This window comes from Callospermophilus lateralis, chromosome 6 (genome assembly GCF_048772815.1).
Source record: "Callospermophilus lateralis isolate mCalLat2 chromosome 6, mCalLat2.hap1, whole genome shotgun sequence".
Lineage (NCBI taxonomy): Eukaryota > Metazoa > Chordata > Mammalia > Rodentia > Sciuridae > Callospermophilus > Callospermophilus lateralis.
Genome location: NC_135310.1, coordinates 99755426 through 100043783, shown reverse-complemented (window position 1 = coordinate 100043783; position 288358 = coordinate 99755426). Strand labels below are relative to the sequence as shown.

General features: G+C 35.2%; 1 protein-coding gene across 1 annotated transcript; it reads right to left on the bottom strand.

The window, feature by feature from the left end:
- Positions 1 to 49576: 49576 nt before the first annotated feature.
- Positions 49577 to 224991, bottom strand: Col21a1 (collagen type XXI alpha 1 chain). The gene is made up of 31 exons (XM_076860067.1): positions 224801 to 224991; positions 168797 to 168865; positions 167305 to 167428; positions 163881 to 164432; positions 150464 to 150632; positions 150053 to 150269; positions 147265 to 147438; positions 146093 to 146170; positions 144608 to 144616; positions 144191 to 144274; positions 137658 to 137720; positions 123915 to 123968; positions 123771 to 123824; positions 102399 to 102452; positions 101886 to 101945; positions 101189 to 101242; positions 100892 to 100945; positions 88917 to 88970; positions 72264 to 72308; positions 70140 to 70193; positions 67980 to 68033; positions 64892 to 64945; positions 63157 to 63228; positions 61396 to 61431; positions 58587 to 58631; positions 54062 to 54094; positions 53121 to 53267; positions 52977 to 53031; positions 52259 to 52459; positions 51188 to 51265; positions 49577 to 49777 (listed from the first exon to the last, which is right to left on the bottom strand). The coding sequence occupies exons 3-31, from the start codon at positions 167390 to 167392 to the stop codon at positions 49590 to 49592; spliced, it is 2880 nt and encodes a 959-aa protein (XP_076716182.1). The 5' UTR covers positions 167393 to 167428; positions 168797 to 168865; positions 224801 to 224991; the 3' UTR covers positions 49577 to 49589.
- Positions 224992 to 288358: the final 63367 nt, after the last annotated feature.

Sequence of the window (288358 nt, the reverse complement as noted above, 5' to 3'; positions counted from 1 at the left end):
CTACATAGGACTCAGTCTGATGGGAAAGCCTCTACCTAGTTTGATTGCACAGGTAAATTAGAGAGTACTGGAAGCTTCTTCCTAGACATGGCACAAATCATATTCACCCATATTCTATCCACCAAACTAGTCATATGCCTGTCTTCATGTAGGGAGGACTATTGAGTGACCCTTTGGGTAAGGTTCCTGATTATTGAGAGCAATGATAAAATACAACATGATAAACAAAAACTAAACTAGTAGGCCTTAACCTCTTTTAAATTCCTCTAAAGGTTTGGACCTTCTTCCCAGAAAAAATAGAAATGTGTAACAAATGCAAATTTTCCAAATAAGATGCTGGGCTTTGTGAAACCCCTATTATGTACCTCAGAACCTACCTAATCTACCTGGGCCTACAGCCCAGAGGTCATAGATTCTAAGTTAAGAATGCCATTTAAATAGCTTTAATGATCTATAGGTTCGGGGCCAGGAGAAAAGTTAGGCATTACATTACAAACTGAAAGGTCTCGTTTTGAGAAAAACAGAATACATGCTAATTCTGCTGACTACAAATCCTAATCTATTCACAAGCGTATCAGAACAGTTCATAAAATAGACATAAATGAATGTATTAACATTTATAATACATGATAAAGTTATTTAATCTAACATGGCTTACTCTTAATTGTCAGAAATATTAGTTGAGCCATCTTAACAAAAATGTTCTTTAGACTGAAGCAAGTTTGCTAAACTTCATTTGAACCCTTAACTCAGTCACTTAATTGAGCCTTTGAGGATAACAAAACACCTGTTGGTCAAGCAGTGTTACTTCTATTTATTTTAAGAAACTTTGCCAAATTTGTCGGTCTGTGAGAATATACAAGCTCCATTTAAGTCAGAGAAGACCATAATAATATTAAAATATAAAATGAAAGTAGTATTATTTCATTTGTGTTTGAAGAATGGAAAAGAAAACAAACTGAGAAGAAGAAATGCCCAAAAGCCCAAGATAAATTAGATATTTTTAAGGCACAAGTTTATCCATCTCATTTTAACCTATAGTTTAGTTGTTTATACCAATAATCATTAAAAAGTAGACAAAAATAAGTGAGAAAACACTTATTTGTTTAAGGAAGGAATATTATTTGGATGAAACAGATTTGTTTGTATTTATTTCGTTTCAGATAGTATGAAAATTATAATTTCATATTACAAACAAAAATAGCATATCATTTTTTCTTAGCTTTTTTTAGGACAAGGTAGGAATCAAATAAATATAAGATGTAAGATAACTGAAAAAAACACTGCAATAATCAGAGTCCTAAAATTCAAAATAGAGAAATTCTAGGAGCATTCACTTAGAAAGGAACTATTTTTGAAAGTACAGGCAGAGGGGAAGCACAGGCCTAGGCAGCCCTTGGAGCTGGTTACACAGAGCTCACTGCAACAGTGTTCCCAGACCCCTGAGCAGCTAATAGAACAGGAAATTGGAGAGTAATCTGCCTGGAGAATATTGACCCTCCGTGCAAAGACACTGTCCCAGGGTGCTCATCTAAGGAGGAAGGGATCTAGACCCTGGGCCCACTCCCTTGCTTCCATCTCATTTGCTGGGGCTTCCCAATGGTAAAACCCAGCTTGAGGAAGACAAAAATCAGGGGGGAAAATTCCATGCTGAGAATAGATAGAGGGAGGAGAAATGGGAAGTATCTGGTCCAAATATATAAATAGAGAATTGAATGATTTCTGGGGGAACAATGAACATCTGAGTGGATTACACAACAGACATGTCTGGCAAAATAGCATTAAATCTTGTTTTATCTTTATTTTTCTCTACTCCTGGCACAGGCTCAGAAGAGGAAGGATGAAGAGGAGGAGAGAGTCTTCTAAATGACTTTCAATCTCAATGGTCTGTAAATTCCTTGCAGCAGGATGCCACAATTTATGTGTCTTTCTTTTCTGAGCACCTAGCACATATTTTGCACACAATAAACATTTATTGAATTAATTGAATGGATAAGTGAACAAATCACATTTAACAGGATGGGACTGATGTAAATAAATCCTAACAATAAAAATGAAAATCCATCTAACACAGGTTGTTAATCCTAATGTAACTCCTCTGGTGGTTTCTCGTAAATCTATGAGAAATAAAAGTACTATAGTTCTGTAACACCCTAACCTAGGTTTCAAAATTATTCCTTTAGGTAATCTCATATGATTCTCTTTATATCCAAATATATAACAAGCCCTATGTTTTCAATTTATTTTATGGTAAGATGGTTCTCAAAATATATCATTACTATTTCCTCCAGTTTTCTTTCTGTGTTACATTGTAACGTATTAATCTCCAAATGAAAACAGTATGATTTGTTGGATGAATCACTACTCACTTAGGCCACCCCAGAGAAATAAATTTCAACACTTTCAGAAGAACCAGGGGAACCTTTGTTCTTTTGGCCTCAATTTGACTCAACCAGAGAGCAATCATCTTTAAACAACATAAGTAAAAGTCAAGTCCCTTAGAGACCTAAAACGTGTAACTAAATCCAGTTCTAACTTGCTTTTCACTTGACTGAAAGCACTTCTCCCTATGTAATTCACACTAAGTAATCTTATATCCTCAGGCTAATTATGAAGTCATTCTTTTCCTTTCCCTTCTCTCCTCTCTCCTTCTATACCAGGAGACACATATAAAATATTCCCTTGCAACGTAGTCACTTACGTGGAAAAGGAAAGAGAACCATAAATGTGTGTATAATTTGCCAACTCCTTTATGATGTAGCCTAAGATTTTGTTTTTGATTTTGTTCAAAGTTTATGCATTCTACCTTGAACATGAGTACAACAAAAATATCGCCTATAGAATAGATGGTAGAGGGGAAACTAAAGAAAGGGTAGGAGGGAGAGAAGAAAAAGAGGGGAGGGGGGAAAGAGGGAGAATTTTTTATCTAACCTACCTGTTCATAATTCTTGGATCAGATTCTTCATATCAAAATAGCAAGAAAATAACTGGAGAAAATATTGAAGTGAAACAATGTGTCACCCCAAATATTCCAGAACCCTAAATACATCATGGTCTTAGTTTGATGGACTCTAAACTATAATGTAGGAATTTCTTATTGATTTGGGTGAACTCTAAGGTAAAGGAAGGATTCAGGAAAAAAAAAACATGTAAATTCCATATAAAAGAAAGACCATGGACTTTCAAATCAGAATATGTAGTTTGGATTGTGAATATAATTTTTAGTTGTGACTGGAAAAGTTCTTTTGACAAAGCAACACGGGATTCTGATGCGTTGCACAATTATTAGGTGTCCATAAGATGAACTAAAAAGAATTGCTGAGGAGAATATTCTGCTGGGACCAAGAGAATTTCTTTTATGGTTTGTCAGTAAAAAGACATTATGTGATGCAGGAAAAATGAGATGAACAAAACAAAAAGCCTAAACAATAAATACATGAGATTAGTATACATAATCTATAAAGACTCTTCCAGAGTATTCCAAGCACTCTGAGGTCTAGTTGAGTTACCTCTCTAAATCAAAATATTTATCTTTGGAAATCTGCTTTCATTCAACAATCAACCAATGTACAACTAACGGTCTTATAAAACGATTCAATGCAGTTCATTACCAAAGGGTACATTTTGACAACTAGTTTATCTTAGAAGTTGCAGTACAAAATTATATTGTTTAAAGCAAAGCATTCTTTGTATGATTGAGGTTTTAGTGGTAGGAATTCAATGACATCATTTTTTAAATTTTTTAAAAAACATTTTCAAACATGCACATGTCCTAGGATATGACAAAAACCAAGATGAGTAGAATTTAGTGGAAACTTGAAGATGGAATTTCAAAGTCAAAGTAGGAAAAGGTTAGATAACATAGGCCCTTCTGAGCCATTATTAGAAATTATATTTTAATCCTATAACAATATGAAGCAATTGAAAGGTTTTAATCAGAGGAATACATGGTCTAGTCAAATATCTCTATATAATTTTAAAACTGTTCAAATTTCATATGCTAGACCACAAAGTTTATTGGGACCATGGCAGAAAACTTGTCCTTTTTAAAATCTTCCAACATCTAGCACAGTGCCTGATATATGGTACTTCCCAAACAAACTTTGATGTCTTTCTGGTTAATTAACAGTGCTTATAAGAACCAACCACCAGTAATCTCTACTTCCTTGCATTCACTCTTGAGTAATCCTCTTTATGAGTTAGATAGAAACTCTGACTTGTTTTTAACTAAGAAAAATATATCAACTGTGATGAAGAATCATCAGTTAAATGATTATAATTTCCATGATTATGTTAAATAAGATAATGACTTCTGTCTTGCCCACTGACTTATTTATTCCTGGTTTACATGCTTCAATGAAGTAAGGGGCCATGTTGGAGAGATTAATATGGCAGGGAGTAGCCTACAGTTGACTAAGAACCGAGATCTTCAATTCAGAAACACTTGAGAAACCGAACTTTGCCAGTATCTCCACCTGCAAATAGATCCTTCTGCAATTGAACCTTCAGATAAGGCCCCCCTCTTGCCTCCTGAGAGACCCCAAAACAGAACTCAGTGCAGTCACATCCAGACTCCTGACCCCCCAAAAAATTGCACTATAACAAATACTTGTTATTTTATATCACTATGTTGTAGCAATATTTTTTTTTGCATAGCAATAGACAACTAATATCGGGGTTGCATTGCTTAATTCATTCTTTTCTTAGAATAACTAATATAGGTGTGAATATCCAGGAAGCATATTAGGGCTAAGAGACCAGGTATGCTGGCCACACTATTAATTGTGACCTAAATTAGGTCATTCAGAATTTGTCTCCTAAGGATTTAATAGGATAAAGGTAAGTCATATTACCAGAACCAATCTAGAAAAAAAGATTGAGGGACTCGTGTTACCTAGAGTGTAATTATGGAAATGGAAACTGGATGGATTTTAAGCAATCTTTGATAGCTTTAGACCAAACAACCTTGAAATTGATCCATACCGCGATTTTGATCACAATTCAGGTATAAGATAATAGTTACAGAAATGTATAGCCCCATAACCACATTTCTCTAAATCAAGAATGTCTTTAGGAAAATCCCAGTTTTCATAATGGCTTTATTTTATATTAAGAAAAGAGTTAGATTAAATTTGTGAACAATTTTTTAAATTAATAAATCTTAATCATGAAACATTGGTTAGAGAAAGTAATCAATGGCAATGTGAGCTGAAAGTGGAGAATAATTGAAATGACTTACAGTTTTGAGAGAATAATATGAAAAGTACAGAAGTAACTTCTGTCTTTCAAGAGACAAAAAGAAAGAATGTGATAAAAATCCATTTCTCTAGCTGTAAAATAAAGAGATTGCATAGAATTATTGCTAACCTCCCTTGAAGTTCTAATCTTTACAGCTAAAGAACTCAGTATAAGAAATGAAAAAGCACAAGTGAGAAAGCAGTATCTACCCTACTGCCACCCTTCCAAGTAGAGGGGCACACTGAGGTATAAGGGCGAAAAATGGAGCACTTACCTTATAAATTCTGGAAACCCAGTTACATTAAATGTCATAAATAAGTCAAGTTGAAGAGATTCCTGGATCCAAGAAAAACTCAGATAACACATTTAGAAAAAAATTGGGGCATAACAGAAAGTTATAAGCCTGTAGTATTATTTACTCTACTTGTTTAATACTGCATAACACATTGACACAATTAACCATGCACAAAAATCATTCACCATCTAATGGAGAAAATTTAATTTCAGGTTCCTTGCTACTTAAGATTCTTGGGTCTTGAGTTAATTGCACTCAAAAGGTCCATGCTTATATAGGACACCAGGTGGCAGCAGTAAACCTGAACAGAGAGACTGGAATCCAGTTATCAGGCATTCCTGGCTGGGTGGTGAGAGCATGGAAATTTTGATAGCTGCTTTCTTTGTCTTCAATAGGTATTTATTATCACAAGAAATGGGGAAACTGACCTATAAGATTGGAATGAGATGGAAGATTGTTTTTCTGTGTATTTTTTCTTCCTGGAATTGAATTCAATCTATTTACAAAATGTACCAAAATCATAGCAAAGAACAATAGAAACTCTGAAATATTTCAACCCCTCCTTTTTTATTTTTAATCCCTCAAGCTGCATACAGACATAACCATTAAGATCTAACTTTTGCTCTTAATTGTGGCAAAACCCTTACAGGAAGTGTTATGTACGGATGCATGGTAGAATTTGGCACGGTATCCTCTTGTAGGTGGATTCAGTTTTGTAATATTTTTCTGAGTCAGTAGCCATTACCTTAAATGTTTTTTGATAGTGTATCTGTTAGCATATTATAAAAAGGTATAAAATTATGCAATGCATTTTGAAAACAGGAGATGTTAATAATATGTTCAGTCCAGGAATATTTTTAAAGTATATGGATATGTATTTTTATCATCAATATCTCACAATTTTGGAAATGCACTTTACTTACAGACTACAGCTCTTAAAATATTCACTTAGTTAAGAGATCCATTATTAGAATAATTCAAGAACAAAAATAATTCAAAGACAATAATTGACACATGAAAATAAATAAGATAGGAATCTGAATTTTATGACTACTATTTAAGAAAAAATCTTTTAAAATTTTAATAAAAGAATTATGTTTTGGAAAATGTGAATTAGATAAATACAATGAAAGTTATTGGATTATATAAAATGTGGAATCTGGAATAAAATATATAAGTCTTTTGTATAATAGTGAAAATTATAATGCTATAAATATAAAGATTTCGGAATGGAATTTAGGAGACAAAGTACTAACCTAGGGCTGGCAAATAGCTTCAAGTTAAGAATCAATTCCAAACAGCACGAATTTATTTCCATGAACACTTTGCTCAGAATGAGTTATGGGCCACATCTGGGTTCAGCAAGAAAAGTACTGTTAAGCACTATTTGCTGTAGATAAGTATAGAAGAAGTATGTTTTGGGGGTGTGGGGGAGTGGTATGCATGTGATATCCCTAAGTAATGTTGCCCACATAATTTCTCTTTTTTTTCTGCTTCCAGATCATTAAGGTTGAACAATAGCATGTCTATGACTCTTCCCAGTTATATAATTTTAAATCCATGTTCATTATACTTATGTACCTTAAGGTATACACACTTTTAAGATTATGAGTAACATAAAAGCATTGTGAAGATATAGCTCAACTTATCATTTTTATAGAATTGAGCGCAAAGAAATAATTCAGGACTATCATAAAATCTGATTCAAAAGGTGTTAACAATTGTGCTCACTAGATAAGATTTACAATACACTCATGGATTTATTAAAACAAAACATCAGGGTGTTCCAAGAAGAAATCATTGCTTATTGTTTTCCCACCAGTAGCTAGAAAAACTCCACAAATAAGTCTCATGACATTGCAACATAAAATATTAAGTGCACTTTAGAGACCTGCTTAAGATCCTACCTACTCCCTTAACTATCAAGGATTATGTACCACACATAAAAATTTGTAAGGCACTATTAATCATAGATAACTTTTAAAACTCTGAATCTATCAATATTTTTAAGCCTAAACATAAAAAAAGGAAAAGGGTATGTTTTTTTAGAAAAAAAAAAAGAATATCAAGACATAAAAGGAAATAAAAACTAGTGATAATGGCAAGGTACCTTAATGTGGAGTGGCTAAAACCAAACCTAAATTTGACCTACAGATTACTGTGCACTTTGAGTTCTCACACAGGGAAATGCAAGCTAACTTAGTACATAAGCTAACTGAAATCCTTTTAGGGTTTTCCTTTTATAACAAATATCTGAGTGTCTGCCAGTCACAGCAACCAAGCTTCAGCCTAATCACAGGCTGCCAACTTATCAGACCATATTTTGTGAAAACAAAAATATCCAAAGGGAAAATCTGTGTTAAATGCACAAAATAATTTGTAGAGTAGCTGAAATTCTACTTCCACGAGCCAGTACTTTTATTTAAACATGGATAGGAATCAGGATTAGAGAGTTGGAGGGAATCATTTAGAAACACTATTGCTTGTAACCCTTTCCTAAGTTGAGGGAAGATCAACACAAGTTCTAATACATAGAAAGAAAATAATTTTCTCTCCTCTTCGTTCTTTGTTATAAAAAGGCAAATGAGAACACTTAATAGAAAGGGGAACTTTAGACAAAGCTAAATAGAGCAGAGAGAGTCATGAATTAGACAACTAAGTTTCCTCATATAGGATGTTGATAAATAGTGACAAAAAATTAAGAGAGTTTTGAAAGCTTTTAAATCTTTTCCTTTTAAGGCTTAAGTATGTTGTTACATGAAGTATTTGAATCCACTGAGAGCTAGAAAAGACATATTCTCTAGAGTTATTCTAAGATGCAGAATTTTACCCTTGAAGTAAGAGTAAATGGTGATCTATATTTTTGTGAGCAGGGAAGAAAATTTTATTCAGGTCCTTAAATCTTATTAAATCATTCTTTGTACAGATTTTGATAAAGTTCCTTTGGAAGAGATGGCTAGTTTTTCAACAAAATCCATCCCCTCTTTCTTCTACCACAAGAAAAAAGCTGGGCATGTCACCAAGCCAGAAATGCACTCCCCAGGATGTGTGACAGCATGGTCTGCCTTCTGCATTCCATTCTCTTTACTGCAATGCAAACAGAGGAGACGGGAGCCAGTTCCTGGTCTTGGTCTTCTTTTAACAGTGGACATTCATAATCTTTTCTCTCTTCCTGTAAGCTGGGACATACACACACCTATGACCCCAGGGTTCAGCATGCAAATAAGGACAACACCTTGGGGAAAGAGGGAATACTAAGGGGAAAGAGATATGAGTCCCTAAAGAGCTGGAGTTGAAATTCCCCAATAATCTAGATTGAGAATCTATTATTTCTTCAATAATTGTTACAAAGCAGGAGAATAATTAATTTTTTTTCTTTAAGTCACAGTATTTGGGAGCCACTTTATTGTAGCAGCTTAAGTTTTGTACCAAGGATTTTCTGCAGATGTTAAAATGCATTACACGATGTCATATATATAAATTTAAATCTAGATGAACATAAATGATAAAAAGTAACTAACCCTAACCCTCGCTCTTACAACAAAAAAGTTACCATTATGATTATCATTGCCATATAATTTTTTAACTATTTATTTTTTTTTAATTTTTAGATGAACACAATATTTTTATTTTTATTTTTGGTACTAATGATGGAACCCAGTGCCTCATACATGCTAGGCAAATGCGCTACCAGTGAAGCACAACTCCAGCCCCCCATGTATTCTTTTGTTGCTGTTGTTTTTAGTTGTAGTTGGACACAATACCTTTATTTTATTTTTATGTGGTGCTGAGGATCGAAGCCAGTGCCCCACCCGTGCTAGGTGAGCCATCTACCACTGAGCCACAACCCCAGCACCCCCATCCCATGTATTCTTTATCAGTCAATGTTCTCCCTTCCTCCAACATCCAAGGTCATCATCACCAGGCAGTCCTGAATTTGATGTCTACTATTTTCACAGTTCGACTAAATATGTGTGTTTCCATATATGATAAATTGCTTTATTTACAAGTTTTATAGACTTGTATAAGCTAAAAATCTTAACTGCAAACACAAAAGAACTTAATTTAAGAAGAAAAAATATATATAGTAGAATATTATATGATTCATAGACTTTCCAGGTTTCTTGGAAAGGCAGACTGTGAAACTGCCCATTTCAATCACATCACCAAAACTTCTCTAGTGAAAATATTCAATCTTCTAATCAATTGTGATGCTATGGCATATAGAGGAAATATTACGTGTTTTTGCTCTGTTTGGGCTTTTTAAATAAATTTTCTGGAAACTTGGAATCCTGGGATAAGAGCAAATGTTGGGAAGTTAATTTACAACTGGAAGCATAGTAAAAGAACTCCAGAGAGATTTGCTAACTCTGAGGCATGTGCTTACGTTTTAGGAGAAAATGAGTCCTAGGATGTTGGCAACATCTGCAGGTCATAAAAGCCAGGGAGACACATATATGGCCCCTGTGTGCATTCCAGAGGTAAGAGTGAGAATCCAGGATCCTTTCCACCCATGTCCAGATAGCAAAAGATACTCTCTTTCTTTTTGGGAGAGAGAGGAAAAGTTACTACTCTCTTTTTCTTGTATATAAGGAGATAATCCATTTTTTCTGTCTCTCACCAATGGAGTGTCCAGCTATGCATAATATCAGATTTTTCCACCTGGCTTTCATCATATCATTCCAGAGGTGAGGACTGAGGATAGGGATGTGACTGTTCATTGTGAAGTAATAAATAAGTCTGTCTTTGATCCAGAGCACCTCATGTGGACATTTAGAATAAAAATTACTAAAGATGAAAATGAAAACCCCAACAATGTCTGGGACTAGGTGCTATAAATTCCAAGACTTCTTCTCCTTACAATGATGGAACACCACCACTGTACTAGCCAAATGTCTTAGGCCAGGTTATGAAGAAGCAGGCTATTAGGCAGAGATTTCTATACAGGAAGTTATCGGGAATGAGAGAAGATACAGAAGTTTCAGCCAATCCTTTTCCAGGGAAATCTGGACACCAGAGTTGTCCCAGATTTAGAAGCATAAGTTTGGACTCCCAGAATCGATTAGACATTCGATACAAACTTCCTCTGGGGAGCAACCAAAGGCAGCCTTTTTTTGGCTGTTCTCTGAGATCAAAGCCTAGAGACAGATTCCGTTGAGAGCTAGCAGCTGTGACTCTCCTGGAACTCCAAGATGAGGATCTTAATCTTGAAGAAGGAGGATCTGGGCTGCACAGTTGGGCATCTGCTACACTGAGTCACTTCCTTCAAATGTGGCCACCTCCTCACATTGCTCAGTTCTGAATCTATGAACTGCATGGATGTATTTTGTTGGAGGAAATGCTAAAAATATGGTGGTCGGAAAAGGCATATCAACATCAAAGTTTGTGTTCCAACAAGAGCAAAGTTATTATACTAACCTTCTAACTTTGGCTTACAGTCCTCCAGAGAATACAATGGTTATTCTGGCAGGACAGGAGTTGGGGTAAGGAGGAAGGTGACATCAGGATTGGTTTCTGCTGCTAAAACCTAGGAACTTAGTAGTGTCAGTACCTTGACAGCTTTTATAAGAGAACATCATATGGAGTTATGAAAACTTTTTATTACAAATATTCAGATTGATGGTGAAATCAGACATAGATATGTCATAGGTAAGTAAAATTAGACTATTTAAGCAATGTTTCCTTATCTTACTATAGGACAAAAGTAGTGTAATCAGGACACTGGAAAGAGATCGGGAAGATTTTCTTTAATAGATGTTGGCATGAACTTCCATGTTTCTCTAAAAAGAATAGTTTCAGGTTAAAAATCTGATTAAAATTTGTGGCAAACTTTCTGGAAGTTCAAATGCTTCTCTTCTAGACATCAAATATATTTAAACCTTGTGAAGTTCTTCATGTAGGTCAATCTGGATATGTGCCAGGAACTATACCATCTGTTAGTCAGCTTTTGATATTGTCACAAAATACCTGAGATAATGATCTTATAAAGGGAAAAGGTTATTTTGCTTCAAAGTTTCAGAGATCTTACTTCAGGATTCATGACCCAGTTGCTTTTGGCTCTGTGGCAATGCAGCACATCATGGTAAGGAGTACATAATAGAGCAAAGCTGCTCACCTTATGATCAGCATATGAAGAAGAAAGAGAAAGAGACCAAGATCTCACAATCTTATTTGTGGACATGCCCCCAGTGACCTAAACCCCCCACTATACCCACCTTCTAAAAACTTCATCTCTTCCCAATAGCACCATGACTGGCGACCAAGCCTTTAAGGCACAGGCATGAGGAGAACATCCCAGATCCAAATTACAGCACCCTCGAAACCAGGTAGACTTCATGAATCTCAGTGCTTTATAACATAAATGTGATGCTGGATTAGAGTACAATCCAATCCAAGGGTTCATTACCAAGGGTTCATTTATCACCCTTAGCCTCCCTTGTTTCAGTGTTCTTCTGAAATGAGAATTTAGAAACCAGAGCAATGATTACACCTGGAGTTGTGCTAAGAGACCCTATCCCTGTTGACATTTAAGGTGTACTGCTATTTCTGCCAGAAAAAAAGATAACTTTTTCAAGTCCAATTATTGCAATGGGGGAGGAGGCATCATTATCTAGATCGATTTCTCCATTTCAAATACCAGAGGCTGATTTGATTTGCTCTGGTAAAGAGACTACATCTGCAGTAGAGTGACCACTCTGTTAAGCTAACAAGCACAAGTCTTATTTTCCAAGGTCCAAGCAAAATCAGTGAGCTAAATGAGCCTGTAATAAGGATAACTACACCTGAGTTTTTCAAGTATTTGGAAGTGGAACTAATCCCTATGATTTCCTAGAGATGTAGTACTTCTTTGGTTTATATTTTGATATAAAGATGATATCATTTCAATAGCTACCACTGGAATATTCTTCCGTAATAGTCTTTATGCCATTTTGGAAATTTATTGATATCTAGCCTAAGAATACACCCAAATAGGATAAATATTGAAAGACTGAATTTATACAGCTGATAGACCCAGTGTGACATGATTTTGAGCCAAAATTCCATTTATTGCCTGATGTCATTTTCTCTTAAGCCTACAATGATTGATGAACCAGAAAGATATTCTGTATATCTATATCAGCTTCATTTTGATAATGAAATAAATTATCACAAATTTAGCAACTAAAAAATGCTCATAAAATATTATATAGAGTGTGTTATATTGAATAACAAGCTATAGATATGTCAGTAGACACCAAGTCTTTTGTATCATATGCAAACTAAACAAAATTAATACCTATATTAAAGCATATGTATGCATTCTATTATACTTCATGTGAGAAAAATAGTGTGGTTTGTGTAAAATTAAAAGTAGCATTATTTGTATATACACAGACCAAATACTTTGGTAGTCATTTTGATATTTATTATAATATAGATTTTGTAGTATATTACAGAGATCTAAAGTAATAATGGATAAATTTGCAATTTATTTCTCTGTCTTGTAATGGTGAATTGCCTGTGAATTGTCCAGGGGGGGAATGACACACCTGTACCACATGTCCAGGATGAAGTTCAGGAAAAGGGTAGCACAGAGCTTCTTTCCCTTCATAAGCACAATGTAAATAGCCTACATACAACTCCTTCTGACCATTCTCCATGGGCAGAACTTAGTCATAGAGTTATAAGAAAGACTTTAATACAATCAACACTAATACTTACATTAACTAATAAGTCATTTTACTGAGTCCTAAAGGGAAACTCTTGTTCACTTAATCTTCACCATCAACATAGTTTCACATTACAATTTAATTGTCTGAAGTGACATGTTGGAAAACTAGGATCATACCAAGTTACCTAATTCCTTGTTCTTTTTTTCTTTCCACTCTATAATTCATTGCTAACATATATATCATCAATAAAATGTATGTATTTTATTTTTTTATTTTATTTTTTTAAAGAGAGAGAGAGAGAGAGAGAGAATTTTAATATTTATTTTTTAGTTTTCGGCAGACACGACATCTTTGTATGTGGTGCTGAGGATCGAAACCTGGCTGCACGCAGCCAGGCGAGCTCGCTACCGTTTGAGCCACATCCCCAGCCCAAAAATGTATGTATTTTAAAGTGTGTAATTCACTCTATAGAGCATATGACAACTTTTGAGCTAAGGGCAGAAAGGACACTCACATGTAATATGGTGTATGCTTAGGTATCAGCAAAACCAAAATGCAATAGGTCTTTTCCAACAGGGTCTCTAGACAGACCACATTTCAGGTGCCTTTGCACTTTTCCATTGAGACAAATAAGAAAAAAATGGGAGGCCTCTTGATCCATAAATGATGTTCAGCCTAAACATCTTTCCAAATGCCACTCATGACAATGAGCATCTTGTAATTTTATGACCAACATGTTGACCTGATGATGTCAACTACAATAATACTTTTTTTTAAGTACGTCTGGCACTTTCTATTCAGTACAAGTCCCTATAACACACTGGTGCTATAACAAGCCCCCTGTTAGGAAAATTTGCCCCAAACATTTCCCTCCTCAGGGCAAAATAAGCTGTCATGAGCCATTCATGGGCTTTTTGTGTGAGCTATGCACATTTGAGCGTATGGAAGGACTGGCCTGTCGTTGGGTGCTCTTTGGGCTATGCGAGGCATGTACGCCCTTTCCTCCTGCTCTGCCTGTGTTCCCACACAGCATGGGAGATGGGTGACTTGCCAAGATGTCAATCAATCTACTGACTACAAGACATCATGAAGCTAGACTCAAGCCTCTGAACCCTAACCCCTTGCCTTATTTGGAAAGAACTTTCCATCGAACCTCCTTTTGTGTGTCCCCCCTATAAACATAAAGACAACCCAGGTACATACTCTCTTTCCAGAGGACCCTAGAGGTCTCAGAGCCATCCCTAATTCCCACAAAAGGTATTTTTATGTTTTGCATGCTTTTTTGCCGTTTTCTTAGTTATTGATGTAGCCAGCTCTTGTGAACCCAGCACAGGTCACACAGCCCGGTTAGCTGAAGATAATGAGCTTTCAGTTAAACATTTCTATTTCAGTTATAGGTTGGTGAGACATTAAATAACAACCAAATGCCTTGTTAGAAAATACACAGACATAATATACAAAGACATCACTTATGGAAATCATGGTGTAATTCAGAAGTTGGAATAGAACCAAGATGAAGATTTAGAAATAAAATATATTATGGATATCTTTAGAAAAAAATTGAGTAACAGGAGTTTGCAAAATTTGTATCCTTTATGAGAACAGAAAACAGCCAAATATCAAGAGTGAAAAACCCAACCAGGAAAATTTGGTAGAAAAGAAATGGAAAACTTATGGCTCTGAGTAGGGAAGCTAATGTTACAGACACAGTCAAAAGCAAACTATTGAAATAACAGAGTTCCAGCACTTTAAATGTCCCTGTTAGAGAAATGATTCCAATGGCTCTATTCTCCACTTTATGTGTTGGGACAGAAAACTAGGGATTGAATTCAGGGGGCACTCTACTACTGGGCTACATCCTCACTTTTTTTTTTTTTTTTAAACAGGGTCTTGCTATTTTGTGCAGCCTGGCCTCAAACTTGCAGTCCTACTGTCTCTGCCTTCAAGTAGCTGGGGATTGCTGGCATGTGTCTCCACGCCCAGTTTTTTTCCACTTTTAAAAAGGAAAGAAGCAATGGCAAACTGCCATGTAGTCTGGTATAAATTAATTCTCAGTGAAGAAACCGTGCATTTGGCATCTCATTGCACTTTGGTTGCCCTTAACTCATGGCATAAGGGAATAAGACAAAAGCAAAGACAAAACATCTCCTGCTGATACTCACCTACCATTCCAATTCATAAGAGTGATTCACTCTTTTAACATGTTACCATTAAGCAGAGATTATCAAAGGTGGTGAATAGGATTAAAAATTGAACCAAGGACACAAAGGGCTTAATCTACCTACAGAAAGAAGCCTTTTAGCATGAAATGAAAAAATGGAACTTTTCATATTTCTGTCTCCTGTGAGTTTGTGGTCTTGTAGGAAACAAAGATAGATAAAGAGATTATGCCATCTTAAACAGAAGTTCTTTGTTTCCTTTGTTTTATTAATGGACTCTATTTAGAGCTGTTATACCTTCATAGCAAAATTGAATAAAAGGCACAGAGATTTTATGGCATATAATTCTTTTCATAGACCATTGTTTTCAATTTGTTAATATTTTGTTGAGTAGTTTTGCACCCATATCTATGAGTGATATTGGTATGTAGTTTTATTTTCTTGTAGTATCTTTTTCTGCTTTTGATATTAAGATAATCCTAGCCTCCTAGAATGAGTTAGGAAGCATTCCCTCTACTTATATCTTCTGAAAGAGATTGTAGAGAACTAGAAAATTTTCTTCCTCTAATATTCAGTGAATTTGTCAGGGATGACACCTGGGCCTAATGCTTTCTGTTGACTCAGTTTTCATTGTAGATATAGTTCTGTTAAGATCGGCTGTTTCTTCTTCCGTAAGTTTTTGCACACTGTCTTTTAAAGAATTGGTTCATTTTATCTAGGTTATAAAATTTGTGGGCATAGAGATATTCATAGTATTTCTTTATATCATTTTAATGTCCAAGGGATATGTAGTAACATACACTCTTTATTTTCTAATATTAGTAATTTAAGTCCTCTTTTTTTCCCCTTAGCCTAAATAGAAGCCTGTTAATTGTATTGGTCTTCTTAAAGCTCAAGCTTCTGGTTCATTGATTTTTCTCTATTGATTTCTTATTTAAATTTCATTGTTTTTGTGTTGTTGCTTTTTTTGTTTGTTTGTTTGTTTGTTTGTTTCCTCTAATTCTTAGTACTTCTTTTCTTCTGATCACTTTGGATTTAATTTGTTCTTTTCTTTCAAATATCCTAATGTGTAAATTTAGATGGTTGATTTTAGGTTTTTAATTTTTTCTAATACATTAATGCAATTCTATAAATTTCTAAGCACTATTCTCACTTCATCCCACGAATTTCAATAAGTCATATTTTAATGTTTAGTTATCAAAACATTTTTAAATTTCTCTTGAAATTTCTTCATAGATCCATGTATTACTTAGAAATGTGCTTTTTAATCTCTAAGTTTCTTTTTCTAGCTATCTTTCTATTATTAATGTTTAGTTAAATGCCTTTGTGTTCTAAAAGTAGATATTGTAAGATGTCTATTCTTTTAAGTTTGTTCAGGTTTTAAGACCCAGATATGGTTTATCTTGGTGCATGTTCCATGTGAACTTGAAAAGAATGTATATCCTGCTGTTATTGCATTAAGTTGTCTACAGAAATCCATTACACACAGCTGTCCAAAATGATTAATGACGATGTTGTATTCAACTTTATCCTGATTTTCTGCCTGCTCAATCTGCTGATTTCTGATAGAGAAGTACTGATGTCCCAAGCTGTAATAGTTGACATCAATTTATCCATGTAGTTTGGTCAGTTTTTGCTTTACATATTTTTGTGCCCTGTTATTAGGTGCATATGCATTAAAGATGGTTGCATCTTCTTGGAGAAGTGACCCTTTTTTCATTATATCTCTTTATCACTAATTCCTTTCTTGCACTGTCTGAAATTATTATAGATACTCACACTTTCATTTGATTAGTGTTAATATAGCATGTCTTTCTCTGTCCACATGCGACCAGCACACTGGTTTCATTAAAGAGGTTCTTGGCATAAAAGTTAGCTAGCGAGATCAAAAGAAACACACAGACTCAATTACCTTTTTCTATGACTAGGTCCGAGACGGCTCTCACCTCTCTGGCTCACACCTCGTACCACCCGGTAAGGCAGCAAGGATTACTCAGGGCTAGCAAGAGAGAGAGAGAGAGAGCAGGCCAGGGAGTGGCCTTTTATTGGGGAACAAGAAATTCAGGGCAGAATTCCATCCAATGAAGGTTGAGGGGGGCAGCACTCCAAGGTCAGGGTCAGTGATTGACCTCCAGGTCAGTGGTCAGTCACACCCCCACAAGGATAGGCTCTTGCACCAGGAGAGGTGTCAGGAAAGCTCCGACACAGTTTAGCCAGAGTGCCTCACACCCAATCTGGGAGTTGCCCAATCACGTGTGAGAATGGCTCCCCACATATCCCTCCTTTTTTCTCTTAAAAATGAGGCAGTGGTTCACTCTTTGGAGTTTCTGTATTCTTGTTCCAAAGACTCGCCATCCTATAATTACAACACAAAAGAGAATTAACAGCAAAGAGAATAATCCAATAATGTACCAGGCTGAGTATTTAAGAATATTTCCAGGGTTAAATCCATTTAACTCCTTCAATATTTGGTTAGCCAAAGAAGAAGGATCCGAAAAATCAGCTTTATTATTTTGAATGTCTTGGATATGGTGATGAAGTTCCAGAATATCCAAGCTATTATTACTATTTTGCCAAATACCTAACAAATGGTTTTTAACCTTCTCCCACTCCCAGAGAGAAGCATTGTACTTGGCAGCTGTAACACACACATATTTATAATTAGCACAGTGTTTAAGCCTTTCTTTAAATTTTAAGGCTGAAAGTTCATTACCTAAGTCTATAACAGTCGACTCTAAGGCATTTAATTTAGTCTCAATCCTTTCATCAATATTTACTTGATTACGCAGAGCCTTGGAAGTATTTTGAGCTAAATTATTAAGAAATTTTGCATGCTGAATATTTTGAGACAATGTCAGAGACGCAGAGACAGTGGAGGCAATAAAAGAGACTAGCGCAAAAACACCAACAATTATGATTCCAATGGCACATTTGGGTCTTGATAGCTGGGCATGAATTTGCTGCAAGACTTGTAAACCAGTATCAGCATACCATGGCTCTGAAATATTAGCAGGTAATAAAACAAAAGAGGGTTGATGAAGTATCAGCACTCCTTTTCCTCCATTATACCTAGTAATAAAATTGGTTAGGTTACATTTGTTACAAGTAACAATATATCTGTCATCTATCCATTTAACTTTTATATTTCCAATAATTAAAACATAAGGAGATTGGACACAGGCTTGTAAGCCATAGCAAGATCCTTCCTTACAGTTCTTGCCAACAAATTTTGGTAAAGGCTTGTCTTTAAAATGTAAAAATTCTGAGGCAGCAATTAAGCACCAAACATCCTTTTGACTACCACCCTCACTATAAGTCAAAATATTACTAACAAATCCTGCAGGTGTCATAGCAGAATTTTTTCGTAATTGTCTCATTAATTTTTGGAGACCAGTCTAAAATATACCCACTATCATTAGACACCTTGTGTTGTACAGGGAAAGTATTTACACAATCCATCCATCTAGGAAAGGTGCCAATCTCAATTGTAGAACTATTTGGACAGTGGAGTATCCATGGAGGTTTTGCAGAAATGACTGGCTTGTTATGGGAAAGTCCCATCTTAATTACTGATCTAGTATAAGGTTTTAAGTCTCCATAAATAGAATTATTTGTCAGTCTAGGTCCACCAATCGCTGTCTTTTCTTCGAATGATATTTTCAGACAGCCAGCATGTTTATCCTGGGACCAACACAAAGGTAATTGGGCACTGTAGCCAGAATAATTAAATTTAGTCACATGATTGGGAGTAATATGAGTATCTGTAAATCCTCCCATCATAAATGAGTCATTAGTAAATACTGGAATAGATTCTCCTGTCCACACAGCTGGGTGTACCAGGGGTGGATCTGGGAAATATGTCCAGTAAGTGTCTATCTGATTCCCCTTTACCTGACAGCCCAGCAGGGCAATTACTGTTGCTACCATCATCACTGGGGTCCTGTTCTTCCCTAGGAGTCAAAGTATTCGGGAAGCCTGTGTTGTTAGCTTCTTTACATCTTCCCATGAAATCAGCTTTTCGGCTGGGTCAATCTGGTTTTTCTGGTTTTTCTTCATTTTTTTCCGATATCTCTTCCTTTTGGATGGGGGCTCCTCTGGGTTGATCTTCGGTCGTTTGAATCTTGGTTCTATCTCTTCCATGTCTGATCGCGTGTTCAGGCACCGAAATAGGACGAAAAGCACCTTCTGGAAAGATACAAGCATGACCTCTGCCCCACATAAGCACTGGGTCTGGGCCATTCCATTGGCCAGTCTGTAAACCTTTCCACAAAACTCTGCCTAAAGGGCCTGTTACTGAGGGAGACATTTGCCTCTCAGCAGCAGTGTGACCTTCTGCGTCACAGTTTAAAAAAATTTAAAACAAACAAAGCATGATTGAGGCTATTTTGGGGAGTTATACTCTATCCCCCCCTTTAATTTTTGTAATTGGAGCTTAATAGATAAATGAGCTCGTTCCACAATGGCTTGACCTTGGGGGTTATAAGGAATTCCTGTTTTATGATTAATTTGAAACTCTTGGCAAAATTGTTGAAAAGAAGAGCTTACATAAGCTGGAGCATTATCTGTTTTAATCTGCATAGGGCACCCTAACACAGAAAAAGCTGCTAGGCAATGAGAAATTACATGTTGAGTATTTTCCTTAGTATGTGCTGTGGCAAAAATAAATCTGGAATATGTGTCCATTATGACATGCACATAACATTGCTTACCAAATTGAGGAATATGAGTTACATCCATTTGCCATATTTGATTTGGTTTTAATCCACGGGGATTTACCCCTGTTGGTGGAGATGGAGTGTGAATAACACACTTAGGGCATTGACTTACAATTTGACGAGCTTGTTCTCTGGTAATATTAAATTTTTTACGTAAGCTAGAAGCATTTTGATGATGCAAGGAATGGGAAGCTTGTGCACAGTCATATGAAGACATCTGTTGACAAAAAGTTACAAATTTATCAATTTTGTCATTACCTGAAACTAAAGGTCCTGGAAGATTAGTATGAGCTCCTATGTGTCCTATGAAACATGGGTATTTTCACATTAGCACTGCCTTATGTAAATTATGAAATAATTCAAATAACTCTTGTGATGAAGTATACCCAATAACTGAAGTTTCAATATTTTTGGTAACTCCGACTGCATATAAGCTGTCAGAATAAATATTAATAGGCTCATTTGAAAAGTAATTTAAGGCACAAATCAGAGCTTGAAGCTCTGCTCTTTGGGCAGAAGTATAAGAAATTTGAATTACCTCTGTGTGAACACGACTATAAAAACCTGCTTTACCTGAGCTTGAACCATCAGTGAACACCGATAAAGCTTCATCTATAGGACGTGCACTTACAATCTTTGGAAAAATAAGTGACATTAATGATGCAAATTGGATAATCTTATCACGAGCGTAATGGCTATTTATCTGGCCAGGAAAATCAGCAAAAGCTATCTGCCATGAGCTAGAAGTTTGGAAAAGCCAATTAGTCTGTTGAATAGAAAATGGAATTATTATGATATCAGGCTCAGATCCAATTAATTGTAAAATCCTAGTTCTGCCTTTAATTACTAATTGAGCTATAAATTCATGGAAAGAATTAATGTTTTTTGAGGGGAGTGGGATAAATAAATCCACTCAATAACTCCTAATCTTTGCCATATGGCTCCTGTTGGGGTATGCTTAGTTGGAAATATTAATAAATACACTATTTCTTTAGGATCAAATCTAGTAAACTGTGCATTTTAAATTGCATTTTAAACTCTTTTTAAAGCTGTTTTAGCCTCTAAGGTTAGCTGATGTGGAGAGGTTGGAGAAGGATTTCCTTGTAATATCTGAAATAAAGGACTTAATTCAGAAGTAGTTAGTTTTAAGGATGGCCTCAGTCAATTAATATCTCCTAATAGCTTTTGAAAATCATTAAGGGTTTGTACAGAAACTATTTGTTCCGCTCCGGTAAAATAAAGATGGCGGCCCCCATGGTCAGCTCAATGATGTTACATTGCGCAACCATCACCTACTTCCTCATTTTCAGCCCGGGGGGGGGGGGGGGGGGGGGGGGGGGCGACCGGAAGTTTGTGTTCCGGCCAGGCAGAATTGATGACAAGAAGGCGGACTCATCCGCGCCATCTTGATCCACCACGTGGGGTTGAGTCCTGCAATATCTATTATCACCAGTAGATGGAGCCCTGAACTTAAAATCGCGCATGCAACATTCACGCGCAAAATGGTTATTTCTCCCACAAACATAGCACCTCCCGCAGGGTACTAATTCCTGCGGCTTTAGTGTTTCTTTTAGTGCTGCAGTTAGGGCTACTGTCTGCAAATGGGTAGAGTCTATCTCAGAACACAAGCGGATAAACTCTGAAACTGTCCTTTTTTTACGGTGCGGCCTAAGAACATCTTGACAATATTTATTCACATTTTCAAATTCCAATTGCTTAACAATAAACTTGCACACCCCCGGGTCCCCGATAGACCTGTTTGCAGTCTGGTCCAATCGGGCTACGAAATCTGAGTATGCTCACTCGCAACCTGCCTGATTTTGGTAAGAACTAAATTGGATTGGTCTTTAGAGACTATTTGCTTCCAGGCACATTTAGCACAATCAGTTATTTGATTATATACTACAAATTCATAATTTAACTGTCTTTCTAAATCAGCAAATTCACCCGTTCCTAAAAACATTTCTACTGGAGTCTGTAAATTTTGTCTTCTATTCTTTTCTGCCTGTTAAGTACAAAAATCAGTCCAATAAGAATGCCAAAGTAAGAAATCTCCTCCACTCAAACAAGATCTGGCTAACGAAATCCAATCACTAGGTGGAAGAGTCTGTGAGCAGATATTATCGATTAGGTTCTGTACAAAAGGCGTATTCGGACCATATGTCTCACATGCACTTTTCAATTCCTTAATGGTTTTAAATGGGATTATAGCATGAACTCTAACTCTCTGATCTTGCTCATTAACGTCCTCAAAAACTGGGAAAAGTTGAAAACCGCTAATATCTTCCCTAGCTTCCTGTGCCTTCTTAATACTTCTCTGGAAAGGGATAAGAAAAGTCATTGTTAATTCAGAGTACCTGTTAAATTTTGTCCTTTTAGCAGGTAATGGCCGAATTCGAATAGCCTGGGCAGGCGGTGTTAAACGCAGCCTGTTAAAATTTCTCTGTAAGTCCTGAATTTCAACGTCTGATTCTTCTCCCTGGGACTGCGATTCGTGGGTAGAATCTGCGCTGTCGCCATTTTGAAATTGGGCTTCTAAGCCACGTGGTGGAGAAGGACTCTGTGCCTCTCTAAGAATCTCTTCCAGAGGACTTTCTAGGACTGCGGAGGTTTCTTCTCTATGACCTTCTTCTCTATAATCTCCCTGTGGGCTAGCCTGATCATGCAAGTTCAGAGTCACATTTCTAACTTTCGGTTTAGCCCTTAGAGTCTTTGTTTTTAAAGGGCTCAAGGGAAAGGAAATTAACTTAGCCTCAGGCAGATTTTCCATTTGGATAGACCTAATAACTCTCTGAATGCCTTTTAATAGATCAGGGGGCCACCAACTCTGTCCCATATATTCAAAAAGACAAACTTCCAGAGCCATCCAAGTTTTCTGAATATTTTCTATGCCTCCAGGTAATTCATTAGAAAGACAAACTTTTTGTAACTTCCTCCCTAGTTTCTCCCAAGTAATTAAATTTGGGGACTCTTGTTCACAAAACCAAGGGCAATATTCGCCTGCAATCTTTAAAAATTGTAATAACTGAGTTTTCTTTATCTGTTTTCCTTTCTGATTAATTAAGGTGTCTAAAATAGTCAGATACATCTCCTTATCCATAGAAGTTGAATTTCCCATTTTAATTAATTTAACGTCTCTTTCCTTCAATATCTCCAGGTAGTTTCGTGACCCTAAATTGTCACCAATTCCTTTATCTTTATAGCGCATTCCCACTCAACCTAGCTAATCTAGAATGCCCCCATCGTGGGCGCCAAATTCCACCATGTGACCAGTGCACTGGTTTCATTAAAGAGGTTCTTGGCATAAAAGTTAGCTAGCAAGATCAAAAGAAACACACTGACTCAATCACCTTTTTTCTATGACCAGGTCCGAGACGGATCTCACCTCTCTGGCTCACACCTCGTACCACCCGGTAAGGCAGCAAGGATTACTCAGGGCTAGCAAGAGAGAGAGAGAGAGAGCAGGCCAGGGAGTGGCCTTTTATTGGGGAACAAGAAATTCAGGGGAGAATTCCATCCAATGAAGGTTGAGGGGAGCAGCACTCCAAGGTCAGGGTCAGTGATTGACCTCCGGGTCAGTGGTCAGTTACACCCCACATGGACAGGCTCTTGCACCAGGAGAGGTGTCAGGAAAGCTCCGACACAGCTTAGCCAGAGCGCCTCACACCCAATCTGGGAGTTGCCCAATCACATGTGAGAATGGCTCCCCACACACACTTTCATTTGATTAGTGTTAATATAGCATGTCTTTCTCTGTCCATTTGCTTTTAATCTATATGTATATTAATATTTATATTTAAAGTGGGTGTCTTAGTCTGTTTTCTGTTGCTAATACCAATTCCACACACTGAGAATCTGTAAAGAAGAGAGGTCTATTTTAGCTTATGTTTCCTATCCAAGGTTGAAGGGACACACCTAATGATGGTTTTCTTGCTGGCAGTGACTTGAGGTAGCATGTGATATAACACAACTGGTTTTAATAGCAGACCCACTCCTGAGATAACACATTAATTTATTAATTGAGTAATGCCATAAATGGATTAGTCCATTCTTGAGGCAAAACCTCTAATCACCTCTTGCCTCTTAATATTTCATAATGGGCATTAAATTTCAACATGAGTTTCTATGTACACTGGTTAGCAGAACCCAAGAATTCATCTACTTTTTTTTGCCCTGGGAATATTATACATTAGCATTAGGAGTACTACCACAGAAGAGATCTGCCTGGTTGACAAAAGAAAGATCCCTTTGCTGAAAACAAAGTTTGCAATCTTGATTTTCATGTCAGCATCCAAGAGCAGGATTTCTGCTTTTAAGTCTCAGAAAAACAAACTTCTGGTGGCAGTATTCCACAAAGGACACTGTCAGGTGGAGTTTAGCTCAAGCCTCTTTTTCTTTCCTATTGCTGTGAGCCACTAGATACTCAAAAGAAAAAAAAAAAAAAAAAAAAACATGTTTCTTCCATTAGCACGTTCCTTAGCAAGGTAGAATTCTCAAGCTGCCACTCATAGGAATTTTCTTATGTTAATATGATTTAAAGGCTTCATGTTTCTTAACTTCATGAGATAGTTTCTGGAGGCTGGAGTTCTATGGAATCTTGTCAATGATCTTCAGAGTTACCTCTTTCCCACTTAGGACATACCAGGCATCTCCTCCTTGGCAAACTTACTGTTGGTGGTGCTCTCACAAAGCCGGCAGCTGCCCAGATGGGGTCTGTTCCTCACCATACATGGCAGGTTGAGGGACAATGCCACATGTTGGCCTCTGGGTCTGGGGTCAAGGTGTCCAAAGGTCTGTTTATGATCAGGAAATACTCATAAAAAAAACCTGGTCCAAATTGCTTGAAAGAAAATCACTTCCAAATCCACTGACCAAGTGATCTTTATAATGGACAATGCCAGACCAAAAAGAAAAAAAAAATTAAATGAGAAAAATAATAAAAATGAAAAAGTGGAGGAAAGGGAAAAAATGAAAATTAAAAGATAAGAAATACAATAAAAAATTAAAGAGAAAAGAAAAATAAAAAGATGAGAAAAAAATCAAAGTAAAGAAACAAACAAAAGAGAAAAAATAATAACAGACTAAATAGACAAAACCCCCAGGATGCCAAGGAGGAAACAAGCTAACTCTCTTCCTGAAGGTCACTGAAAATCAGCTTCTTGAGCACAAAGGACAACCTTAGTGCAGCAAGGATTTAAATGGGGGCTTGAAACTCCCAGGCCAGGGCACAGTAATGAGCAGGAAGCTATCAAGTCTGGGGATGAGCCACAATGCTTTTCTTACATTTTGTTCTCAAGAATGCTTTCCTCTTTAAAAAACCCATATTGAGATTCCAAACATGCTTTCATTTTTTTGTAGGGTTGAGTCATCAATATTCTATTGCAAATTAAAACTGGACACCATTTCTTGGCATTTTCATTTCCAGTTTGAAAAACTGTTATAAATTTTGGCTTTATAAAGTGTAGCTCATCCTGACTCCACTTACAATGTTCAATTTCTTTTTCTTTAAACTGTGAGCAGTTAGACCCCAAATGATGCCAATGTCTAACTGGTATTATGAAGATATATGAAAGTGTCCTATTGCATAAGATACAATAATATATATATATATATCTTTTTTTAATACCTTTATTTTATTTATTTATTTTTATGTATTTCATTAATATCTTTAAAGCTGAGGGAAAGATAGCTTTTATCACATTTTCATTCCTGATCCATACTTTTGCTCAGTTTCTTTGGAGTAAGTTCCTCTTTCCATTAGTCAAGGAACTCGTTATCTTCATTTCAATGTCTTTGTGTATCCAGGCTATAGCCATGGATTGAGAAAACAAAGCTTCTACTCTTTCTAGGTCTTTGTTGTTGTTTATTGTGAGCTGTCCAGCCTCTCGCCAAGGTAATTTTTCCTGCACAGGAGGGGATAAACCACCTGAGAAAGTAAAATCTGAAATAATTAATGAAGAAATAAGACAAAGTCAGAATCAGTTTTAAAAAGCATGGAGTGCATGATAGGTCCAGCCTACACAGAAGTTCAAGCTGAACAATTAGAAAATGGCTCTGGTGCTTTTATTTAAGGGGTACATCAAAGGCAGGAATAAAGCTTCAGGGGTGGAGTCTTGCTTCATGATGTCTGTTAGGTGTGTGGGAGACCTTGCCTTTTGGATTTATTTCCCCCATCAGGTTTCTCCCCGCTGAAGTTAAGTTTCTGTCTTTGGAGAAGAACATCACCCCTCTCCCTCCTCTCCAAAGGGTGCCAAGCTGAAGGGCTCCAAAGTCAAAGTTTTCTTGACCAATCCCTGCAGGACACAGTGTCCACTTGCCCATTCCTGATCAGCACCAGCCAAGTCGCCTAGGCAATCCTTCTTTAGCTGAAGCTTGTAGGCTTAGACTGCTGCTCTCTTCCTCTCCTTTCTTCCCCTTCAGGCAGCCCCCCAATAAAATCTCTGGGTTGAATTTCCGTCTCCAGTGAGTCACTCACCTTTCAATGTCTTGCACTGAACCAGTTGATTAGCATCTTGGCAGGCTACACCCATCTCAGAGAGGCTGTGTGGTTGCAGCAGGTCACCCCATCTCTGGAGCTGTGCAGGATCTTTGGCAGAGCTGGGTGGGAGTTCCCATGAACTGGGGTCATCTTACAGCCAGAATTGCTGCTGCTAAGCTCCCAGATACCAGACTTTCCCACTCAATAGGCTTCCACGACAATCTGGTCCACACACATTTCACCAGTGGCTCTCAACAGTTGTTGTCATTCTTTTCAGTTATACGTAATAGTAGAGTATATTTTGACATGATTATACAAACATGGAGTACATCTTATTCTCAAATTAGGATCCCAGGCTTGTGGTTGTTCATGATGTAAAGATTCATTGTGTTGGATTTAGATATGTATGTAGGAAAGTTAAGTCAGATTTATTCCACTGTCTACTTTTTTCTTTTGATCAAGCTGTGTATCCCTTCTATTTAGCATGGGTAGTGGGTTCTAGATGCTGGATTTGATACTGGTGTAGCAGAGGGTGAGCCAGGATACTCCCACATGACTTTATGGAGCTACTTATCAAAGTATAATCTAAACACAGGAAAGTGCAAAAGTGATCAGTGGACAGCTTGGTGACTATTTACAAACTGAAACCACCTGTGTAATGAGCATCCATTCTGAGACACAAAACACTACCAGCTCCCCTTCCCTTCCTTTGTCATTTCCTTCACAATGGTCACCCACATTCTGTTTTCTAACAGCATGGATTTATTTTGTTTGTTTTTGAACTTTACATAAATAGAACCATGCAGTATTAAATCCTTTGTGTATGCTTCCTTTGCTCAATATTTTTTTGAGACTTATTTATATCAGTTACTTTTTTATTCTAAATCCTGTATTGTCTGACTACAACACAATTTGTTTATTCATCACACTGTTCCAAGGCAATTGGGTAGTTCTCAGCTTGGTGAAATTAATAGTGCTTTTCTGAATATTCTCATTAAGGTCTTTTGATGAACACATCCTTTTTGTTGGACATAGACCTAGAAATAGAATTTCTGACTTATAAGGTATGTGTATTTTTAATTCTAGCAGATACTATAGTGAGTACCAATTTAAACACCCAACATCAGCATGAAGGTTCTTTTCTTCTCTATCTCTACTTTAGTTTGCCTTTTAAATTTCAGTCTTTCTGTGTGTCTCAGTCTGTTTTCTGTCACTATAACTAATTATCTCAAATTGGCTAATTTGTAAAGAATAAATGTCTGATCTGGTGAGGGTCTTCTTGCTGGTAAGAACTCTGAGGAGCCCTGAGCTAGCACAGGGCATCACATGGTGAGAGGGACAAGAGACAGAACCAGACTATTTTTTTACTACACACCCCTGTTAATCCACTAGTTTCTCATCTAGTCACTTTAAGGTCTACTGAGTTCCACCTGTTAATATCTCACAAGGGGAACTAAATTTCAACATGAGTTTTGTGGGAACAAACACATCATAGCATTGTAGGAGTGTAATGGTATAGTGTTATGGTTTTAATTTGCATTCTCTGATGCCTAAGGAACTAGAATATCTTTTCATGCTTTTATGGGTCATTTCCTTTCTATGAAGTATTGTTCCAAGTCTTTCAAACAATTTTTTTTTTCTAGTGGGTTGCCTGCTTTCCCTCCTGGCTTAGAGGTATGCCATTTTGTTATTTTTATATGAATTCCTTGTGGGACACAACGCGGAATGTACTTCCTATCCTCCCTACCCATCCTTTGTGTGTGTGTGTGTGTGTGTGTGTGTGTGTGTGTGATGCTGAGGATTGAACCCAGGGCCTTGTGCAAGCAAGGCAAGCACTCTGCCAACTGAGCTATACTGTCATCCCTACCCACTCCTGTTAATGCCACTTCCCATTATTCTATGCATTGCACATTCTCTTCCAGCCTTTGGACTTGGTGTTCCTGAACATGACATGCACACATCTACCTTGCAGTTCTGCACTAGCTCCTACTTCTGCCTGGAACATTCTTCACCAGAGAAGCGCGTAGTTGTCTCCTCACACCCCCTCTCATCTTTGCTGTAACCTCATCTTTCCAGTGAGGCCATCCCTGATCTCCCTTTGTGCTTTTGCAACCTTTTATATGTTCTAGTTGCTACCCCTGTTCATTATTTTCTCTTTTATAAAAAGTTTTGTATTATGGACATTTTCAAACATAAAAGAAAGAATAATATAAAGACTTAAATATAGATCATGCAAACATTAATAATCATCAACATTGTTGCAACCTGAATTTATTTTATCATACTTTAGTCTGCACCTTTAAATATATATATTTTTTGTTTTGTTTGCTTTTGTTTTTGTTTTGTACCAGATGGAACCCAGGGGCATTTAACCACTGAGTCACATCCCAGCCCTTTTTGTTTTTTATTTTGAGATAGTGTCTCACTAAGTTGCTTTGGACCTCACTAAGTTCCTGTGGCTGGCCTCAACTTGCCATCCTCCTGCCTCAACCTCCTGATCCACCAGGATTACAGGAGTGTACTACCACACCCAGCTAAATATGCAATTTTTTTGAAGCACAGACACCATGTGCCATCATTAGGTTTAACAAATTAATAGTTTAAAGTAACAATTCATATTCTAATTCCCCAGTTGTTTCAAAGTTATCTTGCTATGTTGTGACTCATACATTTGAATAAAGATCCAAACAAGGATAAAAAATTAAATAATTAACTTTTATCTTTTCATCTAACCTTCAAGCTCTATTTATATTATGTTTTAATTTTGTTCTGAAGACCTAAGGAATTATATACTTTTCAGAGGAATTGTGAATGCATTTTTTTTATTGGTTGTTCAAAACATTACAAAGCTCATGACATATCATCTTTCATACATTTGATTCAAGTGAGTTATGAACTCCCATTTTTACCGCAAATACAAATTGCAGAATCACATCGGTTACACATCATGTTTTTACATACTGCCATATTAGTGACTGTTGTATTCTGCTACTTTTCCTATCCCCTACTATCCCCCCTCCCCTCCCCTCCCATCTTCCCTCTCTACCCCATCTGCTGTTATTCAATTCTCTCCCTTGTTTTTTTTTCCCCATTCCCCTCACAACCTCTTATATGTAATTTTGTGTAACAATGAGGGTCTCCTTCCATTTCCATGCAATTTCCCTTCTCTCTCCCTTTCCCTCCCACCTCTCATCCCTGTTTAATGTTAATCTTTTCCTCATGATCTTCCTCCCTGCTTTGTTCTTAGTTGCTCTCCTTATATCAAAGAAGACATTTGGCATTTGTTTTTTAGGGATTGGCTAGCTTCACTTAACATAATCTGCTCTAATGCCATCCATTTCCCTGCAAATTCCATGATTTTGTCATTTTTTAGTGCTGCATAATACTCCATTTTTTTATCCATTCATCTATTGAAGGGCATCTAGGTTGGTTCCACAGTCTAGCTATTGTGAATTGTGCTGCTATGATCATTGATGTGGCAGTATCCCTATAGTACGCTCTTTTAAGGTCCTCAGGGAATAGTCTGAGAAGGGTGATAGCTGGGTCATCTGGTGGTTCCATTCCCAGCTTTCCCAGGAATCTCCATACAGCTTTCCAACTTGGCCTCACCAATTTGCAGTCCCACCAGCAATGTACAAGTGTACCCTTTTCCCCACATCCTCGCCAGCACTTGTTGTTGTTTGACTTCAGAATGGCTGCCAATCTTACTGGAGTGAGATGGTATCTTAGGGTGGTTTTGATTTGCATTTCTCTGACTGCTAGAGATGGTGAGCATTTTTTCATGTACTTATTGATTGATTGTATGTCCTCCTCTGAGAAATGTCTGTTCAGGTCCTTGGCCCATTTGTTGATTGGGTTATTTGTTATCTTATTGTTTAATTTTTTGAGCTCTTTGTATACTCTGGATATTAGGGCTCTATCTGAAGGCTCCCTATTTACCTCTCTTATTGTTTCTCTTACTGAGAAAAAACTTTTTAGTTTAAGTAAGTCCCATTTGTTGATTCTTGTTATTAACTCTTGGGCTATGGATGTCCTATTAAGGAATTTGGAGCCTGGCCCCACAATATGTAGATCGGAGCCAACTTTTTCTTCTATCAGATGCAGAGTCTCTGATTTGATATCAAGCTCTTAGATCCATTTTGAGTTAACTTTTGTGCATGGCGAGAGAAAGGGGTTCAGCTTCATTTTGTTGCATATGGATTTCCAGTTTCCCCAGCACCATTTGTTGAAGATGCTATCCTTCCCCCATTGCATGCTTTTAGCCCCTTTATCAAATATAAGAAAGTTATAATTTTGTGGATTGGTCTCTGTGTCCTCTATCTGTACCATTGGTCCCCCTGCCTGTTTTGGTACCAGTACCATACTGTTTTTGTTACTATTGCTCTGTAGTACAGTTTGAAATCTGGTATTGCTATACTGCCAGATTCACACTTCCTGCTTAGAATTGCTTTTGCTATTCTGGGTCTTTTGTTTTTCCATATGAAAAACAAAATTTTCTATTTGCTATTCTGGGTCTTTTGTTTTTCCATATGAAAAACAATAGATTGCTTTATCTATTTCTATAAGAAATGCCATTGGGATTTGATTGGCATTGCATTAAACCTATAGAGAACTTTGGGTAATATTGCCATTTTGATGATGTTAGTTCTGCCTATCCATGAACAGGGTATATTTTTCCATCTTCTAAGATCTTCTTCTATTTCTCTCTTTAGGGTTCTGTAGTTTTCATTGTATAAATCTTTTACCTCTTTTGTTAGGTTGGTTCCCAAGTATTTTATTTTTTTTTTTGAGGATATTGTGAATGGAGTGGTTTTCCTCATTTCCATTTCAGAAGTTTTGTTGCTGATATACAGGAATGCCTTTGATTTATGTGTGTTGATTTTATATCCTGCCACTTTGCTGAATTCATTTATTAGCTCTAGTAGTTTCTTTTTAGACCCTTTTGGGTCTGTTAGATATAGTATCATATCATCCGTAAATAGTGATAATTTAAGTTCTTTTTTTTCCTATTTTTATGCCTTTAATTTCTTTTGTCTGTCTAATTGCTCTGGCAAGTGTTTTAAGAACTAAATTGAATAGAAGTGGTGAGAGAGGGCATCCCTGTCTTGTTCCAGATTTTAGAGGGAATGCCTTCAGTTTTTCTCCATTTAGAATGATGCTAGCCTGAGGCTTAGCATATATAGCTTTTACAATGTTGAGGTAAGTTCCTGTTATCCCTAGGTTTTCTAGTGTTTTGAACATAAAGGGATGCTGAACTTTGTCAAATGCTTTTTCTGCATCTATCGAGATGATCAGTGAATACATTTTCTGTGAAAGCAGAAGTTACAGTAAAATTTGTTCCAAATATGATCTTCCCTCAATATTATGATTATTCAGAACTGTTTATTGAAATACAGAGCTACAGAAGGTGGGCCAATGTTCTCATAACTTGAAAACCCAAGTTAAAAAATACTTGTAATCTCCAGGGTGGACAGATTCAAAGTTCACACAAATATGTTACATTGTCTGAAATATATTGATAAAAATTAAGTATGCTGTAATCCTGACATTTAAAAAAGAATAACATAACAAATTTCACAATTGAGAAAAAGGGATTAATTCCAGAATTAATGTGCATGTGCATGCCAAACCATTCTAAGAAATTTATTAAATTTTTATTGTTCAAATGCAGAGTCTACAATATGTATGCTGCATCTGTTCATAAATTATGAAAACTAAAATGGATTTAAGCAGTATCATTAAAGGGTATTTGACATGAACACACAGAAAATATGTTGCATTGGGAATTAAGAGATAGAAGTTGTAGTATGTTCTCTGACATTGGAGAAGTCAATGCCTTTAATTCTTCAGCACCTTTCTCTAAAATGATGTTTAAAAATAAACCTTGCCATATTTAGTTCATGGTGTTGTGAACTTCCTTTGTAAAGTGAGATTTTTCTACATATACTGATAAGACTTTCCTCCCAAATACACCTTCTCTTTGACAGACTGTTTTCAACAAATACAAGTATTTTATAACCTGTTTCTTTTCTTTCTTTGCAGAAAAGAAACTGTAGATATCCACATTGAATTTTGAATTTAAAATGAAGCAATTGTACTCTGAAGCTCATGAGGCTGAGTTTTCAACACTTGATATGTTTGGCGGTTATAAACACTGGGAGCTGTGGCCTTCTGTCATGGGCTGTGATCATTCTTTCCAGTCAGAGCCACATCCAAGGCCATTTCACCACTCTCCCCACACACTGATTGAAATACAGTGTTGTGGTGCTTGCAACAACATTAAGATACCAATTGTCCTCATTTCAAAGTTCAGCCAACGCCTATGCTCTCTACTGAAGTCCACAAAAAATATGGGGCTTTATCTGATGTTTTGAAATGACTCCTGTATAAATGTTAGTCTCTCCCTTTTTCTTTCCTAACTACTATTCAATTCACCCCCACCCTCTTCCCTCTGACATTAAAATAGTTGTATAAAATCTGGCTCTTCTACACTGCACTTAGAAGTGGTCCTGAAGGGTGCTATAGGAAGAGACGATTGTATCTGAATATTCTAGAATTTCTTCACAGTTCATTCCAATTTGAAGACTCACAAACCTTATGCATCATCTCAGGTGGAATATTGAGTTTTATGAGTTTATAACCTGCTATATAATGGGTTACCATATTTATCCTTTGAAGAAAACCACCACTTCTTCACATGTGGGAATGAGCTCTGCTAGACATAACTACAGAGATTATCAGAATGTAGCCAGGCTGTGACTTGGGGGAGCTGAACCAGAAACTGGGTTGGCAAAGAGTGCAAATTCTGGGGAGGAAGGGCGGCATAGCAAGATTTAGATCCAAGGGTTGGCCAGGTTGGTATGGGATTGGCACTTGCAGGGCTCATTGCAGAAGAAAATCTGAGACATGTCCTACATATCTTTCAAAAAGTCACACACAAAGGAACAATTGAATCCCTCTCCTATTTCCTATCCCTGACTTCCCATTTTTAAAACATAATCATCAAAGTGTTCTATTGGATTTGAGATTAGATTTCATATATATACACATATATATATGGAAATTTTTTATTATTCTAATCAATCTCTTGTGTTCTTACATTTTTCATTAATTTGGGATTGCAATATCCTTATTATGCTTTATGAGCTTCTCTGTCCTGCTAATATAATTGGTTAGTCATTTGGACAATATTTTTTATTGCTTTTCCATTGTTGTTTTGCTATGTAGAAACTTTTTTGAGACCTATTATGTTGGCTAAATATTCAATTACATATTTTCAAACTGTCTATAAACATGTTGCTGGTTAGTTTTTTCTAATATTAACTTTCCAATGTTTCTAAAATCAAATAACTATATAATGAATTTGCTTGGGCTTTTTTTCCTATCTTAAATATAGAATTAAGGACATCATTTTTTAAAGGTAAGTATAAATGAAACAGAATATAGTCTTTGCCTTAATTAAAAAAAAAAGCAAAGAAAATACAGATTAGCATTATACATATTAGCATCTTTAAATCATTTTTTTCAAAACCACTGCTATTTCCGAAGATTACTTCACCAAGACCTTAAGAATGAATTCACTACCCAAGTGAGTAGTGAATTCATTCTTAAGGTCTCAAGATAAATTTGGGTATACACACCCTTTCATATAATAGACAAACACATGAAAATTGTTTAATAAAATTTCTTAAAATCACTTATTAAGGAAAAACTATTAAAAAGCAGTGAGAAAAAAAAGAGATGTTGCAAAGAAAAGAACAAAGATCAAAGCAATTGCAAATTCCTCAGAAATATACAAGCCAATTGTTCTCACCAGCAAACTTGTACACAAAATATGTTAAAGAAAGTTCTTCAGATGGAAAGAAGAGCAAGATGATGGAAAACTAAACCTATACAAAGGAATGAAGAGTTCCAGAAATGATTAACACATGGGTAAATTCTATTTTCTCATTTTAATTTATTTAAAATAGTAGTGACCATTTAAAACAAAAAAATAATAACAATGCATAAATGGGGGTTAAAGCACCTTTAAATGGGCTGGGGTATAGCTTAGAGGTAGAGTACATGCTTAGCAGGCATGAGGCCCTGGGCTTCATCTCCAGTATGCTGGGAAAAAAAATGTAGATGTGAAATGTGTGACAGTAGTACATAGAATGAGAAGGATAAAAGAACTACACTCACTGTATGTTAAGTGGTATAATATTATTTTAAGGTGTACTCTGATAAAGATGCATACTGTAAACCTTAGAAGTGCTATACAAAAACAAAGTACATAAACATAGCTAATAACTCAAAATTGGAGATGAAACGGAGTACTAAAATACATTTCAGTTCATCAGAAGGCAAGAATAAGTGTGGAGAAGTATAAGGAATAGTTGGAATAAATTGAAAACGAATAGAAATAATACTTATATACTCAACCACGTTAATAATACTTTAAATATAAGTAATCCAAACCAGTAGTTGGAAATCTTTGACCCATAGGCCAAATCCAACCTGCTACCTGTTTTGTAAAAAAATTCATATCAGAACACGTAGCTATTCTCATTGATTCATGGCTTTTCCAAATCTTCTTTCACACTAGTGTTACAGTTCACTAGATTCCAGGAGAGACTAGTTGGCCTGGAAAGATTAAACCATTTACTATCTGACTTTTTACTGAAAATGTTTGCTAGCCCCTAGTCAAAACACTCCAAGTAAAAACAGAAATTGGCACACTGAATAAAAAGCAAGATTCATCTAGATGCTACGGAGACCAGGACAGAAGGACAGGCAGGCAGTGTAGATAGATGTTCCTGTTGGATTGGGAAGATGGGGGCTGGTTCAAAAGGAAATGGAATGTTAATACTTCCAGAACACTCCCCCTCTTCCTCAGCTGTTGCTAAGGTCACCTGCCTCTATGGAATTGTTCCTCCCAGCAAGAAGCTGATAATGTATACCCGCCTGGGTGGCTCCTCTCTTGACTTTTTGGGCAGCTATGGAAAATAGGGAAAAGACAGCTCTGACTTTCTTCCTTTTGGTCACCACATAGACGGAATGGGAGGAAGGGGCATTAGGAAAAAAGTAACCTGGAATCTCTAAAAGGGGCAAGACACCCCCACGCCCTGGGGCACCAGCTCTGGACCCCCTTCTCTCTAGAGGAGTCAGTCAGTCTCCCTGTCTGTGTGTGTGGTGTGTGTGTGTGTGTGTGTGTGTGTGTGTGTGTGTCCCTCTCTGCTCTATCCTTTAAATAAAACGTTTCACTCTATTTTAGCATTCCTCAGGTGTTCAATCTTCAACACCTGGGGACCAGGACCCGATTCTGATTTTCAAGACTGGTTTCACTACCTACAAGAAATTCACTTTTGATATAAAGATGTAGATAAGATAAATCTCACAGGACAGCAAAAATATTATCCTGCAAACTCTTTTCACCAGAATGCTGGGGTGTCCATATTAATGTGGGCAAAGTGTGCTTCAGAAAAAGAGTGGTTGTCAGGGATAAGGGCAGTGTTTATAGTGAGGAAGGGGTCAGTTCATCAAGGAAACATAATGTTCCTAGAAGCAGATGCCTCCTCTAAGAGAGCTATAAAATAATTGAAGTAAAAACTGATAAAACTAAAATAAAGACAAATCCACAACTATAAGTGATTTCTATACTCGTCCCTAAGCAACTGAGAAAACAAGTAGACAGAAAAATCATTAAGAACAAAATAAAATAAACAATACTATTAACCAATATTTTCTTACTTATAGAACATGCCATCTAATGACAATAAAGCATACATTCTTTTTAGTTGCAAATAATATAAGTCCAGATCATACACTGCTTCATAAAATGTCTCATTAATTTGAAAAGAATGAATAGAATTTGTTTTTAGAAAATGAAATTAAATTAGAAATCAATAACAGAAAGACATCTGAAATATATCCAAATATGCATAAATTAACAGCTTAGTTGAGCCTTCTGTCAAAGAGGAAATCATAAGTGGAATTAGAAAACATTTTGAACTTAATAGAAATGTAAAGATCAGTATTATCAAAATGTAGAATGCAGCTAAAGCAAAGTTTAGAGAAAAATTGGTGGCATTAAGTGCTTCTATTAGAAAATTGGAAATACATAAAGTCAACAGTAAAGTAAACAGTATCTACCCTAAGAAACTAGAAAAGAAGAAATTAAATCCTAAGTCAGAGAAGGCAAAAATTAAGGTAAGAGTAGAAACTAATAAAATATAAATGGGAAAAATACAGAAAATTTATATATCTAATATCTGGTTCTTTCAAATTATACAAAATCTACTTGAACTAAAGTAACAAATAACAACTAAAGTAACAAACAACAAATGCATTTTAAAAGGTTACAGGACAGAGTCAATATATTAAAAAAAAATCAATAGGCTTTTTTTGTATAAGTTAATCTTTTTTTGTAGAAACTGTTTTTGCATTTTGTGGTAATGTAAAACAATTTAGGAAGCAAAGTTTTGTTTACTAAGCAGCTATAGTAATCAAAGAAGTGTGATATTGGTATGGGGAAACATACTCCACATTTATGATCAACCAATTATAACTATAAATGTACAGTACTAAACACTGATAAAATATAAGCATACTGAACATTCATGATAAGTTGATTTTTGATAAAAATATTAAAGTAATAACAGTGTTTTCAACAAAAAATACTGGTAGCTCTTTTTTGGTAATAAATAAATAAATATAAAAATGTCTACATCTGTGTTGTCCAATTGCCATTAGATATATGTGGTTATTTAAATTCCAATAAATGATATTAAAAATTTAGTTCCATAGTTGCAGTAGGCATATTGCCAATTATGTGTGACTGCTGGCTACTGATTTGAATAAGTTTTTCATCATTGCACAAATTTCTATTTGACCATGCTATTCTAGCAGAAAATAAAGGGAAAATCTCCACAATCTCAGCATATGTAAAGATGTCTTAACTAGAACACAAAAAGTAAAAATTAATAAAAGATGGTAAAATCATACTTTATAAAATGTTTAAATGTCTACTCTTTAAAAGATTACTTTACAAAAATAAAAATGCATACCACAGACTTTATTTGCAACATATATCAAAAGGCATGATCCAAAAAAATACAGTTACTTACAAAAATAAGAATACACTTATATTCTCAGGGTAAATGAAAACGTATTTCCTCACAAAGAATTATAAATGAATGTTCATAACAGTGTTACTTAGAATAGCCCACATTGGAAATAATCCATGTGTCCAAAAACAGGTGAACAAATAATCAAATGGAAATATAGTCATGCAAAAGAATACTACTTGGCAATAGAAAAGGAATAAATTATTGATATACATAAGATCATGGATGACTCTCAAAACAACTGAATGAAAGAAGTGAGAAATTAAAGAATACATAAAGTATGATTCTATGTTTATAGAACTCTAGAAAATAAAATCTAATCTATAGTGACAGAAAGCAGGTCAGTGGTTGCCTGTAGCAGGGGAAGGGTACTGGGAACTTTTATGGACTTGATGGAAATGTTTTAAATGTGGTTGTGGTTTCATGGGTGCATATGTATGTCAAAACCTGACAAATATATTCTTATAGAATAATTTTATTTTATATAAATTAAGCCTCAATAAAGTTGATTTTTTAAAAGCTAGTCAATTATATTTATGAAATATATGCATTAAACAAAATTAAGTTTTGAGTTCTATTTGGGGCTTGATATTATCAAGAAGAAAGAAGGAGAAAGGCGGGAGGTAGAAAAAAAATATAGAATTTGATTTATTTGAATTTATTTATTTTTATTTGAAGTATCTTTTGTGCAATCGGAAGTACAAAAGCATCATCATTATTATTTTTGCTATCAGTATTTTCTTTCCCCTGAGTATCATTTTGTACAAATTTCACTTCATAGGCATTTAGACAGATTTTCATGTAAATACACATTTGGGGAAGAATGTTTCTTTGCTGATTTTCAATGGAGAAATTAGATAATACTCGGCATAAAAAGTCATGTATTCAAATATTTCTCTTTATTATCCATGCCAAAAGGCAAGAATCTCTAATATTCAACAAACTCTTCTAATCTCATTGGCAGTCTGTCTTGTGGAATGCAGAGTTAGGCACCAGAAAACCACATCGTTCCACTGACAATTAGATAACACTGTCAGCCCTTAGCCAATATTAAATTAGAAGAATATCCAAAAAAATGAAATTGAACTATGATTTTCCAAATGTTGTATGTGTTTTTTTCCTATTACCTGCATCCCTGATTTTTCCTCAAACTGATTTTAATCTTCAGTGTTTTCAGGGTATTAAATTAGGCTTGGTGCTTAAAATTCTTAGAGCCTTGGGTTTCTACTTATTGTAAAACGATGTAGGATTTAGAAATGCTAACAAAGACATCACTGAACATTTTTTTTGTTACAAATTTAACAATGGAAAAACATGTATGAGTATATTGTTCTTATATAGAAACAGTTTCATTCAAATAGTAAATCAGTTTTGCCAGAATCACAGAAGAAAGTAAATACTTTCATTTTTCTTCCATGGAGTTATTGAATGAGCATATTTAATGAGTGAATGCATGAAATAGGAGTAATTATTTACAAAGTGCACCAGAAAAGCCCTAAAAATTAAGAATTAGCTGCAATTCTCAGGATAATGAGGTTTGACTCTACAGAGTCTTTTTCAAGTTAGATGAATTTATTGAGGAAAATGTTATCACATATTTCAGGAAGCAGAGGAACAGAGCAACAAATTGTGGTCTTGCCAAAAACAACCACAGAAGCCACAATTTAGATGTCAGGAGGCCTGTTCAGTCACTGTATAAAGGGAGCAGATCCCTGGCTGATCTGGGGTCATGGTGGTGCTACCCTTAGTGATGACAGCATTCTAGTAGTGAGTTTCCTGATACGTGATGGTAGAGTATTCCAATGTAGACAATTCGCTTATTCCATTATATGTAGGACCACACAAAAAGAGTTTAGAATCAGAGTTCAGAGATGAGGTCTCATCATTGTATGAGGCAAACTTGTCCCAATACTTTAGTAATTAGCCACAAGTGACATATTGGTGGTTAACCTCAGACCCCTAGCTCCATTGGTGATCATAACAAGATGTTATTAAATCATCACATTTTAAAAAATCCTCTAAGATGTTATTGCCATTCATTCCCCTTTCAGGTATGAGAATATTGGGACTTATCACAATTAAGTTCAAGGTCATACGCTAGGAAATGGTGGGAGGTCTGTACAAACACTGTCATGTAAAAGACATTTTGGTTCCTATATCTTATTGTTCACACAAGTGTAGGATTTTAATAGAAAAAGCCAATCATCAGAAAGTTATACTAATGATAGCTAATATTTATTACTCTGTACTAGGTTCTCTTCTAAAATTTTTAGTTTATTGATTCACCAACATCTTAGGACTATAGCCATTACATACCCACCTTTATATGATCTTTATACTCACAAATACAGGTCAAAAAAGAATCAAATATCAAGCCCTGGCAAAAGGCAGTCTGCAAAACATATTTTCATATTGCATGAGGCTTGCCTTTAACAAGATCTTGGTCTCTCAGGAGAGTGTAACAAAGAGCAATTGTAATACATGGTTAAAAACAAAAATCATAGCCAGGTGCCATGGCACATGCCTGTAATCCCAGAGGCTCAGGAGGCAGAGGCAGGAGTATCATGAGTTCAAAGTCAGCCTCAGCAAAAGCAAGGCACAAGCAACTTAGTGAAACCCTCTCTCTAAATAAAATACAAAAAAAAAAAAAAAAGTAGGGCTGGAGATGTGGTTCAGTGGTCGAGTTCCCCTGAGTTCAACCCCCAGTACCCTGCCAAAACACAAAAATCGTATCATGGGAGATTGTATAGGATGTCAGTGGAAGACTTAGGAAAAGTCCCCAAATTGGAAGAATCACTTTGAAATTTGCAAATGACATTCTGAAGGACAGAAAAAAAATGAAATGCAGCAATGCAGCATCTCCCTCTTTGACAGATGACTGAATGATGAATTTCAGGCAGTGAACATTTCTTTCAGATGAACATAGCTATGAAATGATTAGTTGGCCTCTAGTGCCAAGTAAACACTGAATTGCAACATAAACTAGAGAGCAAACCCATTTTGGTTATATTAAGACTAGAAACATCCACCCAGGTGGATCTGGGTTTGAATTCTGGATTCATCACTGTCTAGTAGCATGAAGCTCAGTGTTTTCATTTACTCCTAAGGAAGCTCTGAATACTAAAGGAGATGCCTTTCAAATATTATTTAAAGTTAGTTAATCGATTGGGTCACTGTTTTCATTAATGTAGGTTGTGACTTCCTAAGGTGGCATTTTTCTTGACAGGACTCAACAACAGTCCACTGTTTCTTTCCTTCCAGGCTCCTAGGACCCTTGCAACCTGAAGGGGCCCATTAACATTTTATGGGGACAGGCAGCTGCATTCATCTCTTTTACCCTCAGGGTGTTTTTAGAGACAGTGATCATTTTATATGTGAAGTTATGACCCAAAATTTTAACTAGTTTGCCTTGAAATGAACAACAGAATCATGGAATGATGTGGCATCAGAATAATAAGAGCCAGCTGTCTTTTTCCCCTTTGCCTAGGTGGGTGCCACTCATTCCCTATGATAACTTAAAAACATCTTCCTCACTCTTCAACCCTTGACAAGGTGTGAGGAGCCTTTGCAAGTTAAATGAGAGGCAGAGTAGGGGCTGTCCCAAAACTTGGAGAAGTTAAAAAGGAAAAGTAAGATTTCTTAAATTAAAAATATCATCAAAGGGATCCTTGAGTAAATAGATTAGAAATGATTTTAGATATCTCTAAAATTTTAAAGAGAATAAATCCAAAAATTTATGTTTGATTCTTTATATTCTTTCTTTTTATCCAACAAACACCGTCTTTAACCAAAGACTTCTTTTCTTCCATATTAACTCTTTCTCATTTGAAAATGCTAATTAGCATTAATACTTTGCATCTAAAAATAAAAAGTTAATTTACAAGATCCATGATAAATACAATCCTCAATCATCCCACTCTGATTCTTTCCTCTGGTCTCCTAATTTTACATTGAACTAGATTTATGATTTCCTTTGACTCATAATTAAAGTAGAACGAGAGAATATTGCCCACATTTCAGTCTTTCAAGGTGTGAACATAAGGAGGTTCATCTTTGAAACATCAAGCCCACTGTTGTGAAAATCTATTCTCCATTATGAAACCATGCAAACCCCAACCACTACTGTTCTGTGTTCTCACTCAGTCACTTCTGAATAATACCAGAAGCACAGTTCCCAGCCAGGTTTAAGCCTCTATAAATTACCTTCAAGGATGTGCTGTTTCTAGCGAGCCACTTCCTACTAAACAAGCTCCCCCTTTTAATTTTTGCCCCTCAATTGTAAGCAGACTAAAGAACTGTTTTCTTCCATAAGTACTGAGCAATCCTCCAAGGCTCAATTATCCAAAGAATTATTTTCAATACAAAAGTTAAATGAATTTTGAGAAAAAGTTTTTGATGGTATTTCTGAAATGACATGTATTTTTACTTCTCTAAATTGCTATCACTAGTTGACTAGTCATTTAGAAGGAGTTATTCCATACATTTCTTAGTCTCCCATCTGGGAATATTTCTCTTTGCCCACGTGACCAGAGAAAGAGGTTTCCACTAAGACCCTACCAAGGGGTAACCACAAACTGATGTGTGAATTAGACACTGTCACCCAAGTCCCACCTCTTTTTAATAATTATTTAGGTAAGCTCAGAGATTTATTGAAAAAAATGTATCACTAAATTTATCATGGGAAAGAGTAGGGAATGACCTAAACAGGGGAGTAAAACCTCTCACAAAAATTTACTTACCTTCAGAGGAAAAAAAAAAAGAAAGGTTGAAAAAGTTTAGGGGAAGTGTCTCTTAAGAATATCAAAGGGAGGCCCAACATCACTACTGTGGTAGTCTTGAATGAAATCAGAAAGAAATATCAAACACAAACTGGAACATTCTTCAAAAAACCTGACCATCATTCTTCAATCGTACCAGGTCATGAACCACAAGGAACCAAAAGTCGAGGAAAGACTGAAGAACTCTCACAGACTGGAAGGCACCAAGCAGATACTCTGCCTAAATGCAGTGTGTGATCCTGGACCAGATGAAAAATGATCTTTAAATTGGTGGCATTCTGTCAATATTAATTTCTCACTTGATCATCGTTCTCAGGCAAGATGTTAACACTTGAAATAAGCCTACTGAAGTAAAGAAACTCTTGTAATATTTTACAACTATTTTGTAATTCTGATTTTTGTTCAAAATAAAATATTAAAAAATAAGCAAAAAAAAAAATATCAAAGGGAGGTCAGAATAGAGGAAAGGCACCTGGGATGCATGTATGAATATGTGACGAAAATGCCACCATTATATACAACTTTAATGAACCAATGAAAAAAAATGAAAAAATTCACTTTGCTTTTAACTTTCAAAAAAGAAGAAAATACACATGACCTAATCTTTGGGGATAGGACTTATGTTTGAATCCTTACTGTTCCCCTCTTCCTATGTAACCAAGAAAAATCTGCTCCTGAGTTTCTTTAGTATGCAAGATGCATAAAATTTACATATTTTATGTAGCTGATTCTGAGATTAATAAAAGCATTATTAAAGTTATGATCAAGTTTGTTGTTCCAAAATCACTAGTTCACAGATGGAAAAAATCAGTTTCAAATAGATTCGTTTTCCTAAATCCACCCGCTGCCGCACACTCAAAACTTCTCTTCTACTCCCCAGCCTCTTATTCTCACCACTTTGTCCTTAAGGCAAGGAAAATCGCATCTAAGCTTTTTTATTCCTCCAGGCAACCACTTAAAATCACTGCTTTTGGCTCTAAAAACTTCTATTTACCATTTCCGGTTTCAGGACTTAGGTATTTCCTCCTAATATTTAACTAATGGAGATTGGATTGTTTCCTTTTATCTTAAGTAGTCAATTTGGTTTACTGAGCATTTCCAGCCAAGATGACACCCATTACAAAAATATTCAGCTTCTCATCCAACTTAGTCTCCTAATTAGAAAGCCCATCCATCACATCCTTCATACAGGTGAGATTGACAAATGCCACACACTTTTACCACTAGGTGTTCCTAAACGATCCCAGCATGAGCAAAATAATATTCTCTTGAATCCTCAGGATTCTTGCAGAAAGAGAAACAGATGCCTTGCAATCAATAAAATGTGATGTGAATAAGACCAGAGAAAAGAGACTTCTGGTCACCATCAGAGGTAGTCAGAAAATAGTCTGGCATGTTTTGCCCCAGGGGAAGATCAAAATGAATACTTTCCCATTTGCATTTCAGATCACAGCATCTTCAGAGGCGGTCCCTAAAAAGATGCAGCCCTGAGCTCTGTAAATAAGTTAATCCTATGGCCAACCATAGGACAAATCTTAAAGTTTTGGTCAACATATTAGTTTCACATTCTGTAACTGAAGCCAGAATTAGGCAGGCAGATAGGCAAGGGTCAGATCCAGAAAATGGAGGGATTGAAATGTTAATTCCTTCAGAGCCCTTCCTCCATCTTTATCAAGAACCTGTCCCTGCTCTAACCCATGCTAAAGTAACCTGTCCCTATAGGGAGTTATAACATTGTTAATTAATGTGTCCTGGGCTCCATCCAGCCCTTCCCCAGTCCATCTGCTTCTTACCTATTGGCCATCCCACTGAGCATCTCCTGGGCCTACTCATGTATGCAGGAAGGAGAAAGATAAGGAGAAGAGATCAGGAAAACAAAGGTAGCCTAGGACATATAAAAAGACAAACAGCTTCTTGGGCTACCAGGATACCAGTTTTGGCTCCCTTTTGCCTCCTGGAATAAGTCTATGTTACCCCTTTTTAAATAAGCCTTGCTTTATATTCTTGCCTTGGCGTGCTTCTCTAATGTTATACTTCAACATGAGAGGGAACAGAACTGGTCCCCAGTAACTGGCAGTATCATATTAATAAGCTTCACCTTCCTGGAGTCATGGAAGCGGGAAGTTGTGAGTACATTATGAAAGTTATCCGAGATCTTAGTAGGATAAATTGAAGTGTTTGTTTGTTATTTTTTTTTCCTACCATCCTCTCTGCTTCTGTTTTGCCTCTATTTTTTCACCACTATCCCTAATGCCACTGTAATGAAGTTTAATTAGCTTCTCCACTTAGAGTCTCCCCTAGTTTCATCTGTTTTCCCTGCAACCAAAGTGATCCATCTAGAAGGCAAATTTCTTCTTACTATTTCCTCCTTCAAATCTTGCAAATTTCTTTGACATCTCTTCTTTCCTTTTCTGTTCCTTTTCCTATTCCCAGTGTCTTTATGCTTATCTTTTGCCATGCCACACCATCAGTGTTCTAAAACTTGAAAATACAGAAGGACTTTCCCTCCTATTGAACTGAGCACTGGCTTAAGATCTTTGCAGAAGTTATTTCCTCTGCCTGGAAAGCAAACCAATTATGTCAGAACCTCTGGGCCCAAGTAAGGGAATTTCTTAGAGACTACCTAAGAAATTCTAAAGTACAGCCAGGGTTTAAAAACAGAGTAAGTTAAACCTTTTATAGATTTAAAAAAAATGATTCAGGGAAGTTTTAAGAGTCACTCTAGATCACATGACACAGAACTACTTTTACCTTTTTTCCCCCAAAATGATAAATGCCATAATTAATTTTACTTTGGATGTCAATAGTAACTATAGATACTTTCTAAGTGTGATTTTTAAAAACTATATTATTTTGAAATGGCAGCTGAATTGGATAAATTATGGAAAACACTTTACTGCTTCTCAATTCTTATTCGGAATGATCCTTCAGTTTCTATTGCAAGTTGTTGTTTTATCTGAAATATCAACATAGGGCTTTTGATGTCTATTTATTTAAAATTCCTCTTTGGAAATCTTTTTTGGGGAAAGTATAAGCCAGGAATAATTTAGTGGGCTATCATTACAGTAATGTTCCTTACTTCAAATGTGTCATTTGGGGCAAAATTAAAATTTCCATGGACTTTTAACAGGAACATTTGTTAAAACATTCCAAAGAGAAACCTTTGCAGCTCAATTTGACTAATGTAACTAATGTATGGGTTGATTTTTACTCTTTCCATTTGCAACTACAGAAAAGACTCTAAATTTGAAGTTCTATTTGTGCTTCTCCTCCTACTGCCTAGGATCCTCAAACAGCAGGCTCTCAGTGCTTCAGGCACAGAGATGGTCTCTTGTGTTGACATTTGATGCAACCTATCTTACCAGGACAAGGAAGCAGGTCCTTCAACAGTTAGCTGAAATATGGAGATGATATTATGGACAGTTTCCCTCCCCCATACTCAACACAGGTGAAATCCTTCCAGTGGGCCAGGTTCATGACTGTTACCAGGAGTGACCTTTGAATATCTCCTCTAACAATGTAGTTATCAATCACCAGAGTATTTTAACAGAATCACACAAAGGTAAAGCAGACAGGGCATACAAATATAAATGCATCATCTACTATGATTTAGTATGAAAAGTTATTTTTTCTTCCTTGGAATCACTATTAAGGATAAAACCCTAACCATACTTTTGAAAAATGAGAAAATGTATAGTGATAACTTCTGTAATTAATACAATGAGCTGGGAGAGCTGGGGTGGGGGTGGATTTATGTGTTTTGCTGCCCTCTGCTGGAGATCAAGAATGAGTTCCAGCTCCATTCAAAGTAAAACTATCTTCATGTTGGAAATGAAAGTGAGTACCTAGTAAAGTTCTAAATACCAAAGACAAACTAGCTTTTACTGAGAATCATTCTTCAGACACAGTTTTATTATGAATGACAATGAATTAGTTTAACTTTACTCAGCATCAGTTACACATGTAAAATTTTTTGAGTGCTTTAAATGTTTCACTTTGGGGATCTGCTAACCCCACACTGTCTGTATGGTTCTGGTAAATTGTGTTATTTTACTCCATGGATAAATTTCCTTCATTTAATCCTCTTAATGCGATAAGGTATTATTAATATTTCCCCATTCAACATATAGAGAAATTGAAACACAATAAGTTTTCATGAATTTTCTGAAGACTCACAGTTAGAAACAAAGTAGGAACCTGAACCCAGGCAGTCTCACTATGGAAGCCATGCTGCTGTGGTTGTGGTTGTGGTTGTGGCTGCCATGCTGAGGATGGAACCCAGGGTCTCATGCATGATAGACAAGAACCCCACTACTGAGCTACACCACAGCCCAGAAGCCATGCCTTTGATGACAACGTGAATTAAAAGGCACTGCATGTAATAGAGTGCTGAGGAAATACTATGGTGCAGAAATGACTTTGTCAGACAAAATTATTCACTTACACATTTTTAAAAATAGGTGCTTTGTGGGTGGGTCTAAATTTTGACCATAGGAAAAAATATTTTGAGGCATAAAATATTCCATGATAATTGACAGAAATAGTTCATGATGCACCGATTTATAAAACAGAGATACTGAAAGAAGATATGGTTTATATCCCATGGGTTTTCTTGTTCTTAGAATTCCTCATGCTTGTGCTGATCCTGTAGGCTATTCTCTTTTTCACTATCTTTACAAGATTTGATTATGCTAATGCCTCCTAAACTTTCAGATCTCTATGTATGATCCTCTTCTTTAGAGAAGGTTTCCCCAAAGGCACTTGCATCAGTTGACTTGGAATGTCATAAAAAAGTATCACAGTCTGGGTGGCTTAAGCAACAGAACTTTACTTTCCACACAGTTCTGGAAGCGGAAATTTCAAAATCAGGGTGGCAGCATGTTTGGTTTCTAGTTGGGGCTCTCTCCCAGATTTTACAACCACCAATCCCATCTTATCTGATTAGGACCACATCCTTAAGACCTCACTTAATCTTAATTGTCTCCTAAAAGACCTACCTCTAAATATAGTTACATTGAAAGTTAGGATTTCAACAGGACTTCACCGTATGAAGGGAGAGTGCAATCGAGTCCATAATATCATCTTATACTTTTCTATAGAACTTCTTTTTTAGAATTAATGCATTTGAATCACCTAATTACTTACCTGTGTTTCATGAGACATGCGTTTCCTCAGGCCACATTCTATCTCTATTGCCATCTATGCCAGGTACAGTGCCTAACACTTAATGGTCAGGGATAAATGCTGTTTGAATGACAGCATAATACCAACTATCTTGTTTCTCTACAAGGTCTTAGAAGCAAAGGCCATAATTAGAACAGGGTAGTAGGATTGTTAGGCCTAAGCAGATATTTGGACTTTGCTGGAGAGAAAACATTCAAATAGCCTCATGCTCATGCGCTTACTGAAATGCATGGACTTTAATCTCCAAAATCCTCATCAAAGTAGTGTAATCTGCACAGAGATGTAGCTAAACACTGATCAGAGGCCATGACTGGGCAAGGAGGCTGTGCTCCACCTTTTGGGGCAAGTATCTTATCAACTCAATTTGTAGGTTCTTCTTTCAGATGAGCCAATTATTTGAGGATAGGGTAAACAATTTCGTAAGTGAAATGATATGTAAGTCATCCTGAATATGGATAATGTACTCAACAATCAGCTAAAGTTAAATATATTTATATATGTATATTTATTTATTCATATTATATGTATATTTATATTATATATTTAAATATATATGTAGATTTATCTATTTATTTATAAAAAGACCAAACTCAGGCTCATACAAAACTTTATTGTACTCCGATAACAAGAATGTAACACAATTTTGAGCATGACAAAGACAAAATATCTCAATTCTGTCCCTTATAAAAGCATTAAGTACAGTACACAAAGACTGTAATAGTTTGAAGTGTACTAAAGATATGAAAACATACTAAGATTTATGGAATAATCTTTTTATGGAATAATCTTTCAACTACAGCATTTATTCCTTTTAGCTTTGCTAAAATGAAAATTAACATACATGAACATACACATATAAGTGAAATGAAAAATGAAGGCATACAACAAACATTTCAATTAATCAGTAAGTATGAAGTCTTCTTAGTACTTCTGAAGTGATGTTTCCTTTGAATATATTATACACTGAAACATTTCTTTTAAAATATTTTTAATGTTAGTTAATTTGGACCATTCAAATGTAAGCAGTACACTTTCTTAGCATTATCATGGATCTGATTTTGGAGTTTGAAAGTGAAATAAGAAACACATTAAATGTATTCAGAGGTGATATTAAAAACACTGAACAACAAGTAGTCCACTGACCCTAACCAATAAGCACAGACACCAAAGTAAATGACTCATGTGACAACACAGTCCTACCACAGTATCCTTAGGGGGTTGGTTCCAGGACTTCTACCAACGCCCCACGGATACCAAATCCACAGATATACTTTAGTCCCTTTTATAAAATGGCATAGTATTTGGACATAGCCATGCACATCCTCCCATGTACATTAAATAGTCATCTCTAGATTACTTATAATACCTAACACAAGATAAATGCTATGTAAATAGTTATTATATTGTATTGTTTAGGGAATAATGACAAGGAAAAAGTCTATACATGTTCAGTACTGACACAGTTAAAAAAACAATATTTTCAACTCACTGTTAGTTAAATTCATGGATACAGAGGGCCAATCGCACCATCTATCCTAGATGAATATCAGCCCTGATCTTGTTTCCAATGACCAGATACATTTTGGCTAATGTGACACATGAGCTATGATATGCAACATGAAATACACACAAGCACAAACTCAAACGTCCCCTGCATGGAGACTGAATGTGAAGTATTTCACAGTGACAAACGGACTGGTTAACAGGCAATGGTGGATTTTTATATTCAACTTGGATTAAAACAAATGGACACAAGAAACCCTTGAGACTTAATTAATGCTACTAATCTCAAGGCTCCAAATTATTGAAGAGCCTTTTAAATCAGTATGTGACCTTTTATATAATTTTCCTTAAGGAAAAAAAAAAAATAAAAACACCGAGGTACTTTAGTTACTCTTCAAGGGATTACTGCTGGTTATCTTCCTGAGATGTAAAAGACCACAAAAGAAAAGCACCATGCCTAGGTTGCTGAATGAGGCATCAGACTAATAGTTCGGTCCTTTTCTAAAGGGATCTCTTCCGACAATCACACTAAAACACAGCGATGGATCACAGATCCCCGGGGGGCCTGGCTGCCCTTGGATTCCAGGCTTCCCATGATCTCCATCCTTGCCAGGGATTCCTGGGTCTCCTTGAGGACCTTCTTTGCTTATTCCAGGAGGACCCTCAGGACCTGAGACAGGACATGAGCAACAAGTGAATAGGGCACTTGGGCTTTGATGGGGAAGTCGCTGATTCTGCAAGAAATTTAAACTGAAAAACAATTCTTTGAACATTTTACATATTTGCACTAATTCTCTACAAGCTTCTCACTTTCAAAAGAACCTTAAAAAAGTAAATATCAACTTTTGTAAAAATTGGCTAAGCCTAATCATATTACAAATTAAGACACTGAGTGAACATTTTACCCTTCTGCTTTGTGGATTGTTTGAACATATTTCTTCCTTTCAGTCTTTTATCAATATGATATTAAATTAGCAGGTGATATATAAGTAAGCCAAAGCTTAATGAAGTCATTTTGTGTCTTATTTGCAGTAAAAGTGCCTATTTAAATCATATAAGATTTCATATGTAAATACATTGTCATTATCATAGTATACTAGTCTTCAATATGTACAGGTGTTACAACAGTAATTTATCAACTATAGCTTGGCTAGTTCGTTTAATATATCCAAGGAGAGTTAACTTAGGATACTGGTTTTCTAAAATGATGATTCAAAATAAAAACAAAATATTCAGATTAAGGGACAGAGCAGACTAATTGGGAGCACTTCCTACTACTCTACTTCCTGCTATTACTATTGATAAAAATTTACTTAGCGCTTAACCCTGATTGTAGGTAAAGTCCTAAGTGCTTTAGATAAATAGTATTAAATCATTTGTTCTACTCAAAAGTTTCAAGAATTATCTAAAATAAGAGTAATAGTAAACACTTATGGAAAGCACAAGTCTGATTGCTATGTACTGTTCTAAAAGCACCGCGTACATTAATTCATGTAGTTTTCCAATAATGTCATAATGCATTTTATGAAAAAGGTAACTGAGGCACAGTAAAGCTAAATAGCACAGATAACAGAGGTTACTTGAGACTCAGCTTTTAGCATTATTTTGCTTCCCCAAGAGTCATAAAGACTAAACAGCCTTACACATCAGCTAGGCAGAGGTGAATGAAACCACTCTAGACCTTCCAAGGAGTCCAGGCAACAGATAATCCTAAATGATTCATGGATAAAAGATATGCATGACAAAATTCCAGTAGCATGTATGACAAAACCTCAATGTTTCAACTATAAATGATTAAATAAAGTCTTGGCTTCAAATTATTTGACATAGTTTTATGATGATTTTTCTTAAAACAAAACATGCAACAAGCTGGATGTGGTGGTGCATACATGTAGCCCCAGCTAATCGGAAGGTTGGGGTAGGAAGATTACTTGAGCTCTGGATTTCATGGCCAGCCTGGGCAACTTAGGGAGACCCCACCTCAAAAAACCAACCAAGCAAGCAAAAACAAAACACAAAACAAACAAACAAACAAAAAAACATAGTACAGCAACACTTCGGAGCACACTCCAGTTCTTACCTGGGGGACCAGGAGGACCTTGCTCTCCAGGATACCCAAACCCTTGGCTCCCCTTTGCCCCATTTCTCCCTGGTAGGCCTGCAGAGAGTCAAACATGTGAGTAAGATGATTTTTTTCTGTAAAATCACTGCCTTCTAGAATGTTTCTCTCAAAGCTGATAACATACACATTGAAAGAAAATTATCTATTCAAATATAGTCTGTCATCTATTTTTTTATTACTAATGGAAAACAGAATTTGTGAAGTAAAATTTTCAAAACTAATCAGCAGTGTAGATGAAAGATATAATGGGAATTAAATATTGAGAAAACACAATGGTTTGTCATCATTTGTTTATTACAATTGCTTTTTATTACTTTCATGAAATGTTCAAATTGTTCATATAATATTAAATAAATAGGTTAGAAGTATCAAACAACATTTCACTTAAAATTTCAAAGGCAAAGAAGTAAATTGTGAGATATTGGAGGCAACACATAATTTTTCCTGTAATAGAAAAAAGAATTCTGAATAAGATAACAGTACAGAAAGCACCAAAATCAAAATAAAGGAAATAGTGTCTGTGAGTCTTTTTTTTTTTTTTTGGTACCAGGGATTGAACTCAGGGGCACTTGACCACTGAGCCACATCCCCAGCCCCATTTTGTATTTTATTCAGAGACAGGGTCTCAATGAGTTGCTTAGCACATCGCGTTTGCTGAGGCTGGCTTTGAACTCATGATCCTCCTACCTCAACCTCTTGAACCACTGGGATTACAGGTGTGTGCCATCACACCAGGCTATGATTTTCTTTTAAAGACTTTATTAAACTCAATTAAAATTTCTAAATGTATTGTTAACATCTGTACCTTCACATGTTCACAATTTTAACCTCTCTGACAGAATATTGCTTCAATAAATAGAACAATTGCTCTTTAACGCATTTGACAAATTATTTAAAGGCTTAAGGATTTTCAAAATATTTTTCCATTATGAAAATAAAAATGAACTTTTACCTACTAGGTAAATAACAGGGTTTAAATTTTAAAATGCCCCCTTATTGTTCATTTTCTTACTTAAACAAATTAAGTACCTTTTAGTCCTCTGGCACCAGGACGTCCAGGGGCACCTATTAGTCCAGGAACACCGTCTCTTCCTGGCAAACCAGGAAATCCTCGGGGACCTTCAGGGCCTATGGGACCAGGTGGCCCAGGAACACCTGGGGAACCATGCTGAGATTGGCAGCGATCACAATTTTGAATTCTGCCACTCTGAAGTAAGACTGGTAGCTGAGCTTAAAAACAAAGAAACACCACTCTTTATGTTTAAATGGTGAATAGGAGTTAATACTATTTCTAAGCAATTTTTAAATGTATGGAACAAAATCTGAGATTACTGACTCTGAGCATATCTCAATAAATTTAAATTTCTAGTAATTTACAGAAATAGTCATTATTCTATTCAATAATTTTATCATAGCCACTGCTTAAAATAGGGCAGAAAGAAAGAGTGCTCCTCCTGCTCAAAAATTGGCAAATTATAGATATTCAAAATATTTAGGCATTGATTTGTCATGGTGTGTGTTAATAATTTAATTAATGATGAAATAGTAATAAATTCCTTCACTAAAAAACAACAAATACATTTAATATTTCATCTTTATAAATATATCCATACCAAAAGCCCATAGCAAGTCTTATAAATGTCTATTTTCTTCTTTATTTTGGTTATGTCTTCCACAGTTTCTACTAAGAATATGGATTATTTTTGCACTTTGAAAGAAATTATTAAAAACTATGTCTGAGACTTACCTCTTAACACATCAGTGCAAACTTGACGAATAAACTGTTCTGAAAATTCTCTTCCCTGCATCAAAATATCATGGGTTATAAAATGTACGTGTAGCATAAAAAGCAACAAAAATACACAAACACTGAAAGAAGCAGAATACCTACAGGCTTTCCATCCAATCCTGGAGGTCCCTGAGGACCTGCTTCCCCACGCTGCCCCTTAGGACCCACAGGCCCCATCAGGCCATCCACCCCAGATTCTCCTTTCGGTCCAATGGCACCTCTGATTCCAGGTTCTCCCTTTTCACCTCTCTAAAGCCAAAGTAAATCATTAGAAATTCCTTTTAAATATTTCAGAAGGCACAACTGCATCATAAAAGTCATAAAGGATATGACATATATATATACATATATATGTATACACACACACACATACATATATATTTATTTATTTATATGTACGTATACAGATACAAATTATGGAGAAAATACCATCATTGACCAGGAAAGAAATTTCATACCCATTTTGTATTTTATTCAGAGACAGGGTCTCACTGAGTTTATCCACACATCCACATCCAGCTAAGCAACTCAAAAATATGCACTATTTACTGAGCATATTGTACAGCGACAGAGTTATAACAATGACATGACATGGTCCTGTTCTGAGGCACTTCCATTCTAGTGAGTAGATAAATATAGAGATGCACACTACTTTTCATAGAAAAATGCAGATCCCAGTTGTGAATAATAATTGATGATTTTCTCAACTCTATGACAATTTACACCTAAGTCAGTATAAATGTCCACATTCTTTTTTTTTATTTTACTATTTTAATAAACACTTGTTGAATATCCACTATGTTCCAGGTGAATATCCACTATGTATCAGGGATATTTAAAGCATAAACATACATGAGTTTTGCTCTTAGGGGCTCACAGTTTAGTCAGGGATAAATGTCTAAATTTTAAAAACCACCAACTAAGAGCTTCTACTGAAGACTATAGAAGATATTTTCTATTTACAACACCAAAATCTAGATATTTACAGTACTGAAAACCCAAACAATGAAGGCTGAGCAAAGACCATATTTGAAGAAACATACCTCTCCTTTTGCACCATGATGGCCTTGAATTCCCTTTGAAAACAGGAAAAAAACTAATAAATGTGTAAACCTACCGTACTAGTAATATGACAAGTACTTTTACCACATATTTAATCAACTTTGATTTTCAATTTGGAAACTATTGATTGATAGAATTAGTGTCATGAATGGACATAAGAAATCATTATTGCCTTTTTTAAAGAATGCTAGTGATTAGAAAATATGTTACCTGAATAATAAAAAATTTTTGATTTGTATAAATTTTCCACCATCAGATATTAATATTTTAATATGCTATAGAGCAAATCATGAAGATTAGAATAGGATTGTACTGGATTTTAAATGATTATTATTTTAAAGAAAATTAAAACTCAACTGAGATTAAATATAAGATATGTTCTTTTTATTCTGTGATTCAGACAGGTAATCTATTTTCCCAAGTTTATGTTCTTAAAATTAAATTTTGGTTGAGTACAATTGATAAGGGATGAATTAAAGATACTATTAAAGTGATAAGAGTTACTCCATGGTATATATGTCATAATACACTCTACTGTCATGTATATCTACAAAGAACAATTTAAAAAAAAAAAGTTATTAGAGAGAAAGTGCCTATTTCTCCCGTGCCTAAACCACTCATTACTGGTAATTAAGAGATTAGAGAGGTATTATTATATACAATATAGCATTTTTACTGGCTGGACACTATGTGCTGGGCTTAAAAACAAAGAAACACCACCCTTTATGTTTAAATGGTGAAAAGGATTTAGTAAATATTTCTAAGCAATTTTAAAATATATAGAAAAAATCTGTGATTACTGAATATGTGCATATCTCTTAATAAATTTAATTTCTAGTAACTTCAGAAATAGTTATTATTCTGTTAATAATTTATCAGAGCAGTGGCTGGGGGGCCACTCACTCATCCTTCTAATTACCAGATGGATGGCTCTATTAAATTCTTTCCCACTTATCTCTTTCACATATTCATTCCAATGACATATTAGATGGTACAAATTATCAGAAGAATTCAAAATTTTTATTTTTAAAATTCACTATATACACAGGCTTCGAAATTACCCACCATCAGTTCAGGAAAAGAAATACAGCTTTCACATAGACAAGGAGAGTTTCATATTTTGACTTTGTGAAAATTAAAAATCTATGTTAACCAATTTAATATTAAATTTAATATATAACATTTCACATGATGAAGTTTCAGTTGGGATGAACCTTTTGATTTATTTTCAGGTTCTTTAGGCATGGATATTTAAATTAAACAAAGGGAAGAAAAAATTAGATAAAGTCAATCTTTGTTAGGAAAGAAATGGTAAAGATTTGCATATTAAAATGTGAGCATAAAACCACCAAATTAAATTTAGTTTTTATATAAAAATCTATTATAGGTTAAGTAATCTGAGAATTTCAACATCTGAGATACTCCAAAATTTGAAATTTTTTGCACACTCATATGATGCCACAAATGGAAACTTAAAAACACTATGTAAGGTGTATATGAAATATAAATGAGTTTCATGTTTAGATCTGGGTCGCATCCCAAAGATAGCTCATGATGTAATATGCAAATATTCCAAAATTTAAAAAAATCTGAAATCTGAATTATACTTGGTCCCAAGTGTTTTAGCTGAGGGATACTCAACCTATAAATGAACAAAACACTTTCTGTAAGGCCATTCTTTAAATATTAAAGGCTTGTTTCTGAAGATGCAGAAGTGATTCCTATCAGACAAAATCCTACATACACACCGGAATCAATGTAAGAGGACAGACAAATAGTAAATTGTAGGGATGAGAAATAAATTAGAGCTGAAACTGGAAACACCTGTCACCAGAGAAGCCATTAAGATGATTTCATGAGAAAAAATGTTTACTTGGACTTCATTCACAAAATGGGGGCCTAAAAATCACACACACGCAGCATTTGGTAAAATGACAGGTAACTAAATCTGTTTATATGAAGAAGTTGGGACAGCTACTTGGCTATGGAAAAGCAACATCGGCTCAACACCTGTTGCTCAAGAGAGGCTCAGTTCCTGGCAGTGGGAAATGAAGCTTCCAATAAACCCAGGGCAGAAGCTTTCTGGGGAATCCTAATCCTGTCTTAGGGGAGAGAGCACATTATTTTCCTTGAGAAGTAGGAAAACAAAAAATAAAGTTAATGGGACCTTGGAGGAAAAACCTTCTATAAGCCAGTAACTAGCTGTTTGATCTTGAATTTCAAAGAACATTTCCTTCCATTCAGAGTTACTGTTAATAAGAATTTTTGGTGTGAGTCCCTGGGCTGTGGAGCTTGAATGAATAAGGGGTAGAGATCCTATGAGAACAGCTATTTCTAGATACTCTGAGGGCTCACCCTGTCTTTCCAGGGAAGAGAACAAAGATAGAGCTGGGTGTGTCATCAGTTGAGTTTGAGTCAAATTGAGGAGCACAAAAATTAAGAGATCTTTCTTTTAATTTTACATAGGCACACTCAATTTCTTTTCAGTGGCTTTTGATCCTACTATTAGCTTCTAAATTCTTTTTTTAAACATCAGAAAATTATTAGTTGCTCAAAACATTACATTGATCTTGACATATCATAAATCATACATTTGTTTCAAATGGGGTATGAATTCTTATTATTCCCACATGTACAGATTGCAGAATCACATTGGTTACATATCCACATTTATACATACTGCCATACTAGTGTCTGTTGTATTCTGCTGCCCTTCCTATCCCCTTCCTATCCCTCCTCCCCTCTCCTTCCCTCCCCTCCCCTCCCTCTACCCCATCTACTGTAACTCATTTCTCTCTCTCTCTCTTAAGTTTTTTTCCTCCCCTTTGCCTCACATCCTCTTATATGTATTTTTGTATAACAATGCGGGTCTCCTTCCATCTTCCGTGCAATTCCCCCTCTCTCTCCCATTCCCTCCCACCTCTCGTCCTTGTTTGATGGTAATCTTCTTCTCATGCTCTTCCTCACTGCTCTGTTTTGAGTCACCTCCCTTATATCAAAAAAGACATTCGGCATTTGTTTTTAGGGATTGGCTGACTTCACTTAGCATAATCTGCTATAATGCCATCCATTTCCCTGCAAATGCCACGGTTTTGTTATTTTTTAGTGCTGAGTAATATTCCATTGTGTATATATGCCGCATTTTTTTTAATCCATTCATCTATTGAAGGGCATCTAGGTTGGTTCTACAGTCTAGCTATTGTGAATTGTGCTGCTATGAACTGATGATGCTCTATCCCTGTAGTATGCTCTTTTTAGGTCTTTTGGGAATAGTCCGAGAAGGGGAATAGCTGGGTCGAATGGTGGTTCCATGCATAAGGCCCTGGGTTCAATCCCCAGCACCACCAAAAAAAAAAAAATGAGCTTCTAAATTCTTAACATGTAGCACTTACCTCCATTCTATATTACAGACAAACTAATATAATTGTGTATGATTGTGTGTGTGTGTGTGTGTTATACTAAGAATTGAACCCAGAAACATTTTACCACTGAGTTACATCCCTATCCCTTTTTGAGACAGAGTCTCACTAAGTTGCTGAGGCTGCCCTTGAAATTGGTGATCCTTTTGATTGCAGGTGTGCACCATAGTGTTCAGCCTATATATATATGTATATATCTATCTTCAAACACTATTCTGTGGGCTATCATATTCCTCCAAGTGAGGGACCCAGAAAGCCCTGTCCCTGCAGATACTGCTATAGTTTTATTACCCTATCTACAGAGCTGGTATAATTGCTCAATCTTTCTTCTACCCACATTCAGAGCAAGAGGTCCACCTTATGGGAAGTCTCACATATACAGCTTGCCCTTTCAGTCCAGTCCAAGCTAGAATTGAACTGACACTGAAGTTATAGCACTACAGCAGCAAACATGCTACATGAGTATTAATCACTTCCATGCTTTTGGCTCTGACTGATCCTATGTGCCACATGGCATCTCACTGGAGCATTACCTAATGAGAAGGGTTCAGTCAGGGGAGAAGCAGAGCAACTTCTTATATATTTGCTTCACAACACAGTCCCTAGAGAGAGCATTTTAGTAAGTCTCTGGAGTAGTAAATTATCTCTCTGAGCAAACTACAGGGTAACAAATAATATTTCTTCACCATGTGTGCCCCCAACTATAAACATTTAAAGAAGAAAAGATTAAATGGCAAATATGGAGATATGGCCATTGTTCTGCCAGCTGCCTCTGGTCAGTAACAGGGTTACTCTAAGAAACAGGTGAAATTTTCTACTTTTAGTCAATAATTTAGCCAGAGTTGTGGGGGGGGGGGAGACACTATAAGCCAAAGTCCACAGCCACTACTGTTATCAGGATTAGAAAATGAAAATATAAAAACAAAATGATTATTCCACTACCACCCAGCAGTTCCATCCTTCTATACTTAAAGTGTGTTACTTCTACGCTTGCCTCAATCATTATTACTTCAAACTAAACTTCTCTCAGCATGGCCCAGTTATGTGGCTCGTTATTTCATTTTTTATGAAAGAAAAACAAAAATACCTGTTGCCCAGGAATCCCTTGTCTTCCAGTTTCTCCTTTCTGTCCCTTTAAAATTTAGTAAACATTAATGATTAGTTTATACATATGATATGATCACATCTGCAATATGTTATACATTATCCTGAAGTCTCAAAGAAATATCACAAAAGCAGTGATACATATATGCATAAATTAATAGGAAAGTTGGTTAATCAGAGAAAAAAATAAATGAGAAGCAGTCAATCTAAAGCTTATGGTTAAATGGATAGAGACAGGAACAAACTACTTATTTTGAGGGAACATGTAAATAATTTCAAATAATGAGGATATTGTACAAGAAAATGGTTGTTTAGTTTTTGTTTTGTATTGGGGATTGAACTTAGGGCCTTGCACATAATAGGCAAGAACTCTACCATCCACAGAGCATGAGAAGAGTTTTAAAATCCAATGGATGTTAACATTTTAATAACTTCAGTGACATATATATATTCAGTTTTAACTACTTTTAAAATTTTCTTTAAAAAATTTAAAATGTACTATCATATTTAGTAAGACAACATTTGAAAAAAATCTTTAAAGCAGGACAAATAAAAGAAAAATTAAAAGCTAAAACACTTTTCTCTATTAAATAAATATTTTTGATATCAAAATAAGACAATATGCCATTTTAAGCACTACAACCCTATATTAGACAAGATAATTAATAGTTTCCTTTTTTTTGTGGTGGGGGGTACTGGGGATTGAACTCAGAGGCACTTGACCACTGAGCCACATTCCCAGCCCTATTTTGTATTTTATTTAGAGACAGGTTCTCACAGAGTTGTTTAGCATCTTGCTTTTGCTGAGGCTGGCTTTGAACTGGAAATACTCCTGCTTCAGCCTCCAGAGCTGCTGGGATTACAGGTGTGCAGCCCCACACCTGGCTAATTAGTAGTTTCTGAGAAGATTAATGACTAATAATATAACCATGAATGATTTAGTGACTAAAATTTTAAATCATTCTTGCCCATCGACATTCATTTCCTTATATAAGTGAACTCCCAGTATTTATTGAGGAGCACCTATTTGTTGGCATGTAGGGACAGTGAAACAAAGGTGTCACAAATGTGTGGTGAGAAGGTAGGCACTTACATCAAGAATGAGAAAAATAGTGCCTGATACGTATACAACATATAGTTAAATATCTGGGCTGGGAATTTAGGAAGGGACATTTGAGAAGGGAGGGAATGTGACTCCCCCTTGAGTGCAACCTGGAAGGATAAGTGAGAGGCAGCCCTTTAAGGAAAGGAGTGAAGAGTGAGACTGAGAGATCAGGAAAAGGGCAGAGCAAGCAGCTCCTTTTGGTTAAAGCAGCTGAGCAAGAATAGGTAATAGGGGGCAGAGACACAAGAAGAAGAAGAATAAGGAAAAAAAACAAAAAACCTTTGCAAAAGAAGATTCCATCAAACCAGGAGGCACTTTATGGAACAGACTATCTTGAATGTGTGGGGCCCTGTTAAAGGATTCCTAAACAGGTGCATGATGTAGGTACTGCATGTTGATGAAAGTCCAGGAGGAAGAGTGCCCACGGGGCTCAAGAGAGCATTTAGGAAAACATCACAGTAACCCAGGACCCCCAACAAGAAATCATTAGGACAAGTGGGGACAGCAAAAAGGGACCACATTCAAGAGGTAGTTCATAGCTGATTGAACGACTGAATGTGAAAAGAGAGAAAGAAGGTTTGGGGTCAATCTACAACATTTTTGTGAGGGTGAGGAGGTGGTTGTGTGGTGGTACCAACTACTGTGACAAAGTATAAGGAACAGGAAGTGGTTGATGGGGAAAGACAACAAATTAAATTTTGTGCAAGTTGAATTTGGGGCATCCAAATGTAATACCAAGAAGGCCACTGGAACATGCAGGTCTGGAACCCAGAGACACTAAAAATTTACCTCACTACAAATTTTAAGGTTAACTTAAGGTAATTATAATAATACTTGAAGATTTTTCAGTTAAAAAAAACAAACTGGGAAAATCCCTGAATTTTGTCATGCCGCTCTACAAGATTTCATACATGTTATGAAGAATAAATTTATGAGAAAAGACTACTGAGACTGAATTTAGCAGACTGTAACGATTATTACTTCAATTTGAAATTTCTTCGTATGTCTCCATGATTTTATATTTGTGAACTGTTTCAATTTTTTTTTGTTTTAAGTATCATTTTTAAAATTTATAAAATTTAAAAAATAATAGATACAATTTATGTCAGATAAATATATCATTGACTCAGCTAAGGGCTTTCTATTCATGTGTCTTTCTTTAGTTAATGAAATTTAAAAAAAAAAAACCACTCTACAGTCTCTTTGTTAATTAAGATGGAACTATCCTTGTCTTCTAAAGTAGAAGCAGGACTCTTCTTTGCCTTTGTTGCCAGGACACCTAAAACTGAATGTCTTTCTAAAGCACCTGGTTTTCTTAAGTGTAATATCATTTTCTAGTATAATTCTCCCTCCACATATTCGCTTGAACATACTTTCTAACTTGGTACTAGTGGTTCCTCATCAAAATTTTTTGCCATAAAGTATGCACACTATGAATATCTAAATCAATTGGTGTCAATTCAGCACGTAATACAATCTGTCTTTATCTTGTTGAATCATTTTGTTCTTAAGTTTTCTACCAGAGCAAATTTAGATGTTGTCTGAGAAACTCAGTAGCAAAAGGAGAAAGATAGGATTGAGCAATCAGAAATCGATGGTGAAACAGGAATAAACTGTAAAAACTTTAAAAGAATTTAACAGGATAAAGTCCTCATTTTATTACTATGCCAAAAATAAAGCAACATACCTGACTGCCTTTTTCTCCTTGATTTCCTTTGTCCCCCTGCAAAAAAAGCAGTTAATGTATATTATAATCTAGCACATTTTGTATCTTATAAAATGAGCATGTTTTTCTTTAGCAAATTCCAACAGTGCTTTCATATACAGAAGCTAACTCCGGATCCAATTATTTTGGGAGACAGTAAAACCATACTATGCCAAAATTATATTTTGGAAGAACACTCTTGTTCTCCTACATTATTTTACCAGGAAGAACATTTCTCTATATTGTTCATAGTTTGAGGTTAAACAAAATAACAGAAGAGGGTTTATTTTGACAAACATTGTTTTATAAAATCAAACTGAAAATCTTCCATTAAACTAATAGTAGCCACAAGTTTATAGGAAACAATGACAAAGTAAAACACGCTGCTGTTTAAATGATATTTTAGAAAACAAATACTTCAAATGGGCTTTTGAAGGAAAATTCATATTCCATAATAATAAGTTTCACAATTTCTCAACTTGTAGGGAAATGAGAGACCGATTGGTACAATGCCCTCATTTCATAGATATGAAACTGCTATCAGGAAAGGTAAGCACTTGACCCAAGTCGAAGGGACACTGTTTCCAAATTTTGTTTCTACCTCATCATCCTATTTAATCAGAGTTGAGAGTTTACAAAAAAATACAGATTTTCTTTTTAATGACACATTTTTGACTAAGAAAAATTCTCTGAAGTCCCAACATACATTCCCCAAAGATTTACTCAACATCCACTAACATTTAATGAGGGGTCATCCCTGTCTTAGCAAAGGATGCCTTCTGGCCATTGGAACAAAAAGGTCAAGAAGCGTGTGTCCTAATCTAGAGGCAAAGTAGATTATACAAAAGGGAAACCAAAATAAAATGGTAGAAAACTGAAATCACCAGGGAGATGGAGACATATGTATGGGTTTGTGTCTTTCCAGAAAAACAACATATTTACTTTTAACCTGAAATACTGAATTTGCATGAGCATGAACTCCTTTGGCACATGCACTCCATTGTTGCTGAATGCCTTCCAAAAAATAATGGTTTTTAGACAGATTCAGGATTCAGGATTCCTTTACTTGACCAAAATGAGAGAAAGAGGGAGAGGAGTGGGAGGACACTTAGTGTTACTGTTGCACCTCACCAAAACATTTAAAATGAGATAGATGATTTGTTTTTTAAACCCTTTACAATGATTTTCAGTGAATCTCTATGTAACAGAGTTATAAACAGGAACTTCATGGTCAAATATTGTAGTTGTAATTTTTACCTTCTCAGAATTCTGTCCCAGTTTTGGTAAGAATGGTGTTCACATTTTGGTAAGAGTGGCACATGTTCGTTTTTTTGTTTATTTGTTTTGTAGTGCTGGGGAATTGAACCCATGGCTTTGTGTATTCGAGGGAAGCATTCTACCAACTGAGCTATATCCCCAGCCCAAGAGTGCCAGATGTTGAATAAAAGCAAATTCCTGGGTCATCTGAATTGACTTAAAAAAAAATCTCAAATTTTTAATGGTATGTTTATATTTTCTGATTTGCATGCTTCTTCTCGGGTCTTCCTATAGGAGATAATGCCCTTACAGGGGAGAGATGCCAGAGCTACTAAGCATGGGACTGAACACATTCCACAGAGACCAGAGATGGAAGGAGGCATCTCATTACAAACATAATTAGCCCTGTATGCCAATTTTATGAGAGGAAAACTTAAATGAATGTGACTAAATAAAAGAGATGTATAAATCCTAAACAATGCATACCATTTTTCCTTGAATTCCCGGGAGGCCCGTGTATCCAGGTTCCCCTGGGAGACCCCTCGCTCCTGGTTCTCCCTAGAAAACAGAAATTCTCTGACTATCACAGATCTGCTTGTGAAAAACACCACTGCTTTTATCTCTCTGTAACATTTCAAATTTAAGATACACAGTTAAAAAATGGGTGGACAGACTTATTACCATTGAAATTGTAAAGAATGAAAAGCTTATTGGCATCCCAATAAAATTTCCTGCATATTTCCTATCTTTACCAGTTGAAAAATTGATAGCATCCATATTTTAAAATTTTATAAATATGTGGTATTTTTATTATACTTCATAACAATAATAATGAACTAAATAATCATTTAATAAAAATAATATACAGGTATTTTTGTTAACTATTTACTATTACCTTCTTCTAGTCTTTAAGATTGCTTTTTCTCATATTGCTACTTAAAAAGACACTTTTTTTTGTTACAAATCAAATAAACAAGAAGTTATTGAAAAGTTCATTACCCACTATTTTTACTTCGTTATTTTTTGTCTCATTCCAACTCACTACATATAGTTTAGCTAACAAAATGTGCTCACTACATATGCATAATTTTATGTCTTTTAACCTTCAAGCATATTAGTATTATGAAGCTGTTTATGTTACATTACATACTTTTAAAATGTTTTCGATTACAGAAGAATATTCAACTTTCTTAATATACTATTTTATTTAATATAAAATTCATACTATTTGCATTATAGTTTTCATGGTTTTTATTTTATATTGTTGGGACAAACATTCTTGTACATAAATTTATGCAAGTTTATATTTTGTTCTTTATAGATACGGAATGTTATTGTCTTAGAAATAAATTCATGAACTGTTTTTGGTACAGGAAATATTATATATGAGTTAATTCAATTTCTCCATTCCCCATCATCCTGTAGAGATTTTCCTTTCTGAAATAAGGATTTGTAAAAAAAAAATTGACAATATTTAAAATATGTGTGTGAGAAAACATGATCCTGAACATGCTTCGTGAGGTTTTGTTTTGTCATTAGTCTCAAACTATCACTTTACTATGGTTCACTCTCTTATGAAAACAAAGTTCTCTCTCTCTCTCTCTCTCTCTCTCTCTCTCTCTCTCTCTCTCTGTGTGTGTGTGTGTGTGTGTGTGTGTGTGTGTGTATCTGTCTGTTTGCCTGTCTGTCTCTATTGGTGCTGGGATGGAATCCAGAGCCTCACACATGCAAGACAAGGGCTCTACCCGTGAGCTACATCCCCAGGCCCTAAGTTGTATTCTCTTTGCTCATTGTGTCTACTCATGAGACATTAAATATTGCTCTAGATTTTTAAAGACTGAAGAATTTTAAATTCTATTGAAATAAACATCAACCATTTGGCTTGAAGAAAATGAAAGCATTTGTGAGAGTCAACCACTTAAGAAAGTTGCATTCTTTGGATTAGAAAAGTATATTCTCATTAGGGTATAACATATCATTTCTAGAAAAAAAAATAAGCCTAAGTTTATTTCATGTCTTTATTACCCAAGGATACAGTATCTAAAAAATAAAACATGAAATCCTATATTGACCATTTCCTTTCATGTATATTAATTTTGTGATATAGGTAATCCTTAATTTCAAGTACATTTTTAAGTGATAAAAATGATAATCTTCTTAATTAATAAATGGAGTGTATAATTTCTTTGAAAATATTCCAAATGCATCAAACAACAATTACCTTGAGCCCAGAAGGTCCAGGTATCCCTTGAAGTCCAGGCTCACCTTTGCTTCCCTATCAATGCATCAAAAGCATTTGAATTAAAAAAAAAAATAGTCAGAATAATCTGATACAGACACTTAAAGGAATATATTTAAAATAAGCTTTATATTTTCGTTTGAAACAGATGCCATACATTAAGAGAAACTCATTTATTAAGAGAAATTCATTTAAGCAAATTACTGAGCCTGCATATTTATAAGCTTGTTTAAAAGCAAGTGTTAAAGCTGGTAGCTCCAAGTATAGGGGAAGAGATGAAAATCTTTAGCTGAGTCTCCACACCTCACAGGTGGGAGCCATGAACTTCAACAGCATCTCCTGGGATGAGAATCCTAATCCTTGTCTTGTCTCTCTTTTTCAGTAGGACTCACCTTCAGTATGTAATTGAAGAAAATAAACGTAGCTTCAAATATGCAATAGGTATTTGTTTGTTTGTTTCAAGAAATATGAATCAGAAAATGTTTAGTTTCTTTTTGAGGATTCTGATGAAGTCCTAATAGATAAAAATTTGGAAAGCAAGACCAAATTGACAGAGCAAAGGTATAATATAGGAAAAGAGAACAGTGAGAGAGAGAGAAAAAAAAAAAACACACATACAAGTCTGCTGGCTAATAAGGTAAGATTGTCAAATATAGTTATGGTTTTCAAACACTGGGATACCCCAAATCACAAGCCCATGTCTGACAAAAGCTCCTAATTAAACAGGTTAGTTAGTATGACATTGATCAGGGGAAGAAGTGATGACCCAGCACCAACTTGGGTTCACTAATAAGTAAAGAAAACTTACAACTTTTAAAATGTTTTCTAGACAACTTCATGGTAAGAAACACATGAATGTAATATTTGGATTTAATTTAGGCATTTAAGCATAACATTATGGAACCATAAAACAATGCTTCCTTAAAATTTCTAATTTTACAGGTGATTAGTTAAAATTCACAGAGATGACAAGACTTGTCCAAAGTTAAACGATTTGATTATGCCAATATATCTTAATATAATTTATTTAATGTTAAAAAACTTAAGTATATAGTAGTATGGAAAAGTAAGCTAATAAGTATTAATGAGTATTTTTAAAAGAGGAATTGTAATCTGAATTGGAAGATTTCTGAAGATCAACTAGAGTGTCAGCCTCATCCATACACTGTTTAATAGTGTTTTTGTCACTCTAGCTAGAACTTCTACCAATGCTACTGAAGGTACAGAATTGATAAACAGTTGATAAAATTCTCAGTAATATGCTAATATACAGTTCAGTTAACTGAGCTAAATCCAGCCAAACACATGTTTTTGAAATAAAGTTCTACCAGAACACAGTCATATTCCAAACTCATTCATTTCTATATTGCCCATATTATGCTACATATTACAACAGCAAAACTGAGTCACTGCAATAGAGACAATATGACCCTCAAAGCCAAAAATATTAAATATCTTGTTCTTTGCAAAAGTGTTTCAATACTTGAGCTAGGAGATTATATGAAGAGAAGTTGAAATGTTTCATCGAAAATACTAGTAGGTATAATTTTAACATCTTTGTCTTTAACAAAATAATTGCATAAGTGCAAGACGAGGGAAAACAACTATTAGAAAATCATGTAAAAATAAACAAATGTGAGCAAACAGCTACTTGCTAACCCAGATAATTGCTAATCCAGCATTTACCCAAATAGTGGATGCTAAAATAAAAGCATTGTTCTAAAGTCTTTTTATAGAAAGTCCTGCAGGTTTTACAGACCTTCAGCTCAGTGTGAGCCAATAGTGTAATGTGGCCAGTAAAAAGATGATGAAATGTAGGCTGTAATCTTAAGAATTAGGGCATTCAGAAGACAATGGGGGAGACCACAGCGATCCAGTTATTAAGAGGTATTAAACTACTCTATATCCTCTTTACCTATATTGAACTTCTACTTAGCCAGCCCATTCATTCAAGGGTTTTATACTAATTCTGACATCTACTGCTGCTAGGACTCATGATACTCCAAACATCCACAGGATTCACCATGAATAAAGGAGGAGCTACTTTTCCTGTATCATTGGACTCTCATAACATTTCAATATTTCCTTTTTCTTTAAATATTTTAGAAATTAAAAATAGACTAGATTTAGATCATCTCCTTATCTGGTATGCCAGGGTCTTTTCCCCTGGAACCTTGTCTGGCCAAAGGCTGAATGCTTCCAAAACAGCTACTTCATCACTTCCTTTTGGAAAGTTATCTTCAAATCTATTCACTAAACAGTTGGGGATGGTTTCCTGAGTTTAGCCAGAAAAAAACTTAGTTTATTCTTGGTCTTATGTATACAGCTTTTTTGTCCCACCTTAGAACTTCTAGATAATATAGAAGGCATAGTTAACAAGCATTTCATTGACAAAGCTGGCAGTTACAAGTTCACACAGAGCTTGGTAAACTGGCCCACAACCTAAATCCAAGCAAGGGGGAAAAATAGGTCTCTTAACACAAGACTCTATATTTACAGATTGGTCAAACTGTTACATTAAAGAGTTTCAGTTTTACCTTACGGATAATCTAATCTGATATTCTAAATGTATTTGTTAAGCTTACCTTACTTTAAAAAAAAATCTGAAAGATAGAATGTTATCGTAACCACAGGAATAAGGGAGTATGTGTTTGAACAAAGTTTATTAAAAATCCATATGCATTCTAATAAATAAAAATATCAAAAAGAAGACTAGAAAACTGATAAGAGCCTTGCTCAGTCATAACTATGAATGCTCTTGGGGTTGGTGCCTTTATCTCCAAGCTCCAATAAGCTCTAAGCATTCCTCAATGCTCCCTAAAACACTAAAAGGAAGCAGGGACCAACTGATGAGGGACCCTGCCCCATCTCCAGCTTAAGCCTGACCTGATTTATTTTAGCCTGTTTCAAATGCTGAGCTTTTGTCTTAGGTTTCATTCTTACAAGTGAGTGTTTGTAGAATGAAAACCACATTCATAATAGAATCAACATAGTTAAAATTGTTACTGAAGTTATAAATGGTCACTGTGATCCCATAAGCTCTCAATCTTATGACCCTCATCATACCTACCTTCAATCCTGGTGTGCCAGGCTGACCTGGTGAGCCACTGCTTCCCATCAAGCCCTACATTTTAAAGAGGGAATTTCAAAAGTGATTTAGAGAAAAATATTTTAAAATAGTAAATGCATTTCCACATTACACATTCTCATAATTAATCCACTAAATCCTAATGTAGTACCTTCAAACAAAAAATAAAAAAATCAAACCACAAGACAGAATGAAGGCTAGCAGAGCCCTTACAATGCTGATGTCCAAAAGACCAAAAAAGAGCAAAGAAATCTTTATGTGAGGAAATGTTTATTTTTTCAAACTGTTCAATTTATCATGATGGCTGAGAAGTAGTTTTCTTCATAGGTATCATCTCAATCAACATTGCTTAAAACTTCTATTATCCTGAACAATATTTTAAGAGAATTATAATGTAATATATTTTCTGACTATAATAATCTTTCCTCAGGTTACAAAATTGCCACATTTTTAACTAACCATTTGGTTCAAAGCAAGACAATAATAACTACTTTGGCAAGTAGGACCTTACTTAATTTAGAGTCTACTTTATTATTATATAGAAATTATATGATAACACACACATATGTATATATATGCACACATACATACACACTATGAATAGATATACATGCATGCATACATACAAACATTTGGCAAAGGAAATGTGATGTGAAAAAATTTCAAATATTAGAAAGCATAATTTCAGTATGTTCATAATAAAAATACCATGACACTACAATGCTTTGCTGTCAACTTACAATGTTATTGCCACTACAAAACATGAAATTTGCTAGTTCATAGCAAGTGTGCCAAATATTAGAAATGTCATATACATAGCTATTATTGAGGTCAATGGACACTAGTCAATTCCTCCATTTTTCTAGATAGTTTTTACTAATAACTAGATTTAATTGATTATTTTAATATATAACCTGGTAGTGATGGGTAAAAATAGAGGAAGAATATTATATTTTGAAGGGAAGATACTTCTTTAAGTCTTCTTAAAATTTGAATGCACACTTAATAGACATTTTCCTTATTTACTCTAGCATGCAAAATTTACCAAATCCTTCATTCACTAAGTCAAATGTCTGGTTTTTAATTTATCTATTTTTTTATAATTTAAAGTCATCAATTTCAAATGCAAAAATGATCTGTTTTACTTGAATAAAAAGCTATTAGAGGCAGTTTGAATCATAAATTAAAGATCAATATCATGTCTAGCAATAAACTTACAATTTCTCTGTAATCTTGCATACATAATTGAATTTTCATAATTTTAAATATAAAACTCATGTTTCTTATATACCTGAAAATTCTAAAACAATTTCTTCACTGGTTTAGAAACCTTTGCATATGACCTCTTCTTTCATTAATTTTTAAATAAATTATTAAAAATGAAAAAAGAATATTCATTGAGTTTTATACTTTCTCATGGTTCTTAGTACTCTTTTTGGGGGGAGCAGGGGTTACCAAGGATTGAACTCAGAGGCACTTGAACACTAAGCCACATCTTCAACCCTGTTTTGTATTTTATTTAGAGACAGGGTCTCACTGAGTTGCTTAGTGCCTCGCTTTTGCTAAGGCTGGCTTTGAACTTGCAATCCTCCTGCCTCAGCCTCCCAAGTCGCTGGGATTACAGGTATGTGCCACTGTGCCCAGCTAGTATTATTTTTTAATGAATACCTAGCACATTTGTTTTCTGATTTTTCTACAGTAAGGGTCCTGATATTTGTTTTTTAATTAAATGGCGTGTGTGTGTGTGTGTGTGTGTGTGTGTGTGTGTGTGTGTGTTACTGGGATGCTCTGTCACATCCTAAGATTTTTATTTTATTTTGAGGTGGTGTCTCACTAAGTTTCCCTGGCTGGCATCAAACTTACAATCATCTTGTCTCAGTCTCCCAGGTTGCTAGGATTACAAGAAAGCATTACCAATCCTGACTTTGACCTTAAAGTGACCAACTCTTTGAGAGTCTAAAGAAATCTTGACACCTCAAGAAAAATGGTAATCTATAATATTTTAAATACAAATGGATGGAATTTGTGGACTTCAAAAATCTCATTGTTGTATCTTATCTAGTTTCATGAACTCCAAACTATAAACTCCGGGTACTTAGTAACAACATTTTAAACACCATCATGATAACAATTTTGACCTACTGGTATCCCTGGAGCTCCTTTTTTTCCTAGTGGTCCTGGAGGTCCAATTTCTCCCTAAAATCAAATACAAACCATATTTTAAACCTTGTATATCAATAATTTATTCTCAGAAATTTTCTACCAAAGCACTACAAAATGAAAATTCAATATTAGTCATTCTAATTTGATACTATACCAAGGTAAAGCAGAAATATCAGGGATTTAATACCTTAGAGACCTGGGGCTAGATTCTGCATAATTGCTGTCTTATAATTTCATTGTGAAATTTGGAGTGACACTTGCCATTCTACCAAAGGCAGACCTAGTAGCTGACAGTTGGTAAGGTGAGACAAGAAAAACAATCAAGTGAAAATTTTCTTATTTTAGAGTTTAAGTGCTATGATAGTGAGTGAAAATTATTTTAAGAAAAACAAGGATTATAAAAATAACAGAATTTAGATTTCAGCTTTTGGTATTGTGACCGACTAGACACTGAGGGACTCTCTAAATTCAGACCAAAAATGTTGCAAAGGACATCCTCCAAGAGAGAGAGATTGTCTTCTAAGCAGCTGGGGAACTATTCAAATATCTCTGATGTTAATAAAATATATGGCTGAAGCTATATTTGGTAAGGATTTGGAACTATGAAGAAATCTTGCCAAAGGTAGAGATGTATAACACAAAAGGATGAGTGGTTAAGGTGCATGCTCAGCTATTGGGAAACAATGTGAACCAGATATGGGGAGGAAATAGAAATCTCAATAGCCATGACAACCTTGAAATTTCAAAATGGACTAAAATGCTTTCTGAGGCTACCAGGTGACAGTGCCCCATTTCCCAGCAAGGCTGACAGGACTCCCTCCAGATAAAAATAAAGCAATGAGCTCACAATCAACAGTAAAGAAACAGGGGACAGCAAGTCACACAACCTAGAGGAATAACAAACCAAGTATAAATATTAGAATTTAAAACTACATATGAGATCTTTAAAAATTAAAAAATATAATCATGAAAAACTATCAGGACTGAAAATATAATGAGACTATCAAGAACAAAAAGATATGGTTTGAAAAATTAGAGCTCCTACAAGTTAAAAATACGATTGCTTCTAAATTTAAAAAAAAATGTTGGTTTTAAAAAGATTCAACTCAGTAAAGGAAAAATAGGTAAAGTAAAAGACATATTCAGAAACATTCAACCAGAACACAAGACAAAATTAAAGAAATAAAAATTGAAGGTGGTGTTAAGAGATAAAGTATAAAATAAGAAGGAATAAGATATTTCAGAGGGCTGGGGCTGTAGCTCAGTGGCAGAGCATTTGCCTAGCATGTGTGAGGCACTGGATTTGATCCTCAGCACCACATAAAAATAAACAAATAAATAAAGGCATTGTGTCCATCTCCAACTACAAAAATAAAAAAAAAAAATAAAAAGATATTCCAGAAATAGAGAACAGAGAGAATAGAGGTAATATGAAGATAGCAGCTGAATTTTTCAAGAGTTAACAGAAATTATTTCATAAAGCCAGGAAGAAAACTGAATTCCCAGCAGGATGAATATAGAGAAGTCCACTTATAGCGAGTTTCATAACACTAAAAATAAATAAAATGCCTTGAAGGAATCCAAAATGAAGGAATAGATCATTTACAAAAAAATGATAGTTAAAATGATAGCAAATTTTTATAGTGTTAATTAACAATGGAGATCAGGAGACAATGGAAGGAAAATCTCAATTTTTTTAAAAAAAATAATAGTCAACTTTGGGTTGAAATACTATACAAATTTATCTCAAAACTAAGTAAAAAAAGGAAATTTATACTTAAATAAAAGCTGAAAAGTTTACTTCCAAGATATTTTTGCATAGGAACAGCTAAAGACACAGTTCAGGAAGAATAAAATTATCCCAAAAAGGTTGTCTTAAAGTACAAGATAGAGAAGTAATCAAGTAAACAACACACATATGGCTAAATTCAAATTAATATTATCTATATACATCACAAAAGAGCTTCTGAAATTACATCATATTTGAATTGCTGGCTGCTGTCATAAATGCTGTAAATATATATTCTGTGTGAAGGCAAGCATCGCCTCTGCAGTCTTAATAAGCAGATCCAGGACCACTCCTTCCAAATCATTAATACTTGCCTTTTGGCCCATTAATCCTTGGTTTCCAGGAAATCCTGGGATTCCCTAAAAAAAAAAAACAAAGCAGATTTTAATTTAAAAATTATAGACTGCATCAATAAAGAAGAATCAGTCATAAGAAATTTTATGTAACTTGCAAGTATGTGTATCTGTAAAATATGTATAAATATGTAAATTTGTAAATAATGCATAATTGAAAAAATTTATGTGATTTAGCATTAGGTGAACTACTAATGGTTAAACCTTGAAATAAAGACTTTTAGAAAGAAAAAAACTGCAAGGAATTAAATCTTGGTTCTTCTTTCAGACCAACACAAACGATAAAAAGGAAATTTCATTTGAACACATCTTAATTATTTATAATAGTTAATGCAAGAAACACTGCCAACAGATAGGAGTTCAGATTCAGTACAACAGTTCTCAAGGCTCTCCCAATCTCAGCATTAAAAATTAATGAAATAAAATTATTTCCTCCAACCTGAGTCTCAAAACACCCATAGTAAGCTCTCCTTATGATCCCTGCTGGTGCAATCATGAAGTTTCTGCACCAGTTTGCAGACAGAAAGAAAGAAGCACAAAGAATTATTTTATATGGCTCAGCCTGAAAGTACAAGTTCTCTAGCAAGATTCAAAGAATAATAATGTTACGTATATAAAGATGGATTTAGCACATTTATTAGTGGGAAAGCAATCATTAAGTCTTTCAGTGCATTTACTCAAAATGACCATTTGTCACACAAAACAAAGATGATATTATAATCAATTTTCTTTTCTCATTCACTTTTCTTAGCTCCTTTCCTGATGACATTCCAGTTGAAATGATTAACATTTATTTTTATAAATACATATTGACTCTCTGGCAGAATGGGAAAATTAAATGACAAGGAAGTTAGACACCCATTAAAATGTCTTTGAAAAACCTCTGCATCATCAAAGCTTTCAAAGAACAGCAGCACTCTCCAATAATTGAGGACAGGTGGAGAGTCACCAGTATCCATAGGATCAACTACTTCTACTACATGAAGAGTTTGCCATTATTTTGCTTTTTTTTCACATCTTGAGTTTTTGAATGGAATACTGACCCATGTTTAGCCATAACTGTAATGCAAGATATAAGCACATAATTTTAGTTTTAGAATCTGAACTTGGAATTCAGGTAAATTCCTTTCACAATTTGATGCTCTTCATCTCAATTTATTTTCCATTTCACTACACCCTCAACCGAGAACAAAAGCTGTATCTCAGTAATGCCCATCAATAGGGGCTCAAAATATTTTTGACAAAACAAATCTTTATAAACATACTAGAGAATAAAAAATGTAAATTGAAATTTTAAACATTAGGAAGGATGAATACATTATGTCCCCAAAGCTTTTTAAAACATAAAATAAAAATAAATCATTGAGTTTTAAGAAAAACAGATGGAAATGAATTCAGTTCTTCTAAGTCAGAAAATGCATATTTTCTATACAATCAATTATCAAAAACATGGTTCAAAATAAGGCCACGATTGGTTAACAAGCCACTCTTCCCAAATACACATACATAACACACCCACACATGTAAATTTACTGTAAGCTTAGACTACTAAGTTCTGAATTGAATTAAAAATCTGTCTGTAAAATATTATCAGGGGCAAAGCAAAGTGACTACATGCTGTTCTACACTGGAAAATAAGTGCAATTGCTTCAATGAGATGTCCCCTAACCCCAGAATCCCTAAAGGGGACATACAGTTGTCCATGATACTGTCAGACATGAGCAGCTGAATTCCTTGCCACCTACAGTTCTTTACTACTTAGGATTACCATCACTATTCAGATATCTGTGCCCTTACACCATCTATGATATTAATAGTGATTACTTATATATAACACTTATATATAACCTGACTCTACTGCTGATTCTGCATCCAAAGTCAGTCTCTTCACATCTATGAAGAACTATAGTTATGCCCAAGTATTCAAGAACAGTACCCTGACTTCCACCTGCCAGGAGCTCTTGAGAACCCATTTCCCTACAGTTCTTTCCCGGGATTTGACACTCTTTTATCTGATTTCTTCTAATATTGAACTTCTTTTACATTAGCACATAGCCACCCACCTTAAATCATTTCAACATAGAAGGTATTGAGATTATTTGTGGAAGATTCCAGATTAGAAAAAAAATTCCCTTATTGTCTGTCCTCACAAAAAAATAATATACATTTCATAGAAATTAAGTCAGAATATTTTCTATAAGAAATATGCTAAAATATTACTTATTTTAAAAACACCAAGTATAAAATAGTATATATTAAAACAATGTAAAGATTATTTAAGCAAATTTTGGCAAAACTAATATAAGAAACAGAAATAGAATATTGCTGAGAGAGAGTTTCAGGAGAACTGAAATTATTTAGAGCTATATTAGTTAATAAAACTCTCCAAGGTAATATTTTCCTGGGTTCCAAATATGTGTACTGAAATATATAAGACTTTGCAGATTTATATTACCAGAAATATCATTTAAAACCAGTTCGTTAATCCAAAAGTATTTAGTGACAATTACTTCATAGACCAAATGTTTTTCCAAGAAAACTATTTTATATTTTACTTTCAGCCTGTGTGGTTTTGGGTCCAGACAACTGTGAAAATGTTTAAGTATAGAAAGAAACAAGTATTTTATTTGGTAAGAAAAAATGGACATGTTTCCTCCATTACTCTGATTGCAGTTTGGGTTTGAAGAAGAGCAGAAAGTCAACTGGAAAATCTGCATATTGCTGTGGTGAAAGAATGTTGACAAGAGAACATTTCTAGAAGCTTCTCTGTAACCATTTAAACCATTACTATGTACCAAATAAGTCATTGAGAATAGAAACATGTATTTTAGAACAGGCTGCCCTCTATTTTCTAGAAGCTGTTGTATAATGAAGATAATGTGTCCACTATGTATTACTTAGAAAAGACAGAATATCACATGATACTTTCTCTCATGCAATGATGTATTTTACCTTATCCCTGATATTAAACCATCTTTGATCATTATATTAAATAATATAATATTTTCAATCCAGTAAAACAGATATAATCCATTGATGGTATTTAGCTTTTCTACACACTGGTAGAGATACTTAATATTGCAGTTATGAAAACATTAGAAACATATTGCATGTTTTATTCTTTGCATCAAGAAGTGATTGATTCATTACGAAGGAGCCAATAAAGGAAAAGGATGTATCTTACAAGCCTCATTCTAATTAGATGAAAAGATTAGAAAGTGATTATTAATAAAGTGTATAGTAGGAAAGAATGAAGCAGTTAAGTGTGTAGATGCTGCACTCAGCCAACCCATTTCCCAGTGGCTGCTGGACCCCAGCTAAGTGACACTTCACTTAGCTGTCACGTCTCGGCAACCCCATTTTATACATTGTGAAAATAACAGAATTTACCACATAAGGCTGGTACATTCTCTCAGTTAACTTTTCACAGGTAAAGTCCTAGCTCGGTGCTGGCACTAGAATGAACCAATTTTATAACTGTCTTCATAGCTCCTCCCTAACCTTTAAAAATTGTGAAATAAATGAAATCAATTCTTTCCCATGTCTCAAAATTTTGGTCTCCATTATATATATATATATATATATATATATATATATATATATATATATTTAGTTGTAGATGGACACATTATCTTTATTTTTGTTTCTTTTAGTTTTATGTGGTGCTGGGGATCGAACCCAGGGCCTCACACATGCTAGGCAAGTGCTCTACTACTGAGCTACAACCCCATCCCTCTCTTTCTCCATTTTGAGGGTAACTCTGTGTGTGTGTGTGTGTGTGTGTGTGTGTGTGTGACCTTTCCACTTTGCCTTTCCCACTCTCCTTTTCCAAGGTTTCCATAGTACACAGATGACTCTGGCAATCTACCATTTTCCACTGGGGGGCGCCAACAAGCCAACATTGCTCAGCACTGTTTTGCCTTTTTATGTGTGGGTGACTTTGATTATAGAATACTACTACAATGATTTCTGCTTTGTAAATATTTAATAATTTCATCACCACTTGTTCAGAAGAATATAATTGAGATTTTGAAATCTGTGTGTAGTTGAGCCGCACAGTGTTTTTCAATTCCTTCATTTCCACAGTAACTGACAGAACATCATGAATGATACACAACAGATTGCTCTGTGGTAAGATAACTATAAAGAGAAGCAACTCACAATCACAGTTGCCAGACCTAAAAGAAACCAACATACAAGTACTTGCAATAAACCCTTAATAAAGAGATTGCTGGTTTTACTACTCCCACATTATGCTCTAATTAAGGGTTGGGGGAAATAATCTGGATGAATTTACTCCAGTCCATAGGTCAGGACCTACATAGAACTGGCCCCAAATTGTCAACATTTTGAGGCTACTTATGCTTATATACACTATCAAGTGTCACCAAGATTTGATATTATATGTTGTAGGAAGAGGCCAAGGATATCATAGGAAGGAAAGGCTATTTGTATTTTGTAAAGTTACTTCCAATTTTGGCATGACTCTTCCACACCTAAAGGCAGTTCTACAATTTTTAAATACCAAGAAGATAGTCTAAACAATGCTACTGTTACATAACTGTTATTGTTAAGGTCAAGACAAAATATATAAATGTTCCCTAAACTAAAATAATGTATGTAAAAACCCAGAGAAGGCAAAGAACCATCCATAAAGGAAAGGACAGGATTAAGAGCCTGGGGGATAGTGCATGCACTGCCACATCATGGGAAAATCACGTCACTGTCCCAAACCCAAAAAGTCAACAAAAATCACCTGCCTCTTTGTGTCAGTCAGTAAAAGGAAATACATGCAAAAAACATCAATGAGTTACAAGGAACATGTACAAGGAGACCAACAAAACACTGAAAATTGATACCATTTTGAAAGAAAATATTCCAAATAATATCAGAAATGTTGTAAAATGGGCTCACCCCTCTGAAACCCTGATAAGGACAGTTCACAATTTTGGATACATGGACTGCCACTGTATAACTCAAAACAAATTACAGAGAGCTTTTCACCAGGATGAAAATCAAAAATGGATTTTTCAGAGGCCATTATAGCTGACTCAATTGTGGAACAGCAGTTACACACCATTTTCCTGAAAAATCTAAAAACTGTAATAATTATTTAAAATCTCCAATAAGATAGACATTATCAAACAAAATACTTTAAAACACCAAATGAAGGGTGAAAGTAGTTTGATGAAGAAAATAAACTAATGAATGAATTTTAACCTTAATTTATACAGTAAAAAGTGAATGTATGAATTTTTGAAAATTAGATATAATTTTATATCTTCTGGGCATTTTTACTTATAACCTCACATTATCAAGTATATTTGTTATTCCATTCAAATCCTTGCACTGCTTAACTGTTTGAGTCCATAGTGGATTTTATTATGCTTATGTAGTAGATAGCCCCATCTTCCTATAGAAAAATAAGATAGACTAATGAGCACTAACTAGAAATAGAAAGGTTTAAAGGAAATGGAAATTACACTAGTTTTCTGTTGATCCATTAAAAAAAACCCTGCATTTAGTGACTTAAAAACACACAATTTGCTGTCTTACAATTGTATGAGTCAGAAGTTGAAGGAGTCAGCAGGGCTGTGCTACCTTTCTGGAGTCTGTAGGCAAGAGGCAGTTTAGTTTCCTGACCACTCTGGCTATTGGTATAAATCAGTTCCTTATATTGTGGGGTCAAGGAACCCACTTCTTGTTGTCTATAAGCTGATGGCCATTCCCAGCTTCCAGAGACTGCCGTACCCCCTTATACTTATGGCCTCACTACTCCATCTTCAAAGTCAGCAATGGGGCATCAAGTTCTTCTCCAGTCACATCTTTTTGACACATTCCTCTTCTGCATTTTTCCAGTTTTAATCATTTCTGATTAGATTGGATCTACTCAGACAAACCAGGAAAATATCCCCTCTCTCAAGGTCATTCATGTTAATCACATCTGCAAAATCCTTTTCCACATAAGGCAACATATTTACAAGTTCCAAAGATTATGATGTGCATATCTTTTTGCAGGAGAGGAGAGGGTGCCATTATTTTGCCTACCACAAAAATATCTAATATCAAAGGGTCAGATGGTTTCTATACAATTTAAACTCTCTTAAAAAGATAGAAGATAATCTAAACTCAAATTATGAGGCTACTAATACTAAAACCATTTTTTTTTAAAAAAAAGAATACCTCCAAGAGAAATCTACAAATCGATTTGTTAATATAAATGCAAATGGATTCACTGTAACATGTAAATCATGTAATAGTAATTAGACCAATCAGGAACAAGTAGGGTTTGTTTCAAAATATAAGGAGAGTTTGATATTAAGAAATAAATCCAATATCACTGTCCCTCACCCTGCACTTTCCCCCTCCTTTGTATATTGTGTGCATGTACTAATATGTAACAATTCCCATCAGTATGTATAACTATAATGCACCAATAAAAATGTGGGAAGAGAAAAAAGTAATAAATCCATATAATACACTATGCTCATTATTGAATAATATGTTAATAACTTAGAGAAGAAACATCTAAAATCATGTTACAAGATACTAAAAATGTATCTTCTCCAAACTTTTCATATAATATTTGTGGAATATCTCTCAATCACCTTGGAATAGAACTTTGTGAACCAGAATCTGAATAAATAAGAAATATAAATATTATATTTAGGGAAACATTAGACAATTCTGCTTAAATTTAGAAATAAAGCATAGTCTATGTTTTAAACTAGCAATTCCCCCTATAAGTATATATCTTTCAGGGAAAACTTTGGCATAAGTATGTGAGAGTATATATATCATCTATGGGACAAAATACAACCATGCCATAGATAAAATGAAATGAGATTTTATATTTTGTCTTATAGCCTGAAATAATAAAATGTCCATATCATAGAGTCAAAATTTTCAGTGAAATCGATGTTTTTCTTTAAGAAATGTGTATGGCCGGGTGCAATGGTGTACACCTGTAATCCCAGCAGCTGGGAGGCTGAGGCAGGAGGATCACAAGTTCAAAGCCAGCCTCAGTAACTTAGTGAGTTCCTAAGTAACTTAGCTGGACCCTGTTTCCAAATTAAAAAAAAAAAAAAAGAATTAATAGGGCTGGGGATGTGGTTCAGTATTTAGGTGGTACATAAAGAGAAGAAACATACATGTATGTATTTTTGTTCATGTATTTATATGTTAAAAAAAAGTTTAGAAATAATCTTGTTAAAAGGATAGCAGTTGTAACTTATAGGAATGGGATTGAGGTTAGTGATGGCCAACTTTAAAATTCACAGCACAATTTCTGTATTTTTTGAGTACTTAAATAGATAAAAGGTACAATGATAAAAAATAAATTCATGCAAGTAATTAATATAATAAGATTTAATAATTTATATAATAAAAATGGCCCTCACAATTTTCTAATCAAATTCTCAAAGAATATCTAAAGAATTTTTTCTCTCACATATAAGTCACTCAAAATTTTTTTCAAAATGTTGGACTTTCAAAATAAAAAAGTAAAGGCTTTAAAGAATATGGCCGTTATTTGGTAAAGAAACTTAGATCAACAAAAAGAAAGGCTGCTGTAGACTCAAAGATTTATGTGGGTAGATCTTAATACAACTCAATTGCTGTGACTTCAGAGAGTAACACACTTGATTAACTTTCATGTATCAGTAGGTTATTCTTGCAAATAAGTTTCACACATCCCTAAGTATACTGTGTTGCCCAAAGGCATCAGTATTTCTTAGAGAAGGAAAACACTATCATTAAGAAGTACTTTCTTCAAAATAAGAGCTAAGAATTTGGCACTTATTCCTCTTATAATTTCAGGGCTCAATAAAACTTCTTTCCCAGAAAAGATAAATTTTCAAATAAATATGTTTTAATAAATAAAATGTTTTAATACTTAGTGATTTATTCAACTTAAGATATTCAAAAATATGTCTTCAGAATGCAAAAAAAAAAATCAGTGTCACAGATAGAGTTTCTAAATTCAAAGCCCATAATATTGTTGTATAAAGTTGTTTGATGATAATTCAGTTTTACTATGCCAATAATATTTACATTATTTTAAATAGGAAAGAATCAGACAAATCCATAATTAAACCTGGTGGGGCTTTATTAACTTGTACAGACAATGGCCAACATTTGCTTGGTATAATTAAATAAAACAATATATTTTCACAGTTATTACAACAACAAATGTCATATTTGGGGAGATGAAAAAGCTACAGATACCACTTGCAAATTTAATTACTGCTGTAGGTAAGTTGAAGTTCAAATAACTTAGTTTAGATAAAGCCTATTTCAAAATGCATCCTAAGCATTATTCTCAATCTGGTTTAAAACAAATAATCAATATAACTAGCCAGGGATTATTACAATGGTAAAGAGAAGTAAATTTTTATATATCATATCATCTAAGTTGTTAAAAGTGTGTTTGTCTTCGCACCAAAGTGCTATGTGAAATTCCTAAGAGCAGATATGAGTTTCACAATAAAGTTGGTTCATTCAACACATACCGAGGATGTGCCATACCCAGAGCCTGAAAGAAGGGTGGAAAAAAGTATTACAAATCTGTACAAAAGATTTAAAAATCATACCATACAACTACACATCTAATAAGAACAACAATAGAACTATGGGGTGTTCTCCCTTTACCTTTCTTCCCAATCTAAATAAAAAAACATAATCAAATGGGCAAATAGCCATCTCTACATTACTAATTTTAATAAGTAGATTGCCCCACATGGGAAATCACTATGGCAATTCTACATTAACTTTCCCCAATAATTTTATGAATGTTTTCTGGCTTTATACATAAAAATAATATGTCAAATAATCAGACCACAGAAAAGGTGATTAAACAAAAGATCTACTTGTCTCTTAAGTAAATGATGACTTGGACCAGTTTAGCAGTCAACATTACACCATAGAGACAACCATAACATGTGGGTTAGCAAGAATTTGAAAGGCATGAGGAAAGGAAACAACAAAAGACTCCATGAGCTCCTGTTCTCAAATATGCTATAGTGAAATCCATCTGCTTGTTCTGGGAAACATGAGATAACAAACATTTCCATAATAAAAAGGCAAAACATCTATTAAGGATTTAATTAAGAATTATAAACTCACCTTCACAGATCCAGAAAACATGCATCCTTTATCCTCATGGAGCTCCAAGGTCTCAGCTCAGACAGAGAAACCAAATCCCTGCCTACAAATCTTCACCATGAGTCAAAAGGCTCCCTGTCCAAAAGGGTCTGGCTGGTGAGCAGAGAATGAGCAAGTATTTAGCCCAGACTGCCTGACTAAAATTGTTAAACTTGTTGTATAAAAATGTTATACAACAAGGAGGAACACCAGGACAAGAATAGCTATGATGAATTAGCAATAGAAATTCTGTTACTGTGGTAATTTGATTGGCATCAATGGGCCAAAGCAAATTTGGTAAACATGGTAATTTGGTCTAAAAGTTGATTTAGTTGAAAATGAAAGTTCTTCTTTTGGTTAAAAGTTAGTTTATTTGAAAATGAGTGTTCTTTCTTTAATATTTTTTTTCAGCTAGTGGTACATTGGGTTTACTGCTGTCTTGATGTTGCTGGTTTCTAACCATCTATTGAGCTGTTCAAGATTAAAATCAGGCTGATTTTGTGAAAAGTCAGGGAAACACACTTTCAGTATTTGAAGATTTTTTAAAACAACCTGATTTTCCCTCATTCCTGATATAAAAGTTAAAACATAGTCTGGCAAGCTTAGCATCTTAAAAAAAATACTTAGGGGAGCAAATAAGATACAGTTAAGCAACAATAGGCATCAAAGATGCACTGGGGGAGTGAAACTCAAAGCAACTGAAAGTTGACTAAACCCCATGATGTTTGTCCATGTAGATCCTTTTTGGAATATATTAAAAGTTATACATTTAAATTATCTCAACTTTGCAATATCAAGAATACTACAATGAAATATGTGTAAAAAATTACTAAATGCAATAATATAAATATACAGAAAATGAAAAATGGAAAGATTTTTTAAAAAATGCATGTTAATTTAGCAAAATTGATGGTGCACATAATATTGGTGATCACAGAGTCTTGCTTTTAAACAAACTGTCATTTAAACCAAGTTGTTTTTTGACTTGCTGTAAACCTGATTTTTTTGTTGTTTTCTTTGAGACAGGGCCTCACTATGTTGCCCAGCTGGTCTCAAGCAAGTCTCCTGCCTCAGCTTGCCACCATACCTGGCTTAGTAAACCCAATGTTTTTGATAAATATATGGCCTAACAAGAGTTTGCAATACACAGCTGGGTGCTGTAGCATACACCCATAATCCCAGGAGCTGGGGAGGCTGAGGCAGGACGATTTCAAGTTCAAAGCCAGCCTCAGCAAAAGTGAGGCACTAAGCAACTCAGTGAGACCCTGTCTCTAAATAAAATACCTCCCCCCCCAAAAAAAAATAGGCCTGGGGATATGGTTCAGAGGTTGAGTGCTCCTGAGTTTAATCCCCAGTACCTGGCCCCCATCAAAAAATAAAAGAGTTTGCAATACATATTCATACGCATGTTTATACAAGTTGGTTGTATAAAATGATTGTTAAGGATTAGACTATATGAAAAGCCAATGTATTAGTTTCATAATGGCTGCTGTAAGATTTCCATAAATTTGGTAGATTAAAAATAATAGATTTTATTCACTTACAATTTAGAAGTCCAGAAGTCTACATTCAAAGTCTTAACAGTGCTACACTTCCTCCAGAGGGTCTGAAGAAGAACCTATTACTTACTCTTTGAAATTCTGGTGGCTAACAATATACCATGAGTCGTGGGTACATCATTCACTCCAATCTCAGCTACCATGATCATATTGACTCTTCCTCTTCTGTGTATGAAAATTTCCCTTGTCTCATTCTCAGAGGGACATCTATGATCTTATTATACTTAGGGTTCACTGGGATAAGCCAGTATAATCTCCCTATTATAAGGTACTTCATTTAATCATATCTACAAAGACACTTTCTTCCAAATAAGGTAATATTATCAGGTTTCAGGGGTAAGGACATGATATCTTAAGTGAGTTGTACAATTTTCAAACTAACACAGTCCACCCTCTGACCCTAAAGATTCAAATCTACCTCAACCCAATAGCCCCAAAAGTCTCAACTCCTTACTGTGAAGTTCAAATTCTTATCTAAACAAAATCAGCTCAAAAGAGATTTGTTTCATTTTATAAATCAGGTAAGGGCATGATACGTACTGGAACAAAGTCCCCTTTCCAATTGTGAACCTATAGACTAGAAAGCAAGTTATTTATTCCAAAATACAATGTTGAAATAGTATAGGATGACAGTTATAGACATCCCTATTCCAAAAGAAGAAAAATGGAAGGAAGAAAGAGTCACTGGTTCCTAGCAATTTTAACATTCAGCAGGGAAAATTCCATCAGATTTTAAGGCTTGAAGATGGTACTCTAGGAATAAGGATCTGACCACTCTGCCTGTGACTCCCATCTTGGAGTTACTGTTTTTCTTGAAGGGTAACACATATGAACAGCTGAGTAGTTTATATGATTTTTTCCTGCCTACAGAATTTGGGGAATCCAACAACCTTCCTTAATTTGTCCTGTCTCCACACCATTCAGTCCAATTCTTAAAATGTGTAGTTTTCCTGTATCTTTCATGGGGATTCATGCAATTAGATAAGAGGCTCTTCTACAGGAATTCTACTAGGATCGTTGAGTCAGTAGAGGAGGCATACTCCTTATCTATTTAGGACCAGTAAAAGTTTGTTCAGCCATGTTCTTAGCCTTTCCACCAGCATGCTTTTCTAGCCACTCTACTAATTTTGATAACTTCTGCAATGGGGATAAAGCTGAAACATTCCCAAATCATCAAGTGCTCATTCTTCTTTGCCCAAGTTTTTTCCTCAACTTGCCCTTTTCTCCTCACACTTTACTACAAGTAGCAAAAAGAAATCAAACCATACATTCATCACTTTGCTTGGAAATCTCCTCAGCTAAATATTCACCAAGTTCTGCTTTCTAACACAACTACAGTCCAGAGATCTACTGCACAGAATTAGCTCATGCATTTGTGGGGACTGGCTAAGAAACTACCAAATCCACAGGACAAGCCATGAGGAGGGGCTGTTGAATTACATTGAACTACATTATTTATTTATTTTTGAAATGAGGTCTCACTATGTTGGCTAGGCTGGTCTCAAACTCCTGGATTCAAGTGAACCACCCTCCTGAGCCTTCCAAGTGCTGAGGCTACAGGCATGTGGTCTGCTATTTCTTATTAAAAATTTTATGTGCACATGGGAAAAATAAGAATTCATACCCCATTTGAATCAAATGTATGATATATGTCAAGATCAATGTAATGTTTTGAGCAACTAATAAATTTCTGATGTTTTTACACAAAAATAAATTTAAAAAAATTTATAAATACTAATTTTTAATGAATCTGTTATTTATAACTACTCAAAGATATAGATTACCTTTTCAAATATCTTTATTATTATCTAGATATGTTCCATTTCAAAATGCCTTAAGTGATCCTTGGCTAAAACTATTCTTCTTGTTCTATTCTGTTTATTGCTTTGTGTTTCTCTGCCTTCAACCATGCACTAAGATGTCCTCAAGCCCTGCTTTAGTCCATTTCAAATCAGTCCATTTTCTCACTCCCAATTCTGAAAGTTCTTGCCTTTGTTGGTACTAAAGGTGACAGAGTTCAGCTAGACTGCTGCCAGGCTTTCTCCTCTCTTGACCCACCCTGACTTCCTATTTGCTGTTGGGATTTCTCTAAAATTTAAACCTGATCAACCCACTTCCCTACATAAAACCTTTGAGTGGCTCCCAACTTTATTTGGAGACTTAACACCAATTGATTGACTCAGAAAAAATCCCTTCATGATCTGACCTCTGGCTGCCCCTACAACTTCATTTATTTCTAACCCTTCCACTCTGTGAACCCAGTTAGCCTGAACTAGCATCAGCTCTTCTTAGAGTATCATGCCTTCTTTTACTTCTGTTTTGGAACATGCTATATGCTCCTGCCTTGCCAACTTAACACAGCTAGACAACTTCTATTTATCTTCCAAACTTTGGAATGTACCATGTACAATGTAAATATATCAACTACACTGTATGTGAATTTTATCTATTAAAGGTATTATTTTATAGAAAGAACACATCCCTTTCAGTGACACCCCCAACTACATATAGAGTATGCACATCTTCTACAATTTTTCAAGACCCTGTGCCTTGTTTCAGAGCATCCATGCCAGGTTGTCATCTATTGGCTCCTATGACTTTTTGAAGGTAGAGTCTAATCTTCACATTCTCCTGAGTTAGTATAATATCTAGTACAAAGTAGGTACTCAGTAAATGCTTTTTGAATGAATAACTGATAACTGATGTGATCCTTAAACATAGTAATTCAAAGCTGAACCAATTATAATTAAAGTAGCAAGTGTTCAAATTTAGGTTGTAGTTAACTGGATTGAAGTAAATTGGGTATAAATTGCTATTTATAAAGTACATTGCTTTTAGGATTGAATTGTTTTTAGGAGTGATCAATACTAGCCTTAAAATCCAAAGAACTGGAGTGTAAATGACTTGTAATTTAAAGCCATGTAATCATTTCCCAATGAAATAAATTCATTGCCCTCAGTTTGAATTCCAGGAGTTGGTGTTCATATATATCAATCTGCTTACTATCACACTGCCATAAGCTGTGTTTAATTAGCTTTAAAGTATTTTCTAAGAGCTTCTGTCCTTCCAATTTAAGCTCCATTAATTTTCTTGGCTGCCACATTGCACAACAAATATATTGAACATGTCCTTTTGAGTTGGGCCAAATCATTCATTACAAATCCTTAAAACCAGTATTCACAGGAACTGAAGTCTTCATTTCTTTGCATCACAAAATAAATAAACATTGGAGGGTTTTGTTCATTTGTTTTCAAAACCTTTCCACAAATGGCAAAGATCATTTTTTTTTTTTGTGGCATAACATTTCTAACAACCATGTTTCAATGAATTGTCAAAATAACAGAATAGCTTACAATGCTACACATTCTTATTTGGAAGTGATTACAGACCAGAAGGATTATAGCCAGACATTGGCAAATTTTAGATGCATCATCTATTCATCGCTTTCCCAACAGACTATGGTTCCTGGCTTAGGAAACCTGACTTTCTTTTTGTCATTCACCAGGAGAGAGAGGGGGAGCTGGAGGAAAAGGATAAGGGATCCTGCTCCTGCCTTCCCATCTGGTAAACTGGCCTGAGAGAGTTGCTAAGAATCTCACTCAGTAACTCCTAGTTTTCTGTCTATTTAGTTTAGAGAGATTGCATCTAAATAGCCACTACCCCATTCTGATCATTTCTTGCCTTAGCCACTTGTTGGCCCATCTTTTTGAAAATCCTCATTTCATTTCTGTTTTGTTTATCCTTTGACCATCTGTTCTTCCCACTAGGCTGGAAGCCTTCTAGAAGCAGTCTCTGTGATTCTCACTCAAACATTAGAAGAATGCAGCAAATGTTGGTAGAAAGGAAGAAAAGAAGCAAAAACGTAAAATCGGGAAAAAAAAAAAAAAAGTGGGAGCATGCAGGGCAAGAACACATGCAGACCAGGTCAGCTTCTGGCTGAAAGTGAGGTATGGGCAGCCGGAGGGAAGGAAGCACCCCTAATCACCCTCATTTCCCATTTAATATTCTTTTCTCTTTTCTGGTTTTATTAAAAATGATTGAAAAATTTTTATTTTCAAAATACATGCATTCTCCTTATATTACATTATGGCTTACATAAATTTACTGGTCAGTCTTCCCATTATAGCATTATTTCTATGGGAAAATGAACTGCAGATTCCAAATAACTAACCCACATTTAGAACATAGTTGCTTCATAGGCTATAACCTGGTTCTCAGCAACCCACTCCCCTGTCTGTCTCTGTATCTGCTTCTCTTTGTCTCTTTCTCTTCATACTCTTTCTGAGCAGGGAAAAAAAAAAAAAAACAGAACATAATAATCTCACCCAAGCTCATATTCAGGTAGCAAGTCCTAAGTTTTATCTTCAATAATGATGATTAAGGCTCAGGTATACTGAGTGCACTCAGTCTTCCTGTTAACACTCTGGCTGAGGCCTTGTACCTCAGGCCTCGTCTGTCAAAATCACCCAGGAATTGCTGCTCTTATTCCAGTCTCCTTCTTTATATCCACTGTATGGATGAAAAACTCATAATCTACTTCCAATGCACTTCTTAGATGGAGTAGTGGCAGGGGTAATTTGGATGCTCTGTCTCCTAAATCAAGTAGACAGTCCAATCTACCTTTCTATTTTTCCTACTACCCAAGCTGGACCTTTCTCTACAGCCTTAGGACCTTATTAAGATGATTTCATGGTTGCCTGGGCACATCTGTAACCATTGTACCTGTGTGCTTTCACTCATATTAGTCCTCTCTCTTCCTTCCATTCCAGCCATCCTTTCATGACCAAACCTAGCCCCAAATCCTTGGTAAAAATTTCTCAACCATCCAGGATGCAGTATTATCTTCTATTGCCTCTTCAGCACTTAGCACTGACTCCATGAATATGTTCAATGTTTTCACAATTTGGTGTGGAGGGTCCTACATAAGACTCACAAAAACTCTATGAAGAGGGCATTGTAAGCACAATTTAGATGAAAAGGAAGGTATTAAGAGATGTGAACTTGACTTACACAGCTGGAACATGGCAGAGACTGGATTTTAAACCCTGCTCTTTTGGGTCCATGTCAAGTTCATACACAACACTGATGACAAACAGCCTTAAGTTGGGTGTCATTTGCATCCTTTATTTCAATTTTCCAAATTAGATTATATGCTTCATAAAGGCAGTAGCTCTGTATAGAACTGGATCCAGTGCAATACAATATCCAAAAATGAGAATTCAGTGAAACCTGAGTAATTCCAAGAGTAATCAATCCCTCTTCCTTGTTTAAGACATCTTGGCGATTTCTCTCTCCATCTAGGTCTTATCTACATTTAGACTCTGAACTCCCAACTGAACACTTTGTGAAAAATGCTAAATAAATAATAATATCTAGCCTTCATTTTACTTCTTGACCTGGGTCCCCCCAAAGCAGATGTGAATTCCTGGAGGACAGATATCTTTGATGATTAAAATGAAATCTACTAGTATTTAAATGTCGGTCACGAGTTTTAGGAATAAAGGGGGGCAGCAATGTATATTTCCAAAACCCATCTGAAGTTAAGAGTGATCTAGGATACTTGCTAAAAAGCTAGGATTCAGACAGTCTCTGCACTCCTTTTATTGAAGACACAATCCCCAAGAGCCTACTATGAAAAAGCAGACATGTGGCAAAGCAACACTGACTAAAGAAAAGACCCTGATGTTTACCAATGGCTTATCTGGGCCTGAGCATTTGTGGTCATGATTCATACCCCATGCAACATTCTTCCTGGTTTATGAAAGAGGATTCAATCTTTCAGTATGGTACAGTGTTCCACAAACCCTTCTACAACATCCAAACTCTGGAAGTCAGTGAATAAGAACAGGACATCTGGGGGGAGAAATTAAATACCATGAAATAGGATTTCACAACCTGTCAAGAAGGTACTCACAGGCTCTCCCCGTGGTCCATCCTGCCCTGGTGCACCTGGGGATCCTGCTTCTCCCTGTAAATTATTTAATAAAAGGAAAATTCCATTTTTAAGTTCATTTATTAAAATATTATTATATGTTAAAAATTACATATTACAGCATGCTAGACACAGATGAAAATAAGAATTACTTCTGAATTATTAACAACTTTTCCTGACATCAAATAACCTTTAAAAAGTTCATAAAGTGACAATATAATCATCAAAAATTTATACATGGTGACAGATAGTTGAGTTATGAAATAACTGTGAGCCTATTTAGTAATTATTAGTATTATTAGGAGGATTGATACTCTTATCGTCAATGTGAATGTGACCAACGTTCTATATTACTCCTTTTCATGTTTACTTTGATCTTAATCTTTACTTTAAAAATGGTCATCCTACTAGACCTAATTTGATGCTGCCTTCCAAGAGTTGCATTTTAAAATCTAAATAAAACTTTTATTATAAATGGAGTTACTTAAAAGTTATTACTTGAAATTATCTGGCCCCATTAATTTGGTATTCACCTATTCAAAATAAATATCTAAAATGTATATTTTTTAGATAACCATCAATACTTTTTAATACTCTTCAGTTATATATCTTTACATTATTATGCTCAGATATTTAAGCATTTTATTTTATATCTACCTTCTGTTATGCTAAAACATCTCCCACATGAATCAATCGCTAACATATATAAAGAATCTAACACCCTATCTTATAAAACAATAAGCATTAGCTGAATATAATCCTAAACACATAGCACCCACAGATTAATAAACCTAAATTGCCTGAATAAAATTAGAGTAGTAGAGGAGCTTCATGAAATAGATACTCCAACATCTAGAATGTTTAAAACTAATAGTAAGAGCCATGTTTTGCTTCTGTCCAACCAAGTACTACATCACAAGTCAAGTTCCCTGTTGGCAGTTATTCCACACCTGTTTTACAACAGAGAGAACATTGCATCCTGAGTGAATGAGATTAAGAAGAACTAAAGCATTGTTCTTACAAATGTCTCAGATACCTGCACTGAAACAGGATTAAGGTAGAAAGAGCCTCAGAATATATGAACAGAGCATATTACAATTTTATTTTCATAGATCTACTTTCTATTTTCCCCAAATTATAGAAAATGAAGCAAACTTAACAGACATAATCGGCACTTAGAAGAAAATTTAAACATATCACCTTGTATAAACTATGATTCTCTCACTTCTATGAATTCTTACATTTCATTAGCATAGTGAAATATCAACCAAAGCCAAATATTTTATCGGTTCCACTATTATTTAACAAACACCAGATGACAGTTGAAAACAAAAGCAGCAAAGAATGTTTCCCTATGGATTACCTGTGGGTCCAGTGGTCTCATAGAATAGCTTATGAAAATTTCAGACAAAGTAAAAGAGTATGTTGACTCTATTTAGTTTGAGAGCTCTAGTTTTTAAATGCCTGAAAAATTAGGGAAAAGAATCATAAAAGGTTCTAAATACTATAGAGGAATGATACAATATCTTTATCTGAACTCAACTCTATCAACAATAAGGAAGAATCATTCAAGTCACTGGTTTTCAAATATGGCCCTCCGACCAGCTAGATCTGACTCACTAATTCTTTCTCCACAGGGGAACTTCTCTGAAGGGAAAAATTTCAATTTGCAGGAGGTGCTGATACTGCTGGCCTTGGGGCCACACTTTGAGAGCTATAGCTCTGGTCCTCAGTCTAATTTCTATAGCTAATATCTAAGATGATTTATTTCACAACAGATTTCAAGATAGAGACTTACAGATGCCTTTTGCTCTCATAAATTCCTCTTTTATGAACAACTATTGCATTGTCTAGCTATACATTTAGTTTGAAGTGTTATGATAGCCAGATTGTTCAGCAGGAGTCTTGTTTACATGAGTGCTGTTTTCCTGGTTTGCATTTGTTAAAGGCAAGAAACTTATCTTACATGTTTTTTTTAATCGCCTACCATGCTTGAAATAGCCCGAAACATAATATGAGTCTATATCCTCTCTTCCTTACAATCACTAAAGCATAACAAGGAAGGAGCAATTGACTATTGATTCTTAAGTGCTCAATTTCAAGGGAACAAAAGAAACAAACAAACAAAAAATACTTGTGGATAGAGTTACAGCATTTGCTATTGGAAAATTATGAAGATTAGTTATTATATGGCAATAGACAGTGATCTTTACCTAGGAAGAATATCTTCATTCTTTTAATAATGTATTTTAACAATGTTTCATTAGGAGATGAAAAGATAATTTGGCCATTTCCCCTAAAATAAAAATGTAATACACAACTAGCCTGAGAAAATCAGTATTACACCCAGAACTTAACCTGAATATTTGACTGATTTCATGATTTGGAAAACCTGATACAAGTCAGTTTGTTTGGTTTATGGAAAAAACATAAATCACAGTTCCACCTCTGACTTATTTTTCTATTCTGCCATTAACTTCCTTTTTGAAATAAAATAATTGAGAAACTGTCATGTTTAACATTTTCCCTCAGTCTAATTTCTATAGCTAATATCTAAGATGATTTATTTCACAACAGACTAGTTATTTTTAAAAAGGAGCTTTAACCCAAAACAGACATGTGAAACTGGCACTGCATATGTATTTCTTTTCATAGTGTGGTCTTTGGTACTTACCCACAAAAATAAAAGAATAATATATAATAAAAAAGAATAAAAGAAGAGAGTAATTTAGATCACAGTTATTACGATCCTTAAAATCAGGTGGAAGGTATGGTTTATTCATCATGATAATACAATGGGAGGAAGATCTTAACTTTCTATTAAGGAAATGCTTTATTTTTACTCTGATCTTACTGCATAGTTTATTCTTAGTATGTAAACAAATCTTGAGCATGCCTAAGGATATACTGAAGATGTGAGCCTAGGGAAGCTTCTCTGGGCTAACCAAATAAACACAGACAAGATGTGCACCCAAACCAGGACTGGGATTCTCACTCTGCCATGAAACCAACTGTGCATATCAGACAAATCCTTTAATCTCACTGAACATGAATTCATATATTAAATACCACTGGTAATCCCAACTTCACGGATTTTTTTTTTTTGAGAAAAATGGAATAGAGCTTTTATGAAAGTGCTTTGCATAGCTCCAGCCATAGAAGGCCAGATCCACTGACATCAAGAAAGTTAGGGTTTTAAAAATCCTTTACTCCTGATTGTTTTAGGTTACATTGTTTTCAAATAGCATATATTGGTTTCATATTTGAAAATGTTACGGTTTGCCATAATAAATCAGGAAAAAGAAATATTTTAAAAAATTAGATTAGTCCTTATATTAATCTAGTTTCAATGTCATAAAAATAATGGAATCACCAGTTTCATCATTATTTTCTATATTTGAGGAAGAGTATTTGGATGTAACATGATTTTCAATAGTTTGGTGAAAGGAATTTTTATTGGTTATTAAATGATGACTACGTGATCTTAGACAAGTTATTTAATCTCTCCATTACTTGGATTTCTCATCTATAAGATGATAAAAATATTTTTCCCTTATAACTCAAAATGATTCATGATATTAATGAGCAAAATCATATAAAGTAATGGGGGAAACTGGGTGTGGTAGACAACATGTGCAATCCCAGTTACCCAGGAGGCTGAGGCAGAAGGATTGCAAATTTCAGGTCAGCCTGAGCAAAATCCTGAGACGCTGTCTCAAAATAAAAAGAACTGAGGATATAACCCTGTGGTAAAGTGCCCCTGGGCTCAATGCTCAGTAGCCCCCTTCCCCCAATTTTTTTTAATATTGGGGAAAGAGCCAGGCATTAAGCAAATATTTTAAAAATGCATATATCTTTTGTTGCATTCTGTCTTTTCCAATCATTTAGTTTCATTTCCAACTTAAAAAACATATTTCATTATTTGAACCACTCTCTAAAGTTCTTAAGTTCTTACTCCTTTACACCGAATTGTTCAGCCACTGTAACTGCTTATGCATATTCCAATGTTGAGTAAACCAAACTGAAGACTGCCTCAGACCTTTCCCTGTTCTAGGTATGGAGGGAAATAGCATTAAAATCACACAGCTTAAACTAGACTTTGGTGAAATTTTTGTATTTGCTTCATTGTTTCTCTGTCACATTTTCCACATATATATAAAAGAAGTTTCTGCTATATAAAAAGTTCTCAAACCAACAATGCTCTTTGTTCCCTCTTGTCTTTCAATAGGTGAGAACAAGTACTTAAAAAAAAAAAAAAGGATTAAAACACCCTGCCATCAAACCATCATACTACCTGCACATCATACTACTGCACATGTAACCATCTGTGCCTCTCTTTTATTGCCATGTACGGGTGTTCCTCATCTAAAATAATCCCTTCCAACTTTGTTCAGTGTCCTGTTCTTTCCCCTTCTCAAAATGAGAGGGAGCTCTTTCATTGGATCTGTTTACTGGGCATCTTCTCTTGGAAGTGTCACAGGAAACTACTTTGAAGACATTATTTGTTCCCTCTACACCTTCCCAACAGAAAGCATGCCCAATCATTCCAATAAATACTTTCATTGAGTACAAAAAATGCTAACTTTACTATAAATAAAAAAGGAGATAAGTCACCCAACTTTTATATTTGCCCTATTATTGTCAGGTATAAGATATTTTAAACTGAAGAAGAGTTGGCAGACAATATACAAGAAAAAGAAATTAAAAGAAATAACTAAGAGAAAAAATAGAAAATGAAAATCAAAACATTTTAGTAAATTTCTCTTACACAAAAAACAGAAAGCAGAAAAAAAGTTCAACAAATGCTAAAACCTAGATTAGCAAATATAGAAGCATTTTCAGCTATTGAAAAAAATTAGAAACCAAAAATTTAGAATAAAAATGGAGAAAAAGGGAAATGGAAATTAAGAATCAAACTCAGAAAAGAAAATAAAACCAAGTTCACACCCTGCAATGCCCACAACTGGGAAGGTTGAAGCAGGAGGATTGCAAATTCAAGGCCAGCCTAGACAATATAGCAAGACGGTCTCAAAATAAAAAGTAAAAAATGGCTGGGGATGTAGCTCAGTGGTAGAGCATCTATGGGTTCTATTCCTAATGCCATAACTAACTAAATAAATAAATAATTGAAAAAATAATCATCTTAGATATGATGAATGTGATAGATAAATTACTAAAAATTATAGGAGAAGAGATTTAACTTAAAGTTTAAAAAGACACCAAGTAGAAAACTAACCATAACCAAAAAAGAGGACAATATTTAAAAACATAAAAAGAATCAGAAAATGATAGAGGTAGAAGACAAAGAAATCTCAATATAATTCAATCCTACAGACATAAACTAAAATGATTTAAAAGAATTGTTAGATTGTTCTAGAATTTTTTTAAAAAACACTGAATATAATTTTAAAAAGGGTTTTGGAGTAATTAAAATTCTTAATTTTGAGATATGCTTATGCTATTAGACTTTAAATATACAAGTAGTGTTTTTCACCCTTTTGGACTTCCATGCAAAAAGACAAAGTCACCTACTAAGGAAAGACAATTATATTGACATCAGCAATGTATGCGAAGGCAATGGAGCAACATTTACAAGAAATGAATGAAAAAAAAACAGTGAAAAACAGTAAGACAATAATTTTATAGTTGGCTAAGTTATTATTCAAGGAACAAGGATATAGAAAGACATGTTAAAATAGATGAATTGATGAATTACTGTATGCACAAGCTCTAAGGAATATACTAGAGGAGAAACTTCACCAAACTCAAATGATGTTTATAAAATATTGGCAAGGATGCCGGTAATGAACTCTAAGGAAAATTAATTGCAAGTCTAAAATGACAGTGGGCAGAATGGAAAAATAGTTTATATTATATGATCTGACGAAGTTGAAGTACCATAATTAAACAGATAAGAGGAAAAAGATAAGGGGAAGGAGAAATAGAAACAGAATGATTTCATTAATGCCACGGAAATGTGGTATAATTTAAGTTTAACACAACAAAGAGTAGATGCTGAAGTAAGGCTAAAAGGAGCCTAAGGGAATCTACTAAGCATAACAAGATTATAGCATAAATATTATCCCAGTGATAACAGTAAACATATCAGTCAATGAATAAAAATAAACAATCTATTAAAAGAAAAAAAACCAGGTTGTTTTACAAAGTAAAGACAAATTCTGTGCTGAATATAAGCAACACAGTTAAAACAAAGTTACTGAAGAAGTTAAAGCTCAAGATGGGCAAAGGTATAGCAAGCAAATAAAAATAAAAACCACCAGAAAGAAGAAGGTATAATCCTGGCATAAGAAAAGGTAGAAAGAAAGCTAAAGGAGACAAAAATAATATTTATAATGCTAATGCCACAATTGAAAATGAAGAAATAATAGTTCTGAGTATCTGTGCAACAAAAAACAGAAACCACATTTCTGAATAGAAGATGGAAAGAAACAGACAAAAAGGAACTAATAATAGGACACGTAATAAACAAAAAAATTATATTAAAGATCTAAAGAAAATATTCAATAAGGAAGATCTTACGAACGTATATTGAGATTCACACTCTGAAAATAGAGGTTTACCTTCTCCTATGCACAGGAAACATTCCTGAAAATTGAACATACAATGAGTCAAAGAAAAAAATAAGTCTTTTATACAGAAGAACTATTACAAATAACATTCTCTGATACAGTGCAATAAAACAAGAAATTGGCAACAGGTCAAACTAAAAGGACTCCAACCTAAAAAATATTTTAAACTCTTTAAATAACTCTTAGGGAAAACAAATAAAAATTGCAGAATTTCTAAAAATTAACATTTATGAAGATTTTGTATGTAAGAATCAAGAGGATAGAATTGAAGCAATAATCAGAAAAACATTTATAATTTAACTACTTAGATTAAAAAGTAATAATAAATGAAAATAAATGTATTCAATTGTCAATTGTAAGATCTAGGAAAACTGTAAGAAAAAAGAAAAAAAATAGGATAAAAGTTAAAAAAAAAATCCTTAAGGTCAATAATTAAATTCCATGTTAGATATTTGAATAAGTCAACATAATAGACAAACTAGAACATATCTTCAAGAAAAAAGTAGAGAGAGAATGAAGGTATATATTCATAGTAAATAATGGCAAAGGGTGAATAATCATTGTTGCAAAAGAAACTTTAAAAAAAATATTGGAGAGGAATTTTCACATTATATAAAAATCACCTGAAAAATGATGGAATGCAAATTTTCCAAGAAAAGTAAGTTTAGGATTATTGGCCTTATGAGAAAGAAAATACTTAAGCAGATCAATTTCCACATAAAAATATAAGGGAAAGTTATCTAAGAATAAAAAAAAATCATCAGTCTCAAATAACAGAGGGGAAGATGAAGAAAAACACTCTGTGCTTGACTTTAGTTATAAGTATCATTGAGAAATCCTTTCACAAAACATGTCAGAAATAAAATACAGAACATCACTTCCAAACCCTACAGAAGAGGCATGAACAGGCAATGTTAATTAATAATATAGTATGTCAACAAATTTGAAAATTAGTAAAAGAGAAATTCCTTAAAAAGTACAAACTACCAAAACTTATTCAAGAAAAAAGAGAAAATCTAAACAGCTTTGTATTTAGTAAAGACATTTAATTTGTAATTAATATATTCTTTACACATACAAAAAGGCCAGGTCCAGATGGTTCCATTCATGAATTGTACTACACATCAGAAGAAGAAATGACACCAATCCTACATAAACTCTTCCAGAAAATAGAAACCAGAATTACTTTGATTATAATGCCAGATAAAATATCACAGGAAAACTACTGACCAATACCCTTTATGAACACAAAAACAAAAGGTCTTAATAAAATATTAGTAAGTTTAACCCATCAATATATAAAAACAGTAACATAAGTTGACCAACTGGAGTTTATTCCAATAAAACAAGATCAGAGTTACAAAAAAAAAATGAATTACTGTTATTTACCATATTAACAGGAGGAAAAAACATAGTCAACACACTAAAGTAGTAAAAGAAGAAGAAAAAATTTTGACAAAATTTAACACCATGATTTTCAAAAAACAAAACAAAACTCTCAAGGGACTAGAAATAAAAAGAAATTGCCTCAACCTGATGAAGTTTCTTTGTCAAATCAGGAACAAACACTCTGTGGTTAAGGACTGAAGGTTCTCCACTTAATTTCAAAAACAAGCATAAAACTCCTAATTAATATTGTATTAGAGGGCCTGATGCAACAAAACTATCAAAATAAATAAATTCATGTAAATTAGTACAGAAAAAGAAATTTGCCCTTATTTGCAAAAATATTGTCATCTATGCAGTAAAAGCAAATGAATATGCAATGAAAACTATAAGAACTAGTAAGTGAGTTTAGCAAGTTTGAAAGATATATGATTAATAGTCTAAAACATTATCCTAATATACTGGTAACAAGAAATCCAGAAATAAATTTTTAAAAATCTATTCATAGGGGCTGGGGTTGTAGCTCAGTGGTGGAATTCTTGCCTTGCACGTGCGAGGCACTGGGTTAAATCCTCAGCACCACATAAAAATAAACAAATAAAATAAAGATATATTTTTAAAAATCTATTCACAATACTGTGAAAAAATATAATTAAGTCAGTATGAGTTTAATAAAAGACATATAAAAGATCTGTACACTTAGAAAAACTACAAAACTTTGCTGAGAAAAAGTAAAGAAAGCCTCCATAATAGACTCACATGCCATGTTTATTGACTGTAAAGCACAATATTGTTAAAATAGCAATTCTGAACAAATGTAAAGATGTGAAGATACTCCCCACTAAAAAAGTTGGAGCTCAATCTTATCTCATTCCTTAAATGAAGGCTGGATTTGTTGAGTTGCTTCCAAAGCGTAGAAGATGGAAAGAAAAAAGTAGAGAAACCTGGAAAGTACTCATCTTAACCAAGTGACTGAAGTAGGTCGTCAGTGAATAATCATGTGTCTAGCATGTATGCTCCCACAGGATAAGAAGGGCACTTCATCTCTGTTATCTTTCCCCAAACCAACCATAATCTCAGTTTAGTCATGAAAAGAATATCAGGCAATCCCAACTCAAATGATGTCCTACAAAGTACCTAACCAAAACTCTTCACAACTGTCAGTTCTAAAAACCGAAACATGACTGTCAAACTGTCACAGATCAGAGATGAATAAAGAGGCATAAGGAATTAATGCAATGTGATATTCTGGATTGAATTCTAGACCAGAAAAAGGACATTAGTGGAAAACCTAATGTTTTAAGGAAACTCATGAAACTCAAATAAAGTATGGGATTTAGTGCCAGCACTGGTTTCTTGGTTTTGACAAATGTACCACAGTTACATAAGATATTAACATCAGGAGAAAGTCGGTAAAAGGTATAAGGGAACTCTCTGTACTGTTTTGCAATTTTTCAACTCTAAAACTATTCCAAACTATACCAAAGTTTAATTAACAAGTTAAACAAATTCCAGAAGGCTTGTTTGTTTTTTTTAATTGTATAAGCTAATGATAAAATTTTTCATGGATCTAAACTATCTACTAATCCACTATTGCTTTTAAAAAGAAAAATAAATTTATAGTATTAACCTGATTTCAAACCTTAATTAGAATTATGATATATGACTCATATTAGTGAAAGGCAAGGAAAATAAAATTAGTGTGATATTGAGGAAAGGACAGAGGTATAAATTAATGAAACAGATCAGAGAACCTGAAGATAATTTTACACATACATCAATCAATTGATACATGGTGAAAGTGTTAACTCATTGGGAAATAATAGGTTTCAATAAATATTACTAGAAGAATTGGATCTCCACGTGTAGAAAAAAAGAACTTTGTCTTTTGTCTCACACCATATGAATAAAATTAATTTAAAATAATCCATAAACCTAAATTTATAAACTAATATTATAAAAAATTAGAAAACATAATGTGCCCTAAATGTCACATATCAAGAGTGATGGGGCCAGGGTTATGGCTCAGTGGTAGAGCACTTGCCTAGCATGTGTGAGGCACTGGGTTCGATTCTTAGCACCACATGTAAATAAATAAATAAAATAAAAGATCCATCAACAACTACAAAATGTTAAAAAAAGTGAGCATGTCAACATGTTAGACACAATAATATATCTATACCTTGAAATATTATCAGCTGTTTGTGTATTCCAGATACACAGACTGAATACATACACATATACATCCTTTTATCTAACAAGCTACACCATAGAAAAGTTTGTTTCTATTTGATAAATGGCTAGTAAAAAGTTTCTTTATGTAATAACATATGATGGTGCTAACCCACCATAATGGGACATGTGCTTTTGAGTTTTCTCAGGAAAGAGGAATGATTGATACTCTACAGATCCCTCTTGCTCTAATTCTCCCATACTCATACCATACCACACAAATGATAATTAGTTTTCAGACTTAAGCATAGAATTTCTTTCTTTAATCCCTTGGGAGATAGAGCTAAGATCTTCTGCCCCAACCTACTAATAAACCAATCTGAATGGTTTATCAAAGATGCTCAACTTTTTAATATTTGTGATTTTTTTGTTTTAAGGAGGAAAAGTTTATTTGATAGCTCATGGTTTCAGACATCTCAGTCTATAGATAGCTGGCTCCACTCCTTGAGGCTCACAATGGGCAGAACATCATATCATGGCAGAAGAGTGTGGTGAAGGAAAGCAGTTCATATTATGATTGATAAGGAGAGAGATATAGGTAGAGAGAGGGGTGCAATTTGCATGGTCATTAATTCAGGTACTGGATCAGGGGATATCCATGAGGGGATGAAGAAAAGACAAATAGACACACAAATAAAAAGCTGGGACTGGGTGGTTCACTCAAATCCCTGGTAGGAAGATAGTGACCCAGAACAAGCTCAGCATGTTTATTTTATAGGTTTTATCATTAAAAGGGTTATTGTGAGAAAGTTTCTTCAAAACAAGTAGAAACAAGGTCGTAGTTATGAACAGCCCAATTATGATTATCAACTTACACTCATAACTTTCTATACCCAGGCAGCTGGTGTCTGAACCTCAAGGTCAAGAACTGATAGCTCTGTGTCTGAAACAGAATCTTTTATTGAGCAGGGCATCACCATAGCCACTGAACAATCGTAAATCAGCACCTTCACACTGGAAGTTCCCAGAACAGGTGTTGCCTGTGTTTAAGGACAGCTCAAGGATGCTAATCCAGACACCACTCCCAAGGAGAGACGGAGGGAGGGAGGGAGGAGGGAAGGAGGATATATAGGGAGGGATGGTGGGGGGGAAAGGGAGAGACAGGGAGAGACAGGGAGAGAGAGGGAGAGAGAGAGGAGAGAGAGAGAGAGAGAGAGAGAGAGAGAGAGAGAGAGAGAGAGAGAGAGACACTGCACTCCACTTGCAAGATACAAAGTATATACCCCAAAGGCACATCCCCAAGCCCCCAATGACCCACTCCTTCCAGCCACACTCCATGGAAGGTGGGGGGGGAAACATGGGAAAAATGGAGGAACTCTGACTGGGCAAAGGGGAAGGAGGGAAGGGAGGGTGCATAGGGTCAGGAAAGATGGTGGAATGAGATGAACATCATTAACCTAAGTACATGTATGACTGCACATATGGTGTAAGGCTACATAGTGTGCAACCATAGAAATGTAAAGTTGTGCTGCAATTGTGTACAATGAATCAAAATGCATTCTGCTATCATATATATCTAATTAAAGTAAATTAGCTAATAAAAATATTCTGTGATTTTATTTCTAAGACATGAGAATTCACAATGCATTCAAGGGAAATTTAGTATCATTTTTACATTAGACTAAAAATAGTTTTAGTTCTTTAATTTTACCCCAATGCTGTATATAAAAAATTCTAATATTGGCATATTCTTCTAATGTTCATTCACAGGTACAAAAACTTTTTCATTTTGTTTATTTTGCTAAATACCTTGAAACCAGGAATACCCATTAATCCATCTTTTCCATGTCTTCCGGGTTCTCCCTAAAAAATAAATACATGTATTTTAGCATATTTTTATACAATTTTTTCTTTTAAAGCAGACATACTCTATTTTTTAAAAAATCTGTTGATGGATATTTATTTATTTATTTATATGCAGTGCTGAGAATCCATCCCAGTGCCTCAACATGCTAGGCAAGCGCTCTACCACTGAGCCACAACCCCAGCCCTACTTTACTTTTTTTTAAAGCAAAATACTCAAGAACAATTTTCTACGAAACTCACAGCACGTCCAGGAAGGCCAGGAAAACCAGCATTCCCCTTTTCACCTTTTGCACCCTGCATTTAAAAAGAACACTTAAAAAACAATCTTGACAATAATATTTTCAAGCTCTAACTCAAATTTACATAGGAAAGCTTACAACTTAATTTCAATGCATAGTGGCAGAATTAGTGGAACTGCAGATTGTGTTGACTCTGCAACTGTTGGCAAAGCATACTTTTAACCATCCCAGTGTTAAGTTTTTACCCAGGTTAAAAAAAAATTACCTCTAAGACACTGAAAATGTTAATATGCAGAATTTTTATCATAAGCATCTAGACATTGCAACCATCTCTTGATAAATTTTTAAGTAATAGTATTTTAAATGCATGGAAAAAACAAACTTCCTTCAGTGTATGGATACAGGAAGGTGTATAACGTTAATTCTGAATGGATACGTTTTTAGCAGATACTGCTTCTAAAGAAATCATTCACTGTAAATATTTTTTGAAGTTCACAGTGACCAATAACAATGGATTTTTATACAGCACCATTATTGCAGTTACCAGATATAACCCCCGCTTTTTTCCTTTCTATATTTAAAAGAAGTCCCTCAGAAGGGTGAACAGAGGTAATTGCTCTAATTTTGGGCTGGGAATGCAATTCAAGTTTGGTATTTCCCTTACATTAAAAACTCAATATTGATACTTTGTGATCTACACTTCCCTTTTTGCCATAAAATCCAGGGGATCCTTTATCTCCTTTGGGGCCCATTTCACCCTGAAAGAAAAACATATAAGTATTAAATTTTAGAGTAATAGTAGTATTTCCTTTATGAAGAAAAAAACACATTATAAATAACAGAGTTTAATATGCTAACATCAAAATAAATAAAAATAAAATAATTTATAGTTTGTTTACAAAAGTCTTATTTTCCAGGCTTCATAAGCCTAATTGGTACTATAATAGGCTTACAGTTTAGGGCTTACATTTAAAAGAACTTGTGTATAGTAAACTTGTTATCAATTTTAAATATTGTATTAGACATTCTTAACTAAAAACTTTAAGGAGAATTTTTTTAGATTTTTATGTAAGCCACTATATTAATCTTAATCATTTATTTTAACATACTTGTCTTTATTTATATATGAGCATATATTTATAATATAAAAGCACTTTCCTTTTAATTAAAATATGATATTGCTGTATTTAAAAGGAATAAATGTTTTCAACCTTTGATCCTGGCATTCCATGAAGCCCAGGAAAACCAGGAAGTCCACGGTCACCCTGAAAATAATACTGAAATTAACTAAAGAAAAAATATTTTGTTAATTAAAGAAAAAATGCTTCAGTCTAAGCAGGACTATACATACTTCAACATTACCCTTATAAAAATTGATTGGAAATAAATCTACAAACACTTAAATTCTCATATGCATTAAACCCTAACTCTAGGTTTAGTCCTCATTTTTCAGTGTGTCATTTATGATCATAGAAAGAAGAATATGGGAGGTACAGGAACCTCAACATCAATCTTGCCTCCACCCTTAATGAGTTGCCAACCAAGCAGGTGAAAAACCTCTATAATAAAAACTATAAAACGAAAAAAGAAATTGCAAAAAGCAAAAACAAACAAACAAAAAACCTAGAAGGGGGGGCTGGAGTTGTGGCTCAGCGGTAGACTGCTTGCCTAGCACATGTGAGGCCCTGGTTTCAATCCTCAGCATCTCATATAAATGAATAAATACAATAAAGGTATTGTATTCAACTAACAAAATTACTAAAAAAATACTAGGAGGATGTAAAAATTACCCACACTCATGGATAGGCAGAATTGATATTGTGAAAATGGCCATATTACCACAAGTGGTCTATAGTTTCAGTTCAGTTCCCATCAAAATACCAATGACATTCTTCACAAAACTAGGGTAAAAAATCCTAAAATTCGTACGGAAAAATGAAAGTACAGCCAAAGCAATACTGAGGAATAAGAGTGATGTTGGAGGCATCATACTCCTAATCTCATATTATATTACAGAACTACAGAAACAAAAGCAGCATGATATTAACATTTTTTTAAAGGCCTGAGGGCTAATGGAATAGACGGAAGACACAAAGACAAATCCATATACATACAGTCTGTTCCTTGAGGTGCCTAAAACATGTTGGAGGAAAAGACAGCATTTTTAACACAAATGTGCTGGGAAAACTGGATTTCTCTGTGTAGGAGGATAGAACTAGATTCATATCTCTCACTCTGCACAAAAATCAACTCAAAGTATATCAAAGACCTAAGAATTAGACAAGAAACACTGTAACTGCTAGAAGAAAGCAGAGTCAGCACTCCAACATGTGGCCACAGGCACTGACTTCCCTAATGAGGTTCCCAAAGTTCAAGAAATAAAAGGAAGAATCAATAAATGAGATGACTTCAAATTAAAAAGCTTCTGTACAGCAAAGGAAACAATTAAGAATGTGAAGACAGAGCATAAAGAATGAGAAAAAAGAGACCAGAGCAGGAAGCCTCGACAGCCGCCCAGCCAGACCGGAGCAGGAAGTCCGGTCCCGCCCCGAGCGCTAGTCTCCAGGAAGCCCATCAACCCTTAAAACTCATCAAAGTGGGTGTGGCTACCAGCACAGTTGCGGCTGATCCAGGTACCCGGTTTCCAACTCCCCCACCCTTAGCTGCGATAACTCAAAATATTTCCCACAAGCTTTTGGGGATTGTAGCTATCAACACAAAACAACAACTGTAGAGGCACCTGGTTTCTACCTCAGAGACTAGAGTAGGGAAGATACAGGTGGAAGCTCATTTCCCTTCACACTGGCTATACCCACCACCCTGAATACAGAGGCTCAAACTAGGAATAGACAACGCCACCTACTGGAAGCAAGGAAAACAGTGTTCTGAGAGACCTTTTTTTTTTTTTCCTCTCTTTCTCTTTTCTTCTCTCTCTTCCACAACTTCAGCATATGTGAAACCAAGAACTGAGCATGAACAACTGAATTACCAAAGTAATATAATATAGAGGAATTGCATATACCCCACCTCCCCCCCATTTTTTTTCTGTATTTCTATCTTACTTCCCTTTCCCTTCTCTTATTTCTCTTTTCTTCCTTGTTATTTCTTTTCTTTTCTTTTTTTTTAATTCATATTCTCTCTATACCATTTTCAATCTCCTAACTTTTGCTATCTATACATAGGGTAACTATCTAAATAGGAGGTTGAGTCTATACATTCTTCCATAAATTACCAGTCGAGTGGTTAGAGTTCTCCAAAGGTGCTAAGTTAGTTTAACCTCATTCCCTCACTCCTTTCTCTTTAAGTATAACATCCTTCATCTGAAATTAAGTTTTCTATATGCCACCAGATATGGTAGGCCTTTTATGAAACTAAGAAATATATTCTTAAGTAATAATTAAATCCAATATCTATAGTCTTAGAATCTAACTATAAATGTATTAATAATGAAAACTTGTCCTTAGATAATGTACTGTTGATATTGGGATCTGTTAACATTGTCTTTCTCCGAAAAAGAGGGATATTGGAGCTATTCAAGAACAATACAAATATATAAGGGGAAAAACATTAGCTCAACAGTTTTACAAAGCTAGAAAGAATCATGAGCAGTATGAAAAGACAAGGAAAGAAAGGACCACAAACAATGCAGGTCAATTCAACATTAGATGAGGTAATATCTGCAGCTGATGGAATGTCAGACAAAGAGTTCAGGATATACATGCTTCAGATGATCTGGAGTCTCAAGGAAGACATTATTCATCAAATTCAGACAATGAAAAATCACTTTGATAATGAATTACATAAACAAATCCAAGAAGCAAAAGATCAACTCTATAGGGAGATAGAGGATATAAAAAACAAACAAACAGAAATCCTGGAAATGCAGGAAACAATAAACCAAATTAAAAACTCAAATGAGAGTATTACCAGCAGAGTAGAACACTTGGAAGATAGAACTTCAGACAACGAAGACAAAGTTTTTCAACTTGAAAAGAACATAGACAGCTCAGCGAGAATGTTAAGAAATCATGAGCAGAACATCCAAGAATTATGGGATAACATCAAGAAACCAAACCTAAGAGTTATTGGGATACAAGAGGGTACAGAGGTCCAAACCAAGGGAATGAGTAATCTATTCAATGAAATAATACTAGAAAACTTCCCAGACTTAAAGAATGAAAAAGAAATCCAAATACTAGAAGCCTACAGGACACCGAATATACAAAATCATAAGAGATCCACACCAAGACATATAATAATGAAGATGCCCAACATACAGAATAAGGAGAGAATCTTAAAAGCCACAAGAGAGAGGAAGCAGATTACATTTAAGGGTAAACCAATCAGGATAACTGCTGATCTTTCAACACAGACTCTGAAAGCTAGAAGATCCTGGAACAACATATTTCAAACGCTGAAAGAAAAAGGGTTCCAACCAAGAATCATGTATCCAGCGAAATTAAGCTTCAGGATTGAAGATGAAATAAAAATCTTCCACAATAAGCAAAAGTTAAAAGAATTTGCAGCTAGAAAACCAGCTCTTCAAAACATCCTTGGCAAAACATTACAGGAAGAGGAAATGAAAAATAACAATGAAAACCAACAACGGGAGGTAGTACAATAAAGGAAAAACTAAGCATAGAGGAAAAACTAATCATGTTAAGTATCATACATAACCAAATGTGGCTGGAAATACAAACCATATCTCAATAGTAACCCTAAATGTTAATGGCTTAAATGCACCAATCAAAAGACATAGGCTAGTAGAATGGATTAAAAAAAAAGATCCAACAATATGCTGCCTACAGGAGACTCATCTGATAGGAAAAGACATACACAGACTGAAGGTGAAAGGTTGGGAAAAATCATATCACTCATACGGACCCCGGAAGCAAGCAGGGGTGTCCATACTTGTATCAAATAAAATAGACTTCAAGCCAAAGTTAATCAAAAGGGATAAACAAGGACAATACATACTGCTCAAGGGAACCATACACCAACAAGACTTGGCGATCATTAATATATATGCCCCAAACAATGGTGCAGCTACGTTCATCAAACAAACTCTTCTCAAGTTCAAGAGTCTAATAGACCACAACACAATAATCATGGGAGATTTTAATACACCTCTCTCACCAATGGACAGATCTTCCAAACAAAAATTGAATAAAGAAACCATAGAGCTCAATAATACAATAAATAACTTAGACTTAATTGATATATACAGAATATACCACCCAACATCAAGCGGATACACTTTCTTCTCAGCAGCACATGGATCCTTCTCAAAAATAGACCATATATTATGTCACAGGGCAAAGCTTAGCAATTACAAAGGAGTTGAGATACTACCATGCATTTTTATCTGATCATAATGGAATGAAATTGGAAATCAATAATAAAATGAGAAAGGAAAAACCCTACATCACATGGAGATTAAACAATATGCTACTGAATGAACAAAGGGTTACAGAAGACATCAAAGAGGAAATTAAAAAATTCTTAGAGGTAAACGAAAACTCAGAAACAACATATCGAAATCTTTGGGACACTATGAAAGCAGTACTAAGAGAAAAATTCATTTCATGGAGTTCATTCCTTAAAAGAAGGAAAAGCCAACAAATAAATGACCTCATACTACACCTCAAAGCCTTAGAAAAAAAAGAACAAATCAGCAGCAAATACAGTAGAAGGCAAGAAATAATTAAAATTAGAGCAGAAATCAATGAAATCGAAACAAAAGAAACAATCGAAAAAATTGACAAAACTAAAAGTTGGTTCTTTGAAAAAATAAATAAGATTGATAGACCACTAGCCACACTAACAAAGAAGAAGAGAGAGAACCCAAATTACTAGCTTACGGGATGAAAAAGGCAACATCACAACAGACAATTCAGAAATACAGACGATAATTAGAAATTATTTTGAAACCCTATACTCTAATAAAATAGAAGATAGTGAAGGCATAGATAAATTCCTTGAGACATATGAACTACCCAGATTGAATCAGGAAGATATAAACAACCTAAACAGATCAATATCAAGGGAGGAAATAGAAGAAGCCATCAAAAGACTACCAACCAAGAAAAGCCCAGGACCGGATGGATATACAGCAGAGTTTTACAAAACATTTAAAGAGGAACTAATACCAATACTCCATAATCTATTTCAGGAGATAGAAAAAGAGGGAGAACTCCCAAATTCATTCTATGAGGCCAATATCACCCTGATTCCCAAACCAGAGAAGGACACCTCAAAGAAAGAAAACTACAGACCAATATCCCTAATGAATTTAGATGCAAAAATCCTCAATAAAATTCTGGCAAATCGTATACAAAAACATATCAAAAAGATTGTGCACCATGATCAAGTAGGATTCATCCCTGGGATGCAAGGCTGGTTCAATATACGGAAATCAATAAACGTTATTCACCACATCAATAGACTTAAAGGTAAGAACCATATGATCATCTCGGTGGATGCAGAAAAAGCATTCGACAAAGTACAGCATCCCTTTATGTTCAAAACATTAGAAAAACTAGGGATAACAGGAACTTACCTCAAAATTATAAAAGCTATATATGCTAAGTCTCAGGCTAGCATCATTCTAAATGGAAAAAAACTGAAGGCATTCCCTCTAAAATCTGGAACAAGACAGGGATGCCCTCTCTCACCACTTCTATTCAATATAGTTCTCGAAACACTGGCCAGAGCAATTAGACAGACGAAAGAAATTAAAGGCATAAAAATAGGAAAAGAAGAACTTAAATTATCACTATTTGCGGATGATATGATCCTATACCTAGAAGACACAAAAGGGTCCACAAAGAAACTACTAGAGCTAATAAATGAATTCAGCAAAGTGGCTGGATATAAAATCAACACGCATAAATCAAAGGCATTCCTGTTATCAGCGACAAATCTTCTGAACTGGAAATGAGGACATCTACCCCATTCACAATATCCTCAAAAAAAATAAAATACTTGGGAATCAACCTAACAAAAGAGGTGAAAGATTTATACAATGAAAACTACAGAACCCTAAAGAGAGAAATAGAAGAAGATCTCAGAAGATGGAAAAATATACCCTGTTCATGGATAGGCAGAACTAACATCATCAAAATGGCAATATTACCAAAAGTTCTCTATAGGTTCAATGCAATGCCAATCAAAATCCCAACGGCATTTCTTGTAGAAATAGATAAAGCAATCATGAAATTCATATGGAAAAATAAAAGACCCAGAATAGCAAAAGCAATTCTAAGCAGGAAGTGTGAATCAGGAGGTGTAGCGATACCAGATTTCAAACTGTACTACAAAGCAATAGTAACAAAAACAGCATGGTACTGGTACCAAAACAGGCGGGTGGACCAATGGTATAGAATAGAGGACACAGAAACCAATCCACAAAATTACAACTATCTTATATTCGATAAAGGGGCTAAAAGCATGCAATGGAGGAAGGATAGCATCTTCAACAAATGGTGCTGGGAAAACTGGAAATCCATATGCAATAAAATGAAACTGAATCCCCTCCACTCGCCATGCACAAAAGTTAACTCAAAATGGATCAAGGACCTTGATATCAAATCAGAGACTATGCGTCTGATAGATGAAAAGGTTGGCTCCGATCTACATATTGCGGGGTCGGGCTCCAAATTCCTTAATAGGACACCCATAGCACAAGAGTTAAAAACAAGAATCAACAAATGGGACTTACTTAAACTAAAAAGTTTTTTCTCAGCAAGAGAAACAATAAGAGAGGTAAATAGGGAGCCTACATCATGGGAACAAATTTTTACTCCTCACACTTCAGATAGAGCCCTAATATCCAGAGTATACAAAGAACTCAAAAAATTAAACAATAAGAAAACAAATAACCCAATCAACAAATGGGCCAAAGACCTGAACAGACACTTCTCAGAGGAGGACATACAATCAATCAACAAGTACATGAAAAAATGCTCACCATCTCTAGCAGTCAGAGAAATGCAAATCAAAACCACCCTAAGATACCATCTCACTCCAGTAAGATTGGCAGCCATTATGAAGTCGAACAATAACAAGTGCTGGCGAGGATGTGGGGAAAAGGGTACTCTTATACATTGCTGGTGGGACTGCAAAATGGTGAGGCCAATATGGAAAGCAGTATGGAGATTCCTGGGAAAGCTGGGAATGGAACCACCATTTGACCCAGCTATTGCCCTTCTCAGACTATTCCCTGAAGACCTCAAAAGAGCGTACTACAGGGATACTGCCACATCGATGTTCATAGCAGCACAATTCACAATAGCTAGACTGTGGAACCAACCCCGATGCCCCTCAATAGATGAATGGATAAAAAAAATGTGGCATTTATACACAATGGAGTACTACGCAGCACTAAGAAATGACAAAATCATGGAATTTGCAGGGAAATGGATGGCACTAGAGCAGATTATGCTAAGTGAAGCTAGCCAATCCCTAAAAAACAAATGCCAAATGTCTTCTTTGATATAATGAGAGCAACCAAGAACAGAGCAGGGAGGAAGAGCAGGAAGAAAAGATTAACATTAAGCAGAGTCATGAAGTGGGAGGGAAAGGGAGAGAAAAGGGAAATTGCTTGGAAATGGAAGGAGACCCTCATTGTTATACAAAATTACATATAAGAGTTTGTGAGGGGAATGGGAAAAAAATAAGGAGAGAAATAAATTACAGTAGATGGGGTAGAGAGAGAAGATGGGAGGGGAGGGGAGGGGGGATAGTAGAGGATAGGAAAGGTAGCAGAATACAACAGTTACTATTGTGGTATTATGTAAAAATGTGGATGTGTAACCGATGTGATTCTGCAATCTTTGTAATGTTTTGAATAACCAATAAAAAAAAAAAGAATGAGAAAAAATCTTTGAAAATATCTCTTCCAATAGGGCATTAATACCCAGAATATATAATGAACTCAAAGAACTTAACATCAAAAGTTTTAAAACAACCAGTCAATAAATGGGCAAATGAACTAAACAGGCATTTCTCAGTAAAATACAAATGGCCAACAGAAATATGAAAAGATATTCAACATCCCTAGCAATAAGAGAAATGCAAATCAAAATTACAGAGATTTCATCTCCCCCCAATCAGAATGGCAATCATCAAAAATACAAATAACAATAATTGCTGGTGAGTATGTGGGGGAAAAGGTATTCTCATACATTGTTGGTAGGACTGCAAATTAGTACAATCACATTGGAGTAGAGTATGGAGATTCTTCAAAAGACTAATAGTGACCCACTATATGACTCAGTCATCCCACTCCTTAGAATTTATTCAAAAGAACCAAAATCAGCATACAATAATGATACATGCCCACACATGTTTATAGCAGTGCAATTCATGATAGCCAAGTTGTGGAACTAGCCCAAGTGCGTGTCAACAGACAAATGGATAAAAAAAAAGTGATATATATTTACATATAATGGAGTCTTTCTCAGCAGTAAAGAAGAATGAAATATCATTTGCTGGTAAATGGATGGAACTGGAGAACATCTCACTGAATGAAATAAGCCAGACTGAGAAAGTCAAGGGTTGTATGAAGGCTTTCTCTCATATGTGGAAGCAAGAGAGAAATACAGAATTTTTTTTAAATGGAGGATTCCCATGAAAATAGAATAAAGCATCATTAACAGGTAAGAGGGAAACAAGGTAGAGGGAAGAGGAATAGGAAAGGGAAAAAAACCACACAATCAATATGGCCAAACTATACTATGTGCATATATGAAAATATGACAATGAATTCTACTTTTATGTGTATCTATAATGCACCAATTAAAAAGAAGACAATAAACTAACAGAAGACAGATAAACAGAGTAGAGGAAGGGCATTGGGAAGGGGAAAGGCCACAAAAAGGGAAACACTGAGGTTTAATGTGGAGCAAATTTTATTTTACTTATTAAGGACTATGTCAAGATGAACCCTGTTACTATGTATAACTATAATGCACTAATAAAAACATTAAAGTCTTAATTATGAAGGCACAATGAAGACCAAAAACAAGGACTGTCATGACAAGATTAAGGTCAGGTTCAGTTTTATCTGGGAAAATTAAGACTCTACATATAAACATTGGATTATACTGTAAGATTGTCAGGTGGAGAGAGGAGGAGGTGACCCATTATCTACAAATAAAAAAGGCTATTCACTCATACGATTTGAGGACTACTATAGTTGTTCAAGTCTTATAGAAGGCAACCCTCTAAAAGCAACTTTTCACTCTAAATTTCTATCTTTGAGTTTAGATTGCCAAACCATATTTACATACATTTTTAATTTCTATACATTTTAAATATATTATCTGTGAATTAAGATGATTAAGTTCTCAAACTATCCAACACCCCTCCCCACCTACACTTCTAACAGGCACAGATCCTCTTAATGTACTCCTAAAGCTTTGGTTAAGTGTTAGTATATATTATGCTAATGTTCACAGCTAAGCCATATACTCTGATTACTTGCCTTCTCTTGCCCAAATGTTTATTTTTTCCTAGAGCCCAAAACTGCCTGTTTTATTGCTTAATTTACCATAAACTTATTGTTATATCCAATCCCAAACTCCCTCAAATTGTCAAAATCCCTCCTAATGTATTCATATAACACTGAAAATTTCCTATCCTTCAGTCAGTCTGTCTTAGAGCTGTCTCTTGACGGGGTGTAGATTCTTTGTTTTTATATTTATGTTCCCTTCCCTGTTTAGGGGAGCCCAATGGCTTCTTGAGAAGGAATTCATGGGAGATCTTAAGTCTCTAAAAATGTCTGTAGATTATTCATTTACATAATTGATAAATTACGTTTAGAAGCATAATTCTGAATTCTTTTCAGACTTTTGAAGGCTTTGCTCCATTCTGTTCTTGGCTGAAATACCATTAAAGTGATATCTGTAGACTTTCTGCTTCTCATTTGAGAGGCCAGGGGCAGGGGGTGGTTTACCCCTCACAAAGCTTATAGATCTAGCTTTCATTTGCAGTGTACTGATATTTTATACCATTGTACCCTTCTGGCTTATAATCATCCGTTATGCCAGGCACTCCATAGGAGGCCTCACCAGACACAATCATGCTTCCACTTGCATGGAGAACTTACAGGGAAAGGTGAACAACTGAGAAACAGGATGTTGGGATTTTGAACTGATTTTTATTGGCTGTATTTGACAGGGTACTATTTTTTTAAAAAAGATGAACTCAGAAAAGAACTGGCCAGTTTGTGAGTAGTAAGTGAAAGGAACAGATAATGTCAAAAAATACAACTGGAAGATACTGAAATTTCTTTTCACATCTCTAACAGGTAAACAATTAAACTGGAAAATGCTTTTAAAAATAAAATTTCCATGAGCTGGGGTTGTGGTTCAGCTGTAGTGCACTCACCTGGCATGCACAAGGCCCTGGGTTCAATCCTCAATACCACACAAAAATAAATAAACAAAATAAAGGTATTGTGTACAACTAAAAAAATAAATATAAAAAAAAATTTAAAAAATTAAATTTCCAATTAAAACTCAGCCCATGGAAAAGATTGAATCAAGGATGTGGCTATAAACATCACCCTTGAAATCTGCAAATCAGTAAAAGTGGATCCAATGAAGCCTTTCAATCCTGACAATATGGTTCAAGGAAAAGGCATAGAGAGTATAGTAGATGCCTAAAAAATTTAAGTCACCTATTATCATCAAGTGGAGAGAGAGAGACATGACTGAAACAGGATTTTTGGCTGATGCTAATGGTTACAAACAAAAGCCAAAGATACAAAATTGTAAATATATACAATGTTTATTCCCTGCTGGGTGTGTTTTACTACCAAAAAAATTATCTGCATGGATGGATGCCTGTTTGGAAAGGAAGAAAAAGTTACCCAGTATCAGCATGAGTTTTAATGTATTTCTGAACTAGTCAACTAATTTAGACAACAAACAAAAATAAATGAGTAAAAATAAAATGAAAACAAAGCATCTTTTTTAAGATTATACATCTAATATACCAATATACCTAATACCCAGAGATGATAAATAATGAAGATCAATTAGTTGGTATTATCAAACATAAGTATACAAAACTAAATAGTTTTTATTTACAAAAAAAAAAAAAATATATATATATATATATATAAAATATTAAGAATGGCTCTCTTTATAATAGGAAAAAAATGTAAAAAAAATTTCTAGTAATTTCTAGTATTATAAACCTAAACAAAGCAAAGTTAACAATCAGTTAAAAACACTTAATATTGTCATATCAAGTTTTCAAGAGTAAATCTAAATAAAGATAATCCATAATCATAAATAGAAAAACTCAGTAATGAAAAGATGTCAATCTCTCCAAAATCAATCAATAAATTAAAGAAATATTAATTAAAATATGAATATAAAGTCTTAAGAAACTGCAGGAAATATACTGAGCTTTATCTGGAAAAATAAGCATTCAAGAATAGCCAGGAAACTTTTGATTATAAAAAAATGATCAGGAAGGACCAATCCTGCCAATATGAAATCATATTATGAAGTGACAATAATTAAAACGATTTGGCAGTGGAAAAGATGTAGACAAGTCTATGGAACAGAATGGAAAGCCAAAAACACCAAACCAAATGAAATTGGAAAGATGGTTTTTCAAATAAGTGGAGGAAAAGTGATATTCCATAAATATTGTTGTGGTAACTGGCTATCCATTAAGGAAAAAAAGAAAAAATATGAATGCTTATCTAATTTTACTCTAAAATCTAAAAGTTTAAAGGTTAAAAATAATAAAATTCCAAAAATAATTTAATGAATTACTATATTCAAAATGCTATAATGTGGAACCTTTCCATATAGACATAAAACAAAAACATTTTCTATGTATACATAAAAAGTAAAATATTTCTGTATAGTTAAAATTGAAAAAATTAATCAAAACATAAAATTTATGTAAACCAGGAAATTATTTTCACATCTATAAGCAATTTCTGAAATGGATATAAAATTAATTTTAAAAAGAATAGCCCAATATGAAAATAAAACATGAACAAAACATAATCTGTCTCCAAGTCACAGATTTTGATAATATATCTTACTAATAAAGAAATGAAAGTCAAACCAGTATTATTTTATTTTATTATGAGGAGGAAAAGTTTGCTTGAGTTTCAGAGGTCTCAATCCACAGATAACAGGCTCCATTCTTCAGACTCAAGGTAAGGCTGAACAACATGGCAGAAGAGTATGGCAGACGAAAGCAGCTCACATGAAGCAGAGAGAGAGAGAAACTCCACTCATCAGATATAAATATATACCCCAAAGCCACACCCCCAATTACCACCTCCTCCAGCCACACCCAACCACTTCAGTTATCACTCAGTTAAACCCCATCAGGGGATTGATTCACTGATTAGCTTAAGACTCTCACAGCCCAATCTTTTCTCCTCTGAACCTTCTTGCATTGTCTCAGACATGAGCTTTTCAGGGACACCTCACATCCAAACATTCCACCCTGACCTCCAAAAGCTCAAACTCATCTGACAATGCAAAATACATTTAGTCCGTTCCCAACAGTCCCCACAGTCTCAACAGTTCAGAGATTGCTCAAAGTTTAAGTCCAAAGTCTTCTCTGAGGATCAAGGCAATCTTGCATTGTGAGTTCCTATCAAATTAAAAGCAATTTACAAATATCTAATATATAATGGTATGGAGTAAATATTTCCAGTCAGAAAATTGGGGACATAAAAAGAAGGGATAGGACCAAAGCAAGACTGAAATCCTGTAGCTCCATGTTCAGCATCTGGGGCACATGGTATGATGATATTCTCTCCAAAGGGCTTATGTAGCTCCACTCCTGTGACCATGTTGGTTACAGCTCAACTGGCTTTTCTGTTGGTTTGTCTCTGTTCAATTCCTACAGCTTTCCTAGGATGATGTCTCAAGTTACTGGCATTTTGTAATCTCAGGGGTCTCCACTGCAGCTTTAGCCTCCTCCTCAAATCTCCACACATCACCTGCTCAAGGGCTACCTGCAGGGACTCTGACCCGGCTGCACTTTTCCTGGACTCTCAGGCCTTCTTATGAAATCTTGGGGGAAGCTTCCATAATCCCCTAACTTCAGTATCCTGCATTCCTGCAGAACCAGCACCACATTGTTGATGCCAACTTCTGCTGCCATCTCAACCAGTAGCCAAGCCTTCAGGAACCCTGGTTGTGTTAGTCTCTGAGTACCTGGGTGGCTAAGCACATTGAAAAAAACTTCCTAGCCCCCTTGTGCTCTCAAGAGATTTTTTACTTTAATTTCCTTGAGTCTGAAATGGGTGTGGTCTTGCCAGCTCCTGAGATGCCTCAAGCCATCTTTTTTAGCAAAGTCTTTAGCATTTCTTTAGTTGTTTTGTCTTTAACAACTACAACTTCCTTAAGCCCAGTTTTACTCTCACTTTTTAAGTTTTACTCTCACCTTCCAAGTTTTTTAAATCTTTCTGCTCTACTTTCTGCTCTGGATTATCACAATAACTTGGCTAACAGCTGCTAGCAATATCCATGCCACTGCCTGAATGCTATGCTGCCTAGGTATTTCTTCCACCAGATTAAGAAATCCATTGCTGTTAAAGTCAGCTTCACAGAAAGTCTCAGGATATGAGCAAAATGCAGACAACTTCTCAGAACATAATACAAATGGCCTCTAGTTCAATTACCAATAGTGTGCTCCTTTTCCTCTAAATCTTCTTGAGCCCTATCTTCACTGTCTAGAGTTCTATTGGCATTCTGATCTTCTGAATTCCCACCAGAATCAACTATTAAGCTCTGCTTACAACAACCTAAAACATTTCCATCTTGCACTACTAAATATCTCAAAATTCCTCCCACCAATTCTAAAAAGCTCAAAATGCTTTCTGAACCATATGGTCAGGTTAGTCACAGCAACAATCCCATTTCTCAATTTCTTTTTTAGTCAGCTTTTTTCACTGCTGTGACTAAAAGACCTGATTAGAACAATTGTAGAGGAGGAAAAGTTTATTTGGGGGCTCATGGTTTCAGAGGTCTCAATCCACAACAGCAGGCTCCATTCCTTAGGGCTCAAAGTGAGGCGGAACATCATGGTGGAAGAGTATAGTAGAGGGAAGCAGCTCACATGATGATCAGAAAGGAGAGAGAGAGAGAGAGAGAGAGAGAGAGAGAGAGAGAGAGAGCGCACCATTATCATTTTAAACTTAAATGGGTTAAAGAAACTCCAATGAAATATAATGATGATAAGAGCATGAGGAAAGACATTTTCCAACATGTGTTGGGGAATAAGGACTTCCTTAAGGGTAAATAGGCAATTTGTATCAAAGTTTAACTATGAATTTAATTAACCCTTTGCTCCAAAAATTAATTCCACCTTAGAGAATTTTTTCTATAGATATACTAAGACAGACTTACTGAGAAAGTAAACAAAGATGGTCCTTAGTTTTGTTAAAGATATAAAATAAGTAAAGATAAGGACCAAAGCATCTCTAGGCTAGAGATTTCTTAAACTGGCTAAGAACAGGCCCTGTACTATGTAGTTATTATGAGCCTCTTCTTTATGATTTTTTATGATGTATTTTTAATTGTTCATCTTACCTCTAAACTATAGAGAGTTTTATTTGACTCTCCTCTTTGGCATTTAACACTGACTATCTTGAAATAGTTACTTTTATTGGTTTACATCCTTTCTTTGACATCACCCTGTTTGATGAAGGAATTCATCTTTGATTCACTGCTATTTTTCTTTGTAGAAATGATTACTATTGGGTCTGGAGTTGTAGCTCAGTGGTAGAGCACTTGCCTTGCATGTGTGAGTCACTAGATTCAATCCTCAGCACCACATAAAAAATAAATCAATAAAAGTATGATGCCCATTTACAATAAAAAAATAATCAAAAATAAATGACATTTTTGTTTTTACCAATCTCTAGATTCCCTCTACTTCATGGCATATTGGAGATATCTCTTGATGCTGATGTGGTTTGCACAACTTTCTCAGGTTAACTAAGGAGGAATGAAAGTGGTTAAAGAGCTAGTGTTTGATTCTCTGTGCACTGGCTACCATTTTATAATCTAGATGATGAAACATCTGCTAGTCTAAGTCTCCATACAAATATAGGGGAATTCCTCATTACTGATGATAAATGTGTAGTTTGATGAGTAATAAACATTTATTGTTTTAGGCCATAGACATTTGGGGTTTGCTTGCCACTTTTGCATAACCTACTCTATCCTGGATAATGCCCTGATATGACTAATGATTAAACCTACTCTATCCTGGATAATGCCCTGATACGACTAATGATTATTTGCTGAATATACAAAATATTTTCATTCCCCTAAATATAGTAAACATTCATGAGTGCTCAAAGAAAACTGAACAAAACAGGTGCTTTTGGGGCTGATGCTTAAGATCCCATCTGAGTTTATAAGAGATTAGAATCAAGGAAAATTCGAGATGCTTCCATCTCCCATAGGTAACTTTCAAACTTTTCATGGCTAATAAGTCTGTCAATCTTTTAAGTTCATCTAGAGTCATGGTCTTCAAAGTCAAGTCAAAATTATTTATTTGGATAGTCAGAGAACATGAAACTAGTAATTTTAAAATCTCATTCTTTTAAATGTCTTTGGGGATGGGTTTTATTTTATATTTGCATAATGCTTTATTTAGTAGCATAGAGATATAATTCCTATGTAAATATGGGGCAACCTTTTAGTGCAAAGGTTTTGCAATTTAAAAGTTTGATATCGTACGATTAAGGGAATGATCCCTATTTCCTCAAGAGAGATTTAGATAATAAATACTCTCTTGTGGCACAGTCAGGATAATGTCAGTTCTCACCTGTCAAGTTCTCTCCCCAGCTGTATTCTGGGCAACTGTCAGGCATTCAGAGATTTCTATCACAGGCTAATAGAGTGCAAGGGCACAAGTCACAGTGAGAAAAGCTATTCTGGCCAAAATGTAAAAAAAAAAAAAAAAGAAATCCAGTGGATAAAGACATTTTATTTCAACACTTTGATACTTTAGTAACTTTAGACAAATGATTCAAAATCTTCATTTTCTACTTTTCCAAATTGTGAAATAGAGGTAATTTGCCTTGCAATTTATATAAAAACAATTATATAAATATGGCTTTGTTTACTAATATTATAAGATTTTTGTAAGGACAAAATATGATAAGAAGTTCACACAGAAACTACCAAACAAAACATGTAGGAATAAAAGCATACACAATAGTAAAATCTTTCATGTACTCAATACATCAAGTCTTGCACAAATCTGTGGCTCCTTCTTATGTCAGATAAAAAGACAAATCCTAAGTGACTAGCAGGAAAATGCTTAATTCTACTAAAATATTTCCTTTCTCTAACACAGTGATGGATATTCCCTTTGAGTTTGGGAATTAGATTGGACTATTCAAGTCTACAGAAAAAATAGACCCCCAAGCTGCTGTTGTGGAGTCACTGCCATAGCTTCTCAATGACCCTATAACAGACTCACCCAAACTGAAGATGAAAACTTGAATTTAGAACCAACAAAATCTGAAGTACACTGTGAAATTCAATAAAAATGTTAAGTTTCTTAATAATACTAGTAGAGAAAAGAAACCAGGGCAGAAGAGGAATAACTGCCAACAAATGAGGCAGAACATGGAATTAATCATTCTTTTATAATAAACTAAGATTTTGAATCCATTATGTAGCCTTAAAAGAAGAAAGACTGAAAGATCAGGAAATAATCAGCACTTTGCAAAAGTGGCCACAGAAGTTGCAAAAAAATCAGCCCCACATATACAGGAGACATGCTCAACAAAGCCAAATATCAGAGAATATCTATGGAGCACAAAGCCAGTGCTGTTTGGGAGAAAATTCTCTGAGAGAGGAATTATCTTTGAAAACGGGAAATTATGGTACTATTACTTTTATAAAAAGCATTTTTTTTTCTGAAAATCCCTAGTTGTAATGTCAACTATTAAGGATTCTCTAGATTCAGACCAAGCAAAATATTTTAGAAAACAGATCGTGAATTGGGCATAGTGGCCCAGATCTCTTATCCCAGTAACTCAGGAGGCTGAGGAAGGAGGATCTCAACTTCAAGGCCAGTCTTAGAAAATCAGTTAGACTCTCTCTCAAAATAAAAAATGCAGTTTAGTGGTAAAGTACCCCTGGGTTAATCTCCAATACAAATAGAAAAAAGAAAAGAAAACAGATTGTGTAAATATATGTATGTTTGTGTATTTATCTAATATATTTAGTATTTTTATATTGTTATATCAATGTATTAATTATTTTATAACTATGGTCATAAAATATATCTATTTTTACGTAATTAATATCTAGATTTATATTCATATGTTTATACTTATCAACATAATAAACTCTATTGAGGAAGGAATGGGGCTGAACCCTAGAAACTCCCACCATTTTGAGAGTGAATACAGGAGTAAAAAGCAACAAGTAAACATGAAAAGTGGGTGAGGAGAAAAATCTAAGAGCATGTGGCATCCTAAAAGCCAAGAGAAAAAAAGCTTTGAAAAGGAGGAGATTGTCATCTGTGTGTGTCAAATGCTGAAAAGATGCAAAAATAACAAGACAAAGATAACTGAACAAGACTGACCACTGGATTTCAAAGTTAGGAGACTGGTGATCTAGATATGCAGTTGGGATAAAATCCTACCGAAGGCGTTACAGCAAGAAAGAAAGATCAGGAAGTACAGAAAACAAATGCCAAGATTTTAGAGTACTTACACTCCAATGAGAAAAAAAATGGATTAGTAGCCACAGAGGTTATGTGGTGGAGGAAAGGGGAGTCTGTTTATTTGGTTTCACATGGGTCACCCTTTGGTTTATTGAGAAAATCTAACTAGAAAAGAAAAATAATTAATGATATAGAAAAGAAAAATAATTAATGATATAGAGGAGAAGGCTAACTAATAACACAAAGTAGTGGAGATCAAAAGGGCTTGTGGACTGTGCAAGGACAGCTTACCTGTCAACAGACAGGAAAGCTGAATAGAGGTACACACACAGGGAAGAGTGCCGATAGAACATGAAGAAGTTTAGGGAAATCCTGTCTGATTGCTTTAGACAAGGAACTTCAACATTTAAAAGAAAGAATAAAAGATAAATCAAAGATGTTTCCAAAATTATCATCAGAAGAATGGTGGTTCCAGTAATAAAGTAACCCTGTAGCTTCCACGGTCCACATGATAAAACAGACTTAAAGAGATTAAGAAGCATGACTTGGGAGCTAAGAAGTCTGAATTCAGAGCTCAACCTATAACCTGCAACTACTTTAAACCCCTTATTGCCACATGTGTGTGTGTGTGTATGTGTGTGTATGTATGTACACACACATACACACACACACACACACACCCTAGTATCTGTAGTGTGGTGCTATCAGAAAGCTCCATACGTAACTATCTTTTTTTTGAGAAAGTAAAATAAGAAGGCAACTTTGTTAAGCTGCTTCTGTCTATTTTTCCCTCATTTACCATTATTAGCTTTAATTTCAAAAACTATTTTTTTTGTCTTCAGAAACACTCAATAACTAATACCACTAATATACTAAATTTTATCATACTATCCCTAACAAACCTTTAACTTGGTTCTTTATTATTATTCTCTCAAAATGTACATTGGGAGCTCCTTGACTGTGACTGACTAAATGCCAGGAACACCTTGAAAACCACTCAGTATCTCAGTGTTAGAAACCCAGAGGTAGGAGACCTGGTTGAGGAGGGCAGGGTCCCCCATCCCATGACACCCTGGCATGGACAACAGGAAGGTGAAGTTTTAACGGGAGACTTTGATGTTAAAAACACTAACAAAGAAAATAAAATAATTTATTCAATAATAATACCTTAGGTATAATTAACATTTTATTTACTAAGCCCAGAAAAAAAAGAAATGAGTTTGTTGGATAGACGAAAAATAAAAATAAATTATCAATACTTCCTGCCTCTCCAAAATTGAGTCTGCCTGTGCTCAATCTGAAAACTCATGAATACATATCAATTAACCATCAAAGCTTAATATAAGTTTTAACAAACATATTTCTCCACACACTTTAAACATGTTACATATCCTTAAAGATAAAAAAGTATTTCAGGTATCTTTTAGCTTTAAAAAAAAAAACAGCTTTAAAGCTGTAATAAAAGAAGTTACCAATTAAAGATCACTTACTGAATAAGTGCTCCTTTTGACTTTGTAAGTTCAAGGAGAAAAATTCCTGAAAAATCTACATTCTATTGTCTGATATGAGGGGAAAAAAACAGTTAAAGACAGAAAAAAAATGTGCATCTAATGTTAATTATTTCCAAGTAGAAACTTGAACTCTGAGAATCTTCAGAGAAAAGCCACAAAAAGGAAATGATTCTGGGAAAATATCCTAATGGAGAACAGTATCATGTGGAACAACCTCCCAATGGCCACTAGTGTAATACCTAGGTAGGAAACATCTCCTAAATTACCACAAGACAGAGACGTCTCAGGGTTACACTTTTTAACCTTTCCATTTCTGAAAATCAAGAAACCATGTTATAAAGGAACAAAAAAAGGGAAAGTCTTAAACTAACTTAGCAAATTATTTAACTCTGGATAATGAATTCTCAGAAGCCCCATGGAACATGAGGAGAAAACCTGGAAGTGGCACATGATGATTTTAGTCTTAGTCTGCCAATTCAGAGTTTAATTTCAACAATGAACTTCATAAAACAAGCAAATCTGAATGAAAACATTACTGGTCTGAAAACAGAGGCCCCTGCATCAACACACATCTTACTTATCTTCTCTTCTCAAGTAGAACATATGATTTTGTAAAATTTATGCATCTGTATTTAAGTTAGACCAATGACCCAAAACAGTAGATGCTACCAATACAACTATTATTGCTATTTTTTTTTAAATAAGGAACATTTATTCCTACAAAAATTTTGCTCAAGTCCTTTTAAGATGTACAAATAAATACATATATTTGATCTCTAAACTCCACTAAAGGAAAAAGTAAGTCATTTTTTCATTCATTCATAAATATCAGATACATGCATAATAAATACCCAGATACATGCATAATTTTTTTACATCCCATCCCCCTGGACTGTTGGTAAAATAGCACATCCCCATCCCCATCAGATTATTTGTGAGAATGTAAAGAGAGCAATGATCCTTTCAACTAGAACACAGGAGAGGTAGCTTGCACCTGGGTTCCTCAGAATATGTATCCTCAACTTCCAAATGGAATCCCTGTTCATCTGAAAGAGGTTGAGCTGCTTCATGACGCCCCCAGAGCATGAATATGTAAGACACTTTCCATTTTTGTTGTCTGTCCTTCTCTATACTGTCTCTAAAGTTTCCTCTATCATATGAAACTGGTAGAGATTGCTCGGGGGCTAAAAGGACACATGGATGACCAAGGTCACCTCTGTGGACAACAGAACTTAATACTTCTGCTTTGGGAATTAGGTCAACTATTGCTTTTGCTTTAACTACTCTACTTCTCTACATATTATAAACTTCCTTTACCTATTTCATCTTTTTTTAAATTCAGTCACTAATCTTTCTATGTGATTTCCTTACTGCTTTAACCCATGCCAGCCCAACCTGTACTATATCCCATCTATAATCATGTTACTTGATGAACAAAACAGAACAATAAAACCATATTTGTATTAAAAAATACCTAAGCCAGTAACCATACTTGCTTAATTCTCCCAATAAACCTAAAAAGAAATTCCCATTTTGTCAATAAAGAAAATAAGATTTGAAGACATTAAATAACTTGCCCCAAACCAAATACCCTGAAAATAGCTGATCCATCAGACTCAAGAGATACACTTTAAATAGTTGTGTGATTTTATGCAACCATCAAAACATATAATGGGTAAAGTTTAGATCAGTGTTTTTGAGATGTGCATGTTATGCACTTTATATTCCAAAGGTAAGCAATTTGCAAAGTTGGCATGAGAAGATTACTATAGGGTTTTTATCAGGATCAAATAGCAGAATGCCTCCCTGAAAACTGAAAATGAGATTGTATTCTAGGAATTAAGCTAACAATCAACACAGAAATTCAAACAAATACAAATATATATCTTGAGCATAGACAAGCTACCAGGGCCAATAGGCATTGACTATGCCCATGGGAAGGTACTAACAAAGAACATGTACTTCAATGGGAAGCATGGCGAATCTCAGAGTTGTAAATAGAGGCAGTAATTGAAATGTGTATACCCATCAATAACCTACGGGAGAAGTCAAATAAGGCTAAGCCAGCAGACCACTTGCCAGATAAATGGAACTAGACATGCAGGACTGGGCTGCCTAAGGCTAACACAAGAACACATTACACTGATATGTGCTTCACTCCCCTCTGAAAAGAGAACTCAACCATAGGGAGAGAACATGCTGTCTGGGCAATGCCAACGTTTGCTTCATCTGATGATGTTCATCTAGTGATAAAAGCCTTCTGTGAGCTCTACTGGCCAGTGGCCACTGACAAATTCACCAACACTACACATGGAGCCATTATAGATAATTCTTTTTCAATTTTGAATGACAAAACTACTGACTCCATTTTTATTTATGTGTATTTACCTTTTGGCCATCTCTTCCTGGTTCTCCTTTGTAACCTGGTAGTCCTCGAGAGCCCTAAATTAACCACAAAATTAAATTCTGTTAATTATGTCTTTGGTTCACTAGAAATGATATTTATAAACTGTGTACAAATGGATCACATACTTGCATTCCTGGAGGTCCTGGAACACCTGGTGATCCTGAGATTCCCTGATATCCCTAAAGAAAAAGAAACAAATAATTGATATTTCATCATATTTACAAAGAATAGCTTTCCATTTCAGTATTCATTCTTTTCTCAAGTTTCTCATCCTTAAAACTTATGTAGCAAAGCATAAAAGACTTAATAAAGCATGCATACCCTCCAATCTTAATGAAATCCTTTGAAAAACATATAGAAAAAGGTTTTAAATTTCTCTAGATTAATAAAAAATATCCACAGATTCTTCAATTCAAAAGAAGATTTTGGTATGGAAACACTGAGTCAATGTTCTACAAATACAGAGCTTCCAAAGAAATGTTCTGCATGTTAGAAGCACATTCTACACATTTAAGAGAAAAACACCTAAGAATGTTAGAGGACTAGACACATGTAAAATACTTTTGAAACTGCCTGATTAATGGTAATCTATTAATCCTTGGAATTAAGTAAATCTTGATGAATGTTATTCGTTATATTAAGTCTATAACTACCTTTGGATTACTCAGTTTATAAAGCCACTGTTAAACCCAGGAATGTGGCTGTAAAATGTTCTCCCTCAATCCCCAAAGCAATTGTCTACTAAGGGTGGGAGAAGAGGGGAGTCACTTTTAACTCCACTGCTTCTTACATGTCCCTCCAAAAACCGGACCGTTGGTAAAATAGCACAACTCTTTCAGACAGAAGCAAATGATTCATCTTCACTCAGCACTGGGAAACTAATGTTTTCACAATCTTGAAACCCTGAATATTTATTTAGGTTTCCTGGGGCCAACATCAGGTTAATTTGGACCACTTAGCACCTACAAAGGCATTTAGTACTCTGTCAACTTCTGTGTTTTTTCTTCTCTGTTTGGACACAAGTAGCCATGGTCAATAGTATTAACAGATATCTCATTCAGTTTCCAAGCACATCTCCATTCTTAAATCCAAAAGCTTCAATTCCATGTGGTATTCACGCATGTATATTCTAGCCTTCACAGTCACCCACTCACTTGTCAGTACAATCTTAACTATAATTTTAGAGACATTATAATTCCCGGCTTTTCTACTCATATTTTCAAATATCCCTTCTAATAGTCTTTGCTGGCTGTAACAATAACAATAATGGTCATCTTGGAAAATTCAATCTTAGATTATTGTTCTTCTCCCTTTAAACAGATTTACATTTCCTGTCTTATAAACTGCTTTTTCAGTCACTTCCAGAATGAAAATGACTATTGATTTTTTATTAGCAACCACCATCTTCTCCTTCATATCCCATTCAATTCCTCACAAGGTATATTATTATGTTTTCTCCATGATTTCTCAAATTCAAAATTTTCTCAAGTCCCTTTGTCCAATCCTCAAATATTTCACTTCACCAGACAATAATTGGCCTCATAATCAACTTTTCCATACTCTATACAAGGCAACCAGCAATTTTCAAGCCCACCATCTGCTCTTTGGACTGGCAGTGTTTCAGTGTCAGGGATTATGTATCCCCTTGAGATGATGAACTAAGTCCAACTCATCTCTGTATTTACAGCATCAAACACATTGTTAGGTATATTTTTGTTGATCAAACATTGGAAAAATTTATCTTACGGTTATCCACGCTACACACAAGCACGTAAAATCTCTTTGTGTTACATTTGTGTAGTTTACAGTATAAAATTTAGTAATACACTGTAGTTCATGTTCTAAAGATCAGTCAAAAGAAAGAAGAAAGTCCACATTCCTAGAGCTTGCTCAGACCTCTCTATCCCTTTTTTTCTCCCTAAATTTCCTTCCTTCCGCCACTTTGGAATAAGATATAACTGTCACTGCTATCAATGAGAAGAACTAGATTACTTATAAATGCCACCACTTAGAATGACTTTCAATTCCTTAAATGACCTCTTTGTGATCTCTGGATAATCCAACATGATTTACAACAGGCTCTTATAATGGGGGTGTGGGGAGAAAACAGCAATGATTTATATCATATTTATCATTTCTACACAGAATACTTTCTATCTATCATTCCTCAGAACCGTTCTTTAATGTAGATCTTATAGAATACCCATTTTCAGATTGGGAAATGAAGGCACAGAAAGTTAAGTAACTTGCCTGAAGTTATATAGTTAGTAACCTGGCAGAGCCAGTGGGAACAACCTTTATCAGAAAATGCTTCAGAGGGGATCAGATCTGACCATTCTAGAATGACTCATCAGATTCACAGAGGTCCATTTTTCCAGACTCTTTTTTAAACTGTTTACAATTGTGAATGCCCAGAGGAAAGGAATGTTCATAAAATTCCTCAAAAGAAAGTTACCAAGGAGATTGGCTATTGATCAAAATGGTTGGTCATCTGCAAAGTTCACATTTAATGAACGATTTTTCTTTCAGATTTTTCCAAAAATTAAATCAAATGTCATATCTGCTTTATGACTTTTAAGAAAATTAACATTTTATTATAGAGCCGAAGCTGCTATTCTGTCTCCCCTCTTTGAGGAGGTTGATTGGATGTATTTGATATAGAGGATGCATCCTTTTATAATGGGATAAAAAAAAATGTGGAGATGCCCCAAACTTATTCCCAGCTAACCTCTGACTCATCATGTGACCTCAGGCAGAGTCATCAAATCCCCAAATCCTGGGAGGCAACACAGTGAAGTGGAAAGACAATGAATTTTGAAATTGGAAAAGACCTTGGGCTGAATTTTTGCTCCTCCCTTTACTTTCTATGGGATTTTGGCTAAGCCACTTGGACTACCAAAGGCTTGGTTTTATACCACATGATACAATAATAATACCCACTTCACTTTTGAAAAGAAGTAAAGTGCAGTCACAGGTGAAGATGTCTGGCAGATGTTAGGAATTCAGTCAGTGAGTATTCAGACTCAATGACTAAGGTCCAAAACCACAAGAACACTTTTGCAGAATGTTACTCTATAAGTTTAATAGCCATCTTTAGTGCATTGGGAACCAAAGGTCCCATCATCCTCATTCTGATTTATGCCCTTTCCACATTTACACTGAACTATGCTGAACATACAAACATGGTCTCAGCATGTTTCATGACAACTGCTTGTCTGTTTGGGGAGGAAATGCAATGTAAGAATAATAAGCATTTCCCACAATATGAGAGTGTTGTGGGATATGTCTTCCTTAAACTCACAATGAGATGCATCTCTGAAATCTTAGCTGCAGAAAGAAATTCAAAGATTATTTTAGAAGCGAGAGGAAACATGCTTAGTAACAAAATAAAGAAAACCATAACCACATCCAACCTGGGGGATCCCAAGGCAAAACTCCAACAGAAACTGGACAAAATTCAGAGAGACACATTTTGGGCGAAAAATCAGGAAAATAAAGGTTAACGGGGAAGTGCACAACAATTTCCAAGAGGAGCAAGGAATAAAACATTGGTTGACTCATACTAGGGTATACTAAAACAAGAAAAGTACCCTAAAATAGGAAAAATCATAAGCTTTTTCTATAGTCTGAGATTTTGTTTTCTGAAAACATGAGTTTCTGTGTTTCATTTACAACTGCATCTTTCCTATCATATTCTGATATTAATTTTACAATTTTGTAATTATTAGCAGATCCAAATACCCACCCCACCCCCACCCCCACCCACAAGATTTCTGACAGCACTTAGGTCTTTTCCATGTTCGGTCTCTTTGTAAATGAGTCATATTTTAGGGGAAAAAAATTCTCACTGCCAAATTGTAGGGTTTAAGGATACAGAATCAATTTAATTTTCTTCCATGATTCATAGTTGCATTGCTCCAGGAAATATATATAGCATTGAAATGGGTATTAAAGAAAACAAAATCTTCAAATGTGCCAGGGTCACCATTTTTTCTAAGCCTAATTCTAATCATTACACACAATATCTACTTAAACTAAATTTTCAAAGTAGTGAGGAGGATAAATTATTTTCCTTTAATATTATAAACTTAAAATGAGAACAAATTCCAGAGAAATTATTTTGATCTCACCCTTCTTTTAAAAATGAAAGAATGTGATTTCAAGCTTCTTTTATTACATAATTTTCTTCAATTTTTTCCAAAATTCCAACAGATACTCTTTAGTAGGGAGTCAGGGAAACTAGGTAACAAAAATCAAGTGTGTACTTTAAATGTCCTCTGTGGGTTTTCTAGTCTGGCAAACTTCGTAGCTCTGTGCAATGGAACTCCAAGAAAATTCAAAAATCTTTGTCTTTCCAAGTATAACTAACATAAAAACTAATTTCTTTATTACCTAACTCAATTATTAGATAAGTGTTTGATATGATTTAACTAATTACTCAAATAACAGACCAATACATACAGAGTATATGAGTAAATGAATGAATATGTAAGCAAACAAACAAATGAATATATGTAACAATTATACCTGAGCTAAGTTTTAAGGAAAAGTGTGATGCAATGGGAGGTGAAGTATAAGCAGTGAGAGAAAGCTTTGCTAATAAACAAGCCCAAAGGAATAGAAAATGAAGAACATTTCAACATACCATGTGGCAAGATAGGATAAATCAGGTCCACAGAGCTAGAAAGACAGCAAGCTAAGGAAATCTGAAATAATAGAGTGGAGGTTACCTGTGCGGCTTGTGAGTTTTAAGGACTATGATCTTTATCCAAGCCGCTAAGCTAAAGTCATTTAAGAAGGAGGGTCACACAATCAGACTGAGCTCTGAAAAGATTTCTTGCTACACTGTGGAGGAGATCAGAGGGGACAAGGGATAGCCACGGACACCAGATGGGAGCCTCCTGTAGGGAAGAAAGAGCAGGAGGCTCAACATGAGGCAACTTAGTGTATGGGTTCCAAGATGATGACAGGTTGAGGGAGGTAGAGATTCTGCAGTTGTGAAATGATGCCCAGGTCTCTAGCCCCTGCCACGTCACTGCTGATGATACCATTGATGAAGAGAGGCACTCTGGAGGAAAATATAGTTGAATTGGTGGCAAAGTATAAAGTAGCACAAAACCAAAAATACTTCATAGACTAACATAAAAATATATTTGACAGTGAGAAGCTATATACTGTTGTGAACTAAATAGAATTTCTACTTCAAATTAAAGCAAACTGCATTTGCTATAAAGGAAATTTCTAAATCTTATTCTGCCTTCCCTAAGGAAAGGTGTATGAATGATGAATAACAACTTGCCTTGAAATGAAAAGCACTGTCTATCTTTGAGAAATAATCTCTGCAGAGAAAGCTAAGTTCTAAGACCTGCAGAATTAATTTAACTTTATTGAAGTGCTTCATTCTCTAAGTAAGGTTACACTTAAAGTTATAATAAGCTTCCTTAAAAAGAAGAATGCACAACCTTGATTTCCCCCATGTGTACAAAGGATTGAATCCAGGACCTCGCACATACTAGCCAAGTGTTCTACAACTGCGCTATATCCCCAACCCTTTTTATTTTCTTTTGAGTCTTGATAAGTTTCCCAGACTGGCCTCACACCTTTGATCATCCTGCCTCAACCTCCCAAGTAGCTGGAATTACAGATATGCACCACTATGCCTGGCCAAGAATGCACAACCCTTTTTAAGGTAGCTGATACCATTTTTAATAATTCTTATTTTACAACCTGAATTTTTCATATTCAAAGGGAAGTTTTAATAGCACACATTCCACCTCTTATGGCCCTATGATGTCTTTTCCCACAGAATTCAACCCACCTGATTTTGTGTGCGCGCGTGCACATGTGTGTGTGTGTGTGTGTGTGTGTATGTGTGTTTATTTTCTGTTTCTGCACAATGGAATGTGAGCTTCAAAATGTCAGAGGTTTTTATTTGTTTGTTTTGTTTACCACTCTATTCCCTTAAACTAGAAGAGTGCCAGGAACACAGTATATACCAATACATACAGGGTATATGAGTAAATGAATGAATAAGTAAGCAAACAAACAAATGAATATTGAGTTCAACCAGTTGTCACTAATGAGTGCTGTAATGGTAGAAATAGCTCTGCCATAGCCCTGCAGTCAGGCAGGTATCAATCAAAAGATGACACAACATAAGAACTTATCTTTAACATCATCTATGCTACTTGTGTCACTGAAGAATTTCATATACTATGAATGATATGTAAAATGTAAGTAATCAACCTGGGAAACAAACAGGGAAATAGCTACATGATTTCTATAGAAGGAAAGTGAGGAAAAGAATGAATTAGCTAGTCAGGTAAGCTTTGCCCAAAGCCTTAAGAAGACCTAAGATTGGTTTGGGGGAGTTTTCTTCCCTTTGGTAGTGGGGACTGAACTCAGGGCACTCTACCCCTGAGATACACAGCCCCAGCCCTTTTCATTTTGAGAAAAGTTCTCAGTTGCCCAGGTGGCCTGGAATTGCAGTCCTCCTGTCTCAGCCTCCTGAGTAGCTAGGATTACAGGTGAGCTCCACTGTATTGGGTGAAGACACAAGTTTTAAATAATATCTTATTGCAGAAAAGGGAAACAAACTGCCCTAGTATAGAATAATTCATTCAAGGAAAATGGTTCACCTTTTAGTTTATCATGGAGACTCATTAGGAGAGAGGGAAGAAAGGAGAGAGAGAGAGATGAGGGAGAGGGAGAAAGGAAAGGGAAGAAAAAGAGGTAAGAAAAAAGGAAAGGGAGGGAAAGGAGGGAGAGGGAGGGAAATAGGAAGAGAGTTAAATGGCAATGGAAGAAAGTGAGACAATACAGCTTTCTGCTAAGGAACCTAGATTAAAATGAAGGAGGTTCAGGCAGACACTCTTCTCTTTAGAAGGATGTTTCATACATTTCATGATTACACTGCCTCTTATAATCTTCAAGTTTTAAATAATAGCCATCCCTTTGGCCTTAATCTTGATGTGTCCCATCTTCCAGTTCTTTAATCTCCATGGCACTCAGCTCCCAACTCTCTATAGCCCTTAAACTGTTGGGCCCACAGTTGGCACCTTATTAAGTTAAGGGTCTGAAAGCAGGAAGGCATGAAGAGCTTGTCTCATAGGTCCTATATTTACTATTAATCACTCAGCCTGTTTTACTATTAATCACTCTGCACACCTCAAGGCTGGTTTACTTCACTTTCCTCTCATTCTCTACATGATTCCTGAATATTTGGAAACAGTATCTTTTGTTTGGACTGACACCTGAAGCTCAAGAACTCTTCCCTCACAGACTGTCTTCTGAACTCTTGAACTCTCCCAGTTACTCTCTTCTGAATAATTTCAGTTCCTGCATGTCTCTGTAGAATTCTGAATCAAATCCAGTATGCCAGAGGCAAGACTGTCATCCTTCTCAATGTACATGTTACATGTCTACTACCTGTGCCAAAACCTGCATCTGCCTTTTAAGCAACCCCATTACATATGTGGATCCCATTTTCACCTTAGTTAAATAACAGCTCATGGACAAGTAGGAGCCACATATTTACTGTGGTTAGATCTCACTATGTTAGAATAGCCTGTTGTCCAAATTCCCCAAGTCTTTTGGGATCTTCATGTCACCCCAAATACTAAAATAAATTCCCAATAAAAAATTAAAAGTCATTAAAATCATAATACAGTTAAATTAAAGTAAATGGACATATAGTATAGTACATAATGTTCCAAAAATAATACTAGAAGAAACAAAAACAGAAAATATTTGATTCTGGAAATTTTTCATTTCTAAAACTTAAAACAAAACTGTAAGCCACTGAGTAGTCAAAACAAATACATACAACATATAATATAGTATTAATTTTCTCAAAGCATCAAAAAAGCTCTTACTGATTTATAGAAAAACTCAGTAGTCACTGCAGAAAACAGACAAAGGACAAGAAAAGACACTTTGCAAGAAAGGGATCTCACCCTGAATGTCAGACTTCCTCTATTCAGTTGCCCACTCAAAATTTCTACTAGAATGTCTAATATATCAATTTAACACATCCCAACCACTCATAATTCCCTCACCCAGTAATGGCTTCCCCATTCTCCCACACCCCATTAGCTTTCCCTGACTTCCCTCTTCCTCTCCAAACTATATCCAACATAGCGGCAAATATTGTGGACTCTCACTTCAAAACACCCCAGGGACAGGAGCAGTACTCTTCACCTCAGTGCCACCACCCTGACCCTGATGGCCATTGCCTCACTCCTGGAGTGCTGCAGGAACTTCCTGGCTGTTCTCCCTGCCTTTGCTCTTGTCACCCTAAAAAAATCTATTCTCAACCCAGAAGCCAGAATAATTTCTTTTAAAAAATAATTTAGATCACGTCACTTCTCTGTATGAGTGGGTCTGAAACTCACACCAACTAAAAGCCAGTATTATCACAATGGTCTGATTTATGTGCTCTTCCCTCCATTCTCTCTGTCCTACCTATCCAAATACATTTCCTACTAACCTTCTCCCAAATGCACTTTATACTTTAACAAGTCATATAATTTTTTTCAATTCCCCACCTCTCCTGACTATCACTTCTTTGTGGAAGCTGGGATCTCTGGTATCTCTACCCTACTCAGAGGCACATTTGAAGAGGGTAAGGGAAAGGGGGTACTGAACCACTGGGCATCATCTACTGACCAACCCACTGTTTTGTCTGCTGATAGCACTGTGCTGTCATTCTCCCCAACTCACTTCTTAAGATCACTGATATGGAAAAATCATTTCCAGTATTCTATGGCCTCATCTATCTCATCTTTATATCTTAGAAATATGATAGACTTCATGGAATCAAAAAAGCAGGCTGAGAGAGAAACTAGTGCTTACCAGGCATTATCATCTCATTTCCTGGATGAAGGAACTGAAGACCATAAAAGCAAAGCAACTCTGTAAACAGCAATACAGCCCCAGATTTGCCCAATTACTAGCTAGGGCTTTTTAAAAAAATAAATAAATAAAGTACTTCATGAAGAATTACCAATAATGACAGAAAACAGAAACAAGCACTTTTAAAATATAAACTCTTACAAAATCTTAAACTAGTCCTATTTGTGTTTCCACATATGGCCTTCTTTAACAATCAATGTCCTATCAGTATAATGTCTTTAGTAGTACCACCGTGAATTACCTAGCAGACTATATAAATATTTTCCCCATCTTTCCTTTTGTCATAGTAAAAGAATAAATATTAATATGCTCAGACACTGCACTATAGAAGTTAGTGGATTGAAAGAGAAGTGAGAAAGAAATGGAAGGATTGGAAATCACTCTTAAAATTTTGGTTGAATGCACTTTCCTTATGAAAATTAGTATTTCTCCAGAGTGGAATAATTTACTATTTAAAGCTTCAATTGACTTGGCCTGGTTATAATGTGTGAAAGAGATTCAAATTGCTTATTGAGGGGGATTGTACAGAACCAAATCCAAACAAAGCAGAATTCCCTGCAAACTGTTCCATCCAAGTTTCCTTGGTCCAGATGGCTTCAAGAGCCAGCCAGAGGCTCCACCCACACCTTCCCACTCCAGCTGGGTGCTGGCCCTGGACACACTCTAATGACCCTCAGCTGTTCTGGCTCACAGGCTTGCTTTCTCTTCCTGCTTGGCCACCCAATCTCACATCTCCTGCAGAGAGAGAGAAATGGGGGCGGGGTGGGGAGAATTTAAGAAAAAGTCAGACTTAGGGGAAAACAGGATTTGGGTTGATATCTCAGTTTCTTATTGGTGCTATAACAAATTAACCCAAACACAGTGGCTTAAAACAACACAAACTTATTATTTTATAGTTCTAGAGGTCAGAAGTCTGAAAGAGGTCTTATGGAGCTAAATCAAGGTGTCAGTAGGGCTTTGCTCCTTCTGAAAGTTTTAAGGGAGAATCCATCCCTTCTCTTTTCCAGAGTCTGGAAGCTTCTTTTGATCTCTTGTCTCCTGGGCACCTCACTCTGATCTCTGCTTCCATCATCATCATCATCAAAAACCCTTCCCTGATTCACACTCCTGCTTTCTTCTTTAAAGAACCTGTGACTACACTGGAACATCCAGATAGTTCAAAATGATTCCATCTCAGTATCCTTAAATTAATCACATCTGCACAACATCTTCTGCCATAAAAGATAACATTTTCATGAGTATTGAAATTTGAGATGTGAACATGTAGGGGACCATGATTCTGCTCACCACAGTTGCTTGCTTTTATTCTTTGGTTTTACTATCAGATACTGCACAGATATACCTAACATAAAATTATACACATATACATATATTCAAAACATATCTACACAGGTGCTTAATTAGATGAGGAAATAAGTCTTCTATATCTTAAATCAAATTATAGAGTAATATCCAAGTTTATTATATGAAGCTAACTATAATTAATCCCTAGCACTTCATTCAAGGAAAGATTTTTAAAAAAATGTTTAAAGCAAACAGGGCTGATAACCCATGGAGGGCCTGATCAGCACTCACCTCCCATCATTGCCTAGGATTTTCTTATCCCTGAAAAAAATAATAGCTGAAATAATTTAGCAGTGCTGTCAGGGATGTGCCACAACATTATGCATTGTTGACAGGTGACATGCCAGCCTGTAAAGTCTATCTGTTTTGGATTTGGTTCATCACCTCAGCTGCCAGTCATAAAAATAGTAGAGCCCAGGAAAGGGATCACCAGACAGGAGGGCTCATATTTATGAAAATCATCTCACCCAAGTGTGATTAGGGCAGAACTCACATAGGACCTCAGGGAAGTATCTTAGTGGGACGAGGAACTGCAGTGAGAAAATGCACAAGGTCATAAAGACAGCTTAGGTTAAAGTGAATAAAGGTTGGATTGAAACAGAAATTCCAAGGCAATGTTGCCAAAAAACAGAAGCTAAAGATAAATTCAACAGCAAAGATGTTAGGTTTCTATTTTAATTGAATTGAATTCAATATAAGTAGTCTGATAATTTTTCTCAAAATACATATTCTATGTATTTCCCCAAAATACATATTCTAGCTGTTTCTGTACCAACCCTTTCCCCAAAATACACATTCTAGCTGTTTCTGTACCCACATAAAAGTTTAACTGTCCATCCTCTTATCAAGGTGAAACTTTTGTTTCCTAACTGAAGCTAATGCCCTCTTATCTACTTATTTTCCTACAAATGTCTCTCAAATCTCTCATTTTTTTCTTTTTACCTCATTTTCATCATGATAAAACTGCTACAACACCCCCACCTTTAAAAAAAATCTACTCTCATCCTACGTCATCCCCATTCTACTGCTCCATTTCTCTGCTCCTCTTTATATCCTTAGGAGAAACATTTATACTCAGTTACCATTTCATCTCCTACTCTTCCCATGAATCTCTTCCAATCCAGCTTTTGTACCATCCTACCAGAAGCACCGTTATCAAGGCCTTTAGTAACGTCTATATAGCAAATTCACAGTCTAATCATAAGCCTCAACTTTTTCTGACCTCTTGACAACAATGACAAAACTGAACACTCCCTTCTTGAAATGCTTCCACCCCTCGGGATGCCACACTCTCCTGGTTTTCCTCCTGCATCACTGATCAGTGCTTCCTGTTTCCTTGGCTGATCCTCTGCCTCTTGTTCCTCTAGCCCTAAGCCCTGTCCACTGTCCCCTTCTCTTCTCTGTCTGGATTCATTCCCTAAACGATTTCATTTACTCCCATGACCTTAAATACAGCTATATGGTGACTCACGACTGGATTCTCCAATTGTCCAAAAATGCATTCTTGATACTCCCCGCAAAAGCTACATCTCCTACAGCCTTGCCCAGAGCAATATATGACACCACAATTCACCTAGGTACTCAAACTAAAATCCTTTGTGACTTCTTCAACATCTCTCTTTCTTTCTTCCATACCCAACATATAAATTTGTTGGCGCTGTGGTCAGCTTTAAATGAGAAGGTAAGTCAGAATCTGACTACTTCTCTCTTCTGCCACATCATTCTAGTGCACTACTCTTACCTCTTACTTAGAATCATGAAATAATCTCTACATGATCTCCCTCCTTTCACACCTGCCCCCATGTAAGCTACTCTCCAGGTAATATTCATATTTATCCTTTGAAGTTGTAAACCCAATTAAGTCATTTCCTTTCTCAAAATCCCTGGTTGCCATCACACTCAGAATAAACCCCTGTGGTCAGCTGAACAGCATAGTTCCAATCATACAGCAGTTCCCAATGACCATTCCTTTATTACCTATTACCTCTCTAGAGGGGCTCACCTACTATCCCATGCAACGCTGGGGTCAAAAGCCTCAGCATATTAACACAGTTTCAAAGGTTGCCTAGTTTCTTTTGTGTTGTTGTTCTTGTTTGTCTTGTTTTGTTTTTGTATTAAATCCATTAGCAAACTTTTCTCAGGGACTTAAGTAACTCTCCTGATGATAGACGTCTTAATGATTCAACGTTAGGCCTCTGGCTCTTTTATTGAACAACATCATCACCACTACCACCACCACCATCATCATCATCATCATCATCACCATTTTTATACCAAGGTTTGAACTTAGGGGTGCTTACCCACTGAGTCATAACCCCAGCCTTTTTTATTTTGGGACAGAGTCTCACTAAGTTGCTTAGGGTATCACTAAGTTGCTGAGGCTGGCTCTGAACTTGCAATCCTACTGCCTTAGCCTCTCAAGTCACTAGGATTGCAGGAATTTGCCAACAAGCCTGACGTCCTGAAAACTATTGACTCACAGTACAAACCTTCCCACTCCTTCATGATAAAGTCTCTCAGGAGAAATATTTCTTGGTGAAAACTATTTTTTAATATTCCAAAGCTAATTCTTGATATTTATTTACTTCTGCAAACATGATGACAGATGACTTATCTATAAATATTGCATAAAATGCTTTAAAGTTGATTTACATTCCCTTTCTGTGTCCCTAAATTTCTCTTAGACCCTTAGATAATATTATTTATTTAATCAGATTATAAGTGTGCTTCAGTGCATATATTCTTAAAAAATAACATCACCTTTGAAAAGACTTTTAAGTTGAAAACTTCCATATACATAAAAAGAAAAGACAAAAGGATTTATCATGATACTGAAAGTCCCTGGTCAATATTGTTCATTGTAGTAACGATGTATATAATCATGAAGTAGGATCATGAAGTGTCTAGAACAGCTCAGAGGAGCACAATGCCTGCTCTAGGCCTGCACTCACACACCATCTGTATCTACAAAGCACTCTAAGGGACCTCATCAAATCTGATCCCCAGGCAACCCTATGTCAACAATGCTGCTTCTTTGGCCAACCTGACTGTAATGTTTCCCTCACTTTGACTAAATTTAGGTTGCTAGCTTTCTTATTCTACCTGACTTTGCTTTTCTTAGAACATTTACTTTAGAAAATGATTCAACATTAGGCCTCTCTTTGAAATACAAATCTTTTTAATAGCTTCTTACTAGTTTTACAACCCAGGAATGGCTTCTCAAGGACCTCCTTGCCATCCTTTTATATCATCCTCAGGGAAGACAGCATCCTGATCTTGCAAAGCTGGAGACTATCTTAAATGGGTGCCAAATAGAAGCAAATACAGATGGGATAATCATGGAACAAAATATTTGAAAAACTGAGGAATAACTCAATGTGTTCCATCTCAAAACCCTACCTTCCTTCTAAGTCCTCCAGTACTTTTCTACTAGCATGCCCAGCATTTAAAACTCTCTCTCCCTTTGTTTCAGCAGCATTGAGCCAGTTCTCTCTCCCCTAGGGCAGTAGTCTTGAATAAAGTCATCTTTGCCTGTTTAGCTGTGCCCAGTGCAATTTTTACTTTGACACTATAATCCCAGTACTGAAGATGACTAAGCTTTCAGTACTCACAGGCTTACCATCTTGACCAGGTTGTCCAGGGTAGCCAGGATTTCCAGGCAGTCCAGGGTCACCCTAGACAGGGGCAAAAAAAAAAAAAAAAAGTTTCTCAATACAAAACATCCAACCACATTGCTGCAGTCAGGGCCAATAAAGGTTTGAAGTCAGTTCTATTATTTGAAGCATTTTGTAGATTTTTTTTAAAGAAGACATTTCAAAATAGACTTAAGAAAATTATGCTTCATTTTAAATACCTACCTTAAAAATAATGCCTTAATTATATAAAACTAAATGATTTATTTCTGTGAGAATGCTGGGTATAACAAGTGAAGTGTTTTTTCCTGGAGCAAAATGTCAGTATTTATGGGAGGATACATTTTTTTTGGATTTTGAACAGACTGCACAGTGCCACAGCAAATGTTTTTCATGATGGCAATATTTGACTCTTGAGTCTATAGATTAAACTCTGTTATGAATGTTGCACCCCAGGTACCAATACCCTATAATGTAATAATTCAGTTCATAAAATAATTACTTAGTTAAAAACAGTCTACAAGCCTAGCACATGCCTGTAATAAATAATATTCAGGAGACTGAGGCAGGAGGATTGCAAGTTCAAGGCCAGTATAGGCAACTTAGTGACACACTGTCTTAAAATTTAAAAGGGGCTGAAAATATAGCATAGTGGTAAAGCACCCCTGGGTTCAATCCCCAATACCTAATTTTTAAAAAATTGTCCAAATCCATGTGATCTCACACATGGGACTCAAGTTTAAAGCTTCATGGCAGTCATTTCTTTCAATGGTGTCAAATGTAATACTCTGCCTATATCGCATTTGAGAAAAATGTCAAAACGCCAAACTTTGAATATGTTCATGAAAACAGGGCCCTGGTCAGACAACTCAGTCCCAATCTTCATAGTCCTTCAGTGCATGTAATACCTAAGAAATTAAGAAATGCCTTTGTCCTCACAAACCTGAGATCTTGCAAGAACACTGTGCCTTTCCACATAGTAGTGAGGCCAGCACATGCTATAGAAGTCCAACATGTTGTCTTATGCCAGTACTGATCATCCAGATGGTCACCAACCATGAAATATAGCATTAAAGAAACATTTTTCTTGTGAGGCGAAGGTCTTTCTAACTTAATTCTAAGAAATACTTCAAAAGTAATATTCGTCCATCTCTGAGTCCATGAAGTCCATATGGGACATTCTTCTGGAAAATATGAAGGCTCCACCATCAGTATCAGTATACTTCTGCAAAGGGGACTAATTCCATTCAATAACTCTTCCTTGTTTTTAATCAAGAAATCATCCACACAGGACTCTGGCAATTAAGACTACTTTTATAGAGCCAAATTTGCTGATCTGAAAACTACTTTGGACTCCTGGCTACGGAGGCATGTTCCTGAAACATAACAGGAAAGATGGAAAGAACTATGTGAACTCTGTTCAGGAACCCATAAAGAAGGGATGGGCTATTCACTTACCAGTGGCCCTTCCAAAGGCTTAGCAAGAGGAAAGGCTGAGAAGAAGGAAATGTCATTTTTCAAACAGAGAAGAGCTATAAATCCAGGAGAAAAGACAATTTGTAATTCTAATTCAAGGACTTGCAGTTCTGGCTGTGTGTTAGGGAGCAACTTTCTGGGTCTCTAGGGATTTAGAATTTCTCTTATTTGAAAAGGTTCACACTAGCCTCCAGCCTCTGGACCATCCGTCCAGACCTGTGTTCAGAGTGGACTTCCTGCCTTTCAACAAATTCCATCTTAACTTTCTGTTGGGAAAAAATATTTTCCTCCTTTTCCACTTAGGCATCAATAAGACAAACTTCTCTGACATTGAAGTGTCCATGTCACTATTTTCTCCTGGTGTCTTTCTCTCTTTTCCTATTGAAATAGTACGGCAGCTCTTATATCACATCATTTTTTCACACTTAGTGTCTTCTCAAAGTTTTCCCTTGGTTAATCTTCACTTATCCTCTGGATTGAGGCTCCATGAAAAGAAGGTCTATAATTTCTATTTTTTTTTTGATGCAATGCTGGGTATCAAGTAGAGATTCAATAAATATTTTCTGACTGATTTATTTAAAATCAAATCTGTCAACAACCCACTTACATTGCAGAATATTAACTACCAGCAAAACCTGGGAAATCAAAAGGATTTGGAAAGTTTAATCATTATTATGATGAGCTGAAATTCATTTTGGCACAAGAAGAAAAGCCACTCATGTGCTTTTATGCTGCATAAAAGTATAAAACATATTAATAATGGTTTAAATTGATGAAACCTAAGTTCTCAAAGAGAAAATATCACCCACAAGATAGATCCAGTCAGACCGGATCTATCTATGATCATAACAGTGATCAACACCAGCATGAGGGAAATTAATCTCTTTAGTAGACTGTATTATTGCTGGTAAATCTGATGGGTAATTTTGACTGTTTCCCTCACTGAATTATTTGCAAAAGTTCAGATAGGTTTAGGGTTGTTGCCATTAAACTTAAAGAATAAAATAAAGCCCAAACTATTTAACTGATTAGCAAGAAGACCAATTAAAATAAAATTCTATTTTATTACTATTAAAGCAAACACCTAACCTTTGTTTATTGCTTATTATATACTGAGCACTGCTTTAAAGATTTACATACATTAAATTAGCTAACCCTCATAATAATCCTATAAAGAAGGTACTTTGATTATTTCACTTTTCTATCTAGGGAAACTGAGGCCCACAGAGGTTAGGTAATCTGCCAAGGTCACACAGCCGTGGCAGAGATGACATTCAAACCCAACCAATTCAACTCCACAGTCTATACTCCTAAACACTATTATTCCTGCTCACAGGATCAAATGCATATGTTGATCAGACATATGGACCACTTTAACTTGAAAAAAATTCCAAATACATTAAATTAAACATATGACTTACTATTATACAACTGTGACTAAATTTCCCAATCCTTTTTCTTCTAGTTTACTTGAAACATTTGCACATTTTGAATTTTAAAAATATGTGCTCCACTGAAAAGGAATACTTATTTATGCTGAAATGAATTTGTGGCATAGGATTTTTAAGTTGTTGACAGGAGTGGAACCATCACAGACTAAGCTGAAACATCTCTGGATAAGGCCACTTATGAAGTATAAACATGAACCATTAATGTAAGAAATGGAGTTGTGCTTGCAGAAGTAAGCTGATGTTTCAAGTTGTGCATCTGAAACAAAGCCCTTAACCATGTTTATAAGCCTTCTTCTAAAAAATCCTTAAGCCTCCAGGCCACTCTGGCCTCCTTGGGAATATGTGACCTAAAACTGATTTATTTCCCCCATTCTCCACAACCAGTGTTTTCCCTTCCTTGGCACTCAAGAAATCCATTCTTCAGGTTATAAAGAATTCACTCAAGTCTATAAAGATTAGCATAAGAATGTTGATGTCCAGTGGCCCCTGAAATTTTCAAAGAGACTTTGGAACTTCAATAGTCCAAATGAATCTCTAATTGATAGAATTATTAGGGTGAAACAAAAGCCTCAGCAGGAAGATGGTTATAGCAAAAGTGATATTTCTAAGCAAAGATGTCATTAAGAAATTATTCCAACCTGAAAAAGAAGGGAAAATGCTTTCTTTCCACTTCTGAATGAATTTTAACTTTTAAGTTAGAACAAATGTGAGGAGGTTGCTTTCACAAATGTTTCTATTGCTGTGGAATAGGGAAAGAAGTATCATTTACATGTACAGGGCATCTGAAAGGAAGTCACTTGCATACTGGGGATGCCTCAGCTTTTGTGCAGAACAGAGACAGATCATATAGGATAACTGGGGGGACTGGGGGAATCTTATTTTTTCAATGATCCCATAATTCATTCAATAAAAAATTATAACTATTAAGCACTGTGCCTAACTCTAGAATTCCAAGGAGAATTTCCTTCTTATAAACCTTCACTGTAAACAAAAGAAGTGCTTGTGTGTAAGAATTATCCTAATAAATTGATTAACCCATTAATTTACTCATTCTCTTTATTTGAAATTAATGGGCCAAATGTTCAAAGACAGGTATATTTTTGACACTTGATGAAAAGTTATAATGCCATGATAAGTGTGGAGTGCCACAATCACTTGAATCTGTTTTTGCAACAGGGTTGTGATATTTTTCAGAAATTGCCAGAGCTTTAAGTAGACAAATTTCTTTATCTTAAATAAATATTTACCCTCCTATTTACCTAGGAATTCCTCCTCTGTTTCAGTCTCATGATGAACTCTGCTCCCAGAACCCTATTTCTGGCTAATAGAAAGGCTAGATTTGTTTCTCACAGGTGACTTTGTTTGATGAACACGGGCAAAATTTTCCAGAAACCATCTAACAAAAATAGCCAATAAGTTTCAGTGAACTCTAAAATACAATCATCTTACCTGCTTTAGTTTGGGCTCTGTTGAACTAATAAAAACCAGATTGATATTGAAAGCTAAAAATTCTCTAAAAGATGTGCAACTCACAATGTTGCTAGGGGTTTCTGTTTTTCACATATAGGTCCCTGACCTGGGTAAGGAACAACCTCCAGGGAAAAAAAGCCCTAAAAGGATGGAAGAGAGAGAGAGAGAGAGAGAGAGAGAGAGAGAGAGAGAGAGAGAGAGAGAGAGTGTGTGTGTGTGTGTGTTCGTTCCTGTAATCCTGCCAGATTTCCTGAACAAAATGGAAAGCAGATCAAGAAGGCATGCCAATTTCAAGATTGGTGGAAACTGCAATTTCACTTAAAGTAGTAGGTGGCAATGGAGATAGATCATGACTAAGAAAAGAGAATGAAAATGAAAAACACGTGAAATTTGAAAAAACTGGAAATTAAAAGCTTGACCAGATAAGACAATGGTGTGCTAAAAATTTGCTGTGAAAATATAAAATTAAGTTACATTAAGAGGTACCTATTAGTTCAGAAATTAATTATTCAAAAACATCAGAGTCTTCAAGTGCCTCTCTAATGGCAGGCAGCCCTTTATAGTCCATGGAGGTGGCCTGACTCCCTAAGAGGCAGGAAAGGACCATTGAAAGGCTAGACACAATGGGTTTATGATTTCCCCATTATATTTCTGGAAAATCAAACTATTTTTATGTATAATATTCCAACGTGAATAGTTATATAAATATTTTTAATAAAGAATCTTTTGGTACAACATACTCAATGTTTTACAAAGTGTCTTCTTCTAAGAAGTGTAGGTGTTTCTCTCTTACATCACAGCATCCTAAACAATATGTAGTAACTTTAACTAATGAACACTTGGGTTAACTTTCCTAAATGCAATCTAAAAATATAAACGACAATAATAAATGATTTACATGGTATGTACTGCAGTCAAATTCCAAGTCAAATAGATGTTTATTTGGAATGAGTTATTGAACATATAATTCTTAAACTACATTTATTTCTTAAGTTCAACAGATAGGCATGGAAATGATGGGAAAACATGCAAAAAAAAAGATGGGAAGAAATTAATGATTTTAGATCACATGCTGGGTAGTGAAATGGATCACATTTTTATATGAATGTATGAATATGCCACAATGAAATCTACCATTCTTTTAATTAATATGAACCAATAAATTTTTTAGAAATAAATTACATCAGTAGTTTGAAAACTTGCCATTGTTTTAAAACAATCTCAAAATTCAGTCCAAATGAACCTTGCAATTCATATTAAACAAAAATTAGTATGGTCACTTCAAGTAAGAAGGTGTCAAAACACACAAACATTCTTTTTGTCTACAGAATTAGACCTTCTTTAAAATTAGATATCATTTTTATGTTATGTAAGGAGTATTTTTAAATAGTATTTAATGCATAAAATTTATCTAGAGTGGACAAACAATTTCTTAGGATCTTAGCATATATCTAAGTGATACTATAATAAGCATCAACTTAGTAGCAATCATATTTAATAGCATAGGAATATATCAGAACATACTGTTATGTAAAAAGTAACTAGCTACAACCCTGCACAAGATAGCTCCAAGGATATGAATATGTATATATACATATGTATGTAAATAATTAAATACAATTGGACCAAAAAATATTCTCCAAAAGTAATTATTATATGTTTAAATGAAATAAATACTTATACCTCCTTTTATAGAATTAGACATTAAACAATATTAAAGTCAAGTCAAACATTTTTACTTCATGTTTTTCATCTGAAAATCATTTTGGCAAATTAGATATTTAAAAATTTAAAGCATAACTTAACAGCTGTTTTTTATTCATTTATTTTTTAACCAGGTTGGAAGGAAATATCATTCTTGGGCTCTAATAGCAGTATTTGGGAAAAAAAATAATAATGTGACCTCAGTTTAATGTGTATCAGTGGGATCAGTTTTAGTTTAAAAGCACAGTTCCAGATAGAATACACTTTTTAGAAACCACACTAATACTCAGGTTTTTAACAGTTGTAAGGCAGTAGGAGGGAACTTCACAATGGGGTCAATGGCAATTAAGAATTTCTGCCTTTGAGCAATACTGACTTTTAACAAAAAACAGTATGGTTGGTATTACTCACTTTGGGGCCTTGTAGTCCTGGATTTCCTGGAGGACAGATACAGGGAGCTGGAGTCGAACCTACGTCACTGGGACCATTAAGGCACTGCAAACACAAAAATGGAACTAATCAACAAATGTGGAAAGAAAGATAGACAGCTAAATATTGATATAGATAGAACTAGCTTTATCTATATATACACACATATGTATGTGTATGTATCTATATGTAAAATGGTAAAGATATAGTTACTTTCCAATTTTATTTAGCTCAATCTGCTAAGAAATTGCAAATCACAAAAAACTATGAATAATAAGTACATTCAAATTATATAAAATGGGTTCTATTTGTCTAATATACTTACAGCTGAAGAGAGGAAGCTAACTGGTCCCACAATACAAATATTACCTTAAGGAGAATAAGAATATCCAAGCCTACCTCTCCATTCTGAAAGAAAAACAACACATGTGTTTTAAAATAGGTTTTTAATTATATTTCTAAATTATCTTCATTTACAGGTAGTTCATTGTCCCAATAATAGAGAAACAAAGTGTCAAATCTAGAAATAAAACATTTGCTTACACCTATCCTAAAATGTACTTATGTACACAGGTTTCTTCTACATCTATAAAGGATAAAAGAAAATACAGGCAAAGAGTGGAAGGCAAAAATCAAAGCACTGAAGCTTCTTGATATAATGACCATGCAAGAACAAAAATACCTTAAGGTGATATTCAGAAGCTGTACTGAACGAACTGGAAATTATTTAAAAAACAGAAAAAAGAAGCCAAAGATAACTGCTTCCATTAAAATTTTATTTATTTTACTGTAGAAGAGCTTCTCAACTTATTGCAGATTATCACACAATTTTAAATAGGTTAATATAATCTTTCCAAACAGTAACAAATTAGATCAGTACATACAATAAACTCTCAAATGCCATGACTTCAAATATTTTAGGAGAGATTTATATTCCAAGTTATAAGTATCTAAAAATAAAACTATAGTATTTAAATGATTGCTAATCTAGAAAACCTAAGAATGGTCATTTCTCAAAAGTTCCATATTTGATTTTATTACAGATCCTTTAAATGTGCTGCTCAATGTTCTCAACTCTTCTTTCATGTGGTCTCATTACATGGTTTGTTAGAGAAATAAATTATGATAGCTCAACTATGCAAATTAAAAGAATCATGGACAGTCCAAACCTCACTGAGAATCCACATTGTCAAAAAGTTGTCCAGCACTGAATGTTTTTCCATTAAAATAATTCACAATTTTTTGCTTAGGTCAAAAAGGGATGGATTACACACACACACACACACACACACACACACACACACACACACACATAGTCATACACTATAAAATTTTAGCTTATAATCATTTTCCTTTCTAACCTATTAATAAAAATGACTAAATAAATAGAAAATTCCCTAAATTCTAGAACCATAAGAAAACCTTACTGAGGTAGCAACAACAAAAATAAAATCATTCATTATAAGTTCAGAAAATGTGCTAGTGAACAGAAAATTTATTTCCTACTCATCAGAAATATATAGTTTGGAATGTTTTGTTTTATGTTTAATTAAGTAGAAAAATGTTCTTTACACACTGATATTTATACGAAGCAATCTAAGTCTTTGGAGCAGGTGTAGTCCTGCTTCATCTGAGCACTGGAATAATCACAGTAAAAAGTGATGTGGGGAGAAATCACTTACTGCTGCTTTCATTCATACTTGCACAGTGACACATTATGATTTATTTCAGTTATGAACTTCAAACTGTATCGCTCTATTTAACTTTGATAATAAAGATTAACTCTACATATTAAATAAGTCTTGGGCATTATCTACTTTTCATTTATTGTTTTGAAAGTACTAAAGCAATACTTGGGAGAAAAAAATAACCCATTTCACTTACAAATCCAGGAATCTCACATGCTGTCTCGCGGTTGTTCTGCTCTGGGTCACAGTAGATTCGCAACTTTTGGACATCAAACTAGGAATATAAATACAGTATAGTTAAAGTTGAGGCATGAGCTAACTGTTTTATAAAAGCAACTCAAATATGTAGAAACCGCTGCTATGGTTGGTCATTTGATAAGGTTTAGATCCCAGCATTTAGCTAAAACAATAAAAACACAGAGGTTGAATACCCAACATATATTATAAAGATGTGATGCACCCTAAGCACCAAGAACAAATCTGATTTTCTTCAGGAACCCAGTGAAGCTTTTTTAATATCCCTGTATTGAGAGCTAGTCTAGAAAGCATTTCTTAAGGTACTTAAAACCTTTCCCAGGTTTTTTGCATTTACCCTAAATCTCTACAACATTCAAGATCATATGGGGGTAACCTCCAGGGGCCATTCTGGGTTTAGAGACTTAGTTGCTGGGATGGAATGCACCAGTTACTGTGTAAATATTTACTACAATTTGACTTAAAGCATTAATACATAGTGACCGTGTGAGTAACCACACATTTGAAAATGACAGACTCTTCCTATAACAGAAACAAAGCCGGAGGGAAATACTCTTACAAATTAAAGATTTTCCCAGAAATGTTTTTTAACTACAAACTAGTAACCTAAACACAGACTCTAAATAGCTGTCATAAAAGTAAAAATAAAACTTTTAAAAGTATGAACTGCACAAAACACAATCACTTTATTTTTAAGCAATAGTTTTGTTTGTGAAGGACTCTGACAGGCATTAATCTAATTTTATCTTCACAGCTGCAAAGAAATTTTTATAGTTCTCACTTACAGCTCTAAACATATTCCCCATTCCAAATCCGTTATTTGAACTGCTTCTCCTGGGAAATATGAAATTAATGTTTCCTAGAATTCTACCCTCTGCCCAGGGGATTATTTTTCTAAGATTTTTTTTAATAAAATAGATAAAGTCAAATTTTGCATTCGAATACACACATAAGATCACAAAATTTCACCCATGAACTGACCATATTTCAATTAAATATTTAAAGAGAATTCACAATTAAGCCTAATAAGGTTGATTTAGTAAATACTATGAGAGAGAGGACAGCAGAAATTTGATTTTATCCAATGTAAAAAATAAATCATTATTATACTACCTGAACAGTTTCTTCTTTCCCAGAGTATTTTCCAATTTGGGTTTGCCCACTGATGAAGATCCCTAAAGCTGGATGTAAGGGCTTATTGTCAATTTGTTGATCATCAATAAACAGAGTTACATCTTGCTCTGTTACTAAGAGACGAATTTGATGCCAGCCTTCATCAAATAATGTCTATGAGAAGAAAATATGAAAGATTCACAAATAAAACCCTTAACTATCTTTCACTCTCTTCCTACTTAGAACCATTGTTAAGAAAATCTGAATCATGCTCATTTTCTGTGTTATATACTAATTCACCCTGCTCTAAGCTGGACCCCATATGCTATCCACCAACTCTTCTGTTAATCCCTACCTGAGTTCCTCTTACATATACCAATGTAGTTTTGCCAAACAATTTACTAAAACAACTCCCTCATAGTCACTAATGAGATGTTGATCTCTGAATCCAAATGGCTCCTCTCATTCCTCATCCCACAATCCAATTCTCACGATATTCTCATTCAATTTCCATAACTGAAAGAATCATGGCCATCTTCATTTCATTCTCTTCTGTTGTTCATTCTTTATCACTTTGAGGGTTCTTCTTCCTCAACCTGCCCTATAAAAAGAGCATCCCTCACAGATCTGTCCTTGACATCTTTCATTCTGCCCTCTGACTACCTCATCCATACCTACAAGCCAAACATTATTTCTATGTAGTAACTCCAATATCTACATCAATAGCGTGGACCTCTCTCCTACACATAGGTCCCAAAATTCTAATACTCAGTAGAATAATCTTGCAAGGGTATCTCACAACCAGTTTAATGGAGTGTGTTACAAAATGAACTGTCCCCCAAACTTCCTTCCACTCCCAAATATTTCCCTTGCATGATAATACTCTCCTTTTCTAAAACATGTTTCTTTCTCTGAGTTGTAAAAACTCACCAGATACAATTATATCAACTATTTCTCTTAAAAATTACTCAAATTCACCTCTCTATTTTCATTCTAACTGCCATAATTTAGGCTTGTGGTTATCTTGCTTTGTTTTCTAACATATTTCTGATTTTTCCCTCTCCAAACCACCCTGCATATCTCCACTATAATTAATTTCTCTCAGTAAAGTTGTGTTAGAGGAGAAGCTCCATCTTATCCATTTCTTTACTTCAAGTATCAGACATAATTGCAGGAAAAGCTGAAAACATTGTTTGGGGAACAAATAAGAAGGATTGCTTTGACCGTGAAACACCTATGATCAAGATCTTTGCATGGAACCCTGTTGTTCACTGAATAAAATCCAAACCAAATTGTATGGCTTTCCGGGATCCTCACAAATTGGGCTCATACCTTGCTAGCCTTTTCATTCATGCATTTTATACTCAAAACATGCCATTCTCTAAATAAAAACTGCATTTGGCTAGTCAATGCCAAACCATTGTCTCAATGTTCTCTTACATCTCTCCCCATCAAAAATCTTATATATTTTCCAAGATCCAATCCCCAAACCATGTCATTTACAATGATTTTCCCATATTTTGTGCTTTATACTTCAACTTAATACAAATTATTTGAATATTCCATTATAAAAAAGATCCTTAAAGCTGCCACAGGAATTCATGTTGGATAGACAGATTATTAGGTGTTTTTTTAATATATATAAAGAATCTAGCACCTTGGCTTTAATAAGAATAGCAGACCACAAAATTATAAATTTAATATAGTAATTGAATGAAAAAATTGTCCAAATGTAAAATATTCATATGTAACCAAGCATATTTCTTAAATTGTATAATATACCTTTAGGCTATCATAATTATAATAATGAGCAAAACTTAATTGTTTTATCATTGCAATCTGTATTATGCACACATGACTTAGAAAATAAACATTTTTCATTTATTAAATATATATTCCTTTGGGGAAAATAAAATTTACTCCTGATTAAAATAAATTCTATTCTCATCAACTCATAGGACATGGCAATATAAAACAGTCCAACATGGACTTTGATATTGACCATATTTAAATTCAATTCTTAATGAGCTGTTTTAGTCATCATTTTTATCACTGTGACCAAAGACCTGACAAGAACAATGTAAAGGAGGGAAAGTTTATTTTGGGGCTCATGATTTCATAGGTTTCAATTCACAGATGGCTGACCCCATATCTCTGGTCCCAAGGTGAGGCAGAACATCATGGCAAAAGGGTACATCCAAGGGAAACAGCTCAGAACAGGGCAATCAGGAAGCAGACAGAGAGCTTCACACACCATGAAAAAAAGATAAACTTTAAGGGCATGCCCCCAGTGACCTACTTCTTCCAGTACACCTTAACTGCCTACAGTTTCTACTCAGCTAATCAATGTCAGTGGACTAATCCACTGATTGGGTTAAAACTCTCATAATCTGATCATTTTCATCTCTGAACCTTATTGCATTGTCTCACAGGAGTGCATATCTAAACCACAAAGTAGCTGTTTTTCTTTGAGGGCACACTTAACCTTGAACATTATTTTTTGTTGTTGTTGTTGTTGTTTTTGTTTTTTGTTTTTGTCTACAAAATGGCAGTGATAGCTTCTTCACTGGATGGTTATTATCTTTAAATGTTCTTGACACCCAGTAATAGGAATATGAAATATGCTAATTTTCCCCCAATCTTTGTCCTCATACTGATTTAGAAACAAATTTCCTTCCTCTTTGGTGGAGTTTCATAAATAACAAAATTTTAAAATATGAAGTCAACATCTTTTAGCCATGTTAAAACTACAATCCTCACCCAACACACACAATCCTGGGCTCTTTACCTTAACTTGAGGGTCAGTGAAGGTGGCCACTTGTGAGCCATTAATTACACTGGTTGTTGTAAATGATAAAGTTTTGTCCACACCATTTAAGGTAACTGCTATTTGTGGTTTTCCATCAATGGTTAATATTCTCCATAAATCCCACACTTTCTTGACTTTAAATCTCTGAGTAGAAACAAATACATAGGATGGAGGAAGACCTTCTGGGAAAACATTGCTAGAAAGAGAAGAACATGCATCAGTTTAAAGAATTCTCAGTACCTCTGCAAATATATATATATATATATATATATATATACACATAGTGTGTGTGTGTGTGTGTGTGTGTGTGTGTGTAAAGAATGTGTGTGTGTGTGTGTGTACAGAATGTGTGTATATAATTTTTAAGTTGTATTAACATATAACGTTTACCTTGTAAATTCTGATAAATCAACTTTCGATGTTATTTCATATCCTTTTATCTTTGTTGGTGAGAGCTGAATTCTTTTCTTAACCTTTTTCTTTACACCTAAACCTAAAAGAATATCAAAACCCTTCTCATCGCGAGCTGCCACAGGAATTCGTGTTGGACAGACAGATTCTATAAAAGCAAAAGTAGTAAAAACTGGTTACTTATGAACTTTTCCCACAAGAAAAGAAATATCAAGGGAAAAACACTACAGAATATAAGAATTACAAAATCTACCTGAGTATACAAACATGAGAAAATATGAAATTGTTTTAGACATTTGAGAATGATGTTTCAGTTGTCTTTTTTTTTCCCTCAGAAGGTGGATAAAATTAAGACAAAAATGCAACAGGGATATTTAATGGAGTGTTTCACGGGCAACACTATGTTTAAGTTTGCAATATGGAACAAAAGGTGATTTCTTCTTCTGTAGCATTAAGGATGGGAAAGGCATTATAATACAATAAAAACTAGTGATGTGGATTTTACGAATCTATAAGGGATAATGATAACCTGTAACATAGGACATCTTAGATAAACCAAGTTAGTTTAAAGAAAGAAACAAGGTAGGGGTGGGGAACACAGGTCTAAATTCACAAATGAATCCCAAATAGACTAAAGTTATAATTTCATTTTACTCTAATTTGTTCATAGACCATTAAGAATCAGAATGCTTTGGTGATGAGCAGATTTCCTTACTTATTTTACACTCTGTCTTTTCTGTTAAATCTCAGAGTATTAAGTACTCTGGTCTTGCTGGAGTCATAAGAAATGTGTTTTATTTAAAATCCTGCCATGCACAGAAACACAAAGACTGTTTATCTGGAGTCCAGACAGAACAATCAAAAATAATACTAGCAAGAGCAAAATAAATTATCCCAAAAGCAATCCACTTACTAAATATTAGATAAATATCAAAGAAGGCTGACCAAGATTCATACAATTTATTTTCTCATTCCAGATTGAATGACCTCATCCTCTTTTACTAGCAAATAACCCTAGTGCTTTGAAATCTATGATGCCTTGGACTGAACTGTCCCTTATCTGAGGAAGTGTATTCCAAATGCACAAGCAGCAATAATACAATATAGTAAGCATAGATTTTTATAACATTCCATTCAGTGTTAAGTCAGTGGATACAATAGGCTCCAACTAGCCTGTAGTACAACTTGTGCACAAACCAGAAAATAAAAATCTTTTGTACATCACCTCACTAACAATAGATTATGTTATTTTATTGACAAAAAGATAAAATGTAAGAAATGGAAATTCATCCTTGGCTTAGAAAATAGTTAAGTAGAATATAATTTTAAAAGCTAACACAATAGTAAAATAACTTGTTTGAGCTTTGTCAATTTGGATATCAACCTTTTTCATTTTAAAATGATTATACAATGACAGCTTTTGAGGTTACCCTTTCTTCTGTTTGACTGTTATGGGGAAAAGATAATGTGCTTTGTCTTTTCTTTACACATATCCAGAGAGCAGTATTATCAAATTCCCTTACCTCATTCTTTACTCCTTTTCTCTTTCATTTTTAATTTGAATTGGCAGAACTTTTGTTGGATATTCAGTATATATAATTTGAACACAAAAACTATTGTTTAGGCTTTAAAGAAGTAGGGGTTGTGGGTTTTTTGTTTTAACTAGACATCCAAGCACCTCTATTCACATGTTCCTGTGCTTCTGCTGACGTGGTCACTTCACCCAAGCTCCCACTGCAACAAAGTGATGTTGACAAAATAAGGAATCAAACTCAGACCTGGGCTGACTCCAGAGATGGCTGGGATACTGTGTAGCCACAGGCCTCAGATTCATAGGGGGGAAAAAAGAAAACCAGGATATCTGACTTGCTTTACTCAGCACAATGTCTAAAACCATCCATGGTGCAGTACTTCTCAGTAGTTTATTCTTTTTTGTTGTTGTTGTTGCTATGTAGTATGAAATGTCCTAAGATGCATGCATTCACTTTCCTGTGGGAAGTCTTTGAGTTGTTTTCAGTGTTTGACTATTACAAATCTAAAACTGATCACACATTCCAGAACACATCTTTTGGTGGACATATGAGCTTAATTTTCCACAGAAAAGTACTTAGGAGTCAAGTTGCTGCTTCATAGGGTATGTGTGTGCTTCGCCCTAGTAAACAGTGCCAAATACTTTCCTAAAGTGGTTGTACAACTATTCTATCTCACAAAATTCCACTCACACTTAAGAGAGATAAAAGTATGTACAATTAGGTTATAGTTATTACACATAATATTTCAGAGAAAGAGTTTAGACTATGCTAATCATATGTCCTTCTATGTTTATAATAAAAAGATTTCTTTTTTATTTTAGCATTAATTAACTAGATATTAATATAGTGCATCTTGATCCAATTATAAACACAGCAAGGTTTGTATGTTCTAATTTGTATATTTTCATTTCACTTTTCCTATGAATATCCAAACATCAATTTTCATGCATAATAAAACTGTTATTTCCTTACTTAAAACTATTGCTCCATCATATTTCATATCAGGGAAAATTCATGTTTTGGAATATACACATCCCTGAAAATTTAAGTTACCCTGAATTCAGATTAGAATTTGACTCTTTTAATATACAAATAGAATACAAAGAGAGTCTCTAAATAATTGATGAGCTTTTATGAAATACTTTATCCAATTCTAGCCTATCTACCAAGTTTCACCCTTGCTCTCAGCTCAGTGGGTGGAAATTGATGAATACTAAGTGCTGGAGGGGCAGAAAAGAAAGGAATCAGGCTCATGTGGGATTAGAAAAATTCATCATGAAATCATGGGAGCTAAAATACTTGCCACCTCCACAAAAATTTCAATCATCCTGGCCATAGTCCCTGCTAAGTATACCCATACCCCTTAGGACTTTTACTGAACTGCAAATTGAACTAAGTAGGGTAAGGTAATTTACCAATGCACATTTAGTAAGTATTATAAGGCTTGAATTAAATGATAAAATCATTGAGCAATCTCCAATAAAAATAACAAGAAGCACAAGTAATTTTTGATTAAAGAAAAAGAAATCAAAAGTACAAGTTAAATCACCTCAAGGTAAAAACACATGGAAGAGATGAAAAACCCCAAAGTTTACTGGGGATGAAGGAGAACAAAGTTTCACTCAAGCGGGCATTATTTCTCTCTCTCCTTCCTGTGCTCCCTCTCCAACTCCTCCTCTTTCTCTCTCAATCCTTCTCATTTGCCATGAGAGAATGGCGGTTTTATCCTTGTGAAAAGCGGACATTTTACCATAAAACATTGGGCTTAAAAACTGAAAAGCTCTAACCAATGAGCAACATACTATAAACAAGCAATAATGGGAGTAATTTGCATAGAGTTATGATAACAAATGACAGAGAAATGCCCATCTAGTCCAGCCTTCTTGCTTCACAGAATGAAAAAATGAGGCTTACTCAAAGTTAAAGGTTGCATGGCTGACTAGAGTAAGAACTACACCTGTCTTCTGTTCTCTGGCCCTAATATACAAGGGAATATCATATACTCTTTGAAAAAATATATAAATTTCCTGTATCATCCAAACGTGGGGCAAGAGAAAGCAAAACAGTGAGCACACAGAAGCATTTTCCTATAGCCTGCACTTTCACCACTTGCATCTGCACATGACCGAGTTCAACACATGCCATCAACATATGGGCCCTGAAACTCAATAATTCCAACCCAACCACTGATAGTCAGAAACCCTTGAAGATACAGAAGGAAGGGAACTTTCAGGGAATAAGAGAAAATTACAGTTTTTTTCTCCTTCCTCAGTCTGTTCTATCAAACCCATGCCTGGTTGACTTGAAGAAGAAACAGAAAAGTTACATAAGCAAGATGGTATAGTATCAAGTTCCACCTCATATTACTCAATATAAGCACCAATTTAACAATGATTTACAGATCAAAATACCTTTATAGGAATTGCAGAATCCAGTTAAGATATTGCAGAAACCTGGGTGAGCACAAAGCCAGGAACAGCCAGCTGAGATAGGTAAGGAAAAATTTCACTTTGTTCATGTCAGACCATCCTCTGAGTGGATATGGAATAGATCCAGGAATGCACATCTTCTTCCTTGAAGAAGAGTGAAGTGTGCCTCTGATGCTTTTACTTTTCAGAGGACTCTCTGAGGAACTGGGTTTGATCTTGTCTTATTTGGAGTGTTGACAGACCTAGAATAGTCTAGGTGCCTGGGGGACACTAAGAACAAAGAAAATAGGGTGTATCTTGCTGCAGATAGCACAATTCAGTGTAATTAGAAAAAGGTTCACAGTATGAGACATAACTCAAAAAAGAAAGGAAAAGGGGTAGAGCATGCAACTGGCGTTCTGACTTTTTGAAGGGCTACCTGAAGGACTAATATTTATCTTGCCTAAGGGCCCTGATGGGAGCAAACAAAATTTGGATGATTAGTGTAGGCTGAAAACAAGGATGAACTGAATAGCTGTGACTACAGAACCAGAGAACATGCAGTGCCATAGACATACACTAAAGGGAAGGAGTTTTTGAAAACAGTAGATCTCTCTAATTGAGAAGTTGTGTGTACAAGCCTGGTGCAATGGGATATGCCCATAATACCAGCTACTAAGAGGTTGAGATGAGAGTATGATTTGAGTTCAGGAATTTGAGACTAGCCTGGGCAACGTGATGAGTTCCAGTCTCAAAAAAACATACAGAAACAGAGAGACAGACAGTCAGAAAGGGAAAACAGAAATAGACTTACAGAAGTTGCATCCCATTTAAAAAAGAAAAGGTTTTTGAGGTCCTTCAGAATGTCTAGCCAGCTGATTGATAAGGATCCTCTCCTGTACAAAGCCAGCCTATAAAGACTGGTCATGTGACTGTTTCAAGCAAATGTTTGGATTCGAAAACAAAGCTAAAATACAGAGAGAGAGAGAGAGAGAGAGAGAGAGAGACAGACAGACAGACAGACAGACAGACATGGCACAAAGGAAAACAGTAAATCTCCATATACTAATCCTAAAAATATGAAAGTATGTAAATAACTTGAAAAAGAAATCAAAATGACCATCATAAGGATGTTATATGATTTGAAAAAATAACACATAAACAAAATGAGAATATGAACTAAGAGAATGGAAATACAAAGAGGAACCAAGCAGATATGTGGAAGCTGAGAAATATAACTGAACTGAAAAATTCACTACAGGGCTTCAATAGCCAACTTGTTGAAGGAGAAAGAAAAAGAAGCCATAAACTCAAGGGCAGGTTATTTGAAATCATCCAGTCAAAGATATATAAATAAGAAAGAATAAGAAAAAGTAAAAAATCAATTTAAATTAAGGGACTTATGGAATTCCACTAAGTAAATCAATAGAGCATTATAGGAATCTCAGATGGAAAAGAAAATGAGAAAGAAACAGCAAGTTTTGTTGATTCAATAACCGCTGAAATTTTTCCAAGTCTGGGTAAGAAAATGGATATCCAGAAGAACTCCAGCTAAGGCAACCCAGAAAGGTCCACACTAAGACATCCTAAGATCAAATTATCCTAAATCAAAGACAGAGAATTTAGAAAGCATCAGGACAATAGTGATTTGTCATATAAAGGAAAACTTTCATAAGACTATCTCCAAATTCCTAAGAAATCTTGAAGGACAGACGAGTATGGGATGATATATTCCAAGTATAGATAGACAAAAACCCACCAACCCAAAATACTATATCCAGCAAAATCATTCTTCAAAATTGAAAGAGGAAAAAAAATGTTTCCCAGGTAAACAAAAGATTAGAGAGTACATCACCACTATACCTGCCTTACAAGAAAAATAAAGGCATCCTTCTCATTGAACACCACAAAATCATAAGAAAACAAAACTTGCTACTAAAGGTAAATGTATAGATAAATACAGAATAATGCAATAATTAAAATGTGGTACATAAGTCACTTTCAGTTATAGTCTATAAATATACTATAAAGGATATAGTATAAAAATAATAGCTATTATAAATTACTTTAAATGTAAAGGGATGAACATCTCAGTCAAAATAGAGAGATTCAATGGACTAATAAAAGAAAGAAAGAAAAAAATGAAAGAAATTAATTCAAAAATATGCTGTCTTCATGAAATTCATTTTAGATTTAAGGATAACATGTAGTAAGTGAGGAAATGGAAAAAGTATCCCACGTGACTAGTAAACAAGGAGAACAGAGGAGCCACATTTATGAGAAAGAAATATATATATTTAGTTAAAAAACCAAAAAAGATATAATAATGTTATTAATTCATCAGAATGATACAATAATTATAAAGATATAAATACCCAACATCATAGCACCTGAATTTATGAAGCAAATATTGACTAAATTGAAGGGAGAGATAGACAGCAACATAATGTTACTGTGAGACTTCAACATTCCACTTTCAATCATTAGAACATCCTAGCAAAAACTCAATAAGGAGACAAAGCACTTGAACAATAGTATAGACAAATGGAAATAACAGATATTTACAGAACTGTCTACTCATCAGCAGCAGAACACATACTGTTCTCAAATAGATATGAAACATTCTCCATTAGGTCACATGGTAGATCTCAAAATAAGTCTTAAATTTAATAAGAATGAATGCGTACCAGTATATTTTCCAACCACAATGGAATGAAACTATAAATTAATAGCAGGAGGAAAACTGGAAAATTCAATATATGTGGAAATTAAACAACACATTCTTGAACAACCATTGGGCCAAAGAAGAATCAAAGGGGAAATTAGAAAATATCTGGAGACAAATGAAAACAAAACACAACATATTAAAACTTATGGGATGTAGCAAAATAGTACCAAGGGCAAGTTTGTAATAATAAATACCTACCAAAAAAATAAAGATCTCAAATAAGCAACATAACTTTATAAATCTCAAAGATCTAGAAAAAGAGGAATAAACTAAGCCCAAAGTTAAAAGAAAGAAACTAAACTAGAACAGAAATGAAACAGAGAATAGAAAAACAATACAAAAGTCAATAAACTAAAGGTTATTTTATTTAAATAAATCAATGAAATTGGCAAATCCTTTACCTAGATTAACAAAGAAAAAAAAGACAAAATCAGAAATGAAACTGATACATTACAACTGATGCAACAAAAATAAAAGAGATTATAAAGACCATTATGAAGAAATATGTGTAAACAAATTGGATATTCTAGAAATAAATAAATTCCTAGAAAAATAAAACATGCTGAAACTGAAATAAGAAAAAATAAAACATATGAAAAGATCTATGCCTTATAATGAGATGGAATCAGTAATCAAAACCTCCCAACAAAGAAAAAAAGCCTAGGACTTGATGCCCTCGCTGATGAATACTTTCAAACATTTAAAGAAGAATTAATTCCAGGCTTTTCAAATTCTTTCACTTAATATGAGACTAGCTTTATCCTTTTACCGAAGGGGGGAAAAAAACACCAAAAGAAAACTATAGGCTAATATCATTAAATAAAGATAAAAACATCCTCGACAACTGAATTACTTCAGCAGCCCCTACCAGGAGGGGAGAGGCCAAGGCATGGGGCACACAACTGTAATGTCAGCTTCTCAGGTAGATTAAAGTGGGAGAATCCCAAGTTCAAGGCAGATACAGTAAAATCATTTGACAAAATTCAACATCCTTTGGTGATAAAGAATGTCAACAAATTAGGTATTTAGGGAATGTACCTCAGCATATTGAAGCCTATATGTGAAAATTCCATAGCCAATCTTATATTCAATAGCGAAACATTCAAAGATTTTTCTCTAAGATCTGGCACAAAACAAGGATGTCCACTCTTACCACTTCTATTCAAAATAATATTAGCAAAAGCAATTAGGCACAAGAAAATAAATAAAAAAGAAAAAAATAAGTAAAAAAAAAATTTAAAAAAGAAGTAAAGTTATCTCTGTTTGTAGATGACATAATCTTACATATAGAAAACCCTAAAAACGGATCTACCATATGATCCAGCTATCACACTTCTGGGAGTGTGAGTATGTGGCGGGGTGGGGGGGTTGTGCATCCAAAGGAAATTATATCAGTGTATCAAAGAAATACCTGTATGCTCAGGTTTATTGCTGCATTATTCACAATAGCTAAGATATAAAAAAAGAACCTAGATGCTATCAATGGATGAATGGATAAAGAAAATGTGGTGTGTGTATATACATGCATGTGTGTGCACAAAAACACACATACCACAATAGAATGTTATGTATCCATAAAAACCAATGATACTCTATCAATGCAGCAAAATGTATGGAACTAAAAGACACTAGGTTAAGTGAAATAAATCAGACACAGTAAGACAAATATTGATTGTTCTTTTTCTTATGTGAATATTTTTAAAAAATTAAATGATAGATTTGAATGCATAATATAGTGATTATTAGAGATTATAAAGGATGGAGAGAAGGAAGAATAGAGAAATGGTGATAAATAGGTAGCAAATCACAATTAGATAGAATAAGTTCTAGTGTTCTAGACTATAGTAGAAGGCCTATAACTCACAATAGCTAGAATAGAAAAGCTCAAAGGTTCTTAAGGCAAAACAACATATGGAGATGGAATCTTAATTATCCTTACTTGATCAGTACACATTGTTTAGATATATTGAAATTTCACATTGTACCCTATAAATAAGTACAGTTGTTATATATTAATTAACAATGTTTAAAAATATTTGAGACAAAAATGTTAACTACCCTGATTTGATTACACACTATACACACATATCAAATTATCACTGTATCCCATATTTGTATAATTAAAATAACATTAAAAACAGAAAACCCTAAAGATACCACCACTACCTCTCCTGGAAAAGGTGTAAGATACAAGCTCAACATTAAAAAAATGGGTTTTATACACTATCATCAAATCATTCAAAGAAGAAATTAATAAAACAATTCAATTAACAATAGCATCAAAATTAAAATACTTAAAAAAATAAACTTAACCAAAGAAGATTAAGACCTATACACTGAAAACTACAAAACATTACTGAAGGGTACAAATAACATGGTACAATCCAATGTTCATGGACTAAAGACTTAACATTGTTAAAATGCTCATACTACCAAAAGCTATCTACATATTCAATGCAATCATTATTAAAATGCTAATGGAATTTTTAAAAACAGATTCAAAAAGCCCTAAAATCCATGTGGAATCACAAAGGAACATGAATAGCCAAAATATATTGAAAAATCTTTTTGGTTTCATATTATCAAATAAAGTTATAGTAATCAAAACAGTATGGAATTGAAATGATGACAGATATAAAGACCAGTGCAACAGATAAGTGTACCCAGAAACACACACGTATATATAATGATCTTTGACATGGGTGTCAAGACTACACAATGAGGAAGGAATCATCTCCTCAACTACTGCTCCTGGGGAAACTAGATATCCACACATAAAAGAATAAAACTGGACCATTTTCTTACACCAACCCAAAAAAACAATTCAGAATGGATTTATCATAAGACCTAAAATTATAAAACTCTTGGAAGAAAACAAAGGGAAATAGCTTTATAACCCTGGTTGTTATGGTTTAGATATGAGGTATCCCCTAAAAGCTCATGGTGAGACAACACTAGAACATTCAGAGGTGAAATGAATAGGTTATGAGAGCCTTAACCTAAACAGTGCATTAATCCATTGATGAGGTTAACTGGTGGTAACTATAGTCAGGTAAGGTATAGTTAGAGGAGGTGGGTCACTGGGGGGACTTGCCTTTGGAGCATATATTTTGTTCTTGGTGAGGGAGCTCTCTCTCTGCTTCCTGATGTGATGTCCTGAGCCACTTTCCTCTGCCACATCCTTCCATCATGATATACTGCCTCATCTCAAGCCCAAGGAATGGAGTCAGCCTTCTATGGACTGAGATATTTGAAACCATAAGCCCCAAATAAACTTTCCCTCCTCTAAAATTTTTCTTCTCAGGTCCTTTGGTCAGAACAACAAAAAGCTGACAGAAACACTAGTCTTGAAAATGTCTTCTTGCATTAACACCAAAAGCATAGGCACCAAAGAAACGATAGACAAAATGGGATGACATCAAATGAAAAAGGTCTGTGCAGCAAAGGAAACAATGAAAAGGGTGGAAAGAAAACCTGCAAAATGGGAAAAATTACTTGCCAACTAGATATCTCACGATTGGTTAATATCCAAAATAAATAAGGACGTTCTACAACTTGATATTTTCTTAAAACCCTATTAAAAATGGATGAAAGATTTGAATGGATGGTTTTGCAAACATGACCTACAAGAGACTAACAGGTAAATGAAAAGATGCTCAACATCCCTAGCCCTCAGGAAAATGAAATCAAAACTACTGTGAGGTATCACCTCACATATGTTAGGATGGCCATTTCCAGAATAATTACCAGAAAATAACAAATGTTGACAAGGAAATTGAGGCGTTGAACCTCTCACACACTGTTAGCTGTATGGAAGAGAGTATGATGATTCCTAAAAATATAAAATGGAACTACCAACATGATACAGCCATCCTACATTTGTAACTTATCTAAAAGAAATGAAAACAGGATCATCAAAAGATATCTGTGTATTCAGTTTCACTGCTGCATGATTCACAATAGCCAAGAGGTGAAAACAACCTAAATGACCAAGGATGGAGGAACAGATAAAAAATAAACAGATCATGGTGAAGAAATATTCAGTCATAAAAAGAAAGCCTATCATATGAGACCATGTGGATGAACCTTAAAGATATTATGCTAAGTAAAATAAGCTAGTCACAGGACAAAGTCTGCATAATGCTACCTGTGAGAATGTATCTAAAGTAGGCAAACGGCAAACTTACAGAAGCAAAATGAAAAGTGGTGGTTGTCCATGGTTTGAAGAAATGGAAAAATTGTTCAAGCGATATCAAGTTTCAATCAGGAAAGATGAAAAATTCCTAAATCTGTTCTTATGACACTGTACAAGGTTCACAGTACTATATAACTAAAAACTTATTAGTAAGGTATATCTCATGTCATATGTTTTTCTGAGAAAGGGAAGGAAGAGGAGACAGGAGAAGTAACATAGTGGCAGTACTAGTAGTAGTAATAAGACAACTTTTATACATAAACAATTGCCCATTTAAAAAATGGTGGCCCTGACACAAGGAAAATACTGGAGGCAATTCCTCCAGGGAAACAGTGGGTCCTTGAAGATGAAATGAATTGTGAGGCAAAAAAAAAAAAAAAAAAAACAGGCAAATAATACTTTGTTCATTCTAAAGCAACCATAAAGTATAAAAGTGAAGAGTATTGGGAAATAGTAACCTTCACTACTGAGTACAGCTGGATTCTTTGCCATGGAAATATGAATTGGTCAAAGGATTCAAATACAAATTGCATGACTTGAGATTCTCAAAGACAAGAATGCCTTAATTTAGAGCATTAACCATAATCTAATTGGTACAAAAAGTCAAGTGCCAGAAAACCCATATATTCCATAAGCATAACTTCAAAAACTGCATTTTGTAAGATGACTATTGTACAGCACATACACGGAACTGAATAGACACAGACATTACTTATATTCTTTCTTTGAGTGTGGATGAAGTAATATTGGGCAAGATTTCAAATTCTTTTTTTTTCTTTGTAGATTATACATTTGAGCTAAAAGACCTTTTAACCCCCATTTTAAGCAGAGCAACAACAACCCTTTAATGTGTAATTAGAGTTTGTTGAAAAGAATGTTTTTACCAAAATACATATCTACAGAAAAAGTCTCTGAATACTGAACAGATGTATTTTATCAGTTAAATTTATATTTTAGGATTAAAAACAGATAAGTTTATCCCTGAAAAGTCTACTTTAATAATGAAATATGCCTGGCTTCAAAATAAAAGAATTCTAACTAGTCTGACAAGCTATTAAAGATATCAACCCAAAGATGATAAGAATCAACCCAGGGGCTGGGGTTGTGGCTCAGTTGTGGAGTGTTCACCTAGCATGTGTGAGTCACTGGGTTCCATCCTCAGCACCCCATAAAAATATAAATAAACAAAATAAAAGTATTGTGTCTATCTACAACTGAAAAAATAAATTCTTTAAAAAAATAAAAAAGAATCAGCCCAGTATTACTACAGCTCATTAACACAGTGATGACCGCATACACTTGGTGCAGCCCCTTTCTTTGAAGTGTGATTAGGGAAGATGCTTGATTTTTTATACTTTCCTAATTATTGTAAAGAAAAATTTTTAAATGTTTTTCTCCACTATTTCCACTAAACAAATATGAAGAAAATAGAACAGCGATGGCATAATTTGTTTCCTAACCACAAACATAGCAATTTTTTCCATCAAATGTGAACCAATACTTTTGGAGTCTATGTAACTAAAACGGAAAATAAGAAAAAATTTTCTTTTTACATTAATGTTACTTCTGAAGCACATGGAATATTCAATGCCTATAGAAATTAAAAAGATATTATTCTCACCAAATAATCCAAACATAGACATATCTGTGCCCTGACATGATTAACGTTTACCAAAAACTGAAGCTTTCTCATACCATGTAGTTATCATAACATGAAGTTAGATTTTGTGGAATGATGCAGAATCACTGTTAAGTACTTTATTTCTAAATGTCCCATAAAGAAAGAATTTAAGCCTTTCTTAAGTGCAATGTTTAACATTTCCCCTGATATTTTCAAATGTCAGTAATTTGATCCTTTTTACCTGAAGAAATGAGAAATTCCCATTCAGAATTATGTACAAGAAATTCACTGTTATTATTTATGTCGACAATATTTACAAATACGCTAAGTTTATAAAACTGGAAAATTACTAAATAAGCTTCAGTAGAAGATTTTCTGCTATCATGTTAAAAGATTAAGAAAATTACTTAGACAACAAAGTAATAACATAAAAATAAAGAATGAAATTATATATACTATATATATGTATATATATAGTATATAAATTATATATACAATAGTGTCCTGTTTTAGGTAGACAAATAAACTCTAAGACACTTGAGGAACAAAAGAAAATAGATTGGAATGAAAAGTATAGGAAAACTCTTTAGCAGTAATTTTATATAAGTTTTAATTCTTATTTTTAAATTTTGTTAATTTTATCCCATCCCCATAGTAGATGTACTATCATTGAAAAGGAAAATAAATGTAACAAAACATCAGGCTTCTATATTTAGATTTTATCAAAATGTAACTGTTTATAAAAGCAGTATTTATCCAGAATATAAAACAGAAACTGTGCTCACCTCATCTCTAACATAAATAAATAACATGTCATTTCCTAAAGCTACACCAGTATTAATGAGCAAAATTATATATCAAGATGTAAGAAATTGCAATAATGAAATGTTGCCAAATTATAGTAGGGCTTACCTTCACAAAGCTTTTGCTTCATTATTTCCCTTATTTTAGATATGGCGATATAGTCCTCCACGTAGAACACATATGTTGAGGAAGGCTTGTTGGCAATGGCTCTGAGTTCCGCATCTTCTGTTTCTGATCCAACACCGATGGCGAACAGTGTTATTTTATTGTCTCTTGCTGCTTCTGCCGCATCCTTGACTTCGTCTTGGGATTTTCCATCCGTAAGCACCACTGCTATCTTAGTCAGAAATCGTGAGGATTTGGCAAAAAGGTAATCCAGTGCAAACTGGATGGCCTTTCCAGTCCTCGTGTTTCCTCCTAAGTAGTGGATGGACTCCATGGCTGCTATCAAATTCTCTCCTGAAGCATAACTTCCCAGGGGAATCTCCAACACAGGGTAGTCGCTATACTGAACCACTCCAACCTGAATAAACTTGGGTCCTATGTCAAAGTTTTTTGTGATATTAACAAGCCACTTTTTCACTATTTCAAAGTTTTCTGGGCCCACACTGTAAGAGCCATCTAAGATGAAAACTAAGTCTGTTGGAGCAGTACGGCAACCTAAGGAAAAAGGAAAACCATCAGAATGCATTTGTTATATAAAAAACAAAAAGTGTCCTTAGATACATGAATTTTTGGTTATATGCTAACATCTTTGCTTGTCTAAAGTAATGAATTAAACATGTTAAGGTTAACGCTAAACTTGAACATTTGTAAAATATAAACCAAGGAATAGGAGAAAAACAAAAACAAATTTTCTGCCAACTTTGACTCAACTAGCAAATATAATTTCATACTATTCTTGTTGGTAAAAGTTAAATGGAACAAAATCACCAAAGCATTCAACGCTTTCACTACATCTAAAATTGGTGTCCAAATGTTAGATCTCTCATCCTCAGCCAATAATGTGGCAAAACATCAGCTTAAATGAATCTATATTCAAGAGGATGAAACCATTTCTTTCTCTGTAAACATTTTTATTTTGAGATAACCAGGAAAAATATATAATCTTAAAGTTCTATTAGGAAAAAAAAGTTTTTCTGGTGCAAGTTACAGCGAGACAAACTATAAGCAGTTTTGGAAAGAAAAAATCTTAACTCTACAGTGTACGACAGTAAGCCTCTTACCCTATTTTGTTCTTTCAGTACCTGATGATTGCAGGTATCTGACATTATGCTAAAGGCACACAAAATCTATCAAAAAGTTCATAGTCTAGTAAGACAGAAAGCTGGCTGGTTTAAGAAAGTAAAAAGAATTAAGAGATCACTGAAGAGGGGACCGCAAACTAATTGTAGAGATCAGGAAAGGTTTTATGGGAAAGCTGATAGGCAATATGAGATATGAGTGTTCTAACCAGGCGAAGAGGAGGATATTCTAATCAAAAGGAACAGCAAGTACAAAGGCCCATAGATGACACAGAAACAAACTAAAAGACAACTGGTTAGTTTAAGTAAACCTAAAAGTTGGGAATGGCCAGACTGCATGGATAGGAACAGCCAATTTGCTTTATCCTTTTATAATTTCTGCACTCAATGAAGCAAAAATAGATATCATTTTATGTCCCATGATATATGGTTTTAAATTCATTTTTGTTTATATTTGCCACATTTGCATTTAGCTTGGGGGAAATCACATCTCCCTGGAGATAATGAGTTGAAAAGGATGAAATGAGAAGTCAGAGTACTATAATAGTAAATTTAAGTCTTTAGATTTTACTCATATTAATAGTTTCCATTAAGTAGAGATCAAATTCCCAATTTAAAGTTAAAATAAAGATGATTTATTTTCTGCAAATACTTGCAAATAAGCTACCAGAACTGTAAAGTAGGTACTAAAGAAAAATTAATTTGTGAAAATAAGTATTCTTAGTATTTCCCTGTCTCCTTAGTAATAAATTAAACTCTATATTTCCTATTCTGTTGACTTATCTTCCCTCCCTTCCCTTCCTTTATCTATATCTACTTGCATACTTGGGATGTTGACAAGGCTCACAGGAAGAAGCTCCAACTTTACAATTATCTTAACTCACTCATAGAAGTCAAAAATAGACTACTGTGAGGTGAATTATATGTAACAGCCAAGAAGTTACAAAAAGTTGTCATTATATGGATTTGTCACAAAAATTCAACAGTGATTATGACATTATTTGTAACCTGTATTCTGCAGGTGGTGGTGCCCTCAGAAGGGTGTAACAGATGCAACTCCACCAACCTCTGCCAAAGTTCAGGGCAGGGACCACAGGAATGGAATTTTGCCTTGAGGCAAATTTGAAAGCCCAAGAGAATGCCATTCTTCTGTTAGTTTTGGAAGCCTGATTGGCATTAAAAGGTTATGCTTCTAGTAGTTTGTTGGGGGTTGGGGGGGGGAAACAAGAGGATAGGAAAGATGTGTTTTCAGAGTTCTTCAATGTTGACCCTTCTTAAATACTGAGACTCACTGTCTGAACCTGCTAGTATTTGTGTATCACCTGACAAAGATCTTACAAGGTTGGTTGTTCTTGGCCCTCCTTACCCCTCTCCTGTTGGAGCCACAGAGTATGTATTTCATAGCTGTAAGGTTAGCCAAAACCATGAATACAAAAGCAAGTATTGGCATTTATAAACCCCAAAGTACAATAGACCTCCCCTTTAGAGAGATGAGTAGTGTCATAGGAAAGGAATGGAATTGAAAATCAAAAGTATAGTTCAAATACCAGTTACTGCTCTAACTAGCTGAAAGATACTAAGCCACCTAAATTATAAAGGTCTCTTTTCACCCTCAAAATGTAGAGACAGGTTATCTATCTTGTAGAGTACTTGGGGGAATTAAACATTAATTATTACTGTTTTAATAAATTTGAAGTCAAATTGAATCAAGCTGTCAAAACATGTGATGTAACTATTATAGAAACTAATTAATATATAGTTGGGTATTTATGAGTTTTTAAATGTGAACATAACTAAACTCTAAAAAAAGTATGTTATCTATACAAAATGGCCTCTGTAGCAGAACCACAATTATTACAATTCTTTGTCTCTAACGCAAGCTTGCTCCCAGGCAATAAGAACATGGTCACCATTATCTGAGATGTCACTGTACTGAGCCATTTACATGCATCATTATCCCATTCAGTCCTGGTGATCACCTAAGAAGCATGTGCTGTATCTCCATATCGGCAAAGCTCAGAGGTTGCTGAACATGGACTCCAAACCAGACTGGGTATTCCAAAGCCCAGTGCATTATGAGGATAAGGTATTAGCACAGAGTAACTTCAAAACTACCTCTGAGGGAAGCTCTTCCTCTCAGCTACATAGCAATTCATTTATCTTAGGGAATTATAGCATCAAAGACATTAAGAATAAGATCCTTAAAACTACTCCTTGAACTCCCAATATATGATTTACAGAATCAAAATCTGTTGATAACAAAAAGAGACAATGCTGAAAGCTCTTACTTGATCTTATTTCCCCATCTTCAGCTAATACAAAATTCTGAAGAAGCAGAACAAGAACTATCCAAAGAAATGTAATGTGATGAGCCATGTTTGTTTTCAATTTAATATTTTGGTTTTAGGATTCCTGAAAGGAAAAAAAATTAAATGTATTAGATAAATGAAGATAAACATGCAATTATTGTACATTTAAATTTAAATTAACTTCATGACTTTAGAATTTAGATGGGTCTAAAATAGACAAAATTTAAATATTTTAATGCAGGAAGACAATCAATAGGGACTGAGGAAGACAATGATAAATCTTTTAATTCATAATCGTCTTGGAAAAGTATAAGCTCTGTCTAAAATTTTGAGCTTTGTTCCAAATTTTTATTAGAAATTCTCCTTTGCATAAATCCTGTGAAACATTTTTATGTTCTTTTTAATACCTAAATGGTAGCAAATATTCCTTTAAATATGAATTTGCATTTTTAAAAAATAGTCCAAGGTACCTGGTAAAGATATCTACATGATAAAATGGAGATAAATTAATGTAGAAAATGAGATATTAATTGTAAACATTAAGAAATATTTTATCTGATTCATAAACACTCATTTATTTGACTTTAATATACCTTCTAAACATCAGTTCAAGGACTTCGTTTCTGGCTAAAATGTGGAAAATTTCAGGATACCATCATTACAATCATGAGAACACACCAGATAAACCACAGACCCGCAATCTTTAACCCAGAAGCAAGAAGAGAATTTAAAGAAACCAAAATGAACTAAAGTCCAGAAGTCACTGCTTTCATTCCTGACAGAAAATCCTCCAGAAGAGAAGGAGTTTGACAAAGCATGAGAGAAATCACTCAAAACTGGTATGTCAGAGTGGAATTCAGATTCGAATCCTGAGAAGCCCCAGTGACAGAAAGAATAAGTCCTCATGCAGCATGCATTCCCCATGAGCCTAAGCTAAACGCAGAGTAGATGGGAAGTACATGGACTGTTTAGAAGTTAGAATAGCCCACAGAGCCCTCTCCCATCCTCCCACTGTGCAGATGACCAGAGATTTCCTCAAATACAAAGCAGAGGTCTGCTGAAATCTGTAGTAGGAGCAAAAGGACCGAGAGGAATCCCTCTAAGGCCCTCCAGTCCTGCACTACAGGGAGGAGAGAGAGCTCAAAAAGCAGAAAGGCAAGAGGATTAGAAAAACAACTCCAGAAATCTGAAGAGCTAAAAACTATACAGACAAGCTGAGAGAAATCCCCTTTGTCCCAAGATCATGAAATTTTGATTTCTTGGGGGAAAAAACATTCTATATTCGCAAATGCAGAGATTATCTAAATATCAGAAGTACCAAATAGGGTTTGTAAAATAGCTATGATAAATACGTTAAAGGATCCAGTGAAGAAAATGAACAAGAGGAGAGATGACAATTATTTTAAAAGGTCCAAACAGAAACACTTGCAATGAAAAATACATCAGAGAAGAATTCACAAAACAGACTTACCTGCATATACCAGAGTGCGATATCAGTAACTTGAAGACAAGTCAGTATAAATTATCCAAAAATGAAACCCTAAGAAGAAAAATAATAATAATGATAAAAGGAATAGAGCATCTGAAATTTGTGAGACAGTACCAAATGTTTTTTATTTAGCATACAATAATTAAATTTTCTTCAGAGAGAAAAAGGGTAATAAAAAAAGTTTGAAAAGATATGGCCAAAAATTTTCTAAGCTACCATCTCAAATCCAAAAAGTTCAACAAACCCCAAGCAAGAAACAAAATGAGTCACCTCTAGATACATCATAATCAATCAACTGAAAATCAAAACAAAAGAAAATTTCTAAAATTGGTTAGACGGGAGGAAATTACATTATAATACACAGGGGACAGCAGCAAGAATTTTAGATTGATATTTCACAGTCAAGAACTGGCAATCAGAAACTATAAAAAATCCTAAATATGTGGATATCTAATATTAAAACATCTGATTATTTGGAGCAAAATATGAAAACAACAAAGAAATAGACACACTGAAAAATAACATGAAGTTTTAACATTCAGGACTCAGCAAATATTACATTAGACCAAGAATACAGTAATGGCACAGAAGATTTGAACATTATCAATTATCTTCACTGCACTGTCATCTGTAGAACATTCCCTCTGATCATAGCAAAATACACATATTTTTGAAATGCCGATGGGTTAGTCAATAAAAAAGACCATATGCTGAGGGGCGGGACATTCCAAAAAAAATTAAAATCACACAGATTATGTTCCTTGACCAAATGATGTTAAATTAGAAAATACTGGTGAGGCTATCTGGACCTAGAGTTTATTTTTAGAAAGGTTTTTTGATCAGGTTCATTTTATTCAATAGATAATTGAACCAAATTCGAGAGTTGAATTTTTTAATCAAAACTATTCCACGAAGAAAACTACAGGTCTAGATAGCCTTGCCAATAATTTCTTTCAAACATTTATTTAAATGGTCAAAATCAAAATCATTGAGTGAAATTAAATAAAACTAGAGGAAGGGTGAATTTTCCCCAACTTTTTTATCATAAGGCCAACTTAACCCTAAATTGAAAACTGGTCAAATAGAAGAAACTGTAGTCTACTATTCTTCATGATCATAGATATAAAAAACCTACAACAAAGTAAGCAAATCAAGTTTAGCAATATATACAATAATGCCCAAGCAAAATTTATCACAGAGATATGATTAAGACTTAAAACTGAACATATATAATTTACTAAAGGACTAAAAAATCATAGGTGCATTCTGATTTGTTCAGCAAAACATTTAACAAAAGTTAACACTTATTCATGACAAAACTTTCAGCAAAATAATAAAAAGAAACTTAATGTGATAAATGCCTTCTATGAAAAATCTAAAGAAACAGCATATTAAGAGGTGAAAATTGAGTAATTTGTCCCAAAAATCAGTAGTTAAGGATATATTCTCACACCACGTCTATTTTAAAAATGTATAAGGAGTCATGGTTGGGGCCATAGGCAAAAATGTGAAATAAAAGATGTGAAGATTATTAAAGAAAAAATACAACTGATTTTATTTTCAAGCATATAATTATCTACACAGAAAATTCTTTGGACAGGTTGTCCTGGTAGCACACACATACAATCCCAGCTACTTGGGAGGGTGAGGCAGGAGGATCGAAATTTCAGGGCCAGCCAAGGCAACTTAGTGAGACCCTGTCTTAAAAATAAAATAAAAGGGGCTAGAGATGTAGCTCAGTCAAACAGTGCTTGCCTTCCATATGTGAGGCCCTGGGCTCAAGCCCAGTCCTGGAAAGAAACAAAGAAAAGAAAAACCTTTTGATTCTACCAAAAGACTAGTAGAACCAATGAGTAATTCAGCAAGGTCATAAGACATGATTAATACTTTTTTTTTCAGTAAAAAGATAAACTAACCACAAAATTGTAAGAAAAATTTAATACTGCTTTTAACAGTATTAAAAGTATCACAAATCTATAAATATGGCTAATTAAAAATGTGAGAGATCTAACACTGTTGAAATTTTAATAACTAAATAAATGTAATGATTCATATTCATGTATCCATACAATTTCCATTCTCCTCAAATTATACATTCAATAAAATCCCAAAAAAGAAGTTTAAAAAGTTATTCTAAAATTTACAGAAAATGCAAATGGTTTTGAAAGAACAGTCTCGATTTAGAAGAACTAAACTGGAGAATTTATATAATCTGATTTTGGTTTTATACAAACCACAACAATTAAGAAAGTGTGGTATTGGTATAAGAATAGATGTAGAATGGAGAACAACAGAGCTCAGTAATAGACCCACACTTACATGGTAAATCTATTTTGAACAAAGGTGCCAAGGTAATTGAATAGGAAAGTGTTTTCAATAACATTGTATTGGGTCAACTGAATAAAATGAACCTTGACCCCAGCTTATTCCCTATAGAAAAAATTAGATGGAGTGTAATTCCAAATACAAAAGCTAAAGCTATAAGACTTCTCAGAAGAAAACATCTTCCTGACCTCAGAATTAGGCAAGTACTTCTTAGGAAGCAAATCATTAGCAAATATTTTTAAATTGGTGCATGAGATTTTACCAAAATTAAACATTTCTATTTTTTCCAAAGGCACTATTAAAAAAATGTAAGCCAATATTCAGGTTAAATGCTTATGAAAAAATGATACATATCCAGATTTTATATAAGATACATATAAATACACACATATATACATATATAAATTCTACAAAGTTTTTTTTTTCTTCTAAAAGAAAAACAACCTAATTTTTTTTTCAATTGGCAAAAGGTCTTTAACAAACATAGTATAAAAAAGATACAGAAATGTCTAATACACATTAAATGACATCCATAATCATTAATCATTAGGGAAATATATATTGAAAACAGAACAACATGTCATTTCACACCTACAAAATTGGCTAGAAAGAAGAGATTGACAATATCAAATGTATAAAAGGATTTTTGGAGAAACTGGAACTCATGTTATTGGCGAAAACTGATGTAATCACTTTACAAAATTGTTAGGTACAGTTTCTTACAAACTAAGGTCAGAAGTTCTTTCATGCTAAATGTATAACCTAGAAAAATGAAATAGCAAGTATACATACAGAAAAAAAGGTTTAATAATGTTTTACAGTAATTTATCCATAATATTCCCAAACTAAACATAATTTGAATGCTAGAAACAAGTTGTATAACATATTCAGACAATGGAATACTACTCAGGAATAAAAAATGAACTATCAAACAACATGAATTAGTTTTAAATATCTTCTATTTCATTAATTAAACCAGACACCAAAGAATACATTCAGTATGATTCCAGTTAATGAAGTCCCCAAATATGCAAAACTAACCTATAATATTAGATATCAAGTAATGGTTGCCTTGGCTGGCAGAAAATAACTGGAAAATAGTACAAGTAAACTTGCTGGTGATAGAAATATCTTCTTATGGCATCAATATTCAGGTACATAAAATTGTGTAAATCCATTAAACTAGATGCTTGACATTTGTATGGTCAACATACACAAACTACACCACAATGAATAGCAATCTATCCAAAAGAATTACTGTCAAATGAGACCGAGTCCTCTACACAAAGAGCTATAAAGGGAAAAAATATATAGATGAGAGACATTTTTTAGTAGGCCATAACCAGAATATGCTATTTCACGGCAAAGAATATCAAATATTGTCTAACTTCATCCTCAAAAGTCTCAAAATTTAGTTATTGTTCTTCTATCAAAATTATCCCCAGTGTTTCTATATAATATCAAATTCATTAGAATTCTTGGGCTAATGTTAATTCCTTAATGTTGTTATACTCAGGATCAACAGCAATTAAACTAGAAGACAGAAAATGCATTAAAGGTATGTTATTATAATGTTAATCACTGAAAACAAATTGGTTTCATAAATGTTTACAGACATTTCATTGTCTATGTGCTTATGTGCAGTTCATATAAAGTTCTACTTACCAGATTTGAGCACTGACTTGAATCCTGGTTAACTTGTCAAACACTGATGCCTGGACTGACCTGAGAGCTTCAGGTTATTGGGCAAGGCCCAAGCATTGTTTAAGAATAACTAGTGCTCCCCATACGCCAACATTCCTCGAAGTTCTAGAAGTTCTTGCATAAGACAATGCACAAATGATAACTAAGGAAAACTTCTATGGTTCTATTCCCTTGGTAGAGAAGTCAGCTAGTAGCCTAAAAAAGAATTTCTACAAACAGAAAATGCTAAAGTTTTGTTACTCAGAGTGTTTGGGTGACCTTTAGCATCTTCTTTTCTCAAACACTAAAGTGTCTGAAAATCACCCAGAGATCTTATTGAAATGCACAGTCTGATCAGTGGGTTTGCTTCATAGCTGGGGAGTTTTCCATCATAACAGGGGCTGGGTGACTCTGATCCTGCTGAACTTCTGACCACATCTCAAATAGTTAGGCTGTAAAAGGCACTTCAGTTTTTGTCTTTGGTGGTTTTCTCCCCAAACTAAAAATAATGTTGAGATTTCTACAATGATAGCAACAGAATCCCTAGTTTTAAGAGCCACACCCGACTATTTATCTTTCTGAAACAAATGCAGTGGTAGGGGTAGGGAAGGGGCCACAATTCTGACCTCAGGAGCAAGAACCAAAAATACATTTAGTCTATGTCAGTAAGAATATCAATAAAAAGGAGAAACGACACAAAATAAATAAAACTATTTTTATTTCTAAATGCAAGAGGAGCCATTATAACAGATACCACTGAAATGTAAAGAATCACGAGACCATTATGTAAAACAAGAAGCCAACAAATAGGATAAACTAAAAATGAGTCAATTCTCAGAAACATACAACCTAACAAAACCAAATGATGAAGAAATACAAAATTTGGATAGATCAATAATGAGCAAGGAGATTGGATTAGTAATTAAAACCTTTCAACCATAAATAATCCAGGATCAGATGCCTATAACAAACACTTAAAGAAGGACAAATCCGAATTACTCTCATACTCGAAGACCTGTAGCTCACATTGCCAAGCCAGAAAAAAAAAAAAAAAAGCAAAAAGGGCTTGTCACTAAACTGGAGCTAAGTAAACATTGTTGAGTTTTCTATACACAAAAATTGTAAAAATTGTCTTTCATTATGAAAGAAAGAAACATATATACACACAGTGATACCATTTAGCCTTAAAAAGGAGTAAACAGTGCTCCCCATATGCCGACATTTGCAGCAGCATTAATGAACTTGGAGGATAGTATGCTATTTCTGTGTCAGCCAGACACAGAAAGGAAGATTTGATAGGATCTCACATATATGTATAACTTTAAAAAAAAAAAGTCAAACTCATAACAGAGACTAGAATGGTGGCTAACTGAAACCCCAGAAGTCAGGGAAAGAAGGGGTAGGTAGTCAAAAGGTACAAGTTTTCAGTTGTAAGATGAATAAATTCTGGAGACCTAAGGTGAAACATGGTAACCATAGTTAATAATAATTTACTGTGTACTGAAAATTTGCTAAGAGAGGGTAATTCTCAAGTGTCCTCAGCATACAAAAAAATAAAGCCTAGGTAAAGTGAAGGACATGGTATCTTGATTGTGATAATCATAATGTGTAAGTATATCAAAACTGTATGCCATAAATATATGCAAGCTTATTTGTCAGTTGCACCACAAAGAGCTGAAGAAAAATGTTTAACCTATACAAGTAAAAATAAAAATAAGGGGAAAAAAAACAGACTGGCAAAGCCCACAGTGCAGTCAGAAGGCTGTGGCATGTGGAGGGGGTGAAGGAAACGGAAGAGGAAAGAGTCCTGCTGTCAGTTGTCAGGTCTAGTTCAACTCCATTCAGGGACAGGATAGCTCAGCTTATCTACATTCTCAGCAAGAAAGTAAAATGAGTCACTTTGTCTAAATTCTGCTTTTCAAAAGGCTTTGGATCATGTGTGATTAAATACTGACTGAATAGGAATTTAAAATAGCTATGTTGGCAAGAGTCAAGTAGGCTGAGATATAATAGATTCCCTCAAGAATGAGACTACTGATTAGAACACGGGTTCCTTTTTTTTTTTCCCCAACTGAAATGGCCCTAAACATATAGAAGGACTAGGATGACATTTTGCTGAGAGATCCTGGTAGAGACAACAAATCTGACCCTTGCTAGCTCTTCTCACAGTCACTTATGGGGAAGTGCTATCACAGAGGCACAGGCACAGTGCCAAGTTCACCAGACGCCTGGGTCTACCCTGCTTCCAGAGCTGTTCAGAACCTGGTTGTGGTGGTGCTTATTACAGTTGTGTTTTTAACAGTGTAAATTGCATAGTTGCTTGCCTCACTTATAATGGATAGGCTGCTAAAGAATATAGAACATATGTACCATCTTAAATATAGAATTTGGTTTTGGAAAATTTCACCTTATTATGCTGCTTATAAAGTTCTTAGTGGGTTTTGAAAAGAGAGAAAATTACTTTTACCAGAATTTTAAAACGTAGGAATTTAAACTGAGATTACCTATCAATGGGAAATATACATGAGGATACATACGCATCAGGAAATCCAACTATTAGATTTAACACAGCTGTTAATTAGCCAGAATTTAAAGAACATCCTTCTTATAGTATTGTAAATGTTTTCATTTGTTGTAATTAGTTATACATGACAGTGGAATGTACTTTGACACATCATACATAAATGGAGTACAACTTCTCATTCTTCTGGCTGTACATAATATAGAATCCCACCTGTCATGTAGTCATACATGCACATAGAATAATAATATCCAATTCATTTTACTATCTTCCTACCCCCATACCCCTTCTCCCTTCCCTTCACTTGCCTCTGCCTAATCCAAAGTAACTCTATTCTTCACTAGTCCCTCTGCCCATTGTGAATTAGCATCTGCATATCAGAGAAAACATTCAGCCTTTAGTTTTGGGGGATTGGCTTATTTCGCTTAGTTTGATATTCTCCAGCTCCATCCATTTACTGACAAATGCCATCATTTCATACTTCTTTAAGGCTGAGTTAATATTTCATTGTGTATATATACCACAGTTTCTTTACCCATTCCTCTGTTGAAGGTGCTAGGTTGTTTCCATAGCTTAGCTATTGTGAATTGAGCTGCTATAAACATTGATGTGGCTGTGTCCCTGTAGTATGCTGATTTTAACTTCTTTGGGTATAAACTGAGGAGTGGGATAGCTGGGTCAAATAGTGGTTCCATTCCAAATTTTCTGAGGAATCTCCATACTGCTTTCCATAGTGGTCACACCAATTTGCAGTCCCAGGAGCACTGATAAGAATACATGCAACAATAAATGTTGATGAGGATGTGGGGAAAGGGTACACTAGTACTGTACTTTTTTAAAAAATGAGGAAAACCCAATAATCTGTAAACTTTCTTTCAACTATGGAAATAAGGATTCATATTCTTTGTCCTCACAGGATTATTGTAATAATGAAAATTTAGTTTAAAATTTCTTTGAGACAACACTAGCTCATTTAATCTTGGGAAATATGGAAAAAAATAGGGTTTACCTGTGTAACAAAACTTTTTGCATGCTCTCACCATTGGACAGATCCTCTAGATAAAAGCTGAACAAAGAAACTAAAAAACTCAATAACGCAATCAATAACCTAGACTTAACTGACATATATAGAATATATCAACCATCATCAAGTGGATACACACTCTTCTCAGCAGCACATGGATCCTACTCAAAGATAGACCATATATTATGCATAGGGCGACTCTCAGTAAATATAAAGTTGTGGAGATAATACCATGCACTATATCTGACCATAATGGAATGAAACTGGAAATCAATGATAAAAGAAGGAAGGAAAAATCCTGCATCACCTGGAAAATGAACAATATGCTACTGAATGATCAACGGGTTACAGAAAATATAAAGGAGGAAATCAAAAAATTCCTAGAGATAAACAACAAGACAGACACAACATACCGGAATCTATGGGACACAATGAAAGCAGTTTTAAGAGGGAAATTCATTTCCTGGAGTTCATTCCTCAAAAAAAGAAAAAACCAACAAATAAATGAACTCACACTACATCTTAAAATCCTAGAAAAGGAAGAGCAAAACAACAGCAAATGTAGCAGAAGACAAGAAATAATTAAAATCAGAGCGGAAATCAACGAAATTGAAACAAAAAAAACCATTGAAAAAATTGATAAAACTAAAAGTTGGTTCTTTGAAAAAATAAATAAGATCGACAGACCTTTAGCCATGCTAACGAAGAGAAGAAGAGAGAGAACTCAAATTACTAACATACGGGATGAAAAAGGCAATATCACAACAGACACTACAGAAATACAGAAGATAATTAAAAAGTATTTTGGAACCCTATATTCCAATAAAATAGAAGATAGTGAAGATATCGATAAATTTCTTAAGTCATATGATCTGCCCAGATTGAGTCAGGAAGACACACACAATTTAAACAGACCAATAACAAAGGAAGAAATAGAAGAGGCCATCAAAAGACTACCAACCAAGAAAAGCCCTAGACCGGTTGGGTATACAGCAGAGTTTTACAAAACCTTCAAAGAAGAATTAATACCAATACTTTTCAAGCTATTGCATGCACTCTAAACAAGAGGCTAGAACTTAAAGTGAGGGTCTCTAAGCCCAGAGCTGTTTCTCCTACATTCTCTCAACAATAAACATTTAAGTGACTATTACATGACAGACACTTCTTTAGCCGCTAGGAATTCAGAGATAAAATACTACTCTGTTAGAGATTAAACACATAATTGAGTGAGATAACTTCAAATAGTACTAAGTGTTATAAAGAAATCAAAACACTAATGTAGAACTAGAGGCCGGAGAAGGGGAGGGCTCCCTTACATTTGGAGGTCAAGGTGTGCCTCTTCAAAAAAGGTGACCTTTGAGCTGACACTGGAGTAGCATAAAGAAGCCTTGCTTGAGGGGATCTGGGGCCAAACTCTCTTCCATTGATGGAGTCAGTTCTGCTTGTTCTAGGAACAGGTCAGTGAACCATGAGGGTAAGAACCTAGAGCAGGTTCAGTCATGGAGCACATTTGGTGTAGAATGCTTCCCCTTAATGCAAAATAAGTTCATCAGAGGGCTTTCAGCATGGGCGGATCATGATCTGGTGTTCAAGTTAAGTGTATCATCCCACATTCAAGATCAAAGAGCTCTATAAAGCTTAAAAATTATTTTATTTTCAGGAGAACCAGGAAATAAACAGATGAACTCACTAATTATTGTCCTCTTTTGCTTTTCATCTCTTCCATGTCCTTATCTTAGGTGTTACATTCCACTGTCCATCACTGTTAATACTTCATTAATGTCAAAATAAATATATATGAAAAACCTTCTCAGAATAGTTGCTACAAATTAAAGCATTCCTTCTCCCCTTTCCATTACTACCTTTTAGTAAATCCGCAGAAAAGCAGGAGAATTAGTATGAGGAGCCACTAGGAATGCAATAAAAGCCTTCAAAATGAGGGACTGTCAGCAAAAAGGCCATCTCAAAATTTAGTTGCTATGGTTGGCTTTAAAACCTTCAAATCAGAGTTAAGACTAAAAATAGTTCACTTACGAGACACTTACTCATGCTTATTTACTGGCTTTGTCTTAAAACTAAATCATAAAACAGTTAAAGATGGGGAAACAAATTCTAGTCCCTGCTCTTTGACTCACACACACATGCTATCTGGTATTGGAGATTAATGCTCCAATACCAGTGTAGTGTTATATATTCCCATATTAATGTACTGGAAGTATCGATTAAGACAATAAAATTTAGAAGGGTAAAATGCTGACAACCTGGTAAAAGAAAAAATAAGTAATTAATTAACATATGTATGTTTGTAGAATTTAGTGTGAGTTATTGTTAAAACAACTGAATGATGTTTATAACTTCTGGAATTACATAGGTCAAATCATGTGCAAAAAAATATGTAATTAATCACATCACCTTACATATGTATAACAATTTATGGTTAATTGAAAATTGACATTTGTTATTGAAATTCTCTAAACAAGCACCCAGCATAATAGGAAGGACAGATAAATATAGCTCCCATTTTAAAGATAGGTTAACAGATTCAAGGAAACTATTATTTTATACATTGTCTTAAATGCTAAAAATACAAAGATCTCTCTCTGTCTCTCTCTCTGTCTCATACAACACACACACACACACACACACACACACACACACACACCCTAAAAAATCTGATAGGGGAAGAGAAACCTGAGTTGTTCGTATTTCATAAAAATTTGCCATGAGATATATTCCCAAAGAGATCAAGAAACAGACAAGTTTTCACATAATGGCTCAGAAACTTTACAATCTGAAAATGAGACTTTAAAAGGATATTTAATGATACATTCCTGTAGACTCTATGTTTATGTTACTGATTGTTTCCTTTGCTGTGAAGAACATTTTTAGTTTGATGCCATTCCATTTATTGATTCTTGATTTTATTTCTTGTGCTTTAGGAGTCTTGTTGAGGAAGTCAATTCCTGAGCTAATATGATGAAGAGTTGGGCTTACTTTTTCTTCTTATAGGCAGAGTTTCTCTGGTCTAATGCCAAGGTCCTCAATCCACTTTGAGTTTTGTGCAAGTTGTACAATTTCAACCTACTACATATGGATTTCCAGTTTTCCCAGCACCATTTGTTGAAGAGGCTATCTTTTCTCCAATATATGTTTATAGTACCTTTGTCTAGTATGAGATAACTGTATTTATGTGGTATGTCTCTGTGGCTTCTATTCTGTTCCATTAGTCTTCAATTCTTTTTGTGCCAAAACCATGCCATTTTTGTCACTATAGCTCTGTAGTATAATTAAAATATAGTATTGTGATGCTGCCTTCATTACTTTTCTTGCTAAGGACTGCTTTGGATATTCTGGGCCTCTTATTTTTCCAAATGAATTTCATGACTGTTTTTCTATTTCTATGAAGAATATCATTGGAACATTATATTGGAACAGAATGGGAGAAAATTTTTACCACTTGCATTTCAGATAGAGCATTAATCTCCGAGATATACAAAGAACTCAAAACACTTAACACCAATAAAAATAATAATAATAAATGGGCTAAGGAACTGAACAAGCACTTTACAGAAGAAATATAATAGGTCAACAAATATATAAAAAATGCTCAACATCTCCAGCAATTAGAGAAATGAAAATTAAAACTACACTGAGATTCCATTTCACTCCAGTCTGAATGACAATTATCAAGAATACAAGTAACTATAAATGTTAGTGAGAATGTGGGGGAAAAGTTTCATTCATATATGAAAATTTTCATTCATATTGCTGATGAGACTGCAATCGGTGCAACCACTATGGAAAGCAGTATGGAGATTCCTCAGAAAACTTGGAATGGAACCACCATTTGACCCAGCTATCCCTACTCCTCACTTTATACCTAAAGTACTTAAAAACAGCATACTACAGTGACACAACCACATCAATGTTTATATCAACTCAATTCACAATAGCTAAGCTATGGGAAACAACTTAGGTGCCCTTCAACAGATGAATGGATAAAGAAAATGTGGAATATATACACAATGGAATATTACCTAGTCATAAAGAAGAATGAAATGATGGCATTTGTCAGTAAGTAGATGGAGCTGGAGAATATCATGCCAAGTGAAATAAGCCAGTCCCTAAAACTCAAAGATTGAATGTTCTCTCTGATATGTGGATGCTAACCTATAAGAAGGGAGGGTAGGGAGAGGAAGTATAGAAGATAATTGAACTAGACAAAGGGGAATGAAGGGAAGGGGAGAGAAGATAGGAATAGGAAAGACAGAAGAATGAATCAGACACAACTTTTCTGTATTCACATATGAATGAATACATGACCAACGTAACTCCAAGTCCTGTTCAACCAGGAGAATGGGATCAAAATTATAATGGGTTGCACAACATGTATGTATAATATGTCAAAATACACCTTACTATCAGGTGTATCTAAAAACAACAATAAAAAAAGACACATTTCTATTTCAAAACACACATGTAAACCAGGGAAAAGAAAGGAATACCATCCAGAAAACACTGGACTCTCAAGCCAGAAGAGCAGCAAAAAGATTTTCCAAGACATGAAGAATCATACTCAGGTCACAAGTGAAACCATAGAAGACGGATTTCCTCCATGAAGAAGAAAAAAACTGAAGAGAATATATAGTACAAGAGAGTAGGGAGGTGAGGAGATTAAAAATCTGTAGGTAGCAGAAAGGGCAAGAGAAAAAAAAGGCAATTATGGATTAAAAAACAACAAAAACTATTCAAGAAAGAAATACTCAGCTGAATAGTGAAATATATTTATGTAATTATAATAATGTAACCAATTATTGTCTTAAAAGTGATGCACTGGGTGAGCAGGATAAAAGGGAATGGATATAAGAGAAATCTTCACTAATTACATTGAAAATTAACAGCTATCATACAAAACTGATGCATCAGAGAATGAGTAAAAACATGCTATTTCAAACTATACAGTAATTACCAAGAAAAAGTTAAAAGAAATTAAAACTTGTGCTTCTGCAGTATAAACTTATGGAGCAAGGGATTTCTAAAATCTTTATTATAAGTGTTTAATTTTCATGTGCTATACTTGCCAAAATAATTTTAAAATGGAGATATATTTGTTCCACAATACTGTGATTGAATCAGTTTTTTCATAGCTGTTACTAAAAGACCCGACAAGAAAGATTTTAGAGTAGGAAATGTTTATTTGGGGGCTTGCAGTTTCAGAGGTCTCAATCCATAGACAGCTGGACTCATTCCTTAGGGCTCCAGGTGAGGCAAAACATCATGGTGGAAGATTATGGAGGAGGAAAGAAGTTCACATGATGATCAGGAAGCAGGGAGAGAGATCTCCACTCACTAGATACAATTAAGTACCCCAGGAACACTCCCATTCCTCCAGCCACACCCTACTCGCCTTCACTTATCACAGTGAATCCACATCAGGGGATTAAGTCGCTGATTGGATTAAGGCTCTCATAACTTGCTCATGGTCATTTCTTCTCTGAATGTTCTTGCATTAGCTTACACATAAGCTTTTGGGGGACTCCTCACATCCAAAACCATAACAGACTGAGATAAGACCATCAGGTAAAATTGGAAAGCACAAAGAAAAGGGCTTAACAATAAGTGAGTTTTCAATAAATAGAAGTCATTATTATGAATATAGATGATAAATACATTTAAATTTTATAAATGACAGCAAATTCTGGGATAAGACACATACAGGATTATAACCAAAATGCTATTTGATAAAATTGCTACATTTGTAGTTTGTTTTAAAATTAATGAGAACAAATTATTCATTTTAAGTTAGTTTTTTTAAAAAAAGTTTTATCTTTTCTGTTATTGAATATTCTTAAATATCATGTTTGAAATAAGAACAGAATAATCCATTTCTGACTGAAAATGCTAAGGGTAAAAACGGAATCCCCCAAAACATTACTTTTACTAACCACAATCAAAGTTGATATGCAAACAAAAGACTGAACTTTCAATCTAGATAAGAGAACTAAATCATCTTCATACTGTGAGCAAAGAAAATCATATTTTTTAAAATCTACATCATATAATGAGATTATTAAAGCATATGCATGCAAAAATCCAGGGATAAAAAAATGTTATACAGGTGTCATACAATTATTTAATTTAAAAAACTATAAATAAATAGCAGAAAAAAATCAGCAGAGGGTAGGGAGTCAAAGAGGGAAGAGGGGAGAAAAAGGGAAAGTACTGGGAATGAATTCAAGCAAATTATATTCCATGCTTGTATACTTATGCTAACATGAATCCTAACATTGTGTATAACTAAAAGGAACTGAAAAAACAACTGTCATTTTTCAGGAGAAAAGAATCACAGCATTTTTTCATAACTGTATTAACAGCACTGGTTCCCATTCAGATAAAACAAATGGACAGAAGCTCAAATCAAAATAGACAGGAGCACACATCCACCTTGGGGACAAGACCTTGTCATTCTTTTTTCATCACTGCATACTTGTTGCCTAAACCTTACCAGGCACACTACTAACACTCAAAAGACGTTGCCTTAACATTTTAACATCCTTTTCATTTCCACCTTCTCCTCTATCAGTCCCCTTAGCTTTATCCCACTGATCACTTCCTTATCTTGCACTTCTCTATCTACAATGAAGTCTCTCTGCTAAACTGCTAGTTCCAGAATTTGCTCTCACACTGCAGTTGATGAATGCTTCCTTGATATGTTTGTAGAGTATGTTACATAGTATCTAATAAAGCCACTCAAAAGAGAACTGCAGAAATCTGGTTTCCTGGAGTTTGGAGGGTAGATAGCTTAAAATCCAATCTGGCCATAGCAACTTCTAAATATTCAAACAACAAAAGAATATACATGTCTGTGTAACCACTTAAAATAAGACTAGTAGAAGATAGCCAAGGAACATGGAGTGTATTTTATTTCCCTGTGCCAGCAAACCCACTAAAAATAGGCCATGGGATTCTGTTGGTAATTTGAAACTGTGCTTATAAATGTAGTCTTTTTTTCTATTCCTAAATTCCTCTTATATTAATATGCGTTAGCCTAATTTCTTATTTTATGTTAAATCAACTCCAAATTTTCATGATAAAGTATCAGAAAAATAGACATTGATTCCCAATGGGAAAACTAATGAAATTTTAAACATCTAACTCAGTTCCAATTTTTTTCTCTAACAATTTAATCCCAATTCATCCATGATACACGAAAAAGAATTCTGAATAGTAAGACACAGAAGTGATAGCTGGATTTGCTTTGCCTATTTAAAAAATAATGAAAGTAGGTAAAGAGTTATATAATAGTATAAAATAATAAATCCAAAATAAGTGGTACAGAGGAAAGAAAAGTAGATGAAAATAAATTGATGGGAATGAGAATTTTATGTTCATTATGTCCTGTTATTCAAATGCATAAAATGATTAATAAGCAACTCTGGCATCCCAGTTAATGTTATTGAATACCATTTCCATTCAAAGGAACAAGTTTCTTTGGAAAATACCAGATTCTAGATCAAGGCACCTGAGACTTGAAACAGGGAAATTTTCTCATTCTAAAACCATGAAAATACTCAAAAGCTTATTGAGATTAGTTTAAAAGGATGCAAGAGCCAATTTGAAGAGATTCCACTTATTAAAGATGAAATAATTTGATTTTTAAAATAATTACAATACTTTAAAATTAACAACTTATTAAAGGTACATGTTCACAATAATAAATATATTTTAAAATGATGGGTCATTGAAGGTTGCTGCGGCACAAATAGAAGATGGAATCACATGTTTAGCATTTTTTTTACACAATACCTTTATTTTATTTATTTATTTTTATGAGGTGCTGAGGATAAAACTCAGGTCCTCTCATGTGCTAGGCAAGTGCTCTACCACTGAGCCACAACCTCAGCCCCTCAAAGGATCTTTAAGGAATAATTTGAAAAACTATTGCCAATAAATAGGAAAATCTAGAAGAAATGGACAAATTTCTGTACACATATGAACTACCAAAATTTAACTATAAGGATATAAAGAACCTAAGTGGTTCAACAAGAGATAATGAGATTGAATCAGTAATTTAAAAAAAAAATCTCCCAAATGAAGAAAAGCTCAGGACCAGATGGCTTCATGGCTGAATTTTGGCAAACTTTTAAAGAAATAATGTCAATTCTTCTCAAACTGTTTCATAAAGTAGAAAGGGGAGAAATGCTTCTAAACTCATTCTATGAAGCCAGTCTAACCTGTTACCAAAACTAAACAAAGACACAATAAAATCTCCAATGAACATAGATGGAAAAATACTCAAAAAAAAATGATTGCAAATCCCAATCGACAGCACATTTTAAAAAATCATATTCCATGATCAAGTTGGTTGTATTCCAAAAATGGCAGGATAGTTCAATATATGCAAATCAATAAACATAATAAGCACATAAATAGAGTCAAGGATAAAGATCACATGATCATCTCAATAGATGGCAGAAAATTTTTTTTTATAAAATCCTGCATTCCTTCCTAAGACCCCTGAAAATATTAGATATAAAAGGATCATACCTCAAAATATCAAAGCCTATACATGACAAAACCAAAACCAATATCATACTGAGTGGGGAAAAATGAAATCATTCCCTCTAAGATCCACTCTCACCACTTTTATTTAATATAATACTAGAAATTTTAGTCAGAGGAGTTAGGCAAGAGAGAAAAGATAAAAAGTATATAAATAGGAAAAAAGGAAGTCAAATTATCCCTGTGTGTGGATGATATGATTCCTATGTGTGCATAGGAAATCATAAATGCTCCAGCAAGAGACTATTAGATCTGATAAACAAATTTAGTAAACTAGCAGGATACAAGATCAACATATAAAAATCAGTAGCTTGGGCTATGAATGTGACTCAGTGGCACAGTGCTTGCCTTACAATAGGACCATGGGTTTGATCCCAGCACCACACACATATATACACACACACAAACACACACACAGTTCCGTAGTTTTTCACCAATATTTTACACCAATAATTTCTACACCAATAATAAACTTGCTGAGAAAACAATAAGAAAAGTAATCACAATCACAATACACATGCACAAAATACCTAGGAATAAACCCAACTAAGGAAACAAAAAGACTGCTGCAATAGAAATTACACAAAAAAGGAAGAAAGAAATTGAAGAAAACACTAAAAGGTGGAAAGAATAGGAAGAATTAATATTATTAAAATAACATTTTACCCAAAGTGACCCACAAACTGAATGAAATCTCCATCAAAATACAAATGACATTCTTCACAGAACTAGAAAAAATAACCCTAAAATTCATATAGAAGCACAAAAAACCCTGAATAGCCAAAGCAATTCTAAGAGAACATCACAATACCTGATTTCAAAACAACATAGAATTAGCATAAAAAGACATAGACCAATGGACAGAGTAGAGCACCCCAAATAAATCCATGCATCTATCTACAGGCAACTGATTCTCAACAAAGGTAATGAAAATATATATGGGAAAAGGACAGCCTCTTCCACAAATGGTGCTGGGAAAACTGGATATCCACGTGGAAATAAAATAAAACTAGAACCCTATCTTTCACCCTATATAAAAACCAACACAAAATGGATTAAAGACCTTAATGTCAGACTTGAAAGTCTGAAACTACTAGAGGAAAACAGGTGAAATACTTCAAAATACTGGCACAGGAACAATTCCCTGAATAGGACTCAAAAAACACAGGAAACAAAAGCAAGAATTGACAAGTAGACAAACAGAATTACATCAAATTAAACAGTGCAGTAATGGAAACAATCAACAGAGTGAAGGGACAGTCCACAGAATAGAAGGAAATCTTTGCCAGCTACTTATCTGACAAAAGATTAATATCCAGAATAAAGAAACTAAAACATCTTAACAAAAAGACATAGTAATCCAATCAAGAAATGGACAAATGAAATGAACAGACACTTCTCAATAGAAGAATTACAAATGGCCAATAAATGTATGGGGGAAAAATGCCTGACATTACAAATCAAGGAGATGCAAATCAAAACTACAATGATTTTTCTATCTCACTCCAATCAGAATAGCTATTATCAAGAAAGAAAAAAAAAAGCAAATGTTGATGAGGATGTAGAGAAAAACTATTGGTAGGAATGTAAATTAGTACAGCCACTATAGAAATCAATATAGAGGTCTTCTCAAAAAACTAAAATTATACCTATAATCGAACTATCTCACTACTGGGTTTATATCCAAATGAAATAAAGTCAGCATGCAAATCAGATACCTGCATACCCCTAATTATTCTGGCAAATAGGCAAAAATAAATAAATAGCCAGGATATAGAATAGGCATAGAGGTCCATCAACAGCTGAATGGATAAAGTACATTATATATGCACAATGTTAACTTCTTGTTAAGCAAAACAAGCTAGACAGAAAAGCAAAGGTATCACGTTTTCTCTTAAATATTGAAACTAAAATTAATTAATTAATTAATTTTAAAAATGAGGATGTCACGAGAACAAAGCAAGTCTAGGAAGCAGACAGAAGGAACATGATCAGTGTACAATATATGCATGTATGGAAATGTCACAGTGAATCTCATTAGTTGTATAATTAATGTACTAACAAGTGTAACAATAATAAAAAACAGAAGAATAGAATTTGAAAATCACATCTTACAACCCTAATGAAATAATTAGATCCAGGTAAGGGTCACTAGTGCCTTCTAGTATTCTTAGGGCAAAGATTAGAGAGAAAATTTACAACACATGCATTAGGCTGGGCTGCACCTGCACCTACTGATAGACTTCAACACTGTTGAATTAGAATAGACATACATTCATCCTGGTATGATATAATAGGAGAAACACATCATTACCTGAATCATTTTTACCAATAAAAAGTGGGACCTAATGAATTTACTCAAGTCTCTATAGCTATCCTATGATAAGAAATTCAGGAATGTGTTAAATGACACCAGGAAGATGAACAATGGAATATATAAAGTGGAAAACTTTACAATTATTCAACAAGTAAATGGCACTAAAAAAGATTAACGGGACATAAGAGAGCAGTCAATTGCAAGTAATTGGGGGCATTTCAGGGGATCCTGATTCAAACCATCAACTGTAAGTCCATATTTTGAGACAATCAGATAAAATTAAACATGGACTGGTGATATTCACCATTTTAAAAAATTCTTTGTGTGTGATCCTAGCATGAAGTTTGTGTTCTGTTTTAGGTTCTTAATCAAAGGATGAAAGACTCTAAGAATAATAAAAGACAGGTCACACACGATGGAAGAAAATATTTGTAACATCTAATCAACAAGGATTTTGTCTCCATAATACAAACTTTCATTTTTTATAACAATGAAACAGTGAACCCAGTTTATTTGATATATAAGTTTTATACCAATGGTTGTTTTGTAATCCAGTTTGTATTTTTCTTACTTTAAATCTTTTTAAAAGCTGGAGTTACTTAAACAAATAATATCAGACACAAAACTCTAAGGTGCAGCTAATAGCAGCAGTATTTTCAAAGAACATGCAAGATAATACTGTAAATAGAGACGGCAGAGAGAAAAGCACTATAGTTATAGTGCAATATTTGTCCCAGTTCAAAACAAAACAAAACCTTATCTGGTTTGCAGTTATTTCTAGACTAATTCACCAAATTGGGGGCAAGAGGAAGCTAATCAGGGAAGGAGATGACATTTGAACATGTAATATATAAATTATTACTGCAATTGTCACTATTTTTTAAATATCAAATGCCATTCCACTGCATCATTTTTAAAAATTCAAACTATTGTTAACTTGCCTCTTCTATCAGTCTGTAGTTTAAAGTAGAACTTAAGACTGCATAAAGAAAATGCCTCAATCTATACCACTTTTATCAAAATTCAAAAAATGTAACTTTATTAGAAATTCTAAGTATTATGTGAGGAGTTTCCTGTGATGTTTCTAATCAAGTTTGGTATGTTTCAAAAGATTATGAAACTGTCGAATGGACACAAGAGAAAAAGGTGACCATCAATTCAAATTTCCTTGAAAGTATAAGAGACTTAGTCTAACTGAATCATTCACTCTTAAAGCATTCTTAACACCAAGAGGACAAGTAGAATTAAAACTCTTTCATGAATATTTTTTATATTCAAACTGTACTTATGATACATTAAAGGGCTTCCTGGCAATGCTTTATGGTGCTTTGGGGTTTCACATAATTGATATGAACTGTGTACTTGGGTTCATTTTAAAAGATCTAAATCATCGTTTTTCTATTTTACATTATCATGGTTCTATGATCACTGTCATGGGATGACCACCAATGTTGTATGTTATGTTAACCACTTATCAGAAATGAAGACAACCCCTTGCCAAATAATAGTCTTCTTACTGTAATTATGAAACCACTTAGTGTATCATAGCATAGTTTTGCTACAAATACAGTATCTGCCCCTAACCTCAGGTGTTTTAAGTTTATAGGAGAAACTCTAGTGTTAGACTAATGGCATAATGATAAAGACAGTATTTAAATCGTATTATAATTATTTTTCTGAAATTAAAATTCTTTCCATTAAAGAAAGACAACTAAACTCTGAAAATAAAAATGCACAGTACATACATAAAAACCCAAGTGAAGAGCTAGGGGAAAACTGCTAAGAGCCATAGCCAAGTAAAAATGATGCATGGCATTTTTGGTTGAAAGGTGACACCAGCAAGCCATTGAGATGATATGATTATGTTAAGATCTGCATTCAAATGGATATTAGACCCCTGCTGTCCACCTTGGCCTGCTATGGACTCCTGGAGAGTTCCCATTGGTTGGGGAAGTGCGGTAGGAGGGAATTCCGGAGGAGGGATTTCCTGTTGGTGTGTGTGTCCGGGAGAATGCCATGTGTGTGGGTCGGCATATTTCCCGGGAGCATACAGGCATTGGTGGGAGTTTCAAAAATAAAGTTTGTTCCTGTTTGAGTGGCTCATGATTTTGTGCCCAGCTAGACTGCGGCAGAAAACTATAAGTTGGAGTCAATGATGATGAACCAAAATACTACAATATAAAGGGCACAGAAAATACGCAATGTGGAAATGTGGACCATCATCACCCAATTTAGTAATGCACTTAAAGTGCTCATAATCTCTAAAATTAATTTCTATAGAGTGAAATGCATGGTTTAGTGTTCACCATGTACTAATCCTTCTATTTATATTATCCACAATTACTCTCATTACTTCACTTTTCTTTGAACTCCTCACAGCCAGTAATATCTAATAATTCACTAATTGTTTTATGTGCAGAGAATTTTGTCTCCAACTGGGTATACTGCCAATGCTGGGCTAGTATTCAACCTTTGCCCTCTAATCACTCTTGTGGGCCACTTATTTAACCTTGGTTAGGCACAGTTATTTCATATGTAGAATTAGCAGGGCACAACAACCCTTCTAGGACTATTGTAAAGATTAAATGGATAATAATGTTTAGGCTATTGTAAGATTAAATAACAAGTAACAAGCATTTACACAGATCCTTACTTTGCAGAATGGAAAGCATCTTTTGTATCCCACAAAGCCCTTAACAGTGCCAAGTCTGGGGCTGGGGATGTGGCTCAGGCGGTAGCGCGCTCGCCTGGCATGCGTGCGATCCGGTTCGATCCTCAGCACCACATACAAAGATGTTGTGTCCGCCAAAAACTAAAAAATAAATATTAAAAAATTCTGTCTCTAAAAAAAAAAAAAACAGTGCCAAGTCTATAGAAGTTTCATAAATATTGGCTGCATCATTAATGATAAACATGTACTGAAAATCTACCTGTGTCTGGCTCTGTAGTAGGCATGGGAGAAAATAAAACTGAAGTCTGTCATAGCCCCTTTTTTCCTAAGTCAACTGAACACTAAATAATGATATTAGAACTATAAAATAATTTCAGTGTAGCTTAGAATAATGTGACTGGAGAGTGTCCAAAGTGTTTAAAAATATAAAACAAATATAATAAAACTCATAGTAGTACTTAAACAGGAAATATTTTAGACTATAGATACAGTTTATTTCCCTAAATAAAAATGTCCCTTGGAGTTAAGCTTTAATGAGCTAAATGTGAATATTTGTCTCATTGAAAACCTGTTTTATTTTTCTTGGAAAAGAAATCACAGGAAAAACACTGCAGAGTTTCAAGTTCCATGATAAAGGAGAAAAAACAAAATGGGTTTTCATAGATGGGATGAAATCATGTTTCCATGGGAACCCTGAACTTGTTCTTGCAGTCCAACTTAAGTTGGCAATTTGGGTGTACTTCAACTATAAAAATAGATTTGGCAACTAAAAGAAAAAAATATATATCATATCATGAATATAATTTTCAAATGATAGCTAGATGCATTGGAAGCATCTCACTGGATTAAAGACATATTTTTAAATTTCTCTAATCATTACCAACTTCACTTGGCAAAAGTATCATTTAAATTAGAAACAAATCCAATTAACCAGATTGTGCCAGAATAAACAAAATCTAGAATATGGTTGTCCTCTGATTCCAACATTGGAGCACCAACAGGGACAAGGACTTCCTCTATTACAGACCAGCAGATTGTGGATTTAAAAGTTTTTATTGAATCAGGATAACCAAAATAGACTCAACATCTTAGCCCAGACAATCAAGGCTACCATTTTTTTAGAATTATGTTTTTTTTCCAAATTAGAGATCCTTTCATGGCATATGATTGGTAAGCAAAGCACAAATAAGTCACCAAAATGTTTCTGGTTTTTATTTATGATTTAAACATTTTGCCTTATATTTCAAATCTATTAAAGCTTTTTACCCTTAACAACATCATTTGTTGTATAGAGATTGACTCCAGCCTTTGAATTTGTTTCATGTGACTCTCTTTTGTATGACTCACTATTTTCAGACACAAGAGTCAAAGGATAGCAAATATAAACCTGAATAATCAACGCTGAATTAAAACTCTCAGCCATACAACCTTTATTCATCAATTCATCATGTGCAGTATAGTTGTTTCCCAATCAAGTTTTATCCATGTGATGATAACAAAACTGAGAAAATTACGATTAATGTTTAATGCATTATTCTTCCCTCAACTCTTACTTGCATGTTACTTTCTTTCCTGTCACTACCAAGCTTTGGGAGCTAGTTCTTCATCTCATTCCCTCTATTTCCTCACCTTCTGCTAAATCTTCACTCAGTAACTTTTACTGCAGTAACTTTTTTTGAGAGCTTGGGTGGCTGCCCATCTCCTCTACCCTCTTTTATCTCAGATAGTGGATTTTAAAAGAACACAGGTGATACAATATTTCATATTCTCTTTGCACCCCTTCCTCTATTGACTCACACCCTCTACCTGCAGAAGCGTCCACCAACCTGACCTGGCAGTGTAACTGCCTATACATCAAAATGGAAACATTTTTGGATATTTGCCCAAATGCAGGTTCTTTTGTACTTTTCTTACACACCACTGCACACCTTGCATAGTACAGGTTTTCAGTGAAACAGGTTTAAATTCTCAATCCAACAATCGCTGTATACTTAAGTTTCTTCAGTCTTTCTGAATCTTACTGTCCCTTCTTTCTGAAAAAAAAAAGGGGGGGGGGGCTTTAGATAAATCTACCTCTTTTGTCTTGAAGGGCTATTGTTAATGCCACCTGAAATGGCATGAAAGCCCTTTGCATAGTCTCAAACTTCTATAATAACTAAATTTAAAAGCATTTTTATTCCTTTTCCCTTAATGTTTTTAACATCAGAATTTGGTGAAAAGTAAATGATTGCTGTAGTGTAAAGCAATCCTCCTCTCCTGAATGCTCATAGTACGTTATCAGAAAATTTTAAGCAGTTGTTGATCACTTTCTTGTACAATACATACATTCATGTGTATGTGGGTAGTTCCCAATTTTCTGACTAATTACCATTGAGTCCCTCAAAAACTGGGTTTAAATCACTAATTCTCATCCATAATAATTCATGTGTTGTAGGCAATCTAGTAAATATTTTAAAGGCTCACACATCATTAGTAAGATACTTTCATTTTTTCAAACCCAGGGCCTCCCTCATGCTAAGCAAGCGCTTTACCACTATGCTACATTGCCAGCCCTCCATCTGCATTTTCTGAGATGACTTCTCTTAGAACCACACATCAGTGGAATGACTGGCTAGAACAAAGTGTACAGGATGTGGTTGTGGAATGCTATATAGTCCCCTGGGACTTGGGGGATCTATTGCTGTGTTAGTGGCTATGTTCCAACCAACCAAGCCAATCCAGATACCATCCAACTCCACGAGAAGACCAACATTATTATTTTTGGAGAATATTTTAGGAAATTCATATTTTAGCTTTGAAATGGTAAACCAAATGAAACCAAAGGGTGATACAACCAAATATATAAACAGCAAAAAAGATACCTTTCATCTGCTCACACACATGCATGACTTTCATTTTTGACAAAGGAAGTCTTTTAAACCCAAATTCATAGTAAGATAACATAGGTGCTGAGAATCCTATTCTCTCTCCTTTTACTCTGTTCTGTTATCCAAATAATTCCCACTGGACTCATCATCAGAGACTTTGATTAGGGTCAATATCATGCAGATGTGAGACTCGCGAGTTGTACACAGCAAGGTTAGGTCAGCGTTAGCCACAGCCTCTGACCAAGAGTCCAGTTCAATTCTTTTCTCTAAACACCTGTGAAAACTTGAAGCTATATTTTCTTAACACACATCTTTGACCCAGGCCAAAACTTCTTAACGCATGAGGGGTGAGCTGGATTTTTCCACACCTGCTAGCATTTTTTAAACAATGAAAAATTTTGAGATCATCTACCTCAATATATTTTATTTTTATAATAACAAGATCATTAAGTACAGAAGAAGTAAATTTATAAATTTAGAAGGTGAGTACTGATTACATACTCCAATCAACTTAAAAGTTCTTCCTGTATTAAGCCAATATTACCATATTTGGTGGTAAGTACTCTTCAAATGTATAAATCCTTACATAAATACAGACAATCCACACATTAACTTAAGTTGTAGAACTTGGATGTTAATTATAAAATATTTTAAGTTTCAAAATAAGAAGAAATGATACTCTCAAATGTAACTAAAGCATGCTGTTAGCTTTTCTATTGAAGTGAGATTTCTATAAAGGACTCTATAGGTGTTTTATTGAATGGTATCCACTGTCTACACAACTGGACAGGCAATAAGAAGGACAACCCTTGGTGGGGTCCCATTCCTAGGTCATGTGAAGCCAAACTACCCATTAAGTCAAGGCTTTCATCTCACATAAACCCCAGGTGAGAAGAGAACCATCCAAACTATAACACTCTCCACAGAAGGGACAACAAAGAATTTCCTCAGAGACTCAGCAGAGTACACAGTGAATACATTTAAAGAGCAAGAACCTTCCCTGTGGAGAGAAAAACAAAGGGAACAGTCCTTAAGAAACATGAACTAGAAGACTGAAAGGTACCAGAAAGTCCTTTCAATCCAACTATATTGTTTGACAGATAGAAGCTGATAACTAATGAAGTTAAATATTCTAAGCAATAAATATACTGTAATGACATGGCCAACAGCAACCTTAGGTCAACTCGTCAACAAACTACGTTCTCTCCAATCTAACACACTGCCTCCCTTAAATGGGAAAAAGGTTTAATGTTACTGCTCTAGAAACAACCTCTATAAATCAGCACTCAGTTTAACCACATGCAGTATTCCAGAAGCCTCAAGAAACTACTCCTCTACCCCTGGCTGTGTTCCTCAACACTGGGCAGAAGCATCGCAGCTCCAATCCTCACTCTGCAAAGCACCAGATATGTGATGTTCCTGGTAACTGAGTCCTCTGAGAGCTGGTGGCATAGGTAAAAATGAGATAGGAGGCCAGTTCTAATCCAGCCCACTGTCAGGGGGACTACCTGTGACAATGAAAGGTCAGGAGTTTCTCATTCTTTGACATGCAAAATACTGAGTATTAAAAATTATGTGCTACCAAAGGATCCTCATTTCTTGATCTGCACTATGTACTATGTGGAAACAATTCAGTGCCTTTTTAAACAGCTATGCTTTAAAAGTGTTTAGAGAAACTAGCTTGTTTTTCTGAGGTACCTTGATTATGAAGTATAGAGAAAATACAAATATTTGATATTCTTATACTCATGATGGTTTTCTAATAGTATTTCCAGGCATAAAAAGGCTTTATAAAAAAAGAAAGAAAAATATCAGAATTAAGTTCATAGAAGTTTTTGTTCTTGATACATTTCTTTACACTACTTAAAATCAAATGCTTTTCCTTTACAGCATAATAAGATCACCATGAATTGATATTGCTATAGATTTGCAAACCAATAGCTCCCTTTTAGATGGAAATAAAACATAACCCTTATTCACTTTAAACATAGAGAAAATACCCAATATATAACTGTCTGTAGTTTCTATCACATGTATATCATTTTTAAATAATTTATGTACTCACTTTGCAAAATGAGGGTTGTTATAATTTCTTGAAATGCCTTTTAACTTCTGAATTATCATGTTTCTTCTCTTCTTGTGGAATATAGTATGGACATACTTGTTTAGAGTTTTTGAAGCAGTGATTACTGTTTCCTACTTGTTTTAAATCTTGGCATTATACTATTTTCAGAAGTAAAAACCCAAAATTCTTCCAAGAGTGCTGTCTTTATTTCAAGCACACTTTTTAATCTTTCTATGTAAGTTGAGAAGAAAAAAATAAACTGGTCCAGTTATATATGTAAGCCTTCAAGACAGTAAATGAATGATTAGATTAGTGACAGGGTCATAAAAACGACACTTTACTCTCAAAGAAAAATTCTTCTGGAGGAGAGGTATTGTTCACATTCTAATCGCACCTTGAAAGTCAACTTACATGACAGATTGATATAAAGCCAAAGTGGTGAAAGGTTTTACAAATAAAAATTATTTAAGATAAAAAATATGATTTGGTTTATAAAAAGTCATTAGCAAAGATTGCAGTAAAAATTCCATTGCATAATCAAAGCATACCCATCCTTTGTGATGTTATCAAGATAAACTCCATATCATTATGCAATAAAAACAACATTTTATCAAGTAGCGTTTTTCTCAGGATGAATATATCACCCATCCATCCACTTAATGGCACTTTATTCATTTGGAGGGCAGACATTTATTGAGTACCTGATTTACTGAATTCCTGATATTTATTGAATACTTGATCAGCATGTAGGTGTTAGGAAAATGTAATAATCACTTTCAAGGCACTTAACTGTGTGGAGAAAAAGTATTATAAATACATCCTGTTTACCCAACAAGTTAAAGGTATATTTTACATTTTTTTTGGATATTTAATAATAGCTGGACTATGTTATTACCTAATACTTAGTAGAAGTTCAATCAATATTTATTTTTAATGTAATTTCCTATGTATTCACTCAGCATTTATTGTTTGCCTGTGAAATGATACAACATGTGCACAGCACCCTGCACCTCAGTGACACAGAAGTGTCCAATAAATGTCTTGATAGGTAAATAGTAGCCAGCCATGGCTACACTTGTGTACACAAGAGATAAACAAAGAATTTTGGTGCAGCAGTTACAGAAAATAATCTGGGGGGGGGATCCAGGCAAATAAGTAGTGCTGGTTAGCAGAGGGAACCAAGGGAGCAAGTATGCAAAATTTTACAAACATCGTAGTATCAACCCACACAGCAAGTTTAATATTACTGAGTGTTGTCATTGTCATCTATGCTCACTTCCTGTCAATCCTACCTAAAATGTCTTCATTACTAAAGACTTGAAAAGGATCAGTATTTATTTAGGAATGGTTTTGTATAACTAAGAAGGATGGAGGGCTAGGGCTGTAGCTCAGTGACAGAGTCCTTGCCTAGAATGTGTGAGACACTGGGTTCTATCCTTAGCACCATATAAAAAATTAAACAAATAAAGGCATGCTGTCTATCTACAACTATAAATTATTAAAAAATAAAAAAAAGAATACCATGTAGCCCTCAGAGTTGGAAGAAATATGTTTTCCAACACTCTACTCAAACTCATCCAGGAAGAGAAAACTTGCTACCGCTACCCTCTAAACAACCTATTTCATCTTTAGATAATTTTAACAGTACATGGTTTTTCCTGATAGAACTCTAAATAATAGCTCATTTTTATTGATATAACATAGACCAGGCACTGGACTAAGTAATTACATACAATATTTGATATTACAAGCCTTTGAAATTGAAGCTACCATGTTAGCTCCATCTTACATGAGCACAGTGAGGCTCAAAGAGATTTAAAGGAAACTAGTCGTACAAAAGCAAAACAGGAAGTTTTGGTGAAGTTCCTTTGAGACCATATGACCTCTGCTTCCCACTATACAACTTGATAAAGTTCTTTTTTTTAAATTAATGTTTATGTGTTTTATTTAGTTACACATGACAGTAGAATGACTTCATGCACTTTGAAATACCATACATAGATTGGGTATAATTTCTCATTTTTCTGAGTATACATGTTATAGAATCATAGTATATATATATATATATATATATATATATATATATATATGTGTGTGTGTGTGTGTGTGTGTGTGTGTGTATTATACACATATACATACACACACACATACATACATATATGGAGCCATATATATACATATGGTAATAATGTCTGTTTCATTCTACTATGCTTCCTATCCTCGTATTCCTACTCCTCCCCTCCCTTCACTCCCCTCTACTCAATCTAAAGTAACTCCATTCTCCCCTAGTCTCCCTTCCCTTATTGTGAATTAGATTCTGCATATCAGAGAAAACATGGCCTTTAGTTTTGGGGGATTGGCTTATTTTGCTGAGCATGATATTCTCCAACTCCATCCATTTACCAGCAAATGCCATAATTTCATTCTTCTTTAAAAACGAGTAATTGATAAAGTTCCTTAGGTAAAATCTGCCTCTTGTGAATTGACATTTTGTAATTCTTCTTAATGCATAAAACCAGTGCTATGTACACAGCCAAGGTTTCCCAACTATTGACATTTGAAACTCTTTATTGTGGCATCTGTCTTGTGCATTTCAGGATGTTTGCAGCATCCCTGGTTTTCACCCAACAGATGCTAGCAGTACCCTCTCCACTTGTAACAGACAAATATATTCCCAGGTATGGCCAAATGCCTCCAGGGCACAAACTTTCCCCAACAACAACAAAAAAAAAAGAAAAATCACTGATTCAGTCAATAAAGGTTTGTCCCAGGACTGGAAAGTAGACTTTAGTGAAAAAAAAAAAACTAAATTTGAAGTTTGTTTTAGATTTCATACCAGGAACAAGTTCATATTCTTTGCCCCAAAAATAAATTAATAAGATAAAAAGAATCCATGTGTTTTGAAGACTTGAATTTGCTTGTTAGCTTTCTGTTTCAGGCTTCAGGCTTGCAAGAAGCTCTGTTATTCCACTATCAGTGTTTTGAGGATATTGCCTTTATTTAAGAATTGAAATGCTTTGGAAATAGTACATCAGGTATTCTCAAAAACCAATTTAAAAGTAAATCAAGAAATGCATGCAAGTCATGGTTTATATCTTATCTTTATTCCTTGGCCATGAACAATATAGTCCTTTTAAAATGTTCTTTATTTATTTTAGACTCATAGACAATTAATTGTAAAACAGGAGGCAAATAACAATACTGTTGAAGAGTTCTGTTATACTTCACTCACATAATAATGGTCACTATATTTTTCATGTTTTTCAATTCATACATCTGCAAAGCTCTACAAAGATCCCAAACTTATAATGAATTTGTTATATATCCCGAGCCTTTAGTAAATTCAAAGAATATAATGTAAAAGCAGCACTGTTTCTCTAGGGAATAATTAAATTTACGATATCCAATCCATCTCTATGATGAAATGCAGATTTCCTATTAAAAGACAAATCATTCATTTAAATCAGTTGGATAAGATAGTACTAAAAGAAAAATCATCTGGTTACATTTAAGTTTCAGGAAAAAAATCATGTACAAAAGGATTCTTTGGCTTTTGGCCTAGAGAATTTTCATGATTGTCAATTGGATATATTTTCATTCAGCTTAGCTCTAATTTTTCAAAGAAAGAGACTCCTAGGGAGGTGTTGGGAGAATTTCAAAGCAGATCACATATATCAGAACACTCGGATTCCTATAGACAAAAGCTTATTCTGTGATTTTCAGTGAGTAGACTAATCCGATGCCCTTGGCGTTTACTAGCCTTTCATTTTTACTTCTATATTGAGATACCATGTGAGTCACTTGTATATATTCGTTTTTTATTAAATGATGACAAGGTGCATACCAGGGGAAGAGAGACCCTTAGTCTATTCAGAATAAAAAAAAAACTTAAAGAAAATCTTTGGAATACTGGCTAAACTGGTGTTGCATGTGGGACCACTCACTTCTGAGATAAACACTAGTCCTGCCAATGTTATTTTCTATGATAATTAGTCCTTGCATTCGTTGTGCTCCATTTGAAGACAAGCTGACAGTAATCGACAGTAACATTAGTAAGTAGAAGGTAAGTAACATGTTTTCTTTCTATATTCTTTGCTTTTTATTATTATCATGCCCTCTCCAATGAGAAGTATTCATCCCTTGCCTAATTGTACCCACTAAAGTACTACACTCAGTGGTGAGAATGGGTACCCTGGTCTTTTTCCTAACTAGTGAAAATGTTTTCAGTTTTTCCCCATTTGGTGTGACATTGGTTTGGGGTTGGCCATATATAGCCTTTATGATGTTAAGGTAAGTTTATTCTATCCTTTTTTTCTTCAGGGTTTTCATCATGAATGGGTGTTGAAATTTGTCGATGGCTTTCTTTTCTTTTTCTTTTTCTTTTTTTGCATCTATTGAGATAATATGATTTATATCCTTAATTCTAATTATATCATGTATTATGTTTATAGATACAGTGGTTGGTAAAAATGTAAATTAGCACAGCCACTATGCAAATCAGTAGGCAGCTTTCTCAAAACACTAGGAATGAGTAGAATTTGGTCCAGCTATACCACTCCTCAGTATTTACCCCCAAAGAATGAAAGTCAGCATACCACAGCAATATATGCATATCCATGTTTACTGCAGCACACAATTCACAATGGCCAAGTAATGGAACCAGCCTAGGTATCTGTCAAGAGATGAATGAATAAAGAAAATGTGTTATATGTGCATAATGGAGTTTACTCCATCACAAAGAGAATATGAAATTAGGTAATCTGCAAGAAAACAGATGCAACTGGAGAGTATCATGTTAAGGAAAATAAGTCAGACTCAGAAAGTCAAGGATCTCTCTCATGTGGAAGATAGAAAAAAGAGAAAAAATAGAGAGGAGAGCTTTAGGGTGAAATGAAACTAATGAAAAACTAATGAAACCCATTAGTTTGTATAATTGTTATGCACCAATTAAAAAACAAGCACAATTTTAAAAAGTGTTCTAATAGGCAGGGAAGGGTCTGTTCTTTCTTATTTCATATTTTATTCATGCCCTAAGCAACATTCTTTATTCTATAACATAAGTCATTGAAACATTTATTTATTTGCTTTTCCAAATAACTGAACCATTAAATTTTTAAAATAAAAATAAATTATTCTGAGAATTCAGTGCTTGATTTGCGTAATTGCTTTACAATGTTCATTCAGTCTTACAGATACCACCAGTAATTGGTTTCTAATGATAAGTGCAGCTATTATATTTGTTTTAAATAAGGAAATAATTCTAATTTTAAAAAAACATTAAAACTTAATATAGAACTATATTTGCATAATGCATTCATGGTAAACTACTGACACATCAAAGATGCCCAGGAATGTAATATCTTTAGAAATTGCCAGAGTAAAAAATTTCACCATGGTTCATGTTAATATTCATCAAAAAAATTTTCCATCTTATGAGAACTTAATCAATCATGTAATATGTTTTAAAATTTCAATCTTAGTTGATTCTTCACCTGCAAGGTGTTGGAAGATAATTCTGCCTGGCTTCTGTGTATCTTGAATCAGCTCATACTCCAGACTACCTTCCCAGGAATGTGGAGACACATCCCATATGGCCTTGGGAGATGGATAGCATTGCTCTTCTGAGAGGAGGACAAACTTGTTTCCCAAGTGGTGTAATAAAGATGATTTCTTCCTCTAGTACAAACACTGAAGAGATTTGCCAGAACCTTTTTATAAGATTAGGGATTTCTTGAGCTTGGAGTTCTTTAGCTGTGACACATACACATTGGTACGCAACATCCACCTGGGTCCTCCATATCACCCCCATCCCCATAGGACTTGATGGGAAAAGCAACCAACACAAACATGAAGTTCATGTTGTCTGTTGTGAGTAATAAAGTCCTTTGTCTCAGTCCCAAGAGTCTCCTGCCTGCCAGCATCTATAAAACTGTGGAAGATGAACTTGTTAACTTGCAAGTATGGTAAAAGCTGACTCTTTGCAGTTCTTAACATAAAAATTCTTATGTTAAATAAAAAGTACAAATCACCATGTATAACAAAACTTTACTACTTAGTATGGAGGTCTACAGTGTTCTTTAGCAAAAATGTATGTTCTAGTCTATACTTCTTGCTAAATACAATTAAAAACAAAAATATTTACTGATTTTAATACTTCCCATCCTGATATTTATAAACCATATATCAGTCAGTATTGCTACTTAACAAATCTTAATCTCCTTTTTGAATGTGCAAGACAAACTAATTTTTAAAATCATATGTAATACTAAAGAATAGGATTGTGTTTCTAAAAATCAGCAGATTTAGCTGAATCAAAACATAAAAACAATGACAGTGTAGGCTTTTTCCTGACATTGTTCTACTTTACCAAGTCTCTTACTGGAAAAATCACATTAAAATGAGACATATGATGAAAATAATGATATATTAGGTTTCAATTGGGCAACTATGCTGAAATATTATAGTTGGAAAGTACTCCATTTAATTAAACTCCATTATTTAACAAAAAGTACTGCTTGACCTATTGGAACAAGTGACCCAAATCACACCAACCACTTTTTCTGCCTCTCTCTAAACGCATGTGTCTGCTCTTGAGCAAGACACATGCCACATAACTTGTAACATAAAACTAAAACATAAGTCAACATACATGGAAAGAAAAACAAAGTCCTGACCCTCCAGGGGGTGGAAAAAGTCAGAAAAAGTTTTCTCTTTTCTCAAAGTTCAAAAAATAATCACTTTAACCAGTAAATTAGTTTAAACACCACGGACTCCTCCAAAGCCACAGATTTTAAATTGCTACCCCTCTCCCCAAATCCCTTAAAATATTCCATCTTCCTTTAACATTGTACAACTTGTAATAAGGTTTCTATTAAAGCAAACAACTTCCCCTGTTCCAAATGATCACTTCTTTCCATTAGTCTGAGACCCTCAGCTATCAAAAAACTATCTACCACTCTGTCAACTGATCATTGATTCTGAACACCCGATGCAGAATGACTCAAAATTTCTGAACACTTCTGGATATTCATTCTTGGTGGCTTCTGCCAGTTCTTCAGTAAGACATCCTGAAAGCCTTACGTAGCTAGTTAAGCACATGCAATAACTGGTGACATGAAAACCCCCGAGCACTCCTCTAACAGCAAAGGTCTGACATTTTCACTTCCTAAAGGTTGCCATTTGATAAATTTTCAGATTATTCCTGGCCCAAGGATGTGCTGTTTTCAGGTACTTGATGAAAAGAAAAAAAAATCTACACGAGGAAAGAATCTGGTAAGGATTTGGGCATGAAAATATCTTTTCAGAGAAAAGGACTTCAAATGGCAAAGCTGTGCCACTGATGTGGATCACAAGCAATATTTTGAAATTTTTAATTATACTCACAGACTTTAAATTTAACAGAGCATCTTGTACTTATTATAGAAGTTATAATCAGTATTTATACCTATTGCTTTATAATACCATTTTTTCATCTTATTTCAAATATTATTCCCCCAAATCAACAGCAAAAATAATAAGCAAAATTGTTTAAAGAATCCTAATGTCTTGAGTTTTAGTCTTTAAAACTAACAGTACAAATCTTATCAGCATATGCCATTGAAAAAGGAAAACAACAGTCAGGCATAGTAAAATCCCCAACAGGGCAATATTTATGGTCAAGTTTTAAGCCAAGGTAAGTCACTTGGCTTTCTTCACCTAAGAAACAGGAATATTCTACTACTCCTTTCTAGAACTAGAGCAAGGTAATTTCTTCAAAATGTTCTTCATCATTTAATATACATGAACCATCCATTAATGATTCAACTTTTAAAGAAAGATATTTGTCCCTTTTCTTCATAATTCCAGAGTGAAAAGGCAACTACATGCTATATATTTTAAAGCCTTATGAATTAAAGCATAGAAAATAAACCAATTCCTCAATGATATTAATGTTATCTGGCTTTTCAGGAAAGAATTCACAGAGGACATTGAGAATATAAGCAAATACCAGATTGTCAGCTTTCTACTTGAGGCAGCTGCCAACTAGCAGGTCTGCTTTGACTCACACTGTGTTCAGAAAACCCCACTTTCCTAACTCAATTATCTTGAAGTATTTATGTGGTGGTGGCAGTGTTTGGTTTGCTTTTATGATACAATGCACACCTTGGTATCTGCAGCATTAAAGTTTATATGAAAAGCAGATGTTTTGCCCTGCTGCAAAGAACAGAACAAAGTGACAAAACTAAATGAGGCAGGAGTTAAGTTGGGATGATAATGAAACTTTTAATGAGACCAAACTGAAAAGAAAAGAAAAAGGTTTGTGCACACTTTCTGCAGAGATTTTTAAGAAGCAGAAAAGATGCTCATCTCTGTAGGATGGCATCTGAAGGGGAGCACACAAGACTATAATGGACTTTGAATAACCCAAGTCCTTTTCCAAGTCTATAATGGTGACATGGAGAATCTTCTTAAGGGAGTAACTTTTCAAAAACTAAAAACAGTACAGTTCCAGATCACCAAAACTGCAATGCTGGTTTTGTGACCCCGACTCGGAATTACTGGGATGTACCAGGAAACCACAATTACTGGCAGCTGCACATTCTATGTGAAAATGTTTACCAGATGTGAAGTTCATATGATCTGTGCTGTGTAATAGAAACAAAAATGAATGTGCTGTGTAATATGACATGATAGTCCATTCTGTGAGCCAGAAGCACAGAATTGGCCTCATATTTAGGCAGACCCTATGGGGTATTAATTTGGAGCAAAGAGAAAATTTCTTAAGCCCCATCTCCAACCTCCAGTTAAAACTAATCTCGTGTGATTGTTAAGCCTAAAATTCTACCAATAAAAATTCCTTCCTTTAGATAAAGAATTCTATCTTTATAAAATGAAAAGCCCCTTGGGAGACATAAAGTGTAAAGTGTTATCAGTTATTATACTTGAGGGTAAATGTATTTCAGATCCTTGTCTTGACAGATGGTTTTGATAACAGGAATACATGAAGCTGTGTTGTTTGGAGGGAGGGAGGGAGAGACAGAGGGAAGGAGAGAGAGAGAAAGGAAGGGAGGAAGAGAAAGGGAGGGAGGAAGAGAGAGGGGGAGAGAGGAAGAGAGAGAGGGAGGAAGAGAGAGAGAGAGAAGACAGAGAAATCTCTGAGATAAAATACGTGAATGACTACTTTACCACTATTGTTTGTCTATTCATCCATATTCAACAGTATTTACAGATAGCTACTATTCTCCAATGTACTAAGCATTGCAGATGTGAGTCTAGAAAGGTCCAGTAATGGCCTCAACAAGTATAGAAGTTTTGGAGGGAAGATATCAAATACACAACTTTAACACATTAGTAGAGCTATTAACAAAGGTAGACACAGGTTAAAGGAGATCTCAAAGAGTACCTAATTCATGTCTGACAGAGGGAAGAGGGGTGGCTTTCCAAGAGGAGGCAGTTTGAACTATGACTTAAAGGAGAAGAAGGGACCTGCTTGATTTCCTTAACAGGACTGGAAAAAAAGTCTTTGTAAGCACTTGGAAACATAAAAGAACACAATGAGCTCAGAGAAGCAGCAGGTCTGCAGTGAAGTCCCTGTGGATGGAGGGAGTAGAAGTGGTGTTAAAGGGGATGAGTGGCAGGGAAGGTAGTCAGGCAGCAGCGTGAAGGGCCTTTTACATCAGTGACAAGCAGTGGGCTTTGTCCTTAAAGCTCAATACAGGAGAAGTTTAAGCAGAGATGACATATTCTGGTTCAAGTTTTAGAAAGTAGCAATAGAGATAATGGTCCAAGACCATGCATGGCAGCAGTCTAGGTGAGAGGCAGGAAGGGCTAGATGTAGTGCAGAAAGCACAGAAACAGAGGTGACAGATATTCCAGAGTTAAAACAGGCCAGAGGTTGATGGTTGCATGGTGTGGTGGAGTAGAGTACGGGGTAGGAATGAGAACAACTCTAGCCCTTGGCTTGGACATCTAGTGATATCTTTCCTGGGAAAAAGAACTCAGAAGGAAAACCAAATTTGTTGGTTGGAGAGTAGAGTAAGAAAAAATAAAATAAACTTCCTAGGTTTTGAACAATTATGTGTGAGTTTCATATAAAGTATTCATGTATGGAAATGTTTACTTGGCAGTTGAATATATGGACTCATATGTCAGGATTAGAAGAGTAGGGGGGAGACACTGATGCTAAGCAGAGTAAGCAGACCCTGGTCTGGCTTACTATTTGTCTTTGAGTAGCAGAGGTTCAGAACTCTTTATATTTAAAAAAACTCTTTATATTAAGCTCTCTATATTAAAACTCTTTATATTAAAAAAAATTAAATATGTTAACAGTACAAAAATAAGTAATTGTCAGTTCATCCACATTATTGATTACTATAGAAGCACAAAACTCATGTGATCCAAGAATACTTAGTGACATTTCATAAATACAAGTAAGGGGAAAATTAAAATGCAAAACTACATAGTAAGCCATAAATATAAATGTAAAATAAAAATAAAAATGACATCCATATAAATGTAAAAATCGTTACCTCCAGATAATAGCATTATGGGATGTAATTCCTTTTTGTTTCCAAGTTTTCTTTAAAGATTATGTATTATTTTGGAATCAGACATAATAAACATTTTAAAATTTGTATGTGATTTAGATAAAGTTAACATTTTAAAAGAATACTCTCTATGACCAGCAAAAAAAAACATAACTGAATTATCCTATGCTAATCATATAGGTTAGATTATGCTGAGTAACAAATATATTTTTAAAATGCTGTGTATCAAAACAACAAAGATTTATGTTTTGCTCCACTAGGAGCTGGCTAGTGGCTCTTCTTCATGTCCTTCATTTTAGTCTGAGGAGCTAAGCCATTTGCCATAGCAGAATTAAAGAGCTCTGACAGTCTACACTGAAAATTAAATTATTCCATCCAGAAATGTAACTGGGCCAAAATATATGAGGCTACCATGTAAAGGAAATGTACTTATCAAACAGAACTAAGCAAGATCACCTATAAGTTAAAATTCATTTCCCCTCTACCACTAACAACCAAAAATAAAACTATGGGGGATTTTTACAGCAGTACTGTTAAAAATGCAAATCATGATTCTTTAATAGATTGTGAAGTCAGTTTAGGGAGCAATGACCAATATGGCTTAATAGAATGGAATGGGAGGGGAAAAGATAGAACACAGTGCATATATAAATGGTAAATATATATCATGAAACAGTTTTTTATATAAATGCATATGTGTCACAATCTAAAATCTGTTTCTTACTGTGAGTTCTATTTAAAAAAAATTATTTGAAAGCCATTGTTCTAAAGGAGCCTTGACTAAGTCAGACCCACAGAAACAAAACAATTCCCTGACCAGGTTCTTCAAGTCCAATGTCCTCTGACTACCTACCATGAGAAATGGGGAAAACTTGGTCACCCTCCATAGCGTCAATCTCAGAGAACTAAATTCAAGTTTTACTCGTTTCTTTAATATCATGTGTAGTCAATCAATAAATCAATGATGCAATTTTGATTTTAGCATCTTCCAACTATTAAGAGTACCATTGCTTTTTGTTTCTCCTAAACTAAAAACTTTCCAGTTCCCAAATAGGGTTTCCTTAATTCTGTAGAGCCTGTCTGTTAGGAATATATACTATTTTTCTATTAATTTAAATGGCATCCTTAACCAGATGAATGGTAATATAATTTTGTTTTGCTTTGTATTGCTATTATAATTATCATGTTTTGTAAGGTGTTAATTTTTATCATGCTTACTTATGCTTTTTAATATTTAAGGAAAGAAAACATATTTCAAAACCATATTTAGTTATAAAATACCTATTATTTCTAACTCCTTGTCACAGGCTTACTAACTACAATTTTCAGTACTCTTATTACTTATCTTCAACCAATAAAATTCAAATCTGAAATATGTTCACTCTATATGTTTGTTTATGGGTAAAATACATTTATAAATTTAGTTTCACATTTCTCATTTCAAAAATGAATTTATCTTAACACAATCATCTCTGTGAAACATCTACAACTGTTTACTTAAACACAAGAGTTTCAACCAATTTCAATGTTTCCAACACCACCCTCAAACACGTGGCCATGTTTTTTCCAACCTATTCTTCATAGCACTGCCAGTTCAAAAGCCAGTCTTTTTTTCTGCTGAAAAAATGCTGGCTATGAGCAGGGTGTGTAGCTCACAGTGGTAGAGCATATGCTTAGCATGCATGAAGCCCCGGGTTTCATGCCCAGCCCCAAAAACATAAAAAATTAAATGCTTGCTAAAGAGCCAAGAATAACAAAGCTCTTACATGGTACAATCTTCTTTTACCTCCCAGATGACTCCACTGCCATTAACTAGAATGTCAGATGAGGTTTCCTGAGGAAAAAAAGAGTCAATGGGAACTAATATAATCTACCATCCTGACATTCAAGAGAACCAAATAAATCATGACTAACAGTGTTTAAAAGAATGGAAAATAAAAAGACCATCCTCAAAAATAAGCTAGTGTGCAATTTTTTACCATATAAAAGGAAGCTCTGGTATGGAAAAATGATGAACATCCTGCATTTGTTAATTAAGGAAAGATTACATTCAATTCAACAACAGCAACTTGTTAAAAAATGATGAGTCACAATATGGGGTTCCTTCCTGGTGTTATTCAGCTAAAATTGTAGTGGGGGTCAGACTATACTCCAGGCCCAACAAGGCCATAAAGACACAACAGTGCAGGAAGTTGAGCAAGAAAACAAGCCCAACTGGACTTCAGTATCTCCTCTGTAAAACCTGGAAGAAAGGAGATGAATGAGCTTGAGGATTGTTCCATTTCCAATTGCTCCAGTCCTGCTCTCTTAAATACTTTACTAATTATTTATACCATTAAATTCAAGGTCAATAACTAGCTTTATAAAATAATAAAAAAGTCATTTATTTCCATTATTTTGAAATAGATCTACAACCTAACTCATAATGAAGGAATATTCTATAAATTAACATTTTATAAACAAAATTGCACCTGTCACATTTCTATTCCATTCAGAGCTCTAAGGACATACAGCTCATTCATATTCATCCTGTCTCCCTATCTCTCTCTCTCTCTCTCTCTCTCTCTCTCTCTCTCTCTCCCTGCCCCCCATCTCTGTCTCTCTTTCACACTTCCAGACAAAAAAATAAGCCCATGAAATTTCTCCTCTTAAATAATAAGCATTACATAACTCCAACAGCATGCCTGCAGTGTGGTTTTGAGTCCTAAAATGTGAGATATCCTAAACTATTTAATATTGTTCTCAACACATTAAAAAAATTAGCAAGCAAATACCAGAGCTGAATTTTGACCATTGACCAAGTGGTATGCCAAGAGAGAATTAGTACAAGAGCCTTAAATGCTAGAGAGGTGGAGTGGGGGTGTACAATTGGGCATTGGACATGTTAATTCTCATATGCTAATGGAATTACACCTGGAATTCTATAAATTGATAGCATTACACTTCAAGCTGAGTAAATAATGAAAATATCCTAGGAAAAACCAACTCGAGAGACCTAGACAAATATTAAATGTTAAATAGACCTAGTAAATATTTTGGTTAACACCTTAGAAAATGGGAATAGTATGCAGTGTTTTAAAATATATTTTAAACCTCTACTCTGTTAGACCTAGTGGGATAAAGAGAATGAATGATAGGCATTGATGGTGTCATTAATTATGCATAAAAATTTTTACTAAAAAAGCCCTAAAAGGGATAACAACACATAAATTCAAGACAATAACATTATCATTATCAAATTTGCCTCCTACAATGTGAGAAACTCATGAAATGAGAAACCCTCATGCTTCATTTCTCACTCAAGTTAGTTGGTTACATTCTGTTATGTAGACTTTTTTTATTCAATGGTTTAAAACAGAAACAGCTGCACTGGACTTTGTTAATCCTGAAAAACTGACATTTTTAGAGCAAGTTCCAAGTGTGGTCTCAGAATTCCAATATGTAAGATTTTATCCAAAAGAAGATGCTCTTTTTTACTACATCATCGGATTGCTTTTCATAATAACTTGCGAACAAGATTCCCCAGAGTCATATGACCCAGTGGTCCAAGGGAATGATTCAAATGGTCCACATATTACTTGATCCAAAATGTTCACTTCATACCACCAATGACAAAGCAAACACCAAAATGATTTTCATTCCTTTCTACAATTACAGGTGATTTTGAATATTGTCGGATTAACACTGAACATGATAACTTCACAACCCTGTGACCTATATTGTTAGAGCGTCAAAAGAACAGTGTTACTCAGAGCCTAAAGAAAAGGGATTCAAAGCAAGAGGAGAAAAATTACCCAGGCAGAATTAGATGCCTTTCAGACTGAGAAGGAAATGGTTTACAGAAATGAGGAAGAAGAGGGGTCTCTTAGGTGTTATACAACTCTTCCCACTTGTATGCAGGAGTCTGCACTGGCAAAATGAACCTCAGATAGCTTCCCTGCCTAGCCAAACCCAAGAGGAGCAAGAAGGAGTCATGGTCAGAAGAGAAGACATTAGTACACTGTCTAACGCCAGTCACTGGGGGCAAGCTATAGTGAACAGAAAAAAAATATCCACATAGTATTAAATAGAAATTGCAAACATATTGATGGGCATGTACAAATAAGAGTGAACAAGTGTTCAGTAAAATCCAGCATCATGGAGGAAGACTTTAAACTCAGCAAATTTAATAACTGACTCTCATAGAAGCATAATAGTAAAAAAAAAAAAAGCGCAATTAGTTAAATGCAATTAATATAATTAGACATATGTAAGACTATTGATGCATTAAAAAGGAAAGAACCAATTAGTATCTTGGAAAATTAAAAAAAAAATAATAATGGGCATAGTTGAATGGGGAAGCAGCTAGATAGAAAAATCAAGTTGAAGAATTCGCCAGATTATAATGAAAAAGGTCAGATTTTACAAAATGTTTAAAAAGAAATTTCTGAAGGAAAAACTAAGCATATGGAGAAATAATGAGGGAACAGGTAAAAGAAAAGTTTTCAGTGCCAAGTAAACATTTGAATCTTTAGACAGTAAGAGTCTCACAAATACCAAACTGCTTGAATAGCAAAGAGACTTATTTTAGACGCATTTGGTGAAAAATCCTAAGTTAAATAAAGCAAAAATCCAATGAGTTTACATGTATATGAGGGAGGAGAAGGTAGAAAACACATAAAAGAAATGTAATTGAGATTGTCTAAAGAATACTTATGACAAAAATGAGCCAAAAAAGAAATGAGACAAACTTTGAAAATTCTTAGGAAAATAGTTCAGAGCCTAGTCAAACAAACATGCACTTTTAAACATTTTAAACTTCTAGATACCAAAGAACTCAAAAATTCATTATCATTCACCCTCACCAAAACAATTACTAGAGGATGAAAACTACAAATTAGTTGTAGGATAGAATGACAAAATGAAAAAAATTTACCACCTTCCCCCAACAACCTTCTCAAAGTAAACTTCAATCTGAATTTGTTACTGAAAAAAATAACAGCAGTCTAGAAATAAAATGTATGTTCTGAGACTGGACACACATGCTGGCAATATGGGAATTGATGCATCTGGTCCAGCTCCACAGGAACCCTTCTGAAGAACTTAGAGTTCCCCGTGCATCCAAGTTAACAGTTAACATCTGCTCCTGACAGATACTGTGCCCGCCCTCCCAGCAATTGTGTGTGTGTCTTCTCTACGAAGAAGTTGAAAACCCAAATAAGACATTATAAACCCGAGTCTTAACACTCTTTAAATTAGAGACTTATAATTATACATGTATATACATAGTATTGGGGCTCATTTTGACAAAATTATACATGCAAAGAATTTAATTTCAATCTCCATTCCCCTACCTTTCCTCCCCTACTCCCTTCCCTTATTCTCCTTCTTCTACTAAACTTCTTTCTTCTATATATACATAAAGTGAAATTCCCTTTGGTATGTTTACATATGGATATAACATGATTTTGTTTTGTTAAATTCATTCCATATTTTTTCCCTTTCCCTTCCTTCCTTCTTCGCTCTAGTTCTCCTTCTTCTACTCCACGGATTTTGCCTCTATATGATATCTGATCTCCTCCCCAACCTCCTCCTTTCCCTTATTTTGCTCTAGTTTTCACTTATGAGAGAGAAAACATTCGACCCTTGATTTTCTTGAGTCTGGCTTTTTCATTCAGCATAATTTTCTCCATTTCTATCCATATTCCAGAAAATACCATTATTTCATTCTTTTTTAAGACTGAGTGAAACTCCATTATTTACACTTTTTAAAACAGGAATACCAACTTATAAAATAAACACAAGACATGCTTTAGGAAGGAAGGGAGCCCTAGCTCAGGTTCTGAAGAAGGCTAAAATGAAGCATAATCACAGCCTACAACTATTTGGAAGGATTTATTTGAAATTCATTCACAATGATACACAGAAAACTTTTTCTTTCTTTCTTTTTTCTTTGTTGGTACTAGGGATTGAACCCAGGAGTGCTTTACAACTGAACTACATCCCCAGCCTTTTGTTGTTGTTGTTATTTTGTTATTTTGAGACAGGGCTTCACCGAGTTGCTGATAGCTTTGAATTTACCATCCTCCTGCCTCAGCCTCCAAAGTCACTAGGATTACAGATGTACATCACTGGGCATCAGAAAGCTCTAGCACTTCTACAGTGGGTTCTTATACAGTTTGAGCATCTCTAATTTAAAAATATGAACTACAAAGTGCTCCAAATTTCTAAACTGTTTGAGCTTTAACTTGATGGTACAAGTGAAAACTTTCCATACCTCCGCTTTTGTTATGGGTCACAGTCAAAACACAGGCACACTAGAGATATTGCATAAAATTACCTTTGGACTGTGTATATAAGGTGTATATAAAACACACATGAATTCTGTGTTTATCATGGGGATCCATCCCCATGATAAACCATATTCAAAAATTCAAAAAAATCCAAAATCCATAATTCTGGTCCCAAGTATCTCAAATAAGGGGTTCTCAACCTGGACTGAGCCTCCTCTTTTCCCTTTATATTCCAAATTCCTCCCCCTTCACACATATAGATGAACAGGACTGATTTTTTTCCAAGTTGGAAGAGCACAAATCTTTGTATTTCTCTTGGTAGATACTCCATAAACTAATCAGCACTTGAATAATTGAGCCAAAAAGATTTTTCCAAGTACCAAGCAAGAACACAGTACTAAAGGGTAAGTTGTTCATTCATTATGACATCTTCTTTAAATAAAGAAACATTTTATAACAAAATTGTAATAGCAACTAGATGGGCAGAAAGGTTAAGTTTCCTTTGCTTAAACTTCTTTGTCCTATATATTTTTCTCTCTTGTTCTCCATTGACCATACTTCTCAATCAATTATTGTGCACCTCTTACAGCTTCAAAAGCTCACCATTCACATTATCTAAAATATAATAAAATTATACTTCCATCCCTATGACGAATGGAAATGCTCACCTAGCTATTAATGACCTCCTCACTTCCCGAATCAGTGGCCTCTCTCACCCGCACACTTCACTACTTACTTCACACTGCTTGAGAATCACTCTTGTGATTTTTCATATTCATCTTTTGACAGCTGTCCTTTCTCTTGATGGGTCATTTTCTTTCAGTCTTCTTCTTTTTAGCATTTTATTAACAAACGTGTTCTTATCTAAATAACCTCTGCTTCTCATCCAGAAAATACAGCATGCTATACTGTTTCAGTGATCACTCTTACTCAAGAACTCCTGGTTCCATAGATTGAACTATCTTGTTTGCTACTTTACCCACAAATCTTCCATTCCCATCAGGCAAGTTATATCAAGTCTACTTGATACAATACAACAGGGAAAGAAATAAGGAAAAAGGAAAAGTAACTTACTATGAAATGTATACCTTGAGTAAAACTACAAGCTGGAGGGTCAGTTGTGAACACGGCCCATACCCAGCTGGTAAGCCAGTGTTGTTAGATGGAGTGTGTGCTCACATACATTCTCACTGGGCCTATGCCCACTCTGATAGTTGTTGTGGCCTTTCTGATTATTAAAAATTTTAAACCTCACAACTGGCAGGAAACACTTAAAAAATTTACAGAAGAATGATTCACTGAACAACATGCAATGTTAGCCAAGTACCCAAAAATCAATCAAACTAACCTATACTTCTTTGAGAGGAGTACTAGGCTAGCATCAGAATACTGTACCCATGACAATTCAAAAATTAATGGAAAAGTAAATCACATATAAAACTAATTAAATGTCTCCCCAGTGGAGAGTTAACACCCAATGTCAGCCTGATTGGAGGTTCCTAATGATATGTTTACAACTCTGCCATTTACCCTCTCCAGTGGGTTATCTGTACTTTGAGTGAGGGCGATGATGACAGCAAATTAAATTTCCAGAAAAGAACAGCTTATCTATGTGACTGAACAAAAGATTTGGGGTTAAAAATTATCTCAACTGAATGGATAATGGGTCCATTGCAACAAATCAAAATCCAAGAGAAACACACATTAATTTCTGGGATCCAGAATCTGAACTGTAGAATGCTGGATAAGGAATCAAATGACTTAACAGCAGCAGGTCTGAGTAAACCAGAAGGTCTTAGTTGATGGCGAACTGAAGCCATTAGTGAGAACTGACTGCCAACAATTCGTTTGGTCTTATGTTAAACTGAGAAAAGAACAGGACTACACCCCTTCTACTCATCAACCAATGGTTCAAGAGAATAATTTTTTTTTCTACCTCTCTTTGGAAGTGCCAGGGTGTTGCCCATGCTAAGCATATACTCTGCCACTGAGCTGTGGCACCAGCCCCAGGCCGAAAGAATTAAAACTGAATGTGTCCAGGAAAGCCAACCACAATGGAGATATGACTCCAAACCTCCTCAAAAAAAAAAAAAAAAAAAGTAATTTCAGGATGTGATGATGCTCCCCTTGAGGCAAAATGTTAGTTGTCTTCAAATGCTGGTAAGACTGCCACACAGAAATGAAATCAGCTTCTTCCTGCCTCTCCCAGAGCACAGAATTAGATCCAAAGTTTGGAAACTCCAGGAAGGAAGTTCAGGGTCTAATTTAAGGGGAAAAAGTTTTTAATAGATGGGGATGCCCCTAAAACTGAGCGCTTCCCATCACTGACAGGGTCTGGTATAAAATGTGTACTCATTAGGTATGTTACAGGCAGGGGTTAGAACAACAAGAATTATTTAGATAAAAAATACTTGCATTACAAACAACAATTATTTGTAAGATTCTTTCCAGCCTCATGATTTATATGAACTACAATGTGTCTAATTTGAAACATTTGCCCAATCAAATCATGCTTCAAGATGCTGCTTCATACCCCGGTGCCCTCATGAAGTCAGTTATGGCAAAAACAGATCATTGCATCCACAGTGCTTACCTCCACTGTTAGACCATTCGGTGCTTCATTACACAAAGTATTATTGTGCTTCCTAAAAATGTTTTATTTGAAGTAGTCCACCTGACAACTATATCATAAAGCACCTGGGACCATGATCTCATGTCTCCACTCCCTACCTACTAGCCACTAAAAAGAAACTTGCTGATTCATTGCTTGTTTGTTTTTTCAGATAGCACATAATCAATATTCTTATAATTATCAACATCTACTTGCTGTAGAAGTGATGAAATATACAGCAACAGCTTCTTTAGGCATTCCTGTATGCCACCTTCTTACTACATCTGAATTCCATTTTTTTTTCTTTTTTCACTTAAAACTTCCTAACTCTCTAATGAGAAAAACAGTTACAAAAGCCAAAATCCATTCTTAAAGCTTTTGCAGATAACAGAACATGCCTTTTTCCTTTTCCCCATTCCCTTAGAACATATCTGCAGATGACTTGAAAAAACAAAAATCTTAGGAGAAGAAAGATTGTGAAAGACAAAAAAAAAGAGGAAAATCTGAAAATCTATACTCTAAAATAACAGTAGCAATCTCTTGCATGCTACATCTCTTCCTCAGTGAAGCTTGGAAAGTTTTCAGCTGTAAATGGAGTCGTAAGAACACTCCCAGGGGAAAATTATTTGCCTCCCCAAAGGGATTGGCAATTCTAAAACAATGAAAATAAGAAATAAAAGGTTTTTTCTTCTTATGATAAAGGCTTATCTTTGGGGATAGAATCAAATAATGAATAAAGAGGAATTTACTTACACATTCAGTTTTCATTTAATTCATTAGTATTTAAATCAAGCTTGAAAATTTAAAGTTATAATTGCTTCCCTAGTCTCATTTAGGATATTTTAGGTCCAAAACTCAAAAATATGGCAGAATACTGAAAGGGAGATTTGGAATTCAACTTAGCAACCACATCCAAAATGGTGTAGAAACATTCAAAATGCACAAACTTATTAAATCATTTGAGCTTATTTAATAACATTAGGTCTGGCCAAAAATGTCTACTGTGAAATTACACTACCCAGCTAAAAATTAAAAGTATTTAGAGACACAGATGCACACATGGCTCTAACTATTCTTTCTATGTAGGTATCAGGCCAGACATTCATTTAATTAACTAATTTAGAATGAATTGGAGATCAAAAATATTCATACTTTTTTTTTAGTGATCTTAGATGTGTAGTCTAAAAAACAATTGATTCTGATTTTCCTTGGACTCTCCATGGCTTGCTTCTCTTGAGTCTCATTCAATTCTATTTACGATGATTTTGGTTTTTCATTAATAGACTACATATTTGGTGTAAATACTGTGCAAAAACTTATGTACATTAAATACAGAGACCCCTCAGAGATCTGAAGAGACCATAGATCTGACCACAGACTCCAACTATAAACTTTCACATTATGGGTGTGGAGGCAATCAACAACCTCTTCAAAGTACTCTACTATAAACATCAGCTGATTTAGGTGAAGAACATGGTGGAATGACAATCAATGACAGACCAGGGAATCTATGGGGAAGTTGACTTAAGAGTCTATGAGTCTGTGAGAACAGGGATTATGTCTTATTAATTGCTGCATCCCTAGCACCTAGTCTTATGTATGAAAAGGGCTGACTAAATGGATGAACTAATGCAGCAGCATGAAGGCACCTGGCTGAAGAGACAATATACACTGAAACCCAAGGCCACATCTGCCCAGAGTAAAGCTTTCTAATTTTCATAAAGTTGTGATCAGGGCTATGACCCTAACCAAAAAGAACTCTACTGTTGCTAAATTCAAGAGCTCATGACAAACTACCTGAACTACAAGTGAGACCTGAAGATATCCTCAATCCCATACAACCACTATAGTGGTCTTCCAAAAGTGGGCCCTGTGGCTAAGGATAACAGCCTCAGACCCATACTTAGAGTCTCATGAAGTCAGTTTCAAAAGCCTCTATAAGAACTGCACATGCATTGCCACTTCGAACAGCAGCTCCCCCTGCATCCTCACTTTCTTCTCTCCCACAATAAGGTGAATAATGGCTAGGATCTGAATTTGTATCTGGTCCGTGACCCAGGTATATAAAGATATTCTCATCTAAAGAAGCAACAAGCTTTCCAAAAGACAGGTGTCCAAACCTAAGTATGACAAAGCTTACAAGTAGGGAGAATATTAGTACTTAGGATAGAAACTAAGTTGAGCTTATTTGAGTATTTCCTGTCACCAGGCATCACACCAGAGAGTTTATGCATATTGTTTTCTTTAATGATCCCAACTACACTATAAAGTAGCTCCTGTGTCACTTGATGGCAAATTAAGCTTTCAAAGGTCAAATAGCATTTATAAGGTCATATAGGTATTGTCATCCATGTCTTAATTATGACCTGACATGGCCTGGTTTTATTTGAGCACATAATATTCTTTGGGCATTCATAAGAAGTAATATTTACTGCTTTTTTTAAAAAAAAAAAAAAGTCTTGTTTCATTTTAGTCAAACATTGCTATCTCTAATTTGCGTACACTATATTTAGAAGTAAATCTGGCACAATATGTACTTTATGAATTACAGGAACATGAATTAATTACACTCCAACAGTCATTACCTCTTATATGTATGTGAATTCAAAATTCTAATTCCAAATGTTTTCATCTACAAAGCACGTAACTACATATCCATTTCTTCATTATAAAAGCAATGCAAGAGTATTAAAAAATACGGAAAAAAGAAAACTAGAAAAACAAAATCTATCATATCATCACCCAAATACAACCGTTAACATATTGGGAACCATACAATTTAGAGCTCAAAAATATAATTTGATTATTCATATAAACATGATTTCCCTCAAAAAGCCCATAATTTAGAATCAGCATTTTTTTCAAGTGTTGAAAGGACCAATGGAAAACACTTTTATATAATTCCCACATGGAAGTCAAAGAGAAATCTGTTTAGGCACCATGAAAAAGGGCTTGTGACTTTTTTGAAAGAAAAAGATCAGCTATTTTATTATTCAACATTCACAGTAACATTTATCTTCAGTACATGTGCAAGAAACATGCTGCTCTGGTTTGAATATGTTCCCTCCAAGTCAGGAGTTATCAAGTGTTAGTATTAAGAGGAAATACGTTTAAGAGGCAGTTAGTCCAGGAGAGCTTCTCTCATGAATGGGAGGCTTTATATGGCTTTCAGCTAGTTTGTTCTTCTACCCTAATGCCACATAAGGAGATGTCTTTCCTCCCTTCCTGAAGATTCCAAGACAAGGTACATTCTTGGAAATAGAGAACAGAACTCACCAGACAACCAAACCTGCTGGTACCTTGACTTTGGACTTTATAGCCTAGAGAACTATGAGAAAATAAATTTCTGTTCTTTATGAGTCACCCAGTCTCAGGTATTTTGTTATAATAGCATGAAACAGACTACAACATAAGTCAATAGGAATCTTAGGAAGGAATAAATTCTACATTTCTCAGTAGACTAACTTCCTAAAGGATATGCTACTTGACATTGACTTAAACTCTACAGACAGATGCCCTAAGATACAACTTTTACATGGCCCATGATGGCCTTTAATGGTGCTTCTAACCAAGGAAAGAGAAAAATATGCAAACAGCAAAATAAAGGGAATCTTGTACAGTCATACATGTGCAGCTCTCCCAGGCTTTTCTAAGTTATCAACTTTTCAATAAGTTGGGAGAAGCCTGGGCTAAGAAACCATTTCCTGGCCCAGGATTTTCTTTAAAATAATGAGAATGTCTATGTATTTGGCGCTTACTACATTTACATCACTGTTACTGAATGGTAATATGGAAATGATATATAAGTTAGATTATAGCTATCTAACTATGCAAGAATTTAAATTGGGTTCCATGTGCTTCCACTTGCCATTAAGAACTCTCTGCATTTCACCTTCCCTTTTCGCCTGCTTTTTGTTCAGTCCATAGGAACCAAAGTAGGAACTCTGTCTACACCCCTTTAGTTAAGACAATCATTATGTTACTATGATCTGAAATGTGTCCCACACCCTCAAATTCATATGTTGGAACCTTAACTCCCTAGTGCAATGGTACTTGAGAGACAGTTTTGGGAAATAATCAGATTATAATGGTGGAGCCCTTAGGATGGGCCATTCCCATACAAGAAGAGACAGAAAAGAGTTTGTTGCTTTCTCTCCGCCATGTGAGCACACAGTAAAAAGCTGTCTGCACGCAAGGAGAAGAGTACTCACCAGGACCTTCATATATCAGCACCTCAATCTTAGACTTCAAGTCTCCAGAACTGTGAGAACTAAATTTCTATGAGAAGTCAATTGCTGTTGCTGCTTTTTAATTCAGAGAAAAGCCCTGCAATTCTGGCTAGATTTTCAGCCATGCACTCCATAGTATTTTGTTTCAGTGGCCCAAGCTAACCAAGTCACAAGTCATCCCTGCTGCGCAAGTTCTCTCTCACATTCACTCAAGGTTTCTCTTCCAAACCTTAGCCCACAGGTATTAGCTAACCAGTGGTTTAAACAGTGAGAGAAAAATAAAGGAGCCATCGAATGATTGCAAAGCAGAGTGCCAAAAGGAAAAACTGACTTTCTAAGGGAAATAGCAAAGAATTGCCTTCATTTGCAGAACCCTGGTTATTCTACCTTCTTCACAATACCTGTCTTGGATGATCTCTCCACTTTGTGCCAAGACACTCCTTCAAATTATATTGAACCCCAACAATTGATACGTGGCATAATTGCAAAGGAGAATCAAAAACAGATTGAGAAGAAATCAAGTAAGACATCCATTGTGCTACGTTTGTTGACTTTTCTAAATTTAAATCAGAACTATTCTTGCCTTATTCGTTTTTTTCAACTCAGGATATTTATAAAATGTTATTTTACATAATAAACTGAAAGGAGTTTTCCATTTTTCAAGAGCAAAGTTGCCAATTGACTATGAACAGATTCACTAGATGGAACTTAGCAACTTTTCTTCTGAATTCCCTTTATCTAACATAGCCAACTTCTTGGTAAGCACTTAATAGCTATTTGATGAATGACTGAACACTTACCAGGAATGTTCCTCCCTGTCTTATCTGGAATATTTTATCTTCTTCTGGGTGCCACTGTAAAACACATGCTTAGACACACCCTATGCGTGGAATCAAACTCTCTCTTCCTAATAAAGTAACAAATACACAGAAGGTTTAACATGTTAAGTCTATATTCCAGGAAGTTGTTTCAATAACTTAACCGCCTATAGATTTGAAATTTTACCATAAAAATATAATTAAATACTTTAAGTGTTAGTTTTTATTTAGTAGTTACATAATAAAAGCATAAAAATAAGTTTTCAAATAATGTTTTCGGAAGAATAAAGTTTTCATAAAGCTTAAACTTCATTAGAACTTCTTTTTGCTTTGATTTACCAAAAATTTTTTTTAAAAAATGTTTTTGGTTCTTAATTTTATTCTTGACACCAAGAACTGTATAAACGAATGATTAATAGGTAATGCAGTGCTGCAACCATGGCCAAATTGACCTAGATCAAAATAAGTCAAAATAAAAACACTGCTGCATCAAACACAGGCAGCTGGCAGAAGGCCCAGGAGGTCACCAAACTTGGACTTGAGAAAATTCTCAGAGTTTCCTGAAATTTTCAAAGATATTTCTGTATTTCCTTAATAAAAACCAAAATGCCACATTAACAGCAAAGAGAAAAAAACTAAATGGAATCCTTTGAAAAGAGAAACCATAGTGAGCAAATTATCGTTTTCACAATGGATGCAATAAATGTATTTTCTTGATGTTGTAATTATTGCTGACACTGCTTTATGATTAAGGAAATCTTTAAAATAAATATTCCTGAAATCAAACCACGATAAGTGTGACAGGCAGTAGAATTCTACAGTTTTCTGATAGTACTCTACAACATGGATTTTGTGCCTCTTTGTCAACATTATCCAATATTTCAGAAGGCTAAATAGTTGAATGAAAAACATACTGAGCAGAACACAGCAAATTTGAGTTGTTAATAAATGCCACCAATAACTATTATTAGCTCTGAGAATATCTCCAAGTCTGTTTCCCCACTTACACTACACAAATACTAATGCCCTTTCCCATTCTAAAAATTGTATGAATACACAGGAATCCTGTGGATATAGCTAATGTACAGACATTTTACAAGGCCTCTCTTTATAAGTATGACTACTCCATTTCACAATAAAATTGCAAAACATTCTAATACAGAGTAGTCTTTACCAAAAAAAAAAAAAAAAAATAGATTTCAAGCGCCCAGTTGATCTGGGAAGGTGGATCAAAACCATGATTCTCAGTGTGTGGTCTCTAGTCAGTAGTAGCAACTTCACCTGGGACCTTTTAGCAATGTTGTTCAAAATGTTGTACTAGTTTCTGAGAACCTTCAAGTATGTCATTTATTCTGACACAAGTTCTTCCACTATCTGAAACATAAAAACTATGAAATGAACATATATGTATTAATAACCTCAATTCTTATTTGCTTTGAGGGTCCCAGTTTCAGAGGTAAAAAGAGAAAGGAGAGCTTAAAAAGAGAGCTTCAGTTTAAACCATTCCTTAGTGTCCAGAGTAAAATATCAGTAGATTCTAATTAAGCATTTACCATGAGACAGACGGTATCTTAAGAAGCTTTCTCCTCACAACAACTCTCTGAGGTGGGTCCTATAACCCCAATTATGTAACTTGTCCAAACTCAAACAACTAGTGACAGGGCCAGGATTCAGAGCTAGACAGTCTGGACACAGTGTGTGTCTTTAACCATGGGTATGTGCAGAAAATTGGGGAACTCAGCCTCCATGGCTAATTTTCTTTGTGTGAGATTGAACCACATGCCAGAAATAAACATTTCAACTTTGTTTCTCACAAAAATGATAATGAATCGAGCTAAAGACTTACTATCGCATGCTGAGAAATATAATCCAAAAACAATAAATATAAAATACAAACACATATCCATTTCCTGTGATGTGTTTTGCTCACAAGAGTTTCAAGATTGGCCTTAATAGTAAAACCATGCATGATGGAATAAATAGAACTCTGAAGTGAACCTAAATGAATTCCAGGTAATGCTCATCAAAACATTTCTAAGTGAGCCAGGTTATGTAAACCAAGCCTAATTAAGCTGACTTCTAAATGATTGTATCTGCTCTGGCACTTGTGCCTACCAGTGGAGGATTGTAACGTCACCATGAGGCAATGCAGTATTGATCATTTCTAATTGGCCACTCACTTACTGCAAGCAGTGCTGCCACATCTATCACTCTGAATTGCGACATTAAACTCTCTTAGCTTTTCAGTTAAATTATCCAGAACACTTAATTTGATTACTGAGTTTGAATTTGCTTCCACATGCCTTCTTTTTTCCCCATCAACAGATGTTTCTCTAATCTTTCTTTTTAAAGTTATTTCATAGCAAGCCAAATAGAATACCCTACTTACAGTAAACTGTAATTACATTTAATTTAATAACATCCAATTCTAATTCCATTCAACTTGTTTTCATTTTGGTGTTTGGGAGTTAGGATTTTGGTTTAGGTTTTTGGTTTGGTGTATATGTGTACATATTTATAACATTAAATTGTAATTTTTAAAATATCCTAATGACTTGATTTCTTGAATAGAACATTTACTAAGATACTTATGGGCTGGCACTTGCTCTCTGTCTAGTCTACCAGAAGTCACACAGAATAGGGAATGGGCAACTTATATTCTTGCACTTAAAGATACAAGACATAAAAAGACATTTTCAGGCATCTGATATTATACTTATCACAGAAATTTAAGAGAATCGAAACTAATTTTTTGGATTAAATACCATAAAGATTTCTCACTAGAGCTTTTTGGTCCTAAGAAGATCATAGAGATGATCTTCCAGTCTAATAATGTAAAAGGTGTAGAGTTTGTGTGTACATAGTTCAAAGCACTTTGAAATGATTGCAGTTGAGGAAGAAAAGGACTCTTCAATTACTTCACCTATCCTTTTTGCCAGTTTAGGCTTGTCCTTGTTCTGTGTCCTCATTTTTCTATTTTCTTGAACAAACATTGATGTAGCTGGATAAGGTTTCATGTATTCTGTCAAGAGCTAAGAAACAGAAGGCAGTACTCCTAACCTTGGAGATTGTACCCTGTTACTTTTACATGCTTTCTCATGGCTTACTTTTTTATATAAAAAAATAGTATTCTGAAAAGTCAGATTTTAAGACTCTTTAAAAATGTGAAAGTTAATAGAGTATAAGCTCCACCAGAAGTCAAATCCTTACCACAGTCAGTAACTAGAAAAAGACTAGGCTATTGATTTGAAGCTAATCTGCTGAAAAAAATGTTTTTTAGAAAGTTCCATACAAAACACCCAACATAATTGGAAAGATTATGAGGATGTCCATATATTCACTTTCTGGTAGCAAGGAAAAATTGTAAATTCCACTATAAGGGCTCAAATAAATACAAAAATCTGATCATGTATCAACAAATTTTTAAGTTTGATATTTACATGTTAGTTTTTTGTTCTTGGTTTTGAGTATACATGTTTTGTGTATTTTCAGCTAACAAATATTTAATATATTATTCTAGACACTTTAGAATTATTACTTCATTTAACTCTGATAACAATGTGAAAAGTAAGAGTAAGTGTTATGACACTTCCAGTCCCTCTTTTATAGATGAGGAAAATTATGCAAGCATTCAAGAGCATGGAGAAGTAAAAGAGCAGGTTTGAACCTGGGTCTGCCTTAAAACAAGGCTTCTGTTCCTATCCCCTACCTTCCCCCATTCTCTAAACATAAGCTTAGTACCTGTTCCTTAACAAGTGTGTATACCTCAGTGACAAATTGGCGTAGAAAATCACAGCTTGTAAAATGAATATTCTCTGTACAGAAAGTCTTGGTACAGTGAGCACCATGTTCACTGCAGCACACATGGGCTGGGACTGGAGTTTTGCCTGGTCTAGATTTTCTTATCCAATGTCAGGTTTTCTAATCCTTTTAAGCCCATTTGCAAAGTCATTCTATTTCAGTATTAATGGCTTAAAACAGCTAGAGTTTTTTAAGCCAAAATTTTGAAATTTCAGATCTTTATTGAGAAAGAGAAAGAGAGAGAGATCCGTTTGAATAATCCAGAGACTGCATCACTGAATTTTCTTTCACTTATGAGAATGAAGTTAATCCCTCAAACCCCCAACTACTTTAGGGAGAAAAAAGTCCTATATATGAATGCCTGTAATGTGCACTGATGACAGGGATGATCTAGGATTATCTCATCAGGAGCCAAAGACTCATGTTATTACAACTAGAAGACTCATCTGTGTTTCATCTTGGTTTTATTTTAGCTCTTGGAAAAGGAAAAAAAATCTTATTCTCTCCTAAATAAAGTATGGAAACTCTACAATGTAATAATTACTAGAAATTATGGTTCTTTTATGGTCCTTTATTGGAGCCTACAAAGTTCCGTGTTTTGTCTTTAGCATAGGCAAAACCCTGCTGATGAATACCTAAGGTTTTCTGGAAAGTAGTCTCTTCTTTCCTCTAGAGAGGGGAATTTACAGGTGTCTGCCCTTACCCTAACTGAAATCCAACCCCAGAGTTCTCAAACTGCAAGCACTAGCATCAGCTAGAGGTTTTATGGAAACAGATTGCTGGCCCCAACCCCAGAGATTCAGATTCAGTGGGTGGAGCCAGCGCCCTAGATTTTGTACATCAGAAAGTTCCCAGGTGGTGCTGCTACAGCCCAGAGACCACACTTGGAGAATCACTGCTTTCACTCACTTCTTCCTAAACTCTCCATTGCAGGTTGAAATCTGAGATTCGTTTTGGTTTTTGTTTCTTTGGGTTTTTTTTTATTTTGTTTTGTTTCTTTATGCTGATTACCCATAGTCCCACCCCCAGAGATTGTGATTAACTAGTCAGGGATGTCAATTAAGCAACATTAAAAAAAAAAAAAACAACAACAACAGGAAAAAAAAAAAAAAAAAAAAAAAAACTCCACTCCAGGAATAAGTCTACTTGTACAGTAACCTTATCTTTAAGGTTGCTAAAGATTGCTCTTAGACGTCATATTGTACAAGATATGTACAACTAATAATATATATTTAAAGGGTTTTTTGTTTGTTTGTTTTTGTTTTTGTTTTTTAAGAAAAGAACCTCTGGTCCACACCACACAGACCCAGACCCACTGTCCTGGATGCTCAGCGTGGCGCTCCCAGCCGAGCTAGGGACACTTCCAAGAAGACCAAGGCAGAGTGGGGATGAGCTTCCAGGAGTTAATCACTGTATGTTATCTCAGAGGCCAAACTCTGAGGCAGAAATCCGCTCCCAGGTAACCTCCCGAGGTTTATGAACACAAGGGAAATTTGCAAGACAGACCCTGACCTCTCTCAGCCTTCAGCCTGGGCAGGAATTGTACCGGACAGTTCACCCCCTGCACCGGCACCAGGGGGAAAACTGTACCCTCGCGTCACGTAACAAATCAAATTGCAGTCCCCGGAGGGTCAGCCCGAAGTCCCCTAGATGTCACTCTGGCTAGGAAAGGAGAGACGGTGGTGTTGCCTTACCTGGTGCGAGTGTCCAGGTTCAGGGTTGCAGTCTCAGCCAGCTGCGTGGTGCGCCAGAGGGACCAGGTGTCCCAGGCTGTGACAAGCCCGGTCCGGGAAAAACCTGGGCTGAATCCGGTTGGCAGCGCTACGCCTGGAGTCCCGTCTCTCTGCAGCAGCCGGTGCCTAGCGCCCCGGCTCAGAAACTCCTCAGCCCCCTGGAGGCGGAGCTGGGGAGATAAGGTTCACGCGCCCCACCCGCCCCTTTGGCGGGGGCGACTGCCAGAGGGTGGGGTTTGGGATCTGGATCTGGAAGTGAGAACTGTTACTGTTAACTCTAGTAGAAACTCAATCAGTTCAAATCCTGCTAGGACCAGAATATGCACGATTGGGGAATGACAGTGAAGTTGAAGAAGGACGTCCAGAAGGACGAGGAAACCCAGAAAGAGAGGCAGAATGAGGAACTAGTAGGAAAGCAGAAAAGAGGCAACTCCCCGCAAATAGGGCTTGCTTGCTCTGTCATACACACATTAACGCAGTCTCACCTGGTATTTTTTCTGCCTCCAAAGCTCTGTCCCAGACCTTATCATAGCTCTCTGCTTCTCTCTATTCAGTTCTCTACTCAAATATCACCACGTGAGTCCTTCCTGCATGTCCTATCGAAATGGAACTCCCCACAAGCATTTCCATCCCCAAGCCCACTTTTTCACCAGATCACTTATTGCTCTCTGATTTTTTTTTTAATTTTATGTTTGTTGTTTTCTTGCTTCACATCCAACTCAAGATAAGGTCTATGAGGGCAAGGAATTGATTGACTTGTTGCCAATTTTATCATCTGCACAAAGAATACCTGACATATAGGAGATACTCAATAAATACTGGCTGAATCAATGTGTGAATTAATTCCTCACCCTCGAAAAACCTTCACACACACACACACACACACACACACACACACAAATGCCTTCCTTCAATAAGAATTTCATTAAATTCAAGTCACATAAGAACATTTTGAAATGATTATCATTCCTACCATTCACTCATTCATGTTAAGTTCTAATATTATGTAAATATGATGGAAGTGAATTGCTTTGGGTTTGGCAATGGATGCTTAGATGTGATAGCTAAATTCCAAGCAATTAAAGAGAAAAATGAGTTGGACTTCATCAAAATTAAAAATGTTTTTGCCTCAAATATGACAGCCTACCAATTGAGAAAAAATATTTGCAATACACAATCAATAAGATCCTTGCATTCAGATATATGAAGAATTATTTCACTGCAACAAGACAACCAAATTAAAAATGGGCAAAGCTTCAACAGATGAATGGATAAATAAAATGTGGTACATATACACAATGGAATATTATTCAACCAAAAAGAAGAATAAAATTATGGCATTTGCTGGTAAATAGATGGAATTGGAGACGATTATGCTAAGTGAAATAAACCAATCCCAAAACACCAAGGACCAAATGTTCTCTCTGATATGCTGATGCTAACTCACAATAAATTGTTGGAGGAGGGAAATAGAAGTTCACTGGATTAGACAAAAGGGAATAAAGGGAATGGAGAGAGGGGAAGATGGGAATAGAAAAGAGGGTAGAATGAATCAGACATAACTTCCCTATGTTCTTGTATGAATACATGACCAGTGTAACTCCAAATCACATACAATCACAAAACTGGGAAGATATCTCCATGTATGTATGGTATGTCAAAATACATTCTACTGCCATGTATAAGAAGAACATATGAAAATATTTTTTTAATGGGCAAAGGATGTAAATAGACATTTCTCCAAAGAAGATACACTAATAACCAATAAACACATGAAAGACTGCTGAGTATCATTAGCCACTAGGGAAATGCAAATCAAACCCAAAAGCAGATAAACTTCAAACTCACTAGAAGGGCTAAATAAAAAAGGCAAACAATAAGTGTTAACAAGAATGTGTTGAAATTGGAACACTCAATATATTCTAAGTGGGATTATAAAAATGGTTCAGCCACTTCAGAAAACAGTTTGGCCATTTTCTACAATGTTAAACCCAGAGTTACTATATGATCTAGCAATTTCACTTCTAAATATACAGCCAAGAGAACTCAAAACAGACTGTATCTATTCTAACAATTACTTATGAATGTTCACATCTACATTATTTCATAATAGCTAATGATGGTAACGATCCAAATGTCCATCAGCCATTGAATGAATAAGCAAAATGGGATATATTCATACAAAGCAACATGGTTTTGCTAGAAAAGTGTGAAATGCCACAGTAAAAACAAACCCTTGAAATGGTAAATGAGAAAAGCTAGTCACAAACACACACACACACACACACACACACACACACTTTATGATTCCATCCATGTAATTGGGCAGAATAGGCAAATCCATAAAGACATAAAGTAGTGGTTTCCAGGGGCTGAGGGAAAGGAAATTGGGAGTGACTGTTGGTTGGGATGGGGTTTTACTTTGTGGGTGATGAAAATGTTCTGCAATAAGACACTGGTGACAGTTACACAATGTTGAATATGCTAACAACTGGTGAATATTTAATTTAAAGTGGTAAAATTTATGGTATGTGAATTATATTTTAGTAAAAAAAAACACTAATTTGTTAACCTTTAAGTGGATGGCTTTTATGATGTTTAATTTATGTGTCAGTAAAAATAAAACTAATGAGGAGATATGAAATGCACTGGTTTTAACTCAGCTGTAGAACATTCCTTTAAATTCCATCATGGCTCTCCAGAGAACTACTCTAGTTTTCAATTTTTCACAATATTTTAAAAAATGTGTCTGGCACAATCATTTTTTGATTTCATCTTTCCCATCCCCAAAATAGGCAGTGCTAATATCCTTTGAGACAACAGCCTTAATTAAAAAGAACAAGAAGAACTTTTTTTAAAGGCATTAATCAAAGTAGCTGCTGAGAAGAGATCTTGCAGATGTAATTAAGTTCTATAATCAATTAACATTAAGGTAGAGAGACTATGTGGATGGATTTGACCAGATTCCCTGAGCCCTTTAAAAATAGAGAGTTCCCTTACAAAAGAGGATGTTAGGAGAAGGACATGCTCAGGCTGACCTGGAATAAAGCAACTATGCATGTTGTGAACTGCATAAGGAGGTCAAGGGAAGGACCTGTGGGCAGCCTCCAGGATCTAAGAACCATTCCAGGCTGACAGCTAGAAAAATAGAGACCTCAGTGGTAAAGAAATGAATTCTGTCAAAAACTGAGACTTTTGAAGATGACCCTGAACCTAAACAAGAATAACAGCCCTGGGCAACACTTTGATTTCAACCTAGTAAGCAACCTATGTCATCACGCCCAGACTTCTAAATTGTAGAAACTGTGAGGTAAGTCGTTTGTGATATTTTAAACTTCTAAGTTTGTAGTAAATTTGTTATTCAATAATAGAAAATCAATACCATGACCTTAGCCCAGATGGTCCAGAGAGATTTCCTGAGCTTTCATTTTAATAGATAGTGTCTTTTTTATATGTGATTAATGTTATTTAATTATTATATTCCCAGAACATATGTGTATAAATGTTTAGATTTACAAATTAGGAAAAAGAATAGGTTTGCCAAGAAGAATTTCCCAATTCTTGAACTACTATACTATTGTACCCAAATCTGTAATATTGCTTCTCCCCTCTCAATTACAAAGATCTAAGTCATTGACCCAAAAATTTTGATAGAAGAGATCATGAATCTCTCACTTCATTCCTCACTCTCATCTCTGTCTCATCCCAAACTAGGATATCAATATTGCAGGAGCTGTGTTATAAAAAGATTGGCTGTAATTGATAAATTACTCTTATAAATGCCTCTGACTTGATTCTTCAGAGCTCAATTTATCAGCTCATGATTATAATTCTTCCTCTTCTCCGGAAGAATAAACTTACCTTACGGCTCTATTATTGCATTTTAAATCTCAAATTCACAACTACAGCACATTTAATCAATCTACCACAGTGAATCTGAGCCATGCAGCTATAACTAAATAAAATCCAGAAGTATTTGGAGCAGGGGCTAAATCTATTGCTCACCATTATATTCCAAGGGAAACAATAAAAAAATTAACAAGTGAATGAACCTAATGAGACAAAAACAAGGGATAATAAGAATCTATACCATATACTGAATAAATCAATGTTATTCCAAGCACCAGGCTAAATTTGAGGTATATTAGCCCAAAACTAGCCCCTGCCCTCTCTCATGAAAATTCTATTATAGTGGATGAAGTCTAATCTGGGGAATAAATAACTAAAATTGCCCTAAAATAATGACCATTCACAGGACAAGCTGTTCTTATATGCTCTCTCTAGATTTGCAGGAACAGCCATCGCAAGCAAATCTTTTAATGTCCTCACCCTTTCTTCTAACAATCCTAGATAAATGAAAATAACTAAAACTTACATCAAGAGTATATATGAAGGGAATAAGAAGTCACAGGTGGTGTATACAAGGAAACAATCTTATTTCCTTCTGTGTTTCCCTCTTGACTTTTTGTTTTTAGTTGTAGATGGACATAATAATTTTATTTTTATTATTATTTGTGTGTGTGTGTGTGTGTGTATGTGTGATGCTGAGGATCGAACCTAGTGCCTCACACATGCTAGGCAAGTGCTCTACCACTGAGCCACAACCCCAGCTCGACCTTGCTACTTTTGATCACACTAACTTCAGAATTTGTCTTTTCCAACTTTCCTAGGCTAGAGTATCAGGCTCTAAGCTATCTTATTTTGCAGGCTGCAATCAGAAAGTTCCCCCCTCTTTTTTTTCTTTCCTTCTTTACTTTTAGAATCAGCTTCAGTTTGAGTCTAACAGTTTCTTCTAGGATCCTACTGAAGATAAAAGATATAGCCAAGAAACTTCAATATCTTCACATTTTCCTTCTGTGTCCCTGAAAGATTCAAATGATCTGCATCCCAAGTCACTACAGGCTAAAGTGTAATAAGCTTTTCCCTTATTACATAATGATGATGGCCGACTTCCCAGCCCTGGATAGAGGTTCCTTCTCTGCCTTTCATCTTCCCTTGCCTAGATAATTTTGCATGGTAAGCTCTGTGACTTGCAGTCCCCTCTTCTAGCCCGTATTTCCATATCAATTAGAGCTTTCTGGTTGCAAGCATAGAAACAGTTTCTGTCTAATTTATACACAAAACAAATCCTCTGGAAATATATGGGTAGCTCACAGAAAGATTGGAAAACAGTTTCCTTGACCTATCTCAGGTCATTGTTCTTTTACACTGAGTACATTAAGATGTATGATGAGGGGTAGAGAATGCAGCTTATTTATACCATTGCTGGTGTCTCATTAAGAAACAAAGCAACTCTTGCTACCTGGTCTCTACAAATTTGCCTGAGTCTCTTTTTTTCTAAGCTGGGTTTAGATTAGGAAAAAAGAGAGTATCTAATAAATCTACTACTGGCCTGCAAAATGCCTGTAATGGGGAGGAAGAAATCCCCAAAATATTTCAGGATTCTATTGCTATAAAAAGGAGGAATTAATACTAGGTAGACAAAACAAGACAAAGCAGGGACAAAAAAGCAAGGGACAATGTACCCCTTAGGGCTTCTTTAGAACCAACCTCTGAGGTCATCTCTGTCTCCCAACATGTAAGTCCTTGGATTGTAAGCACTTCCAACTAGATGGATGAATCAGAAAGCCTGAGGTCCCATAAGTGTATTCTATCTAAGAAGTTATGCCTTCTAATATCCCTACCTTGGAAATAATTTAGAAATAACCTCAGATGCTCATTGCTCAACAACAAACCTTGGGGTGCTGTTTCCAGAAACATCACAGCACAGAGGTCCATGATTTTTCAGAATTATTCTAATGTCCTTGCTTTGAGCTCTCATGTAAACATGCACATAGACTAGTTTAGGGATGGACGCAGGACCCAAATTGAGCCATTTAGAGGCTTCTCTAGGATTTGGAAGGAAGGGAAAGAGAGTTTTTCTCTTATTATTTTCTTAGCTTATGAACTCTAAAAATTATGTAAGCCTGGATCCTCCTAGAAAAAATCCTGAATGATAAACAAGTCGATAGGGAGAAAGCAGAACTGCAAAAAGAGAAAAAACAAGTTACCAACATCATTTCAGCATCTACATTCAGACATTACAGGCCTACTTTTGGATTTTTCCCTTTTGTGAGCCAATAAATCCCTGTTTTCAAAAAGCTCATTTCAACTAGCTTACTGTTACTCTCAACCAGAAGAGTTCTAAAGATTAAAAAAAGCTCTTTAATAGAACCTTGACATAAAATCTTTTGATATCTTAAATCCTGCTGAAACTTGTTATTTTTAGTGCTAAATATCAAGGCCTAAACAAACATGGCATCAATAATGAATATTTTTCAAAAGTTCTTTTAAAAGTTCTTAAAAGATCTAGGAAATAGATTTCTAATTTGCTTGAATGATCTGCAGGACTTATTTCTGAAGGCATGTCTTTGGATTCATACGTGAGAACCCAAATTGGAAGGTATAGATTGGGGTAAAAAAAGTCATAAATACACAATTGAAGTGCAGTCAGACATGAATTTTTCCATTTTATGAATTCTTTCTTCTAAATTTCAGAGTCCGAAGTTGTTCTGGCCAAGAGAACGCTGAATGAAATCATATCCCCTAGGGGTTCGGTAGCATTTCTTATATTTTTATCTTAGGACCAAATGGCAAATTCAACTTTCCTCACGTTTAAAAGACAACATTAAAAAATGAGAAACCCTTATTTCTAACTAGCTATGGAAATGGTTTCTTCTTAGGCATCTTCCTGCAGAAACTTCAGGAACTGCTCATCATGGTAAACCCAGTGAAAAGGGAAGACAGCAGAAGGTTTCTCTCTCAGTCAAAGTCACTTAGACCTAGGGATCTTCAAAAGCAGAAGTAAGATATGTTCTTTGCTGGCTAATTCATTTATTATTGAAATGTTGTGTCTAAATTGAAAGAACATGTTAAGTACTGGTTTTCCTTTGAGTCATAGTTAAAACTTGAGAATAGACTTCTATTAATGAGTTCCCAAGAATTTTTTTTTTTTTTTTTTTTTTTTGGTACCAGGGATTGAACCCATGGGCACTTAACCACTGAGTCACATTCTCATCCCTTTTTATTTTTATATTTTTTATTTAGAGACATTGTCTCACTAAGTTGCTTACAGCCTCACTAAGTTTCTGAGACTGGCTTTGAATTTGTGATCCTCCTGCCTCATGCTTCTGAGCTGCTAGAATTACAAGTGTGTGCCACCATACTTGGCTCTAAGAATTCTTTCTTTTTAACTTGTTTTTTAACTGATAAATAAAAACATAAAAATTATACTTCCCTACTGATAGGGAACCATGTATTGTTTCAATATATATATGCATTTAAACATCTTTAAATTAGGTTAAGCATATCTGTCTTCTCAAAAACTTACCACTTTTTTATATTGAAATTTTCAAAACTGATTCTTCTAGATTTTTTAAATGTGCAGTACATTATTGTTATCTATAGTCATCGTACTGTTCGAGAGCACGTCTTGCTCCTCCCTAAATATATATTAGTATGCATTGAACAATCTCTTCCTGTCCCCTCTCTAACCCTTCCAGCCTCTGGTGACCACCATTCCATTCACTTTCAGCTTCTGAGGTCAACTTTTTTGCATTCCACATATGAGTGAAATCATATGGTATTTATCTTTTCCCCAGAATTCTTTAAAAAATAGTGACACTGGGCTGGGGATGTGGCTCAAGCGGTAGCATGCTCGCCTGGCATGCGTGCGGCCTGGTTTCGATCCTCAGCACCACATACAAACAAAGATGTTGTGTCCGCCAAAAATTGAAAAATAAATATTAAAAAAAAATAGTGACAGGATAGGATAGATTTTAAAAACCAAATTTAAATTAACTTCAAAGTTAACAAATCAATATGTAACAAAATAATTGTTCATAAGTTCCATTAACTAGATATATGTGTGTGTGCATATACGTGTGTATGTGTGTGTGTGTGTGTGTGTGTGTGTGTGTGTGTGTAAATGGGAAATATTTGAATATTTTGAGACTAGGTAATATATTTTTCTAAAAATTATAATATGGGAATAGGGCTATAGCTCAGTTGTAGAGCTCTTACCTAGGTTGAGCAAGGCCCTGGGTTTGATCCCAGCATTGTAAAAAAGTAATAAAAATAAAAAACTATAACAATGCCAGCTCTTTAACTTTCCTTAAAGATCATATTTTAATTACTCTGATTATTCTCTTAACAATCCTTTCATATTTCTTCCAGCAGTGCACAGGTCCCTGAGTAATAATTCATGCAGGAAATCTGTAATGACCACTTGGAGTAAACATCCTACAGTATGCTGCTTGTTTAAGAAAGAAATTATCCAAATGATACTTTTTCCCCAGGTAATGGTTCATCGTTTCCTTAAATTTTATTTTTTTATTTCTAAATACCATTTTTATAAAGGTCACTTTGACCAGATTTATGAGAGACTTAATCATGTCATATGAAAAATTAGGATGATGGATGAAATGATAGTCTCTTTCCAGCTCTAAAGTACTCAAATCTCTATGGAGTTAGTCAAGTGATAATTACAATCATATATTACAACTTGCACATTTTGACTTCTCATATTGTGCAAATCACAGCTAGTTAAATAACTACCTTCTGGATTCATAACTTTCTTTTTAAATTCTGGGCATAAAATTTTTCTTTCCTAACCTTCAAGGCTGAATCATTGTTGTAGAGAGGGAGTGCTGTATATTTGTATGAATTTTGCCCCAGCCAAACTGCAGAGAGCACTGTGAAGCTCATATTAAAAGATAAATAAATAAACATGCCTTTTTAAAAACTCCAATGCTCTCTCTAGAACACATCTTCATAACTTAGGCTACCTGAATGCATTACATCCTGTAGTAAGAAACAGGGAGGAAGATACTTTTCTCCTCTTCTGTCATTGAGTTTTTCCAGCTGAAAGCATGCTAAGGAAGCCTCCAGTGTCAGCAGAGGTCAGGGACTAATGCTTTGGCTGGTTGCAAAGATGCCAAGTTATTAGAAGAGCAGTCCTCCTGCTGAGGATAGAGGCATCTGCTAGAATTTGTGTGCAAAAAAAAAAGATGCAACCTTGCCCTCAACATTTCAGAAAGCTGAGTCAGATAAAGCCTTGCAGCATGGTCTCAGGAAAGCCACAATGTACCTGATAGACAAGGCTCCAAAGGATCCCAGTGCCACCTCTCACTGTGACTGGTGTCTGAGAGCATGGGACTGCATAGGATGGTCTCTGGAGGCTTCTTCCAGACCTGAAAGGCAGCCACTCTGAATGGTCTGCTTAGCTCTGCTGGAGGAAGATCCTCAACCAGGGTTCTCATCAAGGGACTGTTGAAGTCTACAAGTGTAAGAGGACACAGCTAGAATTTCCCTCTGAATTATTCTGATTTTTTTCCCTATGGAAATTTAAGAGACTATCAAGTATTTTTAGTAAAGACTTTAACCCATCAAATAGTTACAGAATACAAGAATGAGGTTCCCCAAATGACAACTAACCTAAGGTCAACACTAAAATTACTAAAACCAATTCAAAGTTCTCATAACACTTCTCAACCCCAGTTACTCTCACTGTGCTCTTCTTTAGGAACTTAGAAAACTTAATCTAAGGACAGTTTTATAGAGCTTCAGATCCAGCCCCTTTATTTCTGGTGGATATGGAATGTGGTCAAGGAGGAAAAGTGTTCATTCATGAACAACAATATTTTGCTTTAAAATCCTAATAGGGTGTATAATAATTGCGAGAAGTTCTAGGTGAAAATTCCAGGTAAAAGGGTGTTTTATGTCAGTTTCTTTAAAAAAAATCATCCTTAGGAATAGAAGAATTTGCAAAGTTATAAATTACTTTCAAGTTAGATATTTGAAAACTTGATAAGCAAGTATTTAGAATCAGGATTAAGACTTAATTTTTGTGCAGTATCAAAAGTGAAGTTTCAAACAGGAAGAGATTCAGAACTGTACCCTATTTAATGTAAATTAGTTTCACTTAGGGAGGGTAAATTTGTACTTAACATTATATATATATATATATATATATATATATATATATATATATATATATATATATATATATATATATATTCTCTCACTCTGTCAACCAAATAAACTTTAAAACAGTGTCAATTGGCCCTTCTCAAGGGTGTGGCCACATAAGTTAAAGTCCCACATGCAGAAGAAATTAACCATTCTTCACTGTTAATACAGCAAATATCCTTTCAAATTCAAGGAGAAATAAGTGTTGGCATATTATCAGAATTTTCTAAAATCTGTCATTCACAATACAAGTAAATTCATGTAAATGGACAAAGGCATCATAATCTCAGATATACATGGAATGAAATGTAAACTCTGATGAATCTTATGTTCCCCATAATATAGAGATATTTCTGTATTAGACACTGTGATAGCCCATGAATAAGCAAGTTCAATGAAGTCTCACAAGAAGATGCATCAAGAGTAGAAACTGAATACATTGAGGGATGTATTAAAAGGAGAGAGAGAGAGAAATTTTAAAGCATATGAAACCTATTCCCCCAGAAAATCCTCATTACTAGTGACAATAGACAGGATTGACACTTTGTTTTATAATTAAACCTGAAGTAGTTTAAGGCAAGGAAATATGGATTTTGTATTGCCAAAGGGAAATCTTTGGAGCTCTCCTATGCTTTTGGTGGGAGTATAATTTAGGTTGAGCGTTCTGGGAAGAAATTTGGCCTTATGCATCAACAGTCTTAAAATATCCATACCCTTTGACAAAGTAATATAGTAATCAGAAAAGTAGACAAAAATTATATTCAAAATATTGATTAAAATATTATTTATAACGAATGAACAAAAAGTAGGGGAGAAAAAACAAAGCCTGGAGATTATGGATTGAGTAAATCCAGGGTAAGCAAATACTTTAGACTTTGGAGACTACCCTGTCTCTTTCACCACTACTACTTTGCCACTGTAGTGTGAAAGCAGCCACAGAAAATATTTTAAAAAGGGAGGGGGTGTATCACTGTGTTACAATAAAACTTTATTAATGAACACTGAGATTGGAATTCATGTAACTTTCAAATACCATTAAATAATCCTTTGATTTTTTTCAACAATTAAAAAAACTTAAAAACCATTTTATCTTGTGGGTTTTACAAAAACAGGTATCAAGGCAGATTTGTTGAACCCTGAGTTACACTGTAATATTGTCATTAAAATTTTGTTCATTAATTGGTCAAATTATCTAATGAGAAAAAAAGACTAGAAGATAATATGCCTAAAATATCCATACATTTTGACAACTTATAGTTGTTATTTCTGAATTGAGATTATGGATAATGTGAATGATTTTCTTTTATTCTTTAACTTTTATATTTTTAGAGTTATTTACATTAACTACATGTTATTTATGATAAAATAATATTTTAGAGGACATTTTTGGCTTAAAAAATTCATTTCTTTCTCATTCTTTAGACATTACTCAGAAACTTTGAACTTTCCGAAATTCTTGACAATGCTCACACTGTTGTTTAGCCATAACTTTTAAACAACACCATTTTTTTTCAAACAGGAGCTAACAGTTCATTTATTTTTAGAGATACACACTTCTTAAAATCAAATGCTTACATCTAATCCCCAAAATAAGAGTCTTTCTCTCTTGCTCTTTTATTTCCCTCCCAGTCCTGAGCTTTCTTATTTGGTACCCTTAGCCTCTCCCCAGTTACCAGGCAAGCCACACTGTTCTTCCCCTCTTAATCACTGTAACACGGCATTTCCAACTGTGCTTATTGCAGCACTTCAAATGCAGTGTTCTGTCTTCCCGCCCACCTAAGCCCACAGGCACTCACTTCCTTCATTTCCACTAACCTGTCAGCTCACCACCAATTAACAAGGAACCAATCCCTTGTTGAGTCAGGCAGTGTTTTTAACTGATAATGGTTCACTCTGTAGGATCTCCAGAAATATTTTTATATTTATTTTAAAAGGAGTTTTGGAATCTTACGGTCTTGACTCAAATGAATAATTAGCTGACAAGCAATTTTCAGCCATATGAGCCAGGATTTCCTAAGTCTGTTTTATAAACACTTATCCCCTGAGATATGGCAAGCAAAAAGACAAGAGCTGTAATCAGATCATTTTCAGAGATGCTCCATATAATATAGTATTACTTGAGACTCATAATTCCTGTTATCATATTAAAGGTTCAAAAGCAAAGATACTCAACTTTGTTTAATTCATTTTTTCCCAAATTTTTTTTCAACACCCCTCACCCACCCACTCCTGTTTTAATAGGAACACAGAAACATTCAGCAGAAGCAGTGTTCCCAAAATGACAATCTTGGGGAAACCCTGACCCGACCAATAGAAGTCTGGTTTGGGATGAGAAGAGAGTAGAACAATACACCTAGCATCCCTCAAATCTTTCTGTATTAGATTGTGATGATCTCAAATGCTGAAAGCCACCTGACCTGGCCTGCAGCCTACTGTATCCCTGCTGCTTTATCATTGGTGCTATTTCAATTTCTACATAGAATACTAAGTGCCTTCAACTCCCTTCTGCTCCACTCCCTCCTGCTTTTCCTTCCAACAATCTCGGACTCCATGCTACAGGTGCTACCATTCTAGCACATTCCAATCATTGCCAAATGCTCACTCACCAATTATGTATTTCAATTTGAACTAAAAAAAAAAAAAACATAGCTTTCCTTGGCTGCTTCCAAAAATTAGCATATGTTTTCAGTATTTATAAGACACACACAGCTGACATTTTTAGAAAACTACATTCCATCAGCAAAAACATATGTATCCAACTGTGATGAGATTAGATGTTCCTGCATTTATTTTTTCTAAGAATTGAGCATGTCCAATATATGGTCTCCTCTGAATGCATCTCATTGTTTCTCTTTTGGCAGTATCTTTCAAATATCCAATCACCAGGGAAAGTTATGCATGAAGCTTTAATTCAATTAATATCTTGTTAGAAAAACATGTACTTTTCCCCAAAGCAATTTTCTACAGTCATTCTGCAAAGGAATATTGCTGCTGCTTAGGATATCGTTCACAAAACCAATTATTTCATATCTCAAATATGTGCCCCATTATAACTAGAGCTTAAGGAAACACATGGTCAGTTCAGCATATTTCAGATACTAGCCACAATATGATATCTGGATTCATTCCGGGCATTTTCAGATAAGTCTCTTTATTGAAGAGAAAAGGCATGACATAATTTCTAACATTAACCCAAAATGTTGACGTGACCTACTACCAACACACACACACACACACACACACACACACACACACACACACACACCATGCTTTAAATTCAACAAGAGTAAAAAGATAAAGAATGGAAAACAAATAATAAGTTCACTTTAGTACAGTATTCCGGAATCTAGGTATAAGCTAAATTGGTTTATCCTCCCTCAAAAAAAATATCTCTAGGTGGGTGAGGTGGTGCACTATTGTTAACCCAGCTACTTATGAAGATGAGACAGGAGGATTGCAAGTTCAAGGCCAGCCTCAGCAACATGGCAAACCCTGCTTCAAAAAAGGGGAGTGAGGAGGTGGGGAAAGGGAGTATAACTCAGTTGTAGAGTGTCCCTGAGTTCAATCTCCAGTACCACAATGAAAAAAGACAAGAAAGGAAGAAAAAGAAAGAAAAAGAAAAAAAGAAAGAATAACTCACTCTAAAACTGATAAGGAGCTTCTTCTATAAACCTGGACTTGATTCAAAGAGAAAACTCTTAAATGGAAATAATTCAGAAAAGTAGTAAGGTGCTATTATATTATTACAGACAATGTTGAATCTCTGGTGAGGATTATTTAAAAAGTGGGACATGATGACACGTTTTTTTGTTAAAGAAGCCTTCTTTTTCTTTGTAATACAATTTTGTTTTCAATTACACATGTGTGCACATATGCTTGCGCATGCACACACACACACACACACGCACACAATCTCTAAAGATGACTCCCAGCCTCTTCATTCTTTTCCTGCATATTCAAGTGTAATACCACTTATTTGAAAGGCAAGTTTTAATGTCTCAATGAATTTCTCTGGCTATTGGTTTTCTTGAAGTTTGTTTGCCTTCACTTTTTATAGAAAATTAGGAGTTGACAATAAATCCACTATAAACCCAATTTTTAGCAACTTTCTGTGGTCTTCCAAGTGGCCCCTCAGCCTCATCCCCAGCCTTCCCCTCCCTCACCTGCTTTGGTCATTGGGCACTCATTCACAAAACCCAGACAGGAAGCTCCTCCTTCACTTTCGTACACTAGGCTCCTCTCTTGACTCACCCTTGTCATGGCCCTGATCTAAAAGCTACCACTGTAGTTTGAAAGATTAATCATTGTATTCGTCAGGATAAGCCAGTGCTATAGTCTGGATGTTTGTGTTCCCCTAAATTTATCATCCATGGTGATGGTTTTAGGAGGCAGACCCTTTGGGGAGATAATTAGACCAGGAGGGTCTAATAATGATTATATAATTAAACCAAGAGCCCTTGTGAATAGCATTAGTGCCCTTAGAAAGCCCAAAGGATTGCTCTTCTCCTCTTCCACCATGAGGATGTAGCAAGAAGGCTTCATTATTGGCCCAGACAACAAACCCTCACAAGGTGCCTGGATTGTAGATTTCCCAGCTGCTAGAATTATAGGAAATAAATTTCTGTTCATAAGCTACCCAGTATGAGGTATTTTGTTACAGCAGCCCACACTGACTGAAACAGATTATACTCCAATAACAAGTCAATCCCAAAATTCTGGTGAGCTTGGTATCAGATTATTTCTCATTCTCACCACTGGCACATCGGCACCCATCCAGTTACGTGGGGAATTGGGTGATGACAGCTCTACCATGTTGTATCCCACCTATCTGAAACATGTCTCGCAGCAGAGGAAGAAGATGGACTTGACTCTGCCTCAGCCCAGAGGTGACCCATGCCACTTCCTTCACATTTCATTATTCAGAACTTCAAGAAGACTAGGAAATATCAAAAGCAAAAGGGGCAGATTTAATACACTCTACTGTCTCTGCCACCTGTAGAATGAGGTACAACGATTGACTATCACGGATATGAATTTCAGTTCTTACTGCACCTAATTCCTCAAACCTATGCTCTGTCTCATCCCTAGATTTTCAAACCTGTTTCCTCTGCCTGTCATATCTCTGCGTGTCCCACCCACACATCCTGTACTGGCTAAGTCCTATTCAGCTGTAAGGTCTTGGCTAAGACTACATTTCTTCTGAGAATCCTTAAGCAGCCTCCTTCCCTCAACCTACACCCTCCCCTGTGTTCTCACTTTTCCCACAATATCTGCTACCATTTATTTTTTATTCTATGCCAAGTACTATTCTGAGTCTTTATATTTAATTATTACAATAAGCCAGTGAAGTCGTTTTTCTCAGTCCGAGCCCCCTACAAAACAGCCTGAGCTAATTGCATACATACTACCCTGTGTCAGAGGGACAGTCTCAGGGAGGCAGCAGAGGAAGAAGAGAGCACTGAGTCAGGAACAGAAGGACTCACATGTAAGGGACTGAGATACAGAGCTGGCCCCAGCTTTATAAAAAGCTGTGTGTTCACAGGAAATCAAGAGACTCAGAGAAGCAGAAACATACTCCTATGACTCTGTAAAGTCTGTCCCATCTCTAATTAGACCAGGAGCAGCCATCCTGAAGTCCTGGGTCTCCAGTAGTGGCAGCAGCCTGGCTCTGTACCAACAGAGAGTACAACATGTTACAAGAACTGCTCCATCTAGAAAGCAAGGTGAGGACACGGCTCTAGGGTGGCACAGAACCCAAACCCAAAGCTTTTCATTCAGAGGGTCTTAATTTATTTCCATTTTAAATATAAATTTTCAAACAAGATTGCATAGCTAGAAAGGGACATAATCATGATGCAAATCTAGGAGTATTGGCCCTAAAATATGCAGACCCAACCATTACACTACTGTAAGAATGCAGACTCCATTTAAGCAAGAACTGCTTTTTCTCCAGCACGTACCACAAATATAGAGTCTAATACCCAGCAAGCACTCAATACATACCTGTTGAATGAATAAAGAAAGAATAAGTAAGTTATATTTCAAGAAAGGCCAAATAAGTTAATAGGAAGGAAAGATTACACTTTATTGAAGTCCTATGGAAGGTTCCATGGCAGAAATGACATTTAAGCAAGATTTTCCAAAGATTTAGAGAAAAGTCTGATGCAATGATACAATGGGCATATTTGGAGATTGTGGTTTTACTGCAGGGAGGATTGAAATGGGAGAACTTTAAAAGCACATATGAAATTTTGGGAGCTTTCCAAGTTCCAGGTGTACGTGTTGCTGAAGTTGAAGAAAAATCAAGAACTGTGTTTATCACAAAAGAAATTTCAGTGTTTGCAGCCAGGGAAGCCAAGAGTATGCCCTAGAATATCCCCACGAGTCTCTCAAGCTGTGTTTCACTCTGTACTGTAGGAGCACCCAGTCACTCATTCTGTTCTAGACAAAAGTTCCATTTTGTTGTTTCCCAAGTCTCTATGTCTTAAGATGAAACTGTGTTCTTGTTTTCTATCAAGAGAAACAGAAAACAGCGGTTTGACATTCTACAGTAAGCTTCATAAAATTCAGACAGCTATTTAAACAATTCCCTGGTATTTGACCATTAACTCAGCACACAAAATAAGAGAATAAGAAACGCTTAGAATACAGAAAATGATAATATTGGCTCTAGAAAGGGAATCATCCTCACACATACCCACACAAAGATTTTTTTACAAGTGTAAAGAATAAAATTACATGCCTTCCTAGGGTAATCTCTGTTTATGTTTTCCTTGTGATACATAATGTATTGTCTTTATGATAAATGAAGTCTTCCTGGAATGATTATATCATACATGGGAAGCAAATTGCTGACATATATTTTTATTTAGCAACATGAACATTCCAAACAAATCCACAAGAAAAGAAATCCATAATGCTTCCATTTCCATTTGGTTAATGCCCTCATGCATCAGTAGGAGCAACACAAATAGAGTAACCAAAAATCACTCCTTAGCCACGTACTCCTTTTCCTATGCCCTCTCCCAGGTTTCAGCATCTTGTCCTCCTTGGAAACCATGTCCTGGTTTTCCTGTGGCAACTCCTCATCATTCCCCTTGGAATGCTTATTCCTTTCCATCAAACCATTCAATGTCACAATCCTAGACACTCTCTTCTTTTCATCCTATATTGTCTCATCAGAAAATTTTATTTGCATAATTTACAAATTTATATTTGTATTTTATTTATATTTATATAAATACAAATCCCCTAACCACAGGAAAGAGGAGATACCTCTCCCAAACCAGAGCAGGAGAGACTATAAGAAATCCAAGGTGAATGCAAGAAGGAGAGACTGGAATTTCCTACCACCGTGAAAGGCATCTTACATAAAGGTCTTGTGGGTTTCCAACCAAGGTTGTTTCAGCAGGAGAAGAAGAGAGTTGGATAGGATGGCAGATCTAAGTCAAAGCCAACAGAATAGACTGCAAGTTATTTGGATAATCAAGAATGTGTGAGTTTTTCATGGGCCAAGTGGATGTCCTTCAACTCTTGATGGGAGCCCCAGGCACAAGAACCTTGGAGTAGGCTCAGCAGGGCAGCTGATAAGTGGGGGGTTGGAAGAAGTAGTAGAATGTGTGCAAGTTTTTTATGAGGAGGCAGAATTTAGATGTGTTTTGCACATGAGTCACGGGGTCTGGTCAGTATTAGTCCACTGAAGAGGTGCGGGGGACCAGCATACAACAAAGCCAAGTATGGAAGAAACTCTATTCCTTCTTCTTTTCCCTTCCTTCTTCCCTACCTCCCTTACCAGAAGGACCTGGTCCAAGGACAGAAAATGATTCACCCAGCTACAAAGTAAGATGAGTTTAATGTCTAGTTCAAAAACATTTGTTGCAAAGACAAATGCAAGAAGCCCATAGTTCCCACTAATGACAAGTCACACCATCTTGATTCAGTGGACTGGACTGTGTGCTTCCTTCTACATACATCATTTAATTAGACTTCTTTATGTGCTTCTTCCAGGTGCAAGAGGGTTTTTTGTTTTGTTTTTTACAATACTTGCTGAGTGAAACATGTTAGGAAATGACATCCTCCTAAATAGTTTGAAAACAAAGAACAAAAAGATTAATGCTACCTGGAGTCTTACAGAGCAAAAGCTTTTCAAGTAAGAAAATTAAATTTCATCTATTTATGAGAAGAAAAAATGAGCAAATACAAATTCACAACTAAAGTTTTATTAAAGATTAATAAGAAAAGCTTATGAATCCTTCTTTAGAAGTTCCTGAAAACTCAGTCCCAGCACTTTTATGAGTAAAACAATAGCTCTTACAGGCCTGTGGCCTAACAAAATATGACAACACAACTATAATTTATGACTTCATTTATGCGGATGAAAAAAACATTGTGTATTAGTCAAAGTTATCTCAGGTCATGATCATTCTTCCCATCAAAAATCAAAGCAGAAGTAAAATTCCAAACTCTGTAAAGAGAAAACAGTTTTATAAATGTCATAGACATCTAATATAAAATTAGAAAGTGTAATCTTTTCAGAAAGTACTGAACATTCTAGACCAGGTGTTGACAATCATGGACCAAATCCAGACAATTGCCTCTATTTGTAAATAAAGTTTTATTGGAACACAGCCATGGTCATTTGTTTACATATTTTCCAGAGCTACTTTCACACTAAAACAGCACAGTTGAGTATCTGTGACAGCAACTACGTGGCATCAGAGACTATACAGCCTGAAAAACCTGAAATATTTACTAGGAGATAGAAAGAGAAAGATGGAAATCTTGTTTATAGCTTTTTTAAAGAAAATTAATAAATTACATTGAAATTAGTTCTCTAATCTCATTTAAGAATTATTTTTATTCTTCAAAGAATGTATTTGAAAGTGTAACTCAGTGGTAGAGCACTTGCTTAGCAATCATAGGTGCAAAAATAAATAAATTAAAAAATACATTTGATGAAGATTATCAACCTCAAACTATGTCCAAGAAAAGGAAATAATTTTGCCATTTCTTTATCAATGGTTAACCACTGAGAGCTCACACTGACTCAGGCACAGTTTTTCCCGTCTTTGAAAGCTAACAGTGTGCTAGGCAGTGTTCTAAGAGAGTACAGCAGAGTCTAGCTCTTCATCAAGTCTGCTTCCTCCTCCTCCTGGGGACACAGCCCAAGTTCATCCAATAGAATGTTCCATTTCCAGGTCCACATAAAGAACATGTATATCATCCTCCATGTTCTTTCTCTTTTCACTGATTCCATAGAGATGAGCCCAGAAACATGGGAAAGATGGAAGATGAAGAGCCCCAAGTGGAAGAAACTTGAGTAACCAGTCTCAGTTTGGAAGAGAAACACCTGTCAAGATTGCTGGTTACATGCCACATCAATGTTTATAGCAGCTCAACTCACAATAGCCAAACTATGGAATCAGCTTAGATGCTCTTCAACAGATAAATGGATAAGGAAAATGTAATACATATACACAATAAATATTACTCAGCCTTAAAAAGAATAAAATTATGGCATTTGAAGGTAAATGGGTGAAAGTAGAGAATATCATGCTAAGTGAAATAAACCAAATCCAAAAAAAACAAAGACCAAATGTTTTCTTTGATATGCAAATGCTAATTCACAATAATGGGAGGGAGTTAGGGAAAATGGGTATATTTTGGATTAGGCAGAGGAGAGTGAAGGGAGGGGAGGGGTATGTGGGTAAGAAGGATAGTAGAATGAATTGGACATTATTACCCTATGTGCATGTATGATTACACAACCAGTGGAATTCTGGAACATGTACAACCAGAAGAATGAAAAGTTATACTCCATTTATGTATGATGTGGCAAAATGCATTCTGCTGTTATGTATAACTAATTAAAATAAATTAAATAAAGAAAAAAAATATTACTGGTTTGTGACTGCATGTAATTAATAAGTTGAATTCTTTAATTTTTGAACCATCATACATTTAGAGACTTATTCATTACAGAAGTTATCATAGCTGTAGCAGGTATTGTCATTTAATCAAGGAATATTACTATTACTAAATAGCATTAAAATCTAAACATAGGTTCTAAATAGTCATTTCTGTTAAGATCAGTTATCTATAAAAATATACCAACTCCTGTAGACATTTTTCAACTGTGTGAGCAGATTGTTTAAATGTCCTTATTCATCTTGGATAGTAAATACCCCTGTTAAAACTAGAGAATACTAAATAAGTAAAGGGTAAATATATAAACTATAAAAATGTCCATACTAGCTAGTGGATACAGGTGAGACATAAAGGTGGTCAGGAGAACTTACATTTATATTCCTGACAATGGAATGATATTTGCAATAATGACTCAAAGCAGCAGAAATCCTATTTAAATTATAATTTGTTAATTCTCATAATTTTTTATATAGTTTTGGTCAAAATTAAAGACTGATGGAGTATCTTTTCTTTGTTGGAGCATTAAAAATAATAATAATACTGTTCGAAGTGGCAAATGATTTCCTTCAAATCTGGACTTTATTTCAAAACAACGGAATATTTTGTGCCACTTAGATTGGAATTTTTTTTGTATATTTCTGACTTGGCAAACAGAGCCTGAAACAGGGCCAGAGACTCTCATCTTCCCTTTCCCATAGAACTACCACCAGTCTCCTCTCCCTTGAGCTTTAGACCCACTTTATTCAGTTTATGAGAATAGACTAAAGTAAATGGTGGATGTTTGAACAACCATGAAATAGCTGCCTGGGGGCTACACTTAATGATCTCAAAGGCATTCCAGCTGACACATCCCTGTGTAGATGCCAAGAGGGAGCAGGAGGTTTGGCAGTAAGGTTTGGAGAGGAGAGAAAAAGAAGCTCAGTTCCATAAGAATGTCATTCTTTGGGCTCACTGTTTCATTATATGTTGTCTATTGAGGAGTCTGCTTCCCCCACTCTTCCCCCAATGGGCCAAACTCCTTATATAATGGCTGAGAGGCTTATCTCTCCCCATTCCATTTTTCTCCTTCATCAAAATGTTACAATATAAAATGAGCATATTTATGCATTCATACAGCAATGTGTACTTTTACAAAGTCCTTTCACATCTGTTCTCTGTGATTTCTAGAACAGTCCTTTGGCTAAATAGGAGGATGGTCACAATCCGATGAAGAAACCTAAGCTCAGGGATGTTAGCAACTTCCCCATGTCACATCATGCCTTGGTGAATGATAAAACCTGACCTCCAGGTACCCCACTAAACACATTGCTAAATATCCAAATACCACCTCTGGGAATACTTTCCCTCTTCAAATGGTAATAAGATACTCTAACTCCCTAATCCTGAGATAAATTATGCTCATGCATGAGAATGAAATTGTTTATTTAGTCAGAGCTAGGAACCAAGAAAGGTAAAATGAGGCTAAGGTGGTAGATTCAAGGGTTTGTTTGTAGTGCTGTTGGCTGCTAGACATCTTTGCCTGGGCACCCTACAGTTCCTGGAGCAGTGATAGCAACAGCAGAGGATGGGATTATCTTTCTCTTGGCAATCAAGCAGTAACCACTCCTTTCTGATATAGCCCTCATGAGGACCATTCAGTTCCAATTACCAGATTTGATAACTCCAGGATTGTGCAGGAAAAAATACTGGAAATACTTAAGGGTCACTCAGAAACCTCAAGTGTGAAATAAAAGTTGCATTTATTTAATTAATTGTTCAAAAATCAAATGCAAGACTCTGTCAGTAGGCGAACCAGAAGAACATACTAGCAAGAACATAGCGATATCATTTCTTTCATCCTCGAGTGATAGTTTGTATCTCAGCTATGAGTCAGATGATAACTTTTTCTTTGTCTCTTAGACCACCAACCTTCAGTAACCTAAGCCAATGTTTAATACAGCAATGAAAAGAAACCAAACCTGATAAATTACTTAATTCCCTCAGTGGCTCATATGAACATAATCCTCCTCCTTTTCCTTATTTCATCATACACAAATACACACAATGTAGATGGTTATATAAATGGTTACCATCTTATGTTACATACATTACTTTTCAAATAATCTACTTTTTACTCTTAACTACCACCCATGAATTGTGTAGCTTCTAATCTTCTATTTCTCTCTTCTCTTCTCTTCTCTTCCCTTCCCTTCCCTTCCCTTCCCTTCCCTTCCCTTCCCTTTCTCTTCTCTTCTCTTCTCTTCTCTTCTCTTCTCTTCTCTTCTCTTCTCTTCTCTTCTCTTCCCTTCCCTTCTCTTCCCTTCCCTTCCCGTTCCTTTCTCTTCTTTATTTCTCTCTCTCTCTCTCTCTCTCTCTCTCTCTCTCTCTCTCTTCCTCCCTCTCTCTCTTCCCATACTGGGTACTTTATCACTGAGTTACATTCTCAGCCCTTTTAATTTTTTAATTTTATTTCAAAATATGATCTTGCCAAGTTGCCCAGGCCAGCCTCAAACTTGTGATCCTCCTGCCTCAGCCTCTTGAGTAGTTGGGATAACAGGCATGCATCACCACACCCAGCTATTTCATCATTTTCTTACTGAATCAATGAATGTTTATTGTGTCCAATATGTGCCAAGCACTCAGCAGGTCACTTAATCTCAGTTCTACAAAGCTTTCCTGTGAGGTTCATTTATAAATGTTCTTATATTAATGCCATTCATTTAATAAGTATGGACTAAGTCCTGAACTAGCAAGAAAAAAGTTTGGATAGATGGCACAGGACCAGGCTGTTATTGCTCTATTATTTCCTTTCAAATTTCTCAACTCTTCTCCAAATTCCTGATCTTATCATGGATTCTTTCACACAATTGAATGCAGCTCAGTAAAACTGGTGCTCATGATGCCTCTGTTCCCAGCCTGGCACTGACCTGACCCACTAGACATCCATCCCTGCTCTAGAAGGCTCATCTGGCTAGGATGTGATGATAACTAATGGCAAATGAATTGCTAATAGAGAAGCTCAATCAAAGGCTATTAGCATATAAGAAAGGAAGAGAGATGGAAACATCTGTGGCTTGCAGATTGTGTGACCAAGTGAGGAATTTTACCACATGATATCATGTATGAAAGAAATTTTATTATTATCATCATCTTACAAGTGGGAAAACTGAGGCTAAGAGGATTGAGACACTTACCCAAACCTGTCTGAGTAGAAAGTCAGTGTCCTTTCTATTCTCTCATACTGTCCTATGGTCCTTACAGCTCATCATCAGTCTTCCATCATCCCTCAGCCTTCATGTACACTATATTCCTAGTTGGAAAGGATTACAAAGTAGGACCACTACCTGACACATTAGGTCTGACAGAAAAAGAAAAACAAAGTTTTACATTTTAATGATAATATTAAATAATAGAAAGTTACAGTATACAAAGCCATTTCACTATTTTTTTATTTTTATTTTATTTATTATTTATTATTTATTTATTTGGGGGGGGTACAGGAATTGAAGTCGGGGGCACTTAACCACTGAGCCACAAGCCCAGCCTCTTTTTTTATTTTTTATTTTTTTTAATTTTGAGACAGGGTCTTAATAAGTTGCTTAGGGTCTCGCTAAGTTTCTGAGGCTGGCTTTGAACTTGTAATTCTCCTGCTTCAGCCTCCCAAGCTGCTGAGATTCCAGGCAGGCCTGGCAAAACCAGTTCACATTTAATTCATGCATAGTAAAAATGGTGTGAGAGTAATGAAAATGATTTTTTTTCTATTTTGTGTGTATTTAGCATGGTAAAAAAAAAAAAAAAGAAAAGAAAAGAAAAGCGAGAAGGAAACTGTTAACATCACCCCAACCACCATTGTCATCTCAACCCTAAAAAACACAAAATGTTATGTGAGATTTAGACTTCAAGAATACTTTCCGATTCTGATAAAAATGAAGTATTACATTCTGTTGATAGTCTTCCTCATTATATAGCAAATGAATGTTTTATCAATACTATACGAATTTGTCAATCTCTTTTTATCTCAGTTAATTTCATGTGGCTAATTTGGAGCAGCCTTTTCTGTGCCTGTGAGTTGAGGGGTTGCCTCTAGATCTCAGCTTGAAAAACATAAGAAATACCAGAGGTACTTGATCCTGGCATTAAATGAGCACAGGTGTGTCATCAGGTGGCTCCAAGACATAAGAGGTAGAGCCTAAGTCAAATAACTCTAGTACCACAGGAGAAAGTTAACTGTCACAAGGAAAGCATGGAAAAACTATTCTGGGTTTCCAAAAAGGAAATACATTGAATACTAGAAACGCAGTAAATTTTTTTCAATACTGAATAAGTGTGTTGTTCTAGGAAGTAATGTGTCAAGAATGAACTTTTAGGACCCCAGCCCACGCGGGACCCAGGCTCACAGTAGGCCCTGGTCCACCCCTCCACCAGCGGGGCAAACACCCTCCAGAGCCTAGCCTCTGGTACAGAACTGCCCCTTGGATCCAGCAGATGACTGCAGGAGTCAGGCCCAGCCCAGATCTGTCCACACTGACTTGCCCAGGACCCAGGTCCAGAGTAGGTCCAAGTTCGCCCCACTACCTGGGAGCCTAAGCTTAACCCACTTTTATCTTGGGACACTGAAGTCATTGCCATAGCCTTCCCCACGCAGTAGCCCCTAACTTTTTGACAACAGACAGGACCGACAAGCAGCTGCATCTCAGAGCAGGCATCCCAAAGGTAGTGTGAGAGTCACTCTAGCAACCCCATCTCTCTAAGACATTGCTTCCATCGTGGGGCACCTTAACTATTATCTCAAGTTACCTCTACTATTGCCGCCACCAACCTTAGATGCAGTAGCATACACTAAGGGACACCAGCAAGGTCTGGGAGCCCAACAATAAGGTGAGGTACAGACAATCTCATGAGCACTACAAGAATATAGAGGAGAAACTGTAATATCTCAGATCCACACTTTAAAAAAAGGAAGACACATAGACATCATGAAAAAAACAAGAGAGGAAAGTGCCCCAAGCAAACAAGGATACTATAACAAAAGAACCCATGAATAGTGCAGTTGATGAAATGTCAGAAAAGGAGTTCAGAAGGTTCATAATTAAAATGATCTGTGAGTTAAAGAATGACCTAAATGAGCAAATACCAGCAAAAATTGATCACTCCAACAAAGAGATAAGAGAGCAAATACAGGTAGCAAAAGATTACTTTAAGAAAGAGATAGAGACTCTGAAGAAAAAAAAAACACACTCAGAAATCCTTGAAATGAAGGGTACAATAAATCAAATTAAAAAACCAATAGAAAGCATACAAAAAGACTAAATCCCTTAGAAGAAAGGACATCAGATAGTGAAGACAAAGTACACAATCTGAAAAATAAAGTTGATCACACAGTGAAGATAGTAAGAAACCATGAACAGAACATACAAAAGTTATGGGACAGGATCAAAAGTCCAAATCTAAGACTTATTGGGATAGAGGAAGGCACAGAGTTTCAAACCAAAGAAATGCACAATCTCTTCAGTGAGATAATATCAGAAAATTTCCCAAGCATGAAGAACAAATTGGAAAACCAAATATAAGAGGCTTACAGGACACCAAATGTACAAAATTACAACAGATCTACACCAAGGCGTATTATAATGAAAATGCCTAGCATACAGAATAAGGATAGAAATCTTAAAAGCTGCAAGAAAGAAGAATCAGATCACATACTGGGGGCAACAAATTCGTATCTTAACAGATTTTTCAACCCAGACCCTTAAAGCCAGGAGGTCATGGAACAACATATATCAACCAATAATATTTTATCCAGCAAAACTAAGCTTTAGATTTGATGATGAAATAAAAACCTTCCATGATAAACAAAAGTTAAAAGAATTTACAATTAGAAAGCCTGCACTACAGAACATCCTCAGCAAAATATTCCAAGAAGAAGAAATGGAAAATAATGATGAAAATCAGCAAAGAGAGGTATTACACTAAATGAAAATTTAATCAAAGGAGAAACCAAGTCAAGTTAAATAAACAAAATTGGCTGGGAAAACAAATAATGTCTCAATAATAACCCTGAAGGTTAATGGCCTAAACTCACCAATCAAAAGTCATAGACTAGCAGATTGGAAAAATAATAATAATTTTAAAAAGCAATATGCTGCCTCCAAGAGACTCATCTCATAGGAAAAGACATCCCCAGACTGAAGGTGAAGGTTTGGGAAAAATCATGCAACTCACATGGACTGCAGAAGCAAGTAGGGGTTTCCATTTTCATATCAAATAAAATAGACTTCAAATTAAAGTCAATCAAAAAGTATGAAGATGGACACTACATACTGCTCAAGGGAACCATACACCAAAAAGACTTAATAATTATAAATATATATTTCCCAAATAATGGAGCAACTATGTCCATCAAACAAACTCTTCTCAAGTTTGAGAGTCATAGACCACAACACAATAATTTTGGGTGATTTTAACACATCTCTTTAATTACTAGATAGATCTTCCAAATAAAAGCTGAAAAAGAAACTATAGAACTCAATAATATAATCAATAACTTAGACTTAACTGACATATATAGAATATTTCATCCTTCAAGGAGAGAATACAAATTCTTCTCAGCAGCACATGGATCCTTCTCTAAAACAGATCATATACTATGCCACAAAGCAACTTTTAGCAAATATAAAAAAGTAGAGATTCTACCCTGCATTCTGTCAGATAATAATGAAATGAAATTAGAAATCAATGATAAAATAAGAAATAAAATCCACTCCAACACCTGAAGACTAAATAATATGATACTGAATGAACAATGGGTTGCAGAAGACATCAAGGAGGAGATTAAAAAATTTTTAGAGTCAGTGAGAATACAGATACAACATATCGAAATCTCTGGGACACTATGAAAGCAGTTCTAAGAGGAAATTTCATTGCATGGTGTTCATTCCTTAAAAGAAGGAAAAGTCAACAAATAAATGACTTAACATTACATCTCAAAGCCCTAGAAAAAGAAGAACAAATGAACACCAAAAGCAGCAGAATATAGGAAATAATTAAAATCAGAGCTGAAATCAATGAAATTGAAACAAAGGAAACAATTGAAAAAATTGACAAAACAAAAAGTTGGTTCTTTGAAAAAAAAAATAATATTGACAGACCCTTAGCCATGCTAAGGAAGAGAAGGAGAGAGAAAACTCAAATTACTAATATATGTGATGAAAAGGAAATATCATGATGGACACTACAGAAAAACAGGAAAAAATTAGATATTATTTTGAAATTTTGTACTCCAATAAAACAGAAAATATTGAAGGCATCGATAAATTTCTAGAGTCATATAATTTTCCCAAATTGAATCAGGATGATATACACAATTTAAACAGATCAATTTCAAGTGACGAAATAGCAGACGCCATCAAAAGTCTACCAACCAAGAAAAGACCAGGACCGGATGGATACACAGCCGACTTCTACAAGACCTTTAAAGAAGAACTAATGCCTGTACTCTTCAATGTTATTCAGGGAAAAGAAAAAGAGGGAGCACTTCCAAACTCATTCTATGAGGCCAATATCACCCTGATTCCAAAACCAGGCAAAGACACATGAAAGAAAGAAAACTTCAGACTAATATCTCTAATGAACATAGGTGCAAAAATCCTCAATAAAATTCTGGCAAATGAAATACAAAAACATATCAAAAAAATCATGCACCATGATCAGATAGGATTCATCCCAGGGCTTCAAGTTTGGTTCAACATACGGAAATCAATAAATGTAATTCATCACATCAATAGACTTAAAGATAAGAATCATATGATCATCTCATTAGGCACAGAAAAAGCATTTGACAAAATACAGCATCCCTTTATGTTCAAAACACTAGAAAAACTAGGGATAATAGGAATATATCTCAACATCATAAAGGCTATTTATGCTAAGCCCTAGACCAACATCATTATAAATGGAGAAAAATTGAAATTCCCTCTAAAAACTGGAACAAGACAGGGATGCCCTCTTTCACCACTTCTACTTAACAGTTCTTGAAACACTGGCCAGAGCAATTAGACAGATGAAAGAAATAAAAATGAAACATATAGGAAAAGAAGAGCTCAAATTGGCACTATTTGCTGATGATATATATAATTCTATACCTAGAAGGCCCTAAAAGTTCCACCAGAAAATTTCTAGAACTAATAAATGAATTCAGCAAAGTAGAAGGATATAAAATCAACACCCATAAATCAAAGGCATTTCTGTATATCAGTAAAAAATTCTCAGAAATGGAAACGAGGAAAACAACCCCATTTACAATAGCCTCAAAAAATAAAATACTTGGGAATCAACTTAACAAAAGAGGTAAAAGATCTATATAATGAAAATTACAGAATCCTAAAGAAAGAAGTCAAAGAAGACCTTAGAAGATGGAAAGATCTACATTGCTCTTGGATAGGCAGAATTAATATTATTAAAATGACCATACTTCCAAAAGCACTATACATATTTAATGCAATTCCAATCAAAATCCCAATGACATTCTTCATAGAAAAAGAAAAAGCAATCATGAAATTCATCTGGAAAAATAAGAGACCCAGAATACCTAAAGCAATCCTTAGCAGGAAGAGTGAAGCAGGTGGCATTACTCTACCAGACCTTAAACTATACTACAGATCAATAGTAACAAAAACAGCATGGTATTGGCACCAAAACAGACAGGTAAACCAATGGTACAGAAGAGAGGACACAGAGACTAGCCCATAAAATTACAACTATATTATATTTAACAAAGGTGCCAAAAACATGCATTGAAGAAAACATAGCCTCTTCAACAAATGGTGCTGGGAAAACTGGAAATCCACATGCAACAAAATGAAATTAAACCCTATCTCTCACCATGCACAAAACTCAACTCAAAGTGGATCAAGGGCTTAGGAATAAAACCAGAGACCCTGTGTCTAATAGAAGAAAAAGTAGCCCCTAGTCTCCATCATGTGGGATTAGGCCCCAACTTCCTTAATAAGACTCCTATAGCACAAGAATTAAAATCAAGAATCAATAAATGGGATGGATTCAAACTAAAAAGTTTCTTCTCAGCAAAGAAGACCTTAGAAGATGGAAAGATCTACCTTGCTCTTGGATATGCAGAATTAAAATTAAATAGAGAGCCTACATCTTGGGAGCAAATTTTTACCTCTCACACATCAGATGGAGCACTAATCTCTAGGATATGTAAAGAACTCAAAAAGCTAAACACCAAAAAAACAAATAACTAAATCAATAAATGGGCCAAGGACCTGAACAGACACTTCTCAGAAGATGACATACAATCAATCAACAAATAAATGAAAAAATGTTCATCATTACTAGCAATTAGAGAAATGCAAATCAAAACCACTCTAAGATTTCATCTCACTCCAGTCAGAATGGCAGCTATTATGAAGGCAAACAACAAAAGTGTTGGCAAGGATGTGGGGGAAAAGAAACACTCATACACTGCTGGTGGGACTGCAAACTGGTACAGCCAATATGGAAAGCAGTATGGAGATTTCTTGGAAAATTGGGAATGGAACCACCATTTGACCCAGCTATCCCTCTCCTTAGTCTATACCCAAAGGACTCAAAAACAGCATACTACAGGGACACAGCCACATCAATGTTTATAGCAGCACAATTCACAATAGCTAAACTGTGGAACCAACCCAGATGCCCTTCAATAGATGAATGGATTAAAAATGTGGCATATATACACAATGGAATATTATTCAGCAATAAAAGCGAATGAAATCATAGCATTTGCAGGTAACTGGATGGAGTTAAAGAAGATAATGCTAAGTGAAGTTAGCCAATCCCAAATAACCAAATACCAAATGTTTTCTTTGATATAAGGAGGCTGATTCATAGTGGGATAGGGAGCGGGAGCATAGGAGGAATAGAGGAACTCTAGATAGGGGAGAGGGGTGGGAGGGGGAAAGTAGGGGGCATGGGGTTAGAAATGATGATGGAACTTGATGATCATTATTATCCAAAGTACAAATATGAAGACATGAATTGGTGTGAATATACTTTGTATACAACCAGAGATATGAAAAATTGTGCTCTATATGTGTAATAAGAATTATAATGCATTCCACTGGCATATATAAAATGAGTAAATAAATAAATAGATAAATATTTTTTAAAAGAATGGGCTTTTAGGATTGCTATTTTCTGAACAGTAAATTTCCATCATAAACATTTTTGGTGTCTTCAAATGTCAAGTAATCAACTGATGATTGGAGTCAAACATAAAAGCTTGTGTTCCCAGGGTAGACAAACACCTCAGAAAGCCCTTGTATTGCTTAACATCAAAATTATGTTACAACTGTAGGTATTATGTGGATTTTGGCAGAATGGAAAGAAGAAAAAAAATATTGAAAAGTTTTAAACTGGAGTCAACTAGATATTAGTTCTTGTTGCGGAATGGTCGTCAATTTCATTTTTAACATTTACTTTTCTTACACATATTTTTTTCATAAGAGAAAATAATTTTAGAACAAATATTCCCAGAAAAATAAAATTATAAACAAAGGTACAAAGACTAGAGCCACATTTCTATTGTTCCATTATTATGAAACATGTGCAGTCAGAGAGAAGAGTTCTGGCTGCCAGATACAACATATAAATGATTCGAAGTTTACCCATCACAAGCCTATGATGGGAAAGCTCCTCTGTGGTCAGACCAGCACGCAGAGCATTGCGCAGAATGAAGACGTCTTCCAGATGCATTGCTTGTGTATTGTATTATATAAACCAGAACCAGATACTTCTGCCTCAAATGACTTTCAATATGGAAAGGCTTCCAAGAAAGTATAGGTTTGTTTTCATTATCTTGCAAAGCAGTGTATTATCAATGCACCTGGATGACAAATTACTTCCAATGAAACCCATAATTCCTTACCCAGTAAGTAAAATCTGCTGCCACCCAAAATCATATTGCAAACCTACTGAAGGATCACTTCAGTTAGTGAACTCTGAGACCTAAATTTTATTTTTGTCAAGGGTCTTGCTAATTACTATATGTCCCATGACTTTCTCAGCATTGATGCAGTTATTTGGATTAATCCTACTCATTTAAAATATTTTTATGTAAATCAGAATGAAATTCTATTACAATTATGAGATGTCATAGAAATACGTATAATACATTCTAACACCCAATAAATATGCCCCAAACTTTTGAAAAGTAATTTAGCAATCTGCATAAAATATTCACAAAAGTAAATACACTTTTACCCAGTAATCCCTCTTTTAAGATTCTATCTAAGAAAATCGGGACTTGTAAAATGATTTATGTATCGGTTCCCATTGCAGTGTTATTTATGAATGTGAAAAATACAAAGTCTGACATAGAAGTGTGGTCAAAAATATTTAAAATCCATATACAGTCATTAATTTTTACAAGTATTCAATGCAATGAAAGGCTTATAATCCAAGATTAAGATTTTTAAAAAAACTAACACTAAAAAGTCAGTAGGAAAACTTCTTTCCAAATAAGTGTAAACATGGACCAAATGTATACTTGAAATATATCAAGATATTAACAGTGTGAGAGAGCTTTATTAAGAATAATTCTTATTTCTTCTTAAAATTTCCAACATCTTGTAAGTATTTACAATGAACATGCGCTATTTTTTAAAAAGAAAAAAAAATGAAGACATAGACCAGAAGTAAATCATTTCTGTCACTGATATCCTGTGATGGAAAAAAATCAGTGTGCTGGCCACGGTAGTGCCTGCCTGTAATCCTAATGGTAGAGTGCCCCTGGGTTCAATCCCACATACCACAAAAAAAGAAAGAAAAGAAAATTTTGTGTGATGTTGGGAATCATCATTCCTATTCAAGAGGAATACAAACAAGAAAACAAGAACATCTCAAAGAGATGAATGAATAAAAAGCATACATAAGCACCACCAACCTGAGTAGCCATCTGCAGGAGGATTCAGTTTTTTAAATAAATCTGACAGAAGAGGGGCTAGGTTGTGGCTCAGTGGTAGAGCACTTGTCTAGCACATGTGAGGTGCTGGATTCTATTCTCAGGACCACATAACAATAAATAAAATAAAGATATTGTGTCCATCTGCAACTTTAAAAAATATATTTTTAAAAAGAATCTAGCTGAAGAATGTGCCATAACTCAGAGATTCCAATAAAAGGGATTCAGTCTCAGGGAGGTAGGGTACAAATGGGATTATATCTCTAGAGGCACAAACATGCAAAGGTGGCAACCGGGGAGCAAACCTGTCAATCATTTTGTATGGAATGATTTCTCAATCAATAGAAACCAAGCTGTACTTATTAGAATATGGATGTCTACCGAACTTTAATAAATGTTAAAATTGGCTCTTCATACCAGGTGCTGTAGTATTCTCCTGGAATCCCAGTTACTACAGAGGCTGAGGCAGGAGGAGCTCCTTTTAAAGGCCAGCCTGAGCAACATCACAAGACCCATCTAGAAAAAAAAGAGAGAAGAAAAGAAAAAGAACGAAAGAAGAAAAGTAGTTCTCTTTATACTTGAGAGCACAGTGAGGAAGATCTACTATTGTCTTAGGTCCTCTTTTGGCCTCATCAGCCTAAGCCAGCCATAAATTAGCTAGGCTGTGTGCGTCTCTCCCAGCAGGTCTATCAAATGCACCTTTTCCTCTCTATCCCCAATGCTAAAGCCTTTATTGACCTGGATTAGTGCAACAGCCTCCTAGGGGCGGTCTCTTTTTCTCCCCATGGCTGCCTTGCACATTCGAAAGAATTACCATTCTAAAGCATAAATCTAATTATGTTTTTCCTTACAATTCCTTTGCAGCTCCCAGATGGCTACATAATAAAATCCATCTGACTGCTATGGCAACCCAGGCCTTCCATGAGCTGAACTCAACCATGCTACCCATCTTCTGGCTAGGATCAGTTTGCCCTACACTTCACCGACTTAGTCACTCATGCTTCTCCACATGGCCTTCCTTTTCCAAGTTCCCAGGTCTGTGGACACAGTTTTCCCTCAACCTTTCTCTTTGCTTTAAATCAACTAAATCAGATTCACTTAGGGTGATATTTGTGATTTGTATGGGCAGCCAAATCTTAAGAACAACTTATCTAGAATCTATTAAAGTGCTTCCCTTTCTGTACTCTGTTTATTTAGTGCCTCTCTCTGCTCTCCCCAAAAAACTGAATCAGTCCATGGCAGGGACTTGCTCACTCATTTATTCCTTTGTCCAGCAGATACTTACGTGCTTTTTGTGTGGAAAGCATTATTCACTGCTATATCTGTACTCCATCATCTTCTCTTTCCTTTCCACCTCGCATCTAGCCTGGCGCAGAATATTGAAAAGGATTATATTGAAAAGGATTCTATTTCACTGAAATCACCACTAAGGTTTTCCAGCTTTTAATCAATATTGCCACAGTCTGGCTGGGCACAATTCAGGAGCCACATATCAAGCAGAAACAAACTTTATTTTTAGAACACACACACCCCACCACAGGAGCTCTTCAGGAATTCCCTCAGAGTCCAACTGCCACCACCAGCTTCCCACAAGCCTCTCAACCCCCTCCCCACTCCTCCTGCTCTTGAGGCCGATTGGCTGTGTTGTGTGGGCGGAGCCAAAAAAAGTCCCCCCAATGAGCAGCTCCGTGGTCTAAAAGGACGGAGAAACAGCCCAATGAGCATCACCACAGAGGAGCCAATCAGCTGGAAGCTAGAAGTTTGCTGGGGCTGCTGTGAGCCAATCATCAGCTGGCAGCTAGAAGTTTGCTGGCAGCTGGAAGTTTGCTGGGGCCCCTTCCACCGTGGCTCTCAACAAATATCTTCAATAGCTTCTTCTTAAAGAGCAATTAGTAAAGATGGTAGACTCTTACACTCTTTTTTTTTTTTTTACACTAACTTCATATAATTGAGGCCTAGAAAAGATTCCAAAATCCAACTGTCCCAAGGATAGAGAACTCTGAGGGTAAAATTTGTCCTGATCAATTTTCCTCATACAACACAAATTATTTTCTTCTTGGAAAAAGTGATGAAGTAAAACAACTCCTTCACAGAAGTGTGTATGTATTTGTTAAGATGAGAAAACATGCCAAAAACATGACATGTATTAAATTGCTATACAGTCATCTCAAGTAAACTTTTGTAATGTAATATCTAAATGAAAATTTTCTCAGCCACTACCCTCCTGGGGCTCCCTGATCTCTGCCAAGCAAATCTAAATTTTTTTCCCATCTTTTAACAGCTTCCCCAGGGGCCTGCCACTCCTTCTTCCTCAGGCCACCAACTCATTATCCTGAAGATAGACTCTTGTCAATAACATTTGCTAATCTCCAAATCACATTTGTTTACTGTTTTCTTCTGTCTATACATTATTCCCATTTCTACTCTCCACAGAAAGGGAACAGTAATGCTGAATTTTTTTTTCTTTTTCCTAATTCTTTTTACTGATAGTTAATTAACTGTGGTTTTTACTAGCTCAATCTGTTTCAGGAAACAGGAAAAAAAAAAAACAAAAGACTTAAAGTCTCCCTTGATAAGTCTTCATCAACTGGCTAATCAGAAGTCATCCTTGTGTTTAGGCTACTAACTCAGCTATAGTATAATTTTGTGCAAGATTTAAACATGTCCTGTTAAAATCTTGTTACATAGAGTATATTCAAAATTATGAACTGAGATCCATTTGATTTAAATCTCTGTGCACTTAAGCACTTTGCTAACATCAACATTCAGTTACACATATACATGCATACATAACAGCATGCACACACATAAACAAGTACACACACTCATACATACACCCATATGTACACTTAATCTCCCAAATAAGATTCCAAGCCCCATGAGGCTGAAACCATGTCATCTACCTTTTTCAATTCTTGTAGCAATTCCCATTGAGTTTAACTTGTATTAATTTTCAACAAAGCAAGTTAACTCTAAATATTTATTCAAGTTTATAAACTGGTGTACCTATATCTACTAACCATTTGACCTTATTTAAATAGCTCAGTATCCTGTTTTTCCAACTGAAAACTGGATAATAACTCCTACTCATCTCATAGAGTTGTGTGATACCCAAAGCTCCTGATCCTTGGGCACACACACTATAAAGGGTTATGTGAGGGTGAGAAGGGCTTTAAACTAACAGTTCTCATGAAATGAGATGAAAAGAATGTTCACAGGGATGGAATGATATCAAGGCACAGTTTGGATTTTCTTTTCTAAAAATAGTAGGATTATCTTGTTCTGTTCTTGGCTTTTACTTGATTTAAAGATAATTCTGATTTGACCCTAGGGTTCCATGTATCCTGCTAATTGTTCTTAGGAAAAACAGTAAATAGAAAGTAACAGGATCACTGCTGACATTCAGGTCTGTGAATGTATTTCCATGTTAATACAAACCAAAGCCAATCAGTCCTCAGAATGAAGCTTAAAGACATAGAAAGCTTGACACTGAACCTCATCTACGACTCCCTGTAATCCCTTCAGGCCTACTTAGCATACTGGAAGCAGGAGAATCTATCATAGAGCTGTTTTTTTTTCCAAACTCTTTTATATTGTGGCCCTTTGTTTAGAAGAATATAATAGCTCCCAAAATACATCCTAGTCTTCAGGGCCTGTGAGTATGTTAGGTCACCTGGCAAAGGGGGAAGATGACCGCTAATCCACTGACTTTGAGACAGACTTTACTGGATCATCTGGGTGGACCCAATGTAATCACCAGCTCCATAGTGAAGAGGAAGTGAGAAGAGGAGGTCAGAGCAATGCAAGTGACAAGGGCTCAGTCATCATCACTGGCTTTGAAAGTGGAGAAAGAAGTCATAAGCCAGAGAATGCAGCAGCCTCCAGAAACTGGTAGACTTCTCCCCTAGAGCCTCCAGACAAATGCAACAGCTGACTTCTTAGTTTTAGCCCAGCAAGACCTATCTTAGTGTTCTAATCTAGAGAACTATGAGGTAATGCATCTGTGTTGTTCTAAGCATCTAAGTATTTGGTAATTTGCTCCAGTAACAATAGGAAACCAATAATGACCCCTATTCAAATATATTAATGCAGCAAACATACATGAAATAACATTTGCCTTACTGCAGGGAATAGTCTCCGATATTTTCTATATGATTCAAGTTTATTTCATTTTATAAAAAGGATATGCTGGCAATTTGATTGCATGACCCACCAAGGGATTCATAGCACCTTGGTTTGGAAAACACTGCCCTAGAGGATATAAGCAAACATTGTTCTGGTGTGTTTTAAGTACTGGTAACAGAGGAAATTGGTTATGATCTTAGTGAAATCATCAGAATGGCTGCTACAATCATGCTCAAGGGATGGATGAATTTTAAAACGACAGCATTTTCTGGCTCTGAAAACTGCCCTTGTTCGCATACCATACTCGCATTTGAGAGCCAAAAGAAGACAAGAGCCAGTAAAACAGCCTAAAGAACAGCTGAAGAGGCAGGTGCTCATGACAGTCGCTCAGCCTCTAATTTAGAGTTTGATGTAATGTTCAAGTTAAGAGCCACGTAAACCAGAAGGCCAGCTATCTGAGAATCAGCATCTTAATGACCGGCTACCACCCCCAGCTCCCAAACCTGGGGATGCACAGAAATCAAAACACCATGCTAACAGCACTGGAGGTGCTACCCCGGACAGTGCGACAGAGCATCATCAGTTCTCATCAGCAATCATTCACAACTCTGCATTTTATCACAGTGCCTGTAGCACTGTAAGTTACACAAGTTCACTGTTGAATTAAATTCTTAGTATTCTTAACACAACATATCTACAGATACCACTTTCTGAAATGATATAAACTTTGAATCTTAGACGTTATATCAATTCGAATTTTATTTATACTCTACAAGTCTTAATTCCAATAACTTTAAAAATGGAGATAAATTTTTCCTCAAAAGGTTAAAAGTGATTTGTACCAAAGCCCCAGGTACATGTGCAGGCCCACTTAGTACCAATTATTTGTCATTATTACATTCACTTATTCATTCTTACTGAATTAATCCATTCCTCAATTATTAAGTATTTGTATTGAGTACCACACTAGCAGCTAAAAGGAGAGATTCACAGAAATATGTTAGCTTTCTCTCTCTCTCTTTTTTTTTGTACCAGGAATTGAACCCCGGGAGCACTTAACTAAGCCACATCCCCATCCCCTATTTACTTTTTTAATTTTGAGACAGGGTTTCAATAAATTACTAAGGACCTCCCTAAATTGCTGAGGCTGACTTCTTGGTTTTAGCCCAGCAAGACCCATGTTGGTGTTCCAATCTGCCTGCCTCAGCCCCCCTTTTTCTCCATTTTTGAACTTCCATTCTTGATATTGACATCAGAATTCTGCAGGCAATACACAATGGGACAGATCATAACATCTGCAGTGTTTTGAGTGACTCCTAACAGGTCATACATACACTGGCAAGCCTCAAACTACAGTTAACTCCTAGGATCTAAAATAAGTAACCAATAAACCATGTATCTTTACCCAAGAAGCACATGATGGGACTATCTTCTCTCTGCTAAGGTTGTCTAATAATACCTGGCTCTCAGTTCCTTCTGAAGTCTCCAACATCTATAAAAGTATATAGATGCTCAGTAAATACATGTGAATGAACAAAATTAATGATCAAACAGATACAGAGATGAGTTGAGTTGACCTTGCCACATTTTCTAGATGAGGTTTTCTCAGCCTTGGCACTTATTAATATTTTGGGTATAATACAGCTTTGTTGTGAGGACTCTCCTGTGCATTATAAGATGATTAGTAGCACCCCTAACTTCTTCCTATTAGATACTAAATGTCCCCTAGTGGGCAAAATTTCTCCAGATTGAGAACCACTGCTCTAAAACAGAGATCTTCTACTCTGGATGCATATTAAAATCACTTAGGACAACTTTGAACAACCCAACGATTAGGCTACATCTCAAAACAACTAATCCTCTAACTTAGAGTGGCATCAAGTTATTTATAGTTTCACGAAGCTCCCAGATAATCTGAATGTTTAATCCAACATTGAGAGCCATTTCTTTACACACCTGAGTACCATTAAATGCTACTAAAATTGTGCTCATAGAACAGCAGCTGGGTGTTACCAGTGAGCTTATCAGAAATGCAGAATCTCAGAGGCCACCCCAGACCTACTGTTTCAGTCAAGGCACAGGCAGAAGAAGAAACCAGATCAGTTATGTAAAGAGTGAAAATTTAATATTAAGAATTGTTAGGGGCTGTGTTTTAGTCAGTTTTTTTTTTTTTTTTTTTTTGTCCCTGTGACCACTATAACTGACAAGAACACTGTAGAGGGGAAAAAATGTATTTTGACTTATAATTTCAGAGTTCTCGGTCCACAGGCATCCAACTCCATTGCTCTGGACTTGAGGTGAAGTAGAACATCATGGCAAAGGACATGGTGGATGAAAGTAGCTCAGGACAAGGCAACCAGGAAGCAGAGAGAGAGCTCTGTCCACCAGAGACAAAAAGTAAACCCCAAAGCCTTACCTCCAGTGACTTATTTCTTCTAGTCACACCCAGTTAATCCATACAAGTTGATTAGTTAAAGTTCTCACAATCTAATCATTTAGCCTCTAAACATTCTTATTTTGTCCCATGCCGCAGTCTGGCTGGGTACAATTCAGGAGCCACTTGTCAAAATAAACAAACTTTATTTTTAGAACACACACCACACCACACAGCTCCTCAGGAAAAACCCTCAGAGACCAACTGCCACCACAAGCTTCCCACAAGCCTCTCAACCTCTCCCACTCCTCCTGTTCTTGAGGCCGATTGGCTGGGTCGTGTGGGTGGAGCCAAAAAAAGTCCCCCAATGAGCAGCTCAGTGGTCTGAAAGGGCGGGGAAACAGCCCAATGAGCATCACCGCAGAGGAGCCAATCAGTTGGCAGCTAGAAGTTGCTGGGGCCGCTGTGAGCCAATCATCAGCTGGCAACTGGAAGTTTGCTGGCAGCTGGAAGTTTGCTGTGGCTCTCCACAGTCCCACACATGAGCTTTTGGGGGACGCCTCACATCTATACCATCACAGGTTGGTTATATTGCTCGGTGGTAAAGGGCTTGCCTGGCATGTGTGAGACCCTGGATTCAATCCCCAGCATCAAAAGAAATAAATTGTTAGCTAGGTGTAAAATTGTTAACTAAGTAATTAAAAACAAATAAAACTCTAACATATTACAGAGGTAACTACTGTAGAAATCAGCTACCAACTGGAGGGTTAAGGGAACAAAGGGTGGAAGTTGGAATCCCTGAGAAGTGGTAGTTTGTTGGCCAGCACTGTGGTCTCTGAGGGGCATCATGAAGTTTATTCTGAGAGTGTGGAGAAAAGTACAAACTGGAAGATGTTACCACAGGAAGGAACTGCTGACGCTGGACGGAAGGAGCAGTGCTGGGGTCAGGCACACAAGAGCAGCAGGCAGACAGCTGCCTTCCCCCTGCTCTGGCACCGCAGTCTCTCTCTAGCAGCCCCTACTAAAATAACATAGCATAGAACCAGCTGGAAAGCAGGAATGCCATTTGCAGAGTCTAGTCCCAGCAAGACAATGGCAAACCTCAAAGGGCAGGTCTGGAGTTGAGAGACAATAGCTAAATAACTGGCACAACTACTGAACCAGAATCTGCATTTTAACTAGATCCAGGGGATTTCCATGCACATCACAGTGAGAGCCCGGCTTCAGATGATACCTCACTATTCTGATTTCTAACCAAGTTACCTCAATTTAATCAGTAGCTCGGCAGAGTTCTCTACTTTAAAACATTCACAATTCATTTCCTAATGTCAGTGATATAAACCTTTACTTTATTGTGGTTTATCATCTTATATTTAAAGAAATTTTTCAATGGAAAAAAGAATAAATTCAGTCCATGTGTGTCTTCAAAGCTAAATATGTCTCTGCTTTCTCCCTTTTATTTAAAACATTCCATACAAAAACAACCTTTTCTTAGTTCCTCCTTAAATGCCGAATAAAATGCAAAAACTTCAGTTGTGTAGTTAATATCAACAAAACAGGGAGCCACCCTAAGGAAGCCTGGATTCTTTAACTCACCAGAGGACTAGTAAGCCTAAGCATAACTTCTTTCACATGCAGGTGCCCCTGTCTTCTCATAAGACAGCCCTGTTAGCCAGAGATTGGAGAATCTCACTGTAACAGGCATCTGGCAGATGTGCCTGTTCACCACAAGGGATGTAAGCTGGGAGAATGTAGCAGCTCAGTGCCAACACATGGACACAGCTGAAGAAAATAACTGGCCAGTGCAAGCCCTTCCTAGGCCCAGCAGGCTCTCCTCTGAAGTATCTATAGAAAGGAATTTCAAGGCCCAGGGTGGGTGGGTGTGTGTGGGGGGGGGGCAGGGGGAGTAGTCTATCTGTGAATGTTTCTGGTACACTTCTGCCACCTAGAGGATGAGCTCTAACCCTTATGCGTAGTCTGTAATTAAGTCTAGCATTCTGAATTTATTCAAAGCTTTAGCATAATTATTTCTGAAAATTGCCAATCGTTTTTAAAAATGTGCTAAAACTTCATGTAAGATAGTATATATTCATATGTGTGGCTTACTGTAAAATGTATATTATATACATATATTTATCAATTTTATGTGATTGAAAATTTATATTTTTATAATGAGAACACAGCTTATATCAAAGTGTGGATGAAAACAGAGTGACCTTTGGACAAATATGAAGAGATTCTGTATAGTTTAAATATGTACTAAGGGGAATCAGATTGTATTGAACCTATAGTCAAAGAAGAATTTTCCATATATGTGTGCGTGTTCAGTTTTCAGTTCCAAACAATTTTTGCATGAAGTTAAAAAAATTAAGTAGCATTAAAAGTTCCAATGATTTTGATTCAAAATTTCCCATTTGTATTACAGGGATGACAAAAAAATTGATTTTATAAAACTGCTTTCATATATATATACACACACACATATATATGTATAAATAAAGTTAATTTCCTTTAAAACTTCTGTGAAATATAATATTTGGGAATTCTTTCATTTGAATGTGGTTGAGTAACCTGACCGATAAATATGTAGCATTCTTAACACAATGAAAAAAGATATAAACTCATACTAACCATATATTTACCATATAGAAGCTAGAACAGTTGGTAACCCATATTAACAGGCAAATTAAACTTTAAAAGAAATTTTTAAAAGGGTTAAACCACCTTATAAATTTATTAGTTTATGTCCAATGAAATAAAATATGAGACAATAGATAAAAACTCCTTTGACATTCTCATTTCCTTAAGCAGCTCTGAGTAAGTTGCTATAAAAGCATCTTATGTTATAGAAATCTTGTCCATGATTTAAAATGTTTAAGTTGGAAAAAATCTAAGAATCATTAAGAAAAATTTAAAAAAAAACAAACATGATGCAAGCTAATGATGTATTACATTTTGAAAATTAATTAAAATAAGTTTTTAAAAAAGTAACACGGCAATTTCCAAACAGTGGCTCATTATACAAAATGCAGAAGCCAAGGAAAAACTTATGAAAAGTGGAAAAGTTTCTGTTGTGTTCAGTTTCAACTGAACCTAAGCCATAGCAGCTGAGATATGCTGGCTCCTTTAGGAATTTATTCTGGCTCAGTACAAAGTACATTTGGTGAAAACTGCATGTGGAGAACCAAACTCAATTAAAACAAAACTAGAAATTGATTTGAAATGGCAATTTAGTTATACCAGAGCTAGACCCAAGTTGGTAAGCTACTTTACCAGTCACAATCACACCAAACTTCTGTTATCTCTTTACTAAACTAAATAGGGCTATTTTTTACAGTTATACTTTGATTCTGAATCATGCAAGAAAAGATGATTGAATAAAGTAACAGATCTCTGTCCTGTCAGTTTATAGCAAAGTGCAAGGACTTTAGTCTGCCCTTACAGTCGAAATTAAAACTCAATCAGTAAATTCCACAAAACAAGAACTTCTAAAAAGGTTAAAAAATACATAATATTTAAAAATTCTATAATGTATTTTCAAGTGAAAAGCAATCTTACATTTTTGCACTTTATTTTATTTTGTGGTGCTGGAATTGAACATAGGATCACTGAACTACATCCCGGTCCTTTTTTTGTTTTGCTAGATGGGGTTTTGCTAAATTGCTGAGGTTGGCCTTGAACTTGCAGTCCTCCTGCCTCAGCCGCCCTAGTGGCTGGGATTACAGAACTGCACCACTGCACCCAGCATTTCTGTTTTTCTATTATAAATATTTTAGGTTTTACAGGAAATTAAATAGAGATAATAGAGAACTCCCACCTATCACCTTCTCCCCACCAACACACACACACACACACACACACACACACACACACACACACACACTTTCCCCTGTTACTGGAATCTTGCATTAGTGTCATGAATCTGTTATAATTTATAAATTATTGATGTATCAATATTAACTAAATTCCATAATTTACATTAGGGTTCACTCTTGGTATACATTCCATGGGTTCTGATAAACATATGACATGTATCCACCAATTACTGTATTACACAGATGGGTTTCACAGCACTAAAAATCTGTGTGTTCCACCTATTCATTCCTTCCTCCTTTGTGGGAAACAAAAATGACTTATCTTTTTACTGTCTCCCTAGTTTTTCCTTTTTCAGAATGGCATATAATATGCAATCATACTGTATGTAGCTTTTTCATATTGGCTTCTTTCATTTAGCAGTATGCATTTAAGGTTTATCTATCTTTTCATGGTTTGATAGTTCATTTCCTTTTATTTCTCTATTAATAAGTAATACTTCATTGTCTGAATGTACCTCAGTTTGCTATTCATTCACCTATTTTATTTTTTTCATTTCCATCAACCATGAGTGAGAGTTCCTGTTGTTCTATATCCTCACCAGCATTTGGTGTTGTTAGAGTTCTGTATTATGGTCATTCTAATTAGTCCATAGTGATATCACATCGTTGTTTTAATTTGCAATTCACTAAATGACAAAGGATGTTCAAGGTCTCCTGTGTGTTTATCTTCTTTGGTATCTGTTCAATTATTTTGCACATTCTAATTGAGTTATTTGTTTTCTTATTGTTGAGTTTGAAAATTTCTTCATATATTGAAGACATATCTATCTATATCTATATCTATATATCTATATCTATATCTATATAATATCCCCTTTGTCAACTATGTCTTTTGCAAAGATTTTTTTCTCCCAATTGGTATGTGTCTTTTCATTCTCTTAAAAGTGTCTTTCACAAAGTGGACATTTTTAATAAAGTCCAACTCCTCCAATTTTCTTTCATAGATAGTGCTTTTGGCATTGTGTGTAAAAAGATATCGCCAATCTAAAGTCACCTAGATTTTCTCTTATCTTCTGAGATTTTCATAGTTTTGCATTTTGCATTTGTATCTATGGTCCATTTTGAATTAATTTTTGTATAAAGTATAAGATCTATGTCTTTTTTTTTTGTATATAGATATTGAATTGTTCCAGCACCGTTTGTTGGAAAAATTATCCTTTATCCATCTAATTGCTTTGGTTCTTTGTCAAAAATCAGTTGACTGTATTTGTGTGGGTCTATTTCCAGATCCCCTGTTCTGTTCCACTGATCTGTTCTATTCTTTCACTAAGACCACACTGTCTTGATTATTGTCATTTTTAATAAGTCTTGTCATTCAGTCATGTCTGTTCTCTGACTTCTTCTTCAAAAATATTTTGTTTGCTATTCTGGAACTTTTTCCTTTATAAATTTTAGAATTAGTTTATCAATATCCACACAGTATCTTATCAAAATTTTGATTGGGATTGCGTTAAATCTATAAATTAATTTGGAAAGAACTGATATCTTCACAATATTGAATCTTTCTATCCTTGTATATGGATATGGAGTATTTCTCTATTCATTTAGACCTTTGATTTTTTTCATCATGGCTTTTCTCACATATATCTTGGACATGTTTTGTTTTGTAAGATTCATACCCATTACTCTCTCTCTCTCTCTTGTGTGCTTACTCTCTCTCTCTCTCTCTCTCTCTCTCTCTCCTCTCTCTCTCTCCCTCCCTCTCTCTCTCTCTCTCCTTCTGTGTGTATGTGTGTGTGTGTGTGTGAGTGTTTGCTTATATGAATGGTATTGTGTTTTCAACTTCAATTTCCAATTGTTCACTACTGATATACAGGAAAACCATTGTGTTTTTTACATTTAACCTCATATCCTGCAACCTTGCTATAATTGCTTAATAGTTCCAGAAATTTTTGTTGATTTTTTAGGATCTTCTGCATTTAATCATGTCATCTGCAAACAAAGGTAATACTACTTCTTCCTTCCCACTTGCTACACCCTTGGTTTTCTTTTCTTGTTTTACTGGATTAACTAGGATTTACAGTACAATATTTAACAGGAGTAGTGAAAGGGAACATCCTTTCTTTGTTCCCCATCTTAATGAGAAAGCATCTAGTTTCTAACCTTAGATATGATGTTGGTTAGAGGATTCTTGTACATGTTTCTTTACTAAGAAGAAGATGTTTCTTTCTATTCTTACTTTGATGATATCTTGGTTAATTTTAACATAAGTATTAGTATATTTCAACATTAAGCTAAACAAAATCTGTCTTAAAATGTAATGAGTAATATCTCATATTTTCTTGTCTAGTTTAAAACTTCCAAAGTAACAGTATATCAAATATATATATTTTTTGAATGAAGATAGGAAATGGTCAATCCAATAACTTCCAATGAATGTTGTTAAATAGCAACAGCATTTTTGAGTCTTTAATGAAAACTGTATCTAAGCAAAATAACCCTCTAGTCTTCCTGATCACAGTCACTTCTTTAAGCAATATATATACTGATGATTTTAAAATTTGATCTCGGAAACTTATCTATGTCTCCAATTATCTCAATACATAGAATGATATTTTAAGAGTCTTATGTTCCCTCTCATTCTTTCTTGATACACACATAGTTAACATGTATAATAAACATACAAAGGCAGCTTTGTAATTTGTTTCATTGTCTCTGGATTGTTGACAGATACACTGTGCATTATGCCAAGCTTCTCCCTGAGACCATATTTACACTGTGTCTGCATGATGGTGAACCAACATTGGAGAGGATATACCAACTCATGGATGGTGGGATTGGAAGACGTCATGCAAAATTCCTCAGATACCAACCACCAAGAAGAGTTCTCAGGAACAAGAGATCGCTTACATTTTGTCCCTAGGAAAGGAACCATAAGTGTCTACAGAACACTTGAGAAATGCTTAACATCAAGTACTAAACATATGAAACAGATTACAGGAATGGAAATATGGCATGTTTTTATTGGAGTAAAGATGGACTTCCAAAGTGATTTACTGTCCTTAAGGGTTTGAGTTTTTTGATTCTTTGGTTGTTTTTTTTTTTTTTTTGTTTTGGTTTTGATTTTTTGTTTGTTTGTTTGTTTTGTTTAACTGAGGATTGAGTCCAGGTGGTCTCTACTACTAAAATACATCCCCAGTCCTTTTTATTTTTTTATTTTGAGACAGGGTCTCTTTAAGTTTCTGAGGCTAGACTCAAACTTGCCATCCTTCTGCTGAGCTCACCAAGTCCCTGGGATTAGGGGTATGTGACACCTGTGACAACGTGCCCAGCTGTTCTTCCTCATCACTGACACGTCTAGCAACCTGAGGAAGGTTCACCAAGGCTACTCTTATCCATGAGCTGTCTGAATCATCTTGAATGTCGAAAATCAGCATTTCATTCTATGTATTGAGATGATTGGAGACATAGATAAGTTTCCGAGATCAAATTTTAACTCTTGCTATAGCTCTATAATGATAGCCCACTGCTCTATTAAATTGCTGACCTCCTGAAGAGATTCAATATGGAACCCAAATATTTCCTTATTTTTAAAGACAGGGGCATTAAAGAAAGGCCAAAATGACAAAATACTTCAGTAGAAGAATGACTGAAGACAGATCAAGTTACCATGAACTCGAGTTATGCAGAAGGAATAAAACACTGAACAAGTGCTAACTAGTTTCTGTCATTCCCTGTCCTTCAAAGCCCTTTAGGTAAATTCCCTCCAAATCCTGCGTATCTCAGAATTTCCTTCTAATTACTTCATTGTTTTGTTTTCTTCTCTTTGGTTTAAGTCAGGTGAAACTTGAGATTACTTTTAAAATTTGACCAAGCGCCATCTGTCCTTACAAAGACACACAGGTCCTTGTGTGTGAGAGTCTCTCTCTCTCTCTCTCTCTCTCTCTCTCTCTCTCTCTCTCTCCATATATATATATATATATGTATACATATATATATATATATATATTCATTCATATATATATATATATATATAGAGAGAGAGAGAGAGAGAGATCTGTATGTGTGTGTGTGTGTATGTGTGTATATATTTATTTTTTCTTTTTTTGCTTAATGTTCTATCATATTGGGAAATGATTCCAAGCTGGGAAAAGAGGAGTTAACAATAGTTAAGAATATTTACTATGCTCTTTCACCAATTATAATTTCTTTTTATTAGATTTCATTGGGAACTGTTATAACTCTGGTAAAAGAAAGCTTGTTTTTGTTTGTTTTTTTTAATTTGTGGCAATCTGAAACTTAAAGTCCATAAAAAAACCCAAGTTTGATTGTTAATGATAATAAACTGAGATGTTGAAAAGTAGAAATAAGCATAGAAAATGAAGTTAACGCTCTTGAAAGGTCACAACACTGTGGACTCATGATGTGTAAATGCTAAAATGTCAGATTCTGCCCTTCAAACAGTTGAAAATGATATTACAGTTATCATGAGATAACGAGAGCTTTCTATCATGCTATTCTTTGGCTAGAACATTAATTCTGCACTATTTATTCCTTATGGATGCACATATATCCAGACCTGCAGAAAGGGCATCTGTCAGATGAGGGGACCCTGATATAGAGTCAGAATAACTGGCTCTGACAATCAAAAGTAGTGTTTGTTATTTTTCTCATTAGCACATGGAACCTTCTTCAGGACTAATCTATGAAATGCAATAAAACAAATTAGTATTGGAGAAGAGATAAATGAAAGAGAGAATTTAAAAAGACAATGGTGGGGGAAGATGGTAGGTTAGCGTGAAGCAGTATTTCCAGAAACTCAGCTACCCAGAACTCAAATGGCAGGAATACCACGTCTCCCCAAGGTTTAGGACAATTCCTGAGACTAGAGGGCAGTCTGCCCTAGCCAAACCAGAGACTGTTTGATTCATTAATCGAATATAAGAAAAAACCCTTCACCTGAGTTTATCAATCATCTGGGATCCAAGAGCAGTCTTGGGACTGCAGCATGGTGGAGCCTATGGAAATAGGAAACCCAGATCCCTGAATGTGCCCCTGTCTGAGCCTAGAAATTCTGTGGAAAGTCAGAAACTGAGAGCATTTCGCCTGAGGGAACATGGGGTTCTCCCCTGCTCCCTGAGTCCTACAGCTTGTGGGAAATGACAGAGCTGGCTATGGTGGGTCTATGGTGGGTCAGAAGGCTGAAAGAGAGGTTTGAGGGCATATTGCTCTCAGCTTGCCCAGCCAGGTGGTTGGGCACTTACTGGTTCCCAGGGCCCACCTAGGCGGCACTCTCCAGGTCCCAGCATCAGCCTAGTCCCCTACTCTCTCCCCAGCCCATCATTTGATGGTCCCTGGCAACCCACAGGTGTAGCACCGGTCTAGCACCCAATAGGACCCTCCAGCTCTGCAGTCCCCAGTCTCCCAACCCCTCCCTGGTCCCCAACCCAGCCCATAGCTCTAAGACTAGGTACACAGCTTTGCATTCCATGCTTCACCACAGGACCCGCCTAGCCCAGCACCCAGCTTCACTACTGGTATGCAGGTCCCTGGGACCAGCCCTCACCCACCCTTCGAACCCCAAAGTGGCAGGTCCCCTCCCACTGCGCGCACACACACACACACTGCTTCACTGCCAGATCTGCCCAGACCAGCACACAGCCTAGCCACCAGCCCCCAGGCTCTGATCCACCTGCTACCCAGACATATCCAGCTGTTTTGCTGCTGGTCTTCTTCTTCAGCATGCCACTTCACCTCCAGGCCTGCAGCCCAGCCCACACTAATCTCCCAAGAAGGAAAATTAGGAAGTCTTAAACTACAACCTTCAATTCAGTGATTAACATAATAAAAGGAAAGATGCACAACCCACAGCCCATACTTGCAAGCATAGATCATACCTCAAAAAGAAATAAAACGAGGTGTGCAGTCAGTAAACACACACACTATTTGTCCACCATAGTGGAGAGGACTCCTTAATTTCTTAATATTTTACCAAGATTTTTCTTTGTCGTTGTTGTTGTAGCTTGTTTGTTGTGGCCATAATTCTTTTTTTTCTTTCCATATTGGATTTTTGCTTTATTTGAATGTGTACTGACAGATTCAAGGACATATTCACATTTGTTTCTCTTTCGCATTTCTAGCCTTTTCTTTTTTCTCTTCTGTTTCTCTTTTTTTTCCTTTCTGTTTCTCTTTCTTTCTTCTCTTATTTTCTGTTGTTGTTTTGTTTTGGGGGTTTTTTGAGGGGGGAGGGGGTCAAAGGGGTTATTTTCCCATGCTCTGTATTTTGAGAATTAGGGTTTATGATCAGTTTATTTTGATTTTGTTTTGTATCATCTTTATCACTACTTTATCTCCCTTGTCTCCCTCTTTCATTTCTGTATTCCTGACATCCAAATTCCATTCTCCCTCTCTTCCTCTATATTCTTCTATTTTTTTGTACCATATAAAACTAACAACATATCCTAAGTTACCACTGTACCTGCCCTATTTAAAATTGCAAACACTTTTCTACACTCCTATCTCTTCTTTATACATACACAACTCTATCCTTAATACTTCTTAATACTAATTGAGGTATATTATGTCTACTCCTACCACCAATGTCACAGCAATAATTAATGCAGTGGAAGGTGTAGACAACATCCATTGTTTGATTTTAAGCTAGACATAATACATGACTATGTACTATTTTTATTGATGGAAATTGCTGATCCCACTATCCCTATATATCATACCAATTGACACTAGATATCAAAATAGGAACTAAGGACCTAGTCTACTGCTATATATTATTTGCATACAACGTTGCTATAACTGGGTATCACTGGACTCCCCCCAGTCTGTGAGGTACTAGTAACATAGAGGGACACTAAAATCCATAAGGTAGAATGTCTACGGCATCAGATCCGTTCAGATAGATGTGCAAACACACAAACAATATGAAAAATCAAGGGAACAAACCATCCCAAATAACCAAGACTACCTCAGCAGTAGACTGCATTGACACCACAATGGAGGAAATGTCAGAGATAGAATTTGGAAAGATAATGGTTAAACTGAACTACGAGGTAAAAGATGACATAAAAAATAAAATCTGAGAGAAAATACAAGAAGTGAAGGATCATTTCAACAAGGAGATAGAGATTTTGAAGAAGAATCAGTCAGAAATCCTCAAAATAAAGGAATCAATAAACCAAATTAAAAATTCAATTGAAAGCATCAACAAAGACTAGACTAATTGGAAGACAAGTATTATATATATATATATAATACATATATATAATACATATATATATAACATATATATATATATATATAATCTAGAAAATAAAATTGAATCTTGGGAAAAGATGTTATGAACAGAACTTGTGAGAAATATGGGATAATGTGAAAAGACCAAACTTAAGATTTATTAGGATAGATGAAGGCTCAGAAATACAAACCAAAGCAATGCACAATCTTTTCAATGAAATAATATCAAAAAATTTCCCAAACCTTAAGAACAAAATGGAAAACCAAATGCAAGAGACTTAGAGGACACCAAATATACAAAATTACAACAGAGTCATACCATATGAAAATGCCTAATATACAGAATAAGGACAGAAATTTAAAGCCTGCAAGAGAAAAGTTACACATAATGTTTAGAGGGAAGCCCAATTCAGATCTCACCTGATTTCTTAACCCAGACCCTTATACTTAGGAGAATTGGGAATAATATATACCAAGCTCTGAAAGAAAATGGATGCCTTCCAAGAATATGAAAAGCAGCAAAATAGAGCTTCAGAATTGATGATGAAATAAAAACCTTCTATGATAAACAAAAGTTGAAAGAATTCGCAACTAAAAAGCCTGCGCTACAAAACATACTCAAAAAATTTTTAAGAACAATAAATAAAAAATAAAAGTGAAATTCAGCAAAAGGAGGAGCTACACTTTAAGAATAATACATCATAGGAGAAAATAATTTAAATTAAAAACAAGAAATCAATCAAAATGACAGGGAAAGGTACACTTATACATTGCTTGTGGGACTGCAAATTCATGAAACAAATTTGGAAAGCAGTATGGACATTCCTTGGAAAACTGGGAATGGAGCCATCATCTGACCCAGCTATTCCACTCCTTGGTCTATACCCAAAGGACTTAAAAAGAGCATACTACATTGATGGAGCCACATCAATGTTTATAGCAGCACTATTCACAATAGCTAAACTGTGGAGCCCACCTAGATGCCCTTCAGTGGATGAATGGATAAAAAAAATGTGGCATATATACACAATGAAATATTACTCATTAATAAAAGAGAAAAAAATCATGGTATTTGCAGGTAAATGGTTGGAGTTGGAGAATGTCATGTCAATGACATTGTCCATGACAATGTCATGGAGAATGTCAATCCAAAAAAAAAAAAAAAAACTAAAAGCCAAATATTCTCTTTGATAAGTGGATCCTGATCCATATGGGGAAAGGGGGAGGCATTGGAAAAATAAAGAACTGTGATTGAGCAAAGGGCAGGGAGGGTGGAGAGGGTGCATGGGGGCAGGAAATATGGTAGAATGAGATGGACATCAGTACCCTGGGTACATGTACGACTACACATATGGTGTGACACTACATAGTATGCAACCAGAGAAATAAAAAGTTGTGCTGCAATTGTGTACAGTGAGTCAAAATCCATTCTGCTGTCATAAATACCTAATTAAAATAAATTAATTATTTTTAAAAAAGAAAATCTATGCATGTAACTGGTAGATATATATATATATATATATATATATATATATATATATAGCCTGAGAATGGAAGAAAATATATCTGACAATAATGTTAGAGAGTGGGAGGGATACCACCCCACACCTAGCCCTTGGTGGGGATATATTAACAGTAAACCAGTTTTAAGCCAAGAAAGCAGGAGTCTTCAGAGCAACATAGTTGAGAATAGGGGAAGATCACTATCATTAGAACTTTTGCTCAGTAGAACTATAAACATATTTCTAACCCCACAAGGATCAACAGCAGATTCCTAACTCTTTCTTCTTTCCTCTATTTGGAGTTACACTTTTAGAAATATTTGGCATAATTCTTATTCAATTGAAAAAGTCCTCTTCTTATGAACGCTTCATCTTAGAACTTAAGTGTCCTTAAACGTCTTATAATTTCTTCAAAGAATTTCTTTGCAAAGTCATTCATCTAAGTATGTATTTCTACACTATCACAGTTAACACAACCAAGTAATCTTTTTATTTGTCATTTGCAACAACAAAAATCTCATCTTTTATAATCTGAGGGAGGGGAGCCTCCAATCAGGAAGGCAGGAAACTTAACTTCTTATGTCTGAGCTGGCATTTTCTAGATGTGTGACTTTGACCAACCTTTACTCCAGAGACCTCAGCACTCATACGTGGAGCTGAATTTGATCATTTTATATCTTTTACCCAGCTAAGTCCCTATGAGTCTATTAATGGAAACTTCCCACTTTGAAACCATGGCCTAATAGGGAATTTCAACTTGATGAATTTTTAAATACTAAATTTAACTTTGAAAAATTGATTTTACTTGTTCCTCCAAATATTTTAGCTTTTGCCTTTATAAATAAACTACTATGGCTCAGATCCTTTGAAGATAAAAATTAGATCTGGTTTGTGGTAGTTAAAGGCGTTAGAAAGAAGCAACTGTTGGTAAATGACATCTGAGTTTATAATAGTGAAATCATCGCCCAACCCAACTGATAGAGAGAGTGGGAATTTTTGTTCAAATAGGTTGATATTTCATATATTTACTGCATACAATCTTATATGAAAAGGTGGAATTTTAACAACCAAAAGAAATATTTTACACTTTATGAAGCCATGTGTTAAATGGCTCCATATTTTTGGTCAATCTTTCCTTTTCATCCACATTTTATTTCCCAATTTAAGTCCTGGCTGTACATAATTGTTATCAGGGGAAATTTCCCCCAGAAAAATCTCCTAATCCTAGAAACTCTCTGTGCTCCTTCTAAAACTGGATTATGTGTGTCTTACCTCAACATCATTTAACATTTTCCTAAAATAAATTATAGAAACTTGGGCATTTTTACTCATATTTCCCTTGTGATTCAGAGCTCTTCTTCCTGTCCCTAAAGAAAAATGCATATACTATTTTAACTCTACTTGCCGACTCTCACAGTTCCACTTCGTAAGCTGTTTTTTCTCAAATATGAATTGAAGTAATAGGAAAATTAAACAAGGCTGGCTGGCTTAGTACCTTCTAAATTTAGTTGCTATGTTTTTCTGTCAGTACAAAATTCCACACAAGGTAAAGAAAAGATAGTAAATGTCAGAAAGATTATGGACCAGCCAAAATGTGCAGGAAACCAACATGAATATGAGGAAATTCACTAATAAATCTGTTCAACTGTGTTTATAAATGTACAGATAAAGGATATGACTCTGGGATTTGCTTTAAAATAATCAGGGTGCACAGAAAGGTGGAGATAGAAAATAGAGGGTGAAGGGCAGATTAAAACAAGGCAGCCCCAGGATGACAGTTTTTTAAGCTCAGTGAGGGTACCCAGAGTTTGCTCTATGATCCTCTTTGCTTTGGGATATGTTTAGTTTGGGGGCCTGAGATGAGGCCAAACATCATGGTGGAAGGGTGTAGTGGAGAAAACTGCTCAGTTCATGGCAGATGGGAAGTAAGTAGAAAGAGAGAGGAAGGCATCAGGGAAAAGACATTGTCTCCAAGGACATGCCCTCAGTGACCTAATTCCTCCAATCATGTCCCACTTGTCTACAGTTTCTTCCACCTCTGAACTTTGCTGTATTGGAAACCAAACCTTTGATACATGAGACTTCAGGGAACATTACAGATCCAACCCATAACACACGACTCCACTTTTATAAGGCATCTAAAACAGTCAAAGGAGATCCAAGATGGTAGGCTAGAGGGAGGCTGCATCCTGTGTCTCTCCATGACCTGGGACTCAAGTAGTGTGAATACTGTTTCTCTGCAAGTTATTAGAGGACCCCCAACAGCTGCTCTCACACAGGAATCCTGGCCACCATGCCTGTGCAGATCTCCAGGCTTTAGTGTCAGTGCAGGACCTGGCCGCTCACCCACACAGGACACCCAACCACTGCCAACATGCAGGGCCTCCAACTAACACTCCCATGTGGATCCCCATCTACCAATGTGGGGCTCCCCCAGTCACCTCCCCCGTGAGACACTGCAACCACTGCCATTATTCCCTACATGTGGTAGCCTGTACCCGGGAACACAGGACAGTGTTTGGAGACAGCCACCAGCCACAGCACTGCATGCCACAGAGCTACATCTCTGAACACACTGCCCAATGCCACCACCCAGCCCCGCCCAATCTGATACCCCATCTCTGAAAGCAGCCACCTCCATCTTGGGACACCTTTATTGCCATCTTTTGTTGGGGCAACTCCCGCTTGGGACACTGGCTGGGGCCTAGAAGCAATATCAAGGTATCTATAGTCCCCAACTCTTTCCTCTCCCCTGCAGCCACTAACCCAGCACAGTGCTTCTGGCTACATGGCCAGTCCATACCTTGCAAAGCCTGGTCTTGAACTGCCCAATACAAAACAGCTCTCCGTGGCAGATGCGCAGCCCCCAGAGTGCAGCCCATAAGACCTCCAGAGAGAGGTGACTGATTGGGAAGTAGAAAGGGAAGGGGTGAGTGAAATACAGTTTAGATGCTAAATTAGAGACCAAGAATTGTGAGGTCTACAGACAACATAAGGAGATAAGACCAGGCACCCACATCACACAAGTGAGCCCCAAAGGAGATCCTTGGGGTAAAGTCTCTCACTGGGGACCAACAAGTGCTATACCCCACCTCTAGGAGTTTCGCCCCCAAGACCAACCCTCCCAACCTAATAACTTTCACCTTTCTGAGGGTGGAGATATCAGCAAAAAACAGACAACCCCACCTATTGATGAGAAGGGAAGCAGAAAAGATACTGAACTCCAACAGCAACAAAAAACTTCTTGTGGGGCTGGGGTTGTAGCTTAGTGGTTGAGAACTTGCCTGGCATGTGTGAGGCACTGCATTAGATCCTCAGCACCACATAAAATAAATAAATAAAACAAAGATTTTTTTAAAAATCCTTGTATTTTCCTTTGAGTTTATTTGTTTCTTCCCTAAGATCTAATAACTCTATATCCTCACCTCCTACCTCCTTAACATCTCATTCTATACTCCACACCTGGTTCTCTCTTTGTCCACCATCAGAAACTGTAGACACTTTGCAAACCTACTGTTTATATTATGGATAATAAGTGAACTCACCATTTCTGTATTTTGTGACAAAACTATAAATGACTTAATAGGAGCTATTTGGTTTAAGGCCACATATTGTTTGTATTGGTATCTGTTACTATTGCTCTCCGCCCTTAAAGGATAGGTATTGGAACCCTTCAGGGCCACTATAAGCCTATAATGTAAAAACTCTGACACCTCAGATCTGCAGTGCTAGAAGGGAAGACACCCCAAACAAAATGAAAAAAACAAGAGAAGAAAGTGTCTCAAACAAACAAAGATACTACATTATTAGAATTCATGGCCAGTACAGCAGAAGAAATGACAGAGAAGGAGTTCAAGATGTACATAATTAAAATGTTCTGTGAACTAATATCAGAGAATTTTCCAAACATGAAGAATGAATTGTAAAATCAAATACAAGAGGCTTGTAGGACACCAAATGTATAAAATCACAACAGATCTACACCAAGGCACATTATAGTGAAAATGCCTAGCATACAGAATAAGGTGAGAATTTTAAAAGCCACAAGAGAAAGGAATCAGATTACATATGGGGGAAACCAACTAGAATCTCTGCAAATTTCTAAACTCAGACTCTGAAAGCTAGAATCCTGGAATAACATCTACCAACTCTGAAAGAAAATGCATGGCAACCAAGAATCTTATATCCAGAAAAATTAAGCTTTAGATTTGATGAATAAATTAAAACCTTCCATGAGAAACAAAAGTTAAAAGAATTTTCAATAGAAAGCCTCCACTATAGAACATCTTAGGCAAAATATTTCATGAGGAGAAATAAAAAACAACAATGAAAATCAGCAAAAGGAGGTATTATATTAAAGGGAAAAAAAACAACCAAAGGAGAAACCAAGTCAAGTTAAATACAAAAAATAAACAAATATGAACAGGAATACAAATCATGTCTCAATAATAACCCTGAATATTAGTGACCTAAACTCACCAATCAAAAGACATAGGCTAGCATATTGGATTTTTTTTTTTAAAAAAAGACCCAACAATATGCTACCTTCAAGAGACTCATATCATAGGAAAAGACATCCACAGATCTAATATGAAAGGCTATAAAAAACATACCACTCACAAGGACTGCGGAAGCAAGCATGGGTTTCCATCCTCATATCAAATAAAGTAAACATCAAACCAAAGTTAATCAAAAGGGATAAATACATACTACATACTGCTTAAGGGAACCATACATCAACAAAAAAAATAACAATTATAAATATATATTCCCCAAACAATGGAGCATCTATGTTCATTAAACAAACCTTCTCAATTTTAAGAGTCAGATAGACCACAACACAACAATTCTGGGTGACTTTAACACACTTCTTTCACCACAGGGTAGATTTTCCAAACAAAAGCTGAACAAAGAAACTACAGAACTCAATAATACAATCAATAACTTAGACTTAACTGACATATGTAGAATATTTCATCCTTTGATGAATGAATACACTTTCTTCTTAATAGCACATGAATCCTTCTCTAAAACAGAGCATATATTATACCACAAAGTGACTCCTAGCAAATACAAAAAAGTAGAGATACTACCCTGAATTCTACCAGATCATAATGGAATGAAATTAGAAATCAATGATAGGGCTGTGGCTGTGACTCAGCAGTAGAGCACTCGCCTAGCACATGTGAGGCCCTGGGTTTGATCCTCAGCAATACATAAAAATAAATAAATAAAATAAAGGTATTGTGTACAACTACAACTTAAAAAATAAATATTTTTTAAAAAAGAAATCAATGATAAAATGAAAAATAGAAGTCACTCCTATACCTGGAGACTACATAATATACTATTGAATGAACAATGGGTTGCAGAAGACTTCAAAGAGGAGATTAAAAAATTCTTAGAGGTAAATGAGAACACCGACACAACATATCAAAATCTCTGGGACACTATGAAGGCAGTACTAAGAAGAAAGTTCATTCATTAAAAAAAGAAAAAGTCAACAAATAAATGACCAAATATTACATCTCAAAGTCCTAAAAAATAGAACAAATCAAAACCAAAAGCAGTAGAAGATAGGAAATAATTAAAATCAGAGCTGAAATCAATGAAATTGAAACAATTTAAAAAATCAACAAAACAAAAAGTTGGTTCTTTGAAAACATAAATAAAATTGATAAACCCTTAACCATACTAAAGAAGAGAAGGATAAAGAAAACTCAAATTACTAACATACATGATGATGGACACTACAAAAAAACAGAAGATAATTAGAATTATTTTGAAAATTTGTACTCTAAGAAAATAGAAAATATTGAAGCCATCAACAAATTTCTAGATTCATATAATTTGCTCAAAATGAATTATGATGATATACACAAGTTAAACAGATTCATTTCAAGAAATGAAATAGAAGACACCATCAGAAGCCTAACAATCAAGAAAAACCCAGGACCAGATGGATACACAGCTGAGTTCTACAAGAACTTCAAAGAAGAACTAATACCAATACTCCTCAAATTATCCATGAAATGGAAAAAGAGGGAACACTTTCAAACTCATTCTATGAGGCCAATATCACCCTGATTCCAAAATCAGACAAAGACACATCAAAGATAAAAAAAAAACTTCAGACCAATATATCTAATGAACATAGATGCAAAAAATCCTCAATAAAATTCTGGCAAATCCATACAAAACCATATGAGAAAGATAATGCACCATGATCAAGTGGGATTCACCCCAGGGATGCAAGGTTGGCTCAACATACAGAAATCAATAAATGTAATTCATCACATCAATAGACTTAAAGATAAGAATTATATGATCATCTCAATAGATGTAGAAAAAGCATTCAACAAAATACAGCATCCCTTAAAGTTCAAAACACTAGAAAAACCAAGGATGATAGGAACATATCTTAACATTGTAAAAGTTTTCTATGCTAAGCCCAAGGCCAACATCATTATAAAGGGAGAAAAATTGGAAATATGCCCCCTAAAAACTGGAACAAGACAAGGATGCTCTCTTCCACCACTTCTATTCAACATAGTTCTTTAAACTCTAGCCAGAGCAATTAGACAGACAAAAGAAATTAAAGGGATATAGATAGGAAAAGAAGAACTCAAACTACCACTATTTGCCCATAACATGATTCTAAACCTAGAGGATCCAAAAAAATTCTACAGAAAAACTTCTAGAATTAATAAATGAATTTAGCAAAATAGCAGGATAAAAATCAACACCCATAAATCAAAAGCATTTCTGTACATCAGTATCAAATCCTCTGAAAGAGAAACTAGGAAACTACTGCATTTACAAAAGCCTAAAAAAAAAAAAAAAAAAAACCTTGGGAATCATGTTAATGAAACAGGTGAAAGACCTCTGCAATGAAAACTATGAAATGCTAAAGAAAGAAATTAAAGAAAACCTTAGAAGATGGAAAGATCTCCTATGCTCTTGGATAGTCAGAATTAATATTGTCAAAATGTCCATACTACCCAAAGCACTATACAAATTTAATGCAATTTCAATCAAAATCCCAATGATATTCCTCATAGAAAAAGGAATCATGAAATTCATTTGGAAGGGTAAGAAACCCAGAATAGCCAAAGCAATTCTTAGCAAAAAGGGTGAAGCAGGTGGTATCATTATACCAGAACTTAAACTACACTACAGAGAATTAATAACAAAAACCGCATGGTATTGGCACCAAAACAGACTTGTAAATCAATGATACAGAATAGAGGACACAGAAACAAACCCACATAAATACAGTTGTCTCATACCAGACAAAAGCACCAAAAATATACATTGGAAAAAAGATAGCCTCTTCAACAAATGATGCTGAGAGAACTGGAAATCCATATGCAGCAAAATGAAAATAAACCCGATCTCTCACTATGCACAAAACTCAACTCAAAATGGATTAAGGACCTAGGAATTAGTCCAGAAACCTGTGCCTAAGAGAGGAAAAAGTAAGCCCAAGTATATTGGTCAGAATAGGCCCTGACTTCCTTAACAAGACTCCTAAAGCACAAGAAATAAAATCAAGAATTAATAAATGGGATGAACTCAAACTAAAAATCTTCTTCTCAGCAAAAGAAACAATCAATGAGGTGAAGAGAGAGCCTACATTTTGGGGGAAGGTAATTTTTGCCACACACATAACAGATAGAGCATTAATCTCAGGATATATAAAGAACTCAAAAAACTTAACACCAAAAAACGAACAACCCAATCAATAAATGGGCTAAGGAGCTGAACAGACATTTCTCAGAAGGCATACAGTCAATCAATAAATATATGAAAAAAATGATCAACATCTCTAGTAATTAGAGAAATGCAAATCAAAACTACTCTAAGATTTCATCTCAAGCCAGTCAGAATGGCAGTTATCAAGAATACAGACAACAATAAGTGTTCACGAGGATTGGGGAAAAGGGCACACTCTTACATTGCTGGTAGGATTGCAAATTCGGGCAACCAATCTGGAAAATGGTATGGAGATTCCTTGGAAAACTGGGAATGGAACCACCATTTGGTCTAGCTATTCCACTCCTTGGTTTATACCCAAAGGACTTAAAAACAGCATATTACAGTGATGGAGCCACATCATTGTTTATAGCAGCACAATTCACAATAGCTAAACTGTGGAACCAACCTAGATGGATGAAGAAAATGTGATATATATATACACAAAGGAATATTACTCAGCATTAAAAGCGAAAAAAATCATGGCATTTGCAAGTAAATGGTTGGAGTTGGAGAATATCATGCTAAGTGAAGTAAACCAATCCCAGAAAACCAAAAGCTGAATGTTCTCTCTGATAAGTGGATCCTGATCCATAATGGGAGGGAGGAGGGATGGGGAAAATGGAGGAACTGTGATTGGGCAAAGGGCAAGGAGGGTGAGGAAGGTGCATGGGGGCAGGAAATATGGTGGAATGAGATGGACATCATTACCCTATGTACATGTATGAAGACATAAATTTGTCAGGAAAAATTATGTTTTATATGTGTACTGTGAATTGAAATGCATTCTGCTGTCATGTATAACAAAGTAGAATAAATAAATAAATTTAAAATTTAAAAAAGTCAAATACATAGAATTAAAGAGTAGAGTGGTAGTTGCTAGGAGCTAAGGGAGAGGGAAGTGAAATTTTGCTAATCAAAGGACATAGATTTCTACTCAAGCAAAATGAAGCAGCCCTATAGATCTTTGTACAGTTACCTACAATCAACAATAATGTACTGGTCATTTAAAAATTTGTTCAGAGGATTGACCTCATGTTAAGTATTCTTGCTATAACAAAATAAGTTTTTAAAAAATTCAATAAGATTTAAAATTCAACTTCTCAGTTGCACTAGCTACATATCATGTGCTCAGTGTGGCTCAATGTGGTAGTGGGTACTCTATTGAATATGATAGATACACAACAGTTCCATCATTATAGCAAATTCTATTGGGCAGGCTGGCTAATACATCTATTGGAATAGCACTAATTTCTATCATTCCCCTAGGATGTGATATGCATTTACTATATTGGCCAGAGGGATGAAAAGATCACATGGAATTGCTTATTAATCACTCTCAGTCTTTTATTATCTTAAATAGCATGTCAGTTGAACTTAGGGCTCTTTGAATTCATAAACCTGGTAGTTACTTTTCCCTATATGGATCCTTCCCCTGGTATAACACCCGAATCATGGCTTTCTTTCATTACTCTTGCAACCAACTGGTGTGGGTTGGGTTCTTCAGAAGTAGAATCTGAGATGGCATTTAGTGTAGAGAGTGTTAAATAGAGAGATTAGATTGTGCCTTTGGATAATCTAGGTCCAACATCCCCCAGGCAACCCCATAGAGGGTTCTAGAGCTAAAATGATCATCACGGTTGCCTTACAGTGGGCTCTAACAGCTGGACCTTTCTATCTTTGCCTCCATCATTAGATGTGTGGTACCTAGGAAGGGCCACAACCTTGGACCAGGTAACTCCTCAGCTGAGGCAATGCCTGGAAAGGCAAATGGCTGAACAATATGTACTGATAGTACTCCTAGCACCAGTCAAGAAATCGCCAAAGGGCATCTGAGTAGCTTATCTCCATGTCCCATCACACCTCTCCAGGGAACATAAGCCCCCCAAGCATGTTTTTGTCTTACAATGTTTATCTTCATTACCTAACACCTAGAATATTACCTAATGTATAGTAAGCACTAAATAATTTTTAATGTATGGATTAATGACTAGATAGATTAATTAATAACAGAGAAGGGAAACAAAGAATTCATTAAAAGGGAAACTATAAAATTAGTGGCCAATTTCACAAGGCAATGGCTGAATCTCATTCTTCTTTATGTCCTGTATCCTCTGAAAATCTAACGTTGATAAAAATTAATGAAAGAATAAAAGGATAGTCAAGTATCAAAATCCAGAGTCAGTCACTCAGAATATGAACCTGGCACAAAAAGAGCTGGGAAACAAAAAACCAACCAAACATCTCCAATGAGAAAGACAACAAAAAATGGAGGATTTAGGAAAACTGAGATAATAAGACCTAATTCCTGTGGATACAGCCTGGCTCACTTCTGGCTATGTTGAAAGAGCTGGAAATTCTTCTGAGAAAGAATTGAACTGAGAAAAGAATTGAACCAGGGGATCTCAACCCTGGCTGCAAACAAGACCACAGGCAGTTTCTAAAAATACCAATGCCGAAGACCCCCGCCAAATCCCTGGAGTTAGAATCTCTGGTAGAAGAGTTTGAATATATTTTTAATGCTCCCCAGATGAAGCTAATATCCATCCAAGATTGAGAACCACTCTCAAAAAGGCACAACTGATGCCTGATAAGGAATCAATTGCCGGGGGAAGCCCACAAAGCAGGAATAAAAGTCACTGATCCTATGCCCCATAATTATTTAATAGGACTAGTGTTGACCATTAATCTCATTTAGATGTAGACATTCTGATACTGGAAAGGTCTTTGCTTCTATATTATAAAAATTACTTAGAGAGGCTATTTACAAATACATGATTGCAGCCAGAATGACTGTGTGACTTGTTAAGTAAGTTTTAGCCAAAAGTCTTGCCAGGCAATGCCCAGAGGAGAACAAAACAAAAGAAGACTCATTAATATATGTATGTTTCACTATTGTTAATATATATAACGTAGTATAACATTCAAGCTATACTATATAAAATATGTCACATTAACATATATGTCCCCTTCTACTAGAAATCTATTTGGGCCATGAGAATACTTTGATGAATTTTAGTCCCTGGCATAGATGTAACAAATTAATAGATATTTAATTCACAAAAGCCAAAAATATTGAACAGCTATTCATTTTAAAATACAGGACACAAGTTTAGAAATCATAGGCCAATTTATTTTTAAAGTACCATTTTCATAAAGAGAAAACTTCCAAAACTCCTAGTATTAGCCCACCAACCACTAGTCCTACAGAACACAATGATTCTTTTCCTAGCCAAGATGAACGCACATTGAAAGACAGCAAAAAATGGAAGAGTCAAAAGAAGAAACTAGAGAATGCAATTCTTGGATTAGTGAGTAGAAACTAGTTCCAGGATGGGAGTTGCAGCATCAGAACATTGGTAAACATGTTCCTAATGTGATGAGGAAGCGGTCCAGACCAGAGCCCCAGAGCCCTAGCAGGGAGTTGTTCAGGTCCCTGCAGTGCCACCCGACTTATGTTACTGCCTGCTCCAACTCCTCATCAGACAGACTACGAAAAGGAGGAAGAACACTGAGAAGAATGTTGGTGGAACCCTTTATAATGGGGAGTAAATAAGAATTACAATCCATATTTTCATGAAAGATGGACTCTGACAAAGTAACTTTCCTTTAAATGAATGGGTCATAGAGCTGTAGATTTTCAGAACATGGTAACAGTCTTTTTTTACTCTACTGTAGAAGATAGTGGCTACTAAGGCTGTTAGAGGTCTATACACACACAGAGGAGGACAAAATAAGAGTGTGTGAAGAAACACACATACACACACACACACACACACACACACACACACACACACCTGTATGCAATGTGTGTAAAAATAAATGGTGGTTCAAAACATATTGAAACTAAAGGCTTTAACTTCATTATTTATTTATTTTGGTACTGGGAATGAACCCAGGGGCACATAACAATTGAGCCACATCCCACCCCTTTCTATTTTTTATTTCGAGACAGGGTCTTTTTTTTTTTTTTTTAAGAGAGAGAGAGAGAGAGAGAGAATTTTTTTTAATATTTATTTTTTTTTAGTTCTTGGCGGACACAACATCTTTGTTTGTATGTGGTGCTGAGGATCGAACCCGGGGCGCACGCATGCCAGGCGAGCACGCTACTGCTTGAGCCAAATATCCAGCCCTCGAGACAGGGTCTTGTTAAGTTACTTAGGGTCTTGCTAAGTGGCTGAGGCTGGCTCTGAACTTGTGATCTTCCTGCCTCAGCCTCCCAAGCTTCTGGGATTACAGATGTGTGTCATCACTCCTGGCACGAAGGCTTTAACTTTAAATACTTGCCCTAGAATAGCCTCAATGATTGAGTTTTTAAAGAAGCACTTATTAGTACCCATTAAGCATTGTGATGAGCCCTATCATGGTCACTCCCTATGAGGATAGAATGAGGCATACAGACATGGGAACTAGGGTCTGGTAGGTCCAAGAGCTGAGAAATGTTCAGGATTCCATGTTAACACAAAAAAAGCAAAGTTAGCCCAAGGCATTATTAGGAAGGCTTCTTAGAGGTGGTGACACCACGGCTGAGTCTTGAAAAACTGAGTAGTTACAGGTATTATTCTTACAGGGTGAGGGTGAGGGCTTGCAATTTGGAGTAGTGATTTATGGGTAGAGGAAAGAGTATAATGAACAGAGAACAGAATTGTATGATCAGGAAATAACCCTGAGTATGATGACATGTGCTACCAAGGTGATAGGAGAAGGAAAGTCAGTGACCGGAGCATGAGGACCCTGTTTGATTGCTATGTCTGTTGCAATCAGATGATCTGCAGTGTAGATTTTTCAATCTTGCCGTAATGTAAAAAGCTTTAGTGGGCCAGA

Coding starts and splice junctions, on each gene's coding strand:
- Col21a1 (XM_076860067.1), bottom strand. CDS start 167,392: ATGGCTCATCACATTACATTTCTTTGGATAGTTCTTGTTCTGCTTCTT. Junction 137,721..144,190: donor CAGGACTACAAGGCCCCAAA/GTGAGTAATACC, acceptor GCCCCTGTCTAG/GGTGACCCTGGACTGCCTGG. Junction 68,034..70,139: donor AAGGAGCTCCAGGGATACCA/GTAGGTCAAAAT, acceptor TTTAAAATGTAG/GGCTTGATGGGAAGCAGTGG.